The 222,890-nt window shown below is 54.6% G+C and overlaps 3 protein-coding genes and 1 long non-coding RNA gene across 11 annotated transcripts; 2 read left to right on the forward strand and 2 right to left on the reverse strand.

Moving 5' to 3' along the window:
* The first annotated feature begins 27,123 nt into the window (after nt 1–27,123).
* NPTX1 (neuronal pentraxin 1) lies at nt 27,124–33,253 on the forward strand. Its single transcript, XM_012452749.3, has 5 exons — nt 27,124–27,567; nt 27,880–28,087; nt 30,217–30,461; nt 31,646–31,825; nt 32,475–33,253. The coding sequence occupies exons 1-5, from the start codon at nt 27,124–27,126 to the stop codon at nt 32,694–32,696; spliced, it is 1,299 nt and encodes a 432-aa protein (XP_012308172.2). The 3' UTR covers nt 32,697–33,253.
* A 42,357-nt stretch (nt 33,254–75,610) lies between these two features.
* ENDOV (endonuclease V) lies at nt 75,611–90,220 on the reverse strand. Of its 3 annotated transcripts, XM_021666352.2 has the most exons (10): nt 90,137–90,220; nt 89,577–89,748; nt 83,086–83,220; nt 82,805–82,844; nt 81,622–81,734; nt 80,468–80,536; nt 80,021–80,149; nt 77,154–77,218; nt 76,062–76,120; nt 75,611–75,852 (listed from the first exon to the last, which is right to left on the reverse strand). In XM_021666352.2, the coding sequence occupies exons 1-10, from the start codon at nt 90,190–90,192 to the stop codon at nt 75,764–75,766; spliced, it is 927 nt and encodes a 308-aa protein (XP_021522027.2). In that variant the 5' UTR covers nt 90,193–90,220; the 3' UTR covers nt 75,611–75,763. The 3 variants fall into 3 exon arrangements, with proteins under 3 accessions (XP_021522027.2, XP_012308173.2, XP_012308174.2); XM_012452750.3 differs by having other exon boundaries at nt 75,611–76,120; XM_012452751.3 differs by lacking the exon at nt 83,086–83,220 and having other exon boundaries at nt 75,611–76,120; nt 90,137–90,208.
* Nucleotides 90,221–94,794: 4,574 nt separating this feature from the next.
* On the reverse strand, nt 94,795–215,351 carry RNF213 (ring finger protein 213). Of its 6 annotated transcripts, none has more exons than XM_012452752.2 (68): nt 215,048–215,351; nt 205,821–205,984; nt 197,697–197,843; nt 187,688–188,233; nt 187,327–187,428; nt 186,116–186,291; nt 185,078–185,236; nt 183,629–183,834; nt 182,853–183,136; nt 181,177–181,433; nt 178,174–178,371; nt 176,334–176,571; nt 175,782–175,837; nt 174,026–174,179; nt 170,313–170,468; nt 168,667–168,756; nt 166,970–167,092; nt 164,378–164,558; nt 161,209–161,382; nt 160,721–160,870; nt 157,316–157,938; nt 155,759–155,924; nt 153,353–153,570; nt 152,117–152,257; nt 151,846–152,010; nt 147,292–148,447; nt 145,673–145,866; nt 144,988–145,146; nt 140,453–144,064; nt 138,423–138,559; nt 137,946–138,041; nt 136,497–136,615; nt 135,305–135,415; nt 134,702–134,847; nt 134,228–134,375; nt 133,815–133,953; nt 128,433–128,624; nt 126,750–126,898; nt 125,070–125,224; nt 123,404–123,616; nt 122,909–123,090; nt 122,205–122,325; nt 120,828–120,928; nt 120,533–120,715; nt 118,864–119,033; nt 118,668–118,767; nt 116,397–116,508; nt 115,651–115,864; nt 115,221–115,411; nt 113,655–113,777; nt 112,392–112,502; nt 111,729–111,971; nt 111,338–111,419; nt 110,513–110,547; nt 108,660–108,754; nt 107,411–107,570; nt 106,636–106,816; nt 105,331–105,422; nt 104,485–104,736; nt 102,879–103,011; nt 102,432–102,515; nt 101,891–102,071; nt 101,415–101,616; nt 99,899–99,976; nt 99,144–99,338; nt 98,605–98,694; nt 98,328–98,506; nt 94,795–95,817 (listed from the first exon to the last, which is right to left on the reverse strand). In XM_012452752.2, the coding sequence occupies exons 1-68, from the start codon at nt 215,142–215,144 to the stop codon at nt 95,664–95,666; spliced, it is 15,741 nt and encodes a 5,246-aa protein (XP_012308175.2). In that variant the 5' UTR covers nt 215,145–215,351; the 3' UTR covers nt 94,795–95,663. The 6 variants fall into 6 exon arrangements, with proteins under 6 accessions (XP_012308175.2, XP_012308177.2, XP_012308178.2 ...); XM_012452754.2 differs by having other exon boundaries at nt 140,453–144,061; nt 215,048–215,181; XM_012452755.2 differs by having other exon boundaries at nt 126,750–126,895; nt 215,048–215,181.
* Nucleotides 106,508–125,102, forward strand: LOC105717498 (uncharacterized). Its single transcript, XR_001107537.2, has 5 exons — nt 106,508–106,978; nt 107,124–107,229; nt 113,353–113,797; nt 114,436–114,854; nt 122,090–125,102. It is a non-coding gene; the product is annotated as an uncharacterized LOC105717498 (long non-coding RNA).
* Nucleotides 215,352–222,890: the final 7,539 nt, after the last annotated feature.

Genomic DNA, 222,890 nt, shown 5'->3' on the forward strand with positions numbered 1-222,890 from the left:
GTGCGATGGCACAATCTCGGCTCACTGCAACCTCCACCTCCAGGGTTTAAGCCATTCTCCTGCCTCAGCCTTCGAGTAGCTGGGATTACAGACCTGCACCACCATGCCTGGCTAAGTTTGTATTTTTAGTAGAGATGGGGTTTCTCCGTGTTGGTCAGACTGGTCTGGAACTCCCAACCTCAGGTAATCCACCTACCTCAGCCTCCCAAAGTGCTGAGATTACAGGTGTGAGCCACCACGCCCCACCCTCATGAACATCATGATTTTCAAGGCTTTTTCAACATTTCTGTTTCTTTGGGACCCATTTCCAGAAATGGAATTATGAGACCAACAGTCTTTTTTCTTCCTCACTTTTTTAAGCAGCTTAAAACTGCAGCCATCTTTTATCTCCTTATTATTCCCATGTCAGGAATGGGGCCCAGTGGAGCTGGGTCCTCTGGTCGCTCTGCAGGCCTCCATCAGGCTGTCAGCAGGGCTGCAGGCTCATCGGAAGGCTTGGCTGGGGAAGACCTGGCTTCCCAGCTCCCTCCCGTGGCTGTCGGCAGGAGGCAGTTTCTCACAGGCTGTCAGCTGCAGGCGCCCCTCGGAGCTGCCTCGGTTCCTCCTAGCTCCACGGGCTTCCCCCACTGCCTTCAGCTCCCTGCCCTATGGGCCTTCATGGGGCTGCTCACCCATCTGTGCCAGTTGGCTCCCCTCAGAGCAGATGAGAGCAGGAGAGAAGCCATGGGTACAACGGGTCTCAGAACGATGCCTGTTCCTCACTGTCAGGGCTGCCCCTGCTCCCGGCACGAGCGTGGGACAGCTCCAGGCTCACCGTCCACACTGGCGAGACCTGAGCAAACGGCAGGCCTGAGCCCTCTGCACTCAGGAAGTGGGCCTGCGCCGGGGGAGCCCCATGTGTGGCCTGCTGTTCAGTGGCCTGTCACCAGGTGTCACTTATGTGGGCTCTTGGTCACCTGGTGCCTGGTCTGCTGCAGCGGTGCCCCTGACGAAGCTTTGTGTCCCACATGTGCTCCTCTGGGCAGCCCTGCCCTCCCTCTGGCGGCATGGGTGCACCCGGCCCCTTGCATGGTGAGAAGACAGAGTGACCTGGATCCCCTGTTCAGAGGCGTGAATCAGGATGTCACCTGAGCTTCCTCTGGGTCCTGTGCCCTCTGAGCAGTTTGCCATAGGCCTGACAGAGTGGAATTCCATTTCTAACAGCGGCCAGAGGATGTGTCACCAGAGAGTGGGTGACGGAAGCGGTGCGATCGTCCACGGTGGGTCGTCCCAGTCCCTGCCCAGCGGCCTCAGTGCACACTGCCTTTAGGCAGCTCCATCACCTACTAGGCCCATTCTCCACCTGCAGGCAGCACGAGCTCTAAGAAGGCTGGAGTCTGGCCTCAGCCCTTTCCTGCTCAGGACCCTCCAGAGAGCCCTCCTGGTCTCCATGAAGCCCAAGCCCTTGCACCCAGCTTCCGGGCCTGCTCACTTCCTGCCAGCTCCACGGGCTGTCCCCGCTGCCCTGCGGTGCCTGAGCACTCCTGATCTGAGAGCTCGCTCACCACTCCCATCCCGGGGTCTCACGGGGGTCTGGCTTTGGTGCCTCACTCCTCCCGCTGGAGTGTGGACTCCTACAGACCGATGCTCCAGGACACGAGGCCGGCCTTTCCCTGCAGGGGCCTCCGCTCCCACCAGCCCAGGGAGAGGGTGCCGCATGTGGTGTGTGTGTGAATGTCTGTGGTGTATGTGTATTGAGTGTGGGGTGTGGGTGTGTAAGTGTGTGAATTGAGTGTGGTGAGTGTGATGTGTGTGGCAGGAATGTGTGTGGTGTGTGTGTGGATTTGAGTCTGGTATGTGATGTGTGCGGTTGAGGGTGGTGTGAGTGGGTACGAGGTGTGCTGTGTGGTGCGTGTGGACCGAGTGTGGGGTGTGCCGTGTGGTGCGTGTGGACCGAGTGTGGGGTGTGCCATGTGGTGCGTGTGGACTGTCTGTTGTTGTATGTTGTGTGTGTTGTGTGAGCGTGTGCATAAGTTTGTCCTGGGCCGTGTAGGACACGGGTGTAGGGAGTGCCTGGGGCTCTGGTCAGCTCCAGGTGCAGCACAGGGTCCTGGGTGTGTGTGTCCCGGCTCGCAGCCAGAGGCTCCAGGACCAGCTTCCCCCTCTGGAAGCTGGTGGCGTGGGTGGCCCCTGGGAGCCAGCAGAACCTGCACCCAGGTCCTGGCCACTGCCGTGAAGATCTGGGCTCTGCCCAGAGCCCGCCCCACGCTGCTTCTCACTTGCCACCCACCTGGGCAGACAGGAGCTTCAGCCTGAACCTGAAGGCCCCAGTCCATGAGGCGCCAGGACTCCAGGGCACAACCCAGGCGGGAGCGGCGAAAAGGAAGGCTGTGAGAAACCCAGAAACAAAAAAGTCTGCGCCAGACAGATATGAAGATGCTGGTGTGAACTTCAAGGAGAAGCCTGGACAGAGTCCAAGACCTTGCATCACGGTGGTGCAGGGGGGCACAGGGACAGCTGCTTCTCCCCACAAAGGCGTGGCCCAGCAGAAAGCCATCCAGAGACACAAGTGGTGTGGACGCTCAGCAGGGACGCATCGGCAAGAGTGCAGGCCAGGGTGACTTGGGCGTGTCTAGTGCGCAGCTGGGGACACGGGGAGGACGCACCCGGATGTGCAGGGCCCTACAAACACCGCAGCACACGCTGTGGAGTGGAACGACCCGCTCCACGCACCAGGCCCGGAGGCGGCTGCCCTGCAGAGCAGGAGAAGAAAACTTCCAACCTCAGCAGACAAACGTAGAGAGGAGCTGAGGAAACCGTGGGAGGGCCCAGGGAGGGTGGCACCTCCATCCCAAGGAGGAGAGTGGACACTGCCCACGGGTGACGCCTCGGGCCAGGTCTCAGATGGAATTCCAAGTTAGCAAGTAAGCAGCGGAGCAACCAGAGGTAGACGCAGAAACTGAACTGGGGCTGGATGTGGCGGTGCCGGTGAGCTGAGTCCTCGTCGGTCACAGCGCGAGGTTGGTGGACCGTTTCTAAAGCCCGTAAATCAAGCAGCAGCACGATAGCCGTATTACTTGGACACGAGGAGGTGACCACCACAATCATTTAAAATGGAAACCGTCAAAAGAGGTTGCCTTGGGGGATGAGAGAGGCGGAGCAGGAGGGAATCCTTTTCTTTATGAACGTCTTTGTACTGTTAGGTTGTTTTTAAATCTGACTTTTAAAAATAAAATCACATGCCTGTATTGGCTCGATAAAAAGAGGAAGAAGAAAGGGAAGGCTGCCGAGTGCAGTGTGGCTCATGCCACAGCACTTTGGGAGGCCGAAGCGGGAGGAATGCTTGAGGCCAGGAGTTCGAGACCACCGTGGGCAACATAGTGAGACCCTGTCTCTACAAACAATATAAAAAATTAGCAAGGCGTGGTTGCATGCGCCTGTGGTCCCAGCTACTCAAGAGGCTGGAGCAAGAGGATGGCTTGAGCATGGGAGGTCAAGGCCGCAGCAAGCCACGATTGTGCCACTGCACTCCAGCCTGGGCAACAGAGCAAGACCCTGTCAAAAAAAAAAAAAAAGAGAGAGACAGAGAGAAAGAAAGCCTGAGCTTTATTTATTCTTTTTGCATTTTCAGCCCTCTTTCAGCTGCTGTGAAACCTACAGTGTGACTCTTAGTTCAGGTCACCCTGGACCTCCATCATCGGCTCCCCCCAGCCCTGGTCTTCCCCAGGAATATCCCATAGTTCCCTAGAAAAGGCAGCCTCTGGCTTGGCCATTTTAAGTGGAGAAGTCTGTAGAGAGAGACCCCAGCGCCCGGCTGGGACTGCTTGGTTTCAGAGGCTTAGTTTTCACCTAATGATCCCTTTTCCAAAATAGTTGTTTTTGTTTATTTACAAGACAGGGTTTCTCTCTGTCACCAGGCTGGAGTGCAGTGACACGATCATGGCTCACCGTAGCTTTGAATTCCCGGGCTCAAGCAGTCCTCCCACCTCAGCCTCCTGAGCAGCTGGGACGACAGGCATGTGCCACCACACCCAGTTAATTTCTAAATTTTTTTGCTGTTAAAAGAAAATCAGAATAAATAAATTTTTTTTTAAAAAAATTCTAAATTTTTTGTAGAGGTGGGGTCTTGCCATGTTGTCTAGGCTGGTCTTGAACTCTTGGGCTCAAATGATCCTCCTGCCTTGGCCTCTCAAAGTGCTGGGATTATAGGTGTGAACCGCTGCTCCTGGCGTTAGAGTAGCTGTTTTAAAATCTAGAGTCTCCTCTGAGCTCTTAATAAGCATAGTAAATACACAGTGAGACCTGCCTTTGCCCAGCCCTGGTCAATGCTAAGAAGGTCACATGCATTGCCTCACCTCATCTGCACAGAAGACGGTTTCTATTAATATTACTATCCTCACTTTATTGATAAGGAAACTGAGGTACAGAGAAAGTAAAAAGCGTGTCCAAGGTCACACATTAGGTAACGTGCTGTTTTGAAGCCAGGCAGTCGGATGCCTGCGCCCACATTCTAAGCCACTTTGCTCGATGGTTTTGGCGTCCCTGGGAAAATGCAGAGGCAGACATCATTGTCATTGTGTGGGAAAACTCAAGTCCAGACAACTTAAGTGACTCTGAAGGCCACAGGCTGTTCTCCCTGCCTCCCATCCTGAGTTTTAGAAGCTGCAGCCCAGTTATTCACGGACCTTTCTTCCCTCACTGCCTCTCCGGACACTGTGTCCCTGGGACGTTCCTTGTTCGAAATCCAGCCTCATCAGCCATGCCGAGGCCCGACAGAAGCCCAAACGTCTGCCCAACCCAGAATGAATCAGACAAGAGAAAGGTTAGACGGCCAGGAGGAGCTAAAAGCCCCTAAAAGTTTAAAGAGCTCCTACCAAATGGGTGGTTGGCTCCCACAGAGGTTAGTTTTAATCAATTATTAAGCAATAGTTTAATATTTTAAGAGTTTTCTCAATCACAGAGAAATAAAAACATTCATGATTTTTTCCCCTTACATCTTCCAGAGCAAAAAATGTAAAGCAAGCGTACCTCCGGTGACACAATCTTTAAGCCTCTGTCTATTGGAAGAATGGAACGTCTTTACTTTTATTTCTAACTTCTCTTGTGTCTGCCAGAGACTGGCCTGAGCGGGCCTGAGCGGGCCCTCCCTCAGCAGATGGCGCCCGACTCCCTGATGCTGGAGCACCCCACTTAGTTTAGGGAGACACCATAATGTCCTAACCTGCTCCTGGCTGCTAACCATGGTGCCACAGTCTGTCCTGGAAGCCTCTGGAGGTCACATGGGAAAGGCTCAGCATCTCCACTCCTTCCCCCACTCCCCCAGCCCCCCCTTTTCAGAGCTAATAATTTAGGAACTGGGAAGCAGCCGACAGAGGGCAGTGGGAGAGGGAAGGGTTAAAACATGTTCCCCTCTACATGATGAACTGTGAAATAAGAGAGGTCCTGGGCTCCCATTTTATGCTGGGATTAATTCCCCCTTTGGATCCACCCACCCCCCCATCCATCCACCATTCATCATCCACCCATCCTATCCATTCACCCATCTACTCATATACCCATGCACCCATCCTTCCACTCATCCACCCACTCATCCATCCATCTATCCACTCATCCCTTCATTCAACCCACCATCAATACATCCACCCATCCCTCCATCCACCCACCTACCTCTACCATCCATCATCCATCCATCCACCCATCCCTCCATGCATCTACCCATTCACCTATCCCTTCATCCACCCATCTACTCATCCATCCATCTACTCAGCCTTCTCTCCATCATCCATCTACCCCTCTACCTATCTATCCATCCGTCTACCTATTCACCATCCCTCCACCCACACATCTACCCATCCACCCATCCCTCCATCCACTTATCCATACATGTACCTATCCATCCACCCACCCCTCCACCCCTCCACCCACCCCTCCATCCACCCCTCTACCCATCCCTCCATTCACTTACCTACCCATCCCTCCATCCACTTATCCACCCATCCCTTCATCCACTTACCCATACATGCACACATCCATCGGCCCACCCCTCCACGCCTCCACCCCTCCACCCATCCATACATCCACCCATTCACCCATCCCTCCATCCACTTATCCATATATGTACCCATCCATCCACCCACCCCTCCACCCACCCACCCATCTATACATCCACCCATTCACCCATCCCTCCATCCACTTATCCATACATGCACCCCTCCATCCACCTACCCCTCCACCCCTCCACCCATCCCTCCATTCATCCACCCATTCACCCATCCCTTTATCCACCCATCTATTCATCCACTCATCCATCCATTCACTCAGCCCTCTCTCCATCATCCATCCACCCCTCCCTCTATCCCTCCATCTACCTATCCACCATTCCTCCATCCATGCATCCATGCATGCAACCATCCCTCCATCCCTCCATCCAGTTATCCACACGTGCACCCATTCATCCATTTATGCACCCCTCCACTCATCCACCCATCCCTCCACCCATTGCTATGAGCCACTCCTGGCCATCCACCCATCTACCCATCCCTCCATTCACTTATCCATACACACCTATTCATCCATCCACCCCTTCATCCCTCCATGTATCCACCCATCCACCCATACCTCCATTCATCCATCTATTGACCCATCTACCTACCCCTCCATCTCTCCATCCCCTATCCATCTACCCAACTACTCATCCCTCCATCCCTCCATCCGCCCACACATCTATCTATTCATCCACCTACCCACTCATCCATCCATCCATTCATCCACCATCCACTCACCCACCCACCTATCCATTTACCCACTGCATTAGTCCATTCAGACACTGCTATAAAGATACTACCCAAGATGGAGTAATTTATAAAGGAAAGAAGTTTAATCGACTCACAGTTCCACATGACTGGGGAGGCCTCAGGAAACTCACAATCATGGTGGAAGGTGAAGAGGAAGCAAGGTTCATCTTCACAGGATAAGACGTGTAAGTGAAGGAGGAACTTGCCAAACACTTGAAACCATCAGATCTCATGAGAACTCACACACTATCACAAGAACAGCCTGGGGGAAACCATCCCCATAATCCAGTCACCTCCCACCAGGTCCTTCCCTTGACACGTGGGGATTATGGGGACTGCAATTCAAGATGAGATTTGGGTGGGGACACAGCCAAACCATGTCACCCACCTGCCCATCCACCTACCCACCCACCCATGTAACAAAACATCTACCGGGGGCCCAGCTGTAAACCAGGGCTCAAGGGTTCACTGTCTGGGGCAGAGACAGACATGCTCCAGGGCCCTACATGCCACAGGGCACTGGGTGCTAAAGCGAACGTCCTCAGGTATGTGGGACACAAGGAAATCAGCAGCCCCTCCTAGGGGCAGGTGCCCTGACAGAGAAGGGTCTCTTCACTCAGCTCAAGAATACCACGTAGCCAGACCAGATGAGGCGTGGGGCAGAGGGAATGAGCCATGGGCCCTCCAGCCCCACCTGGCTTGTCTGTTCCAGCCCCGGCATACTCTGCCCTTCCGGTATCCACTTTCCTCTCCTGTTAAATAAGGACGCTCCAGCCTCTGCCTTGTGCCATGCAGCATGGGGTCACTGGGAAGTGGTCTGCACATTGGGCAGGCTCCAGCATTTCCTAGCTGGCCCTGCCTTCCCCGGAAGCACATGGGGGTGGGAGCAAGGCTACAAGGCCTTCCTGCAAATCGTTTAAATGCATTTGCTGCAACCAGATCACTCCCTGCCTTCCTTGATGGAGACTTTCAAGATCGCTCTGTTTGCAAAGTTTTTGGAAATGGGCCAGCACTTTAAACTCCAACTGCTTCTGCCCAGAATTTTCTCTTCCTGCACACAGCTGCTCCCAGACGCCCCAGCTTCCAATCACGGCAGAGGCCTTGCCTCGCAGCAGCAACGTAAGAACCTGCTTTTGGCTTTTCTGAACGCCAAGCCTCACTAACTAAGGGCACTTTATAATCGATTTGCCGCCATAAAATTCATAGGTGACTAATACACCCAAGAATTCCCAAGCCGCTCCTGGCTATGAGTTCCGACGTTATCCGTGTGTGCGCTGTCGGCATCGGACGTCACCGCAGAGTGGGTGGCTTTGAGGCAAAAGCCGTGGCACAGGAATGCGCTGGCAGAGCCCGGGCAGAGCCTTTGCGACAGCCTTTGGGTTCGATAACGGGGTTTGCTTTAACTCTTCAGCCAAGGGATCTGTATATCCTAAAGACAGTATGTAAAATATTTATTAAGAAGAATATCTATTTTTAACTAGGGATGATTTCAGTTCTATTATTCATGCAGCCTCGGAGGGCAGGCTTCATGCTTGTCTGCTTGCAGGAGACGAGGTGAGTCTGAAATCAGAGACCAGGGCCTGGGGGATTCTGAGAGGAGGGGCAGGAGCCGCAGTGAATGGCACCTGCCTGGTTCCAGCCAAACCTCCACGTTCAGGTCACTCTGTCTCCGAGATGTGGTGAAAGCTTCGGCCTCATTTTGAAACAAAGTCACCTGCACCCCCTGCTAATCCTTTTGCGGCTCCTCTTCTCAGCGTGTAGGAGTCACCCGAACAAGGCCCCGGGCAGCCTGCGGGGCCCAGGATAAGCCGTGCCCTGAAAGACGAGCACCTGCTCTCCGGCAGGCCCCACGCTGACAAGGTCTCAGAAAACAAGCTGGAACCTGTCGGAACCCAGAGAGAACACACTCAGCTACCCGCTGAGCCGAGAGCCACGGCAGGTGCCTGGTGAAGGCACCGGGGTGAAGACCGGCTGAGCGACAGGTTAGGACACCCTGGGCCGCCTCGGAATTTCTGAGTACAAAGCTGCTGAACACCTGGGCACCCCGAGCGGGAGGCTGCCTGCGCGCCGCACGGAGGTGGGGACCACGGGCAGGGGCAGGAGGACCAAGGCTGAGTCCTGGGCCGCTTGGAGCAGCCTGGGACCCGCGGCCAGTCCCTTCGCCTCTCTTAGCCTCTGTGTTCTTGACTGTACGTGGGGACCCCAAAAACATGCAACTCCGGGAGGTCACAAGTCATGGAGGACGGTCTGCCAGGATGTCCGTCCCACCATCTGCAGATGAGGAGGTGGACGGGCAGGGGGACATTCCCAGGTGGCGCCAGGCCTTGCGTTTGGCAGACACTGTTACATTGGACTCCTTCCCACGCCTCTGGATTTTGCACTGGAGATGAGGGCTCAGGCCCCAGAGCCCCCCGTTCCTCCTCACTCACACCTGGTGCAGCCCAGGGAGGCGGGTCCTACCAGGGTCAATGTCCTCACAGGTTGTGACTCTCCTGGGGATGGCAGCGGGTGCCTGCTGCCCACCCATTCAGAATCTCCTCTGCTCTGGGCGTCCTTATTTCAGGAGTGGGCAGATCAGCAGCTCCCCACAGGCGGCCCTTAGGAGCATACTCTGTGCCTAGTACCCACACTCCAGCTCCAACTCCTTCCTGTCAGCCTGACCTTGCCCGGTGGAATCAGAGCGGTTGAGGAGGCGGGAGGGAAGGAGGCCCATGCCTGGAGGTTACAGAACCATCAGGGGCGCACACTCAGGGACCAAGGAGGCAGGGGCTGGGACATGCTGGTCAGTGCTAGAGGCTCCGAGTGAAACCCAATTACAGCCTGCTGGCACGCAGGCAGCATGGCATCCTCAGACCTTGGGGAAGGTTGCAGGGTCAGCATGCAGGCTCTGGGGCTCAGATCTCTGGATGGGCTGGCCACAGCCACCTGGGGCCCCCTGACTCTGTGGAGGAGAGCAGGAGGGGGCAGGAGGAGCCAGCATGCAGGCTCTGGGGCTCAGATCTCTGGATGCACTGGCCACAGCCAGCTGGGGCCCCCTGACTCTGTGGAGGAGAGCAGGAGGGGGCAGGAGGAGCAGAAGAGCTTCTCTTCCCTCTTAGCACCGCCTGGGGGCAGGCAGGGAACTCATGTCCTATTCTGGGGGCCTCCTTGCTGGCTGATCCTGCCCCCCTCCCTCTGCCCTCTTTGCTCTTGCTCCGGGGGAGCAACAGCTCAAGTGATCCCACAATGCAGGAGTCATCGTGCTCTCAGCCTGGGCCTCAATCTCAAACTCAGGGCCAGCCCACACTCCCCCAGACACCCACACCCCAGCGCGGCTTTCAGGCATCCTCAAGAAAACCCTCGATCTCGAACTCAAGACCAGTCCCTGAGCTCTCCCGGACCTCCGGCACCCTAGGATGGCTTCCAGGAAACCCCACCTTTATGGCTCCTCACCAGCTTCCGGCACTGCTTTCTTTCTTTTTTTTTTTTTTTTTTTGAGATGGAGTCTTGCTCTGTTGCCAGGAGCCAGGTTGGAGTGCAATGGCGTGATCTCGGCTCACTGCAACCTCTGCCTCCCGGGTTCAAGCAATTCTCCTGCCTCAGCCTCCCAAGTAGCTGGGACTACAGGCATGCACCACCACGCCCAGCTAATTTTTGTTTTTTTTTTAGTAGAGATGGGGTTTCACCATGTTGGCCAGGATGGTCTCGATCTCTTGACCTCGTGATCTGACCGCCTTGGCCTCCCAAAGTGCTGGGATTACAGGCGTGAGCCACAGCACTCGGCCCCGGCGCTGCTTTCTAATTGGCCTCTCGCTCCTGTCACTTTCATCTGTGCAGCTCCTGGGACCCTCCCGGCCACAGTTCCCGCCTGTGCCCTCGATGCTCCCAGGTTCAGCGGCTCTCCACAATCTCCCGAAAACACACAAGGAAAGTCACATTGCAGGGGCCTCGATCAATATCTTCCCAGTTCTAGTTGTTTATCATGGGAAAATCTTTTTTGCTTTAAGAAGGATAGTGTTATTCAGTATAAAAGTAATCCAAGAAATTGTGCCAGTAGCAGTTTTTAAAGGAAGGAGAGCAGAGGTGCAGGGCTAGGTGGGCAGAGTTGGAGATGTGGCCTGGGGCCCCTGTCACCCTCTGAGCCCCCTTAGATTCAAGCCTGCGGGGTCCAGCTCACCCAGCTTGATGTCAGGCCTCCAGGCACACCTCCCACCCCCTCCACCTGCCAGAAGTGAAACCCTGTGGGGAACTTTGCCACGAGGCCCACGTTCAGTTTCCACCTTTGAGCTAGAATGAGATCAGACTCCCTGCCAGGGGCGGGGAGCAGGCGCCTCATCTGGGTTGGGTAGGAGATGGAGAGGCCTTATGGGCATGTGGGGTGCTGTCTGAGTTTTGAGCTCTATGCACAGAGACCTCTCCCCGACTGCCTGTGAGGTTCGTGTTCTGGGGGTGACAGAGCCAAGGGCAGCACGTCTGACAGCCCCCAGGGCTGGTGCCAGCAGCTCTGAGCCCAGCACCCAGGAGCGGACAATCATTGTCTCTAGTCTACACACTGGACCCGTCCAGGGACACAGCCACACACAGCAACAGGACTTGAACCAGGGTCAGCCTGGCTCCAAACCTGAACCACAACTGCTAGGGAGTGCCCCGCCCAGGGCCCTAGGTTCTAGCCTGCACAACCTGTGTGCCAGCACCACGTCCAGCTGGGGAACGGAGGCAGGCGTGGAGAGGAGCACTCTGAGACATCGCCTCTCACCTGCCCCGCCACAGCCACTGTGCTCGATCCCAAGGGTGGGCTTACCTCGCTCCCTGCATGGCACCCAGGCAGGGGACACATTGCCAGGCATCCCCATCTGTTTGCAGCCCAGAGAGTGAGAGGCACCTGACCCAGCACCGGAGTGCTCCAGAATTTCCCTCCCCCACCGCTCTTGGCAGGTGAGGGCTGCTTGCAGCACGCCCAGGGCGCTCCCGCGTGGAAACGCCACACGAAGCCTGCTAGTGGCCCAGTTCCTGCCTTTATGTCCCTCTGCGGAGAGGCTTGAGGCTTCCCCATCGCTGGGGCCCTGCTTCGAGGACAAGGACGGCCTCCCAAAGTGTGGCCAGGAGGGCAGGCCAGGCTCCCTTGGTGAGGGGAAGAGCGGGGAGCAGAGAGGGACAAGAAGACAAAGCCCGACCCTGTGTCCGCACCACCATGGTGGACAGGAAATCTGTTACTGTGACACGGCGACGCTTTGCATAATTCCTCTCCTATAGCTCCTTGCAATATTTCAGATGTGGCCAGTGGTGTTCAGAGGCTAATGTGTGTCAGGACCCACAGCAGGCAGCCGGAGCAGCCGGGATCCAAACCCAGGTGCGGTGGGGGAACTGATGCCAAGCCATGACGTGGCCCGGCCTTACAGCAGGTGAGTTCCTGTGATGCCGCCCCAGCACACACTCACATGTACACACAACACACACAGGCACACTCACATGACCACATCCGCTTCCTACACACGCTCACACCCCCTACACACACACACATGCACACACACCTACACACAATACAGGGACACTCACACGACCACATCCTCTTCCTACACATTCTCACACACCCTACACACACTCTCACACTCCTACACACACACACTCACACACACACCCCATACACAAACACAGAAGTACACTCACATGACCACATCCTCTTCTTACATATTCTCACACCCCCTACACACACTAACATATACACACAACACACAGGCACACTCACATGACCACATCCTCTTCCTACACACACACTCACCCCTACACACACACACAAGACACACAGGCACACTCACATGACCACATCCTCTTCCTACACACACATCCCCTACACACACACTCACATGTACACACAACACACACAGGCACACTCACATTACCACATCTGCTTCCTATACACACTCACACCCCTACACACACATGTACACACAACACACACAGGCATACTCACATGACCACATCCTCTTCCTACACACACTCACACCCCCTACACACACACACTCTCACATGTACACACAACACACACAGGCACACTCACATGACCACATCCTCTTCCTACACACACACTCTCACACCCCCTACACACACACACATATACACACAACACACACAGGCACACTCACATGACCACATCCTCTTCCTACACACACATCCCCTACACACACACTCACATGTACACACAACACACACAGGCACACTCACATTACCACATCTGCTTCCTATACACACTCACACCCCTACACACACGTACACACAACACACACAGGCACACTCACATGACCACATCCTCTTCCTACACACACACTCTCACACCCCTACACACACACACATATACACACAACACACACTGGCACACTCACACGACCACATCCTCTTCCTACACACACATACTCACACACACACCCCTATACACAAACAGAAGTACACTCATATGACCACATCCTCTTCCTACACACTCACACACACACTCACAAAAAACCAGGTCCTCTTTTTTTTGAGACAGGGTTTGACTGTGTTGCCCAGTGCAGTGGTATGGTTGGAGCTCACTGCAGCTTCGACCTCCTGGGCTCAAGCGATTCTCCTGCCTCAGTCTCCTGAGTAGCTGGGACTATGGGCATGCACCACCAGGCCCAGCTCATTTTTTATTTTTTGTTGTAGAGACAGACTCTTGATATGTTGCTTAGGCTGGTGTTGAACTCCTGGTCTCAAGCAATCCATCCACCTCAGCTCCCAATTACACACTAGGATTACAGGCATGAGCCACGGCACCTGGCCCGCACATCCTCGTTTTACACACACACACACACACGCATGTCCTCTTTCTACGTGCACAGACACACAACCGCACTGTTTCTAGACAACCCACCCCCGACCTCTTTCTCCAGTGACCTACCTTTGCTTCAGACACCAGTGCCCCGGAGGCCTCCGGCTGCCAGCCGGCTCACCTCCCCGAGGTGCTGCTTAATAGCAGCTGAAAGAGCTTCCTCCACCAGCCCAGGCTGCGGTTGCAAAGACTGAAACCTACCTGTGGTTAACTGAAGCAGAAGAGGGGGTTGATGGGAAGGTAGTGGTTGCCTCAAAGACGAAACCGACTCCAGGAGAATCGAGTTAGGGCAGGACGTCCCGGTGCTCAGGGACACGGAGGCAGCCGATGCGCCCCTGAGGACACCGTATCCCGCAGGTGGGCGGGACCCAGGCAGCCATAGGTTTGGCGGCCATAACTCACAGCCCCAAGGTACCCCCTGCTCCAGGTGGCAGGTTCTTCCCACAGTAGGTTCATCGTGGGTCAGCAGGAGGCCTCCTTCCACTTTATCACCGAGGGATCCAGCCACATGCCAGAGGGAAAAGAAAGAGCAACTGGGGGCGGGGAGTTCTTAAAGGCTCCCAGCTTAATGGCTGGGCGCGGTGGCTCACGCCTGTTATCCCAACACTTTGGGAGGCCAAGGTGGGAGGATCACGAGGTCAGGAGTTCGAGCCCAGCCTGACCAACATAGTGAAACCCCGCCTCTACTAAAAATACAAAAATTAGCCTGGTGTGCTGGCACGCACCTGTAATCCCAGCTACTCAGGAGGCTGAGGCAGGAGAATCACTTGAACCTGGGAGGAGGAGGTTGCAGTGAGTCAAGATCGTGCCATTACACTCCAGCCTGGGCAACAGAGTGAGACTCTGTCTAAAAAAAATAAAAGGGGGTTAGGGGCAAGGGGCTGGAGATTGGGTTGATCGGCAATTGTGAATGGTTTCATTAGCCATGCCTGTGTGATGGGGCCTCTATAAAATCCCCTAAACACAGGGTTCAGAGAGCTTCTGGGTGGGTGCACAGGTCGAGGTGCTGGAGAGGGTGTGGGGGCTCGATGCTTGTCCTGTGCAGCTCTTCCTTCTGGCTGTTTCTGAGTTGTAGCCCTTATCATAAGCCAGCAATAGTGAGCAAAGCACTTTCGTGAGTTCTGTGAGTCATTCTAGCAAACTGTTGAACCTGAGGTGGGTGTTATGGGAACCCCTGATTTATAGCCAGTCACCCAGAAGAACACTGGTGTCAACCTGCGACTTGTGATTGGTGTCTGAAGGAGGGGGCAGTCTCGTGGAACTGAGCCTTAAATGTGAGGTCTGCTAATTACGGGCAGTTAGTGTCAGAACTGAAGCAAATTGAAGGCCACGCAGCTGTCTGGGAAGTTGAAGAACTGGTTGATGTAGAAAAAAAAAAACCTCACACATTTGGTGTCAAAGTGTGAGTAAAACTAGCTCACAATGGTATGACACTCAGCTGGGCACGGTGGCTCACATCTGTGATCCCGGCACTTTGGGAGGACAAGATGGGTGGATCATTTGAGGTCAGGAGTTTGAGACCATTCTGACCAACATGGTGAAACTCCATCTCTACTAAAAATACAAATACTGAAAAAACAAAAAAATCAGCCGGGCTTGGTGGCAGGTGCCTGTAATCACCTCAGGTGATCTGCCCACCTTGGCCTCAATCTGTACTGTTCTAAAAGCCTCATGGGGTTTGTCTAGTTTAACCCTTACCACAGTCCAGAGAGGTGAAGTCACCTGTCTGAGGTCACACAGCAGCTGAGCGATGGATCTGGCTCCAGCCCCAGAGAGATGCTGAGGCCGCTCCTCTCACGGCCACACTTCCTGGACCCCCTTCCCACCATCCAGTCCTGCCTAGAGCCTGCTCAGAGCTGGTGCCCAAGGAGAGCCTGAAAGCAGGCTACTAAACCCAGCAGCGGCTGCAGCCTGAGTCTCCCATCTGCTGGGGTGCACCGAGGCCACGTTGCCTCATTACCAAGTGTGCGTTTCCTCAGATGCATAGTGGGACCCACCTGGAAGGAACCGTCCGTGCTTTCTGTTTCCTGGGTGGTGACGCTCAGCCACGTTTCTCTGTCTGGGAGGATCCACCGGTCCCAGCACGCAGCTGTGTGGGTCCATGACTGTCACCTGAGTTCACACAGATTCTTTGAGAGCCGCTGCTGACAAAGGCAACATTCTCTGTGCCCTCCTTCCCCTGGAATGGAGGGAGGCAGCTCGTGTGGTTGAAGGGGTTCCCAAGAGGCTAGGAGAGGCCGGGCGCGGTGGCTCATGACTAATCCCAGACCTTTGGGAGGCTGAGGCGGGCGGATCACTTGAGGTCAGGAGTTCGAAACCAGCCTGGCCAACATGGTGAAACCATGTTTAGTCTCTACTAAAAATAGAAAAGTTAGCCGGGCATGGTGGCCTGCACCTGTAATCCCAGCTACTCAGGAGGCTGAGGCAGAAGAATCGCTTGAACCTGGGAGGCTGAGGTCGCAGTGAGACGAGATCGCACCACTGCACTCCAGCCTGGGTCACAACTGGAACTTTGTCTCAAAAAAAAAAAAAAAAAGAGCTGGGGAGACCTTGGCCCAGGGCTAGCTCGCACCTCCTCTCTGGGCCTCCAGGTGCCCTCTCAGCTCTCCTGGGCCCTGCTCTCACGCTGGCTTGGGGAAACCAACCTAGCCAAGGGAGTTGGGGCAGTCCTCTCTGCAGGCCACAGCCGTGGGTGGCCATCTGCCCCCATGGGCATTGGGACGCTTTGGACCTGTGCCCTGAGGTGAGCGGTACCAAGGTCCACGTCCTGAGGCCTGGTTATGTGCCATGCGGCAGGTGATGTGTGTGCAGGCACCAAGTGAGAGCCCGGGTGCAGCGGGGGAGAGAAGGGGGGCAGGACGCCCGCGCAGCCTCCTCACACTGTGGGCGCACCCACGGCAAGCTGTAAATGCTAACAGCAGCAAATCAATTTCACAAAGCAGTTTGTCCCCTCTCTCCTGCTGGCCCCAGGAGGCTTAGCTTAATCACTCTGGCACGCTGTCAGAAGACAGCCGGAGATGCACAAATCCCTGCCTTCCGCAGGGAAACGACTGGCCTTGCCAGGGTGGGCGGGACCAAAGAGTCCTGGGGCAGAGCCAGGCAGGTGGCATCCTGAAGTCGCCCCGGAGTCTCCTCCTCTTCCTTGCTCCCCTCACCTTCCTCTCTCTCCTTCTCTGACCAGAACCTGAGCTCTCTCGTCCCCTCCCTGCTCACTGGAAGCAGGAGAGAAACCAGTGCCCCACCACCACACACAATGGAAACAGTAAGACCCCCATTCCCAGCGAAATAAATCCCAGGGCCGGGTCTGCAGGCGGCACCGATGATGAAGGCCAGCTTAAATCCTCTCTGGAAGAGAGTGAGGTCCAGACAAAGACGGAAGATAGAACCTCGGCCTTTCCGGAGGGTCTGCTACACCGTCAGCAAGGGCTGCCTGCCCCGCGGCCACATAGCCACACAGCAGCGAGGGTGATGCCGGGGGTGCTGACCTGGCGCTGGGGACATGGAAGGCCCCCACTCACTCTCCTGCACTCAGAGAGGACAAGCAGCTTGCCTGAGGCCCCACAGCCAGGAGGGTGGGAGCCGGGCTGCAGCTCTGGTCTTGACTACTGTGGGCATTGGGTCTGGAGGGCACAGAGGATGGGGTCTCCAGACCACACTTCCTGCACCGTCACCTGGCCCTCCTCCCGTGTCTGGGTTCCCAGGAGCAGCCCTCTGCCCGAGGTGGCTGAGAGAGAAAGGAAAACCATTAAGCCTCAGAAAAGCATTTTCCATCAATGGTCCATCAGCCTCCCTCCGGCACCAGGAGAGGCCACAGACCAAGCCCAGCCAATCGGAGAGGGGCAGCTGCTCCAGTGGGAAGCCCCGCCCCCACCTCCCCAGGGGCGTGGGATTTCCTCTACTCCAGAATGCCCACCCCCAGACCCAAGCCTGTCCCTCCCTTTTCAACCCAGCCCCCGCCATCCTTTTAAAGGGAACACTGCAGATTTAAACCACAAATCAAATTTTTAATGAAAGCACACAGCAGTAATGTCCGATGCGCTGCAGTATTGATGAGATCACGGTGTCTGGCGGGTGCGCGCCCCGGAAAGCTTTTTCGGATGTTACGCAACATGGGACCAAATTAATTATTTGCAACAAAGGGCTCGGTGTCTCTGTAGTGCTGCTGGGGCCCAGTGAGTGGGAATCCAGCGCTTGTCATTACTGCCAGCTCTGAATGGCAGCCACAGGGAGGGGGGCGGTGACTTCACAGACCAAACACGACTGAGATAGAAGGACAGGGAGAGCGAGAGGGTGTGAGGCAGAGACGGAGCGAGGGAGAGGGGATGGAGAGGTCTCACCGGGAGCACTGGGTCCTACAAGCAGATACTGCAGCAAAATGCAGCACATTTTTTCCAAGTCCTGAAATCCAGAGCTCCCGGTTTCTGACCCCTCACCCAGCTTCCCGAGGCCTCCCCTCATTAAAGGGGCTTCGGCAGGGCTGAGTGCCTCCCCTCGGAGGATGACGCCAGTCTCCTCAGCCGCAGCCCGTCCTCAGGTACAGGGGTGCAAGGTGCCCTGAGCTTGGCCATCAGCCGGCGAGCTTTCTGGTGGCTGGGCCTCTGTCCTGCCGAGCTACCCCGGGCTCCAGCCCCTCCGTGGGACTCCACCTGCCGGGTGCCCGTAGCCTGCCCAGGACGCAGTGGGCACGCCCCTGGGCCAGGCAGTTCAGCCCTCCGAGGCCAGTGAAGCTGGGCCTGCAGGAGCCTCCCTGGATGCGACTCCTGGGTGACTGGCCACCCAAAGCAGAGCAAACTGGGGAGTGGGGTGGTGGGAAGAGCTGCAGGAGGGGCGTCCGAAGAGCAGAGGGAGCTCCCGCCTGGCCCCCGCCCTCCCTGCCAATATTCCATGCCCTTGGGACACCCAGCCCGGGTCCCAGCGCTGGGCCCACAGCTCCCCTATGTGTCCCAATAACGCTGTGCCTTTGACTTCAGTTCCCGGCAGGCAGGAAAAGGGGCTCCTTCACAGGTGGAGAAATCAAGACTCTGGAGGGTGAGACCCTGGTCTAGGGTTTGAGGACCAGGGAGGGTGCAAGGGGGCCCGGGCTCCTGCCGGCCTCCATGGGCACCTCCTGTGGGCTGAGCTGCTCTCCTCCCAGCCTCTCTCCCTCCTACGCCAGGAGATGCCAGCCAGGGCTGGGAAAAGGCCACAAAGCACAAGTGACAGGAATGTCTGAGACTGACCTAAGGCGTAAGGACACAGACACCAGGGCCAGCAGGGCTTGGCCAGAGGCTTGTGAAGGGGAGACGGGGTTGCAGGATCCATGAGAAATCACCAGGACCGGCCACAGAGGCCCGGGACCCACCAGGACCAGCCTTGTAGTTCACACGGATAGAGACGCTGAAGCCGCATATGGCACAACTGGGGGTGTACTGCCCAGCCCCACTGCTGTTCTTCCTAGTCACACTACAGGTCACTGGGACAGCCTCCTGAGGAGTCTCCTGCCTGCTACGGCCCAACACTGCATCCAGTCTCCATCAGGAGGCCATGACAGCTCCTGTCCCAAAACCTTCTGTGGCTCCCCCTTGCCCTCTGAAGTCAAAGGCACCGTGTTATTGGGACACACTGGGGAGCTGTGGACCCAGCGCTGGGACCCGTGCTGGGTGTCCCAAGAGCATGGAATATTGGCAGGGAGGGCGGGGGCCAGGCGGGAGCTCCCTCTGCTCTCTCACCATAGGTGTGGTGGAGAGGGATGGATGGACGCGGGGGAGGATCCCTGTTTGCCTCCTCTGCAGAATGAGCAGAATCAAACATAAGAATGCCACCTGCCAAAGCCACCTGCTGGGTGTGTTAGGTCATCCAATGAAGTAACCTACGTGAAGACACCTTGGGAAATGTAACAAAAAAACTTTTGTATTTGCAATGTGCCTAATCATTTTTGTTTGCTTGTTTTTGAGACGGAGTCTCACTGTGACGCCCAGGCTGGAGTGCAATGGCACGATCTCAGCTCACTGCAACCTCTGCCTTCCAGGGTCAAGCAATCTTCCTGCTTCACCCTCCCAAGTAGCCGGGATTACAGGTGCCCACCCCCACACCTGGCTAATTTTTGTATTTTAGTAGAGACAGGGTTTCACCGTGTTGGCCAGGCTGGTCTCAAACTCCTGACCTCAGGTGATCTGCCCGCCTTGGCCTCCCAAAGTGCTGGAATTACAGGTGTGAGCCACTGCGCCGGCCCTGCATTGTGAGCCATCAGCCCCAGAGCCCTGGACACTCCCCGAGGGCTGGCTTCACTCCACCTGCAGCCATGTCCCTAGAGGAGGAGGCACGCTGGCTGCTGCCTCTGTCGGCAGGCGACCACACTCTCCCACTCCTAGGTATGAGTGATGGCGTCAGCGCACGGTCCTTGTAATAACTGTAATCCCTTGCCAGTACACATCATTTTTATTCTGAAACACTTTTATGCCTCAACTCATTTTATATTTCATATGCCCTCTCCTGGCGTCTGGCAGGTGGTAAAATTGATGTGCAAGAACAGAGCTGGCCGGAAGCCCCCGGCCCCCATCACAATAGCCGGATGCTGTAGCTGGAGGGAGTGTCCTAGCTCAGGAACCAAATGAATGCAAACTGGGGGGCTGGGGTGGGGGCCCCAGGGCCATTCCTGACCTGGCTTTGTATTTGCCAACTCCGTGTTGAGGATGCAGAGAAGGCGAGTGCACGAAAGCATTTTGAAGTCCAGAAGGTCCTGGACGGATGCCGGAGAGTGCTGGAATCTGCTGCCCTTGTCACTGCTGAATGCGACGTCAGAAATCTGAAAACAATGGTCCTTGAATACGGGAGTCCCAGGGTGCTCTTCTCAGCTTTCTTCTGGTTTTGAACCCACTGTCTCCCCGTGGGGGCTCCCGACTGACTTGGCTGTGAGTCCACTGCCCCTAAAGACGCTTCCGTCCTCCCTCTGCACCCTCAGGCCCCAGGGCCCTTCTGCTCAGGTCAGCTTAGGACCAGCTTCCTGGTTGTGCAATCTTGAGAGCCTCCTCGGTGCTGGGCTCTGACCTCCTCCCAGATGTCAGAAAGTCACTGGAAACTCCGTGTGTCCCCGTGTGAACTCTGGGCTCCGCCTCCCTCCAAGCCACCCCCTCCCGGGGCTCCCCACCCCTTCTCTGCAGGCAGGATCACCACCACCCCCTCGCACAGGAGCCGGGATCTTCCCAGGTTCCTCCCTCTCCTTCACTTCCCACACCCAAGCCACCACCAAGCTCCTGCCAAGGAATCTCCCAAATGCCCTCAAGCTTCTCAAGCCCAGCCCCCTTCCTCCCTGGCTCCTATGACATCATCCTCCAGGCCTCTTCTGCAAGCCCCGCTCCCGCTCAGCTCTGCCCTCACTGAGGGCTCCCAGACAGCGTCCCCACAGGACTGCGGCTGCTCCCTGAGGTCCTGGCCCACCTTGCCCACAATTCCCCATATCTACCACGGCCCCTGCTTTGCAGTTCACTCTTGGCAGGATGAACTCCGTCCCTCTCCCCACAGCCTGCCCCTCACGGTCTGGCATTGCTCATGCCAGCCCCTCAGCTCACTCCTCAAGATCCCTGTTATCACCTCCACAGGAGACCCTCCCGCTGACGGCTGGACCCCAGCCCATGTGCCTGGTGCTGGCTCAGGACATCTCCCATCCCGTGGCCCTCACTCAAGCATGGGACCTGAGGTGTGCCCATCCCTGTCTAGCCTGCCAGGTCAAGTGGTCTCAGGGGTGGAGAATGGTGTTTGACTGAACCTGGCCCCATCACCTGGCCTGCCCCTCGATGCATGCTCTGGAAATATTTGAACGGAGAGCAACTGTTCTGAATGGTTACACTATGCCAAATGCACAAGAATCTGCCTGGTGCCGAGAAACCCCTTAAAGAGGAAAACATGCCTTCCCCAGCTGGAAAGCGCTCACCTTTCCCCTGCAGCTTCTGGTGGGTGAGTGACAGGGATCAGCCAATCAGCAGTTCAAGAGCACCCATTCCCCATCCTCGATCCCAGCACTGGGCTCAGCCTGAGAGAAGGAAAGGACAGGGCGGGGAAACAGACCACCCAGGACTCTGTCCCCAGCCAGACTGGGCTAGTGGCTGCCTGGCTGGCTCAGAGGAGAAGGCAGTCCTTGCTGTGGGGAAACTCTTGGTGGGAGAAGGGAGTCTGGGGTGGGAGTCCAGCTGTCCCAGGCGAATGGGGCACTGCCCTTGACCTGTCGGCTCCTGGCTGCAGCTGCTGCAGGCTTCGTGGCATTTGCACAGTGGGCACAAGTGCATAGCCCTGGGGTGAGGCAGGGCTGGCTTCTCCTCTGAGGATGGCCGGTGAGAAGCTCCTGAGCCTGGGGTCCGCAGCCACACCTGCCCTGCCCACTCACTGGGCATGGGTGGGCTGGGGCACCATCCCCCAGGGCTCCTCTCTTGCAGCTCCTGTGCTGGGCATAGAGAAAGTGGCCATGGTGCGTGAAGACCGGGCTTGGCCCCGGCTCTGCCTTCGCTGGACATCCGTGTGACCTTGGCTTCCTGGGTTTCCCTAGGTTTCCTCTCCGGTGAGTGAGGACCAGAGCCCAGCTGTGCCTTTGAAAGGCGAATGCATGAATGTGGTGGGAGGACTTGGAAAGGGGACAAATGCTTGTTTGTAAGATACAGTTCAGTTACCAGTGCAGGGGTGTTATGTAGAGGACAGAGGGGAAGGCTCGGGTTGGGCGCCTCCCTCAGCAGAGCAGGGAGCAGGGACCTGTCCCTTATCACACAGAGTTGGTTTGTGGGGCTGTCAGGAGTGACTCTGAGGCACAGGTGGGCTGAGGCTGAGACTCAGAGGTCCTGTGGGGGCTGGCTGCCGTCAGAGCAGCCCCACACCCACCCCTGTGGGTCCAGGGGCACCTCACTTTGGGGAAGGGTCACATGGCCTGTTTCTAGAGGGCTCGGCTGCCAGAGGCCCCTGTGCCTTCTCCCCTGGTGCGCCCAGAAGCCCCTTTCCTCCGCCCAGGACAACCTGTGGATGCTGTCCCCGCACCGTGTGTGAGGCATAGAACCACAGAGAAGAGTGCACAGATGGCACCTGGACAGCCCAGTGAATGGCCACAAAACAAACACCCCCGAGGGATCAGCACCCCGACTGAGAAACAATATGTCAGCACCCTGGGAGCTGCTGAACATTCAGATGCAGATGAAAATGACGTTGAACATCTCAGGGAATGCCCCTACACTCAACACCCCAGCCACTCACCTCACCGCAGACTGGCCCCCTCCTAGTCCAGCTGCAATGCAGTGCATCTCCGAGGGCACAGCTGTCCTCCAGAGGGGCATGTCCTGACCTTTGCCTGAGGTGCTGTGTCCCAGGACTGTGATCAACGAGGGCCCCTGCTTCTCTTCTGCAGGTGGGGGCCAGGGCCTCTCCCACCCCACCACACCCGCCCCTCCCAGCCTCACCCCTCCAGAGGCAGCACGGAACCTCATGCTGGAGGGCTGAGGCAAGTGGGGGCGAGGAAGGGTACCTCCGCCCAGTACCTCCCAGTGCCCACAGGCCCTCCCAGCATTCTCCCAGCACCCACCCATTGCTCACCCTCTTTCCTGCTCAGGGTGGAGGTTCCATATGAGTTCAAGGCATGGCCTGGAAGAGGAGAGACCCAGGAGCTGCTGCAGCATGAGCAAGGCTCCGGCACACCCCTGCAGGACCTCCCACCATCCACTGAGTACAGACTCTTGATGTGCACTGAGGTCCTCCTGACACTGCCCAACGTACCTGTCTAGCCTTCTTTTTTAATTAATTAATTTTTTTTTTTTTTTTGAGACAGGATCTTGCTCTGTCACCCAGGCTGGAGTGCAGTGGCACGATCTTGGCTCACCACAGCATCAGCTTCCCAGACTCAAGCAATACTCCCACCTCAGCCTCCAGAGTAGTTAGGACTGCACGTGCTCACCACCATGCCTGGCTAATTTTTGTATTTTTGTAGAGATGAGGTTTGCCGCGTTGTCCAGGCTGGTCTCGAACTCCTGGGCTCAAGAGATCCACCTGCCTCAGTCTCCCAAAGTGCTGAGATTACAAGCATGAACCACTGTGCCCAGCCATTAAATTTTAAACTAAGTAAATGTATAATGAAATAAATTATATTTTAAATAGGCAATAAATACCCCAGAGTCATCACTTTCTAGGTATTTTGTTACATTGTTGTCTTTTTTTTATTTTTGGAGACAGAGTCACCTTTTTGTCCCTCTGTTATCCAGGCTGGAGTGCAGTGGCGTGATCTCGGCTCACTGCAACCTCTGCCTCCCATGTTCAAGTGATTCTCCTGCCTCTGCCTCCCGAGTAGCTGGGATTACAGGTTTGCACCACCTCACCTGGCTAATTTTTGTATTTTTAGTAGAGACAGGGTTTCACCTTGTTGGCCAGGCTGGTCTTGAACTCCTGACCTCAGGCGATCCACCTGCCTTGGCCTCCCAACGTGCTGGGATTACAGGCGTGAGTCACCGCGCCGGGCCTTGTCTATGCTTTCAGGATTTATTCACATTTATTGCACCAGTATGGTGGGAGTACTATAATATACACCATTGTCCTAGGCCAGGAGCCATGGCTCGCACCTGTAGTCCCAAGATCAAGGTGAGAAGAAATCAACCATCTCTACGCAAAAAAAAGGAAAAGAAAATAGCTGAGTGTGGTGGTGCAGGAAGATCGCTTGAGCCCAAGAGGTAGAGGCTGCACCGAGCTGCGACTGCGCCACTGCACACCAGCCTGGGCAACAGAGCAAGACCCTGTCTCAAAAATAAAATGATAGTGTGCCAGTGTGCATGGCTTCCCTACGAGTGACACCGTGTCATGGGCAGCCTCGAATGTGACCAGCCGGGAGTACTATGGAAGATCCCTCACCCCAGCTGGATCTTCCACCTGGGAGCCAGACACCCCGATGAGTTTGGTCAGGGCGGCCCTTCGTTTTCCTGCTCCCTCCCTCTCGGATACTTGCAGAACACTGGGGAGGCCGAGGGAACCCCAAACACGACCAGGGCTGGACCTCCGCTTGCCCAGGGTCTTGCAAGGGAGAAAAGCGGCATGGTGGCCCTCGCGTGTCTGTGCCGCGCCCGCAGGTGTCCTGCCCAGCGCCTTCTGCACCGCAGTCGCAGGCTGGACCCAAGGGTCCTGGCCCGTCCTGCGCGGTCTCCTCCCCCGGGGCCCCACAGGCTGCCCCAGACACTGGCCCAGGCTCCCCTCCCTCTCTGACGCCGTCCTCTCCGGTCCTCTGCGGAGGAAAACCCGCCCCTCTGTGCCAGGTGCTGGACCGCTGAGGTCTGCAGCCCTGGCGGAAAAGCCAGGCCGGATCCCCGGCCTTGGGCGGCTGGGAAGGCTCCACCGCTGCTGGGACTCGAGGCGCGGAGCCAGGTTCAGGGTCCCTCCCGGTCCAAACAGCCTGCCCTGGGGAGGGCCAGGCTCCTCTCCCGCGCGCGCTCTCGGCACAGCCGGCTACAGGCCTGGTGGGCACAGCCTCCCACTGGCCGCGTGCGGGAGGGCTGCGAGGCCACAGCGCTGGGCCAGGAGGGCACCGGCTCAGCGGCTCCCGACGGAGCTCGAGCAGAAGCCGCCGCGCCCCCGCGCGGGTAATTCCTCCCGAGGCGGGTTCCAGCCCGTGGCGCTCCCGGCGCAGACCATGCGTGGGGACTGGCGAGGCTAACCCCTCTCGCGGCCCGGGGTCCGCAGAGCACGCGAGGGGCCGCGGGCCGCGTGGGTTTGGGCGCGCCGTGGCGGGCGAGCGGGAACCCCCACACCTGCCACGCGGGGCCGAGGAGAGGCGCGTGCGGACCGCGGGGTCCCTCTGGCGCCGGGAAGCGGCGGCCGAAGGACACCCGAGCTCGCAGCCCTGGCTCAGGGAGGCTTAAAGGCTAAGACGCTGAACGCAGGAGCCCGAGGGGCTGTGGGTGGGAAGAGGCTGCGGTTTCTCAAAAAGGTCTCCATCCAGCAGGTCTTGGCTCCCGCCCGCGGGGCGAACGCCCGATCTCGGCACCGGGGGCTGCCTGTGGGTCCCTGCGGGCTGGGTACGCCCCCTACCCCCAGCCCCCGCCCTGCGCGCAGGGAACGGCTGCGGAACGCAGGGACCAGAGAGGCCCGGAGCGGCGGGAGGGGTCGGGGGCCCACGGCTCTAGCCCGGCCCCAGCCCGGCCCCAAAGTCTCGGCGCCTGTTTCCTTCTCTGTAGAGCAAGAGCGTGGACGGAGGGATTTCCGAGGCTTTCACCGCTCTGATGGCTGCGGGGTGGGGCGGGGTGGCGGCGCCAGCCCCAGTTCGAAGCCCCCAGCCCGGCATGGGAACCCGGACGGGAATCCCGGAGCCAAGCCCCGCGGTCAATTAAAAGGCGCTAGTGCGCGGGTACCGGGTGGGGCATCGGAGTGAGCGCCGACGTGCAGAGCTTCTCAGGTGGACGCCCCCAGACACCTCTGGGACCCCTCCCGCTGGCCTTCGGGCCTGAATGGGCGCAGCTGGGCGGACGGGAAACAGCCCCCCACGCACGGGCGGACACCCGGGGACACCGGACGCGCGTCGCGCCTGGCGAGGGGAAGCTGCTGGGGTGCGGGCGGCTGCTCCCCCGGGGCCCCCTTTCGAAGAGCGTTCCCGAGGCCGCTGCGAAAGTCCAGCCCCGGCGACGGCGCCTGCCCGGAATCGGGCCGGCTCCGCTGCCAGAAAGGCTCGAAACGCTGGGGCGGCCTCCGAGAGTGCCCAGCGTCCCTGCCGCACCGGGTGGGGGCTGACAGTCCCGGGGAGGGGGGACGCTACTGGGTCCACAGAGCCCGAGGGCCGGGCGGGGGGGGCAGGCGCCAGGGTCGGCCATGGGAAGTTGGACGGCTTTTTAACAGCGCGCGGACACCTGATAAACGCGGGGCGACTCGGGGACCCCCGCTCTGGACTCCGCGGCGCTGACCACCCGGCACACGGATGTTGAAGATCTGGCTTCTTGGGGACCCAGCCCTGCTCCCAGTGTCCCCGGTCCGATGGTGTTCCGTGCAGCCAGGAGACCCGAACCTCTAATTGTGCCTCCCGGACCCGCCGAGGTTCCCCACCCGCTCGGAGCCCCGTCGGAGGTGTGGGGACACCATGCAGGTGGTCCATCCTCGAGGCCGGGGCCACAGCCCGACCTCCTTCCCCTGGGCTCTTGGAGCCTTCGGGGCAAAAGCGCCGGCCCAGGCCGGAGCGGGGAAGGAGGGGGCCGCGGCGGCGCCCAGAGGGGCGGGGCGGGTTGGGGGGACGCGAGCGGAGGCGGCCCAGGGGGCGCGTTCCTGAGACCCCCGCCGCGCCGCGGGTCCGGGCCGCAGACAATTAAAGCGGGATTCCTCCCCCGCTGACGTCGGCGGCGCGAGGCCCCTCCCGCGGCGGCATAAAAGGCGCGGGCTCCGCAGCGCAGGCGGCAGTGGGGGCCTGAGAGCGCGGCGGTGTGGACCGCGCGGCCGGAGAGCGCGGCGCCCAGAGCGCGGGCCGCTCGCGGAGCCACAGCCCGAGCCAGGTCCCCGCCGGAGCCGAGCCCCAGCCGAGCCGAGCCCGGCCCGGAGCTCCGGGTGCCCGCAGCCATGCCAGCCGGCCGCGCCGCGCGCACCTGTGCGCTGCTCGCCCTCTGCCTCCTGGGCGCCGGGGCCCAGGATTTCGGGCCGACGCGCTTCATCTGCACCTCGGTGCCCGTGGACGCCGACATGTGCGCCGCGTCCGTGGCCGCCGGCGGCGCCGAGGAGCTCCGGAGCAGCGTGCTGCAGCTCCGCGAGACCGTGCTGCAGCAGAAGGAGACCATCCTGAGCCAGAAGGAGACCATCCGCGAGCTGACCGCCAAGCTGGGCCGCTGCGAGAGCCAGAGCACGCTGGACCCCGGAGTCGGCGAGGCCCGGGCGGGCGGCGGCCGCAAGCAACCCGGCTCGGGCAAGAACACCATGGGCGACCTGTCCCGGACACCGGCCGCCGAGACGCTCAGCCAACTCGGGCAAACTTTGCAATCGCTCAAAACCCGCCTGGAGAACCTCGAGGTCCGCGCGCTCCCTCCGGCTCCGGTTCGCCCTCCGGCTCCGGTTCCCCCTCCGACTCGCTCGCCCTCTGCCCTCCCCAACCCCGTTCGTTCCCTACCCGGCCAGGCATCCCCCATCCCCGCCTCGGCTGCGCACGGGTGCCTGCCTGGCCGGTGCCTCCCCGCGCCTGCGAGGCCCCATGGCGGCCACTCGCCCCAGCTCCCTGCCCGGCCACCCCCGCAGTCGCCCCGAGGGGACCGCGCCTCGGGCCTTCCAGCCACGGTCCCGAGCCTCGCCTAACCGTGTGGTTTCCCCTGCCCTTGCCCCCCGCAGCAGTACAGCCGCCTCAATTCCTCCAGCCAGACCAACAGCCTCAAGGATCTGCTGCAGAGCAAGATCGATGAGCTGGAGAGGCAGGTGCTGTCCCGGGTGAACACCCTGGAGGAGGGCAAGGGGGGCCCCCGAAATGAAACCGAGGAGAGGGTCAAGATCGAGACTGCCCTGACCTCCCTGCACCAGCGGATCAGCGAGCTCGAGAAAGGTACTGGGGCCGGGGGAGCCGCGCTGCCTGTCCCCGCCTGCTTGCCCGACCCTGCCTCCGGTCCTAACAGCCCAGCTCCGAGCTGTGGGAGCGCAAGCCACCCTCCCCACCCAGACCCCTGCAGCCCTTTCTCGTCCCCCACACCCCTGCCCAAGTTCTGGGTTTCTAGTCCGGGTTTCTGGCAGGGCTGGGTGCCCTGGGCTGGGGCTGTGTCTGGAAAAGGGGGGCAGATCGGAGGAAGGGATCGCATAGTGCCCCCCTCCCCCATCCAGACACACACACACACTCTTGCTGGATTTTTCAAGTCTGATTTGTTTAATCCTCAGTAACTTTGCACAGTGGCTGCCGCTGGCCCAAACCCTCCCTGCTTAAGGAAGCTGGTCCCCAGCCTCCGAGGACAGCTGGGTGCAGGCTGGGTGCTCTGGGTCCCCAGGCCGCTGGGGCTGTTCAGCGGGTTTCCTGCCAGCTGCCATGCCCCTGGTATCTTCTCACGATCCCCAGCTCCTCCCCACTTCTGCCCTGAACCCCTACCCTGAGGTTTTCTCTTCTGAGCGCCCCAGGCCCTGGCATCTTTCGAATCCCTGAGGCTTCCCAGTCACCCACTCAGGCCAGCCAGGCTCTCACCCGGGGCGCCTGAATGAGCTCCGGAGGCTCTGCCTTGAAGTCGCAGAAATCAAACAAGGTTGTAAAAGCGGGGGGGGGGGTGCCCGGTGCGGAGCAGGGCCACGTGACCCTGCTCAGACCGCAAAATGTGCCGGACAGATTTAAACAGTGCCATCTTAAGGCTTGTTATGTAACTGAAAAACAGATCTGGAGAAGGAAGGACCTCAGGAGAGAGGGAGAGGGAAGGAAGGAGAGACTGGGGAATGAAAAGCACCCTGGAATGAAAAGACCAGGGGCTGGGTCCCTCCCCACCCCCCACCAGGCCTCCGTGGGTCGTGGGTCGGGGGAGCTGCCCTGAGGGGGCCTGCCCTGCTCTGCTCCCTGACAGTTGGTTTAGAGGAGGGGGTGGTTGCTGACTGGGCAGGATGCCTTCTAGAAATAATTTTTGGCCTGGGGAACCGGTTTCTTTCTGGGCTCCCTGGCAGGACCACGGCTGCACACCCAGGGGTTGGCGGGGGGAGGGGAGTGTTCCTGGGCTCTGGGCTTGGTCCTGATGCCCATTGCTGCCCAGGAATGTTTTGCCTGGAGTCAGTCACACCACACCCAGGGTGCCACAGTCTATAGATGGGCTGGGGCTGGGGGTTGGCACTCACTGGAGAAGTGGCTGTCAGAGGGACAGGGGAGAAGATGGGCTTTGTGGAAGGGGAGGCCACCATGCCTGGAGCCTGAGCTGTGACGACGCTTGCTCACTAATACTGTGTGGCAGCATCCTAGAGCAGTCACCTTGGGGCGCCCTGGCTCCAGGAGGGCGTCCTGGCTCCTGGAGGGCGTCCTGGCTCCTGGAGGGCGTCCTGGCTCCTGGAGGGCGTCCTGGCTCCTGGCTGCCCTCCCCTCAGCAGGCTTCAGGCAGAGTCCCGGGAAGGGCCTTGGAAATGGGGAGATGCTCAGCCTCACACACCAAGAGGCACTGGTGGGTCAGATGCACATCTAGCATCGAGGGAAGAGTGTGGGCACCAGGGCCTGGCTGTCGGGTGGGGAGGCAGGAGCGGAGCCCAGGATGAGTGAGGAGGGGAGCCCCACCCCATCCTGGAATCAGGTCGGCCCCAGAGGGGGCTACTCTCAGGGTAGCTAGCCTCATTCCTCCTCTGCAGCCGCCGGTGCTCTGTGGGTTGACTGGGTGTGCACTGGCTTCGCTGTGCCCGTTCCCTACTCACACCCTCCACGAAGCCAGTGCACATGCTGCAGCCCGCCAGGCACTGCGCCCCACCCCCAGCCCCGGGGATGCCCGTGGGAGTGAGAGCCGGCCAGACCCGGAGCACAGAGAGCTTGGGTCAGCTCTTTACGGACTGGCCCTGTGCCTTGGGGCGAAATACTTGACCTGGGAAGCCACCCGCTCGGCCTCTCCAGAGTGGAGACCGGAGCCTGCCTTGGCCACATCACAGAGCTTGGTGGAGACAGAACTCGCTCAGACGCCCATGAGCACTTCGTGCAGGTGCAGCTGTCAGGCCGTGTCCTACCCTCCACAGGGCAGAAAGACAACCGCCCTGGAGACAAGTTCCAGCTCACCTTCCCGCTGCGGACCAACTACATGTACGCCAAGGTGAAGAAGAGCCTGCCCGAGATGTACGCCTTCACCGTCTGCATGTGGCTCAAGTCCAGCGCCGCGCCAGGGGTGGGCACGCCCTTCTCCTACGCTGTACCTGGCCAGGCCAATGAGCTGGTCCTCATCGAGTGGGGCAACAACCCCATGGAGATCCTCATCAATGACAAGGTAGCGTGCCCCCGCTAGGGACGGCAGGGCGAGGTCCCGGGGCTCTGGCTCAGGTTGCTCGCTAGGACAGGGCTCCGGGCCCAAGGAAAGGGTTTGCCAAGTGGATTGAGGGAGGGGGAGGGGGAGACCAGGGGAAGTGGGAGGGGCACCGTCACCTCTACTGGGAGAGCAGGGAGAGCTGGACCTTCCCAGATGCCTCCTGGGGTGGGTGTGGGAGATGGCAGAGAATGTGCTGTGGGGCCTGATCCAGCCCAATGGTGCCATCTGAGTCCTTCTCCACCAGCTGGCTTGGGAACTGGCTTTGCCCCTCCATACTGGGGGCCCAGAGATGCTCTAGGGTGGTAAGGGGGCCTTAGAGATTTTTCCTGAGTCCAAGCCTATCCCACTCAGCCCCCTAACTCGGGAGGAGGACAGGTCTGTGTGACCCCTTGGAAGAGGACGGCACAGGCAGCCTTTCCCTCCAGCGAACCGTCCCCGTCCTCCCCTGTTAGCTGCAGAGCTAGCTGCCAGCCTTCAAACTGCCTCAACTCCAGGCCAGCAGTGGTAGTCAGTGGCTAAAACCTGGGCTGGGAAGTGGATTCCAAGCCCCTGTTCCTGTTGCTCTTTCCCAAAGCAAAAAGGATGTGAGGTTTCTTTCCTCACCGTCATCCTCCCCACCCGGAATGATAGCAGGGGAGTGAAATGCCAGGTCGGAGGCTGGTCTGAGCTTTAAAAGGCGTCGCGCCCCGTGGCATCTCTCGGATCCTCGGCCAAGGCTTGCCGTGTTGTAGAGCGAGAGGGTGTAACAGCCGGAGATGGGACACTGGAAGAGAGAGGAGGCTGTATGGATGTCACACGGGTGCCTGACAGGCAGCAGTGGACTCAGACACCAGGGACAGCCTCCAGCCAAGGCTTTGTTGTGTAGACTAGCGCAGAGGGAGGAGAGTGAGTAGGAGTGAAGAGACTGCACCCACAGGGCCCTTGGGGGTTCCCTGGTTAGAGTGCTACATTTCCTGTGTGATTCTGTGCCCCACTCCCAGGCGGGGCTGGCAGATGCGGAAGTCTGGGGCATAGGTGCCATCCGGATTCAATAATAGTTCCTGACATTTATTTTGCAAGTAGAAATAGAAGAACTGAGGCCGTGAAGGTCCTGGGTTCTGAGCCGTACCCCCGTACCCACCAGCGTCTGTCATTCTCCTTCCCAGGTGGCCAAGCTGCCCTTTGTCATCAACGATGGCAAGTGGCACCACATCTGCGTCACCTGGACCACCCGGGACGGGGTCTGGGAGGCCTACCAGGATGGCACGCAGGGTGGCAGCGGCGAAAACTTGGCGCCCTATCACCCCATCAAGCCCCAGGGCGTGCTGGTGCTGGGCCAGGAGCAGGTACTGTGCTGGATGTAGTGGGGAAGGGAGACAGCTCCGCCGGAAAGGGGAAGGGGAGCGAGGAGGGAGGGAGGGGGCCAGAGAGGTGGTTCCCCTGAGCAGCAGCCCGGGGGCAGGCCCGGCTAAGTCTGTGCTCTGGGCGGACTCCCTGCAGGAGTGAGCTTTGGTTTCGGCGCTCTCCTAGCTGCAGCAACACTTTCTTTGGCATGGGAAGGCCGATTCTGCTTTTAGCGATGAATAATTTAGTTCCCGTGAAGTGGTTTGTTTCCCGTTGGGCACCTGGGAGGGAGAGGAAGGGCTGTAGAATCCGGGGTGTCTATTCCTGTTGGGCAGCTGCAGCTGGCGTGGAGTGGTGTCTGGGCAGGGTTGTCATGGCTAAGGGACCAGCTGCAGAAGGGGCAGAGCCCAGGTGCCCCCAGGAGAAGATCCAGGGCAGAGGTGGTCGGCACCGTCCCTTTTCTTGGGCTCCCTTGGGGGAGGGACGGATGGAGGGCTGGAGAGTCAGGGACAGGGAGACAGAACGGCACCCAGGAGTGGCCCTGAGAGTCCGTGATGGGGAAGGCACAGAGATGCTCAGACCCCTAGCCTAGGGATGGGCCCCAGATCAGCTGGAGACCCCTCCACCCTCACCCTCTGTTTTTCTCTGAAGGACACTCTGGGTGGTGGGTTTGATGCCACCCAGGCATTTGTGGGTGAGCTGGCCCACTTCAACATCTGGGACCGCAAGCTGACCCCAGGAGAGGTATACAACCTGGCCACCTGCAGCACTAAGGCACTGTCCGGCAACGTCATCGCCTGGGCCGAGTCCCACATTGAGATCTACGGCGGAGCCACCAAGTGGACCTTCGAGGCCTGTCGCCAGATCAACTGAGCACCGCAGGCCGGGCCGAGCCTGCCCGCCCGCCTCCCCTGCTTGTGCGGCGATGATCCGTTTCGTGCGTCTCTTCTCTCCCCTTTCCCCAGGAATGAACAGAGGCCGTCGCCCCTGCACACGCACACGCACACAGCCTGGTTTTGTCATGCACACGAAGCAGCCCTGCTCCCATCTGTCCCTGAGGAGGCCCCACTTCTCTGTAGGAGCCCGGACTCTCTCAGGCATGCCCCATTCACAGCTAAAGTGGGCGCCACGGCGTTTTCAGCAAGCCAGAAGTAGGTGAGAGGATCTGTGTGTGCGTGTCTACGTGTGTGTGTCTACGTGTGTGCGTGTGCGTGGCTGGGGGAGGCCTTTTCTCTGAGGACATACTTCATTTCCTTCTTTCTTTTGGCTTTGGAGAAATCTCATGGTGAAAGTCCGTATTTGCCAACCTCGTTAGCCGCGTGCGTGCCTTGGGGTTGGCGCGGCCTCAGTGCACGCATTTGTCTTTATTTGCAAACCTTTTTCAGAGCGACTCATCTTTACATTGATGTAATAAAGGTTTTTTAATGGTTTCTTATAGGCCGGGGGGGGCCTCTCTATGGAAAACTTTTACTTTGTAATAGAAGTGAATTGTCTCCGAAGGGTGAAGGCGGACTGTCCTGGGAGGTACCCTGTGCTCTCCTGTGGAGGAGAAGGGATGGCTGAGGTCACTGGCCCTTACCCCAGGGCCAGCCAGCATCCGTCCCTGCTGTTTGCATCTGAGAGCAGCACCCGGCCTGGGAGGCTGGCCTGTGTGCCCAGCTCAGCCGGCTCTGCTCCAGGACGGCCCTGGCCTCGGCCTTCCCACCCGCCGACGTCCTTCGAGGCTGGGGTCCGCACCTCCCTTCCCGCCTCTGGACCTGTGCTGCTTCAGCCCAGGTGGCGGGGTTGCTGAGCGAGGAGGGTCCTACCCACAGCCCGGGAAGCCAGGCCCCAGTACCCCTCTTCTTTGGCCTCTGGCGGTGCAGACCAGGGGCTTCCAGAGGGGACCTGGAAGAAAACCTGGCTTTCTTAGGTAAGAAAGCCACATTTTGATGAAGACCTGGCCACATGGGGCCACTGAGACTTCAACCCAGCCTGTCGGTGGGAAGGTCCTCTTTGGGGGCTTTTGACAGCCATATCCCTCCCAGCACACCAGGCCCCAGGTGAGCTGGTTCAAACCCCTCCAAGGGGGCTCCGGAGACCTCATACACGGGGCCAGGTCTGGCCAGGGCGGGGGCCTGAAACCCACTCCTCCATCTCATGGGGCTCATGGCCTACAGCAGCCCGAAAGTGTCCCTGGCCGGTGACCCTGAGACCTGACCAATGTCCAGAACCTTTGCCTTTTTTTGTTCCCTGTGAAAAGCAACATGGACATTTCCTTCTAGTCCTTCCAAGGAGGGGAGAGAAGCATGTGTGTGCATTTGTGTGTGTGGTGTGTGTGTGGTGTGTGTGTGTGTGTGGTGTGTGTGTGGTGTGTGTGTGTGTGGTGTGTGTGTGTGTGCTGAGTGAGAAAGAGAGCAGGCTTGGGAGGCCCTGCCCAGGGTAGGGGGAACTCCCTGCTCTGTACCATCTGGTGGTCGCACGCCCTGAGGGCACCCCAGACCCTGTCTTCAGGAGTCTCATTAGCAAAAGGCTGACAAGTCTTTCTAGAAATTCTACTGCACTGCCTGGCTCAGCTGCAGCTGCAGACATTTCTGCAGGAGGAGCAGGTGTTTCTGTCTTCTGTTCCTTCTGGGGCCACCTGTCCCCTTAAACACAGGTCCACGTTGTGTCAAGAACCTAGTGCATCTGTGTGTGTCTGTCAGTGTCTCTGTGTCCGTGTTCTCGTGGGTGTCTGCACGGTACCTGGCTGCCGGTCTGCAGTGCATCACTCCCGCGGAGGGGGTGCAGATCAGGCGCCACGCTGCGTGTTGTTCAACAGTGGCTTCTTCTTAGATCCTCGTGCTTCATCGGCACCCGTCGGGTTGTGGCATCCTTGGGTCTGCAGGGATCTTCTCCGTTTGCATGTTCCTCGGGGTGGCGTGTTCCTTGCTCCCTGGGTCCGACGTGTGTTCCCGCACCTGCATGGACTGCCCGGTTCTGTGTTGTGTGCTGAGTGCCGCCCAGTGTTCTGTGACCACCCGTGTAGCTACTGAAAATGGCTGGGTAAGCAAGCCAAGGGTGTTGGAGGAGGTCAAGAGAGAGCTCAGTTTCCCTCTCCCCCTCCCCTCCCCAAATACACCAAGAAGCATTTTTAACGTGTAGGTTGAGCAAGCCTAAAGGATTCCCGTCGCTGGGAGCCAGCCAGAGAGCTTGGAGTCGCCTCTCTAGACCAGATCTAGCCCCACCCTCACTCCAGCCGTCTTGGAGTCCTTGTGTAGGCAACACCCAGTGCGGGCTGTGTGGGGTGCTCCCCTGCCAGCCCCTCCCACCAGCCCCATCCCTGCCGACGTACTGGACTGCAGACCACCTTCTGCCCCCGTGGGCCAGGTGGGAGCTGTCCGTTCAGGACCACGAGCCATCCTCTGCCCTGACTAGCGAGGGGCAGAGCACACCCCAGTGCTTATGCCTCCACCCTGTGGCCTCCTGGCCCGCTCACCTTCCTCGTCCCTCCTCTGACCCACCCATGGTGCCAGGGCCGAAGCCGACCTTTAGCTCCCTCCCGCCCCTTGCTAGGGTCTGAGCCAAGCCCCTCGACTCCCTCACTGTGTTGACACTTGGCACTTTGCTGGTCCCAAGAAAGGTCAGTGACACAGCCACAAATCTAATCCACGTAGTTCCCATCTACTCCTTAATCTGATTGATGTTCCCTCTTGCACTGAATAATACATGCCTCTCTCAGGTAAGCCATTTTATAAAACAAGAAGATAAAAAGCACTGTCGAGGCAGTGTTTGCTTTTGCCGAGCTGGCATCCGACAGCTCCCTGGGTGTCCGGGGTGGGAGAGCTGTTGACAGAAGCTCTCCGGCCCTCAGGGGCTTAGATCCCACTTGAATCGTAAGCCTTCTTGCTTTTGATAACACGGTGTTATTTCTCTTACTGTAGAAGAAAAAGTTTATTACCAAACAAGAGTATTTTTATGAAAGAAAAGGACAAACCTATAAATTAACTCAACCTATATCTCCCTTGAAAATACTTTCAGGCTCCACCGAAATGTAGAACTGAAAGCATGTATTTTGGAAGAAAGAGATACATTTTGTATGCTTTCTTTTCCTTTTGTAGTTTCCCAGTTTATTTTCTAAGACTGCAAAGATCACTTTGTCACCAGCCCTGGGACCTGAGACCAAGGGGGTGTCTTGTGGGCAGTGAGGGGGTGGGGAGAGGCTGGCATGAGGTTCAGTCATTCCAGTGAGCTCCAGAGAGGGGCCACCTGTTCTCAAAAGCATGTTGGGGACCAGGAGGTAAAACTGGCTGTTGACGGTGACCCTGCGTCTTGGAGCTGACTTACTAAGTGGAATGAGCTGAGGATGTGAGTATCAGTTCCAACCTTGATAGAAGCAGCTTGGGTTACATGTGGTTCACATTAAGAGGACAGAATCCTTTGGAATCTTACGGCAACCAGATGTGGCTTGACGAAGTCGTGGTTTCATCTCTTAAACACAGTGTGTAAATTTATTCAACTAACGATGGGAAATGTACTCCTTCTGTACACAGTGGACTTACGCGCATTTGTTTAAGGGGAACAAGTCATTGAAGAGAAAAAAAAAAAAGCCCAATACTTAGAGTCCCAATTTTGTCTTTTTTGCCAAAAAAAGAAAAACAAACAAAAAAAAGCAAACCCCCTATGGTTGATATTGTTATAATGTATATATTGTATAATATGAAAGAGAATCGACGTATCCTACTTTTTCATTATTTGCTAACCAAAGCTGTACATTTTTCATATGATCTGCAGCCTTTTGGGTATCAAATGGGTCAAAACCATGGGACCTGCCACCTCCCATCAGCAATTCTGGAAATGCACTATTTCTACCGGTATTCTTGCTTTTTTTTTTTTTTTTTCATTTTCTTGCTGAAATGACATGAATTGTTGAGTTTATTTTTACACAGTAAAGAGTGGAGAAAGACTGTGGTCTCCTTAGAGCGTCTCTTCTTTCCCGAGGCTTGCCAGTGCCACCTCCCCCTGCATCCACCTCTCTTCCCCAGCTGCGTGCAGGTGGCCCTCACCTGCGGGGGGTGCATGCCACTCGTGTCCACTGCCCCGTGCCTTCGAACAACCCCATACCGTCTGGTGACCCTGGGATGTTGGGTGGAGGGGTCTCCACGTCACAGGGACAGCTGACACAGAGGCACAGAGAGGCCCGGTGATTCCCCAACTCAGCAAGGCAGCTGGGCCTGGCGTGAAGGGTCACTTTCCATTCCCCATCCCCTCCGGCGTGGACTCGTAGTCCACAGCTGGGCCTGGGTTCCAGGTGGCTCGGGCTTGCTGTGCCCAAGCAGTGCTGGCAGTTCTGCACCACATCTGCTAGCGGGTTCCTGGTCACGTCTGCTTGCCTTCCTGCTTCGAGAGTCCAGGCTCCTTCCCGCACTTGTCTAAGAGCGTCCCCAGACCCACATTACAAAGGGATAGACGGCCACAGGAACGCTGGGCCTCTGGCTGGGCTTGCTTCGCTGTCCCCCTTGTGGACCTGGCTTGACTCTGGATGTGTTTAGAGCTTTCGAGCTGTTCCGTCCAAGGGACAGAGTAACCAGGAGCCAGGTGCCCTGGGGTGAGCAATTCCAGCACACTTACAACCTGCAGTCAGGGGATGTAGAGCCAGAATCACCTGCCCGGTGGTTTGGTTGGTGTCACCTCACACACACACACAGATGTGCACACATGCACACACTCACACACACACACATGCATATGCACTGGGTTGCCGGAAGGGACTGGTCACTCTGGCTTCCTGTTGGCATCACCTGGGGATTCCCTGCCAAGTGCTCTGGTGTTCCCTGGCCAGGCCTCAGGAGCAGGGATTTGGCGGGTGTGAGTGAGCCACCTGTCACCCAGGATGGTGTGGAAGGAGAAGATTTGGCCTCAGCAAAGCAGACAGGGAACCCCCCGTGGCCCTGCAGGTAGAGCCTTGGTTGAGAGAGAGAGGCCCTGCCAGGTGGGAGGCCCCCGGCCCGTGTTCCCAGAGCTGTCCTTGCTGGGTGGTGTTCACCCCAGGGTGCACGCTCATGGCCGGGCCCAGGGTTATGCCCAATTCCAGCAGCGACTCCAGGTGACACACTGCCTCGTACCTCTCACTCAAGCAAGTACAGAGTTAGTGTGTCTGTTATAACGTCACACTTACATTTCTAATCTTTATGTGAGAGCTCATTCAAACACTTAGGTTCTTTAACTATCATTAGATGCAAAAGACTTTCTGCACTTCTCCCGCCAGCTTTTGGCTCATCCATGAATGCCTTCAGGGGGCCGTGGAGCTAAGAACAGCAGCTTGGAAGGAAGCCACGGGCCTTGCAGCTCGGTGGGGTGAGGTGAGAGTCTGGGCAGAGGGACACAGCGCAGATGTCAAAGCCAGAGGGTGTCTTGGAAGTCACTGACTCCAGCAGCCTCTCGGGTGCCTGAAACTGTTCTCAGCTCACATGCTGCTGGTGATGTGGAGCTCGTTACCCCAGAGAGGTAGTCTGTCCTATTTTCAGACAGCTCTGACTACCGGCAAGTTTTCTTTTGTGCTCCCGTCTCTTCTTTTTCTGTCGTTTCGTGCTTGGTTCCTTGCATGGAGCTACGGTTCCTGCCCATCTGTCCCAACACAGGAAGATGGGGCTCCCTGAGTCCTCACCAGCCCTGCCCCCCAAAGGGCGCTGGGCCAGGGGCGGCCTGCCTGCACGGCGGGTTCTTCTAGCTCTGTCCCTACAGAGAGATACTATGTCCAAGACCTGCAGAATGTCTGCGCCTTTGAGGGTCACCTGGCCCAGCTCCCTCACTGTTCAGATGAGGGGGCTGAGGTCCAGAGGGGCTGTGTGGCTCGTTCAGAGTTGCACAGCTTGATCTCCAGGAATCAGAACCCAGGGTTTCTGACTCCCAGCTCAGTGCTCTCACCTGGCCTGGCTGAACAGCAGCGTCCTTAGCTGTGCCATAGAGCTGTGAAGATGGGATGAGGAGCTGTATGCACAGGGCCTGGCACGAGCAGGTACAACTAGGGACAGGCCCCCCAACTCTCTGCCAGACCAGGGTACCCTCTTCCACGTTCCTCTCCTGAAGGCCCGACACTGCCCCTCACTGCCCCAGGCCCCTTCTCATGCGCCAGTCCCTCCTGGGATGCCGAAGACTCCAGGGGAGCTGGGAAATGTTGGCCGCAAGTTGGGCCATGGGACGCCCCAGCTGCAGCCCTGGACTCCAGTACCTCCCATGTCATCCATACCAGAAAGCTCAGGAGGTCCGGGGGGCCCTTCTCAGCTCACAAAGGCCACGTCCCCTGCCCCCACGCACGACCAGAGGGCACCTGTCCTCGGATCTCTCCTTCCCCACCCGATGAGCTGCTCTGGGACTTGTCAAATGCCCCACCCTGACCAGTAGCAGGGGAAGCTGGACCAAGCCCTGGAGGGTCCGGAGATGTGGTTTGAAGTGGCCTCCTGCAAAGGCAAGGCCTCTGGAAGCCCTGCATCTATCCTGGGAAAGGGCATCTGGCTCCAGGTCCCCCAGCTGCCCTCTTCCTGTCTTTGGTGCTCCAGGAAGCTGGGCATGCTTAAGGCCTTGTGCCCAGCTGTGGGCTCCCAAGCAGGAGCATCCCAGTCGAGAAGTCCTGGCCTGTCCTCTCCCTGTGCCCATTCCCTGCGAGGTCGGGAGTGGTGAGCTCAGCCCCAGCAGCACCCTCTCACTGGCACAGGAGCTCCTTCAGCTTGAGGAAGTCACTGCTCACACACCCACGCTCAACCACCCATGCCCACACACCCACAATTATGCACCCACACGCATGCACCCATGCTCACACACAGCTAAGTCCCCATGGCCTCGGCTTGCTGAGCCGTCCACCCTATGGCCTGAACATCCGTCTCTCCCAGATGGTCAAGGCCTGGCCTGAGGTGCTCCCTGGAAACGCTGCAGACTCCCTCTGCACTCACTGGTCACATGTTCCCCTCGTATTGGATTTTTAAATAAATGTTTCTAATAAAACTCCCTTAAAACCCAAAAATTGGCTGGGCATGGAGGCATGTGCTTATAATTCCAACACTTTGGGAGGCCAAGGTGGGAGGATTACTTGAGCCCAGGAGTCCAGTGGGCAACATAGTGAGACTCCCCATCTCTAAAAAAAATTTGTAAAAGCTGGGGTGGTGGCCCATGCCTGTAGTCCCACCTACTGGAGAGGCTGAAGTGAGAGGATATCTTGAGGCCAGGAGGTGAAAGCTGCAGTGAGCCGTGATCGCACCACTGCACTCCAGCCTAGGTGATAGAGCAAGACCCTGTCTCAAAAAAAAAGTGCCCCCACATTGGTTTGTTATGGGTTGAACTGTGTCCCCCAGAAATGCAGCTCCAAGTCCTAACCACAGTGCCTGTGAATTCGACTGTATTTGGAAACAGGGGCTTTGTTGTCTTTATCAGAAAAAGAGAGGCCAGATGTGGTGGCTCACGCCTCTAATCCCAGTACTTCTTTGAGAGGCCAAGGCGGGTAGATCACCTGAGGTCAGGAGTTCGAGACCAGCCTGGCCAACATGGTGAAACCCAGTCTTTACTAAAAACACAAAAATTAACCAGGTGTGGTGGTGCACACCTGTAATCCCAGCTACTTGGGAGGCTGAGGTAGGAGAATTGCTTGAACCCAGGAGGCGGAGATTGCGGTGAGCCGAGATCACCACTGAACTCCAGCAGTAAGAGTGAAACTCCATCTCAAAAAACAAATAAAAAAAGAGAGGAGAGACACAGAGGGAGACAGACGGCCCTGTGATGATGGATTCAGAGGCTGGAGGGTTGGATTCAGAGGCCGGAGGGTTGCACCCACAAGCCGAGGTGTGTTGGAGTGACAGAGTGAGACCCTGTCTCAAAAACAAAACCTGCAAACCCTTTTGTCTCTCAGCTCTTCTAAGAAGGACACTTACATTTCCTTAGACTGGCCTGGTCACCCGGAGAGCAGGCAGCAGCCTCCCAAGCCTCCATCTTCTCCACCCAACCCAGCACAGAGCAATAGGTTAGGGGTGGGTGTGGTGGCTCATGCCTGTAATCCCAGCACTTTCAGAGGCCAAGGCAGACGGATCACTTGAAGTCAGGAGTTCGAGACTAGCCTGGCCAACATGGTGAAATCCCATCTTTACTGAAAATACAAAAATTAGCCAGGCATGGTAGCGGGTACCTGCAATCCCAGCTAGGCTGAGGCAGGAGAATTGCCTGAACCCGGGAGGTGGAGGTTGTAGTGAGCCAAGATTGTACCATTGCACTCTAGTCTGGGTGACAGAGTGAGACTCCATCTTAAAAAAAAATTAGAACAACAAGGTAGGATCAGATGGTCTCTGCAGTCCTTCAGGCTCTCTGGGGCCCAAAGACTGGCATCCAACCCATGGGGACCCGTGGCATCCCTCTGTGGAGGCCGTGGACCCTCCCTGCGCCAGTCCTGTCCTCCCTGCTGGCCCGGGAACGTGGCCCTGCCACACCATTGGCCTGGTAGGCCTGGGATCTGCCTCCACCTGACTTTGCCTCAATGGCAGCCTCTGTTATCCTCCCTCTGACCTCAGGCCAGAGTCCGGCCCCCTGACCATGCTGGGTTTAATGTCTGGACTCCAGTGGGGACCAAGGTCCGGCTGTCTCCCCAGAAGTTTCTCGGCTCCCATGTAAATAGGGTTCAGACAGGCTCTTGGGGGTCTCCACACTGGAGGTCAGGAGCCCTTCAGCATTCTCCTGCCGAGATGAGGGTGTGCTCGAGAGGAAGCGCCACGGTCCCAGCCTTGGGGACATGCAGTCGTTTGCTTCTATCCTGAAAGCACCTGGACCAGGCGTCCAGTGGGTCGACAGCAGAAGAGGCGAGGCCCCCGGAGGCCGGCTGCAGCCCAGAGTCCGTGAGGGCAAGTTGTAGGGGCCGGTATGAGTCTGCGTGCTCGTGTGCCTGGAGGACATTGCCAGAGAAGCCGTCTGTCCCCTGCTGGATTTCTGTGCTTCCCAATTCAGGCCAAGGTGGGGGGCCATCTGCTAAAGTGGGAACAGAAAAAACATTTTCACTGTGCAGAAAATTGGCTTCTAAGGAGAGGCAATGTTCAGCACAGAACCAGCCAAGAGCAGTGCAGGCTGACGAGGCGGGGGCTGCTCGGCCGGGGCAGGGCTGCCCCTTCACGCACCTCCCTCTGCTCCCAGCTCCCCTTAGCTGGGCTCCAGCCTGCAGACCACCCAGCCTCTCCGATGCATCAAGCCCCTTCTTAGGGGCCTTTGCATGGAGGCTGCATATGGGGGCTGCTGCCCCTCTTATTTATTTATTTATTCTTTGAGACAGACTCTTACCCAGGCTGGAGTGATGTGTCATGATCTCGATCCACTGCAACCTCTGCCTCCAGGGTTCAAGTGATTCTCTTGCCTCAGCCTCCCGAGTACAGGTGCGCACCACCACGCCTGGCAAATTTTTGCATTTTTAGTAGAGACGGGGTTTCACCATGTTGGCCAGGCTGGTCTCGAACTCCTGACCTCAGGTTATCTGCCCATCTCGGCCTCCCAAAGTGCTGGGATTATAGGCGTAAGCCACTGTGCCTGGCCTTCCTCCTTCTTTTAAAAATGCTCCTATTCTAATGAGACATAATTCACAAACCATGCAATTCACCCATGTAAAGCGTGCAACTCAATGGCTTTGGGTATAGTACACTACTAATTTGTAAAAATTGTGGGGCCGGGCGCGGTGACTCAAGCCTGTAATCCCAGCACTTTGGGAGGCCGAGGCGGGTGGATCACGAAGTCAAGAGATCGAGACCATCCTGGTCAACATGGTGAAACCCCGTCTCTACTAAAAATACAAAAAATTAGCTGGGCATGGTGGTGCGTGCCTGTAATCCCAGCTACACAGGAGGCTGAGGCAGGAGAATTGCCTGAACCCAGCAGATGGAGGTTGCGGTGAGCCGAGATCGCGCCATTGCACTCCAGCCTGGGTAACAAGAGCGAAACTCCGTCTCAAAAAAAAAAAAAATTGTGGTAAGTGTTAAATAACACCAAACTTACCTTGTTAACCATTTTTAAGTGTACAATTCAGTGGCGTTAAGGACATTCACAATGTTGTGCAACCATCAGGACCATCTATTTCCAAAACCTTTTCATTACTGCAAACAGAAGCTCTGGCCCCATGAAATGATAACTAATCCCCGTTCCACCCCAAAGCCGGGTCCCCGGGAACCTCTACTTCACTTCCTCTCCTTGCGCATTCGCCTGCTCGGGGCGCCTCACAGCAGTGGCATCGGACAGGCTGCCCAGGTGCCCGGCTTCTTTCACTCAGCACCGTGCTGTCAGGTTCAGCCATGCTGTAGTGCGTGCCAGGGCTTCCTTCCTTCCCACAGCTGAAGAAGGCTCCTCTGTGTATACAAATCACACGTTGTTTCTCCATTCCATTGCGGAGGGACAGGTGGGCTGTGTCCAGCTTCTGGCTGTCGTGAATAATGCTGCTGAGAACATGGGTGCCAGTGTCTGCTGGAGACCTTGCTTTGCGTATATACTCAGAAGCGGAATTGCTGGATCATATGAGAATTCTATGTTTAGCTTTCTTGAGGAATAGCCAAACTGTCTTCCACGGCAGCTGCACCATGTTCCATTCCCATCAGCAGCACACAGGTGTCCGATGTCTCCATGTCCTCACCAACACCTGCGATTCTCTGGTTTTTAGACAGCAGCCATCCTAATGGGTGTGAATTGCTGCTTCATTGTGTTTTTCCTTGTTTGTTTTTGAGACAGAGTCTCTCTCTGTCACCTAGGCTGGAGTGCAGTGCACCTGTAATTCATCCTGAGTAGCTGGGATTACAGATGAGCTCCATCATACCCAGCTAATTTTTGTATTTTTAGCAGAGACAGTATTTCGCCATGTTGGCCAGGCTGGTCTCAAACTCCTGATCTCAGGTGATTCGCTTGCTTTGGCTTCCCAGAGTCTTGGGATTACAGGCATGAGCCACCTCGCCCAGCCTCTCATTGTGGTCTTGATGTGCATTTCCCTGATGGTGAGCAATGGCGAGTGATGGTTAGTGAGCAATGGTGAGTGATGGTGAGTGACGGCGAGTGATGGTGAGTGATGGTGAGCGATGGTGAGTGATGATGGTGAGTGATGGTGAGGGATGGTGAGGGATGGTGAGTGATGGTGAGCGGTGATGAGTGATGGTGAGCAATGGTGAGTGATGGTGAATGATGATGGTGAGTGGTGAGTGATGATAGTGAGTGATGGTGAGTGATGATGGTGAGTGATGATGGTGAGTGATGATGGTGAGTGATGATGGTGAGTGATGATGGTGAGTGATGATGGTGAGCGATGGTGAGTGATGGTGAGCGATGGTGAGCGATGGTGAGTGATAGTGAGCGATGGTGAGTGATGAGTGATGGTGAGTGATGGTGAGTGATGGTGAGTGATGGTGAGTGATGTTGAGTGATAGGGAGTGATGATGGGGAGTGATGATGAGTGATGACGGTGAGCATCTTTCATGTGCTCCCTGGCCATTCATAGATCTCCTTGTGAGAAATATCTATTCACATCCTTGGCCTTTTGGATCAGGGTTGTGGTTGGTGAGTTTGCAGAAACCCTTTATATAGTCTGGATGTTAATCCCTTATCTGGGAGATAATTTGCAAGTATTTTCTCCCATCCTATGGGCTGTCTTTTCACTTTACTGATAGTATCCTTAGAGGCACAGGAGGCTTTCACTGGGATGCGGTCTGATCTATATTCCTTTTATTTCCTGTGCTTTTGATGTCGTATCCAAGAAATCATTTGCTTCACTAAATCCTACTCATCCCTGGCCCTCACTCCCAGTATAAACTAGTCCTCTTCACCGTTCTGCCCCGTCACACCTGACCTTCCCTTCCAGGGCGAGCCACACTCTCTGGGTCTGTACAGCCCCCCACTGAGGATACGCACCCCGCAGGCAGAGGCTTGTCTGTTTTGTTCCTCATAGAAATCCCTTCTGGCGTGAACGTTCTTGGCTCTGGGCTTTGCTCTTCAGAATTTTCCTTCTCTAAGAATCACAGAATGTTAGCGCAGATGTAGAGAGAAGAAAAAAACAGAAGTGCTCTTTGCAATAAGAACGAACTGCTTCACATCCAAGGGAAACAGCGTGACTCTCGGGCCAGCCGCTCTGTTTGGGAAAACACCCCAGGGGCTCTTCTGGGGCTGAGAGGTGGTCCCTACTTTCTCCCTTGCCTTCAGGGGCCCAGGCTGGAAGGAGAAGGTGAAGGGCAGAGAGTGCTAAACTGCTTGGACAAAAAGTGAAAGGGACTGTGGTTTTCACAGACATCCTGGGAGAGAAGAGGGGAGAGCCTATGGGACTGGGAGTTAGCAGAAGAAAAGAGGTGACAGGGTCAAGAAGGGCAGAGGGAGACAGCTGAGGTCACAGGGAGGCACCCAGCTGCCAAGAGGTGCCCCGTGTTGCCACCTGTAAAGAGTTCTGTCCCATTACTCCAAACATCAGCACGTGCCTGCTGCCCAGGCGGCCCATGAGAACGATGCTTCACAGGAATGGAGCGAGGTTGTGTCCAGCTCAGATCACCCCCCAAGCGCACCTTGGAAGCTGGAAGTGCACAGGGATCCAGCAGGGAAACGGGGATCCTCCCTGACCCTTGGCTTCCACCGCATGGGGGTGGGAACTGCACTGAGTGGAATATGTCACCCCAAATCCATGCCCTCCCAGAACCTGTGACTAGGGCGTCCTTTGGAAATAGGGTCTTTGCAGCTGTGATCAAGTTAAGATGACATCAGGTTGGATCAGGGTGAGCCCTGAGTCCAGTGAGTGGGGCCCTGATAAGAAGAGGAGAGGAGGCCGAGGCGGGCGGATCATCTGAGGTCAGGAGTTTGAGACTAGCCTGACCAACATGGTGAAACGCCATCTTTACTAAAAATACAAAAATTAGCCGGTCGTGGTGGTGGGCGCCTGTAATCCTAGCTACTTAGGAGGCTGCGGCAGGAGAATCACTTGCACCTGGGAGGGAGAGGTTGCAGAGAGCCGAGATCGCACCATATTGCACTCCAGCCTGGCAACGGAGCAAGTCTCCATCTCAAAAAAAAAAAGAAGAGGCGAGGACACAGCTGCACACCTGGGTAGGAGGCCGCAGAACGACAGAGGCAGAAGCTGCAGCGATGTCTCTGAACCAAGGGCCACCAAGGACTGCCAGCAGCCACCAGAAGCAAAAAGGGAGGCATGAAACGGACTCTCCCTCCGAGCCTCCAGAGGAAACCAGCCCTGCTGACCCCTTGACTGTGGACTTCTGCCTTCCAGAACTGCCAGGGGATGAGTCTTGAGGAGCCTAGCTGCTGATTGTTTTGGCAGCCCCGGACAGTGGAGCGTCCTCCAGCCGGGGGACTGGGGAGTCCAAGGCGGCTGACTGGCCTGGCCGTGGGGTCCCTGTTTTCAGCTGGTGGCTGATCCTGTTGTAAGAAGGGGCCAGACCCACTTTGGGTCTGGCAAAGGCCAGGGTCAGAGCTCTCCAGGGCTCCGGGGTCTCCAGGCTGCTGGCGCCTTGGCACCCGGCCATAGAAAGGGGATGCCTAAAGACTGTCTGGCCCAAGCCATGTATGGATTCTGTGCCCACCGGCAGCCAGCTTTGGTCTCGGAGCAGAGCCAATGGGCCAGAGCAGGATCACCGACACTAAAGGACATCTGAGGAGCTGGGAGGATGACAGCCAAATGGGAGCCATCCTGCCCCAGGACAAAAGGGACTTGCATGTCATCCAGACTCTCCTTGTTGTGGGAATTCGGTGGTAGATGGGCAGAGAGACCAGAAGACCCCAGGGTTCCAGTAGGTGGAAAGGAAGGTGGCACTAAGAGCCACCAAGGCGACAGCACGGGGACAGAGAGCGAGAGCGGCAATGCCGAAGGGCCGGAGTCAGCCATGTGGGTCCCTGAAGCAGAGGCTCCAGGCAGGGGCCCAGTGACCATGAAGGGTCCAAAGGAGGAAACTGCTCAGCCACACAGGAAACCAGCTTGTCAGGAAGGGTGTGGCAGGTGAGCCAGAGGCTGCTGGGGCTCAGGCAACACTCAGGTCTGGAAAGAGGAAAAAGCCACCCGCCCTGGTGTCACTATCATTGGCCTGGAGACAATTTCATGGCCAAGCAATGTCACTGAGCACCAACATCAGGCAAGACCACTGTGTGCCTGAGACGGAGCGACACACACAGGACGGTGTCCAAGCACGGGCAGATCGTGAGCGACGGCCGGACCTCGAGGGTCACCAAATCGCCCGTCCTGGCTAATTTGAATGACCGCTGCTGCTTGATCAATTTCAGCTTCAGCTGATCTTTGTTCTTCCTGCCTTCTAGATAAAAGTTACCAAGATACCCAGGCATGGAGTCAGCCCTGCTGCCCTGAGCCTCTCCCAACTCCTCCTCCCTCCATGCTCTCTCAACACGAGGAGAATGGCGGGTCCTTCCTAACACCCTCGCCCAGCAACCAGTCAACAAACGGGGCTGGATTCCACCGCAGCGTGTTCCTGGAATCTTTGGCTGAATTGTAATGGACACTTCGGTTTTATTCTGAATGATAATGAAGCCACTGGGTGGCTTTGAGCAGAGAAATGGAAGTGATTTGGAGACACTTTCTGGAGGAGTAGCCAGGAGGCTCTGCCTGGGGGCGGAGGTGAAGGAGCTGGGGAAGATCCCCTGCGGGTACTCGGGGTGGGGCGGGAGGAGAACACGCAGATGGCCTCTGTGTGCCAGAACTGCTTTCCAGGAGCTTCTGACAGGAGACCGCAGCCGCAGACAGCTGGACAGGGCTGTTGCCCCACCAGCTCCAGGTAGCCTGGTGAAGCCGAACCCCCAGCCAAGAAGGGCAGAGGTACCCACTGCACCGCCACCCTAACTCCCTCTGAGCAGAGGGGCCACCACACTCAAGACAGGCTTTAGGACAAGAGTTGGAGCGAAAGACAAAATCAACACGTCTCTGCAGGCACCAAGGAGCCGGGACACATGGAGGCTGTGCAACCCATTCCCCAGATGTCTGATGTGGGCAGTAGCATGCAAGGCTGCTTGGAGGGGCGGTGAGGTCATTCCCATGATTCTGGAGAAGGCTCAGGGGACTGTGTACTCATTAGGGAGGGCTGAGGGGCCAGATTTGTGGATCACTGTCAGCTGGGTCAGAGGGGGGGCTCACCATCGCCCCAGTTCATACTGTCTCTGACTTGTGCCTAGGAGGGCAGGCTGGCCTTCTAGGGGGCCAGGACAACAGTAGTCCTGGCCCTGCCTGCTAGGGTAAGACATATGGGACGCATGTGTAGGTGTGTGTCCTCCTTTGATTACTGGTGCCAGGGGGTCCCGAGTTGCCCATAGAGTGCAGAGGCAAAGGCTTGGCATCGGCCCTTGCTGCCCCTCTCCCCAACCAGACTGCGTCTCCTTCTCCCAGGACCCAGCCACACCTGGAGGGTGGAGCCTCTGTGAGGCCTGCTTGCTTGAACTTCCTTTCCCCCTGCCCTGCACCAGCAGGCCCCTCAGGCCTCATGGAGACCCTCTTCCCCCACCCCACCCCCCTCTCCTCTTCACCCCTGACCTAGGAAGTCAGAAGAATTTGGTACCATGGAAAGGAACATGGGGCATGGAGCACTTGAGGACACTCCCAGGACTCCCTCCGCAGGGGAAGGTGGAGCTCTGGGGCCAGAGGCTACAACAGCATCAGCCAGCTCAGTGCATATTTGTCCCTGGGCTGTGGCTGTGAATGTGCTGAAGGGGTGAGGCAGGGATGGGGCGTTAGGGAGGAAAGGGAACTCTGTGAGTCACATTTCAGACGCCTCCATTCCCATTCATACATTAGGGTCTGTGGGGGACTGGGGCACGTCAATACATTGACAAAAAAAGTGTATATGCCATATAAATGCATTAAGAAAAAAAAAGGCCCGAAGAAACTATTCTGAAATGTTAACAGTGGTTCTATGTGGCAGCGGGATCGAGGAGTTTTATACAGTACTTCCACGTGTTTTCCAAATGTCCTACACCAAGCACGTGCTAGTTACATAATTGAAAACTTATTTATTTATTTTTAAGCCAAATTCTCCAGCCAACTGTGCTTTCCCCCAGTTGCAGTAACTTTCCTTTCAGTCAGGTTTCTGGGTGAACCCAAAGCACAAGGCGGCCTCTCAAGCCCACATCATGTCACGTTCATATTTTCATTCTTCCTCCGTTGGGCCGGCTCTGCGGAGGCCGAGCGCTGGGGCTGGGGCGAGAATAGTGTCCCTGTCCTCAGGGCTTTTCCAGCTAGTGATATTCTCCCGCTTCTCAACCCATCCCCTTCCCTGTCCGCAGAGGTCGGGCCCTGGCGGGAGCGGGCTGCCCTCTGCCTCTGACAGGAGTGGCCTGGGGACCCTGGGCTGCCCAATCTCCCTCCTTCTTTCCCCTGCCGCTGACCCCAACTCTGAGCTTGCGGGGCAGGCGGGCCGAAAGGCCCTGTTGAGCGCTGGGTGCTGGGCAGCTGCCCTCTCCAAGGAGCCCCGGGGACCTCCGGCCAGGGCTAGAATCGAGGTGAGGCCGGAGGCCGGAGATCAGAGGAAACGGGTGGCCGGGCGCGGCACGTGTGTCAGGAAGGGGCCAGGCCGTGGGGACAAAAGCTCCGTCGTGGGGGGCGGCCATGGCTCTCCGCCTCCAGGGCGGTGGGTCGGGGCAGGTGTCAGAAGGCTCTGACTGGGCTTTTTGCGGCCCTGCTTCCACCGCCCCCGAACTCCCCAGGAGCTGCAGGTAGCAACTGACACCCGCGACACAGGGACGCGCCGCGCGGGAGCGGAGCGGAAGCTGGGACCCAGCCCCGAACGCACCGGCGCCGCCGCGCGGGCTCCGGGAACGCGGACGCCGGGCGGGGTTGCCACAGCAACGCGGACAGGCGCACGGCGATTGGCGAAGCCGCGGAGAGGCGGGACTCGGGAGGCATCTCGCGAGAGTTCGGCTTCGCGGGCTTCCGGCCGGTGCTGACCGCAGGGGCGGACGGGACGAGGGATCTGGTGTGGCCCAGGTGGCTTCCATCGCAACACGTTTCGGGGCGCTGGGCGCCTGGCGAGCTAGCCGGGCTGGTGCGAGGCTGCAGACGGAGATAGTCCCCGGGGTCGGCGGTGGCCGGGGACGCCGAGCTCAGGGAGGAGGCCGATTCGAGCGCGGCCCCGCAGAACCCTGTCTCCCCTCCGCCTCAGTGGGTCCCGTCGGGCCCTCTTGAAGTGCCCGGCGCCGGCGCCTCGCACCTGCTAACGAAACGAGCTCTTGCTGTTCCCCAGCTCCGTAAACGGCGCCCTTGACCTTCCCCAGTTCTCAGGCAGAGCCTCGGCGGCCTCCCTGACCCCTGACCCGTGACCCCTGACCCCTCCATCCAGCCCGGCAGCACGTCCTGTTGGCTGTGCCTTCGAAATTTCCCCAGACCTGACCTCTTCTCCCACCTCTGCCACCGCCCTGCTCCGAGCCGGCTTTTCCCGCCGAGGTGACTGCAGGAGCCTCTCAGCTGGGTTTCCCTGTTTCCACCTTTTCCTCCTGAGTCTCCTCAACACAGAAGCCAGAGCGATCTCGGGAGAGTCCAGGGGCTTCATGCCCCATATGGTTCCACTTCCCTCAGTGAAAGTCAAGGTCCCCACCGTGCCTGCAGGCCTCCCGAGTCTCTCAGCGGTGGTCTCGGACCTACCTGCTCCTTCATGCCTCGGAGAACACCTTTGCACCTGCTGTTTGGCGGCTTGCAACGCCGCAGGTTTCCCCAGGAAACCCGGTGACTCCCACCTCCTTAGCGAGGTGACCACCTACTGAAAACCGTGTCCCCTTCCTATACAGATGGCCCTGTCATATGGGGTTACATCCCCATAAACCCATCATAAGCTAAAGCGTTGTAAGGCAACTTACGGTGGTTTTATCCGGATGTAACCCCAACCGTAAGCGAAGGAGTCTACTGAATGTGTGTGGCTTTTGCACCATGGCAAAGTCAAAATGTAAATCAGACTGGAAGTCCAGGGCGCCTGCACTCCCGCACTGTTCCTCCACAGGTCTTAGCGCCATGCAACAGGTCGATAATAAACTTATTTGATGTGTGTTTTCTGAAGGCGCCAAGACAGCAGAGTTTCTCTCTTATTCAGATCACCGTGGGTGCTCAGTAAGCACTGTAGACTGAGGAGTGTATGGGGGTCTTTTTTCCTCTCCCCGGAATGGGTGAAGATGAAGTCCTGTAAGGCAGGAGCTGGATCAAAGAAGTGTCCCTGGTCTTGTCTGTGTGCAGACTGTTGTTTGAGGACTCTGCTCCAGTTCTAGCAGCAACCGGTGGCTCCCTTGGTGACTCTCTGGAAGGAAGGGTGCCAGCATGGACTGGTGCCTGCTTGCCAGATGCCCTGAACAGGAAGTCCTGTCAGATGCAGTCACTCTCAGAACCCTCTGGGCTGAAAGATGGCATTGATATATGCTGGCAGCCCTGCCCAGCACTGTGCTAGGTGTTGAATTGGCTAGAGAACACCTGGTATCACCCTCAAGGCCCCTTAGTCTGGCAGGAGGGAACAACGGGGAAGAGGCTGGTGGAAGGCATGGAGGAGGAGGGTGGGGTCAGTTTCCAGGGTGGGGTCTCTGGAAGTCCTCGCAGGGCCCCCCCGGGGGTCATTTCTGCCTGCAGCAGCAGGCGTGAGGCATAAGCCATGGACGGGAAGGGAAGGAGCTGTCACTGATCCCTTCCTCTGTGCTGATGTGGCTCTCGGTGTCGAGCTCACATTCACATGGTTAGCCTTCCTTTACGAAGGAGGAAACAGGCTCAGAAAGCGCCTGACCTAGGTTCCACTGCTAGTAAATGCAGGATTCAGATCCTCAGTTGAGCTCCTTGGGGCTGGGAAGCCTGTGCTCTTCCCAGGGCGCGATGCCACTTCCCAGGCAGGAAGCCAGACAGGCATCCAGGGCTGCTGGGAATTGCACGCAAATGTCCGGAGAATCGGCTTTCCTGTGGGCCCGGCACCGGGAGAGGAGCTCTTTGCCAGGCATGTGGCTTGGGCAGGCCAGGGCAGCCCATCTGCCAGCCAGCCTTGTGGGAAGGAGACCATAGGCCACCCCACAGCCAGATGCTCCTGGGCCGGTCCTGGGCGCCCAAAGGCACCTCCTTCAGGAGAGGAGGTCACCTGGTTCCTCTCCTCCCTCTCATCCAGTTCCAAAGTCAGGCGTTCCAGGGTTGTGTCAGCAAGGGGCCATGCTGGCACCGTCCCTCTGACCTGGAGCATTTTGGCCAGGGATGGACATCTGGTCTGCTTTGACCCCCATGGCCAGGACATCTGTGGCCCCACGGAACTCAGTGGCAAGGAGAGTCAGCACCAGGGAAAGGCCACGCTCTGCAGTGCCTGCCAGGTGGCAGAGGATCCCTGACAGCCCAGCTGGCATCTGCCCTTGCCACTGAGGCTTCCTGAGGGCAGCCCCTGAGGGCCCAGCCTGCCAGGCTTCCCCTTCTGCCAGGCAGTGGCTGCATAGGCTGAGGGAGGGAGGAGCTGGGCATTGGCCGTGACTGATGGTGTCAGGTCAGTGGGATCTGGAGCCCACAAATGGTGGAGGCACAGCCCCCACCCCTTGCCCGTGACGTGCTCTGCCAGCGGGCAGAGGCATCCAGACTGCTCTGTAGAAGTTGGAGCTACAGACTGGCAGAGGGAGAAGGGGAAGAGATGGCGTCATTTTACAGACGGGAAAGCTGAGGCCCTGAGCGGGGTGGATGTGCGCAGATGCTCCATGGGCTTTCTCGTGTTTACTCCTCGGCCCAGGGTCCCATTTTACAGTGAAGGAATTAGGGCTCAAAGGAAACGAAGTGACGTTTCCAAAGTCCCCTGGTTAAGCCAGTTATCTGGCCCTGGCCAGCACAGATCTGAGAGGTGGACTAAGCAGGCCCTCAGGCCAGGGCCGGGCTTGCTCACTCAGTTACAACAGGGAAGAGTCGGCCTGAGGCAGCAGGCTGAGGACAGCGAAGCACAGGGAGGGTGACCCTCCTCCCAGAAGCAAGATATGGTGAGGTCCCAGATGGGCCGGGAGGTGGAATGAGGGCTTGGTTCAAGGGAGCCTGCTGGCTGGCCCCCAAAATCCACCTGGGAACAGCCCCCCAGGTGTGCCCTCAAGCTGCTAAGCCCTAGTCCGGCTTTCCCCGCTCGCTCCTCAGCATTTCAGTGGTCAAGGTGTCCCCTTCCCTGCTCCCTCCTTACCCCTCTCTTGGCACCTGCGACCAGGCCTCTGGGAGGCCAGAACTCTTCCCACAGCCTCCTTCGGGGCTTCCTGCCCAAGGCGGGAGTTGATCTCTCAGGGGTGAGTGGGACTTCCAGCTGTGCCATCAGCAGTTCCTGTCTGTATCAGTTAGCTTTGGCTGTGTAACAAATTGCCCCCAAATCTAGAGGCTTCATAGAGCTACTGTCTCCTATCCCTCACAAATCCCTGGTTTGCCTGACCAGTTCTGGTGTGAGCTTCCCTGCTCAGGGGGTGGCTCTGTGACCCCAGAGCCCTGACTGGAGCTGCTGCCTGAAGCCCTGCACGCTGGTTCTCACACGCTGTTTCCCCGCCCCTTCCAGCCTGTGAAGTCACACATCACCACCTAGCCCCTGAAGACACACTCATGGAACCTCCAGCCAGGCCTCCAGACTAAGCCACCAGGGTGGCTCCTGTCAGCCCTGCTCCTGACCAAAGCTTCCTGCCTATCACATGTGGGGACCACCTGCAGGCAGCTCTGTCCTGAATGCCATTCCAGACACTGAGGGGAGTCCCCACCTTCCCTGGCATCATCACCGTCAGCCTTAACAATAGTTTGACTTGGTTAAGCTCCTCCAAGGGCCAGGGAGGTCAATCTGGGGCAGGAAGGAGCAGCCTGTACCAGGTAACTGTGACAGAGCCGACAGCCGACAGGCAGAAGAGAGGTGCCCATGTCCCCTCCTATTGGGACCAGAGAAGGCATCACAGGGTAGGGGAGGGTCTGATCCCAAGGTAGGAGGAAGCATCCTGGGTCCCGGGGTCCCTTGAGCAAGCTGCACTGTAAGGGAGGGTCCCTCTGGGGCCAGGAGCTACATCAGGAGTGGCGGGAAGACTGCATTTGGGGGCCCTGGAAGCCAGGCTGAGTCGTCTGCCTTTGCGAGAGTTGGGGAAGTGCGGACGGGCTCTGAGCCCAAGCCTGCCAGGAGCACAACAGAGCTTCAGGAAGCAGCTTTCCAGCAAGTGCTGGGAGCTTTCTTGGAAGCAGGCTGAGTATAAATTATAAATAAACAAACCAGAACCCTGCAGCGATGTGGGCCGGTTGGGAAGAGGGGAGAGACAGGAGGCAGGGCCTGGCTAAGGTGCTAAGGCAGCCCCTGCCCCGCCAGCCCTCCCACCTTGCCCTGCACCCCAGCCTTGGGAACTCAGCGACCTCCCTGCTCATCGGCAGGGGCCTCGGGCTTCTGGGGCCCACCTTAGTTAGGCTGCAGAGGGGGGGCCCAGTGCAGACCCCTACTGTGGGACTGGGAGGTCCGCCCGCACCAGAGGGGAGGCCCAAGTCTTTCTCACACCAAAACAGGCCCCGTGGCCACTCATCCGTGTGGGAGGTGTCTCACCAAATGTTTGAAGGGGGAAAAAAATCCCATTTTCTAAGGTTTTTTTTTCCTTTCTATTTTTTGATTATTTTTCTAGATGACTTCATTTCTAAGAAGGGGGTAGTGGAGAGAAGGAGGACAGGGGGAGGGAGGACTTGGGCCCTGAGGAGGCTGCCGGGGACCGGAGCAGCGGGGGAAGGAGAGCAGGAGCCAGGTCCAGGGAAAGCCCAGGCCTCTTCAGCCTGGGGAACAGGGGCTGCTGTGTCCCGAGCCCAGGTGTGTCCCGAGCCCAGGTGTGTCCCGAGCCCAGGTGTGACCTGAGCCTAGGTATGACCCGAGCCCACGTGGGTCCCAATCCCAGGTGTGACCCAAGCTCAGGTGTGACCCCAGCCCCAGTGTGATCCGAGCTCAGGTGTGTCACAATCCAAGGTGTGTCCCAAGCCCAGGTATGAACCTAGCTCAGATGTGTCACAATCCCAGGTGTGACCCGAGCCCAGGTATGACCCGAGCCCAGGTGGGTCACAATCCCGTGTGACCCCAGCCCCAGTGTGACCCAAGCTCAGGTGTGTCCCAATCCCAGGTGTGACCCGAGCCCAGGTGTGCCCCAAGCCCAGGTGTGTCCGAATCCCAGGTGTGAACCAAGCCCAGGTGTGTCCGGATCCCAGGTGTGACCCCAGCCCCAGTGTGACCCAAGCTCAGGTGTGTCCCAATCCCAGGAGTTACCCAAGCCCAGGTGTGACCCGAGCTCAGGTGTGTCCCAAGCCCGTGTGTGACCGGAGCCCAAGTGTATCCTGAGCCCAGGTTCCTGAGTGCCGCTGTGAGTACATCTCCCTCCTGATCCCCCACGGGTCTGCTGGCTGCCTGCACTCCCACAAGGCCTTGAGGTGGGGAGGAAGTCGGCTCTCCTCCAGCAGAGTTTGGGAGGGGAAGGGTCTTCAGGCCTTCACCCCAGATCCCTGGCATGTGACCCTCCACCCCCCACCTGTCCCAAGGACAGAGCTGAGAGCAGTTACCAACCACACACACCACTTGGAACCGGCAGAACTCACTCTGGCCAGCTTAATGGAACCCAGTGCAGGATATTAGGAGGTTCATAGAACCTTCTGGAAAGCCTTCACAGCCACACAGCCAGGAGCAACGGCCCGACCACGCGGCCTCCCCAACCACACAGCCTCCCCCACGGGGCATGGAACCCGCAGAGCACACCTGCTGTTCTGAAGCCAGGCCCCGCCGCCGTCCCTGTTGGTCAAGGGGTTCTGGAGGCATCGGCTTCCTGGCATTGCGCACCTCTGAGGCCGAGGCTGGCAGGTGTGGGTGGGGCTGCAAGGGAGGCAGGCAGGCCTCAGGGCTCTGACTTGTGCCCGAAGAAGGTGGGGCTGTAAGGCAGGAAGCCCCTCAGGCACAGGAATGCTCAGGAGGTGGTGGCCATCCCAGCACCCCCTGAGCCCTGAAAGATTTTTCCAACCCCAATACCCAGCAGCCCTCTGGGCTGCAGGGACGGAGCCAGGCTGGGCTCTCGTCTGAGACAGGAATGGCTGCTGATGGCCTCTGTGCCCTGGGGACTGAGATGAGAACAAACACCTGGTCTGAGGTGAGAGCTGTTCGGGCCAGATGGGAGCTGGGGTCCTGGGAGCCTTGTCCGTCCACCCTCGCTGCCCCGAGCTCTGCAGGGGCTGGAGAGATGGGAGAGGAGGCTGTCTCCCTCTCTCGGGAGGGGCTGCCATGACAAATTAGCGTCTACTTGATGGCTGAAGTCAACTGACATTTATTCGCTAACAGTTTTGGAGACCAGAAGACCAAAATCCTTCTGGGGCCCTGTTGGGGACCCTGTCCCAGGCCGCTGTCCCAGCTCCCATGGGTGCTGGGACCTCAGCGCTCCTTGGCCTGTGGACACGTTTCTCCCACCTCTGCCTTTGCCTGTGGGCGTCTGGGTTTCACATCTCCCTCTGCCTTTCTCTTTCAAGGACACCTGTCATTGGAGTTAGGGTCAACCCTTCGTGCAGGATGATTTTATCTTGAAATCTTTAACTTCATTCCATCTGCAAAGACTAATTCCAAAAAAGGTCACATTCTGAGGTTCTGGGTGGACACCTCTTTTTGGGACCACCATTCAGGGCACTACCACAGGCATGAGAGACTGGCACAGGATGGGCAGAGGGGGAGGGAGGAGGAGAAGACGGACGGACTCGGGTGTTGGATGGGACCTCGGGGGCAGGAGGGGCCAGCTGCTGGGGACTGTCATCCTGGACGTGGGATTGTCTGTCCTCTTATGCCCGGGCCTGCTTGTGACTGCCAGATGGCGTTTTCCACCACCCCTGGCCTCCTCACCGTGGTCTGGCATGTCCCAGTTCCAGATGCCATGAGAGCCCCATCCCCCCAAGAGCTTCCACACCCCCTCTGAGCCTCAAAGCCCTGAGGTCTCCTGAGTCCTGGAGGCAAGGGAGGCTGCCCCATTCCCCCCCACCCAACCCAGCATCTTTCTCAGGTCACTGAAGGGAGAGTGAACCCCACGATCCCCTCATCTCCTGACTCCCCGCCCCCCACAGCTCTTCTTTCTCTCCCCAAAGCCCCCACTGTGGAGTTTAAGCCATTTCTTCCAATGAGGATCTCAGAGACAAAGACCCATCGAGGTGCACGGGGGCATGGGTCAGATGGGCATGAAAATGTCTGCACGCACTTTGCTGTTCCTGCAGTCTCGCCAGGACCTCGGAACTGCCTTTGAGGGAGACCCAAGTCCCGTCGCAGGGAGGAGGAGAGAGGTTTAATGCCTTGCTCGAGAGTTCACACAAACAAAGCTGGGACTTGAACCTGAAATGAGCAACTCCTGCTTTGACTGATAATTTTCTCTGACTCCCCCACAGGAGCTCAGTCCCATGAGGAATACTATTCCTGCTGAAATCCTCCTGGGGACAGGGAACCCACCACCTCCCAAAACATGGGCTAAGGTCAGGCATGATGGTTCATGCCTATAATCCCAACACTTTGGGAGACCAAGGTGGGAGGACCGTTTGAGGCCAGGAGATCGAGACCAGCCTGAGCAACATCTCAAGATGCCGTCTGTACTACACACATACACACACACACACACACACACACACATCCCTGTAGTCCCAGCTACTTGGGAGGTTGGAGCAGAGGATTGCTTGAGCCCAGGAGGTCAAGACCAGCCTGGGCAAAACAGTAAGACCCTGTCCCTACAAAAAAAAATTAGCTGGGTGTGGTGGTGGCACATGCCTGTGATTCCAGGTCCTTGGGAGTCTGAGGCAGGAGGACTGCTTGAGGCCAGGAGGTGGAGGCTGCTACAGGTGAGATCTCACCACTGCACTCCAGCCTGGGCGACAGAGCGAGACCCCATCTCAAAAACAAAAATCTGTGAGTTCTACCAACGGTCCTAAGTGCCGAGACTTTCTTTCATGGACGGAGAGCCCTTCTCTCTCCAGGGAACTCAGCCCACTGGCCTTGGCGACGGGCAGTGCTCCTGGCCTGGAAGTCTTCTCAAGGACAAATTGTCTATTTCTTAGCCTGCCCTTGAAAAGTTAGGGCTCGGGGCCCCTCCCCCCAGGAGGGTGTCTGGCCCAATCTGCAACTCGCCGTGTCCTTGAGTTGTGAGGCAGCTGGGGAGAGTGACTTTGGACAGGTGTCCCCGGCACTGTGCCTGAGTCAGGTGCAACTAAGGGATGGGCTGTGCCTACTTTGAAGGTGACAGAGTCTGTCTGCCTAGGGCCACAGTCCAAGGGCGAGGCCCTTTTGGGGTGCTTTTCATGGCGTCTGGTCATCAGCCACCTTGGCCCCTGCAAGCTGGGGCCACCCATGAGCACTCCTGAGCACAGCCTGAGAGGGGCCTGCCGGCGTCCCAGAAGCCACCCTGCCAAGGCTCAGAGGCGATGTCATACTTTGGAAAAGAAAAAGAAAAAAAAAAAGGCAACCACCAACAAACTGAGAGGCTGAGTCACAGCCAGGCGGAGGCATCTGTCAGATCTGAGAGAGCCATGGTGGGGATGGGGGCCCCCTTAGGCTCAGAGGGGGAGGGGGCACAGAGGGGCCACCTGCCCTGATTCCCTGCACTTTTGGAAGCACCAGCAGCCTCTCCTGGAGGACACGTGTCCTTCCAGTGGGGTGCTCTGGACAGGGAGCCCAAGGGGTCGGGCAGACCTTAGGCTCAAATTCTAGCTCAGCCACTAATCAGCCCCTGGCACGGGCCAGCTGCCCCAGCTTGCCCAGCCTCAGTACCCTCTTCTAGTCTAGTGGGCATAAGGGTGGCTCTTAGCATTCCTGTGCCAATCACAGAAGGGCTGAGTGCTCAGAGCAGCCTCCAGCACGCGACAGGGACTGAGCACAGACAGCCGTGCCCTGTTTACTGCCATCATGAAAGAAAAGCCCTGGCTGGGCACCGCCATCCGGGAGCAGGGATGCTGGGTGGTTTGTGGGGTCCTCCTCTCTGCTCAAGGCCCTCCTGACACCCCAGCAAATCAGCTCCCATGGCTGTTGGTGGCCTTGGGCTGTTTCCTTGCCAATTCTCCCACACTCCCTCCTTCCTCGGGTCCCAGCGCCCCTGAGGGGTCTTGGGTCCAGTGCCATGGCTTTGGCGGCAGCAGGGGCAGGGTGGGATCTTCTACCCTGGCCGGCATCCTGCCCAGCCTGGCAGGTCCCCTCACCTCGGGGCTCCTGCTGTGGCCAGGTAGGACCTGGGGGAAGCTGGCAAGCTCCGAAGTGGCCTCACTTAACACACAGCATGGCCCCAGCCTTTCTGGGAGCCACGGCCTTGGAGCAAGGGCGGAGGTGTAGCCCACGTGCCCGGATCAGTCTGGCAGGGTGTGCTGGCACCCCCGGCAGGAGGCCCCTGCAGATGGCGGGCATCTGTGCGTGGAGGACGCCTTCATTCTGCCAAGGCACGGGGCTCCGGAGCGGGAAGGCACCCTCCAGACCATCCACACACACGGCTGGGGCCCGAGGCCTGCAGAAGGAAGGGACTTGCCCAGGGCCACCTGCTCAGGGGTAACAGGCCTCCCAGCCCTCATCAGGACCTCTAAGGCTCTGCGTCCCCAGAGGCTGGGCCCACCTGAGTCCCTTGCCCAGGAACCAGCTGCACCGGCCTCTCCCCAACCCTGGAGCCCATGTGATCCCGGCCCCCCTCCTTCTGATGGCTCCCCCACCGGCGGGTGCCTGCCTCTCCCACCCCCGCACTCCTGGCGGGGAGGGGTTCCTATGGCACCCCTTCCCCCGCACACACTTAGCTCACTGGCAGCCCATCTGCCCCGAGACGGTGGCAGCAGATGCTTGGATGCACAGCGGTGCCTGCGACGCGGTCGGCCCAGCGCCTGTGGCGGGTGTGCACGCTGCCAGGCAGGGGGGGCCTGGGCCCCGAAACACCCACCCGGCTGGGGCAGAGGCCCCTCGTCCAAGGCCAGGCTATAGACAGATCAGGACACCCAGGCGCCCACCAGTGCTGGGGACAGGGTGTCGGCAGGGCTGCAGTCAGAGCTGCCCTTGCAGCCCCTCTCCACCAGCACCGCCCCCCCCGCCCCGCACCACTCCTGGGAGGGAACTAATGGGTGGCCACTCTCTAGTGGGCTGCACCCTCGCCTCCCTGACCCCCCGGGAAAGGCCCAAAGTGTTCAGGTTCTGCCTCCAGGCCCCAGCCACAAGGAGGCTGATGGATGCCACGGAGACACCCGCAGGGGCTGCCACTGCCCAAAGTGCATGGGAGGGTTCGGAGCTTCCCAGCAGCACAGAGGGTCAGCCCCTCGGCTGGGGGGCAGGGGGCAGGCCCCTTACCCGTAGCCTGTCTGAGTGCCTCAGCCTCTGGGGCCCCAGGTCCACCCTCCCTCCCACGAAGGGGGGCAGGGGGCAGAGCTGGGTGCTAGGAGGTGGTGGCCACAGCCCCTGGATGCACGTGGCCAGTGGGTGGACAGGCCTGGTTTCCATGGCAGCAGCCTCCAGCCCTAGGTGGGGAGGGGAGAGTGCTGAGACCCCTGGAGCCTGGCCTTTGGCTGGGCTCTCCCTGCACCCTACCCTGCCACAGGAGCAGGGCTTTGTCGTGCATGGGTCCCCAGGTGGGCACTGGAGGGCAAGCCCAGCATGGGGCAGGGGACAAGGGGCCATGCACTGGTGGCTGCAGTGCCCACACTAATATGGGGGGGGTGGCGCCACCTCCAATGAAACAGAAGACTTGGGCTGAGCCTGGAGCCCTGGTGACTTGGGCTTGATCTTGGGCAGAACGTCCTGATTCCAGAAAGAATGAGAGCATCTCCAATATCTGCTCTCGGCCTGTTCACGGCCTCTAGCCCAGTGTCCTGGGTGAGAGGCGTGGGGATGGGAGAGGAGGCTCCAGCCTTGAGAAGCACGGCCTGCTGGGCAGAGGGGAGCAGCTCGCCTCCTTAGGACCCCAGTAGCCGAGCCCCCAGGCATCTGAAAGCCACAGACTCCGGAGGAGCGCAGCCTCCCCTCCTCCCGGCGCCCCCGCAGTGTGAGCTGCAGACACACAGGCGCACCCGCACACACGCGCACGCCCCCGGGCCGCCTCTGCTCCCTTCGGGGCTTGTGTTTGCTGTGCTCCGGCAGGGCCGGAATGGGGACACGCTGCACTCTCACAATTGGCAGTTTCTCCTGAGCCCCCCCATGGAGGTGCCATATGTCCATGTCATGAATAGGCTCTGGGCTCCGTGCCACGGCTTGGGGGGCTGGGAAGAGGCAGCTGCCAATCACCTGCCAAGTAGGCAAGGGGAGGGGACTACCAGAGGGGCGGGGTGGGGGCACAGGCTAAGGCCTGGGGACAGGGTGGGGCCAGGGCTTGGTCACTGGCTTTTACCAGGGTGGGATGCATTCCAGGCAACCCTGGGTTCTTTGCCGGAAACAAAGCAAAACCTAAGAAGTCCTGGGGTTTGATCTTGGTAAGTGACCAGAGTCCCCAACCCCTGCCCCTCGGCCTCTGGCCTGTCCATGTGCCAGCTGTCAGCCCAAGCCACCTGCTCCCTGCGCCTCTTCCCCCGAATGTGCACGTGTGAGCCTTCACCAGTGAGGGGGGCCCAAGGCCTCCCTTGCAGGGATGAGGAGGAACAGGTTCAGCCAGCACCAAATGAGAGCCAGGCACCATTAGTTCCCACAACACTCCCGAGAACTGGGGATGATCATCCCCATTTTATAGATAAGAAAATAGAGGCTCCGCCAGGTTTTACTAAACTGTATCAAGGTCTCCCAGCGCAGCGGCGACAGAGCCAGATTCTGCTCAGGTCCTGACAGTGCACGGCCAATGATCCCTTGCCCCAAGCCTGGAGCAGCCCATCCCATGCTGTGCCTGGGCACCCTCTGCCTGGTAGCCACCCACCTTGCCCCTCGTCCTGGGGACCTGGCTGCTCCTCCTCCACCTCCCAGCTCCGTGATGCACTCTGTCCTGGCCCCTGGCCCCAGCTTAGAATGAACTCTTCCCTCCTCCTGCCAGCTCTGTGATGCTCTCTGCCCCTCCCCACTTAGAACAAACTCTCCTCCCAGCTCCGTGATGCTCTCTGTCACCCCTCCCCACTTTTAGAACAAACTCTTCCCTCCTCCTGCCAGCTCCGTGATGCTGTCCCCCATCGTCCTTTAGAATGAACTCTTCTCTCGTCCCTGTCCTGAGGACGCTGTTGCCCATCTTGGTCACTGAGAAGACCACACGATACATGGACACCTGTCTGCGGTCTGCACGTATGTCCCTCTCTAACCCCAGCCCTCAGTCACCTCTCCCACCGTGCCCGGTCTAGGTGTGACATGCCGGTGACTGTGGAATGAATGAAGACGGGGACAGGTGCAGGCAAGAGTGGTGCGCCAGGACCTTGAGGGCTGACTACAGAAGCCGCCGCCAGTGTCATGCCGGCCCTGGGGGGTGGAGAGGCCCGCCCCACTCGGGGCTCCACAGGGCCTTTCTCTCATTCCTGGCCCTGCTGGATGCGGCGATAGTGGGTCGGACGAACTGCCCCGGGGTTAATTGGCTCCCTCTCCCTACCAGCATGACGGATTCTGCTTGACATTTCCCAGGATAGTTAATTGATAACCAAGTAATTTGTCATGGAGACCTCGTTATATGCCAACTGGGTCCCCTAAGCCGTTAGCGTCTGTGCCCCAGAAACAAGATTGGCAAGTTAATAATGGAATCTTAATCACGCTGTTCCCTGCTGGCACTGGAATGGAATTACCTGGAGACAAGATGAGACGCCGTGGCTGTCCACGGGCCTTGGAGATGAAGCTTCGTGAGAGATCCTGAAGTCACTGACCCTTCTGGAGAAGGTCCCCTGACCTCGGTTTTCTCAACCAGGTGTGCCTTCTCCTGGCAATGGTGCTGTTCTCCTGAGAAGTCCCCCTCTCCACAAGGTGCCCTGAGGCTGGTTCAGGCCCTCGCTCTGCACTGGGCACTTGTCCCCCGGCCCCGGGCCACAGTGAGAGGTTCAGGGGAAGGCATGTGACTCAAGCCTGGCCAGCCGATGAGCGTCAGCCTGGGGCTGCCGCTGGGACAGCAGGGCTCGCTTTGAGGAAGTGAGGCTGGGCTGATGAGGGAGCAGCCTCCTGGAGAGGGAGGGAGCCGGGGCCAGGCCATGCAGCGCCGGTGCTGCCTCCCAGAGTGAACTAACGAGGTCCCAGCTTTGCTTAAGTTGGTTTTTGTCACATGCAACCTGGAGAGTTCTGATTATACACAGGGTATCTCCACTCAGACACCCATGTGCTGAGACTCCAGGATGCAAGCTGTCTGCCGGGGCTGTGTGACGGAGCCCCCTGGGGAGGAAGACCACCTGGCACAGAGAGGCAAGGCCTGGGAGAGACAGCCTGGGTTGGGAGGAGGGTTGGGGGCCGGGGGCGGTGATCTTGAGGATGGCCTGGGGTCTGCTTCCCAGGGTGCCTTGGGCAGGAATGGAGGGAAATCTGGGCAGAAGCTGAAGAGGCATGAGGCTGGAAGAGAGGCTCAGCCCCAGCTTCCACTTCAGCACCGAGGACAGCGGCGGCACAGTCCTGTACAGGGAGGCAGGCCCAGAGGAGGAATCTCATCCCCACTGTGACGGGGACTCACATGTCGTGGAATGTAGGAATGCCATTCATGCTGTACCTGTGACAGACATGTGACATAGTGGCATCCATGTGCCTTAGAAACAAAAGCCAACTACTAACACCAGAACTCTTACAGGCAGCTTAAAATTTCAGCCACACGCCCAGTCTTCCTGCTGGGGGCACTGGTTTCCGGGTGGGAAGCGAGGGCGGGCTCGAAGCTCTCTAAATCTCAGGAAGGCACTGGAAGGTGCCCAGCATCCAAGTACGGGAGCGACTGTATAGGGTCGGGGACGCAGGGGAAAGGACGTCCCAGCATGGAGCTGGGGAAGGCCTTGGTGATAGACGGTATGGCAGGTGTACCAGGCGACTAGGACAGATACAGGAGGAAACTCTGTACCCGTGATCTTTTGCTGCATAACAAATTATCCCAGAGCAAAGATTCACCATCCCCCACAGCTGCCAAGGGATGGGGACCCAGACACAGACTGGCCAGGTAGCTCTGGATGAGGCCCTCGTGAGGCTCCTGTCCCGAGGTGACCGGAGCTGAAGGCAGCTGCAGGCTGAGCAGAGCTGGAGGAGCCACTTCCAAAAGGCTCCTGACAAGGCTGAGGGCAGGAGGCTTCCCTCCCTGTCGTCCAGACCCCTCCATGGAGTGGCTTAGGACACGGTGGCTGACTTCCCTCAAAGCGGATGAGGAGAGGCAGAGAGAGGGCAGGTGCCACCAACATGAAAGGCACAACACGCTCCAGGACTCAATACTAAGAGTGATGCACCATCACTTCTGACAGTCTGCTGGCCACACCGACCGATCCTGTTCTGTGTGGTACAAACTCCAGGAGGTGGGGGTCAAAGGGGCCGTCCAGCAGGCTGGCTGCCACAGGCCAAGTGAAGGAAGACATTCATCAATGGCTGGATCTTTTTTTTTTTTTTGAGATGGATTCTCGCTCTGTGGCCTAGGCTGGAGTGCAATGGCGCGATCTCAGCTCACTGCAACCTCCACCTCCTTGGTTCAAACAATTCCGCCTCAGCCTCCTGAGTAGCTGGGATTACGGGCGCCCACCACCACGCCTGGCTAATTTTTGTATTTTTAGTAGAAATGGGGTTTTGCCATGTTGGCCAGGCTGGTCTCAAACTTCTGACCTCAACTAATCCACCCACCTTGACCTCCCAAAGTGCTGGGATTGCGGGCGTGAGCCACCTGCCTGGCCTGGATATTTTTAATTTTTAAAATATCTTTTATTTTAAAAAAGAGTGATAGAGATGGGGGTTCACTATGTTGTCCAGGTTGGTCTCGAACTACTGGGCTCAAGCAATTCTCCCACCTTGGCCTCCCAAAGTGTTGGGATTGCAGGTGTGAACCACTGTGCCCAGACTGGCTGGATGTTTCTAATGAAGCAAAAGGAGATTTATACTTCCATGGCAGGGTTTGGGACTAAATAAGTAATGGGTACAGAGAATGTCAGCCCAGTCCCCTAAATGAGGCAGTTATTAAGTCCAGGAAAAATAAGAGGTTGTACAAGAAAAGAAATGCAATTATAATACATTACTCAGCTGGGAAGGGTGTACGCTCAGAAACAGTAATGCACACATTGAATTCTGATTCAATCAAAAGGAGAAGATGGTGGAAGAGTGGGGGGGGGGCACGTGTGAGAGATCAAGCCTTCAACTGCCATGGCAGGAAGGACACGGATACATTTCTAAATCTGAAAAGAAAAGGAGAACAGAAAAGCAGCAGCAGCAGCATGAGCATGGCTATTCAGAAGGAAAAACCAGTAAGAATCCGCTACCATCACAGAACAGGTCGCCTCTAAGAAGGGTGCGTCAGGAACGGAGGGCTGGTTTTATTCGAAGCCTTGTAGTACTATCTGACCATTCAAACCGTACATTTATGACTTCATTAAAAACATACATGAAGCCAGGTGCGGTGGCTCATGTCTGTAATCCCAGCACTTTGGGAGGCCAAGGTGGTGAATCATTTGACGTTAGGAGTTCGAGACTAGCCTGGCCAACATGGTGAAACCCCGTCTCTACTAAAAATACAAAAAATAGCTGGGCACGGTGGTGCACACCTGTAATCCCAGCTACCCGGGAGGCTGAGGCAGGAGAATGGCTTGAACCTGGAGGCAGAGGTTGCAGTGAGTTGAGATCACACTGCTGCACTCCAACTTCAGTGACAGAGCAAGACTCTGTCTCAAACAACAAAAAATACATGAAATATAAGTAACTAAAAAATAAGGGGTGAATAAACCAGGGGTAAGTAACTAAAAAACAGAGGGGTGTCTGCAGCTTGGGCACTGCCCCTGGAGGACAGGGTGACTCAGTAGCTAAAAAACCAAACCACAAACTCCCAAGCTGCTGCCTGCTCCCAGCTCTGTCAGGCCCAGGCAACCCCAGGGTAGGACCCCAGGGCCTGTCCTGTCTTCCTGGATTCTGCACCTCCTCCCAGCCCCTCTCGGCCCTCCTGTGCTCCCTCCATGCCCTCTCTGGGCTGCTCTGGGTCTATCTGAGGATCCGTCCTGGTCTTCGTCCCTCCTGCCTCAGCCTGCCTCCCACCGTTCCTGCCCCTTTCTGCACTTTACTCCCTTTTGGGCTCTGCCCATGGCAATCGGAGGGGAACGGGTGCCTGTCCCTGGGGGAGGGCCCCACCCTGTCCATAGGGCCTGTGGTGCCCACAATAGCTATCAGTTGGCCCCTCCAGCCGCACCCCCAACTGGCCCCACCAGTGGCCCATGGTGGCAGGAGAAGTTGCTCCTCCTTCCCGAGGAGGTGAATTGGGGATAGCAGGCTGCGCTCCATCATCTCTATGACACCTCGCCTAATTACACCGTGTGCTATTCATTTGGATGTCAGCACTGCCGCGTAGCTTTGCTCTTAATTAATAATTTGGTAAAACTCCATTCGGGGCCTGGCCAGGGCAGTTCAGTGGGGACTGAATGTTGGGGGGCCAGGCTGGTGAGCACCTGCCCTGCCAGCAAGTGTGGGCTCCCCCAAGCATTCCCAGGTAGCACCCCTCCACTCAGTTCCTGTTTGAACGACCAGAGCCTGGGGGGAGACAGGGGTGGGTGAGAAGTGTCTGCAGCTTGGGCACTGCCCCTGGAGGAGGGTGACTCAGGCTCCAGGGCACCCGTCAGACACTCCCTCCTGCCCCAAACACTAAGGCTTATTCTTAAAGCATTGGTCACAATCCATCCCACCAATAAGAGGATCAGAGAGGTGAAGTGGCTTACCCAAGCACACACAGCACACAAGTACAGAGGCCTTGGTCTGGAACCCAGGGCTCTGGTTGCCTGTCACAGCCTCTTCTGCCAGGACAAGAGCCCAAGGCCAAGTCTTTCAGGGACTCTTCTGCAAAGGAAGCAGGGCACAGGCCCCAGTGTGGGTGTGCACCAGCCACCAGGATGTGAGGGGCAAGGCTGGCTCTCCTGGAGGGCGGGGCCCCCACGGGAGGTGCGTGGCTCAGGTGAGATGCTGTCAAGGGGCCATGGCCCAGCTCAGACCCAGATTCGAACAGTCCGACGCCTGTGGCCAGAGCAGGGGTGGGGCTTGGGACAGCTAGGATGGCCAGAGGGGCCTCTTCCTGGGGCCTGACCTTGGCCAGATCCTGAAGGACACTCTAGCCCTGGTGCATCTTCTGATCCTGAGTGCCACAGGAGAGGGGACGCAGGACCGGCGGGGGTCTCAGAGGCTCCACAGGCCTGGCCCATCGGCCTCCTTGGAGTCTCTCCCTCCCAGGCCCCAGGCAGGGCGGGGACCTGGGAAAGGGACATAGTGGCCCACAGGTGAACAGGAAAATCTATTTGGATCCAACTTGAATTATTAAGTGGTTCAAGAATATTCTTAGCTCTGGGCAGGCTGTGGTCTGCAGAGACGGACTTTACCACGGCTCTATTTTTAAAGTTCTGTGGGTAGAGTCAAGATGCCACTGCACTTTGGGCACCCCAGCACGCCCCTTTGCCTGCTGCCAGGGGGTAGGGTGGGGGCAGGCCAGGGGGGCACATGCCAACCCTGCAGACCCCCACCCTGCAGGGGAAGGTGTGTCATACAGGGACGGGAAGCTGGGGTTCCTCCACATGCCATGTGCCCAGGCCACCCCTCCCCAGACCCTGGCCCGTGCACCTGCTCCCCCAATTCTAGCCCCCCTTGACCCACACGCCCTGTTTCCCCGGCTTCAATCCCCTGCATTCTGCTCCCCCAAACCCACCCTCTGCCCCCAGTGCAGCCTTGGGGAAAGCGGCTGGGCCAGTTCAGGGCTGTCACTGCACATCCCCGGGGTGGGGTTGGGGGCTGGCGTCTCAGCAAACTGCTTATGGCTGAAGAAAAAAAAAATCAAGTTTTTCAAGAATTCAAGTTAGTTTTATTCAAAAGTCTTACTGAGGACCCTAGACCCAGGCTCCAGCCCGGGAGCAGCCTTAGAGAGGTCCTGTCTGACTGCCCGGCTCAGCGTTTCAGCCCCTGCTGGATGCGGGTGCCAGAAGGCAGGAGCTGCACCGTCACATCCATCCGGCTGGCTGTGAAGTTACGTTACTGCAGAATCCCACCAAGGGCTGGGCGCAAGAGCACCTCTGGTTGCAGAGTACAGAGGCGTAACTGCTCACCTCAGCCAACATTATCCCACGTGCAGGAAAAGCCGAGGACCAGGGTCCTTCATCTTTTAAGGAATATAGTGACTCAGGCAAGAGGCGTGGGGCCATGTGTGCTTTTCCGTGTTCAAAGCGTCCCTCTGGAGAGCTGGTGTCACAGAGTCAGGGCGCAGAGAGATGAGCACACACTCAGGTTTGCTGCTGACACGCCCGCCTCTCCTCATTTGGTCGATGTGGCCATAGGCGGGGCTGAGGGCCCTGGCACACACCTGCACCCCACGTGGACTACCGGTTTCCCTTTCACTTCAACTCCCACCCCTTTAGGGATTGGAGCCCCACCCCTGCTTAACCCCAAGCTTCCTGAGAGGCCGGGAACCACCACCCATGAGTTGTATACCACCTCTGCTGGCCTCCTCCTCCTGAAACCTGCTCCCCTAGGAACTGCCAGGTCTTTGGGGAGGGGGTGCTGTCTGTCTGCATGGGGAGAGCCTGGGAAAGGCATGCAGGCAGATGTGGTTGGAGTCCCCGACCCTCTGAATCTTGGGCTTAAGTGAGCCCTCAGCAGGGGCCCTGCACTCCCGGTCCCCTCTCACAGCCAGGTCACCGCTCAGCATCTGCAGAGTCAACGAGGACTCTCCCAAAACCATGCACAGCCAGACGGCCCAAGGAAAAAGAGGACGTCAGTGACTAAAAGCAGGAGTGAAGGCCGGGGCGTTCTTAGAGACCTCACACACATCAAGAACATGCCGTGAACAACGGCATACCGACAGATTAGATAACATGGAAAAACTCTGAGAAACACACAAGCTAGCCACTGACTCAGGACAGAAAATCCGAACAATCTGCAACAAACAGAGACTGAATCCGCAGTCGAAACCCTCCCAAAGACCAAGACCGGACAGGCTCACTGGCAAATTCTACCAAAGGTTCTAACAAGAATTAACACCAATCTCCCTCTTCCAGAAAAATGGCAGAGGGAACACTTCCTAACCCAATCCATGAGGCCAACATTATCCTGATATCCAAATCAGAGGAAGACATTATAAGAAAAGGACAGACTGGCCAGGCGCAGTGGCTCACGCCTGTAATCCCAGCACTGTGGGAGGCCAAGGCGGGTGGATCACGAGGTCAGAAGTTCAAGACCAGCCTGGCCAAGATGGTGAAATCCCATCTCTACTAAAAATACAAAAATTAGCTGGGTGTGGTGGCGGGCACCTATAATCCCAGCTACTGAGGAGGCTGAGGCAGGGGATTCCTTGAACCCAGGAGGCGGAGGTTGCCGTGAGCCAAGATCACGCCACTGCACTCCAGCGGGGGTGACAGAGCAAGAGTCCATCTCAAAAAAAAAAAAAAAAAGAAAGAAAGAAAGAAAAAAGAAAACAACAAAGCAATATCCCTTATAAATACAGGTATAAAATCCACACCAAAGTACAAGCAGGTCACATTCAGCAGCAGAGTAAATGGGTCATACACCACGGACCAAGCTGGATTTATTCCAGAAATGGAAAGTGGCTGAATGTATGAAAATCAATCCACATAATACCTCACATTAATACAGAACACAGGTTCATTTCAATAGGGGCCAGAAAAGCATTTGACAAAATCCAGTACCCTTTAACCATAAAAACACTTAACAAATTAGGACTTGAAGGGCACTTCTTCAACTGGATAAACAGCATCCTTGAAAATCGAACAGCTCACATCACATCTAGTGGTGGAAGACTGAAAAGGTTCCCGCGATCAGGAACAACACAAGGATACGTGCTCTCACCACCTGCGTTCAACAAAGTGCTGTAGGTCCAGCCACAGCAATCACGCAAGAAAAAGAAATAAAGGCATTCCGATCGAAAGGAAGAAGTCAAAGTAGGCCGGGCGCGGTGGCTCACGCCTATAATCTCAGCACTCTGGGAGGCTGAGGCGGGAGGAATGCTTGAGCCCAAGAGTTGGAGACCAGCCTGGGTAACATGGTGAGACCCTGTCCCTACAAAAAAATCTTTAAAAATTAGCCAGGCATGATGGCACATGCTTGGAGTCCTAGCTACTCTGGAGGCTGAGCCAGGAGGATCGCTTGAGCCCAGGAGGTTGAGGCTGCAGTGAGCCGCGATCACACCCCTGCACTTCAGCCTGGCAGCAGCGAGACCCTGTCTCAACACCACCACAAAATGGTCTGGGACAACTGGCTATTCACAGGTATAACATGGAACCTGCTCCCTTACACCAAACACAAATTTAAGTCAAAATGGATCAAAGACTTAAGGGTAAGCACTCAAACTACAAATTCCTTAGAAGGAAATGCAGGTGTAAATCTTCATGGCCTTGAATTAGTCAATGGCTTCGTAAATATGACATCAAAAGCATAAGCAACAAAACAGATTAATGGACTTCATCAATTTTAAAAACTTTCATTCATCAAAGGACACTATCAAGAAACTAAAGAACCCACAGGAGAAAGTATTTGTCAACTACAGAAGTGATCAATACCTAGGGTTCAGAACACACAGGGACTTCTGCAACTCAACAAGATGACAACCCAATTTAAAAAAAGGGCAAAGGATACAGACGCTCTGCTCAAGAGAACGTACAAAACAAGTGGTTACTGAGACCTGAGACGGTGCCCACCATCATTAGCCATCAGGAAATGCAAATCAAACCCACAATGAAATAGCACTTTTTTGTTTTTGAGGCAGGGTCTCATTGTCACCCAGGCTGAATGCAGTGGCATGATCACGGCTCACTGAAGCCTCTACCTCCCGGGCTTAAGTGATTCTCCCATCTCAACCTCCTGAGTACGTGGGATTACAGGAGCGCATCACCACACCTGGTTATTTTTTAAATTTTTTGTAGAGATGAGGTCTCACTATTTTGCCCAGGCTGGTCTCAGACTCCTGGGCTCAAGTGATCCTCCTGCCTCAGCCTTCCAAAGTGCTGGGCTTACAGGCATGTCCACCGTGCCCAGTGGAAATACCAGTTTCTATTCCACGGAATGGCTAGAATCCAAAGGGCAGATAATAACAAATGGTGGTGAGGATGTGGAGACCCTGGAACCCTTGGGCATTGCTGGTGGGAATGTAAACTGATGTAGATGCTATGGAATAGTCTGGCGGTTTCTCAGAAAGTTAAACATAGGGCTGCCATATGACCCAGAAATCCTACTCCTAAGTGTGTACCCAAGGCAACTGCAAACATGTTTACACAAAAACTTACATATCAGTTCATCAGTGCCCAATGCAGCATTACTCACAACAGCCCTGAATGGAAACAGCCCGAATATCCACCAAGATCAACCAAATGTTTATCCTGATCCATGTGACGGACGATGACTCAGCCGTAATGAAGAGTAAGGTTCTGACACGTGGCACCATGCAGGTGCATCCTGAAAACACAATGCCAAGAGAAGGAGCCAGTCATAAAGACAGCATAGCGATCCCACGTCTGCACGGTGCCCAAGGCAGGCCAGTCCAGGGACAGAAAGCCTGTGGTGGGTGCCAGGGTCTGGGGGAAGGGGAACAGGGAGTGATTGCTAATGCATGGGGTTTTCCTTTGGGGTAAAAAACTGTTCTGGAACTAGACAGTAATGACGGCTGCACGTGACTGTGAATACACCAAAAGCCAATGATGTATACATTTTAAGGTAGTGGAAATGGTGACTTATCTCAAAACAAATATAAACTACTCACAAAAAAGTCTGCAAGGGGAGGGGGAAATGGGAGGGCCCCGTGACCAGGTCCTGGCCAGGCCCTCAGCCAGGGAGGCCCACTTTACACTCCTGGTCCTTGAGGAACCGGCGGCTTTAAGCGGAGCCTGACCTCCAGCCCCAGAGCCATCTCTGCCCATCTTCAGAGGTGGGTTGTTGGGGTTGAAGCTACTGCTTTTTGGGCAAAGCTACCATGTGCCTGGGAGTTGTGGGCATGTCCTCTGAGCCTCTGGGCCCCCAAGAAGCTCCTCTGTTGCAGTGAAGCCACGGGGCACAGAAGGTGTGGTCCTGTCCGGCTCCAAAGGGAGGTCTGCCTTCAAGAACCTGTGTTCTGATGGCTTGGGGGGTGTGAGGAGCTGCCAGCCCAGGTGGGAGCTTGGTAGATGAGACTTTCCTGACCTTCTGGCTTCATCCTTCTCATCACTGGAGTTGGCACAGCATGGTAGACCGATGGCCTTGTGCGGCCCACTTCTCCAAACCAACAGCTTCCCCTATCAAGGACTCACCCTGTGCCGAGGCTCCCTGCTGAGCCCTTTACACACTTCACCCGGTGGAGTATCTCCCACAGCACAGCTCCCTGCTGAGCCCCTTACACACTTCACCCGGTGGAGTATCTCCCACAGCACAGCTCCCTGCTGAGCCCCTTACACACTTCACCTGGTGGAGTATCTCCCACATCAGAGCTCCCTGCTGAGCCCCTTACACACTTCACCTGGTGGAGTATCTCCCACATCACAGGCAGGTATTGTCCTCTGTGGGACAGGTTCTGACCTTGGCTCAAGGCCAGCCTGTAAGAGACAGCTGGATCTCAGCCAGCCCTGCCCAGCTTCTACGCTGTGCTTCCAATTCCTCCAATTCCCTGCCACCTGTGGTCCTGGAGCTTGGATAGGGAAAGCTCTAGAAGCCCGGAGGGCATTCTGTAGGAAGGCTAGCGAGTCGAGGGGCAGGGGATGCTAAGCCTCCCAAGGGTCCTACTGGTGTGGGGCACATACCTGGCGTCCTGGACACCCAGCTCTGTGTGCATTATCTGGGGTGGTGGGGCCCTTTGACTCAGGAGGTCAGTGAAATGAGGCAGCAGCCACCTGGGGCCACCAGCTGGGTGCCACGTTTTCCTTTCCCGTGAGTACCCTCGAGGAAGCGGAATGGGAGTGAGCAGAAACCTGTGTACTGCTGGGCCACCTGCCTGGATCCCCACAGAGTGCTCCAAGTCCGTCTGCCATGACTGCCTGGGGCAAGGCCCCCCCATCACCAGCACTGGCTCTGTCCACTCCCTGCCTGAGGACCCCCACTTTTCCAAGGACCATGCGACGGTCTCACCTGTGCTTCAGTGGGCCTGGGGGCCAGCATGACAGGTCCCCAGAGTTGTGCCTGAGCCCTGGACTCACAGGCAATGATGCAGGGCCTCGGATTCCCTGCCCCGCGACCCGGGCAGCATGCCCCAGGACCACGGCTGTGCCCTGCTGGTGTTACCCTGGGAGAGTCCTGCCCGGGCCTGCTTGTGCCAGCGACATTCAGAGGTTTTAGGGGGACAGCTCTGGAGGCTCCCACCATGGCCCTGTTCTCCCTCCCATCCAGACAGGACTCCCCGGGGGTGCTGGGAGGCAGATCCTTGCCACAGATGCTGGGTGGGCAGATGCCCTCCCCTCCAACCACTGACGCCTGGTTCCTGGGCCCAGCCTAGTGCTGGACTCCACCACCCCATGCCTCATTTATCAGGAGTGTACTGGGGACCCACTGCTGGGCAACAGGCTTCACGCGTATCCCCACCTTTAACCCCCAAACCTGCTGGAGCAGGTGTTCACGTTCCCAGTGAGGAAACACGCTCCAGGCAGACACACTGCGGCTTTCAGCTTACCAGGTGCTGCCCTGGACTCTCCCAAGAGAACCCTCAGCACCCACCAGACAGGTAGACTTGTCTGGACCCCGTTCGTGGCTGTCCCAGGGCTCACCCGGCCAGGCCTCCCCTGCCTCCAGTGCTGGCACACCTCCTAACTTGACCTAGAAGTAGACAGGGTCCACGCAACCTCAACGCCACCTCACCCACCATCAACTCCACCCCTCTCCCAAGGGCTCTCTGGGAACGCTCTCCCCACACTGACCCGAGTTCCAAGGCCCTTCCTGTCTGCTGCCTCTCCCTTCCCAAGGCAGGTGGAAAGGGAGCCAGGAGCCATCTCCATCCACCATCTGCTGCCCCTTTTGGTGAGGGCAGAAATCCCTCTGCCATGGTGAAGGGAGCCTCGGTCCAAGGGTGGGTCCTCAGTGAAAGCTAGATCCCCGACAGGCCCACGTGCCCAGGGCTGAGTGAGGCTAGTCCCCAACCACCGACGCCCTGCTCATCTGGTTCTGGCCAGAGCTGACAATGGCAGCCAGAACACTCCACCTAGTTCCTACCACCCTCCCCGCCGTGACTCCAGGCACAACCCCAAGGTGCCTGCAGAGCCCCTCAGCATCTGCACCCCCAGCCCCACTTGTCCTGCAATGGGTCTACTTATGGAAATTTCTAGAATAGAGTCTGCTCCATCAACGAAGAGCAGCTACACAGCCTGGGCCTCTTTCCCGGAGTCTCCGCCCCTGCAGCCCAGTCCTCCACAGTGGCTTTAGCAGGTGGGCAGGGGCCGGCACCCCCTGGGCCTGAGCGCTGCTGCCTGTAAACACCTGCCCCTCAATGGCCCCCGGGCCCAGGCTCACACTGCTCCTCAGGAACACGAGAACGGCATGGAGGGGCGCGCAGAGACCTGGCCTCCCTGGATTCTTGTCCCAAGCTGTCAAATCATGATCACCGGCCCCTTCTTGTAGCGGTCAGGTGAATGGCAAGAGGATTCCAGGGACTTCTTCATGCTCTGTGGCAGATTCCAGCATCCTCAGGGAGCCTGGAGTCTAGAGGCCAAACACCATGCCAAGGGCTGGGGGCTGCTTGGGAGGCACCCAGGGGCTGGGGCCAGGCTGCAGGTGGGGTGTCCCCTTTGCCCCCAGTCCTCAGCTGGCACCTCTAGCCCACACCAAGAGGAGCGAAGTGGCCAGAAAGGGCCAGCCCCAGGGCTGCTTTCCCACAGTGAAGACCATTTTGAGGCTGTGTCTCTGGGACAGGGAGGCAGGGACAGAGGATGGTGATCAGCTCTCAGAGCCTGTGAGGATGGTGCCACCCCCGATCCTAGCCCCTCCAGGTGCAGAGCCTGGCACCCAATGCCTCAGGCACCAGTGCCACCCTGTCTGGCCCCTGCCCCCAAAGCCCAGACTGCCCCTGTGTGCTGCCCCCATCCTCAGCCCCCTCCAGGCTGAGACAAGTCTCTCTGCTCCCTCTTCCCAGAGCAGGATGGAGGATGGGCAAGACTGGGGTCAGGGGTCATGGCTGGCAGTGAGCAGGTGCTAGAGCCCAGCTACCCCAGCTAGGAACCCTCTGTGACAAGGCAGAGGACCTCAGCTAGGATCCCTCCACATCAGGGCAGGGGACCCCAGCTAGGACCCCTCCACATCATGGCAGGGGACCCCAGCTAGGACCCCTCTGTGTCAGGGCAGAGGACCCCAGCTAGGACCCCTCTGTGTCAGGGCAGAGGACCCCAGCTAGGACCCCTCTGTGTCAGGGCAGGGGACCTCAGCTAGGACCCCTCCACGTCAGGGCAGGGGACCCCAGCTAGGACCCCTCCACGTCAGGGCAGAGGACCTCAGCTAGGACCCTTCTACATCAGGGCAGGGGACCCCAGCTAGGACCCTTCTACGTCAGGGCAGGGGACCCCAGCTAGGACCCCTCCATGTCAGGGCAGGGGACCTCAGCTAGGACCCCTCTACGTCAGGGCAGGGGACCCCAGCTAGGACCCCTCTGTGTCAGGGCAGAGGTGACTCAGTACGGCTGTCGCTGCTTTGCAAATGAATCCTGATTTTGCAAATAAATCTTATGGTAAAGAGATCAATAAAAATAAACAAACAAGTAAGTAAAATAAAAAACGAACCAAGAAGAAAAGGAAAAGAGAACCAAGTTCTGTGGCCCGCAGGGGCGGGCGGCGCAGGGGCGGGCGGCGCAGAGGCTGCAGGCGTCGTGCAGGCGCAGCTGGGGCCCATGTGGCCCTGGTGCTCCCAATCACTCTGTGGGCTCCAGGAGAGCTGGACCATGCACTCTCGGGATCTGGCACTTGGCCTCATAGAGATCTGTCCTCTGAGGCCCCATGACCACAGCTGACCAGCTGATGATGGGGCAAAGGGGGGCCGTGGTCATCTCTGCCTCAGCTGGAGCTGGGCTGCGCTGCAGCGTCCCCGTGAGGTGGTACAGTCAGCCTGTCTTTGGGGACCGGGCGCACTACCTGCGGCTGAGGCGAGGTTCCTCTAAGTCCCTAGAACACCCCCAGGGGTGGTCACCGTCCCGAGGCCAGAATGGGGTGGCCAGTGGCCTTTGCATCTTCCTGGCACCCAGTTCCACTCTACTGCCAGTCCTTGCCCTACTGCTCCTGAGAGCCTGGCCTTGGGGCTGTCCTGGGGTCCAGGCTGTGGTCCTCTGGGGGCTGGCCCTCACCTGCGGACTCTCCAGAGTCTCCTCTGGGGCAGGCCTTTGGCCTCTGCGCCTTCAGGCTCCTGGTGAGGACATTGAGAAAGGGACAGCATCAGAAGCTAGCACCCGCCCGAAACCCCCTCACTCCTCAGGTGGGGTCTGGGAACTGGACCCTCAGGGCCCGTGACAGCCCAGGGCAGAGGGCTGGGGAGAGCATGCCGCTCACACATAAATCTCGCATTCAAGCTGGCTGGTCCCCAACTCCGGGAGAACTTGGGGGTCCCTGCCACCTGCTCCCCCAGTTCTCAAAGCAGCCTACAAGGCCTGGGAACAGCCCCTGGCTTAGCGGGAAAATGAGCACAAAGGAAGTAGAGCACTTCAGTATCTAACTGCGGAGGGCAGGTTGAATTCCAGGCCTCGTGCCTCCTGGGATCTTCGCCCAGAGAGTAGGGGTGCCCTCTCAGCATGGAGGCTCAGATGCCGGGCCTGGAATCCAAATTGCTGACTGAATTCTGCTTTCCTCCTTATCAGTGCTCAGTGCCCCGGCTTCCTTATCTGTGGAGTGGGGTCACAGGACCCGTCTCACAGCAAGGCTGCCATCAGGATCAAATCGTCTGCAATGGTTTTAAGACAAAGCCTTGTACTGTTGGCTGTGACCATGCCAGGCAGTCTCACTCTATTCTACAAGAACCAGCGGGACAAGAATGCGATGAGGAAGCTGAGGCTTAAAGAGTACAAACAGGGTGGCTGGGTCACACGTGACTGCAAGGCCACGCCCTTCCTGCAGAGCCCTCGTCCTGGTGCCTCACAGGCTAAGAGGAATGAGGAGGGCTGGGGCTGGCCATGTTGGGAGGTAGGGCTTGGACCAGACGGGCCACAGTCCCAGGGTTTCAGGGTGGGGGCAGTGGTGTTTCTGGAGAGTTCCCACGTGAACAGAAGTCCACCCCACTCCACCCTCCTTCTTTGAAGACCTCCCGTGTCCCCTGCCTGGCCTGGCCCTGCACTGCCTGTCCTGAGCCATGACACTGCAACAGGGAGAGGGGGGCCACCAGAAACAGCCTCACGTGGGTGTCTGTGAGATGCCTCCTTCAAGCCCCAGTCTCCTCAGGCACTCACCTCGGTGCGGGGGGTCCAGGGTGTCCCAGGGCCTTGCGGATGTGCTCTCGGGAGCAGATGTCAGCCTGGAGGAGACAGAAGTGCTGCTGGGTCCTGAGCTGGCCTCTGGACCAGTGCCCCACCAGAAGCTGCTGGTGGCAATGCCTCCATCCCCCACAGAAGCCCCCAGGACACACAGGTCACCGCCAGCTTTCCAGGCTCAGGAGCAGCGAGTGCGTGACAAGGATGCCTGAACCGTGAGTCTAAGCCCTGCAGCGGCGGTTCTCACACCCATCTGGGCAGTCTCTGAAGGGCCTAAGGAGCCGCGAGTGGATGGGCTGAGCCAGGGAGCCCTGGGTCTCCTCCCCACAAGGGGCAGTTGGGGCTGCTCACTCTTCACTGGTTTACAGCCTGCACTTTCCTGTAGGCTCTGCGTAAGCCAAGGTTTCCCTGCTAACACTCGCTTCTCTGGGGACTCAGCCCAGCTGATCTGCCCTCTCCCCGACTAGACCAGCGGTAACCCCTGTCCCATCTCCAGAATCACCGGGATGAAAGAGGGCTGTGATGAGGGCAGACCCTAGCAGGGAGGGACACTGCAGTGTCTGAGTGGGAACCCGGGGCGGGGGTGGGGCTGGCCTTAGGAAGCTCCCTTGATCCCAGCTCAGATAGGCTTAGATTAGCTTCAGGGCCACACAACTCATGGAAAGCAACGGCTAATCCCCCAACCTGCTCCTGCTTCCGTTCAGGGGGGAAGAGGGGCAGCAGTGGGCGGGGCCAGCACCTCTCACCTTCCCCTGGAGCAGCCCAGCCTGGATCTGGCACCAGGAGCACTGCAGCACCTGTGACCATGGGGACACCAAGATGGCCGGGGGCAGAGCCAGGGAGAGAACAGACCAACGCTAACCCCCCGTCTGTGCTCTCCCAGGACCTTCCAGAACAGTCAGGAGGGGAAGCTGTTGAGAGGTGAGTGGGCTCAGGAAGGAAATAGACCCAGAGACGGAGCGGGCTCTGCAGGACAGGACCCTCAGCCCACGCCCAGCAGTGAGAGACTACAGGCTTCTGGTGCAGATGGCTGCGTAGCCCGCCTGGCTGCGGCTTTCCTTCCCCTGGAGGGTGGACCCAGGACTTGGCAGGCTCTTCGCTGGCACTAGGCACACGATCCTTGCTCTGTTTCTAGATGCTCAAGGTACTCAAAAACCAGGCGTCCCCTTCCCTGCAAGGATGGGCCACTGTCCTACTCTGGGGCTCACTGAGGCAGAAAGGGAGCTCCAGGAGCTGTGGCGTCTGCAGCAGCATGACCTAGAGTTCTTGGTGCCGAAGGCTTGGGGGAGAGTTTTCCTGGTTCTCTCTTGGAAGACCACACTGCTGAGTTGGAATGGAGAAAGAAAGGCCTCTTTCCTGGGGGCTGAGGAACAGCTCACAGGCTTGAGAGTCCACACACCTATGCCCCAAACAAAGCCCTGCAAGGCTGCAGAGCCCACTCTCAGATGCCACCACTGGGCACAGCTCCCGGGGCCGAGGGCCATTGTGGTGTGTGGGCTGCTGCTGCCCCCTGGAGGCCACACTGCACGCCAGCAGCCAGAAGGCCCCAGCCCCAGGAGGCAGTGCTGGCCTGGGCGTTTTCCACTGGCTGCGGGGCCAGTGGTGCCAGGAGATGGGGAAGCAGGAGACACCAGGGAGGCTCCGGGGCTGGGCTGCTGGAAGAAGCGCAGCTTGTGCAGACCCGCGTCCCCAGCTCCACCCGACAGCCTTCACAGCATGCAGAGCGGCCACCTGAAAAGGCAAATCTGCGGGTGCCCCACTGCCAACTCACAACCATCCAAGTCCCCGTGGGTGCGTCTGAAACCCCAGCGCATCCCAAGATGCTCCCAGGCTCCCACCACTTTGAACTTCACTGCCCTGGCTCCAGCCACACTTTCCTGCTGAACTTAACTTTTTTTGAGATAAGGTCTTGCTCTGTCACCCAGGCTGGAGTGCAGTGGTGCGATCAGGGCTCACTGCCGCCTCCACCTCCTGGGCTCAGGTGATCTTCCCACCTCAGCCTAGCTGAGACCACAGGCGCACACCACCACACTCGGCTAATTTGTTTTTAAAATTTTTTGGAGAGACGGGGTCTCACTATGTTACCCAGGCTGCCCTCAAACTCCTGGGCTCAAGTGATCCTCCCACCTCCGCCCCCAGTGTTGGGATTACCAGCGTGAGCCACCTAGCTCTTGAGCGCATCAAACTCCCCGGGGCTGCCCCTCCCCTTCCTCCAGAGGCTCTCTTCCCAAGGTTGACTATTCTGGAACCCCCACTCTGTGGACTTCTCTGGGACAGGCACCCGCCTGTGTCTTGTGACCCCTGGTCCTATCAAGGCTGGCTGTGGCCTCTCGTTCCAGCCTGCAGGCTGAGTCCTTTCCCAGCTGAGCTGACTGCTTCAGCAGAGTTCTCATCCTCCCTGCGGGACCCAACACCAGTTTTGGTGCTGGGTTCTGGTGTGGGCATCCCCAGGTCCCAGCATCTCTGGGACCTGCACAGCTTCCTGAGCACTGTCCCTGCAGCTTTCCGGCAGGAGCCTCCTGGCTTGAGTTCAGCTGCTCCCTCTGGGACCTGAGGGGCTGGTTGGGACACCTCACCACCTAGGCTGACATCACTGATTCTTCAAGCTGGCCTGTATCTGGGTGCAGGCGACTCAGAGAGGCTGGGAGGCTGAGTGTGTGGGGCGCAGGGCCTGGAGATGAACTCCCGGGAGTTCTGCACCCTCCAGTACACTGTCCTGACTGCGGGGCCCAGTGCATGCCAACCAGAGTCTCCAGCCTCACGTCACTGCACTCTGACCCCAGCTGGGGTGCTGGGGAGCCCTGAACAGGAGGTGCTGCCTACCCACACCCCCTGGGCCCACCCACCTGGCGCACGGGCTCTGGGATCCGGAACTTGCAGCAGCAGCAGGTCAGGCGCACGGCTGCCTCCAGGCTCATCTTGTGGCCCACGGAGACGTACAGGGGCCTGGTGCTGCGGTCGTGGCTCTTCAGGGCCTGTGACAAGGAAGGCAAGGGCACCCCTGTGGGCTGGGCCACTGGGACCCGGGTCAGGACAGCCTCAGCGGCTGGAGCTCGGACAAAATGTCCCAGGGGCAGGAGGGAAGCTGAAGGGGCCAGAGCCTGCCCACCCTCAGGGAGCCTTCCTATTGCTTGTCCCTGGGACAGGGTGGGCTCCACATACCCCAGGGCTCAGTCAGAGGCAGGAGGATGGACGGATGGGCGGGTGGGGGCTGATGTGTGAGCGCAGGTGTGTCTGCATGCAAAAGATCCCCTACCCTGGGCTTTGCGGGGCTTAGGGCCCTGGCCACTCACCATTCCCAGGACAGTCCCAGAGCCTCCCAGCAGAGGGAACGAGTCTCCTCCAGCCTGCAGGAGTCGGATCTGGAAAATAGGGGGAAAAAAACCTTCTCTTCTTGGTGAAGGGGTGAAGGAAAGTCTCTTGATTTTGAAAACGCAAACAGTCACTGGGCCAGGAAAAGGAAGGGGACTGATCCTGGACGTGAGCCACAACCCAGGCAAAGCCATGTGCCCGAGGCGACACGGATCCCGCAGGCGGTGATGTGGTCTCACCCCTGCTCTGAGGGTGCTGCCCACAAGACCCTGCCCAACCCTGATGACGGGGCTTACAGCAAGGGCAGTGATCTGCCCAGAGCCACTGTGCCAGGCTGGCAGCTACACAGGTGCTGCCACTGTGCAGTGAGCAGCGCTGACCCCACTTCCTTCCTGCGGCTGTCTCCTGCTGTGGACACATCTGACTCAAGCCAACAGGCTGGGATTTCTGGAGGCGTCGCTGGCTCAGAGGGAGTCTGAGGTCCCATGGACTCAACATATTGTTATTAAGCAACTGCTCCGTGCAGGTACCTGAGGGTTGGGAGGAACGAGACGTGGCCTCTGCTCTCAGAATCTGCCATCCAGTGGGATGTCACTGGCTCCCTCCACGGAACTCACTCCCAGTGCCAACGTGGGGTCCCAGAGGAGGAAGATGCAGGAGAAGGTGGGGTAGGAGGGGTGTGGGCAGCAGCTCCGGGCAGGCCTTGGTGGAAGTGGGGCCTGGAGGCTGGGGTACCTGAGTACCCAGGTGAGGAGACAGGGGCTGGGGCCAGGTGGGATGGGGAAAGCACCAAGTGTGCCTGGGACAGCCTGGAAGCCCGTCCAGTCCCCAGTAACTGGAGGACTTAGCCCTACTTGGTGTGCCACAGTGGTTCAGAGGCATGGGGGACCAGGAGGCAGGAGAGGAGCTCAGAGCACCCATGGCTGAGACACGCAAGGCAGCGCCCAGAGGAAAGCGGGTCTTCCTTATTCCAGGCCATGAGCCAGGGATGAGGAGAGCAGCATCAGCAGGCAAGGGCTGGTCCGGAAGCGCCCTTGTGCCCAGGGCCACCGCAGCACTCCCGAGCTGCCGGGCACAGCCTGCAGCAGCCCCTCCTTCTCCCTGTGCAGCCCAGGCTGCAGCAGGCCCTCCTCACCTTCTCCTTGTGCAGGGCGTCATTCTCCAGCCCGTCCACCTGCAGAAGTTTCTTGGCCACCCCAATGCAAGGCAGGTCTGTAAGGACCCCAAGGTGGCAGGCCACCCCAAAGCCTGCCAGGGAGAAAGGAGGGTGGGGTTGGGGAGGTGGGGCTGGGGCCTGGTGCAGTGATTCAGGACAAGCCAGAATCTCACAAAAGCTTCCCTAAGTGAGCAGAGGTCTGTGGACGGGCAGACAGCCAGGGACACCAGACCTCAGCCCCCAGCTGATCTGGGCTAAGGCTCCCCGTGCCCGATTTCCTGGGTGTGAGGCTGGGGAGGAAGCGTCCTTCCCCCGACACGGTCAGCGCCAGGGTCGGCACCTTGCCAGCGTGCTGGGACACTGCAGCCTGGCTCTGCAGTCATCTGCACCTCCCAGCCTCCTCTTCCCTCAATGGTGTCCTGCTAGTGCCGCCACGGGCATCAGGATCGGCGCATATCCCCCCATGTGCGAGGGCAGCAGCCAGGACCCAATCACACCTGCTGGCCAGGATGTCCAGCACCACCCTCCCGGGTCCCTCTCTGGGTGTTGCTGGCTTTGCCACCCACAGGTCTGTATGCGAGGGCAAAAGAGCCCATCTCCCTCCGCTGTGCTCCCTGGGCCAAGGGTCCCCGGCATAGGCGGGGGCCTGGGTGCACCTGTCTAGCTGTGGACAAGGGCTGACAGGCAGATGCAGGGTGGGTGGCCGGCAGGGAAGGCCGCTCTGAGAAGCCCCTCGCCTTCTTGTGCAGGACAGCCTGCAGCAGGCCCCCTCCCCGCCACTTGTCCCCGTGCAGCACAGCCTGCAGCAGCCCCGCTCCTCCCTACACAGCACGGCCTGCAGCAGGGGGCCCAGGCCCTGGGAAGTCCTGCGGTGATCTGCTGAGAACGGGGTAGTGGCACCTGGAGATGAGCCAGCAAAGGGCAGGGCACTGTAGGAAGCGCAGGGTGGGGCAGGCAAGAGGAGGGATGAAGCGAAGGTCGGCAGTCCTTTTCCAGGGGGAAGGCACTGCGAGTCCCCACTGCGCCCAGAAAGGAGCTGCTGGAGGTGGGTGGTGGCAGAGGCCGAGGGCCCAGCGTTTTGTGTGGGAGACGACAGAGGTGCCCTCGCCCCCATCTCTTCCCCACAGAGCCCTCCCTGGACTGCTTTCGAGAGCAGAATTACCTCGGTGGTGGAGCACCCCATTTCCATCCACGAGAAGGACCTATGGAGTCAGGGGGAGAGTCATGGTCAGCTGAGCTGCCCCTTAGCCCTCAGGCAAGGGCCATCCCTGAGGCAGGAAGGGGACACTGTCTCCGGAGTTCAACTTTCTAGAAATCCTCATTCCTCTCTTCCAGGAAGCTCATGAGTCTCTTCCTGCCATGGCCAATGGTGGCAACCTGCAGCCACCTTCCCTTCCCCAAGGAGGAAGGGCCTTTCTCTTGTCCTAGGGATGAGACACCTGCCTGGGGCATGAGGTCCGGCTCCTTCTCTCGCAGCTGCTGCACAAGCTCCAGCAGGAAGGGCACCTCTCGGAAGGCCAGGAAGCCCGACACGTAGGGGGCTGTGAGGCTGACCATGCGGCTCTCCTCATACACCACCTGCCACAAGGCACGCAGCTCAGTGGGCAGCACGGCCCTCAGCCACCCGTCCCACCCCCACTCCCTCCATCCTGCCCCCCTGCTCTTCATCCTTCCCTCTCCCCAACCTCACCCTGATGGCTCCCCTTCCCTGCCTCGCCTATGAGACATTTAGAAGAAGGAACTAGATGTATCCTGCAAATTGGTGGTGGGCAGGTATCCCTGTGACCTGGTCCATAGGAGCAGGCACTTGGGACCTGGTCTGTAAGGTGGAGGCCACTGGAACCTGGTCCACAGGAAGCCCCTCCCACTCACCCCCAGACCTGGTTGATTGGAGGAGCCCCTCCACCCCCAGGACCTGGACCATATGAGGACCCTGCACTCCAGAACTGCAGTGGATTCCCTCCACCCTCAAACCTGGTCTGTAGGAGGAGCCCCCAGGACCTGGTCTGTAGGAAGATGCCCTGGGATATGGCCTGTAGAAGGATTCCCTGGGATCTGGTCTGTAGGAAGATTCCCTGGGACCTGGTCAGTAGGATTCCCTGGGATCTGGTCTGTAGGAAGATTCCCTGGGATCTGGTCTGTAGGAGGAGCCCCCAGGACCTGGTCTGTAGGAGGATTCCCTGGGATATGGTCTGTAGGAGATTCTCTGGGATCTGGTCTGTAGGAGGATTCCCTGGGATATGGTCTGTAGGAGATTCTCTGGGATCTGGTCTGTAGGAGGAGCCCCCAGGACCTGGTCTACAGGAGGATTCTCTGGGACCTGGTCTGTAGGAGGATTCCCTGGGATCTGGACTGTAGGAGGATTCCCCGAGATCTGGTCTGTAGGATAAGCCCCTGGGACCTGGTCAATAGGAGTATTCCCTGGGATCTGGTCTGTAGGAGGATTCTCTGGGATCTGGTCTGTAGGAGCCTCCCAGGACCTGGTCTCCAACAGAAGCAAGGCTAAGATTGCTGGCTGTGTCACCCCTGCCTGCCCCTTGCTCTCCAGGTGTCTCTTCCTTTATGTATTGAAGCTGACACTCCACCCCACCCCTCCATGGGGCTGCTGGAGGCTTTAAGTAAGAAGACACAGTGCGGCCGGACACGGTGGCTCAAGCCTGTAATCCCAGCACTTTGGGAGGCCGAGGCGGGCGGATCACGAGGTCAAGAGATCGAGACCATCCTGGCCAACATGGTGAAACCCTGTCATACTAAAAATACAAAAAATTAGCTGGACGTGGTGGCGCACACCTGTAGTCCCAGCTACTCGGGAGGCTGAGGCAGGAGAATTGCTTGAACCTGGGAGGCGGAGGTTGCAGTGAGCCGAGGTTGTGCCACTGTACTGCTGCCTGGAACCTGGTGACAGAGTGAGACTCTGTCTCAAAAAAAAAAAAAAAAAAAAAAAAGACGCAGTGCAAGAAAGCACCTGTATGCAGTGCAACGTGAACAAAGGCACTACTGAGTTTACATGAGACGGGACCTTGGGGGAAGGCCATGTCTTCCAAGGGGACTTGAGAGCGAGACAGGCCACAGGGGCTTTATGAACAGGTTTCAAACAACTCAGAAACAGGACAGACGTGATTTCAGGGCTAGACAATCAAGAGTGAACAGGGGTTCCCAAGGGACAGGACAGTCTAAAAAGAAAAACCCTAAGGCTGCAAATAATCTCAGAGAGAAAGGGGAGGATGGGTGGCACAGGGCCCTCTGGATGGCAAGTGGGACGCTCAAACGCCCAGTGCAAGCTGGCGGAGGTGTGGAGGGCTGAGGTCTCTAGCCAGAGACGGCAGCACATGCGTGGAGGGAGGTCTGGAGTCAGGGACCCAGATGATCAGGGGCTTTCCGGAATTGCTGCAGACAACCCAGAGAGCTGTAGAAAGCACAGTCGTCTTTCTTAGAGCCTCTCTTGCAAACTTTTTCAAATTAAAAACCACTTGGCCAGGCATGGTGGCTCACGCCTGTAATCCCAGCACTTTGGGAGGCCCAGGTGGGTGGGTCACTTGAGACCAGGAGTTCGAGACCAGCCTGGCCAATGTGACGAAACCCTGTCTCCACCAAAAAATACAAAAATTAGCCGGGCATGGTGGTGCGTGCCTGTAGTCCCCGCTACTCGGGAGGCTGACGCAGGAGAATCGCTTGATCCTGGGAGGCAGAGGCTACAGCGTAGAACACAGCACAGCGGGCCTGAGTCTCCTGATCTTGTGCTTTCCTTAGTCGCACTGGCCTCACGTGGAGACGCGTTTCCCACTGTGCCCACGTCCTCCAGAGCTGTCTACCTCCCTACAGTGTCCTTACTGACTCCCCAGATCTCTTGGTGACAGCTTGCAAATCACAACTTCCACTCCTCCCAGTGACTCTATCAATAATTAAACATACCAAAGAAAACTGAGTACTCTGTATTAGCATAGAGGTTTGGGGCTCATTCTCTCAATATTTTTACCAATGACTCAATAGGGAAACTGATCAAATCTGCCTATGACCCTAAGTGGGGAGGGTCCATTCTGATAACAGATTTTGGATTCACAGTGAACCCAGCAGGGTGGATCCTGACATCCCCACACAGCAATGTGACTTTGCAGAGTGACACATGTGGAATTCAAATGTGGCCTGAGTTCCCACAGAAGGAGGGTGGCTGCTGACGTCTGAATCTCTCCCATAATGTCATAATTCAGGTCACATTATGGGATGATTATGACTTGTAGTCGGTATGATAATGACGTGCGGTTGTGTAGGAAAATGTCACTCTCAGGATAGGCCTGCTGAAGTCTTCAGAGCTGAGCAGTCACAATCGCTGGGACGTATGGTAAACACACACACAGACAAACACAGAGAGAGAGAGAGAGAGAGAACGCCAGGGTAGCAGCAGCTGAACGTAAGTAGAAGGAATACAGGTGGCCAATGTAACCTTTTTCAATTTTTTGGCATTTTCAAGTTAAAAATCTGGGAAGAAAAAAATCACTGAGTAGTGTGTAGGCAGGCCTGGACGGCCAGCAATCGCAACATACACCAGTGACCTGGTGCCCCGTCAAAAGCTCTGCTGTTTCCAGCTGCACTGACTGAATGGCGTGGGTGAGTGTTAGGTCTATGGACTTGGGTAGACCGTATGAGTTCCTGCATTTGATTCTGAGTGCCAGACGTAAAGATGGACCCTGCTAATGGAGGGCATGACCCGAGGGCCGTTGGCCAGCGAAGAAGCTGGATATCATTGCAGCCTCTTGGGACGGAGCAGGGAAGGAGCACGCAGCTATTTCCAGCAACAGGAGGGCTGACGAGCAGAAGGTGGGGAAGATCTGTTCTGTTTTGCTACCTGAAGGCAGAACTGATCAAGGGGAGTCACAGACAAGCAGGGGTCAGCTCCCTGTGGAGAGGCAGACACTAGCCATCACTCAGCGTCCAGCACGAACGGGCTCCGCTGAGAGGCCATCGTTTGTCAGGGACGCTAAGGAGAACGTTCCTCACGGTGGCAAAGGAGGGCCAGTGGTTCTCCAAGCCAGCTTCGCTTCAGAATCACAGGGAAGCTTATTTTGAAAAGCAGATTCCCAGGCCATACTCTGGAAGGGTTTTTCCCCCAGTAAGTGGGGTGGGGCTCTGGAATCTATTTTTCTAACAGCTTTACTGAAAAACAATTTATATACCATACAGTTCACCTGTTTAAACATATAATGCAATGGTTTTGGGATTTACAGAGTCTTGCATTATTACCATAATCTAATTTTAGAACATTTTCCTTAACCCCAAAATAAACCTCATACCCTTCAGCAGTCACTTCCCATCCATCCCACCCCAAGTCCAAGGCAACCCCGGACCTACTTAGTCTTTGAGAATGTGCCTATGGAATCTGTTTTTCAACACACTTCCGGGTGATTCTCCTTCTGCAGGTTCATGCTCAGGCATTCAAGGATCAGTGGACCAGACTATTCCAAGATCCTTTCCTAGTCCAAGCTTTCATAGCCGGGACAACCAATGACAATGAAGTAGCAGGCGCTTTGCTTGGTGCTGGTGTTATAAAAGAAATACGGTATGGCCCTCCCCTAGAGAACTTCCAGCCAAGGGAAAAATGGAATCGTAAACAACTAACTTTAATACAATGCAAGAAGTGCTATAACAGCACATGCATTAAAAAGAGGCCCAGGATGCAGATGAGAGGTTGGTAACTCGCAGCCAGGAAAAGTTGCAGGGGAAAGGGAATGCTGTGTTAATTGCTTTCCATGCGTTTCAAGTGTCGCTCATCACAACTCAGTGAGCTGGATATTAATACCATTATCATTCTCAAGTTAGAAAGACGGAGACAGAGGCCTAGAGGGCAAAGTTGGAAGTGGCAGAGCTGGGTGTGAGCATGAGCAGTCTGGCTCCTCAGACTGTGCTCCCACCCCAGTGCCAGCCTACAAAATGGCCAGGGGACCTCTTAGGGTAGGGATTGCGAATATCCCAATCTTAGCACACAGTAGGCACTCAATACATTTTTGCTCAATTTAGCCTGAAAGGGGCCTCCCAAGTAAAGCACGAAGCTATGGAAGCAGGAAGATGTGTGTCATCTTTAGGAGCTGGCAGAGAACAATGAAAGGGGAACACTGGCGCCAGGAGGCTTCTGTGTCAAACTCTGCTGCCGCCAAGGCTTCCGGAGCTGTCGACTCTTACATAAATCACGAGTCCACCGTCCATTCACGCACACATCTATTAAAAGAAGAGTTTGGCATCTTCTGCATGCTGCCCTTGGTGGGCAAAACAACATGGTTTCTACCATCACGGAGTTTACATTCCAGCAGGGAAGACAGGCAGGCCAATTCCATTCCAGTGACATAAAGAGGAAGCAGAAGGTTGCTATGGTCTAAATGTTTGTGTCCTCCCCAAATTCATGTGTAGAAATTATAACCCACGAGGCGACGGTATTAAGAGGTGAGTGGATCACCATGTGAGAAGGCAGTTAAGAAGCTGGCCGCGTGCAACCTAGAACAGCGCTGACACCAGAACGTGACTGTGCTGGCACCCTGATCCTGAGCTTCCAGCCTCCACAACTGTGAGAAATAAATTCCTGCTGTGGGTAAGCCACCTAGTCTAAGGTATTCTATCACAGCAGCCCACGCGGACTAAGACACAGTGCTGAGGGGCAACGCCTGGTCTTCTGGGATGAGCAGGAGCTTAGCGGAGGAAGTCATGTCTAAACTGAGCCCTTATGAGTAGGAGTTAGCCAGATGGAAACCCGTCCAGGAGAGGAAACATTACTGCAAAGGTCAGGTAGCCAAATACAGCATGGCACACGTTTGAAGGATTCAATGTGGGTTGTAGAGGGTGGGAAGAACTGAGAATGGTGGTGAGAGCTGAGCCTATAGCATCTTATTAAATTAAGCAGGGGACAGTTCATAAAGGGCCTTTAAGCCATGGCAATGACAGTGAACTTTATTTAGCATGAGGTCATGAGAAAAGCACTTAAATGTTTTAAGAGGACTTGTGGGCTGCATGCGGTGGCTCACGCCTGGAATCCCAGCACCTGGGGAAGCCAAGGTGGAAGGATCCCTTGAGCCCAGGAGCTGGAGACTAGCCTGGGCAACATAGTGAGACCCTGTCTCTACAAAAAATAAAAAAGCCGAGTGTGGTGGCTCACATCTGTGGTCCTAGCTACAGGAGGCTAAGGTGGGAGATCACTTGAGTCTGGGAGGTTAAGATCAGATCTTGGCAGTGAACATGCCACTCTTCAGCCTGGGCCAGAGTGAGACCTTGTTTCAAATAAATAAATAAATAAATAAATAAATAAATAAATGAAAAAGAGAGAGAAAGAAAGAAAGAGGAAGAGAGGAAGAGAGGAAGAGAGGGAGGGAGGGAGGGAGAGAGGGAGGGAGGGAGGTAGGGAGGGAAGGAGGGAGGGAGAGAGGGACTTGTTGCTTTTGACGAAAATACTTGCTTTTTAGGAAAATCGGTCTGCTGGCACTGAAGAGCAGCGCTTGAGGCAGGGCACCCATGAAAATGCTGCTCAGAAACCCACAGGAGTGACGGTGGCACAGCCAGGCAAGGAGCAGAGGGCAGACGAGGGGATAGATTCCAGCGACATTTACGAGGTAGAAAGAAAGGGAGCTAAGTGCGCGACTGGACGTGAGAGGAAGGGAGGGGCCCAGGGGGACAGATTTCCAGCTTGGGCAAGTTGGGGTGTGGTGTGCAGGTCACTGAGATGAGAACCCAAGACAACAATCAGACTTTGAGGTAAAGCTCATGAGCGGATTCTTAAGTCACAGAATTCCCTTAGTTTTTTGCCTTTTCCCCCCCTTCCAAGACTCCCTAGACTATGAATGACACCCTACAAAACATGAAGCCGGGTTCTAGGCCTGCACTGCTCCCTGTCCCGGAGGCCCCACGCCCGAGCCCATCGAGGGGCCCGCCTCGAGCTCAGCGTCCTCCCGGGTTACCTCGAGCTCGGGGTAGCTGAGCACCACCAGAGAGGCACAAGCACGGACACTGTCCCCTTTCACGAAGGACACGTCAACGCCCCCGACCCTCCGCAGACCCGAGAAGGCGGGGTCCCGCTGCCACGCCTCAGTGTCCCGGTCTACGACGCGGGCCTTCAGCCGAGCTTGCTCCCTAGGAGGACAGAAGCGTCAAAACCAGCCGGGGCCACACCCCAGACCCTGCTTCCTCCACCTGCGAGGCCAAACGCCTCTGCCGGGTCTTCTCCAGCTTCAAGGGAAGGCAAGGGATACACCTGCGAGACCACAGGCCCCGGAAGATCAGTGGGCGGAGAACACGGCACGCGCGGGCCCAACAAGCGTGCCCGGAAGCGAGAACCGCGCCCACCCCGCGGACTACAACTCCCGAGGCCACTCTGCTCCCGCGCCGGAAGCTGGGCCGCGCTCGGGAGGCTCGGGCGGCGGCGGCTGCGACTCCACAGCCTGAAGACTACGAGCTCGGAGGGTCTGCGGAGAGCCGCGCGGCCTCAGCGCCCTCCTCCTGCGCGTCGCCCCAGCATTACCGTTTCCACAGTGACAGCGTTTCCTCCGACAGCGGTCCAGCTGCCTCCTGGGCCATGGCTCCGTTCCGGGCGCCCCTTCTACACGTCACTTCCGGAGGCGACTCGCGCATGTGCTGTTCTCCCTCGTTGCCGTGGAGACGCTGGCGCTTTCCCGGGTCGCACATCCAGCCGGGGTCTTTAGAAGCTCGTGGCTGCTAGGCGGGAGCCGCTGCGTGATTGGACGCGCACGCACACGGCTTCGAGTTGCCCGGCGTCCCCGCGCGCGGTATCGGCTCGGACCGGGAGGCCGGCTGCCCCGTTTGCAGCAGACAGCTGGGGCCAGGTGAGTGACCACGCGAGGGTCCGGGAGCCCCGTGACGCCTGTCCCACCTCTGCAGTCCCCGCCGCGAGCGCTGCGCTCTGCGCGGCCCAGGGCCGAGCGCCCTGTTGAGAGCCGGCGGGCACGGCCCCTCCGCTCTTGGAGAAGGGCGGTCCGGCTTTGCCGGTCCCACTCCTCCACCCGGTCAGCGTCCGCCTTTGGCGAATCCCGAAAGGACTCGCCAGGCCCAGGACATCCCGGCGGTTGCCTCAGGAGCACTTAGCGAGCGCCTGTCGCTGACGGCCCCCCGACGGCAGCTCAGGGATGCCCTCAGGCTTTTGAGGGCTGGTCTCGTGTGTTTCAGTTCCTCGCAGCCTAGCGGGCTGGACTCGTGGCGGGGAGCGGGGCTGCAGCCTTGTACTGGGTTTCATCTGGGCAGAAGGCCTCCCCTACCAGACCAAGTACGGGCGACCTTGGGGGTGTCGGTTCTCACCTCGTGCTCCTCAGCCAGTGCTGGCTCAGTACTCTCGCTGTGCCAGCTGCTGTGCGAATACTGTGAGGGAGAATATTGTTTATTTGTGGGGAGCCGACTTCAGACCGGTGGTCGGGAAAGGCCTTAATGAGAGGCGATACCGAGGAGACGTGGAGGGTGAGCGAGACGGCATGGTGGGGGAATGGAACAGCTTTCGCGTGGAGGTCCCGGGCTGGGGAGGCGGTTGGTGTATTTGAAGCACTGAAAGGCAGCCAGTGAGGCTGAAGTGTAGCAGTTTACCCGTGGTTTTATATTCTCCTGGGAGGATTCAGAAGGGCGCGTGTTTGTGTATTGTGTATATATAGATATACACATATAACATATGTATATTAGAGTCTGAATATAAATGTCAAGGGTGTTAGCTTTTGAAAGGGAAGGTGAGGGTTAATGATGCAGCGAGAGAGTGCGAGCGCGCGCGGGCGGCTCTACAGCAACGCAGGTGTATTGCAAAAACCTGTGGAGGTGGGCGAGCAGCTTAGTGCCAGAGCCCCCGGCGATGACCTGCAGGGGTACTCATAGGCCCGGGCGGGAGGGGTCTGGGCAGTCTGGCTTGCTGTCCCTGAAGCTGTAGATAACGTGTTCCCAGGATGAGGTGGTTCCGGCGGAATGTGGCGCTCCTTGCACTTTGTCCCCGCAGAATGTAAGAGGCAGGCAGCTTCTCATGGCCCGAACCCCCGTGGGATGTTTGACTTTTACTAAAGTCTGCAACATGGCAGGGGGCTTACAAAATGGTGCAGTTTAGACTAAACAGAGGGGAAGATACAAAAGACGAAATGAGACTCTAGGGTTTGAGGCTCCGGAAAGGTTACAGACAGCTTTGGCAACTGATAAGGCTTTGAAAGCAGGGTCAGTTTTCAACGAATGAGCGTCGCCCACTGCACCCCGTGCACTGTGCTCCACTGCTGACCTACACCGGCTTCTTTCCCATCAGAGCACTGACGGGTATCTCACAGACGAGGAAACTGAAGCCGCTGGCCCATAGCCATAGAGCTGGCAAATGGGAGAGCCAGGCCTCACAGGCGGGTCTGGGCTGTGTCGGCTTTGTTGGGTTCCAGAGTGGCCAGGGCGAAGGAGCCCTTGGATTTGATAATTAGGAGTCACTCCTGGGTCCGTGGGGATGGGGCAAAGCTCGTGGGTTTTGAGGAAGTGGCTGTCCCCTGGGTTGAGGTTCTGTTGTGCTTCAGGGCACAGGTGGTAGTGATCGTGAGGGAATACTGGGGAAGGTAGGACCCTTTAGTAAGTTTAGGTGTGAGGGGAAGCGCAGCAGAGCTGAAGGTGTTTTATGGGCTGTGGAGCACCTGCTGGGCCCAGGGCCCTCCTCCTCTCTAACATCCCCCTGCTTTGGGCCCAGGTTGCTTTTCCATACACCCCACCTCCTCAAAAGGGCTATCCCCAGCATATCCAGCAGAGAGGGTGATTAGGTGTCAGTTTTAACCAAATTTGCCCTCTTGGGGAAAATGCACTTTCCTAGTGGTGGTTTTTCCAGCTGGAAACGATTCGTAATGGCTGAGCTTAATTAATGAACGTGATGGGATTAGAATAGTGTGTGTGCGTAATGCAGTATCAGTGCTAATCACGGCTCTCATTGTTACTCAGCTCGAGGCTCGGGTTTTCTCCGGCCACCTCCCGAGTTCCGCAGCCTCATTACACGCCACACTGAATGTATTAAATCAGATGTTTACCTTCACTCTAGGGCAGCACTCGCTGCACCCAGGGCCCCTCCTCCAGCCTCTAACACTCGCCTGTATGGGCCCAGGTTGTGCTTATGTGCACAGCTAGACTTGGGCAGCTTTACCTACTTGGCCCTTTGAGGTGACGTTTTCTTCCCGATAATTATTTAGCACTGGAAGTTTGTTTCTAAATTGGAATTGCCTGAACATATAGGAATGACTGAAATAGCTCATGGCCATCTCAGTTAACAAATGACAGTCTTATAACCATTAATGAAAAGCAAATAATTTACACACACATAAGATCTTTATTTTATTTTTTTTGAGATAGGTCTGTCTGTGTTACCCAGGCTGGAGTGCAGTGGTGCGATCACAGCTCCCTGCAGCCTCAAGCTCCCAGGCTCAAGCAGTACTCACACCACAGCCGCCCAAGTAGCTGGGATTACAGGTGCACACACTCGACTAATTTTTTCACAGTGAGGTCTTAAAGAAGAGGAGATAATGAGCAGTTACGGGGATTTTCAGTTAAGTCACCACCAAGGTAAGGCTGGAAGCACGAACTCCACAGCACTCAGCTGTCCAGGGAAACGGTGTGAGGACGGATGAAGGGTTGGAGGGGAAGGTCAGGGTTGGTGAGGAGGCATCCACAGCTGAACCGGGAACTGCAGGGGGAGGCGAGGCTGGCACAGGGCAGACATAGCAAGTCTCCTGCGCAGGCCAGCATGCCTTAGCTTCTAGCTGCAGTTCCAGACCACAGGTTTCTCACCCGGAAGAGCCCTTCCTTTTTGGAAGAGAAGATGCAATTTTGCCCCTAAAGTGGCACTTTCAGCACTCAAGTGTAATTGGGCTCCTGGAAGGCTCACTGTTTCTCTCTCACCCCACAAGTGGACTCGCTGATGAGGTTAGTTGGCTCCACCTTGACTCCCTGTCAGCTACAGCCCTGCTGTTTCCAGTGTCATCATTTTAGGCAGAGCACGGGGGCTCCACTCTGAGGCTGGGCTGTCAGCTTTTAAGTCTCAGATCAGCTAGAGGGAGTGGCACGAAACTCCACCGTGGACTCGCAGGCCTGCTGTCGTTCTGTCCAGAGGAAAAGTTTCCCATCTCACATGCGAAAGCACAGCGTGTTTTCTGTCTGAACATACCACCTCACCGACACCTGCGAGGGCCTTTCCACAAACCACAGAAACGATTCCCAAAAGCCTAGTTGGTGTCTGTGTGCCTTAAATAGAAGCTCTGCCTCCAAAGAGAAGGGTTCTTTAGCAGCAAAACTCCAATTTATTAAGACAGGTATACCAAGTAAAATAAAATTCACTTTTGCCTGTGCTAGGCCGTGTATTTCTATACAAACAAGATAGTGCAAGAGAATGACAGCTAAGGCTTGGAGCGCAGCATACAAATGAAATAATTAAAAACCCTGCATAAAAATGGGAAAAACTCCCAGGCCAAAGGGAAAAACAAAGGCCTTCACAGAAGGACTGACACCCGACTCCCAGCTGCTGAGGTGTGGCACATGAGAGTCCGTGGGTGTGAGCTGCCACCTGACGGCCAGCTCGGAGGCAGCAAAGGCGCTCCAGATGCAAGCTGAGGACTCCCACAAGCCCCCGGCCCCACACCCGTCACGGGGCGGTGGGAATGCAGAGCTCTGCGCAAGCAGCTCTGCGTAGTCCAGAAGGAGAAGCAATCATAGGTGACTGTGTGGAACCGGCCACTGCCCGCATTTGGAGTCACTCTGCCCTTCATCAGACACCATGATGGCGACATCACAGCCAGGAGGACGGAGCACAGCTCCTTCTGGGCCTCCTGCCTGTGCTGCCCAAGATGTGCGTGGCTGAGTCCTGGACAAGCATTTTGTATTTTTGTAGCTCTCACTCCTTGGGCCCCATTTCAAGTTGATTAAGTTGTTACCTCATTTAGAATGTACATTAAGGGTACTGCCTCTAACTTGTCAGCAGCTGTGCTGAGCTGCCTAGGAAGAGAAATTAGTCCAGAGAGGTCGTTAAGTGTCAAAGCAGATTTTAGAAATTAAAAAGGCAGCACAAGATCCCGGCTCCGGGCCTGTTTTCTTTTCCCTCCCTTGGAAACGTAGCTGGTTTTGTACACTCTATGTCTTAGTTTCTGTGCCTTGGCTGAGAACCGCAAAAAGGACTAGATACTCATATACTCGAAAGCACATGGAGACTGCATGTTTATTTGGCATGATGCTAGATAAAAACTCCCCACGGAACTGCCAGAACCAGGCCTGGGACCCAGCTTTACAGTCTTCTGGTTTCTCTCATAATTTTAAAATATTAGGATCAGAAGAATCTTTGGCCATTAATCCACTCCCTTCATTTTATGCATGAGGAAACTGAGGCCCTGATGATGTCACTGGCCCAAGTCCGGTGCTTTTCACAATGAGTCTTTTGGCTCTTACCCTCTGAAATCTGGCAGTGACTCATTGTCTCATTGTGAGGGGATGGGTCACATCTTGTTAGTTTGGTCTTAAGGCACTCACAAAATGCCCTGATTTTTCTTGTATTTGTGAGAAGACAAAAAACAGTCTGGCACTTTTTTACATCATCCCGGAAACCCAGAAGTATATGTACAGTACTCAGAATTTAAGGGCATAGAAGAAAGAAGAAAATGAGATTCTCTTCTGTGAGCACAGATTTAGGAAAAAAGGGGGGTGGGCAGTGCCAGAGGCAAGCGGGCTGCAGACACAGATCATTACTGCGTGTGGCTGAGCTACTTGCCTCCTGGGATGTAAACAATGGTTTATTTCCAATTTCATCTCCATTGCCATCTCCTAATGAACAGTACTCATGATGAGGAAGTTTTAGAATATATATATGTGCATGGTTCAGAAACAGCTTGGCTTTCAGAAAGCTGTCAGCTCACGTAGCACACCTTGGTCTTGAATTTCGTGCTGTGCTGACAGCTTTCTTTCTGAATGCAAAGGCACCAGTCAGTGATGAAGTCCATGCTGGGGGCGAGGAGAGAGGAGCCTTCTCTCCCAAGTCTTATCCAAAGACAGCTGAGGAAATGATTCTATCTCATTTGCCGATCCCGTTTCAGGACAGCAGCTATTTTCCACACTGAGACACAACTGGCGAGCAGTATCTCTTCTGGGAAATGAGATTCCATTTCAGGAAGAATTTCACTTTCTTTAGTTTCCATGTAACTTACCAGAGTGTCTCTCAGGCTGAAAAATCAAAGAATAAGTGCATTGAAAACAGTCTCCTCAGCACAGTGGCTCACGTGTGTAATACCAGCACTGTGGGAGGCTGAGGCGGATGGATCACTGGAGCTCAGGAGTTGGAGAACAGCCTGGGAAACATGGTGAAACCCTGTCTCTAGCAAAAATGCAAAAATTAGGTGGGCGTGGTGGTGTATGTCTGTAGTCCCAGCTACTCAGGAGGCTGAGATGGGAGGATGACTGGAGGCCAGGAGGTGGAGGCTGCAGCGAGCCAAGATTGCACGACAGCACTACAGCCTGGGTAACAGAGCGAGACTCAGTCTCAAGAGAATCAGAAATCCTGACCAGTTTAAGGTCAATCAACTGAGTTCCTGACCTGGGACTACCATCCAGCCTGGGTGACAGTGAGATCCTGTCTCAAAAAAACAACACACACACCAGTCTCCCATATAACAGAAGGGACAAATCAGTCCCCTTATGTCACTTTTTCCAGTTGTCAGCAGAACCAAAATGTTAAGACCAGAAATCCTAGGCCAGGCACAGTGGCTCACACTGTAATCCCAGCACTTTGGGAGGCCGAGGCGGGTGAAGCACTTGAGGTCAGGAGTTCAAGACCAGCCTGGCCAACATGGTGAAACCCCATCTCTACCAAAAATACAAAAATTAGCTGGGCGTGGCGGTGGGTGCCTATAATCCCAGCTACTCGGGAGGGTGAGATAGGAGAATTGCTTGAACCCAGGAGGTGGGGGTCGCAATGAGCTGAGATTGCACCACTGCACTCCATCCTGGGTGACTCAGTCTCAGGAGAACCAGAAATCCTGACCAGTTTAAGGTCAGTCAACTGAGTTCCCGAGCTGGTTCTCCCATCCTGGGTTCGAGGCTCTGGTGTCTGGCTGCGGCTTCCCACACGCAGTGCATAGACACTGCAGAAGTCCCCGGAGCAAGCCCCATGACGGCCCCTTCAGGCCGTCTAGCAAGGTGATGTTTATTTACAGGGTTGTATAAAACACAAGGCCTCACCATTCACAAACCCTTATATTCTGATGAGAGGATAGTTTATCATCTTGGTATGTTTTCGTATAGACCCTTATAGGAAAGTTCTGTCAGACTTCATAAAGGCTGAGATAGAGCACAGTGACACAGAGCATAAAACATTAATCCCTGCTCTATGCGAAGAGCCCTTACAAACCATGAAGGAGACAAAGAGCCCAGGAGAAGAATAACAAAGATATCAAGAGGTCATTCAGGCTGGGCACAGTGGCCAAGGTGGGTGGATCACTTGAGGTCAGAAGTTTGAGACCAGCTTGGCCAATATGGAGAAACCCCGTCTCCACTAAAACACAAAAAATTAGCCAGGGGTGGTGGCGGGCACTTGTAATCCTAGCTACTTGGGAGGCTGAGGCATGAGAATTGCTTGAACCCAGAAGGCAGAAGTTGCAGTGAGCTGAGATTGCACCACTGCACTCCAGTCCAGGTGTCAGAGCAAGACACTGTCTCAAAAAAATAAAAGCAATTCAGAGGATATACATAAATCTAAAAAATATGTTCAGCCTCACAGTAAATGGGGAAATATAAGTGAAAATGAGATGCCATTTTGGCCATTAGATTGGCAACTGTAAAAGATGGATGATACCCAGTGCTGGGTATTCTCAGACCCGCTTTTACATCGCTTTTTCTTTTTTTTTGAGACAAAGTCACCTAGGCTGGAGTACAGTGGTGCGATCTCGGCTCGCTGCAGTCTCCGCCTCCTATGTTCAGGCAGTTCTCCTGCCTCAGCCTCCCGAGTAGCTGAAATTACAGGCACCTGCCACTATGCCTGGCTAATTTTTGTATTTTTAGTAGAGACGGGTTTCACCATGTTGGCCAGGCTGGTCTTGAACTCCTGACCTCAGGTGATCCACCCGCCTTGGCCTCCCAAAGTGCTGGGATTACAGGGTGAGCCACCATGCTCAGCCTGGTATAGCTTTTTCTCTCAAATTTAAAATGTACTTCTCTTTGACATAATAAGGCTACTTGTTAAAATTAGAATACATGACTTGAGGCTGGGTGTGATGGCTCACCCCTTTTCATTGTAGCACTTCGAGAGGCTGAGGCAGGTAGATCACTTGAGATCAGGAGTTCAAGACCAGCCTGGCCAACATAGCAAAACTCCATCTCTACAAAAAATACAAAAATTAGCCAGGTGTGGTGGTACGTGCCTGTAGTCTCAGCTACTTGGGAGGCTGAGGCACAAGAATCACTTGAACCCGGGAGGCAGAGGTCGCAGTGAGCTGAGGTTGCAGTAAGTTGAGATTGCTCCACTGTACTCCAGCCTGGGTGACAGCAAGACTCGTCTCAAAAAAAAAAAAACCAATAGAGATTAAAACCAAAAAGTTGGTTCTCGGGTGCCGTGGTAATGGCAAAAAGCAGGGAATGGGATTCTGTGGTAAGAACTATTTTTGTGTCTGTGGAAGATCACAGGAAAGACAGCAGAACATTCTGTGTCTGCCCTGCCCAACGGGTGTGCGAATCCATACCTCCACTCGGGGTTGAAGCTCCCCTCGGTTTGGGGGTTCTTTAGTTTCAAGACCATCATTTCGTGCAGCTCTAGCAGGAAGGCGTCTAGGCCAGTCTGATTCAGGAATGTGCCGAGGAGCTTAGCATCTTCCGGACTCAGATCTGCTTTGTACCTCGAACTGATTTCCCCAAATGGCTCCTAAAACGATGGAAGACCAAATGACACATTAAAGCCTGCAGGGAGAAAGGAGCGCGGTCAGTCCCTCTGTCCAGCGAAGAGGAACAGACCCGACTCACCTTCTGCAGTCGCAGCAGCTGTTCAGACTTATGAGCAGACAGGAACTGCCAGAGGGCAATGGAGTGTTTTAACTGGCATCTGTTTAGGGCCTGCAGGAGGAACAGAATTCCTGAGTGGGGAGCTAAGGTGTCACCTTAGTGCTCTCCTGAGTGGAACCTGAGTGCTCTCCACACGGGCATTCTTCTCTTCACTCCATCTGTACTCATGTGATTTCCCTCGTGAAGGCCCTCTCTGTTCTGTCCGCCAGTTCCCGCCTACAGCACCTCAGAGACCATTCACACCACGCGGTTAGCAGGGGCCTCGTGCTCAGCCACATTTGGGCTCTGTCTAGACTGCTGGCATTTCTAGCACGTGTGTGCCTCTGCTGTCCCCTGTGTGTTTACACTGGACTGACCGCGTGAGCGGTTGTTCCTATCTCCCCGTTCTTTTCAGGCAGCCTAGAGTGGCACTCCCTGAATGTCCTATGACAGCAGGAAGCAGGAAGACTAGGATGAGGGGCTGTGCTGATTTCCTTCGAGAGCGCCTTTGTGTGACCCACCTGTAACACCTGCGCCGTCTGATCGCCCATCCGCAGGACATCTTGAATATACATGTTCAGGTGCATGTTTGGATCCCCGCCCGCTGTGCTCAGGAACCCCAGAGTGACTTCTATGACAGACAGCGCTTCACAGGCATCGCTGTAGGACTGCAGCTGTCCACTGATGGCACTGAGGGTTGAGCTGGGGAGGGAGGTCTGGGAAAGGAAAAGCAGGAGAGGGACCTTTATGGGCTGGCTTCTTGTTTCTCACCACCTGGTAAGAGAGCTGAGCCCCTTCACTGCCCAAGCCACAGGTGGGGTCAACTATAAACGTAACAGTTGACACTTGGGCGCACTATGCAGGCAGTTGTCCAGACTTTCCATAGAAATAGATACAAGGGCAGTGAATCTTCAAACCACCCCGGAGACCATGGGACACACAGAGGTCTGCCACCAAAACCAGCATGCAGCGAGCAGGAACAGATTGCTTCCGTGGCCTTTCTGCCTCAGCATGCATGGCCATGACATCATTCCTAAGCATTGAACCCACAAGATGTCAATCTGCTTTCACTCTACAAGAAATCTTGCTGATTTGCTGTCTTGCTTGCCCTCTGCAAAGAGCACTGGACTCTTAGGGAGCCCCCTGGGGTCCTCAGGGAGGCCATGGAAACTGCGGCTCCCAGCAAACACCCAGGGCTGGAGCGGACCTAACATGGATGAAAACACGCTCAGAAGGCAAAAAGCCCCGTGCCAAGGAGAAGGGTTATGGGGACCACCTGTGGCATTTTGTTCTTGATGTCCATAAAGAGATGTTCGTAGTTCCAGTCGTGTCTGTATACCAGGGTGGGTATTCCCTAAATTGAGAAAGAAAATTTTTAAAAATTAAATCTATCGTGGACATTTCCATCAGATGACAGAATCTTCAGCCAGAATTCTAGTGTAGTGCCACACTGCCCAGTGTATCCCTTGGCAGAGAGCGCCCCTCCCTGTCATTAACCCACTGTTTACAGAAACAGCACAACAGGGAATCCAGCTGAGCCCCAATGGCCAGTTACATGACAAGATATTGTCATGTCATTGTGGCCTGGTTCGCCACAGGACGTGCGAGGGCAACAGGTATCTGTGTATGGCTCATTCATGTATTCAGCCACTGAAGGCAGAGACCAGGCACCGGCAGTCACTGCTGGAGGACAGGGAAGTGAGGCGGAATTATAAACAGCTGTGGGCTCTCAGTTCCGGGCCCACTTGCGGGTGTTGCGGGGATAGATCTATGTAAGTCCAGTAGATTTGACTGCAGCTGGAAGGAATGAGTGCCATCGGGTGAAAGAACAGAGATGGGAAGCGCCTGCTGCGGCTCCCGTGCGTGAGGTCGTGGGAGGCAGGGTAGGGAGGTGGCTCGGGCTGGAGGCAGGGCTGGAAGGCTGGGCTGGGCCAGGCTACAGGGCCTCCCATGCTGGACCACAGAGTGTCGGCTTTATCCTATGTGCAGGAAGGCCAGGCAGGGCCATCAGCACAGTATGAAGAAAGCCAGATGTGGGTTTTAGGCTGTGGACTGAAGAACCTGGAGGTGGGGACCAGTTAGGAACTGCCAGCAGTCCAGGTTACGGACGAATGCTTTTAACTCGAGTGGGCTCTGGCAGTCAGATGAGGACCCAGAAGGCACAGCTAGTGGTGCCTGTGGGAAGGTTCTCCGCGGAGGCTGAAGGAAGAGGGGCTGTGGGGGTGGCAGTGCCATTAACTGTGGTAGAATAATCTAGATGACGAGGCCATCAAGACCTCCACAGTCAGCCAGGTGCGGTGGCTCACGCCTGTAATAGCAGTTTAGGAGGCCAAGGCGGGTGGATCCCTTGAGCCCAAGAATTCAAGACCAGCTGGGCAATGTGGTAAAGCACCATCTCTACCAAAAAATACAAAAATTAGCTAGGTGTCATGGTGCACACCTGTGGTCTCAGCTTGGGAAGCTGAGGCGGGAGGATCACTTGAGCCCAGAGGTGGAGGGAGGGTGCAGTGAGCCAAGATGGCACCACCGCACTGCAGCCTAGGAAACAGAGTGAGACCCTGTTTCAGAAAAAAAGAGCTCAGCGGTCCCTTGGGGGACTGAGGTGCAGATGGCCCTGCAGGAGAGCAGGAACAGATGGGCTCCATGACACACAGAGGTCTGTGTGGGTGTCAGGGAGGGGACGCAGATAACTGCGGGTGAGGCGCTTCTCCCTCTCACAAGAGACACTCCAAGGGCTGCTGTTCCAGCAGACGCACCGACCAGACCAGCAGCAGTGGTGGAGTCAGCCCTACCTTGAGGCTCAGCCGGGGCTTGCCCTGGAGGAAGCGGCTGATGATCTGCCGCTGAATCTTCTCCAGGTCGAACTCCTGCAGGGTCTCCCTGCCCTGCTCCACCTGGTACTGGCAGTTGGAGAGAATCACCGGGGTCAGGTCCCGCTCCACTTCGTAGCTGATGACGTGCAGGTCAGTGACCTCGGAGGCATCCACGGAATAGCTGAGGGGCAGAAGGACAGCGCTCGGTATCCAGGCCAGCCTCCAGGCCGGGCGCACGGGCTGAGGGCTCTAGGTTGCAGGGAGCCGGCTCCTGTGTGATTTCTCACAGCTGGAGCAGATGAATACCATACCCAGGTGTTGGGTGGTCGCTGGCTTGTGAGGGCGGCTGAAGGAGTGTCTGTTAGGGAAGGGGCTGAGGCTGGCTTCTGTCTGCCGCACTGGGCTGGGGACCCCGGGCTGAGCAGGCACCACTTCCGGTTAGCTCATGCACACACCTGCTGTTTTCTTCGGAGAGTTTTTCCACCGCGTAGACGATTTCATTGTGTAGGCGAATCAAGTAGCTGACGAGAGCGGTAGCACAGAGGCCCAGGCCCCGTCGACGTGGCAGAAGGATCTCAAAATCAGCGTCCAGATCCAAGTCTGTGCTGCAGTACTCTGGAGGTAGGTTGATCTCACCTTTAAACGACAGGGTTATTCTTAAGCAGAGAGGAGTTCAACTCCTCACAGAATCTAGGCGTGGAGAGGAGGGTGCAGAAGCCATCAGCTCCACACAGAGCCAGGAGCTGGGTCCCGGTTCTGCGCCATCTCGTATGCTGATGAGTTTCAAATGCTCTCAGCTCTCTCTTGTTCAAGCCGCTTAGGCACTGAAGAGGACTGAGGGTTTATTTTCCTCATCCCAGACACTGCCATCGAAAGAGTCACTAGTTAAGCATTAACACAGTGCTGTGTTCACAGGATGGGCCGAGTTGGGCTAATGGGAAAGCTTTCAGACCAGGCTCTCCTGGAATGCTTAGTGATGGGGGACAGGACACTAACCATTCGTCTCAAGCGGTCTTCTCAGTTTGTTCCATGTTGACAGAAAGATGGTGATTCTGTTCTGCAGTAGCTGCCTTAACCCATCTGTTGAATAGAACACTTTGTAAGAGCCCTGTGACAGCAACCCCCTTGCCGGGGCCACACCGCCCTTGTTACATGCTCTGCCAGGAGCCCATCTTTGCTGCTCTGTGCAGTTGAGCGTGTCTGAGGTGCTGTTTGAAGCGCTGAGCGGAGTTTGCAGAGCTAGAGAGGGAGCTGCTTTTCAGCTGCAGCAAAAGCTTCTGATGTTTTTGGGGTTCAAGTACCCTTCATCTCATGCTAAGGGCTTAGGCTATACGGCGCCCATGAGCCCCTCCTTTCCTCCCCCCCACCCCGCCCCCCTTTGCAGTGATCCTTTCAAACCACCAAATGCAAGATAGTCCTGGTCTCGTCAGAGCAGAGCCACACCTGAACTGTGGCTGTTGATGAAGCCTCTGATAGAGCGGTATTCAGCCTGCGGGACGTTCTGGAACCGCTTCACTAGCCCCCTTTGCAGGGCCAAAATCTCAGGCAGGAACTTCACCAGCCTCAGCTCTGCTTCCTGGAGAAGGGAAGACCACCTGGTAACAATTTTTACTTACCTAAAAACATGTTACTGGGGATATAGACTTTGAGGCTGGCGGGGAGACTTGTATTTATAGCTTAATCTGGTCAGTGTCATTTTCTGTGACATGGCATGGAGCTTGAAAATGGAAAAAGGGCCCTCCTGCTCTTCCTGCAAGTCTGTGGACAGTGCAACGTGTTAGAAATAGAGGACGGAGAAGGTGGAGCCCAGCCTCTGTGGAGCCGGTACGTCAGCCACCTGCACCAAAGGCTGATGAAGGAAGTGTGCCCCCTGGGCCCATGTGACTGGCTGGGTGTGGAGAGAAGAGACCCAGAGCTCAGGCAGCAAGGGCTGGTGTTATTCCTGGGTGTCCTTCCGAAGACCTAGGATCTAAGCATCTTCAATATGATGAAACTGCACCTCAGAGAGAGAGCACAGCATTGAGAAGAAGTCCTTCCTGTCATTGGAGCTGATATTTTCTAACTGACCAATACAAACTTACAATCATCTTCTGCCTTGCCAGACAGCAAATACTAGTTCATGGAGAGAAATGATTAGAAAATCTATCGTAGAAAATGAAAGTGCAAATGGATGAAAGTTAGAAAAGTGTGCCTCCCTGCCTTCCTTTCTGCTTTCCTTCCCTCCTTCCTTTTCTCTCCCTCCCTCCCTGCCTGCCTTCCTTCTCTGTTGCCAGGCTGGAGTGCCGTGGCACAATCTCAGCTCACTGCAGCTTCTGCCTCCTGGGTCCAAGAGATTCGCCTGCCTCAGCCTCCCAAGCAGTTGGGACTACAGGCGTGCACCACCACGCCCAGCTAATTCTTTTGTATTTTTGGTAGAGACGGGGTTTCTCCATGTTGGCCAGGATGGTCTGGATCTCTTGGCCTTGTGATCCACCCGTCTCGGCCTCCCAAAGTGCTGGGATTACAGGCGTGAGCCACCGCGCCCGGCCAAAAAGTGTGTGTTTCTAATTCCAACAGACGTGATCGGTACCCTTGATGGCGCCCCAGCACCCCACCACTGTCAGCACACACCCACTCCCTGGCATCTTCCACCTACACCTCGATGCTTAGGCACAGGGGGGAGTTTGGTTTGACCTGCCCATGCTCCAGCACTGCAGACAGAGGAACAGAGCGGCTGGGAAAGAGCTGCCTCCTTTTCTGTCTGGCTGAGTGACGACGGAGGCCTTCTCCTGGCCTCCAGCTTCCCCACAGGCCACGGCTAATCCCAACCTGGGTGTGTATTTCGTCTGTGACTTGACACTTTAGGCGATCGTACGGTTTGATATGAATGAAGATCTCTGTCCCTGAGTCTTCTGCTACAGACATTCCATTTAAAATCAAAGCACTGAAATAGTCTGTGAAGACGTCTTGTCTTTAGGAATGATTATACTATGTAAAAGCCCAGGGCCTTCAGGTCTACTGGGGAACTCTGCACTGAAAAAGGGAGGCAGGCAGGGTGAGCCAGACGTACCTTCTGCAGGAAGTGCCAGAGGATGGGCACACTTTCTTTGCCATTTTTCTGTTCCACGATGTGCTGGAGGTGCTCAACTGTAATTCTTTTCCTGCAGCTCCAAATCTTAGAGCAATGGACCACACTTTTCCGGGGCAGGTGGGGCAGGAAGGTCACTGGGTCACCATATATTATTTTGGCCACAGGGTTAGAGCTGATACGCTTGTCTTGGCTGATCAGAATATTAATGGTGGGAAGGGTTTTCTCTAGATGCTAGGTGGAGAAAAACAATTCTGGAAGTGAGGTATTGCTACAAACAGATTGGAACACCCAGTCATTCCACCAGTGGGTATCTGCATACTAGGGAGTTTGCCCCCTGCTCTGAGTGTGTCATCAGGCATTTCCTTTGATCTTTTATTCTAATTTCAGTGTTCTTTGTTTATGGATTTATGTCTCCCCAAACAGAATGAGATTCAGAGACCTATATTACTCTTAGTAGCATCGTGACTGCTAGATGAGTAATTCATGTATGATTGCCGGTTCATTTTTAGTGGGCATCTACGCGATAGTTTGCTTCTCTACCTCGTACATTACATTCTGCTGTAAAAAGTAATGGAGAGAAAAATACTGCCTGCACTTGGATTCCCAGTAATTCCTCGGACTGACTCATGAGCAGCTGCAGGAGGGAAGAGCACTTGGGGACAGGAGGAGGATGGGGTGACTGGAGGTGGACAGCATCGGAGTCGGGCTCAGCCACAGGCTCCTGCTGGCACCACTATGAAGGGCAGCAGGCAGGGAGCCCTCAGCAGACGCCGGGAGCCAGCCTTTCTGGGCAGGGGAGCAACACAGCCGCCACTCACTGCTTACCTCCAGTTCAGGTGAAATCACAGCCGCGACATCCTTTTCCCAGTTGTTCCTCATTTCTTTAGTTGACAGTCTTGTGTCAAAATTTAAAAGCCCTACAAAAAACCCCGAAATGTGTAGGTTGCCCAAGGCACAAAGAACACAGCAGTCTGTGTGTAATAAACACTAAAGTGTTTAATGGAAATAACGCTCCCTTTGAGGCAATAGCTTTCTAAATTAATCTAAGTATTTTGAAATAGTTCTGCTGCTACCATCACCTCAATGATCTTTAAGATAACGTCAATCTCTAAAAATTCCCTCTACCTTACATAACTGTAATCTTAGAACTATTTTGAAAAAAGTCTGAAAGAACAGAACCTAAGCTTCAAAGTCCAGGACTGCCACCCAAGCCTGAGGCAGACCACACAGATGCAGAGTGCTGCAGGAATGGACGGTCCGCCTGCTTCCAGGATTCTGTCATTTCTTCAGTGTGATTGTGGATGTGTGCACCTCATTGAAATCCCACCAGAATAAGAGGCTTAAAATCAAATCAGATTGTTCAAAATAGAAAATAAATATGAATGCCGGTTTCGGGCAAAGAATTATCTGAGGTGGGAGCAGATTTTCTTATCACGGGCAGGACTTTTTATTGCTATTATTATTACTTTAAATAACATTGTCCTCACAATAGTAATTGTGGTTTTTGCAGATTAGCAAATCACTTTTAATTCTGCCACTCACAGATAACCATTTTACTAAGTTGTTCTACAGCCCTTTCTGTATGGATTTAAAATTTTTAAAAATTAGCTCAGTGAATACAATATTTTATAGCCTGCTTTTTTTTTAACATAACTGGACATATAAACATTTAATACATCAGCACACAACTGAGATGTGTTTGGGAAAGCAGGAGCTGCGATGGTGACGTGTCTTTGACACACACTACCACCTATGTGGGCGATACGCACTCCCAGCGTGGTAGGGGATGACCTGCGGGGCTGACTTTGGAACTGAAAAGACTCCCCATATATGCACGCTGAACATTTGTGTGCAGGCGTTCCCGAGTACTGCGGGTCTTAGCCAGGCAGGGGTGAATGGAGAAAACAGAGCAGCTCCTAACATCCTCTGGGCAAGCAATGTGCTTTCTGTTCCCAGCTCCGGGCACTGCCTTCCCTAGACACGGTTTTCTCTGTGTGTTCTCTCGTTCTTTCCAGCCACAGCACGGACAGAGTTTGGACTGGCCACGTGTGGGGTGGTCCAAAGACAGCGAGCCGCTTTCACTGCAGTTGTGCCGCGTGATCCCCGCCCAGCCCCTGCCCCTTTCCTCACTCTTGCCAGAGAGCTGGTTCCCCTCTTGGAGAAGCCCGCGCAGGACGAGGTGGACCACACTGGTGGTCTCATCGGCACTGTGTCTCAGTATCTTGGTCAACTGCTCCAAGTCCTTCAGGATGTGCTGTTGCAGAAAGCCTTGTGGATCCCTCACTGGAGGCTTAATGATGTTCATCAGAGCCTGTGGGGGCAACAGAATATAGTGCTCAGTGGGATCTGGGATCTGGTTTGTAGAAGAGATGGAGAGCCTGGTAGAGGCTGTTGGGAGTGGAGCACCAGCACTGAGGTGGAAGGAGGTCTCTAAGATGAAAGCTGTGGAGTGATCCAAGCCCGATTCAAACAGGTGAGAGGAAGGCGAGGAAGCGGAACAGCTGCTGGCTTTTCTGTTATTAGAGTGAGAGGAAGAATCCTCAGAGCCTGTACTTTTTGCCCTCTTGGTTAGTATTAACTTAGAAGAATGCAGTGTCCTCTCTTTCTTCCTTCCCTAGAGCCACAGCGAAGACACAGGTAAAATAACGAAGATGTCAGCCTCTCTACTCAGATGTGGACCAAAGACACAGAGTTGTTGATCGGAAGTGGATTTTATATCCTCTGGTGAGTACTTCCCCATACCCTCCTATGCCACAGGGGCCGGGGACATGAAGATGTGTAACCTTCATATTACTTTACAGACTAATTATCTTCAAAATGCAGCAGCTAGGACTCCCTGGGAAGAGGGGAAAGCAGGTTCCTCCTAGAGTAACTCAACACATTGTTTGGCAGCACCGGGCTATACCTGGGGACTCTGGGCAGCTCCCAGAAGCAGAGCCAAGTGAGTGAGTAGCCGGATAAGTATGAAGACCAGTGGGGGCAGCTCTCGGTCACACGTCACCACCAGGTCTCTCTGCTGTGGGTTGCCTAGCACGTGGCCGGTCTGTGTTCTGTCGACACAGTTGCTGGAAAGAACAATAGAACACAGGGTAGAGGCTGAGGCCGGCCGCTTGGGCGCACTGCACGTTCTCAGCACTTGGACTGAGGCTCATGGCCGAGAAGACAGCTACGTCCAAAGAACTTCTTGTTCCACTAAGCCCAGGCCATGTTCCTAAGAGTCTCTCGTGACAGACTCGCCTTTCTGGCGGACCAGACCCCACCGCATTCTCAGCGTCAAGTGGCTGCGCTGTGCAGTGTTGACGCCGGTCCCGGGGCAGGGTGTTAGGACACAGGCCTGGACCCATCTTTTCCACTAAAGTCTCTGTCGGGAGAGGAGCGGCTGGGCTAAGAACAGCTAGAGTTTGGGACAGGTGGTATCCCATGGGTGTCCACGTTGTTCTCATTTTCCCAAAGGAAAAACTGAGATCCAAGGTCTGGCAGACGGGAGATACAATGTGGAAGATACTCTCAGTGGCAAAAGAGATTGGAGGACACTGTGATAGTTTCTGGACATAACATGAAAATATGTTAAGCTGTGACTGCAGCGGAACAGTCAGAACGTGAGGACTGTGTGCAGGTCCCACTCACTCTGAAAGGAGCATTTAGAACCGCACTCATCTTGGTGTGGGGTCAGATGTTGATCTGGATTCTGAAGTCTGGCATTTGATAAGACTATGTCTCCTTGATTCTTCTCAAAAAAACAAATGGAGAAAGCTAAGATTGTTAACAAGCAAGATGGCATCTGCTGAGGAGACAAAAGCCCAGGTTTGGGCCCTGCAGACACACGCGTCCCTGTGAACTAGATCATCTGTTTCTGTCTCGCGTATTTCTATAGAGGGTGCACCCAAGGCCCAAAAGGAAGACACCTGTGTTAATATTAACGGGTATTAAAGTGTAGCCTGCTTTGCATTTCAGGGCCCAGTGAGCCAACAACAGGTCAGATACCTCCCTGCTGTGTGACTCGTGGGACTTTGGCATTGCTATTCAGTATGACACAGGTCCAGATGTACTGGAGTAATTAGTACTATCTTGAGTATCACTTTATCAGCTGGAAGAAAAACAGCCTCACACCCCAGGGTTTGAGTACTTAGGAGATACAACCCCGACGCACGTACTTGACCCTTTGAAAGCCGTCCCGAGGTCTGTGGTTAATGCCTCCGATCGGTGCGTGACAGTCAACGCATACGCTCTGTTCCATCGGCCTGCCGCACTAGTGTGAAGACAGAGGGCGCTTAGAACCACTTCTGGAGCCAGGACCATCTTATGTACAAATGCTGTCCTGCAAATGACACCCCCTTATCGCTGGAGGACGTGAGCAGCCTCAGATTGTCTGTTCCGGTGTTTCAGGTGGGTAGAGAACCCATGGGCACAGGGTAGGTACTCACTAATGTTGTACATGGGCAAATTTGAACTTTTTTTAATAAGACAATTTAAGCTTTATTCCCAGGGTGACACTTTACAGGCAAGTACATAAAATTCAGCCTTCCTTTCTCATGTTCAGCATTTTTTCTGTTCTTCCATCTATCACACTGGCCTGTAGCCCTTCATGATCTAATACCAAGAACACTAGAATAGCTTCCAGACTGACTTCCTTATGTCCATTTGGACTTCTTCATATGTTTATCTTGCTCTGTCATCCAGGCTGGAGTGTAGCGGCACCATCCTGGCTCACTGCAGCCTTGACCTCCCCAGGCTCAAGCTATCCTCCCACCTTAGCCTTCCAAGTAGCTGGGACCACACACATGCACCACCATGCCCTGCTGATGCTTTGTGTAGAGACAGGGTTTCAACATGTTTCCCAGGCTGGTCTGAAACTCCTGGGCTCAAGCAATCTGCCTGCCTCAGCCTCCCGAAGTGCTGGGATTACAGGTATAAGCTACCACACCTGGCTTGGACTTTTTTATTTTAAAAACTCCAGTCATACGATCTACTTCCAGAGGCTCATTTTACAAAATCAGATATTGTGCTACTGAATACTGAGAATCACAGCTGATGACAGACAAACCAGTCACAGAATTTCAGAGCTGGGAGCATGCCTGGATAGAATCTATTTCACTCTCTTCATTTCATGGACAAGGAAGTGATTGAAGCTCAGAAAAATGAAATGTATTTATCAGGTTTTCTCCTTCCGTGTCTCTTATATACTGTATTAAATGACATGTATCAGGCTGGGCTCAGTGGCTCATAATCCCAACACTTTGGGAGGCCAAGGCAGGAGGATCACTTGAGCCCAGGAGTTCAGTGTTACAGTGAGCTATGATCACACCACTGCACTCCAGCCTGGGCAAGAGAGCCCGACAGACACTGTCTCAACCAAGTAAGTAAGTAACACTAATAACTAATTACTACCGTGTATCAGCTCAACCCACCAGGCTCTTGCTCAGCAAGTATAGCTACTGTATGGAGGGCTCTGAGCTAGATGCTTGAGAATACAGAGAGGAATAATCAAGTTCTCCCCCGACGGCACACAATCTACAAGTCGCTTCTTCCTGTCCTTTGGCATCTGGACGAACCTTCTCTGTGGGCTAATCATGCAGCCTGTGGTCCAGACCATACCTCGCCATTCTATCAAGACTAGGGCCACTGATCCCATGCCGCTGTGGCTAGAAAGAATGGCTAGCAGCAGTTCCCAACCAGTAGCAATTTTCTTTCCTAGAGCGGCTTTGTCAATGTCTGGCTTTAGCTCTGACACTGGGAGGAGGAGTGCTCCTGGCCTCCAGGGACTCGAGGTCAGGCATATTGCCAGACGTCCCACAGGCTGTCCACAGTGCGGAGGCTGAGAACCCCAAGCTAGAAACCCTTAGCGCCATTGACACCGCCGTGCTCAGAGCACCCAGGGCAGTCCACAGTGAGCCTGTGCTCCCTTGGAAAGCCAAGAGCCTCACTCTCCTCACCCACGATCCTGCTGCTCCTCCCACCCTGGCATGTGTGCCACCCCTCACGCCCTATCTTAAATACCAAGACTCACCTCTCCCACGGAGCAAGGATGGCCATTGGGACAAGCTGTGAAGAGAACAGGACACACATTGGCTAATGAGGTTTCACCAAATCACCCACATTGAAAGGGGAAAGCTAACTCTCTACTCTCTGGCCCTGACCAAAATATTAGAATGGGTGTCCAGGGCACCCACCAGATCTGGAGCTGATCCGTGAAGTGCTGTGACACCTGCCTGAAGCTCAACAGGTGTATGTTGTCAGTGAAAAATGAGTTTAATTGTCCAGAGCACAGAGAAATTGGAAGACAGGCCCGTAGCAGGCGCACTTCTGGAGCAAGGTGGATAGAATTCTAGACCCTTCAGTTCTCTTTGACACTGTTTTATGTCGCGAGCATATTTTATAACGACTTTGAAAACTAGTTTTAAAACATTTACTCAGGCAACAGCAAAAGTTACATGTCAGGGGTTATATTAGTCCGTCTCCCAGTGCTATACTTCACATATTTCAGAAGAGCTATCTTTGTGTCAAAAACTTGTTTTGTGAGGGGCCTGTGAATGCGTCTCTGCTGTGCTCCCCATCCCCTCCGCCTCCCAAAATAGCATATTCCAGAGAACAGAAGTGCATCGCAGAGGGTCTTTTCCACATGACTAAGAAATGAAATGGTTTGGATCATCTAACCAGTGTTGTGCCAGCTCCTTCAAGCCACCCATATTCTGCAGACACCATGGGTAGAAGGCAGGTGATTTGGGACCTTGCACAAACCACGCGGACCCCAAGTTGAACCCAATGCTTCATAGCATCCGGACACCCCGTGAAGCTGAGAGGAGTGTGGGATCATCCAGACCCCAACACTTACTGTACCAGTGGACTCCCTCCAGACCTTTCCATGTCCTAGCTTGAGCCAGCAAGTCTTCAGGCATGGTTGGGAGAAAAGCATTCTGAAAAACAAGAAAACAGAGAGCGCGCTAGATAAGTGAGCATGTGGACGGTGTGGCTGCTCAGCAGGAGGCCTAGAGGAAGAAAGAGAGCAGTGCTTCCCTTTGACTTGACTTCTGAAGCTATCTGTGAAGGAAACAGAACAGCTCCCAGTGAAATAACAAAGGCCAAGTCTGCCACTATCTTGTGTGCTCAAGAATCAAGGAGATAAAGATGCTCAAGAGTGCCCACGGCTGCAGCTCGGTCTCCACAGGGACCAGCTGTCGGCGCCGGTGCTGGTGACGGCCAGTGGAATCGAGGCCTGTTCTTACCGCCATGTCGGCTGGAGAGAAGGCCAGATTCTTTAGGGGTTCCAAGACTTTATTCTGTCCGCACAGAAAGACGACTGCAGCATGAATGGCCATTTCTGTCACTGTGCCCTCAAGGCTGCTGTCACTGGGGCCTGCCCTCAACAATGGCAGCGAATTGTCCACGAGAGATGTTGCAAAGTGCCTGACAGCAGTAGATGAAAGGATCTTGCATTCGCCAATGAACTGCCTCACAGCTTCACGTTGCTGACAGGAAGAAAATGTAACACTAAGATACATCAAAGAATATTGTGTGAATTCAAAGGTCTGCTCTCAGGCATACGCTGACACCAGATATACATCAAATATCAAGGTAAATATGGAGAAATCACCATTTGAAGGGCAATTTTTCAGAGAAGAGAATTTGCATAAACAAACACAGCCTCCACATGCGTAAGCATCAATTCTGATATTTTGTGTGTGAAACATTGTCTTAGGTTCTTTAGTTTTCATTATAATTCTGCAAGCTTTGGGTTAAACAGAAAATAGTTGTTCCATATAACAAGGTCGAAAACCTCCATCCTAGATAAAAAAATTATGGCATGATTTGTGTTAACTTGTATTGTGCTCAATAAAGCCCCTCCAAACACTGAGACTTTGAACCCAGCCTTGAAGGCAGTTACTCACCTCTGGTGTGGGGTGGAGGCTCGCGTTGTGCGATCTGTACAGAACAGCCACCTCTCTAAACAGTGCCAACAGGAAGTGGACTGCCTGCAGGGCTCTGGGGGTCCGGCAGGCCTGCAAAATCAAGGGCATCAAGTGAGAATTTAAAGGTTCAGCAGGTCTTTTTTTTTTTTGAGATGGAGTCTTGCTCTGTTGCCCAGGCTGGAGTAGAGTGGCACAATCTTGGCTCACTGCAACCTCCACCACCCGTGTTCAAGTAGTTCCCTTGCCTCCGCCTCCCAAGTGTGTGTGGTGTGTGCACACACACACGTATACACACACACTTTTTTTTTTAAGTAGAGACAGGGTTTCACTATGTTGGCCAGGCTGGTCTTGAACTGATCTGCCTGCCTAAGGCCTCCCAAAGTGCTGGGATTACAGGCGTGAGATACTGCCCGCCCCCACCCCCAGATCTACCTAAGGGCCAAAGGCCCACATAGTTTGCATGTGAAAAGGCAAGTACCTCAGCCCTGAACCCACCAATCAGGGAAGGAGCCTTTTCTAGGCCTGGACACCTGGGGTCAGGCCCCACATGGGCCATCAACTAGCAAGCAACTTTTGGGCTACAAAGTTCCTAAAATACTCCCAGATTAAACTCAATGCATGTTTAGCAGCCAGCTTAATAGCAGAAGCAACGGAATCACCATCTGTTCTTCTGACTCCTTCACTGGTCTTAGAAACTTCCTGAGCAGAAAGGATTTTCTATTTCCTCTTTTCCTGGCACAGCAACTCAAAAAGGAAGCCAGACCAGACCAATTTAAAGGTTAGATTCTAAAAACATCTTTATATTTTTTAACTTCCCACACTACACCAACGTATGTATTTTTATTAAGCACAAGCATGTCTGTGAATCGCAAATGCATATAGATAGGAATTTTGCTATTAATAGTCGTGTCAGCATCTTTCTTCCACTGTTTTCCCACAGGGTCTCAAAGGAAGCAATGGACAGAAACAAATCAACAGGGGCTGCCGACAGCGTCGGCAGATCAGCAGGACAGCAAATCTGTCAACCTGGCCCAACTGTCATAGCTGCCCTGTTCCAGCCACTGGTTCGCACACCCCGGCCAGGTGCGCCCCGGAGGCCATGGGCGCGGGACTCGCAATACAGTGTCACATGATCAGGGCTTCAGTGGTCCACCACCCTGCATCGCTTGACGTCACCCAGGGAACACGCAGGCCCCAAGGGGTGTCATCTGGCATCAGTGAGAAGCCACAGGCCCACCCTACCTTCAGAGCAGTCTCAGTGCCCAGCGGCTTGCACTCGAGGACAGCTTTGGCCACAGCATCTCGGAGAGCCTTGTATTCATTGCCGTACACTAAGTACCAATCCATCTGGCCTGGGTGGTCCTTCTGCAGCCCCGGGAACACAGGTTAGTTGGGGATGAACGATGGGAGGAGTGTTTTGGGAAGAACTGTCTTACTAGGTACAGGAGCAGGTGATCATTCGAGGTTTAAAGGCAGCCGAGCTGGGATTCCCCCACCTGCCCTAAGGCAGGGCAGTCTGGTGCCTTCCTGGCGGGAGCCCTAAGGCAGGGCAGTCTGGTGCCTTCCTGGCGGGAGCTTCCTCCTCCGTAGAGGAAGAGGTGCGAGAGCAGGAAACGCCTGGCGACAGCAGCGCTGCCCGGGGAGCTGCTTGCTTCCGACATTCCAGGCGTCACACTGCACCATGCCCGAGGCTGGGTGACTCCAGTCAGGTCAACTTAACCCCAGCGGGTGGTCACACAGTGCCAGGTTTTTAGTACCATTTTTGATCCCCAGGACAATAAGAATTTGTTAATTTCTGGGCATCTGGAAAGGACCACTGAGAGGCTTCAAAGCCTCTCTTTTGGGAGTGGGAATGAGTGGTCTCACTCTGTCACCCAGGCTGGAGTGCAGTGGTGCGATCTTGGCTCACTGCAACCTCCGCCTCCTGGGTTCAAGTAGTTCTCCTGCCTCGGCCGCCTAAGTAACTGGGATTACAGGCACCCATCACCATGTCCAGCTACATTATTTTTACTTTTATTTTTAGCAGAGACGAAGTTTCACCATGTTGGCCAGGCTGGTCTCGATGAATTCCTGACCTCAAGTGATCCACCCACCTCGGTCTCCCAAAGTGCTGGGATGACAGGTGTGAGCCCCCACGCCCACCTGGCCTTGAAGCCTCTCATCTATTCTTAGTTCTCACTCTTGCATCTCTCTGCCTGTCAGAGGTAACAAGATTGCACCTTGCAAGGTGAACTACGTTTAATTTGCTGAAAGCAAAGGCCACAAAAATGTTCTGCTTTCCCTGAGTCAAATTCAAGGAGAAGTGATGCCTAACTAAGGAAGCTCTGAGGTGAGGCCTCACCTTGGCCCTACAGCAGCTGCTGTAAACTGATCACCAGCTGGGGCAGATCAGTGGAAGGCGGAGAGAAAGGACCAGACCGACAAGCACATGTTTCTGCTCTGGTGAGGCTGAGGGCGGGCGGAATGCAGGAGCATCGGCACCAGCCGGGGGTGTGGTGTGTGGGTGTGGGGTGTGAGGGCGTAGTGTGAGGGCACGACGTGTGGGGTGTGGAGGTGTGGTTGGTATGGGTTGTGGGTTTGGGGGTGTGGGGTGTAGGTTTGTGTGTGAGGGGCTATGGTGTAGGTATGTGTTGTGGAGGTGTGTGGGTGTACAGGTGTGGGTGTGGTATGGCAGGTGTGGTGTGTGGGGTTTGGGTGGGGGTGTCGGTATAGGGGTGTGGGTGTGATGGGGGTATGTGGGCATGGTGTATGGGAGTGTGGGGGGGTGTGGGGGGTCCATGTTCAAGAGCTGCCGGCCCCACTTCTCACCTGCTGGTCGATGACTTCCTTGGGAAACACCCACTGGCACGGATGGCCCGGCTTGGAGAGGCCCTGCACGAACTCCATGCCCCGCTGGCTGCTGAGCTTCCGCACCAGGTACACCCGGTGCCAGTCGTTCTCGCCGCGGGTACAGAAGTGCTTGACTTGCCGCAGGTAGCACTCCTTCTCCTTCGCCATCTCTGAAAGGCCAACGAGAAAGTGGGTGAGCAGCTCGTGACTTGGGGCATTTATGGAAGGACACAAGGCCAACCAGAGGGCACAGGACCTCCCCACGGGAATTCACAGAAGCACGTCCAGAGGGGAGAGGACGTGGAAAGGCCCAGTAGCAGTCTCTTCGTAGAACCAGTTCCCACACTCCCGGAATTTCTAAATAACGGAGTCTTTCAGCCCAAAGTAAAGCAAGGTGGAGAAGACTCGCCTGGGCCTCCCTGGGGCTCCGAGAGGAAATCCGCAGCCCTGTTGAGGCAGAGGCGGATCCGGGCCACCTCCTGCAGGTATTCCACTGAGGCCTCGTGGGCAGGCTCTCGGCCACGTCGCACTGGAGAATATGTCTTAAGGAAAACACCTTCCTCTCTCAGGTGGTTCAGTTCATCGTTTCTGGAGCAAACACTGGTCTTCTCATGTATTGAATCCTGAGGAACAAGGAACAAGAAAGAAAAGGATATTATTCTTTTAAATATGGAAGCCCCAAGCTTCTAAAATTGCCAGTGTGACTGTGGAGAATGAAGGAAGGATAAAAAATACTATTGCAGGTTTCAGTATAAATTTCTTGACTCATGGAAACCTAATACTCCTTTTTATTTTAAGGGCAAGAAGGAGGGGAAAAAGTGAACCTATGAGTAAAAAGTTTTATATAATCTAATTTATGTACTTTATGATAAAGATAATAAAAAGTATTCACAATGTCTGCACCCAATGATAACCACTGTTAACTTTGGTGGTATATTCATTCTTCTAGGCTGTTCTTTGTATGCATCTGCACATAAATGCCAGTGTATACACTGCTGAAGGTAGAAGCAATCTCTTTGAAACCTTTCTTTTTTATATATAATTTATAATTAACAGAGCATTTGCTAATTATACTGACTAAAATTATTCTGTACATTTTAAACCATGTGGTTCGGATAGTTTGCAAAAGAAATTCCGGGAAGAGGGTTCGCTTACCTCCAGGCAGTTGATAAACAGCATGTACAGTTCAGTTTTATCTTCAATGATGAATGCTTTCTTTTTTAACAGGGTCAAGTAGTCCTGAATATAATCTTTTACATCATCGAAGCTGTGGGAAGAGAAATATTATTCCTGGCTCTCTCAGATCTGGAGATGTATCTTACTAAAAAAAGGTCATCTATCCTGTCTGTGTGTCTGTATATAAACATACACATATATGTAGTTGCTAACATTTCAGGGAAAACACTGTAGCATCATACTGGGAATAGAAACTGTTTTAGAGCAGCTGTTCTCAAAATTTTTGGTTTCAGGACCCTTTTATAGTCTTAAAAATTATTGAGAACCCCAAAGAGCTTTTCTTTAATGTGGGTTATATTATCAATATTTATGATAGGAATTATGAGACATTAAAAACAAAAGATTTCATTTAAAATAACAGTAAAGCTATTACATGATAAATAACATTTAAAAAAACTCTTTTCCAAAACATGAATCGGTGAGAAGAAGGGCTTGGTCTCCCATTCCTGTTCTCACGCTGGGGCCTGGCTCCTGCAAGTCTGCTGCCTGCCTGCCCTGCCTCTGCTCCCCATCAGCTGCGCCATGTGAAGAACATGAAGAAAACCTGTCCTCACACACTTGGAGCAGCAAGGAACGTTTCACAGTTTTTGCAGATCATTGTGGATATCATTCCTTAATACTGTGCCAACAGTGACAAATGATCATGTCTAAAGGTTAGTTGCAATGTGGAACCTGAAGCCGTATCAATGCATTTTTTCATAGTCAATTATGTTAAAAGTTCTGCCAGATACTTGATTATTTTTTTGAGATGGAGTCTTGCTTTGTCACCCAGGCTGGAGTGCAGTGGCACGATCTTGGCTCATTGCAGCCTCTGCCTCCCAGGTTCAAGCAATTCTCCTGCCTCAGCCTCCCAACTAGCTGGGATTACAGGCGCCCGCCACCACCATGCCTGGCTAATTTTTATATTTTTAGTAGAGATGGGGTTTCACCTCGTTGGCCAGGCTGGTCTCGGACTTCTGACCTCAGGTGATCCACCCGCCTCAGCTTCCCAAAGTGCTGGGGTTACAGGTGTGAGCCACCGTGCCCGGCCTGCCTGTACTTTAAATGTTTTTCTTTTTTGACCCACACATGATTTTGTGACATCAGGCGTTGGTCATTTGGAAGATATCGGTTCACTGGGCTATGCAGGTCTTGCAAAATTCGACACATTTTGATTCTACATTTTTAGAAACCAGCCACATTCGTTAATATCACCACAGATCGCCTCCAAGTGTCTTTAAGTAAACACCGTCAGCTGTTTGGATGAGGCCAGCTGGCTCTGCGGGTTTCCAGGAGGGGCCTGCCCAGCCCTGGAGAACTCGCATGCATCCGCCAGCCCAGAAACACAGCGGCTGCTAACTCAGGACTTGTCACGAGTGATGTCCTACGAGGTGAGTGTCACCTCTGGTGTGCAGTGGGAGTGTGTTCTGTGTGCTTCCCGTTTCCACAAAACATTAAAAAGTCAAATCCTCAAGAGTCAAGATTTAGTAAAAATGAAACTGGCATGAAAAAATACCACCTAAGCACGGTGGTGAAGACAGTTTGCGACTGCAGCGCTGTTCGTGCAAGGGGCCGCGGCTTGGCCCACCACTGCTTCTGTAACGTCATCCTAAGTGTCACCATGCTAAAAATAAAGGCAAATTCATCTGAGTATTCTAATTTTTAAAATAGTTTTGACCTCAGAGACCTACCTCACACCCAAGGGTCCACACCAACACTCTGAGAACTGCAATATTAGAGCAATACAAGTACCACCAGGGACACTATTCTTGGATGTCAGCAGCCTTTCACAAGGAAATACACAGAGCCCATGTTGGGGGGAGTATCGTTAGGAGACACGGAGGACATTCGGGGTGAGCAGGAGTCTAAGCTACCATCCTAAAAACCACAGGACGAGGCCGCTGTGGAACCAGGCCAGCACCACAGATGCCTGCCTCCCGAGTTCCGTGACCTTCACACCACCACCATCCCCTCATGGCACTGTTTGCTTCTGGCTAGATGTGTGCTTGTGGGTGTACTAAACTCGTGCCTAACGTGAAAACGTCAGAATGCCTAACCCGTACAGATAACCAGGTCATCTGTCACCAGAAAAGCTCCCCCAGATTATGTACCAGCTACTAGTCATGACGAGAAGACTCAGTAACAAAGAGCCGCGATGAAGAGCAAAGGCCGGGGCTTTCTAGAAGCAAGTCTCCATGTTGTTGCTCTTACCTGTATTTGAGAAGCAGCTTCAGTATCACCGAGCGGATGACAGGAGTCTTATCCACCACGTCATTAAATGGAGAGAGGGATTTGGTGTGTTCGCGGTGTCCTTAAACCAGAAACAGAAAGGCAGCTGGTTGTGTGAGGCGTGCAGGAGCAAGATGCAGAAATAAGCTTCCAGGTTAACGGGAAGAAAGCGACCTACTCTGGGGGGCATCTCTTAAGAGCTCCTTTTGGACAAACAGCAGAGAGAGCAGGCTGTGGATCACTTCCTTCTCAGGTGGGGCATTGTCCTTGAAGCACATGGTGGACACCAGGTCTACGAAGAAGCTGTTGCACATCTGCCGGAGGCGGGCATGCTTTTCAATGGCTTCCCTTAGGACACAAGGAGCACGAATCAGAAGACCGGGGGATGGTGTTTGGAGATTTGGACAGCAATTCACTTTTTTTTTTTTTTTTTTTTTTGACAGAGTTTGGCTCTTGTTGCCCAGGCTGGAGTACAGTGGTGCAATCACGGCTCGGTGCAATCATGGCTCACTGCAACGTCCACCTCCCGGGCTCAAGTGATTCCCCTGCCTCAGCCTCCCCAATAGCTGAGATTACAGGCACCTGCCACCATGCCCAGCTAATTTCATACTTTTTTTTTTTTTTTTTTTTTTTGAGACGGAGTTTCGCTCTTGTTACCCAGGCTGGAGTGCAATGGCGTGATCTCTGCTCACCGCAACCTCCGCCTCCTGGGTTCAGGCAATTCTCCTGCCTCAGCCTCCTGAGTAGCTGGGATTACAGGCACGCGCCACCATGCCCAGCTAATTTTTTGTATTTTTAGTAGAGACGGGGTTTCACCATGTTGGCCAGGCTGGTTTCGAACTCCTGACCTCAGGTGATCCACCCGCATCGGCCTCCCAAAGTGCTAAGATTACAGGCGTGAGCCACTGCACCGAGCCCTGCCTTTCACTGTTAAAGATTCAAATCATTCCTCTCATCCATTAGAGCTAGTCTTCAAAACAACAGATGACATTTAGACGCCTCTCTTTCTAGAAACACTTTGATCATTTGCACCAGCCAACAACACCCTTCAGTATCCCGAAGTATGTCAAAGAACCTATCTGCTGGGGTTGCCTGGTGCTCCACTTTTAGGAGGCCTGAGAAGGAAGGGAAGGGGAAGGAAGGAAAACCAACCCCTCACAGAGTAGGGCTGAGGCCCGCTGAGCCCAGAGAGCTAGAGCTGCTTTTAACCACCTCTGAAAAGCTAGACAAGAAGTGGGCTGGTCCTCAGGCCAGAGACTGTGAATGATGTTGATGCATTAAGACCAGTGGTGTTTGCCAGGCACTTTGGGAGGCCGAGGGCAGGTAGATCACCTGAGGTCAGGAGTTCGAGACCAGCCTGGCCAACGTCGTGAAACCCCTTCTCTAATAAAAATACAAGAAAATTAGCTGGGTATTGCTGCCTGTAATCCCAGCTACTTGGGAGGCTGAGACGGGAGAATTGCTCGAACCCAGGAGGCAAAGGTTGTAGTGAGCCGAGATCGTGCCACTGTACTCCAGCCTGAGCAACAGAGTTGAGACTCTTACCTCAAAAAAAAGACCAGTGGCGTCTATGTTCCTTGGGCCTCTGGTGAGGATCTTTGTTGTGATGACTTTCTGGCTTATTTCCTCTGAATTTGCTCTCTCTCAAATCTATGTGTATGTCTTGCGGGGAGAATAATCTTGAGATACCAGATATTTAGGAAAGTATATAAGTGGTGTCTGTTATGATAGTTCTCTGAAATCAAGTTTTCTACCAAACGAAGGTTAATAGAGTTTATATTTCTGAATATTGTGTTTGGCAAACAAGGAAAAAAACAGATGCTTTCGCGAAAGAAAGGGTGTTTTACCTGTGCTCTTGGGAAACAGTTGGAGAGAATTTGTCTGGCAGGGCGGTTAAACAGAAGGGGCATATCATCTGCCCCGACACCAGCCAGGCTTCTAGGCAGCGCAGGCAGTACACGTGGTCGCAGGGCAGACAGACGGGGTCCTGTGCGTCTCCCAGGCAGATGGGGCATGGCTGGACCCCAAACCTAGAATCCAAGAAGGGTGATGAGTTCTGAAGCAGAGAAACTGGCCGGAAGAAGTGAAAACCAGGAAAGATTCAGCATTCCCACCTTCACAGATCCAAACCTAAGGTCTCACCTGCTGAAGGTCTTGCTGGCTGTCTCCTTACATTCACAGAGAGTGCTCATCACGGCCTCAAAAGGCCTGTGGGTCTTGATGTCAGAGTTCTCTCGAAGACGCTGAAGAAAGGCGGTGACAGGAATCATTAACGGTAGGGAGGGCTGAGGGCGGCGGAGGGGACCCGTGTGCACAGTCAGGGCCGTGATGCATGTGTGCGAGGTGGGAGGCCTTCGCAGTCCTTTGTTTAGCAGTTTAAAGGCTCTTTTAGCGATTATTGCTTGTCACATGACTAAATTCTCAAGTTACGGTTTCCCCTCTCCTTTTTCCTTCAAGTTCTCCTCCCCTCCCACTCCTAGGAGATGATAGTTCAGACTTTCAATAATAATGAGCATCTGGAGATCCCCTACCAAGCTTTAAGAAATCTCAGCGTTTTCAGAATATTTGCTTTAAATCATTAAAATTCTTTTAGCCCCCCTAAGCAGCTGGGATAGATCATTTTTTAGAGAAAACATTATACATAGTTAGAATTTCTACACCCCTTTCTGATCAGATTTCCCTGCCTCCCCTCCCCGAAAAGGACCACATTTTTAAATTTCTACTTTTAGGACAGCTGTAAGCATGTATCAACATGGGATTGTTTTGAATGTTTTAAAACTTTTTATCAATGATATCACACTATATACAGGCTTCTGCAGCTCATTTTCTTCATGACACATTAGGTCCAGATAGCTGCTGTTAGGTGCTGTGTTGTACCTGTCTGCTGGGTAATGGGCATTTAGATTTTTTGCAGTTCCTAACAGTCCTGTATCCAGCATTCTTGCATATGTGTGCTTGAGAGCAAATGGGAAGTTTCTCTGTGACATAGATGCATCACTGTAGGGTCGCAGGCTTTGCTGTGCAGGGCACCGTCCCACATTAGCAGCTTTATGAAGGGTATTGAGCGACAGGCATGTGGCTTCCTGTTCCCTTGGTTCTGCTGACAGCACTGTTTTGAAGGCCCCAACCCCAGTGGCATTCTCTGACATCCCTGTCTCAATGACCGTGGCAACGGTAACAGCTCCCACGGACGGCCAGGCTAGTGGTCTGTTCTGGACTCACTCCAACAGGCCAGGCCACCCCTCCCGGGGGTTTCACAAGGATATTCCCTGCATCAGTCCCTTTCTGCACACAGTTCCTGGAATAGTTTCTAAATGATACACCCTGACTTAGCAGAGGGTAGATAATTAAACATGGAAAAGGTAATGGCCTAGTGATAAAATCACTTTCCTTCCCACTTCCAGACAAAACGGTCAAAGCCAAAAAAGCGGCCGGCAGCTGCGGATCAGTGTCAGCGCTGTTCTTCCTTCTGGAAAAGTGGGGAGCCAGGCATGTGCTGAGGCCAGCCCAGGTACTCACCTTGTCTAGTAAGAGGACGTGCTCGGTCACCAGCCTGCATAACTCGGGGACCTGGCTCTCAATTCCCAGGAGCACGTGCTCCACAAAGAGCGCAGTGGAGAAAATCCGACTCCAGTGGACTCTGTCGAAAGAGGGCGCCACGCACTCAGCTCCCACGAAGGAGCCCAGGGTACAACGAGGGTGCCACACACTCAGCTCCCACAAAGGAGCCCAGGGTACAACGAGGGCGCCACTCAGCTCCCAGCAAGGAACCCAGGGTACAATGAGGATGCCACTCAAGCTCCCACGAAGGAGCCCAGGGTACAACGAGGGTGCCACACACTCAGCTCCCACAAAGGAGCCCAGGGTACAACGAGGGTGCCACACACTCAGCTCCCACGAAGGAGCCCAGGGTACAACGAGGGTGCCACACACTCAGCTCCCACAAAGGAGCCCAGGGTACAACGAGGGCGCCACTCAGCTCCCAGCAAGGAGCCCAGGGTACAACGAGGGCGCCACTCAGCTCCCAGCAAGGAACCCAGGGTACAATGAGGATGCCACTCAAGCTCCCACGAAGGAGCCCAGGGTACAATGAGGATGCCACTCAAGCTCCCACGAAGGAGCCCAGGGTACAATGAGGATGCCACTCACTCAGCCTGGCACTGGGCAGGCTCCTGGTGAGTTCGTGCTGGATGAAGCGGTGGGGGAGGGCATCTGGCTCTCACCTGACTTCCCTGATGACAGCCTGGGCCAGGGTCCCGCTGCCTTGCATGTGCCCATCGGAGCAGATGAGTTCCAGCGGCATGGAAAGATTCTTCACTAGCTGTAGCCACGCCTGGGGACTGGGCTTCAGGGTGTCTCTCGTCAGCATCTCTGTGCAGGCCATTGCGGCAAACGCGTCCAGGGTCTGGGGAGATGGACAGCAGGGCATAGCTGAGCAGTGCCCCCACCCACTGCCCCTGGCCCCCGTTTTCCTTGTGCCAGAGGCCCTGGCTGTTAGCCGCATGGATACTTGTGTCCCAGGCTTGCAACCTGATCTTTCACTGTCTAGGGTATGGGAAGTGTCAGCAAGCTGTGTTCTTAACATCTCCGAGTTAAGCTGAGGTATGTGCCTCGTGAAGAACTCTTCCACCTGGAACACAGCCCCAACGCTTTCCCCTCCCAGAGTGGAGTTGGAAGCGCCCCAACGCTGGCTCAAAGCAGGTGGAGGAGGGCCATACCATCTCACGTCCAGCCAGCTCGTGGTTTCGAGAGGCTTTCATCAGGCTGCGGAGAATCTGGGGATAGATGGTCAGGATTCTGGAGAAGTTCTGCAGCCGGCTTCTGAAACGCTGGTAGGCCAGGTGCACCCATGGCAGGGAAACCTCTTCCTCAGGCACTTCTAACGCCACTTTTAGTTCACGGACGCAGGACCACAGAGCCATCTGCAGAAACTGGGATTCAAACAAGCTTTTAGAATCTATTTTTAAATGACAAAAATGGTATGTTTTCCCCGTGGAAAATGAGAACTATTGGGAAACCGTAAAAGCGGAAATTACAACTCCTGTGTGCTGTTACTGTCCCGGCTTGCGCCCGTCCAGTTTTACCTCCTCCTCCCTCACCTCACATTAGGGCCACCGTGTCTTCTTTACGTGGTGGACTTTCCCTATTACTGAGTACACTTGTATACTTGAAAAACATTGTCTGAACAGCTGCTTGATAACGCATCACGTGGCCATACTTTAACTTGCCCATCCTGTATTTCTGGACAACTATTTACTTTTAGAAGCAGAGCTGAAAACAACATCCCTGTGAACGAAGCGTTTGTCCACATCAGGGCAGAGTCAGCACTGCAGATCGAACGAGGCACTCAGCTGCTCTGCCGGGTGGCCCTGCAGGGTGCCTGCTGTTCACACCACCGTCAGCCGTGTGGCCTGGCCCTTTCTTTGCAGCACTGGCAGCTGTCCTTTTTAAAAATCAGCTTTGCAGGCCAGGTGTGGCAGCTCACGCCTGTAATCCCAACACTCTGGGAGGCTGAGGCAGGCGGATCACTTGAGGTCAGGAGTTCGAGACCAGCCTGGCCAACATGGTGAAACCCCGTCTCTACTAAAAATACAAAATGGGCACCTGCAATCCCAGCCACTGGGGAGGCTGAGACAGACAGGAGAACTGCTTGAACCCAGGAGGTGGAGGTTGCGGTGAGCTGAGATGGCGCTACCGCACTCCAGCCTGGGCGACAAAGAGTGAAACTCTTGTCTCAAAAAAAAATCAGCTTTGCAAAATAAATTCGTAAATACGATGTCTAAAAACTGTTGTGTTGATTTGCTATTAATAGTAAAGCTAAGAAATTGTTCATATGTTTTCTGGATGCTGATATGATTATTCTGTTAATTGTTTTATAACGTTTCCTCATTTTTCAAAACTTAGGGTATTATTGATTCCTAAGAATCCTTAATTCACCTCTGGCCACACTGCTGTAAGGACGTTCTCACATTTGTCACTTTCCTTTTTTGTGTACTGAAGTTTAACATTGTTAGGTAGTCAAACGTATTTCTATTGAATTTCACGTATTCTTACCCTGTAGGGTTAGTTACATATTTACCTCTAATTTTTTTCAATAGACACTTAACATTTAAAAAGAAAGTATTTCTGGGAAATTGGAGGTCTTCTCATGTTCACGGAAATCTCCGCGTTTCCGGAGCCCCTGGGCGGTGGGCTGAGGGTGGAGCACGGAGCTCTGAGAGGAGACTGAGTGGCCCTTCCCCCACCAGCACCCTTCGCAGACCACGTTCTGTTCCCAGACCTCACAGCACCAGCTCCAGGTGGCTGAAGAAACGTCCCTGTGTTTCCTCCAGGCCCAGTATGCAAGCTCTACGCCTGACCCTTAGCCAGCAGCTAATCACCCACCTTTAATTCCTCCCACGTTGACACGCGCATGGTCAAGAGGATGAAGTCCTTGGAGTAACACTGAAGAAGTTCCTGCTGCTGTTCTCCACGAAGCTGGGCAAGAAACCTGCCCAGAGGAGTCTGCTGAAAGATTTCCACGAACCTCTTTGGCAGTCCTGCAGAGGAAACCAAGGAGCGGCCTGGAGTGCGTCTAAGTCATGACGCTCCCCTGCATCCAGGAGGCTCCGTTTCCCTGAGGGGGGTTCTGGAGGGAAGAGGAACAGGGGATGCCTTGTTGAATGGGAGCTCATAGACAAAGGGGCACCAGCTGCCTGATTTTGTGGGGAATTGAAGGAACAGTCACTGTCTAGACACTTAGGGTATTTTTTTCTTTTTTCTCTTTTGAGATGGAGTCTCAATCTGTCACCCAGGGTGGAGTGCAGTGGCGTGATCTTGGCTAACTGCAACCTCCGCCTCCAGGATTTGAGTGATTTTCCTGCCTCAGCCTCCCAAGTCACTAGGATTACAGGCATGCATCACCACACCTGGCTAATTTTTGTATTTTTAGTAGAGATGGGCTTTCACCATATTGGTCAGGCTTGTCTCAAACTCCTGACCTCAGGTGTTCTGCCTGCCTCGGCTTCCCAAAGTGCTGGGATTATAGGTGTGAACCACTGTGCCCAGCCCAGGATATTTTTCCAGTGGAATAAAAGGAAAGCGGAAGCAGTGTCAGATTTAGGTCAGAAACAGCCAAGCTGGCCCCAGAGAGAAAACCCTGAGATGAGACTGAGCTATACGTGGCATGGCTGTAAGTCACGGCATGCATCAGGAACCCCCGGGGCTGAGTCAGCCAGGAACGAGTGGGCTGCTTCTCAGGGCCTGGGGTCACAGACTACACAAGCCAGAAAGATCTGGCTTCTAGAGGGCAGGTGCGGCCCCCAATTCGCATGACGTCATAGAAAAGCAGGGTCAGTCAGGGTATTGCCTGAGAAGGGACCATGCTCCTGAGGAGGGAGACTGCTTTGAGTTTGTTCAGAAAAAGGGGCAGAATGGTGACCTAGAAAAGGCGGCCACCATGAGTCTTCCAAATGGTGCGATAGGTAAACATGGAAAAGGTTATTTCATGTGTGAAAGATGACTTTTCCAAAAGTGTTGCATTACCCTTGGTTTTTCTGGACCACGGCAAACCCCCTGGCATCTGGCAGCAGAGGCCAGCACCACGTGTGGGCTGACTCAGGAGACACAGCTGGGAGGTGCCTCCTGATGGGGCAGTTGTGAGTAGGGGACGTTCCGGGCACCCGGGCCTTCTGAGAATGCCTCCCCTGGGTGCATCTCCTGAGTCCAGTGCCCAAGTCTGAGAAACCCCAGAATGGGAACAACCAGCTGATAGAGGTGACAGTCCTCCGGCCAGAACACGCCCCATTTCACAACCTACCTGGCCGTGATGGCACTAAAACCACCTCACAGGCTCCTGCTGCCATGGGACCGGAAGCCTCCTGGTCCCTGCTGGGGCCTCTCCCTGCTTCAGCAGAAACTTTAAAATGATGCAGTTACATAAATTGGACGCTACTGCATGAAGTGTGGAAACTTAAAAACTCCAAAATTCACCTTGCGATGGTAGCCACCCATCTGCTTTCACTGTCGGGCAATCCCTTTGTGACTGAGCTGTGCGGGATCTGACCTGTTCTGAGGTAGCCTCACCTTCCGCATCCGTGAGGTACTGAGCCTGGACCCACAGCTCCTCCAGATAGTCCTTGATTCTCCAGCTGAACGGGACGTCGTTGGAAGCGTTCTCTGAAAGGTTCATGTGGTTCTGCACCACGACGTAGGCCATCTCACCTTGACGTCTGCTATAAGGCGAGTGACAGTAAGAAGGGTTGGGAGGCGCCCCTCAGAACACAAGACAGGATCTGCCACTGACTCCAGTTCCTCCCAGGCCTCAAAACAAGGGGGCCAACAGGCCAGGCAGACAGCGCTGACCTATTTCACAGTCCAGGCCCAGGCGACTCCCTCATGCAATCTTTTGTTTTACAGACAAAACAGAAACAAACCAAGGCTGACAGGTCAAGCGTGCTGCCCAGAATCTCAGGCAGAACTCAGTCCTCTGGTTCCTGAACCTGTCCTTTGATGATGTGTAACACACACAGCTTGTTAGAGTCTGTTTCAGGAACAGCAGCAGCGCCATGTCTTCTCAAGCGTTTCCACTGGCAACTGAAATTCCTTCCTTCCTTCCTCCCTCCCTTTCTTATTTCTCTCTCTTCCTTCTCTCTCCCTCTCCCTCCCTCCCCTTTCTCCCTTTCTGCTCCCTTTCTTTCTCTTTTTCTCTCCTCTTTCTCTCTCCCCCTCTCTCCCTCCCTTTCTCTCTTTCTTCCTTTTTTTTTGAGACAGGATCTCTGTCACCCAGGCTGGAGTGCAGCGAGCGGAGTGATCATAGCTCACCTCAAACTACTGGGCTCAAGCAATCCTCCCACCTCAGCTTCTAGAGCAGCTGGGACTACAGGTGTGCGCCACATCACGCCTGGCTAATTTTTAAATTTTTCTGTACTGGTGGGGTCTCACTGTGTTGCCCACGCTGGTCTTGAACCCCTGGGCTCAAGGAACTTTCCTGCCTCAGCCTCCTAAAGTTCTGGGGTTATAGGCATGAGCCACCAAGCCTGGGCACATTTATTTCTATATTCTTGACTAACTTGCATCCAGAATTGAAACCCCTGAAAGCCAAAGAGGAAGCTGTTGGGAGCTGAGCCTGAGCTCCACAGCGTCAGGCCTGGGGAAGGGGGTAGGGGCTGTGCAGCTCCCCCAGGGAATGAGGGATGGGGGAGGGGCACAGATCGCAAAGCTCTCTTCTAAGCGCGGCTTCTCCCTGCCACGCCACGCTGGGTCTGGCTCAAACCGGTGCTCTGAAAGCGGGGAAATTAGGGTGCAAATAAAGATTTCTTGGAGCTTTGTAAACTTCCTTTTTTCAAGATGGAGTCTCGCTTTGTTACCCAGGCTGGAGAGCAGTGGTGTGATCTCAGCTCACTACAACCTCTGCCTCCCAGGTTCAAGCGATTTTCCTGCCTCTGCCTCCCAAGTCGCTGGGCCTACAGGCGTGTACCACCATGCTCAGCTACTTTTTGTATTTTTAGTAGAGATAGGGTTTCACCATGTTGGCCAGGATGGTCTCGATCTATTGACCTCATGACCCGCCTCGGCCTCCCACAGTGCTGGGATTACAGGCGTGAGCCACGTGCCTGGCCGACCTTGCTACTGTTACTGCAGAAAGTGCCCACGTCAGTGCTGCTCTGGAGGTGAGGGCTGCGTTTCCTCCAGCACTTGGGAGGGCATTTCAGGTGCTGCCATGTTCTGATAGTTTCCCTCCCTGTGAAAAGAAAGTCTTCCATTCACCTCGAGTTATTCATCACAAGAGGAATGTTCAGGAGCTTCGTGTCACTGAAAATAAACATCCAAAGGTCTCTTGCCCAGGGCGGAGTCCCTGTCCTGGTCAGTAGCTCAAGGTTGCCGTCTCTGTCGATGAAGGAGATCATGCTCGCCAGCAGGGGGGTCACAGCACCTTGTACCCGCTTCCAGAGCGTGAGCCTGCACAGGGAAGATGCCACCACGGCTCAGAGGACCACAGCAAGGGCTGCCATCTTGACATTTCAGTCCTTTCTGAGCATTAACAAAACACCTGCTCTACTGACCACCACACTCTAGCTATGGCAATGAAATTTTCATCATTTTTAAGTACTAGAAAAACAGACTCACTAAAATGTCTAAGATTAGAGGCAGAACCGGGATGGAACTTAATTCTATGTGGAATAACTGTAATTAGGCTACTGAAAGGGTGAAGTAGTGTTTGCTGTACTTTTATTATTATTACTGAAACATGTATATTTGAGGCAGGGTTTCACTCTGTCACCCAGGCTGCAGCACAGTGGCACAATCATAGATCACTGTGACCTTGAATACCTGGGCTCAAACAATCCTCCCACCTCAGTCTCCCAACTCAGCCTTACGAGTAGACAGTACCACCACGCCCAGCACCACCACACTTAGCTAATTTTTAAATTTAATTTTATTTTTTGTTGAGATGGGGTCTCACTATGTTGCCCCGGCTGACTGGTCTCAAATCCTGGGATCAAGCAATCCTCCCGCCTCAGCCTCCCAAAGTGTTGGGATTACAGGTGTGAGCCGCTGCACCTATCTGCTTTATTTTTTGCAAGGCTGTATAATTTTTGTACGTAACTACTTTTTCAGAAAAAGTCATCAAGCTTCCATAAATAAATAATGACAATTTGTTTGGAATAAATAAATGTTTTAAAAACCCTTTAATACAGATGAAGAGACCAAAATAAATTTGTCCCAAATCAAACTAAACAAGAAAGCACATGTTTATCTGGAACTAAGTATTTGTTCCTGTTGATGTTTTTGTATGCTGGATCTGGGCATCTGATACACAGACAGACAGACAGGTGGATAGATAGGTGGGCGATGGACAGACGGGTGGACAGACAGGCAGGTGGATGGATAGGTGGGCGATGGACAGATGGGTGGACAGACAGGCAGGTGGATGGATAGGTGGGCGATGGACAGACGGGTGGATAGACAGGCAGGTGGATGGATAGGTGGGCGATGGACAGACGGGTGGATAGACAGGCAGGTGGATGGATAGGTGGGCGATGGACAGATGGGTGGACAGACAGGCAGGTGGATGGATAGGTGGGCGATAGACAGATGGGTGGATAGACAGGCAGGTGGATGGATAGGTGGGCGATGGACAGACGGGTGGACAGACAGGCAGGTGGATGGATAGGTGGGCGATGGACAGATGGGTGGACAGACAGGCAGGTGGATGGATAGGTGGGCGATGGACAGACGGGTGGATAGACAGGCAGGTGGATGGATAGGTGGGCGATGGACAGACGGGTGGACAGACAGGCAGGTGGATGGATAGGTGGGCGATGGACAGACGGGTGGACAGACAGGCAGGTGGATGGATAGGTGGGCGATGGACAGATGGGTGGACAGACAGGCAGGTGGATGGATAGGTGGGCGATGGACAGACGGGTGGATAGACAGGCAGGTGGATGGATAGGTGGGCGATGGACAGACGGGTGGATAGACAGGCAGGTGGATGGATAGGTGGGCGATGGACAGATGGGTGGACAGACAGGCAGGTGGATGGATAGGTGGGCGATGGACAGATGGGTGGACAGACAGGCAGGTGGATGGATAGGTGGGCGATGGACAGACGGGTGGACAGACAGGCAGGTGGATGGATAGGTGGGCGATGGACAGACGGGTGGACAGACAGGCAGGTGGATGGATAGGTGGGCGATGGACAGACGGGTGGACAGACAGGCAGGTGGATGGATAGGTGGGCGATGGACAGACGGGTGGACAGACAGGCAGGTGGATGGATAGGTGGGCGATGGACAGACGGGTGGACAGACAGGCAGGTGGATGGATAGGTGGGCGATGGACAGACGGGTGGATAGACAGGCAGGTGGATGGATAGGTGGGCGATGGACAGACGGGTGGACAGACAGGCAGGTGGATGGATAGGTGGGCGATGGACAGACGGGTGGACAGACAGGCAGGTGGATGGATAGGTGGGCGATGGACAGACGGGTGGATAGACAGGCAGGTGGATGGATAGGTGGGCGATGGACAGACGGGTGGACAGACAGGCAGGTGGATGGATAGGTGGGCGATGGACAGACGGGTGGACAGACAGGCAGGTGGATGGATAGGTGGGCGATGGACAGATGGGTGGACAGACAGGCAGGTGGATGGATAGGTGGGCGATGGACAGACGGGTGGACAGACAGGCAGGTGGATGGATAGGTGGGCGATGGACAGACGGGTGGATAGACAGGCAGGTGGATGGATAGGTGGGCGATGGACAGACGGGTGGACAGACAGGCAGGTGGATGGATAGGTGGGCGATGGACAGACGGGTGGACAGACAGGCAGGTGGATGGATAGGTGGGCGATGGACAGACGGGTGGACAGACAGGCAGGTGGATGGATAGGTGGGCGATGGACAGACGGGTGGACAGACAGGCAGGTGGATGGATAGGTGGGCGATGGACAGACGGGTGGACAGACAGGCAGGTGGATGGATAGGTGGGCGATGGACAGACGGGTGGATAGACAGGCAGGTGGATGGATAGGTGGGCGATGGACAGACGGGTGGACAGACAGGCAGGTGGATGGATAGGTGGGCGATGGACAGACGGGTGGACAGACAGGCAGGTGGATGGATAGGTGGGCGATGGACAGACGGGTGGACAGACAGGCAGGTGGATGGATAGGTGGGCGATGGACAGACGGGTGGATAGACAGGCAGGTGGATGGATAGGTGGGCGATGGACAGACGGGTGGATAGACAGGCAGGTGGATGGATAGGTGGGCGATGGACAGATGGGTGGACAGACAGGCAGGTGGATGGATAGGTGGGCGATGGACAGACGGGTGGATAGACAGGCAGGTGGATGGATAGGTGGGCGATGGACAGACGGGTGGACAGACAGGCAGGTGGATGGATAGGTGGGTGATGGACAGATGGGTAGATAGACAGGCAGGTGGATGGATAGGTGGGCGATGGACAGATGGGTGGATAGGCAGGTGGATGGATGGATGGATGAACAGACAGGCAGACAGATAATTGGTTGAATTAACTAGAAGATATTTTGTTATATATATTTCATTGTATATATTGACATATAACAATAAAAACTATATTTCAAAATTCTTGTGTAAAGGATAAGAATTATGAGGTAGTTAATGTTGGAGGAAAAGCAAAGTCCCCCTTTTGAAAAGAATAAAAAGAAACACTTATTTTTTAAAAACATATAGTACAGCCAGGTGCAATGGCTCACACCTGTAATCCCAGCACTTTGGGAGGCCAAGGAGTGCAGATAACAAGGTCAGGAGTTTGAGACCAACCTGGCCAACATGGTGAAACCCTGTCTCTACAAAAATACAAAAACTTAGCCAGGCGTGGTGGTGGGTGTCTGTAATCCCAGCTACTCAGGAGGCTGTGGCAGGAAAATCGCTTGAATCCAGGAAGCGGAGGTTTGCGGTGAGCGAGATGGTGCCATTGCACTCCAGCCAAGGCAACAGTTCGAGACTCCTTCTCAAAAAATAATAAATAATTTTTAAAATGTATATAATTATATATATATGAATACATAAAATATATACACATATATATACGTGTGTGTGTGTGTGTAAAGAGAGAAAGGGAGAGAGAGAGAGAACCCAGGAACCTGGCAAAAATTTTTAAATGTCTACTGGGAAAACACAGTATACCAATGACCAGAGGGGTCACCTGATTTAAGGAGAAAACAGCAAACTAGGAAAAGCCGAGCGCTGGGAGGGGCGGGAGCTGCTGAGCCTGATTCCACTCCGGCTGTGCAGGCCTCTCGGGTGACCACGGAATGCAGCGGACCCAGGCCTAGTGCTGCGCCAACAGCAGAGTGGGGAAGAGCAGACTGAGGAGGTTCCGTGCCTCAGGGCGCTGGTCCCAGGGAGTGGAGTCAGGGATTAAAAAGCATCAATAGGCTGGCTGAGGCGGCTCATGCCTGCCATCCCAGCACTTCAGGAGGCTGAGGTAAGTGGATCACTTGAGGTCAGGAGTTCGAGACCAGCCTGGCCAACATGGTGAAACCCCATCTTTACTAAAAATACAAAAATTAGCCAGGCATGGTGGCGCGTGCCTGTAATCCCAGCTACTCAGGAGGCTGAGGCAGGAGAATTGCCTGAACCCAGGAGGCGGAGGTTGCGGTGAGCCGAGATCGCACCATTGCACTCCAGCCTGGGTAACAAGAGCGAAACTCTGTCTCAAAAAAAAAAAAGCATCAACAGAGTCCACAAGGAGGAACCGAGGGAAATGAAAATATTTCTGATCTCCTAAAAATCCCTTCAGAAGGCGTGAGAAGGAAAGAAACAAAGGGTAACTTTAAGTAGAAACAGAAAATCTCTGCTCATGAGGAAGCATCCATAAGCCCCATTTGCATTAACTTCGCTTCTTCCTCACGTTCCCTCCTGCAGATCACACCCAAAGCGAATCCATCACCGGCACAGAAGCTTGGACCTGGAAGGGACTCATGGAGGAGTCCCGCAGTCTTTCAGAGATGAGAAAACTGGGCCCAAATCACAGTCACCGGTTTCTTACACTGCCAACCAGGAGGTGTGACAGCCTGTCTTAGAGACCCTCCGTTTGGGGCCCAGAGCACCCGTCCTTCCTCTATGACACACAGCCACATCCAAGGTCATCATGGGTCGGTCCCACGGGTGACAGAAAAAGACCCGTAGCTTTTAATGGTACTGCTGGGTCCTGGTTTTGCCGTGATCATTCTTCAAACAGCAGGACCGGAAAATAACACCTGTCCCCTCCCGCCCTGCACATCATATCAACTTCATAACTGAAAACACCAGCCCTTTCTACAGTTTCCAACCTAAATGTCAGTCAATGCTCTACTCTAAGAACAGATGTTCTATTTCAGTTTTTAGTATGAAAACCTGTAAACACACAGAACAGCAGAGGGAAGAGGCCAGCACCCTGTATGTGGCCACCATCCAGATCTCCTGCGTACTTCTTGGGGGAAAAGTGACAGCTTTGAATGGCTGAGAGGTTTAGAAAGAAACATCTCAGTCCCCATGGCGTGGGTGGAGAGGTCCCTGCAGGCAGGTCCCCATGGCTCAGATGGAGAGATCCCTGTGAGGTCCCCATGCTCCCACCAGACTGGAGCCCCTCCTTGCTTCCTTTAGTCACGGTACCTGAATGTGCCCGCCTCCTGGAGGGCGTCCTGGTTGGAGGCTTCCCTCGCCACCCACTCCTTCAGAAGGTGGAACTGGCTGTCTTCTTGCTTCTTTAAAAGGACATTGAGGCGCATCTTGGATACCTGCAAGAAAGAGGCTGTGCAAAAGCAGAGACGGACTTTCAGCATGGCCGTGGCTAAGCTGTCGGCTCCACGGGGCTTCTGACCCACTCCCCCCGGGAAGGGAAGTCCTTTGGCCAGGCGGATTCTAGAGCAAAATCTGAGAGATACGCTTAGATTCCCACTGTCACTGCTTCTGCTGCGACACGGAAACCTGAGAGGGTGTGCCCAACTCGCAGTGACATGACGCCCACTCCTCAGGAAGAGCCCACGCCGGCTGGGGCAGGGGCGAGAAGGGCGGGGGGCTCCTACCGTTGCCCGCGCTGTCCTCGTTGAAGAGGCCCAGGAGGAGCACCACCCTCCGCATGTTGCGCGTGCAGCTCTCGTTCTGGTCCCTGAGCATGCCCACGGCGCTCTGCACACAGCTCCTCAGCAGCCTGGTGGTGTCCAGGATCTGCCCCTGGCGGTGGAGAGTCAGGCCATCCGTTTCTGCTGCTTACATGGTGGGTAAAAGCCAAACCACCCCCAGGCGATGAGGGTCTCAGTGCAGCACCCAAACAGCACAGGGCGGCAGGTTTCACGGGCAAAGAAGAGACGCCGACCCCGCACCCCCAAAACTGCCGGTGCTGATGCCCTTGACGCCCAGTAACCAGCAACGAGACAGTGGCTGCGTGAGGGAAGTGAGGCGCCATCCTCACCCCTGCACAGCTGCGGCGGCTCCTCCAGCTCCCAGTGCAAAAGCACAAAGATGCAGCACAAGGGGAGGCCCTGGACACCGGGACTTACATCACCGCCTCCGAGCCCAGACGTCTCCTCGTCCGCCTTTTCAGAGCTCTCTGTTTCCATGGCCTCCTCCGCCACCGACCCCGACGTGCTGGCCTCCGTTTCCATCGCCTCCTCACGGCCGTCTTCCGCCCAGTGTCCCGAGCCCACTGCAGTCAAAGCAAATGTGATAGCATTACCACTCAGAAGATGACATGGCACTGGCAGCGGCACCACCTGGGAGTCTGCATGCTCAGGCTCCAAGAGTGCAGGCTGCCCTGGCCCCAGCTCTGGTGGTGGGTCCCCCGGAGAGAGCTCATGGTCATGAAGGTCGGCCCCAGGGCCGCCCCTTCCTTCCAGCCTCGGCTCCGGCGAGTTCTAGGCGCTCACTTCCATGGCTGGCCTGCTCACGGAGCTCTGCCTCGGCCTGTGGAACGCACACCTGCTGGGCCCTGGGGCTCCATGATGAGCCACCTGTCAGTTCTGCAGATGTGTCCCTGAGCTCCTGCTGAGGGACAAAAGCACTGTGGCCCTGCCCCTCCCTAGTGCCATGTCCACGCCACGCCCCACACCTACCACCTGCCCTTCCACCACCAGCGCCCGCGGGGGCTCCGCCTCATGACTCACACTCTCCAGGTGCGAACAGCTGGCTGATGGTGACACTCTGCAGCCTGGTCACATCCGAAACCATGACGGCGGATCTCCGGAGGTCGTCGATGTGCACAGCCTGCCACAGCCCTGTGAAGAGCGAAGCCATCCAGAACCATCTCGTGTCTCTTCCGGCTGCTTCTCAGCCCTACGCAGGGACACTGCACACCCTGGCTTGTCATTACCTCACTGCTAAATGAATGACTGGCACCCTGAAGGCGAAACCCTGGAATGGGCCTGCACAGAAACCACCTGAGCCATTCTACACACATCAACAACTTCAACATAAACAGCCACGGCGAGACCTGCAGTGGCAGGCGTGGGAAGGACGCGTGGACAGGCCTGTGGCTCTGTCACCCATGAGTTGCTGTATTTGCTGTATCACAGTTAGTGAGGGGTTGGGGACACTGTCAAGGTCTGCCTTCCATTATCCAGCAAGTTATTTGAGTAGACTTACTTCCCTATTTCTGGAACACCAATTTTTCCACGTAATACATAGCTGGTGACAATTCCTCAGAACAACAGATCTGAGGCTAGCCCGACCCCCCGCCCTCCCTCCCCACCAAACAGACATATTGTGCGTTCCTGACGGTGTCTGTCAGGAGTCGGGGTCTCTGCTCTGTGTGACCACTTGCTAAGAGGTGAGGAGCTTGCCCGCAATCAGTCCAGGACAGGCTGTACGCTGCAGCCTCCAGGCCCAGGATGCATGTCTTTTTGTGAGATGGAGTTTTGCTCTTGTTGCCCAGGCTGGAGTACAGCAGCACCGTCTCAGCTCACCGCGACCTCTGCCGCCTGGGTTCAAGCAATTCTCCTGCCTCAGCCTCCCAAGTAGCTGGGATGACAGGCATGTGCCACCACGCCCGGCTAATTTTGTATTTGTAGTAGAGACGGGGTTTCTCCGTGTTGGTCAGGCTGGTCTTGAACTCCTGACCTCAGGTGATCCGCCCGCCTCGGACTCCCAAAGTGTTGGGATTACAGGCGTGAGCCACCGAGTCCAGCCAGGATTTGTGTTTTTTACAGTAATCAGTGGTACAAAATCTAATTATAACTGGAAAGAATACTGTTGAGGTTAACCTTAAGATTCTAATTTCAGACTTGTACAACATAGCACCAGATGAGAAACAGCTTAGACATTACTGAATAAATACACCAACTGGTCTTCTGGTCTCACCTCCATGGAAGCCCACATAGGCTGTGTCACTTCCCATCCGCGACAGTTTGGTGATGAAATAGACGAAGATACGGTCCCCACTGTCTTGTATTTTGTTGATTTCATTTATAGCAGAGTACCTATTTAAAGAAGAAAAAAAGAATACCTCGTTTAAAAAACCAAAAAATAAATAAATAAATAAACAAAGCGAAGTGGTGCAGCTGCGGAAGGGCGTTCTCAGAGCTCTTGGCTCAGTCCCTCGGCCACCTGTTCTGATGAGCTTTCCATAAGCTTCAGACCCCTGCGATCGCCATTTCTTCTCTCTTTTTTTTTTTGACATGTTGCCAGGCTGGAGTGCAGTGGCACAGTCTACGCTCACTGCAACCTCTGCCTTCCAGGTTCAAGCAATTCTCCTGCCTCAGCCTCCTGAGTAGCTGAAACGACAGGTGCACGCCACCACGCCTGGCTAATTTTATATTTTTAGTAGAGACGGGGTTTCACCATGTTGGCCAGGACCCTCAAGTCCAGAAATCACTTTTACTTTAGTAATAAAGGAGCACAGTTAATTCTAAGAGTATCAGACTTCCCCCACAGACACTGTAAAAATATCCATTGAAAAGGGATACAAGCATTTAACTACTGTTGCCGTCTTTGAACTCAAATTGTGTAATTCAAAATTAGTAATTACCTGTTAAAACATGTGTACAAACACAGGCTTCAAAGGCATCATTTTATATCTTTTTTTGAGACGGAGGCTCACTCTGTCATCCAGGCTGGAGTACAGTGACGTGACCTCGGCTCACTGCAAGCTCTGTCATCAGGGTTCAAGCGATTCTCCTGCCTCAGCCTCCCGAGCAGCCGGGATTACAGGCGGCTGCCACTGCACCCGGCTAATTTTTGTATTTTTTAGTAGAGACAGGGTTTCAGCATCTTGGTCAGGCTGGTCTTGAACTCCTGACCTCGTGATCTACCCACCTTGGCCTCTCAAAGTGCTGGGAATACAGGCGTGAGCAACCGCGCCCGGCCTAATATTCCATTATGTATACATTATTTACACCTCTTGCATTTCAGTTTTTTTGGGGGAGGACAGGCTCTTGCTCTGGCCCCCAGGCTGGAGTGCAGCGTTGACCTCCCAGGCTCAAGTGATCCTCCCGCCTCAGCCTTCTGACTAGCTGGGACTACAGGTGCAATGCAGATGGCTAATTATTTTATTTTTTTTTTTAGGAGTGAGGTCTTGTTCTGCTGCCCAGGCCCAGTGCACTATTTTTTATGTTATTAGCCTTTTCCTTTTGTCTCTCTTTCTTCAGTTTCCCTAATTCACATTTGGGGAATGAGGCGGGGGAAGAATTGTTCTTATTTTTATTTCTATACTGATTATGACACGATACTGTTTTCAAGGAAGAAATTCTCTAGGACCGCCTACATTTTGAGTTTTTTACATAGTTTCTAAGAAAAATGCTAAAAACATACTTAGCTGAGGCGATGAGCTGGGCGCTGTGGATTCCATCTTCAAAGTCTGTCTGAATAATGAGGATCTTACATTTGGCTGCGTTCGTTAAACAGTTTCTGAAAGAAAAGCGAAGTTATTCAAGGGAGTTCTTGGTCTTAAAAAATGGATAACAAAATTCCTAAAGTGATGGGAAACATAAAAGCTACAAACAGCTACTCAGGTGGGATTTTCTTCTGTAAGAACAGACAGTCCAGGGGAGAAACCCCAATGAATGCCTCCTAACCAGGTCCGAGGACGGTGCTGCCAGAGCAGGGTGTTGGGCCAGGCACCGCACTGCAGATGAGGGGGTGAGAGAGGCGCTGGGAGAAATTTAACAAGGATCAATTTCACAGTCTCAGGATGGCAGTGCTCATGAACCGGCCCTGGCACCATCGCCACGCAGAAGCCACGTGGCCACGGCTGGGGAGGGAGAGGGCGGGGAAGGCAGGGAACCTCACCGGACTTCTTTGAGGAATGAGAGCTCAGTGTCGAACTGCTGCAGCCACAGGAGTGTGGGTTTTGGAGCCCCGCCCATGACCTCCGATTGTAAAATTTCACAGTCGTGACTTGTTAGCAGCCTGGAGAAAGTGGTGATCTACAAAGTTAGAAAATGCAAATTGGCCGGGCGCGGTGGCTCAAGCCTGTAATCCCAGCACTTTGGGAGGCCGAGGCGGGTGGATCACGAGGTCAAGAGATCGAGACCATCGTGGTCAACATGGTGAAACCCCGTCTCTACTAATACAAAAAAAAAAAATTAGCTGGGCATGGTGGCGCGTGCCTGTAGTCCCAGCTACTCGGGAGGCTGAGGCAGGAGAATTGCCTGAACCCAGGAGGCGGAGGTTGCGGTGAGCCGAGATCGTGCCATTGCACTCCAGCCTGGGTAACAAGAGCGAAACTCCGTCTCAAAAAAAAGAAAATGCAAATTACTTTCCAGAATTCAAGGAAAGGTTGCAAGTGTGCTAGGTGTAGACAGATCCTAGAAACCTGTGGATGTCCAGTGCTGTGCAGTAGCCACAGGACGGCACAGAATCCAGACCCAAAGGAGTTTCCCAAAACAAGGCAGCGTGGGACAGGAGGCCCTGCAGGGAGGGCCAAAGGCATCAGAGAGAAGACTCCACCCTGCCCCAAGGGTGCCTTCTCCTCCTCCCTAGAAGCCGGGGTCTCTGCCGCCTTCTCCTCCTCCCTAGAAGCTGGGGTCTCTGCTGCCTTCCTTCTCCTCCCTAGATGCCCGGTCTCTGACTGCTTGGTCCCTTCTTGAGATTCTCATGATCCCTTAGGACTGAGCATGAATACCATTGCTTCTTATAATCTGGCTTCATGCTTTCAGATGGAGTTCATGGTTGGTGCGACCCCTTCCCCCAGGTGTCAGCAATGCTCCTGTCCCACAGGTCACTCCCCCATCGCAGTGCAAGCCAAAACGTTCCTCAAGGCCTGCTGCTCTAGCCCAGGAATCCCCGCCTCCCAGCCCGGCCTCACCACAGAGCTCAGATCCCTACATCCAACTGCACAACACACCAAAGCCTGTCCCCAGCGGACATCACCACTGGCCCCCCAAAACCTGCTGTCCGTTCCTAGGTTATCTGTCACGACGAAGCGACGTCCACTCATCTAAGGAGGAACCCGGGGAGTCGCCGCGGACCTCTCCACTCCCCATGCCCCACCGGGTGCCGGTGCTGGCCCTGCCAAATTGCCTCCTACGTATCTCTCAGTTCCATCTGCTCCTCTCCTTTGCACCGTTCCAGCGGCCTCCCCAACAGCCCGTCTTCCACAACAGCCTTTCATCAGACTCCCTTCACCCAGGCAGGGAGACACGCGTGCCTCCAGTGCCCGCCCCGTACGGCTGAGACGCGGCTCCTCAGGGCTACTGAGGTCCTCCGCCAGTTCTCTCTGGCTGCACCTCATCCCCCCATCTCAGCACTCACAGCCTTGAACCCTAAGCTCTGTCAGCGGCTCTGCACAGATGGTGTCATCTGCCTACAGCCCCTTCCCAGCCATTCTTCCCCATTGGCGTGAGGCGCCTCTCCTAGAGAACGTCTCATCTGACCTCGCATCCTGATCTGCACCGCTCCTCTCTGCCTCTAAGCACAGCATCTATCTGTACTGATGGGATCTGCTCACGTGCCGGCTTCTCCACACTCCCTGTATGCTAACAAAGGACAAGAGGTGCAGATTCATCTGTGCGTCCCCAGTGACCCTGGCCCGGTCCTGGAACGTGGTACTTCATTGCTTGGTGTGAACATGGTGTATAGTGCTGTCACCAGCATGGCGCACTGCACAGACACAGGCACTCAGCCCCTGGTTAACTAGACCTACATAGATACTCGGCTCTCCCCACACCTGCCACAGAGGAGGCAGCCCAGCATCTGGTCTCAGCGTCTCCACGCAGGACCCCTAGCCACTACCTGGGGCAGAATCCTGAATCCTGACACTAGGGATTTAGGACTCTTGGGTGACAGAGGATAGGGTGCAAGTGCAGAAACACAGTCACCTCTGTGAAGACAGTGTGGCACGCCGGGTCTGTGTCCTGCAGGTGCCCCTGAAGGAAATCTGCAAAGGAGTTGTGCTTCTGTTTGTGGAAGTACTCATGTGCCAGCGACTCCGCCGTGAACGAGTCCAGCAAAGAGGCGCTCAGCCGGACGACAGCGTCGGGTGTGGCGCAGTTCAGCAGAATCCACTTGGCCTCCCGAGACACCTGCTGGTAAAGTTCCTCCGTCGAGGCCTGGGGACCCTGCCTCTTTATGACCTGCAGCACCACGGAGGCGCAGGCGTCCGAGTGGAAGCCGATGAAGACGTCAGAGGGGCTGTATTTGTGCCTGTTCAGGAACTGCTCTGCTTTGACACTGACGAACTTCTCCACCCACGCACGGAGCTCCTCCACGATGTTCTTCTGCCATCTCTCCAGCACCGTGTTGATATCCAGATAGTGCTTCTCCAGCCGGTTAATGAGGGGGATGGGGAAGTGTTTGTACACGACCTCTTTCTCTTCGATGACTATCAGGCGGAAGTTGGGGTGAACCCGACATTTGACACGGTGGGTCCCCAGACCGAGGTCCACGTAATTCTGGCCGCCGAGGTGCACGTAGTACTGGTTGAGCGCGTCGTAGAGGCTCTCGTAGAGGTTCTGCAGGTTGAGAAGCACCACCATCTTGCCCGTTTCCATGCAGATCTTCACGCGGTTGATGTTTCTGCAGATCTGGGTGTACTCCTGGTCCTTGGGGAAACCAGAACCGAAAATAATCTCCGGCCGCTGGTCCTCCCCGAAGACGGTCTGCTGCAGGATCTGCAGCGCCACGTAGTTTTTGGTCAGCACGAGCAAGTAACGGGACTCGCCGTCTTCCAGCTGTCCGCCCGGCCCCTTCTGAGAGGGCCCGAAGATGTTCTGTCTGATCAGCTGCACCGGGTTGACTTCCTCTGAGCTCAAGGCCTCAGGCAGATTGGCCAGAAAGATGTCCAGAGCGTGGATGCCATCCTTGCCACTGAAGTTCCTTAGGACGGCGTGCGCAATCTCTCGCGGGGAAGGCTTTTTATTGGAAGCCCTCGCTGTGGCGAAGACCATTTTGATGAGGCTGTAGTAGTCGCGAAGCCCGAAGAACTCCTTGTCCTGGCTCCGGCACACCGTCTCATAGGCTTTAGCAAAGGACGCGAAGTACCCCTGGACGCGGTCCTGGACGAGGCTGTCCGAGGAGCAGATGCCCTTGGCGCTCTCTATGAGCTCTCTCTCGTTGGGGCTGCCACGCGACACGAAGATACCCCGGTTCATCTTGGCAGGGTCAAGAGCCCAGTTGGAGATGCCCACGAAGCCGACCTTTTTGTGGGGGGCGGGGTCGTCCTCAATGCACCCGTCTTCCAGCAGCGGGTGCAGAGCCTTCAGGGGCATCTTGGGTGAGTCCTCCGCCAGCCCCACCTCGTCCAGCACCACCACGGAGACGTACTGCTGCAGGTCCTTCCCCTGCTGGAAGCGGGCGCACTGGCGGAAGGTGCCGACGATGCCCTGCGGGGTGGAGTGCGGGCTGCACTGGAACGACACCAGGTGGACCTGCTTCAGGCTGCGGAACAGATCCGAGTGGGCGGCCGGTCCCTGCATGGCGTCGGCCACGATGGTCTTGGCGAGGGACTTGGAGCTGCCGGGTTTCCCCACCAGGAAGAGCGGGATCTTCAGCTCGATGCAGACGACCATCATGAAGACGTTCTCCTTCAAGGCCAGGTTCTTGGCGATGGTCTTCCTCAGAGGCACGCCGTCCAGAAAAAGATCCTGCACCCGCGTGATTTCGTCCAGAAGCAGCCGGCTGTCGTTATATGGTTTCGGAAAGAAACTGGCGATGGCTTTCCGATACGAGTCTTTCTTTTCCAAAGAGGCGTGGTAACACACCCCGATGGCCAGCATCAAGGACCAGAGGACAGGGTCTCTCCGCTCAATGTGATTTTTGCTGGCGCTGGACCTGGAGAGAAAGGAGTTGAGCTGTGCTAAGAGCATGGCGCTGTGCGCGTGGAACCACCTGAAAACCTTCACGCAGCGCTCCACGTCCCGGAGGCTGACAAAGCTGCACTCGTCTTCTCTTCTCCTCATGAAACCCTGAGAGGCGCAGAGGACGTCTATGATCACGCGAGTCTCGTTTTGATCCAGGCTGATGGAGTTGACCAGTCTCTGGACAATCTGCTGGATGTAGAGCTTTTCCGCAGTGTCACTCAGCTGTCCAAAGTCCCACACCAGAGGAACCAGGCTCGGGGGCAGAGCGTGCACCCGGTACACCAGCTGCCTCAGCGGAATGGAGCCCAGCCTGTCGGCCGTCTCCTCCGCACTAACCCTGTAGCCCAGACCAGCGGACTCCAAACGGCAGATCATCTCCTCAGAGTGCTTCCGGTACGGGTTGCAGGCGGCTATGACATGCAGGCCGGAGTCCTCGGCCAGGGGCTGGCCGTCCAATGTACGGTCACACAAGACTTCTTTGATACAGCTTATAGCTTCCGTTGTGTTGGCTTCGTCGAAAAACAAGATGGTGTCCAACTGATGTTGGACCTTATTGAAGAAGGCCACTTTTTCGGCCTCCCAGACTCTGAAGTAGATCACGTCTGCGGTCGTCCCTCCGTGCACCTTGACCAGCTTGATGGTGTCAGCCTCGGCACCGCCACGCCGCAGGTCACTAAGGAATTTAATCAGCCTGGTTTTCCCACAGCCGGTCTCTCCCATGATGATAACAGGGATCCCGCACCGGAAGCGCATCTCGATGGCAAGGATCTTCAGCATGTTGTCTGTCGTGAGCTCATATGTGTCGTCAGGGTCGATGGCCCGGCGGATCCCTAGGGCCAGGCAGAGCCTCTCAAGTTTCTCTTTTCTGGGCAGTCCATCAAAGTCGACATTGAAGGGTACCCTCTGCAGCAGCAGCCCCCTGTACAGGTCCACGGTCATGACGTCTCTCTTGATGACCTCCCTCGTCAAGTGATTGATGGCGTCGACACCGCCGTGGCTGTTGGGCTCGAGATGGAAGCCTATGAACGTCATGGAGGTGTGGTCGTCATTGAAGAAAATGTACGGGTGAGGCTCCGACTCCCACCTCTTCCGGAGAGAGAAGGGAGCTAGGTCCTCTTCCCTGACCCCATCCATGGTGACCATGTGCTTCCCCGGGCTTTGGTCAGAGGTGTGCAGTGTTGGTGTGGCAAAATCTCTTGCCATAAAGATCATGAAGGTCACCACAAAGTTCTTGAAGCCCCTCAGTGTGTCTCCAGTGAAACTCGCATTGCAGAAGACAGAGGCCTCACAATCTCTGAGCTGATAATTTAGGAACCGGGCAAAGTTCCGAAGCTCTGACCAGGATGGGTTGATGACCCCGCAGTAAATCAGGAAATGCTGCAGGCATTCCCCCGGCGTGCCTTCGACAGAGCCTTCTCGGTACTGAAACGCGTCTAGGTTTTGTTTTTGATGGAACCGTTTTAAATACTGGTAAGGTCTTTGGAAAGTCTCGCTGCAGAACTCCCACTCATCCATTCCAGGCTCGGTGTCACTCCTCTGGGGACTCAGCTCCATGTCAATCACCTCTTTGGGAGGCCTGCAGGTGACTTTTGGGAAGATGTCAAGAAAACTGAACTGGGGGGCACGTGTCTGCTGGAAAGGAGACACAAATGACATGGTCACAACAAAACTTTCTAAGAAAAGCTTTTGTGTCTCAACCCTCCAGGGTGTCTATATTGGACGGACCTTTATGAAAAATGCATTTAATTGGCCAGAAGCAGTGGCTCACACCTGTAATCCCAGCACTTTGGGAGGAAGGTGGGTGGATCACAAGGTCAAGAGATCAAGACCATCCTGGCTAACACAGTGAAACCCCCATCTCTACTAAAACTACAAAAACAAAATTAGCCAGGCGTGGTGGCCTGTGCCTGAAGTCCCAGCTACTCGGGAGGCTGAGGCAGGAGAATCTCTTGAACCCGGGAGGTGGAGGTTTCAGTGAGCTGGGATGACACCACTGCACTCCGGCCTGGCGACAGAGCAAGACTCTGTCTGGGAAAAAAAAAAAAAAAAAGCTTTTGTATCTCAACCCTCCACATTGTCTATATTAGACAGAACTTCATGAAAAATGCACTTAATTGGCGGGGCGTGGTGGCTCATGCCTGTAATCCCAGCCCTTTGGGAGGCTGAGGCAGGTGGATCATGAGGTCAGGAGACTGAGACCAGCCTGGCCAACATAGTAAAACACTGTCTCTACTAAAAATACAAAAATTAGCTGGGTGTGGTGGCAGGTACCTGTAATCCCAGCTACTCAGGAGGTTGAGGCAGGAGAATCGCCTGCACCCGGGAGACGGAGGTTGCAGTGAGCCGAGATCACGCCACTGCACTCCAGCCTGGCCGACAGAGACTGTCTCAAAAAAAAAAAAAAAGGTGGGCTTTTCTTTACTAACACTGCACTCAGCTGCTGCACTAAGGCAGGCAAAGGCGTGGAGTCACCTAAACACATCGCTCCACTTCATTAAGACCCGAAGGATCCCACAACCCTCCCACACCACGTGAAAACGCCCCACGGTACAGACCAGCGTTGAAGGCCTCCTGGACGGCGCTGAAGGCCTCCTCTCCAGGATTTCAATGATGTACAAATGGCAGGGGCTCCGAAGCCACATTTTCCCATTTATATCCATTAGGTATTGTAAAATGAGGAGCTTGAAAAGAAACACCCAAATGCCAGTCTGCACCTAAAGACAGAATGGCACGAGGTATAAACACACCACAGCCGGTGAGCTCTCCCAACTCCAAAAACCCCTCTCATTTTGCTCTTTGTCATGACAATATTGATGACTGGCATCAACGTTTCAGCCAGCAAGAACCCACGACTCCGAGGGCAGTTCCGTAAGATCCTGACGCGGTATTTCCCTGTGCCTTTTCTGTGCTCAGATACACAAACACGCCATTTTACGATGGCCTTTGGTATTCAGTACAGCCACACGCGGCGCAGGTTCGTGGCCCGGGAGCAACAGCGTGTAGCATGAAGCCCCTGTGTGCAGCAGGCGCTACGCCCAGGTTGGGGTAAGCGCACACCAAGACATTCACACAAGGAGGAAACTGCCTGACAACACGCTTCTCACACCGCGTTCCCACTGTTAAGCCTCAGAGGACTGCTCGTGTGGAAAGAAGGAATTCTCTATAAGGTGAGGAGTCGCGGGAACGCGGGGACTATGTCTTTCCTGATGTGGCCATCTGCTGGCACTCGAGGGCCCTTACCGAGGAGGTCACGTCCAAGTGAAAGAGCATGGGGACCTTCTGATACTGCACGTCCAGGAAGGGCAGGAGGGCACCCAGGACTTGGCTCTCATCCACCTGAGGGTCGATCAGTCGAATGGTTTTCAGAGGCACCTTTTCCCTGTGTAACTGCACCTTCATTTTCTCATGCAGCCTCTTCACGTAGAGAGACTTTCCTGTAACATTAAAATATAGAAATTAGGCCTGGGTGCGGTGGCTCACGCTTGTAATCCCAGCACTTTGGGAGGCTGAGGTGGGCGGATCACGAGGTCAGGAGTTTGAAACCAGCCTGGCCAACATGGCAAAATCTCATCCCTACTAAAAATACAAAAAATTAGCCCAGTGTGGTAGTGGGGACCTATAATCCCAGCTACTCAGAAGGCTGAGGCAGGAGAATCATTTGAACCCAGGAGGTGGAGGCTATAGTGAGCTGAGATTGCACCACTGCACTCCAGCCTGGGCGACAGAGCAAGACTCTCTCTCTCTCTCTCTCTCTCTCTCCTTCTCTCTCTCTCTCTCTCTCTCTCTCTCTCTCTCTCTATATATATATATATATATATATATATATATATACGTATATATATATAAAATGAGGTCCTGGGATGGGTGCAGTGGCTCATGCCTGTAATCCCAGCACTTTGGGAGGCCGAGGCGGGTGGATCATGAGGTCAGGAGTTCAAGACCAGCCTGGCCAACATGGTGAATCCTGTCTCTACTAAAAATACAAAAATTAGCCAGGCATGGTGGCGCATGCCTGTAATCCCAGCTACTCAGGAGGTTGAGGCAGGAGAATCATTTGAACCCAGGAGGTGAAGGCTATAGTGAGCTGAGATCATGCCTATAATCCCAGCTACTTGGAAGCTGAAGCAGAAGAATCACTTGAACCCAGGAGGCAGAGACTGCAGTGAGCCAAGATCATGCCACTGCACTCCAGCCTGGGCAACAGAGTGAGACTCCATCTGAAAACCCTCTGGTGAGGCAAGAGCCATGCAGTCCCATGAAGCTAGGCAGTTAGCAGCTCTGACAGTGGAAATGTTCTCTCAAAGGACAGGAGAGGACTGGGCGCGGTGGCTCACGCCTGTAATCCCAGCACTTTGGGAGGCCGAGGCGGCAGATCACCTGAGGTCAGGAGTTCAAGACCAGCCTGACCAACATGGTGAAACCATGTCTCTACTAAAAATACAAAAATTAGCTGGGCATGGTAGCAGACACCTGTAATCCCAGCTACTCGGGATACTGAGGCAGGAGAATCACTTGAACCCAGAACACGGAGGTTGCAGGTGAGCCAAGATTGTGCCACTGCAGTCCAGCCTGGGTGACAGAGCGAGATTCCACCTCAGAAAAAAAGTAAACTTCAGAGATGTTTGCCGAGAGGAGGAAGGGAATGGGGCTCCCAGAGAATGCCCAGTGTGGGCGACCAGGTGACCAGGGTGCCCGGTTCTGGCACAGACGCTGATTGACACCCACAGATGAGTCGCACCCTCCCTGAGCCTCAGTTTCTCCATCCGCAGACAGGCTTCGTCTGCTGGAGGGGGAAGGGCCCGGGGTAGTCCCTGGGAGAGGGTGCCTGCCCACTGCACCCACCCCACCACTCTCCTTACCGACACCTGCTCGCTCTGAGGCCACGATCCCAACACACAGCCGGTCCTTGAACACGGCCGCCGCCGACAGGGTCTGCTCTGGGACACGGTAGTGACGTGCCAGGTAGGCCTGGATGTCCTTGAGGGGTTCCTGGGGGGTGACGAGGACCTTGTGCTGGCTGAAGGCCGAGGGGAGGTAACAGTGCTCCCCGTCAGCATCGCAGACCATCACGAGCTGGTAGTCCTCCCGGTGCCGCTGGGTGCATAGTTTCTGGAAGAACTCCTCCGCCTGGCGCGCCACCTCGTAGCTCAGCTGATCGGCAAACAGCAGGCTGTAGATCTTGTTCCCGCTGGAGCCCGGGGTCAGGCAGCGGCGCAGCAGCAGCGCCACCTCCTCGAAGGTGGTTGCCGGGGTGCAGAGCAGCACCTCGTCGTAGGTGGGCAGGGGCTGGATCCGGGTTTGCATGTAGATGGCCAGGGCGGCTGGCAACACTTCCGAGTGGCCGCAGACGACGAGGTTGGGCTGGCCGACTTGCAGGCCTCTCGGGAGGACGCGCTCCACGGGAGGCCCGCCCATCCCTGCCAGGTGAGCCAGACAGTGGCCAAGGGCCTCCAGGTCGAGGCAGTCGGGCAGGAAGGCAGGAAGGCACCCCATGAACTGCTCCATGATGACCTTCACCTTGTCCACCAGGCGGGACTCAGAGAAGAGCATCAGCGGGAGCTCTTCCGTCACTGTCCTCACGTGGTACCTGGCAGCCTTACTCTCGCACCCCACAGAGGCCCTTAAGACATCCTTCAGCGTGCAGTGGCTTTTGATGAAGGACAGCATCGTGAGGGCGGCGTCGCTGGGGGGCTGCTTTCTGAGCTCGGTGCTCAGGTAAACCAGCTGCTCCGCCGTGTAGAAGTTGAGGTAAAAGTGCTCCATGCGCTTCTGGGCCACGAATCTCTTCCAGATGTCAAGGAAGTGCTCCATCTGCCTGCAGACGGCTTCCAGCACCTTGGTGACATCTCCACCCTCTTCAAGATTCGTCACCAGCTCCAAGCCAAAGTCGATCAGGAGGGACACATCCTGGTTGGGGGAGCAGTAGACGCTGGCGATCCAGGTCCGGAACAGCATATTCCCAGCACAGCGCAGGTCGATGAAGGCCTTGCTGAGCCTCTGCACACCGCAGAAGACCTAGAGACGCAGAGCCACGAGGTCAGCTCACAGAGCCAGGTGAGAACGACTTTGTCCACAGGCCCACTCAAGACCTGCACTCACAAGGCCTCCCTCCTCATCTACACAACCCACCTGAGAGGACGGCGCTCTTATCAGGAAGAGTCATTACAGAGACAAAAGGTATTATTTGTATTAATTCGTTTTTCCTTTTTTTTTTGTAGATGGAGTCTCACTCTGTTACCCAGGCTGGAGGGCAGTGGTGCGATCTCGGCTCACTGCAACCTCCACCTCCCGGGTTCAAGTGATTCTCCTGCCTCAGCCTTCTGAGTAGCTAAGAATACAGGTGCCTGCCACCACACCCAGCTAATTTTTGTATTTTCGTAGAGACCGAGTTTCACCATATCGGCCAGGCTGGTCTCGAACTCCTGACCTCAAGTGATACGCCTGCCTCGGCCTCCCAAAGTGCTGGGATTACAGACGTGAGCCACCGCGCCCAGCAGAGATAAAGGATATCATCTGTAAAGTACAAATCAACTTTACAGAACGAACCCATAATAAAATTGAGAGATTATTACATAAACCGATACACCATTCTCAGGACGATTGCTTCTGCTTTGTCCATCTAAATCTTAGTTATGTGGATTCTTGCTGATTTACAGAGTCAGTGAAACAATTTAAGTGTCTATCTGAGGGCTAGCTGCTGAGTGACCAACTTCCTTCTCAGTGCAGTGAGAAAGATAAAGAAAAAAATAGAGAAAGATAATTTTAAAAAATTAAAACAGCCTAGGCGCTGTGGCTCATGCCTGTAACCCCAGTTCTGTGGGAGGCCGAGGCGGGCGGATCACTTGAGGTCAGGAGTTTGAGACAGGCTGCCAGCTTGCAGCATTCACCCTATGCATCGTAAGGAGGGAATCATAACCCAGGGTCCTGCCTGCCTTAAGGCCTCTCTCTGGGGCTGCGGACTGGAGTTCCGTGCACCCTACAAATGTGCCGACTCTACTTTCCACAGGCCTAAGGGCAAAGCCCTTCTTATCAGTGAAATCCCAAGTCAAACCCTTTACCGTTTTCTTGGGGATGCACAGGCCTAACGGACAAGATGGCACTACCAGGTGAGCACTGCGGCAAAGATACAGCCTCACCTCCTGAAACCCTGCAGCCTCACCTCCTGAAACCCCTCCACTCAGCACTGCTGCAAAGATACAGCCTCACCTCCCGAAACCCCTCCACTCAGCACTGCGGCAAAGATACAGCCTCACCTCCTGAAACCCCTCCACTCAGCACCGATGCAAAGATGCAGCCTCACCTCCTGAAACCCCTCCACTCGGCACTGCTGCAAAGATACAGCCTCACCTCCTGAAACCCTGCAGCCTCACCTCCTGAAACCCCTCCACTCAGCACTGCTGCAAAGATACAGCCTCACCTCCTGAAACCCTTCCACTCGGCACCGATGCAAAGATACAGCCTCACCTCCCGAAACCCCTCCACTCAGCACTGATGCAAAGATGCAGCCTCACCTCCTGAAACCCCTCCACTCGGCACCGATGCAAAGATGCAGCCTCACCTCCCGAAACCCCTCCACTCAGCACTGATGCAAAGATGCAGCCTCACCTCCTGAAACCCCTCCACTCGGCACTGATGCAAAGATGCAGCCTCACCTCCTGAAACCCCTCCACTCGGCACCGATGCAAAGATGCAGCCTCACCTCCTGAAACCCCTCCACTTGGCACTGATGCAAAGATGCAGCCTCACCTCCTGAAACCCCTCCACTTGGCACCGATGCAAAGATGCAGCCTCACCTCCTGAAACCCCTCCACTCGGCACTGATGCAAAGATGCAGCCTCACCTCCTGAAACCCCTCCACTCGGCACTGATGCAAAGATGCAGCCTCACCTCCTGAAACCCTTCCACTCGGCACCGATGCAAAGATACAGCCTCACCTCCCGAAACCCCTCCACTCAGCACTGATGCAAAGATGCAGCCTCACCTCCTGAAACCCCTCCACTCGGCACTGATGCAAAGATGCAGCCTCACCTCCTGAAACCCCTCCACTCGGCACCGATGCAAAGATGCAGCCTCACCTCCTGAAACCCCTCCACTTGGCACTGATGCAAAGATGCAGCCTCACCTCCTGAAACCCCTCCACTCGGCACTGATGCAAAGATGCAGCCTCACCTCCTGAAACCCCTCCACTCGGCACCGATGCAAAGATGCAGCCTCACCTCCTGAAACCCCTCCACTTGGCACTGATGCAAAGATGCAGCCTCACCTCCTGAAACCCCTCCACTTGGCACTGATGCAAAGATGCAGCCTCACCTCCTGAAACCCCTCCACTCGGCACCGATGCAAAGATGCAGCCTCACCTCCTGAAACCCTGCAGCCTCACCTCCTGAGACCCCTCCACTCGGCACTGATGCAAAGATGCAGCCTCACCTCCTGAAACCCCTCCACTCAGCACCGATGCAAAGATGCAGCCTCACCTTCTGAAACCCCTCCACTCGGCACTGCAGCAAAGATGCAGCCTCACCTCCTGAAACCCCGCAGCCTCACCTCCCGAAACCCCTCCACTCAGCACTGCTGCAAAGATACAGCCTCACCTCCTGAAACCCTTCCACTCAGCACTGCAGCAAAGATGCAGCCTCACCTCCTGAGACCCCTCCACTCGGCACCGATGCAAAGATGCAGCCTCACCTCCTGAAACCCCTCCACTCGGCACTGCAGCAAAGATGCAGCCTCACCTCCTGAAACCTTTCCACTCAGCACTGCAGCAAAGATGCAGCCTCACCTCCTGAGACCCCTCCACTCGGCACCGATGCAAAGATGCAGCCTCACCTCCTGAAACCCCTCCACTCGGCACCGATGCAAAGATGCAGCCTCACCTCCTGAGACCCCTCCACTCGGCACCGATGCAAAGATGCAGCCTCACCTCCTGAAACCCTTCCACTCAGCACTGCAGCAAAGATGCAGCCTCACCTCCTGAGACCCCTCCACTCGGCACCGATGCAAAGATGCAGCCTCACCTCCTGAAACCCCTCCACTCGGCACCGATGCAAAGATGCAGCCTCACCTCCTGAAACCCCTCCACTCGGCACTGCAGCAAAGATGCAGCCTCACCTCCTGAAACCCTTCCACTCAGCACTGCTGCAAAGATACAGCCTCACCTCCTGAAACCCCTCCACTCGGCACCGATGCAAAGATGCAGCCTCACCTCCTGAAACCCCTCCACTCGGCACTGCAGCAAAGATGCAGCCTCACCTCCTGAAACCCCTCCACTCGGCACCGATGCAAAGATGCAGCCTCACCTCCTGAAACCCCTCCACTCGGCACTGATGCAAAGATGCAGCCTCACCTCCTGAAACCCCGCAGCCTCACCTCCTGAAACCCCTCCACTCGGCACCGATGCAAAGATGCAGCCTCACCTCCTGAAACCTCTCCACTTCTGCGTTGTTGTGATCCTTCTTGCCAGACATCAGCATCAGCTTGTTCAGAAGCTCCTTCAGCTCCTCTAAAGAGTACTTTCGTGGCTCCTCGCGGCTGCTGGGGCCCCCGGGAAGTACCAGGTGCAGAGCCGTGTCTGGGGAAATCTGTGAAGGGCACAGGTCAGAGGTCACTCTCCTGGGGGCAGGAGCCCTGGACTGGCCGCCACCTACAGACGGCCCACAGCTGCGCCGAGGGTCAGGGACCGCTCACCTTCTGGTCACCTTTGGGTGCCTGGATCACGTAGATGCCTCTTTGGTTGATGGCCGTGGCCAGGGTCAGGGATGAGAGCTCCACAGACCCATGACTCTCCTTTACATTCTTCAGCCACTCCAAGTTCCTGGCAGAGTCATACTGTGGGGGCAAAAGGAGAGAACACGGGCCAGAGTTGGAATGAGCGTCTTCCCCCTCCCTCCTGCAGTCTGCCCCCGCCTCTGCCTCACTGGGCAGCCTTCTCCCCACGCGTCCCCAGGGCTCCGAATGCAGTCGCCCACGCAGCGCCCCGACCGGACCAGGTGCCATCTGGACGTGATCTGTCGCTCATGGCCACTTTGTCCTCGGCTGTTCACCCATGTTTCCTCCGGTGCCTGGGGCTCCGGCTGGCACGCGAGGCACATGGCTTCTATTTGTGGAGGAGTGGAACGGAATGAGCAGCTCCCTGCCTGGCCCTCCACCAGACGCCATCACTCTGCCGGTCCCCAGTGCAGAGGACCCTCTGGGAGTGACGCTGGAAACAATGACTGTGGAGCCCCAAGTCCTCAGCATCCTTCTGTGGCCCCCAAGTACAATCAGAGGCACTCAGGAAAGATCACAACAGAGGCTTTTGTTTGGAAACTCTGCTGAGTTTCTAGCAGAAAAATGAAGACAGCTTTACCTGCCCTTCCATATGTCATTTCCTGGTCCTGTGGAGCAGCCGTCCTGAGGGTGGCCCAGTATCTAGTGAAGCTGCATCAGTCAATTCAGACCCTGCTACGGGTAATTTTCTTAAATTCAAATGTTAATTTTTTTCTTTTCTGTTTTGAGACAGAGTCTTGCTCTGTCGCCAGGCTGGAGTGCAGTGGTGCAATCTTGGCTCACTGAAACCTCTGCCTCCTAGATTCAAGTGATTCTTCTGCCTCGGCCTCCCGAGTAGCTGGGACCACAGGCGTGCACCACCACACCTGGCTAATTTTTTTGTATTTTTAGTAGAGACAGGGTTTGAAACCATGTTGGCCAGGATGGTCTCGATCTCTTGACCTTGTGATCCACGTGCCTCGGCCTCCCAAAGTGCTGGGATTACAGGCGTGAGCCACGGTGCCCGGCCCCTGAAGAAAGCTTTTTAAAGCTCATTGTAGATGGCTGTGTGCAAACCTACCATACAGGTGTGCCACCATTTGCAGGCACTCCCCTGATGTTGCTAAGCAATGCTCTATTCAACATAATCTGCATTAGAGCCAGAATAAGACTCACCAGTTTCCTGGGCAGGTGCTGGTCATTGTCCAGAGCCTTCCACAGCTCTTTCAGATGCTCCATGAATCTACTGAAGCCCACCCTGGGGTCCAGCTTATATAGCAGGGATGCGTAGCCCTGCACGGCATCGTGGAAGCAGGCCACCCGGTCTACATCAATGTCGTTCTCCCCTGCTGAGATGGAGGCCAGGTCCACAAACACCTTCAGCTCGTTGATGCCTGGGGAAGAGAAGAGGGGAGGTCAGCACAGGATGACTTCATGATGGCACAAGACTCGGTCTCGGGCAATAATCCTTCCTGAAGCTGGAATAGATAGTTCATGATTTTTTTTTTTTTTTTTTGAGACCGAGTTTGGCTCTTGTTGCCCAGGCTGGCATGCAGTGGCACAATCTCAGCTCACCACAACCTCCACCTCCTGGTTCAAGTGATTCTCCTGCCTGAGCCTCCCAAGTAGTGGGATTACAGGCATGCAGCACCATACATGGCTAATTTTTGTATTTTTAGTAGAGACGGGGTTTCTCCAAGTTGGTCAGGTTGGTCTTGAACTCCTGACCTGAGGTGATCCGCCTGCCTTGGCCATCCAAAGTGCTGGGATTATAGATATGAGCCACTGTGCCCAGCCAGTTCATGAATTTTTAACGTTCTGTCCACTTTCTGCTTTCAGTAAGAGTCTAAAACATCCAATCTTTTGTAGTGGTTTTTTTTTTTTTTTTTTTTTGAGACGGAGTCTCTCTCTGTCGCCCAGGCTGGAGCACAGTGGCACAATCTTGGCTCACTGCAAACTCCGCCTTCCCGGTTCAAGCAATTCTCCTGCCTCAGCCTCCTGTGTAGCTGGGATTACAGGCACCTGCCACCACACCCGGCTAATTTTTTGTATTTTCAGTAGAGACGGGGTTTCTCCATGAAGGCCAGGCTGGTCTCAAACTCCTGACCTCGTGATCCACCTGCCTCGGCCTCCCAAAGTGCTGGTATCATTATAGGCGTGAGCCACCGCGCCCAGCCTGTAACTTATGTTAATACAACTGAACATCTCGCTGTTCCCGAGCAACTTCAGTGCCCCAGGCCCCGTACCCCGCTTGTGTGTGCCTTGTTTCCTTCAATCCACATAGCATTACCATTTAAACTAAGTGAAACGAGGCTCAGCTGTAAACCGTGTGTTCGCAGTTAGCTATGAAGCACTCAGACCCTGCCCCTCAGATGAATTACCCATCGAAGGATGTGTATCAGCATAGACCGAGGAGTGCACTGTTGAAAACAGCAGTGCTCCCAAGAGAGCCAGCGCCTGCCACCCGTCAGGCAGTGGCCCCAGGCCCCCACACACCTGCCCTGCCGCCTGGGCCGCTTTCTCACCTCTCCCACCCTCCTCCAAAGCAACTCTGCCAATGACATCTTAGCCACAAGGCTAGAGAGGCTGCCGAGAAATGCACAGCCTCGATGGAGGGGTTGTGACAAAAATCTGCGGGGCCAGGCACGGTGGCTCATGCCTGTAATCCCAGCACTTTGGGAGGCCGAGGCAGGTAGATCACCTGAGGTCAGGAGTCGGAGACCAGCCTGGCCAACATGGTGAAACCCCGTCTCTACTAAAAATACAAAAAATTAGCCGGGTGTGGTGGTGGGTGCCTGGAATTCCAGCTACTCTGGAGGGTGAGGCAGGAGAATCACTTGAACCCAGGAGGCGGAGGTTGCAGTGAATCGAGATCACGCCACTGCACTCCAGCCTGGGCAACAAGAGGGAAACTCTGTCTAAAAAAAAAAAAAAAAATCTCTGTGGGCAAGAGCTCTCCTTGTCCTCCAAGAAAAATCTGCTGGAAGAAAAAGGGGGTAAGATTTTAAAGAAAAAGTGCCCTGAGCCATTTACAGCGAGCATCCGAAGTGGCAGGACACAGCAAGGTGAGTGGCTTTTACAACAGCACATGGGAAATACTCTACCTATGTGAACTCTATGAGCAGTGCCCATCTCCCTAAAGAATGCAGGCAGCTGGGCACTGTGGCTCACACCTGTAATCCTGGCACTTTGGGAGGCCGAGGTGGGCAGATCGCCAGAGGTCAGGAGGTCCAGACCAGCCTGACCAACATGGAGAAACCCCATCTCTACTAAAAATACAAAATTAGCGGGGCATGGTGATGTATGCTTGTGATCTCAGCTACTCGGGAGGCTGAGCAGAATTGCTTGAACCCAGGAGACGGAGGTTGTGGAGAGCTGAGATTGCATCATTGCATCCAGCCTGGGGAACAAGAGCGAAATTCCATCTCAAAAAAAAAAAAAAAGAATACAGGCAACATCTTTCTGCCCTTCACATAGCACTCGGCAAAGCAGGGGTGCTTCCTAACGGTTTAGGAAAGCCGCACAGTGCACCATCTGAAAACTGCCTCCGGGCTTCCGGGCAACCCCAAAGACTGATTTTACCTCCAAGAGCCTCCCGGACCCAGCGGATGAACTCCTTCCTCAGGGACAGCTCCTTGAGCGCCTCGCACCGGGCCTCACTGATGTCCTGGAGCAGCTTTTTGGCCTGGATGAGCTCCTGGTTGATCCGGTCCAGCGTTTCACGGCAAAAGTCATCAAAGTTATCAGTCTGCAAGGAAGAGCTCTACTGTGGACTGGAACTCATTCAGCAGAAGCCCAGAGTCTGTAAGCCGCAAGCACCCACCATCCCACCCTGCCTTAATTCCTGGATTTGCTGCTGCTGTGACAACAGGCACGCCAGACTGTTACTCCTGATTGGATGAGCTAATCCCCACTGCTGTTTCTCCCTGATGGAGAGTAACCGTGATTCCTGGGAACCTGACGTTCTGCTCGGCGTTCAAGGCCCAGAGCAGCTGCTTCCTCAAGGACCTGCACTAGGGTTCAGCTATAAGTGGGTGTGATTCCAGATTTTTTTTTTTTTTTTGAGACAGATCTCACTCTGTCTCCCAGGCTGGAGTGCAGTGGCATGATCTTGGCTTACTGCAACCTCCGCCTCCCTGGTTCAAGCGATTCTCCTGCCTCAGCCTCCTGAGTAGCTGAGATTATAGGCATGTGCCACCACACCTGGCTAATTTTTGTAATTTCAGTAGAGACGGGTTTCACCATGTTGGTCAGGCTGGTCTCCAACTCCTGACCTCCTCGGCCTCCTAGGCATGAGCCACTGCACCTGGCCATGATTCCAGATTTTATGCTAATTTCTAATCATTATCCTGGTCTATAATATACTACAGGCATATATACCTTACAAATGCTCACCTAAAAACATAGGAATCGGCCAGGCGCAGTGGCTCACGCCTGTAATCCCAGCACTTTGGGAGGCCGAGGCAGGCAGATCACCTGAGGTCAGGAGTTCAAGACCAGCCTGGCCAACACGGTGAAACCCCATCTCCACTAAAAATACAAAAATTAGTCATGCGTGGTGGCATGTGCCTGCAGTCCCAGCTACTCAGGAGGCTGAGGCAGGAGAATCGCTTGAACCCAGGAGGCAGAGGTTGCAGTGAGCAGAGGTCGTGCCACTGCTCTCCAGCCTGGGTGACAGAGTGAGACTCCGTCTCCTCAAAAAACAAACAAACAAAAAACATAGGAAGCAGAAGACTCACTTCTTAACTCTAGAAGCAACTTATTTACCGGTTCGGGCTAGAACTAGGAGATGGGACTAAATGGCCCCAATGCGATTTCCTTTTTGGCTCCTGTAACCTAAAGAGAGCCTATGGCCCTTTCCAAACACCTGTTTAGGGAAAGAGGACTGCTGCCCTTTCCTGAGTTCTTGATCTTCACACTGACCCAAAACTTCCTCTGGCTAAGGAACAGTCGGACTATTTACAAACAAAGGCAAAAACAAAGCCCTCAGGATATTCAGGCCTCAAGTACCAAACACACAGGAGCCCTTGGCAGAAGCTCTACGTCACCCCCAGCTTGTCAAAGCCACAACACCCATGGCTCCGGATGTCTGGGCGAGACACCCCTCCAAACCCCCACAGTCCCCAGCAAGCAACTTACAAAGTTTACTAAAGTGTTGAGAACACTGAAGTCACCGGTCAGTCCCAAACTCTCTTTGACCTGCAGGATGACCTTGGCTGCGTGGACAGCATGGTGCAGGTGATGGTACTCCTTGATCTGTTCCACTCGCTCCCTGATCCAATCCCTTGGGCCCTGTTGGTCCACAGTCCACATGATCTCAAGTTCTAAAGCCAGGTCCTTGTATTTATTCTCAAAGTCCTTGAAGATGACGTCGATCTCTGCAAGGGTGACCTCTCCCGACTTTAGATCCTGGTACAGTTTCATGAACTTCCTGTAAGAGGGAAGATACAAATAGTCATGCACCTCCTCAATCAGAAGAGTCTGCCTTTCTGAGTCTTCCGGCTCACTCGGAAACTCTGCAGCTTCCCGCTCCTCCTCGGGCGCGCTCAGAGGCTCTGCGGCTTCCCGCCAGAAGATCTGGAAGATGTGGCTGTCTCTGAGCAAGTCGATCTTTCCAGCCATTTCTCGGAGCTCGGGGCTCAGGTTGTAATGCGTCGTCCTCTGTGAGATCGGGAAGGAGGACACTCTCACCGTCACAACTTCGTCTAATCTTTTACTGCTGAGGTCTTGTGAGTGTCTTATTGCAAGCTCTCCAAAGTCCACTTTAGAAACCAAAAGAAAATGTCAGAAGTCAAAGCTCTGATAATCATTCCATTTTATTTCACTTTCCTAAGGCTTACTCTCCTCACTTCTCTGAGTGAATTCAAGAGCACACAGGTGCTAGGATTTCTTTCTCAGTAAGAGTTTACAGGCCGTCCCCTCCCCGTGTGGCCTTGTTCATCAATATTCATGACTTCTGGGTAAAGATGACACTGAAAAAATCCATCTACTTACTCTCTTTCCCAGACCCCACTCCGATGGCAGAATATAAATTATATTTTAAAAGTCATGAACTAGTCAGGTGCGGCGGCTCAGGCCTGTAAACCCAGCACACTGAGAGGCCGAGGCAGGCGGATCACTTGAGGTCAGGAGTTCGAGACCAGCCGGGCCAACATGACAAAACCCCCATCACCACTAAAAGTACAAAAAGGCGTGGTGGTGGGCGCCTATAATCCCAGCTAGTGGGGAGGCTGAGACACAAGAATCACTTGAACCCAGGAAGCGGAGGTTGCAGTGAGCTGAGACTGTACCACAGCAGTCCAGCCTGGGCAACAGGACAAGACTCAAAAAAAACAAAACAAAAGAAAAAAAGATGCGGTCCAGTACACCGACTGTCACCGCGATGCCTCCTTCACCCCCACAGGCAACAGGTGGCTTATTTTCTAGAAAGGATAATGCAAAGGGGTGTCAGGATTGGAGGCCACAGATACATGGCAGAAAAAGGGCATTTCTAGACACATCCCCTTTCTCAAGAAGCTAACAGAAGACATGAACTAACCAATCTCAGGGGTAAGGAGGAGGGGGCATGAAGCACAGGAGACAGAAGGAGGTGGCGGAGAACCACGCTGAGAACAGGGGCCATGGGAGGACTGCACACGGGACGCCGAGGCCCGCCAGCCCACTTCTCCCTCTTGGCTCCCAGAAACCTGGCAGCCAGGCCCGCACCATCCAGGCAGGAGACAGAAGACCTCAGGAGACAGATCAACTCCCAGGCCGAGCCACGCCACCCCATGGCAGCAGCCCACAGAGGGCCAACCCACTTTTGAGGGCTTTCTCTTAATAAACACAGACACATGAGGATTTCCAGACATAGGAGGAAAAAGGAAATGATGCAAGGAAAAGAAAAACCTCCAAAGCAAAACTGCAAATAATCCAGAGGGTAAGATACTGCAACCAGTATCTTCAAAAGCGTCATCCAGAGAAAAAGAATTCCTTTACGTTAAATATATATATGAAAGCTGACGTGAAAATTTTAGCAGAACGTTTGGAAGATCAAGGTCTGAATAGATCTCTCAAGAGCACAGCAAAAAACAGAGATGGAAAACCAGAGAAAAATAATGATCAAAGTTAGATGACCATCCAGGTCCAGTATCCAATTAATAGGAATTCCAGCAAGAGAAAAAAATTAAACCATTCAAGACAATGTCCCAGAACTCAAGGACTTTGATGTCTAGATTAGAAAGACCTACCTCTTAACCCCCAATAGAGGTGACTGAAAATATTTTATTTTTTTTGAGACAGGGTCCCACTCTGTTGCCCAGGATGGAGTGCAGTGGTGTGACTTTGGCTCACTGCAGCCTCAACCTCCCAGGCTCCAGTGATCCTCCTGCCTGGGCCTCCCGAGTAGTCGGGACTACAGGCATGCACCACTGTGTCTGGCTAATTTTTTTGTATTTTTTATAGAGATGTGGACTTGCTATGTTGCCCAGGCTGCTCTCAAACTCTCTGGCTCAAGCAATCCTCCTGCCTTGGCCTCCCAAAATGCTGGGATTACAGGTGGGAACCAACACGCCCAGCCTCAATGGAAAATAGATCCAGACCAAGACACATTATTATTTCAGAATATGAGTAACAGAAAGATCTCAAGAGCTTCACGAAAGAGAAAACAGGTCACACACACAGGAAGGGTGTGTCATGAGCAGTGCACTGGGCTTCTCCATGGCTCCGCTGTGGCAGCCGACAGCACAGCACGCTGAGACTTCAGAAGGAAAACTACTCCAGTGTGTCATTCTAGACCTGGCCGAGCGACTGACCCAGTAAGAGCACAGACATCTTTAGGCACGCAGGGATTCGAGGGTTCGACGTCTCATACGCCCTTTTCTCAGGAGGCTAGTGAGGGCGTGCTCTGCCAACAGAAGACGCCAGGTCTAACCCAGGCGAGAGGCAAAGGCTCCCTAGGAGGTGGAAGGAGACTCCAGCCTAGGGTAGGCAGGTTCCCTCTCAAAGGTTAAACGGATGATCTTTGAGGAAATTCAGACACTCGCCACAGGTTGGGATTCGATCAGAAATGAATACAATGAAAACAGCATTTGATAGGATGTGTAAGTCTCTGGAAAACAGAGTTTGTGCAAAAAATGTAAAAAGATCATGGTTTCTTTCGTGGCTCACTTGCGATCAGCGTAAGTCCAGATGATTTAACCCTAAACAACGATCCGACCCAACTATGAGAAAACAGGGAGCAACAGGAGGTGAAGGGTGATGGGTGCAGGCCACAGACCAGAAATGCGCAGCGCTGACCCGCGTCTTCCGCAGCGGACGCCAGCGGCTAACGCTGACGCCGAAAACATCAAGGGGACGTTGATGCAGGGCGTTCGGAAATGTGGATACAAATACCAAAAGGGAGAATCTAAAGAGGTGAAGGCAATGCCCCCAACAAATGTAAATTTAAAAAAAATTTAAAGCCTTCTCTCCAAAATAAAGACCTGCTAGTGCCACCCCCTCTTCCCGTGTCCTCCTCTAACCCCTGGGGAGCCCTCAGTGCTGCTCGCTTCTTAGGAACACCACCTTGGATCAGGGCTTTCACACGCCCACACATCTTCAGGAGACTGTCAACAAATCTTTTCTCCTCCCTTAGAAATAACAGTTCCTTTATTCTCCAATCCAATACTTCATCCATAGCACAGTTTTCCTCCGGGGGTGAAAGACTTTTTTCCTCTGGAAAACAAGAACAACGACAAAGTAACCCAGCACAGCAAACAAATGCCATTCTCCACAACACCGCTTTCAACGCGCCCCACCTTCCCTGCCACGGGGAAGGACTGGGGGGTTGTGCGCATAGCCGCTTTTCCGATTCGGCCATTATTTTATCACTTTCCCATGGTGTTCTTGAGAACTACAAACCACCCCTATCATCTTACAAGCAAGAAGAGATACTCATTATCAAGGCTAAGACGATCATCTCCTTTAAAAAAATGTGCACACAAACACAAACGTGTCTTCAAGCTACTTAATTCCTCAGGAGCCTGAAGTGTGAATCTCCACGTGATGCTTACTCAGTTGCCAGATGTCAAGAAACTGATCCTTGTGCTTCATAATCAGCTCCAGTCGTCCAACTAAAATCGTTCCATTCAGGAGCTCGCCAGCAACTTTCATGACCGCACAGTCAGCCGTAGCCATCAACTTCTTGCCTTCATCTGTAATATTTGCTATTATTTTCTCATCAGTTCCTGAGTGGATTAAGAACACAGTTAAAACAGTGGCCTCCCCACCTCCTGCCTCCTTGACATTAACATGGGAATTCCAAATAACCTCCTGTTCTGCCCCCGCTGCATCAAACGCAGACAACGGCTGGTCAGTGTCTCCAGATGCGCCAGGCACTCTATTCCCTTCCGCTTTCCCGCATGAGGGTTAGGCCTCGCCCAGATTCAGCCCTACAACTTCCTTGTCCCCCTTCAGTATATAGAATATATTTCTTTCCTTGTTCATTCATTCGTTTCTTCCTTCCTTCCTTCTTTCCTTCCTCCCTCCCTCCTTCTTTCCTCTTTCTTCCTTTCTTTCCTTATTTTCTTTCTTCCTTCCTTCCATTTTCTTCCTTCCTTCCTTCCTTCTTTCCTTCCTTCCTTCCTTTTGAGACCGGGTTCCCGTCTCTCTCTCTCTTTCTTTCTTTTGGGACAGAGTCTTACTGTGTCACCCAGGCTTGAGTACAGGGTCAGAACCATAGCCCACTGTAACCTCAATCTCTGATTTTCCTGCCTCAGCCTCCTGAGTAGCTAGGCATACAGGTGCATACCACCATGCCTGGCATACTTTTAAAATTTTTTGTAGGGTCTCACTTTGTTGCCCAAGTTGGTCTCAAATTCCTGGGCTCAAGAGATCCTCCCACTTTGGCCTCCCAAAGCATTGGGATTATACACATGAACTACCTCACCTGGCCTGAATATATTTTTTAAATAGAATACACAGAATCTTATCTAAAAATTCCCCACCCTAGGAATACCTACAGCAGAAGAAATTGCACCAGGGACGCAGACACACCTAGCAAAGCCTATCAGGATGGTCTTAAGGTGACATTTTCATAGCAGATGGAAAGAGAGAAACAGCAATGCGGTAACTTTATACTCTGCACATCTTCATCATCTTGCAAAAACTTGGAATTGATTTTATGATAAACTTAGATAGCAGAATTGTTATATAAGCTTCATTTAACCACAGAGGATTTCTCTCCCAGTAATATTAGAGCCATACAGTATTAGAAGAAGATGAAGCCTATCTGTACCATGAGAAACAAACACAGTAGCTTTATGAATCACTGCAAAAACGAGCAAGGTGAATGGGTAAGCAAATTGCAGCACGTCCATACAATAGGGTGTTATTCAGTGGTAAAAGGAAGTTAGCTGTCAACCATGAAAAGACAAGGAGGAAACATAAATGCATATTACTAAGTGAAGGAAGCCAGTCTAAGGCTACACGCGGTCGGATTCCAACTATAGGGCTGGGCATGGTGGCTCACGCCTGTAATCCCAGCACTTTGGGAGGCCAAGGCGGGTGGATCATGAAGTCAGGAGTTCAAGACCAGCCTGGCCAAGATGGTGAAACCCTGTCTCTACTAAAAATACAAAAAATTAGCCGGGCATAGTGGCGCGTACCTGTAATCCCAGCTACTCAGTAGGCTGAAGCAGAGAACTGCTTAAACTGGGAGGCAGAGGTTGCAGTGAGCTGAGATTGTGCCACTACACTCCAGCCTGGGTGACAGAGCAAGACTCCTTCTCAAAAAAAAAAAAAAGATTCCAACTATAGGATGTTCTGGAAAAGACAAAAGGGGAGGAAGTGGGGTGGTGAAGGACAGGGGACTTTGTAGGGTAATGAAACTACTCCATATGATATTGTAATGGTGGACGCAGGCCATGATACATCTGTCCAAACCCACAGAATGGACAGCACCGGGAGTGAACACTGTGTAAACGATGGACTTTCGTTAATAACAATGTATCAGTATTGGCTTGTCAGCTGTAACAGAAGCACCACGCTAATTCTGCATATTAATAACAGGGTACCGCCTGTGTGATGGTGGGGGAGAGACTCATGAGAACTCTCTGTACTTTCTGCTTAATTTTTCTGTGTACATAAAAGTACTCCAGAAAATTCTAACTTAAAAACAGGCTGGGCACGGTGGTCCACGCCTGGAGCCAGAGCCACGCAGGAGGCTAAGGCGGGAGGATCACTTGCGCCCGGGAGGTTGAGGCTTACAGTGAGCAATGATGGCACCACTGCACTGCATGCTAACTGGGGCAACAGAGAAGACCTTGCTTTAAAAATAAATAAACTGCCGGGCGCAGTGGCTCATGCCTGTAGTCCCAGCTACTCGGGAGGCTGAGGCAGGAAAATCGCTTGAACCTGGGAAGTGCAGGTTGCAGTGAGCTGAGATCACGCCACTGCACTCCAGCCTGGGTGAGAGAGCGAGACTCCATCTCAAAAATAAACAAATAAAAATATACAAATAACACAAAAATGATCTTTTCAAGTGAGTGGCTTTTCCTTATGCACTTCCGTATCCATGATGTTATTTTATCCCCACGGCTTCCCCGATGTGTCAGAAGCTCAGCATTTATTTTGGCTGTTCCATGTCCAGTGCCTTCTCACTAAAAGATCTGATCTAAGGTCTCACACGTCAACTGGACTTGAACGTTTTGAGGATGGAATGTCTCTCTCCCTCCTTGATCACAAAACACTCAGGGCGCAGGGGCTGGTGGGAAATCAGAGAGCACAGGACTTCATTTTCTGCGTAGGTCCTCAGTGTTGGCCTGGACATTCGACATTGATCTCCAAATAAGCAAGACACACTTGGGTTTGGATTTTCATTTTTGCTACTTATAATCTTTGAGCTCTTGGATAAGTCACATTCAGCTATTTGTTTCCTCATCTGAAAATTGGGGGCTTAAAGAGGACTTTCAGAAAGGGCTGTGGCAAGGGCACGGGGTCAGTACAGTCACTAGGGTATAGCAAGCATTCAATGAATAGGGCTTTTACCATTGGTTATTATTTACAAAGCAAGACACTCTGAGCCTTCCTGGGTCTCTCTGTCCAAACCGCAGTCTTTATCAAACATCAGCCCATCCCAATTCAGTATCAGCCCATCAGGTCAAACCTTCTGACTCCCCCCTCCCCAGGCAGGGAGACACCACCTTCACCGAGCTCATGTTCCCAGCACTCCCCCAAACATACCGCACAATTTGAAGAGATGCTTGACGTCTGCCCACGTGAGCAGGTGCTTGAAAACTTCATCCAGGTCATCCACGGCTTCCCCATTGCGCCTAGGCCAGGACTTGGTGATCACAGCAGATAAGAGGGTGCCGAATTTCCGCAAATCATGGCAAGAGAGCTCCTGAAGGATACTGGTCTGAGACTACAAGAAAATTTAAGAGGGAAATTTAGGAGTTTTCCATTAGTTTGTTTTAGGTAATAACAAAAGTAAATTACCTACACAACAGCATTTCAGAAAGCTACTGTAACTCGTTGTATAAGGCCACAAAAAGAGCAAAATAGTAAAACATTTCACGTCTTAGAAAATGTTCATTTCCTTGTATACTGTCTCCAGAGATGTGAAGACACACACACACACAGACACACACACACCAACACACACACACACCAATACACAAATATACACAAACACACATACACAAACCCCCAAACACACATACACAACCCACACACACACCAACACACACACACCAACACAGATACCAACACACACACCAACACACATACACAAACACACACAAACAAACATACACAAACACACACACACACACATACACAAACCCCCCACACACACACCCCAACAGAACCAGTCACTCTCCTTCTTCTGGCTAAATGCCAGTTGCTACTTTATTTTTTTTTTTTTTAAACTTTCATATCATGAAAAATACCAAAAATGAATAAACCCTTAATATAACATATATTTTATGTTCCTAAAGTATAATTCTTTTAAGAAGCTGCCTTCAAACAACACATACATTTTAATTCTCTTTTTACCTCTCCACCAAGAAATAATATTTTTCTTCCTTAGGTTCAAAGTTCTGCAAAACGTTTCAGTAATGAGTAAAAACCACAAGGTTAATTTACAATAGATACTTTCAGACATTTATAAGGATAAAAGAAAACCTTATCCAGCCACATAAAAAAGCAACTATACACTATGATGAAGTGTAATTTATCCCAGGGATAAAAGGTTGATTTAACATCAAATATCAGTTCATATAGATAGGAAAATATCGCATGATCATTTCAGTAGATATGGAAAAAGCATTTGACAAAATTCAACACCCTTCTGTGATTAAAGAAAAAAAAAACCGGCCGGGCGCGGTGGCTCAAGCCTGTAATCCCAGCACTTTGGGAGGCCGAGGCGGGTGGATCATGAGGTCAAGAGATCGAGACCATCCTGGTCAACATGGTGAAAACCCGTCTCTACTAATACAAAAAATTAGCTGGGCACGGTGGGACGTGCCTGTAATCCCAGCTACTCAGGAGGCTGAGGCAGGAGAATTGCCTGAACCCAGGAGGCGGAGGTTGCGGTGAGCCGAGATCGCGCCATTGCACTCCAGCCTGGGTAACAACAGCGAAACTCCGTCTCAAAAAAAAAAAAAAAAAAAAACCACCACCATTCAACCAATGAGAAACAGAAAGGAACTTCCACAAACTGACAACGGGCATCTATGAAAACCTCACGGCTGACATCACACCTGGCGGTGAAAGACCGAAAGCTCCTAAGATCAGGAACAAGACAAGGATGCCCTCTTTCACAAACACTTGTACTCAACACTGTACTGAAGGTTCTAGTCAGGGCAATCAGGCAAGAGAAAGAAATCAAAGGCATCCAGATTGGAAGAAGAGAAACTCTGTTCACAGATGATGTGATCTTATGTATAGAAAACTTAATTCCCTCTCACTCTCACACACACACACAATCTGAGCCAACAAATGAGCTCAGCAATGCTGCAGGACACGTGGACCAGCTGCGTGTCTAGACACCAGGAAGGAACAATCTGGAAATGGAATTCAGAAAACAATTCCAATGACAATAGCACCCAAAAAATACTTAGAAATTTAACAAAAGAAGTGCAAAACTTCAACCCTGGAAAACACAAAAACACCGTTAAAAGAAATTGGCCGGGCACGGTGGTCCACACCTGTAATCCCAGCACTCTGGGACGCTGAGGCAGATGGATCACCTGAGGTCAGGAGTTGTAGACCAGCCTGGCCAACATGGTGAAACCCCGTCTCTACTAAAAATACAAAAAATTAGCTGGGCGTGGTGGCAGGTGCCTGTAATCCCAGCTACTCGGGAGGCTGAGGCAGGGCAATCTCTACACAGGAGGCTGAGGACAATCTCTTCCTCTTTGCAGAAAATAGCTAAATAAATGGATAGAATTTTCCATTTCACACCTTTTGCTTCCATAAATGTTTGATAAGCCTTTGTAGTCTTTTCCTGCATACCTGCCAAGCAAGTGTTAACCATCAACCCAGCAGCACAGCGATAACGGCCACCTGAGGAGCGGCCTGCAAGCCCACCTGACTCGTGCCACACGGGGGGATTCCACAGAACACGCGCAGGACGGCACGAGCAGCAGGGACTGTGCGGCACGCCGAGAATGCAGAGAGAACTGGGTTTCGGCGCCACTGCCCTGGGCGAGGGAGGAGGCTGCCCACTTCCCAGCCGCTGAGTCAGCCCTAACAGGTGCTTTATCGCCCTTAGCTGTCCCGGGAGAACACAGCTGAGCCCGACACGCTTTCCCGGGGGGAGAGCCCGTTCACCTGGCAGGCTGAGCTCACGGCTTCAATGACGCACTTCTTGAAGGTCTTGGCCACACTGTCCTCCAGGCCTTCGGTGTCCCAGTGAGTACTGCAGTAGGCAGTGATCTGGGAGAGGGGCGTCTCCTGCAAAAACCGAAGAGGGGGTTTCAGAGCTTTCGGACGCAGCGCTCCAGTACTCTACGGGATGAAAGTGCTTTCGCCATTTTGACTTTCCCGCCATTTTTCCGTTCCCCCCAGTTTTAAGCTTCTCCCTGCCCCGCACCAGTGGACACGCAAGGCTGAAATTTCTAAGAGTCTCTTTTCCCACTCTGCAGAAAAAGCACCTGGCTTGTAAAAACAGGTAAGTTATGAGAAGTAAGTCATTTTCCTTGCTTCTGTTTTTCCTTTAAAGATCCACTTAACAGTTACATATAAAACTCTCATATCACATAAAAACTAATTTTTCTAGAGTCTCGGCATGAGGGGCATGTCTGTGTGTTCTCTGCCTGTGTTTAATGAGGCTCCTGTCACCAACAGGCCGCTCAGGCTTACTGCCTGTGAGCAGGCCTGGCTTCTCCTGTGCCCGGGGCCCCACTGATAGAGGCGAGAGGCAGAGAAATCCCAGTGAGACAGGAGTGAGTCCCTGGCAAAGCCCCACCTTCGGGCGGAAAAACCTGAGAACAGCCCAAAGTGAGAACTTCTGTCCCTGTGTACATCTCTCCCCATTGGTGCTTTTGGAGTAATGTCTTTTTACCAATCAAATGTTGCTTTTTCCAAAAATACCTACAGCCCACCTGCCCCCCATCCCATGCCTATAACGACCCCAGACTTGGTAGTGAGAGAGAAGTAGCTTGACTGGAGAGAGATGACTTGACTTCAGAGGGACAGCTGGACTTCGGAGGAGAGATGGTTTAACTTTAGAAAGACAGCTTGACTTCAGAGAAAAGCCAGCCAGAGCCAGCTGGACCAGAGGCAGATGACCTGCCTGACCCATCCCCTCTCCAGCTCCCCTCTCCACTGAGAGCCATTTCCATTACTGAATAAAATTCTCTGCCTTCACCATCCTTCAAGTGTCCAGGTGATGTCATTATTCTTGGATGCCAGACAAGAGCTCGAGACCTGCCAAGTGTGGGTACCCAAAAAAGGCTGTCACACCAGCCCTTTGCCCTCACTGGCAGAGAGCAGCCAGCCTAGGCAACAAGGCAAGGGGCCCACTGAGCTGGTAACACACCACGTCCGTAGACGGTGGAGCTAAAGCATTGTAACACGCTCTCTGGAGCTTCAGGGGCCGCAGACACCTCCACCTGGGCACTGCTGCAGGGCCCACACGGAGCTTGCTGTGCCAGCTCCCAAAGCAGCTGGCCAGATCCCACACGTGCTCGCTCATGTGCTCCCCCCCACGAGGGGTTGAACACGGTGGGCCAAGTAAACACGGCACCCCCATCTCAAGTTTGATGAAGGGATCAAGAAAAATCTTGCACCCCTATGAAGGTGAGATCCTGGGCCCTTGTTCCTCTCTGTCCTCTCAGTAAGACTCCAAAGCGCTCTTCTGGGGACAGACTACCAGGTCTGGATCAGAAACATAAATACGGAGCTGTGATTCACCCTGTCCCTGCCCACAGAGAGGCACCGCTGAGATCTCTCAGCTGTCGCTGATGGTCTGAGGTTCTCCAGCTTGACTTTATGCCCTGAAAAGAATGTCCCCCAACTTTTGGTACCTTTTTGAGCCTCCCTTCCATGTCTCTCAGCAATGACTCCTTCCAGCCATGCTCCATGGGGAAGTGGATTTCCACCAGCTGCCTCCAGACCTGCAAAATCCACAAACAGGTCACACCCACTCTCACAACTAACACAGCACGCAGGACTAGCGGGCACCAGGGCGCTCCCCCGGGTAGTGGCAGGTCATGGCGGCCCAGCTTGGCTTTCTAGAATCAGAGACCCAGCCAGGGGCCTCCACTGCTTTTGCACAACCGGCTTTTTATTCTAAAAAGATTTCTCTCCAACGTTATATTTGGAAAACTTTTGAACTTTCAGAAAGGTCACACGACGCCACCCACATTCGTTGAACGCCAATCCTGAGCGCTTCCCACGGCTGCTTTCCCTCTTCCTCTCCTTTGTGCTCACTCTTCCGTCTCTCTCCGTAAATGAGCATTTTCTCTCCCAAAACATGGGAAAGTGAAGTTTCAGGCGCCATGGCGCCTCGCCACAACATACCCGGGCAGGGTCTCCTGTGACCTCAGCCCGTCCCCGCACAACCCCAGTGCAGGTTTCCCGCTCGGGACGCGCAACGTGGAGAGGAGGACGCTGCCCACCAGGAGGTGGTCTCCACCCCCGTTCCTCCCGAGCTCCAGCTCCTGTTCTGACTGGATCCTACACACACGCGAGGGGACACATGCTGTACTTACTTAGCCCGTTCTCTTGTGCATTTACTTATCACATGTCTTTTCTAGAAGAGTTCCCTTGCCATTGTTTCCTTTTTCCTTTTAACATGTTGACAATTTTCAGAACTTCAGACCAACTGTTTTGTAGACTGTCTTTTGACCTGATTTGTCTCATAATTTCCCCATGATTTGATTCAGATTAAAATATCTTTGTCAGGGACATTATGAGGTTAAGCCACATGAAAATGAACTGTAAAAAAGTATTTTAGGAGACAGGGTCTCACTCTGACACCTGAGTTGGAGTGCAGTGGTGCAATCACAGCTCACTGCAGTCCTTCCACCCCGGCTTCCCAGAGACTTGGGATTATAGGCATCAGCCACTATGCCCAGACAAAAATGAAAATGAACTTTTTTTAGGTCAGGCATGTTCGAATATCCATCAACTCCACCACCAGCACCATCATCACCTCCACCACTATCATCACCATCACCTCCATCACCACCATCACCTCCAACACCACCTCCATCACCTCCATCACCACCGCCACCTCCACCACCTCTACCATCACCACCGCCACCTCCATCACCTCCACCTCCACCACCACCGCCACCTCCATCACCTCTACCATCACCATCACCACCTCCTCCAGACCATCATCATCACCACCGCCTCCATCACTACCATCGCCATCATCACCTCCACCATCACCTCCATCACCATCACCACCATCACCTCTACCACCACAGGGACTGTGCCCAGCCAAGGACACCAGGCAGTGCAGCAGCACTTTGCACCCAGCATCTGTCTGCCTCAGAGCCACCCTGCCGGATAGACAGGAGCTACTCCATGTTGTAGATGAAGAACCAAGGCTCAGGTGAAGGCCAACAACTGCCCCTGACCAGTAGCCTGTACCCTGTGATTTGAGGTCACGAGGAACCACAATCACTCACCTCCCTACCCAGAAGCCTTCAGCAACGCTTACCTCAATTTCCTCGGAGTACGTGAATTTAACACCTGAATATATGAGCATGTTCTTTGTAAAAACTTGTCGGAGCCACCTTTTCGTAACGGCAAGGGTCCCTTGGAAGACTGTTTGGACTAAATTATTTCCTGTTTCATCTCCCTGTCCTGCAGAATCCTGTTATCACACAAGAGGGACAGTCAGTCATCCTCGGCTGTGGACCGAGGTTCCCGGTGAGATGCCACACCCCCGCCTCTCTTCTCCGCTGGCATGGGCCGCTCAAGGAGTGGCTGCGCTGGCTAGAGGGGCGGCAAGCCTCTGCAGAAGCCCCCTTCCCAAAGCACTTCTGCTCCCGGGGGTTTCCGGGTTCACCCTGAATGTGGGTGATACGGGAGAAAAGAGGGAGGGAGGGAGGGAGGGAACGGCATCTGTGTCCTCCCCTGCAGGCCCAGGCAGCCTCTGTCCTGCCAATGAGCAGCCTCCCAGGCTGTGCCCAGGAGACCGAGGGGGAACAGCACGCCCAGAGGGGGCCCTGCAGACTCCCGGGCCTGCTCCTCAGACACAGCAGCCAGGCTCCTGACCCAGAGGTAAACCCAGGTTCCCTTCCCACTGTGCTACGCCAGACCCACCAGACCCACGGGCAAACCCCTCCTCCCCTGGGCTTAAGGCCTCCGGTATGCCTCCCTTCTCTCTCCCCTGCCTTCCCCTCCTCCCTCTTCGTCCTCCCCCTCCTCCCCCTTTCCTTCTCAGAAGCATTTCCCAGGAAGCATACAGGCCAGTGGACAGGGCCTCCCTCCTCCTGGGGGGAACCCACAGTCCCAGATTCATGTGTGGTCTTTTTCTTTATGGTTTTTTTTTTTTTTTTTTTTTGAGACAGAGTCTCTCTCTGTCTCTCAGGCTGGAGTGCAGTGGCACAATCTCAGCTCACTGCAACCTCCACCTCCCACGTTCAAATGATTCTCCTGAATCAGCCTCCCAAGTAGCTGGGATTACAGGTGCATGCCACCATGCCTGGCTAATTTTTGTATGTTTTAGTAGAGATGGGGTTTTGCCATGTTGGGCAGGCTGGTCTCAAACTCCTGACCCTCAGGTGATCCGTCCGCCTCAGCCTCCCGAGGTGCTGGGATGACAGGCATGAGCTGCTGTGCCCAGCCAGGTGTGTGGCATTTTTCTTAAGCACAGCCTGGCACATGGTGCAAGTGTCAGGAGCCACAGAACCTGGATGCGCTCAGGCGCTCACTGGTAGCTCTGAGTGGCCCGTGCCTTGAGGCAGCCAAGACGTGCTGGGCAAGTGGATGGGGCTGCTGCTGGGCGGGGCAGCCCGAGAGCAGGAGAGAGGAAGAGCCCACCGCAGGCAGGGGCACACAGCTTCACCAGCCCTGGGAAGGGCCAGGACGGGAAGATGCAGACAGGAGCTTTCAAAGCATGTAAGAGGGGCCGGGATGCAGGTGCTGCTGTGAAAGAGAAAGGGAGCGCCTGCAGAGAGGGCTGGGCACGGGGTGGGGACGGGGACGACAGCACATCGCGCAGGGGGAGGGGCGGACAGTCAGGAAACGAAACACGCACTGCTGAAGGTCCCCCAATGGCACAGCTCCTTCTAGAATAATCCAGCAGCACAGGCTGGGCAGCCATGACCAATAGCAACAACCCGAGTGACCGCCTGGAGGCTGCACACCCGCTCCGGAGCCTGACGCAGGCGCCTCATTCGCCAAGTGTCCCATCGACCCTGGAGCCGTCACGGCAGCAGCCACCCAAAAACGCGCATGCATTTTTGCTTTGTTTAATTTTAGTATTGCAAAGTTTCATTATTTTTTTTTATGGTTTGCTTTTATGGCACAGGTGGAGTATTTTGTCCATAATATGGATTAGACTTGATCTGAGATCCCAGCCAACATTTAAGAAAGTTATTTCTGTAGAAAATATATCCTAAGTAACTGACAAATTCCTTAATTTGGAAGTTGGCAGCCGCCTGGGATGGTTTAAATAGCAGCCACTCTGAAGAATGTGATCATCTTACCAATAATATTTATTCTTAAATTGTGTCTGTGGTATTTTAACGCAAGATAACTGAAAGGAAGAAAGAAGACACACTTAATTGTTTTCTATCACTAACGTCACAGTTCTGATTTGCAGTAATGTCCAAAAACAAATGATTGGCCCAGTGCAGTGGCTCACGCCTGTAATCCCAACACATTGGGAGGCCGAGGCAGGTGGATCACGAGTTCAGGAGTTCAAGACCAGCCTGGCCAAGATACTGAAACCCTGTCTCTATGAAAAATACAAAAATTAGCTGGGTGTAGTGGCTAATGCCTGTAATCCCAGCTACTTGGGAGGCTGAGGCAGGGAATTGCTTGAACCCGGAGGCGGAGGTTGCAGTGAGCTAAGATTGTACCACTGTACTCCAGCCTGGGAGTCAGAGTGAGACTCCACTTCAAAAAAAAAAACAAGCCAGGGGTGATGGCTCACAATCCCAGCACTTTGGGAGGCTGAGGTGGGTGGATCACTTGAGGTCAGTTTGAGACCAGCCTGGCCTACATGGTGAAACCCTGTCTCTACTAAAAATACAAAAATTAGCCAGGCGAGGTGGCAGGTGCCTGTAATCCCAGCTACTCGGGAGGCTGAGGCTGAGAACTGTTCGAACCCAGAAGGCAGGGGTTGCACTGAGCCAAGGTTGCACACTGCACTCCAGCCTGGGCCACAGAGTGAAACTCCATCTCCAAAAAAAAAAAAGGTCAGGTCGAGAGCAGTGGCTCATGCCTGCCATTCCAGTACTTTGGGAGGCCAAGGAGGGCGGATCACCTGAGGTCACAAGTTCAAGACCAGCCTGGCCAATATGGTGAAACCCCGTCTCTGCTAAAAATACAAAAATTAGTTGGGCATGGTGGCACACACCTGTGCAGAAGAATCACTTGAACCCGCCAGGCGGAGGTTGCAGTGAGATGAGATCACGCCACTGCACTGCAGACTGAGTGACAAGAGTGAAACTCCGTCTCAAGAAAAAAAAAGAACGAAAACAAATGATCAGTCTAAATATTAAATCTTACATCACTTTCAAACTGAAGCTCATGAACTCAAGTAGGTGAAAGCTGCACAGAGACAAAAAGGAAGGAACTACTGATCCCTGCGACCAGGCAGACGGAGCTCAGAGGCACGGCCCTGAGTGGGGAAAGCTGGACAGAGAAAGGTCAAGCTTGGAGACAGGTCACACTGATTTACGGGAGAAGTCACAACAGCGGCTCCCTTCGGGAGGGAGAAGCAGGGGCATCCTGCAACGGGACCTGGGATGTGGCCTGCAGCGGGGAACAGATGGCCGGTGCAGTGGCCTTTGTTACCATATTCAAGTGACAATGTAAAGGAGAACAATCAGGTGGGAAAGCCCATGTTTGGACATGGTCCCCAAGTTCTCTGCAAACAACAGAATCAAGAAAAAAGAAAAGTCATCTTCTGCCTGACCTCCAGGCCCTGCGCCAGCTCTCTGGTTTCCCCACGGCCAGCTGGCGGCCACACGTTAACTCCCCGCCTCGCTCCCACGAGGAGGCAGGAGCTCCAGCGCACCCCCCATGCCCGGAACGGAACCCAGCATCAAGGAGGTACCCAAGAAATGTCTGATGACGGAATCCCCGACTCCATCTCATCCCAGCATCCAGAATCAGTCTGTTTCCTTTCCAAATTGAGGCTGCTTGAAATCCCACTCCTATCCTGGGTGTGATACTTTGTGTGTTGACTCCACTTACCAGCAGAGGTAGAATTATAATCATCCTGCAGACGATCTCGGCAGATAAGGCCACCAGCTTGTAAAAGTTCGGCGTCTTTATAATGCTGCAGACGGCTTCATGGAGTTTCAGGCACACAGGCAGGCAGGAGGGTAACAAGGCCTCCTCGGAAATCCTGCCCCACAAAGAGTTCAGAGAAATCCCAGCAAGGATTTAGGAGAAGCCAGAAAATGTTAACTACTATCGATGACCAGCCCCTTCCTTTACGATAACCATCAAGAGGGGGTTTGTTTCACCTTAGCTAAGTTAACATTTGGAAAATCTCAATCACTCCTGACCTTGTGGCTAAGATAACAAGGAAGCGAGGTCCTCGTGTTGTAGCTCTGCGGTCCGAACTGTTCTAGCCAAAGCAAGCCCAAACCCTCCTCTGCGCTCCGGGATGTGAAACAGCAAGGGGTGTTTATTACTAGACATTAAAACACGACATAAATTTGAAGAAAACATTCAGAAAGAAACAGAAAGGCGTGAGGAAGAGAAAGAAATAGCAGAAGAGCGTGCAGCCGGTGCGGAATTGGCTCCAGGTCTGCTGAGACGGGGTTTTGTGTTTTCTGAGGGACACACGGACAGAGCGGGGACATGGGAGGAGAATTAGGAGGGACACTGAAGAAAAGTTGGTAGGATGGGGCTGGGAAGGCAGTGCGATAAAGGACTCCCTGGGCTGAGGCTGTGACACACAGTGGTGGGGGGGGTGGGGAGGCTGTGGGGGGAATCCTGAAGTCACAGGTGCTGGATCAACATCAGCAGAGACGTGAACGAAGACTGGAAATGCCCCAACGGATCAGAGAACACACATCCCATCGCTCGAGGGCACATTTCAGTGGTTCTGCATTCTGTCTGCTGGCCCCTCAGGGTATCAGAGGTCACACAAATTTGCAGGAGCAAATGATTTCAGATAATTATATAAAGCTACCTTTGATTTTTATTTTAAACTAAGTGTTAAAAAAACGCAGAACGCCCACCATGCATATGCAGTATCATGACCATTTACAAGTAATGGGGAAAAGATACAGTAAAAAAGACCGGAGGGAGAGACACCCAGATCTTAGCAGCTGATATCTATTATTTCCGCTTAAAAACAACAACAAAATAAAACCAACCAAACAAAAGACAGCTGGGCACGGTGGCTCACACCCGCAATCTCAGCACTTTGGGAGGCTGAGGTGGGCAGATCATGAGGTCAGGAGTTTGAGACCAGCCTGACCAACATGGAGAAACCCCATCTCTACTAAAAACACAAAATGAGTTGGGCATGGTGGTGCATGCCTGTAATCCCAGCTACTCGGGAGGCTGAGGCAGGAGAATCGCTTGAACCTGAGAGGCAGAGGTTGCAGTGAGCCGAGATCGCACCATTGCACTCCAGCCTGGGCAACAAGATCGAAACTCTGTCTCAAAAACAAAAACAAAAAAATTAGCCGGGTGTGGTGGCAGGCACCTGTAATCCTAGCTACTTAGGAGGCTGAGTCGGGAGGATCGCTTGAACAGGGAGGTGGAGGTTGCAGTGAACTGAGATCCCATCACTGCAGTCCAGCCTGGGTGACAGTGTCTCAAAAAACAAAAACAAACAAACAAAACAGACAACTCCATTAATAACTTGCGAAGAGCAGTGGGCCGCATATTAATTTATGACCTTGCCGTTACAACCGGAACTGCCAGTTATGGGGGTCACAGGAAGCCCCGGGGGCCGACGTGAGGGAGACTGCATCCGCTACCCACTTACTTGTCCTGGTAAGCGTCCAAGAGGTGCAACAGCATTTTTAAAATGCCCAGAACATCCTAAGGCAGTGAAGAAAAGAAAAACAGGACAGAAGGCATAACCATGACGCCACTGGGGTTGCTGAATCAGAGCTGAAGAAAATCCGGCATCAATTTCGTACACGTGTTTTTCTTCCTACAAACAAACTGATGCTCAGATGCTAATCTTACCTCTTTCACAGATAAAACTCAGGATTTATATTCATATCACTTTTTCCACCCAAAATATGTGAAAGGAACAATGGCAACCATGAAGCTCGTCACATGAATGAACCCTTCTCATCCCACCTTGCACAATCACAATGAAGGTTATTATTTCCTTGAACTCTATTTACCAAAACAGAAGAAGCTCAAGGAAATCAACCTTTATCCCTAACAGGTGATGAGCAGTCACGGCTCTCTAGACTGTGGCGCTTCACGGTCTGTTTATTATGAAAAAGAACCCTGATCTCTCCGTGTTTACTATCCAGTCTGCTTTTGCTAAGCCAGGACCCCAGAGGCGACTTCAGACACAAACCTCCCGATTCCGGTAGGAGATTTCCTCAAGTCCCAGCAGCCGGTAGTAAGTCCCGAGAAAGCAGTCCAGGACATGAGCAGGAAAAGACCCCAAGTGCTCAATGAAGTTCTCCATATACTGAGCCAGGTGACTCAGAGGCAGCAGGCTAAACCAGGATCGGAACAGAGGCTCGTCGATGTTCAGCAAATGCCTCTTACTGTCCATAAACTGAAGTAACGAACTCCTGCATGAGAGAAATCTGGACAGGGAAAAGAGTAGCAGTGAGATCAGTGAGGGAAGACAGAGGAAACAGTGCTGGAGCGATAGAAACAGTCCCAATTTCAAAAATGACTTAAATACTACTTGGAACTGGGCACGGTGGCTCACGCCAGTAATCCTAGCACTTGGGGAGGCAGAGGTGGGAGGATCACTTGAGCCGAGGAGCTCGAAACCAGCCTGGGAAACCTAGTGAGGCCCTGTCTCTACTTTAAAAATAAAATAAAGGCTATGTGGAAAACAAAGGTACGTAGTGAATCAAATGAAAAGTACAGAACAGCTTATTGAGAATTAACTTAATGGCCGGGCGCGGTGGCTCACGCCTGTAATCCCAGCACTTTGGGAGGCTGAGGCGGGAGGATCACGAGGTCAAGAGATCGAGACCACCCTGGCCAACATGGTGAAACCGCATCTCTACTAAAAATACAAAAATTAGCTGGGTGTGATGGCGCACACCTGTAGTCCCAGCTACTCGGGAGGTTGAGGCAGGAGAATCGCTTGAACCCGGGAGGCGGAGGTTGCAGTGAGCCGAGATCATGCCACTGCACTCCAGCCTGGGTGACAGAGCGAGACTCCACCTAAAAAAAAAAAGAAGAAAAGACAAGAAAAAGAAAACGTTGTTCACAAAGTACTGTTAAGAGAAACAAGCAGGTTGTAAGCCAGAATAAAAGCATGTCATTTGTAGCTGTGTACATAAAACACCCACGAATCCAAATTTGGAAAAAATCAAAAACATGTGTGCCGCCATATTAACAATGGCCGTCTCTGGGGTTACAGGTCATTTTTGTATTCTTTTATTTTTTACTTTTTTTTTTTTTAGACTGAGTCTCACTCTGTCACCAGGCTGGAGTGTAGTGGCGTGATCTCGGCTCACTGCAACCTCTGCCTCCCGGATTTAAGCGATTCTCCTGCCTCAGCCTGCAGAGTAGCTGGGACTACAGGCGCATGCCACCACGCTGGCTAATTTTTTATATTTTTATTATTTGTAGTAGAGACGATGTTTTACCATGTTAGCCAGGATGGTCTCGATCTCCTGACCTTGTGATCCGCCCGCCTTAGCCTCCCTAAGTGCTGGGATTACAGGCATGAGCCACCGTACCCAGCACATTTTGTATTCTTGATCTTTTTTTTTTTTTTTGAGACAGAGTCTCGCTCTGTCACCCAGGCTGGAGTGCAGTGGCACAATCCCAGCACACTGCAACCTCCACCTCCCAAGTTCAAGGGATTCTCCTGCCCCAGCCTCCTGAGTAGCTAGGATTATAGATGCGTGCCACCACGCCCGGCTAAATTTTTTTTTCTTTAGTAGAGATGGGGTTTCACCATGTTGGCCAGCCTGGTCTCGAACTCCTGACCTCAGGTGATCCAGCCGCCTCGGCCTCCCAAAGCGCTGGAATTATAGGCGTAAACCACTGTGCCCAGCATATTATTGATAGTTTTGATGTCTTAAAATGTTAGAAGAGCATGTGTTAGTTCTGTCGTTAGAATGAGGGATGGATTCACTGCAGAGCCCGCCGGGACTCCGGGCACACAGCACAGCGGTCATTCTTCCCAGATTCACGTGGGTAAGTACAACTCTACCACTTACGGGTCTAGCATTTGTTTCCGCCACTGTGAGAAGTGGATTCCTTCCAGGGCAGCCCAGGCGTCCTCAGGCTGGCTCCAGGCGTCCTTGGGCCGTGGGGCCAGCTCCTTACAGCAGTGTAGGACCGGCAGGGCGCCCATCCAGTGGCACAGCCTTCTGTCCATGCACCTCAGGCACAGTTTCATCAGGTACTCATGCCACCTGGAAGGGAATAAAGATCCCACAGTGAGCTGTCGGCCAGGGGGTTTTCTCCCTGGGGGTCTGACGTCCCAACAGGAAGCAATCACCACACACACAGAGCAGGAGGAGCACCCCAACGCGCCTGAGCAGAGTAACCAACACAGGACACACGGCTTCCCTCAGCCCCAGCCAAGCCCTCGCTGAATCCTCACAACAAACTCCCAGGGCAGGGGAGGAATCTCAGGTGCAGGGGTCCTGGCTAAGTAGTCAATACAGGGTCCTGCCATTCAGGGCTGGGATTTGAATGCAGGCCATCTGGCAGCAGTAAATCTAAATAGAAAGCAACTTGTAAAATATATTTTTATCGCTTAAGAGACAGGGTCTCGCTGTCATCGAGGCAGTGCTGTGGTGTGGTCGCGGATCACTGCAACCTCGAACTCTTGGGCTCAAGAGCGCTCCTGTGGTGGTGCCCCTATAATGCCAGCACGCGAGCTCTGCCTCTCCAGGGCTGGAATTACAGGTGCACCACCACACTCAGCTCAACTGTTTGTTTTTGAGACCGAGTCTCGCTCTGTCACCCAGGCTGGAGTGCAATTGCGCGATCTCGGCTCATTGCAACCTCTGCCTCCAGGGTTCAAGCGATTCTCCTGTCTCAGCCTCCCAAGTAAGTGGGACTACTGGTGCATGCCACCACGCCTGGTTAATTCTTTGTATGTTTACTAGAGATGGGGTTTCACCATGTTGGCCGGAGAAATTTTGTATTTTAATTTTTGTTTCCCAGGCTGATCCCAACCTCCTGGTCTCAAGCAATCCTCCTGCCTCAGCCTCCCAAAGCGCTGGGATTACAGGTGTGAGCCACAATGCCTGGACAAAACAACTTTTTTTTTTTTTTGAGATGGAGTCTTGCTCTGTCATCCAGGCTGGAGTTCAGTGACAAAATCTCGGCTCACTGCAGCCTCTGCCTCCCGAGTAGCTGGGACTATAGGAGTGCACCAACACACCCAGCTAATTTGTGTATTTTTAGTAGACACAGGGTTTCACCATGTTGGCCAGGATGGTCTTAATCTCCTGACCTCGTGATCTGTCCGCCCCGGCCTCCCAAAGGTGTGAGCCACCACTGCACCCAGCCCAAGACAACTTCTTAAATGTAAGGGGTGAGCCTATACAGAGCACCTGTGAATCTCCCACAGTCAAAATATATTCACGAGTCCTTATACTTGAAACCCTGGAACTAACTTCGTACACTGCCTTGCCACCATTCCTCCTCTGTCAAAATGTGCAATGTATAGTCGGGTGTTTTATATTTGTAAAACCAGGCCAGGCACAGTGGCTCATGCCTATAATCCCAGCACCTTGGGAGGCTGAGGCGGGCGGATCACTTCAGCTCAGGAGTCAAGACCACCGTGGCAACATGGTGAAACCCCATCCCTACAATAAATACAAAAACTAGCTGGAAGTGGTGGTGTGCCTCTGTAGTCCTTCCTAGCTACTCAGGAGGCTGCAGTGAAAGAACCACCTGAGCCTGGGACGTTGAGGCTGCAGTGAGCCGTGATCACTCCGCTGCACTCCAGCCTGGGGGGACAGAGTAAGACCCTATCTTAAAACAACAAATAAATAAATGTGTAAAACCAAGAGGCAGATGTCATGATAAGACGTGCTAATCAGGAAAGGCTACCTGGTGTCATTCTTGAGTTCAAATCAATGCACATAGGCTGGGTGTGGTGGCTCACACCTGTAATCCCAGCACTTTGGGAGGCCGAGGTGGGCAGATCACAGGGTCAGGAGTTCGAGACCAGCCTGGCCAACATGGTGAAATCCCATGTCTACTAAAAATACAAAAATTAGCTGGGCATGGTGACGCACACCTATAATCCCAGCTTCTCGGGAGGCTGAGACAGGTGAGTTGCTTAAATCCAAGAGGTGGAGTTTGCAGTGAGCCGAGATCACTCCACTGCACTCCAGCTTGGGTGACAGAGCAAGACTCTGTCTTTAAAAAACAAACAAACAAAAAATCAACCCATGCAGAGCGAATGCTGGGAGACTGTGCCCATCAGAGCTCGCTGGGTTCTGAGCAGGTCTTCCCGCCCAGTCAAAGGTCATCGCCTTCTCAGCACCAAACCTTTCAGGCCCAGGACGGTCACACCGTGTTTCCTGAACTAGACACAGCACAGGCAGAGGCATGGAGAACATCATGCTGCCTCTGCAGGTGTCCTTGAGTGGATGTGTTCAGGCCAGCATCGCACCACGACCTCCTAAATACGCACACACAGAGTCTGTTCATGATATGACGCGAAGCTTTAAAAAGCAGGGTATTCAGACCTGGCGCGGTGGCTCACGCCTGCAATCCCAGCACTTAGGGAGGTCGTGGCAGGCAGATCACTTGAGGTCAGGAGTTCAAGACCAGCCTGGCCAAAACAGCAAAAACCCATCTCTACTAAGAATACAAAAATTAGCTGGGAGTGGTGGCGTGCGCCTGTAGTCCCCGCTACTGAGAGGCCTGAAACAGGAGAATTGCCTGAACCTGAGAGGCGGAAGCTGCAGTGAGCCGAGATCACGCCACTGCACTCCAGCCTGGGCCACAGAGTGAGACGCCGTCTGAACAACAACGAAAAAAGCAGGATATTCAAAGGAGACAGAATATCACAAAATTACAAAAAAGACAGATGCTAGGAAAGCTGCTGAAGTGAGCACAGTGAATGGTAGAATCGGGGGGTTTATTTCTTCCCTGCGTGCTTTCAGCCAATCTAGTCAAGCACTTATTTTTGCAATCAGAGAAAATTATTATAATAGCTATAAAATCATTTTGACAAAAAATAACAACAATACCCCTGAGCTGTCCCAAGGATGTGGCTTAGGTCATTGTGAAGCTCGTCCGGCGAGCTGGCATCTGAGGCCAGGAGGTGACACATGGTGGCCAACTTGTCTTCTGTTAAGAAAAAATCAATTTTTTCCACCATAAAAAGGACAATCAGGCCCATTTTCAATTTGCTCCTCACTGGGCAGTCTTCAGGCAAAGAGTCCCCACTTCCGTCCAGAAATGGTGCCATCTGCTTTTTCAGATATTTCCACAGGTCTTTCTTCACCTGATGGTGGGAGGAAAGGAAGATGCATGAACCGTGGGCTTGAAGTCACCGGCGCTGTCCAGAGCTGCCGCAGCACCACAGCTAAGCCAGCAGACCCCATCCGTGACCCCACCGCACCTGCGGAAGCCGCGGGAGCAGCCGTGGCACAGCCAGCACCCTGGCACGAGGGCTCAGCAGGACTCAGTCGGGAGCAGCCATGGCACAGCCAGCACCCTGGCACGAGGGCTCAGCAGGGCTCAGCCGGGAGCAGCCATGGCACAGCCAGCACCCTGGCACGAGGGCTCAGCGGGGCTCAGCCAGGAGCTGCCATGGTGTAGCCAGCACCCTGGCACGAGGGCTCAGCAGGACTCAGCCGGGAGCAGCCATGGCATAGCCAGCACCCTGGCACGAGGGCTCAGCGGGGCTCAGCCAGGAGCAGCCATGGTGTAGCCAGCACCCTGGCACGAGGGCTCAGCAGGGCTCAGCCGGGAGCAGCCATGGTGTAGCCAGCACCCTGGCACGAGGGCTCAGCAGGGCTCAGCCGGGAGCAGCCATGGTGTAGCCAGCACCCTGGCACGAGGGCTCAGCGGGGCTCAGCCAGGAGCAGTGGTGGCACAGCCATGGCACGAGGGCTCAGCGGGGCTCAGCCAGGAGCAGCCGTGGCGCAGCCGGCACCCTGGCACGAGGGCTCAGCAGGGCTCAGCCAGGAGCAGCCGTGGTATAGCCAGCACCCTGGCACGAGGGCTCAGCAGGGCTCAGCCAGGAGCAGCCATGGCACAGCCAGCACCCTGGCATGAGGGCTCAGCGGGGCTCAGCCAGGAGCAGCCATGGTGTAGCCAGCACCCTGGCACGAGGGCTCAGCGGGGCTCAGCCAGGAGCAGCCATGGCACAGCCAGCACCCTGGCACGAGGGCTCAGCGGGGCTCAGCCAGGAGCAGCCATGGTGTAGCCAGCACCCTGGCACGAGGGCTCAGCGGGGCTCAGCCAGGAGCAGCCGTGGCGCAGCCGGCACCCTGGCACGAGGGCTCAGTGGGGCTCGGCCAGCAGCAGCCGTGGCGCAGCCGGCACCCTGGCACGAGGGCTCAGCGGGGCTCAGCTTCACCTCACAAACAGCTCCAGGCTGGCCTGAAACCCGCCCAGGCTGCACCACGGTGTCTGGGGAGGTTCAGTGAGGGAGGGTCCACGTTCCTCCCACTCCCTCTCCAAGGCCAGGGGAGGACTCAGGACCGGTGCTGGGGCAGGGCTCAGATTACACCCAGGAAAAGGAGGAAAAGGGGGATGGCAGAGAAATCCCGAGAGGCAGTGGTGGGAGAAAAGGTCAGAAAGTTCCACACACTCCCATCTGCATCCCGGCCCACAGAGTCAAGGGGTCATCTGGCCACTAGCAGGTCAGGTGAGGCCCGTGCCCAGAAGGCAGAGCAGCGGGTGACAAGCCTGATACCTCTTTCTCCCCATACTGCAAAGCGGTCCACGACTGTGGGCGTCCTTCATAAATCATAGGCTCTCGCAGGACAAAGTAAAACTGCTGGAACTGTGTGAAGAAGCTGTTCAAATTGATGGTGTCCCAGGCCTGCAGGATGCTGAAGATGCTGTCCAGCATGACCACGGAGGCAATCTGCTTCCCCTTCACCACTTTCTTCCTCACCCCATCTGTGACGTGGCTCACTAATTTCGCAATTGTCCCAGGAGGCGTCATACAAACTATGTCATCGTACTGATGCCAGTCTAAGAGGGGCAGACAGAACAAGAGCGTACCTAAGACCATCAAAACCCTGCAGACTGGCCGGGCGGGGTGGCTCACGCCTGTGATCCCAGCACTTTGGGAGGCCAAGGTGGGCGGATCACCTGAGGTCAGAAGTTCGAGACCACCCTGGCCAACATGGTGAAACCCCATCTCTACGAAAAATATAAAAATAAGCAAGATGTGGTGGCAGGCTCCTGTAGTCCCAGCTACTCAGGAGGCTGTGGCAGGAGAATTGCTTGACCCTGGGAGGCGGAGGTCGCAGTGAGCAGAGATCACACCACTGCACTCCAGCCTGAACGACAGAGCGAGACTCTGTCTCAAACAACAACCCATGGCTGGGGCGGGGCCGAGGCAGAGCAAAGAGGACCTCACTGCCCAGGCAAAGTCTGCGCTCTCCAGAGAGACGCGTCCAGTCCCGCAGGCCTGGCACCTGCAGTCCGGAGGGGTGAGCAGAGCCTGCTGCCATGACTTACCTCCTGAGCCCAACAGAAGGGAAGATTTTATGTACAGACAGCGGTTGACATACTCCCCGTCCTTCTGCGGGGACTTGTAGATGAACTCATACTCAGTAGAGCCCTTGTCATTAAAAATGACGTACTTATAAGGAATATATTTATTCACGTTCTTCTTGGAAATGACGGCACTGCCTTCAACAAGAACGCCATCATGATGTAAGTCTCTGGGAATGAACAGGACACAGTGGGTTACCCAAAATTCCTATGCTGGAAATTTCAGTTCTTCTCAAACACAACATGGAGTGCAAAGCTATAAATTGATGCTGACCAAGAGGAGGCTTCTAGAACAAGAAAAAGAAAAAAAAAACTGGCAAGGCTAGGTTCAGTGGCCCATGCCTGAAATCCCAACACCATGGGAGGCTGAGAAGGGAGGACTGCTTGAGTCCAGGAGATCAAGGCTGCATTGAGCTATGATCCCACCACTGCACTCCAGCCTGGGTGACAGAGCAAGACCCCGTCTCGGAAAAACAAAGCTGGGCACGGTGGCCCAGGAGATTGAGGCTGCAGTGAGTCATGATTGCACCATGCACTCCAGCCTGGGCAATAGAGCAAGATCCCCTCTCTAAAAAGAAAGAAGAAATTTATAATAAATAAAGAAATAATACTTAAAGAAAAAAAAGTCCGTGATGAAATATGACACAGAAATGTATGGGCAGGAAGAGCTGTCTCAAATATTCATCTTTCAGAAGCTGAAGAGTGTCATCAACTTACTTGATAAAAATTATTTAAAGGCCTGGGTGCAGTGGCTCACACCTGTAATCCCAGCACTTAGGGAGGCCAAGTCGGGTGGATCACCTGAGGTCAGGAGTTTGAGACCAACTTGGCCAAATGGTGAAACTCTGTTTCTACTAAAAATACAAAAATTAGCTGGGCGTGGTGGCAGGTGCCTGCAGTCCCAGCTACTCAGGAGGCTGAGGCAGGAGAATCGCTTGAACCGGGGAGGTGGAGGTTGCAGTGAGCCGAGATCGCACCACTGCACTCCAGCCTGGGCAACAGAGCGAGACTCCGTCTCAAAAAAGAAAAAGACTTGGCCGGGCGCGGTGGCTCACGCCTGTAATCCCAGCACTTTGGGAGGCCGAGGCGGGTGGATCACGAGGTCAACAGATCGAGACCATCCTGGTCAACATGGTGAAATCCCGTCTCTACTAAAAATACAAAAAATTAGCTGGGCATGGTGGTGCATGCCTGTAATCCCAGCTACTCAGGAGGCTGAGGCAGGAGAATTGCCTGAACCCAGGAGGCGGAGGTTGCGGTGAGCAGAGATCGCGCCATTGCACTCCAGCCTGGGTAACAAGAGTGAAACTCCATCTCAAAAAAAAGAAAAAGACTTTTTAAAAATACGTGTCACAGACTGGGCATCCTACGCCTTCCCTGAGGGATTCCTTCCAAGCCTGCAGACACGCTCACCTGGTGCAGTGCAGCTCACAGACATTCCTGTTCCATTCCGGCTCCCCAAGTTCTTTTCCCCCTCTGATGAAGACTTTATGGTGGTCAGGATTGAATGGGAAATCTTTAGAGATGATGGCGTGAAAGTACACAGTGACTCCTCCGCCTGGGCTCAGCGTGCTGGTGGAAAGCCAAATGGAAACCTGATTCCTGTGAGATCTGTTCACCTGCCATGTGCATCCAAGCACATGCACACATACATAAACACACAGAAACACATGCGTGCATATATACGCACATGCACACGCACACACATGCACGCGCACACATGCATGCGCACACACATACATGCATGCCCACACGCGCACGCACGCATGCACATGCACACACATACATGCATGCACATATGCATGACCACACATGTACACATGCGCGTGCACACATGCACACATGCATACACACGCACACATGCACACATGTACATGCACACACAAATACACATGTATTTGCACACACGCCCGTGCACACACACAAATGCACACACGTGTGCACACACCACATGCAGACATGCACGTGCATACAAATGCACACATGCACATACGTGCACACACAAATGCACACAAATGCACACACACATGATCCTTGTGTTCATAATGTGCATTATCACACCCTAATAAAATGCAAGCATGTCCACATCTCTGACACACTGCTCACTGTGTGATCCTCTCTTCCCTGCCTCCAAAATGGAGGAAGAAGAGGTGGCCAGTCCCTGCCCATCTCTGAAGTGCTGGGAGGCACCAGCAGGCATCTGGGCCAGAATAGCCCCTCTCCTGGGTTCCCAAAGGCCCTCGCTGACTCCGGGACCCCACGGGCTATCAGGAAGCATGGAACTGGCACAGGTGCCCAGTCACACCCACCTCCTAAGCAGTTCCCTTTTCCCCCAGAGTTGAACCTGCCAAAGCAGCTGACTAGAAGGGTAGCCTGGGTATACCCTGGGAGCTGAGCAGGGAGGGGTAAGCCCGGGCTCTCAGGCAGGGTCTCCTGAGGGGGCACCCCTACCTCGGCTTCACTTCCTGGACACCCGCTTTCTGGTTTTTTTGCTCCTCCTTTTTCCCAGCAACTGCACTTCTGTTCTGCCCCTCTGGCTTCTTGGGGTCTTCAGGCTCCCCTCGCTCGTTTTTACCGACGTTCTCCCCAGCAGCAGCCTTCTCGTCCCTGGTCTTGGTCTCAGCTTCCTGGAACAAGGAACCAGACCCTGACCTTCACGGCCAGCATCCAGACCTTCACGGCCAGCATCCACGTGTTCCTCCAGACCCTGACCTTCACGGCCAGCATCCACGTGTTCCTCCAGACCCTGACCTTCACGGCCAGCATCCACGTGTTCCTCCTCTTTTTTTTTTTGAGACAGAGTCTTGCTTTTGTCGCCCAGGCTGGAGTGCAGTGGTGCGATCTCAGCTCACTGAAACCTCCACCTCCCAGACTCAATCGATTCTCCTGCCTCAGCCTCCCACGTAACTGGGATTACAGACACACGCCACCATGCCTGGGCAATTTTTGTATTTTTAGTAGAGATGGGGTTTCACCATGTTGGCCAGGCTGGTCTCAAACTCCTGATCTCAGGCGATCCGCCCGCCTCAGCCTCCCAAAGTGCTGGGATTACAGGCATGAGCACCTGCACCCGGCCCAGCCTCCACATAGACCTCTACAGCAGATGCTTCTCACAGCAGACAGAATGGCCATGACCCTTCCCTGCTCGGGGCCTTCCAGTGCCGCTGGGGCACTGATCGCAGCCCCCAGGGGCCCCGCTCTCCGTTCTCATTGGTGGCTTCTCCTTTCCCAACTCCTCCTGAGGGCACTAGCATCCCTGTTGCTCTGGGAACAGCCCCCCCCCACTACCCCAGGGCATCTGCACATGACCTGCCCATTGTCTGCGACACATCCCAGACACCTCCATGGCTCACCCCTCACCACCTCCTCAGGGAGGCCTTACCCGGCCAGGCAGGCCGTGGGAGTCACGTTCCCTCAGAGGCCACATTCCCTTGGGGCCCACCCCAGTGCCCTTCCACCCTGCCCCCACGCCTTCTCACTGCCAAATTCAGTTTCCTGCCTCTCTCTCTTCTAGAATGTGAGCACCCTGAAAGCCAGGGCTTTGTCTGGATCATGGCTGTATCCCTGGCACTTAAATATCCACTGAATAATTAAATGAAAGAGGGGCAGCTGTGGGCAGGACGAGGGCCTCCTGGAGCCGCAGGCAGGAAGGAGACACAGACCTGGCAGCGTGTTTCGGAAGCAGGAGTGGTTGCTGGTTTCATCATCTGGCTCTTTCCAGCCCCTTCAACCGCACTGGCTGGCTCAGCTGCAGCATCACCTTCCTGAAAGACCCCAAACACCAGAGCCAAGGTGACAAAATGGGCCAGGGCGACTCCAACTCAATGGTTTCAGTTGTCTGCCACAAGCCGAGGGATGGGGTGGGCCGGCACCCCGGTGGAGGGGCAGCCGTCCCACTCCCACCCAGGGAGCGGAGCCCAGAGGACGCCCTCCCTGGCAGGGAAGCGACACCAGCACCTCGCAGCAGAGCCCAGGTGCCAAGGGCTCGGTGCCACCCCCGGCCATCCCTCCTGGATGACTCACCCCAGAGGCTGGGGCTCCTATCTGCTGCCTGGTGGTCTGCGGTTCTGTCCTGGGCTGAGAGCTGCCCACTTTGGACTCAGGCAACAGGAGCTCTTGGGTAGCATCTTCAGTCCCAGAATGGCCTTCACCAGCAGAGGTGGGGGGACTGGCCCCCTCCTGGGACAGGCCTCTGCCCCCAGAGGAGATGGAGGCATCCTGGTCCTCCCCTTCCGTGTGGTCCTGAGGCTGGGGGCTGCTCTGAGCCCTGCCTCCCATGGCCACTCCTGCCTCTCCTGAAGCCTGAGCCTGCAGGGGGCTGTCACCAACCTCGGTGGGCACATAGGGGCCATCACCCTCCAGTGGCATGGTGCCTGTGCCTGGAGGCTGGCTGGGCTGGCCCGTCCGGCCACTCTGCTGGGCTTGGCTGTGGGGCAGGGCTGTGTCCTGAGGCGCCGGGTTTGAAAGCAAAGTCAGATGACAGAGGCTGGCAGGAGACAGGGGCAAGGAAGCCAGCTCTGAGGAAGCGGAGTCGTTTGGATTATTTTTCTTCCTTTTCTTCTTTTTGCTCTAAACAGAAAGAGAGACACTCACTTTACTTCTTAGATTCACTCTACCCCGTGTTTCCCCCCAGCTTTCTCTTCCATTTCTCAGCTACATCAAGCTTGGCTCGACCAAAGTACCTAGCATCTGTTAAATCTGCAAGTTCTTGGGAAGAATGAAATTAACAAGCAAGAGTGGGGGGTGGGCAGGGTCAGGGGCAAGTGGCCTTGAAGCCCTGGCCACACTCAGCACAGTCACGGCCAGGCTAAGACCCTCACACGGGCTCACTGCTTACTGGACATCCACTGAGATGGATTTTTATTTTTTTTATATTCATTTTTTGAGACAAAGTCTTCCTCTGTCGCCCAGGCTGGGGTGCAGTGGTGCGATCACGGCTCACTGCAGACTCGACCTCCTGGGCTCAAGTGATCCTCTCACCTCAGCCTCCTGAGAAGCTGAGACCACAGGTGGGCACCACTGTACCCAGCTAATTTTTTGTTCTTTTTTTGGAGAAACGGGGTTCCACCATGTTGCCCAAGCTGAGTTTGAACTCTTGGGCTCAAGGGATCTGCCCACCTCGTCCTCCCAAAGTCCTGGGATTACAGGCATGAACCACCACACCCAGCTGGTTTTAAAAAAGTGTTTTGTAGAGACAGAGTCTCACTATGTTGCTCAGGCTGGTCTCCAATTCCTAGGTGCAAGCAATCCTCCCACCTCGGCCTCCCAAAGTGCGGGATTACAGGCATGAGCCACCGTGCCCAGCCTGGTTTTGAGCATTAGGAAGCACACAGGCTTTCCACGTTTTATGCACCTCAATGAAAAGATTTCGTACACGAAATTTGAAATGAGAAGGAGACTGGAAACTGAGCAGAAGCTCACCCCACGCCCTCAGCAGGCACAGCCAGGCTCGAAGGCACATCCAGGTTCAAGGGCACGGTCCCCACCTTGGGAACCAGGACCGCAGCTGGTGGGAAGAGGCTGCCAGGACCCTGGGACCCCCGCAGGGATCGGGCCCCTGCCTCCCAGGGGACAGTGCTCAGGGTGCGTGCTGATCGGGTCACCTCAGGAAACTGATTTGCAGATCCCTTGAAACCTGGTGATGTGTGATGAGGCCCCGAACCGCCAGGCAGTAAGTGTGAGCCTGTGCCCCCTCCACGCCCCCCTGTCCCCTGCACCCCCATGCCCAGGAAGACCTGCACACACAGAGGTGCAGCCCTCCCGGGGGCTAACCCAGCCTCTCCTCAGCAACTGGCAGCGAGGGGACGAGGAAGCACCACGGGGTACCATCCCTGCCACTTCACGAGCCCCTCGGCTGATAGACGGCCCCTGTGTGGCCCCAGGAGGAGGCTGCATGACACCTGCCCGGGGCGCGAAGAGGCTGCAGCCGAACAGGAGGCCGGGCTGACACTGCAAGCCCTTCACTATCACCATGGCCATGCTTCCTTCCAGAACCAGAGGCGGAAATTTCGATTTTCTCTACCTTTTTAAATTCAGAGGAAACCCATGCTCAGAGTACACAAAGCACAGGAAGCCCCCTGCCCCCGATCCCCCATCCCTCATCCCCCCATCTCCTGACCCATAACACCTCCCCAGGCCACAGCTCGGCTCCAGCCGCTCTGCCTGGTCCCTGATGCTCGGCCCTAGGCCACCAACCCACGACACGGCTTCGAGCACCTGGTTCCGTCCCTAGGGGCAAGCACCACCCTGAAATGGCACATTGATGCATTTGGGTGCAGCCAGGGCAGACGTACTCCTAGCACAGCCTGACTCTAAAACAGGGCTTCCCTGAGATCTCGCTGCTGCACTCCAGCCCGGGCGACAGAGTGAGACTCCATCTCAAAAAAAATTAAAATTGACCAGGTGAGGTGGCTCACACCTGTAATCCCAACACTTTGGGGGGCCGAGGCAGGTGGATCACTGGAGGTCAGGAGTTCAAGACCAGCTTGAACAACATGGTGAAATCTCCCATCACTACTAAAAATACAAAAAATTAGCTGGGCGTGGTGATGGGCACCTGTAATGTCAGCTACTTGGGAGGCTGAGCCAGGAGAATTACTTGAACCCGGGAGGCAGAGGTTGCAGTGAGCCGAGATCGCACCACTGCACTCCAGCCTGGGCAACAGAGTGAGACTCTGTCTCCAAAAAAAAAATAGGGGGAACCATTGCAGAAGAGTCTGGGGCTGGGGCTGGGGCTGGGGCTGGGGCTGGGACCCAGCCCTGGTGAGCAGCATCATCAGGACAAGTGTCAGCCTCTAAATGACAGGCTGGTCAGCTGCCAGGGGACCTGCTGAGAGAGGAAAGTAAGATGCCATCAAGAAACAGGCAGGTGCTGCACGACCTTTCACTGCAGGCACCCACCGGCCTCAATTTGCTTGGGAGGCCTGGCAGGTGGGGTCTGAACCCTGAAGACAGCCTAGCCTCCAGGGCTGCCATGCAGTGGCGTCTGGGCTGGGTTTGGAGGGCATGCTGAGTTCCCATCCAGCTCACCCCATGCCGTACGGGATGGGCAACCCCAGGTGGGTCACTGGGCCACTGTGGGCCTCGTCTCCCTGTTATCTTTAAAGTGGCGACAGCAGATGTCCCCACATCAGAGGGCCACTGAGGGTGACCAAATGGGACAAAGCACACCGAGGGTGGCAGGACGCTGCCTGGCACGCGCAAGGCGCCCATCGGTGCTGCTGTGGCCACAGTCATTGTCCACACACGGCAGGTGTTTGTGGCCATCTGGTGACAGTGCAGAATGGCCCATCCTGGGGAATGGTCCCCTGGCTCTCCCTGTTCTTGGCCACGTGGTTTGAGTAGAATCAGCTCTGCTCCAGACCCAGAGGCAGCTCTTGAGCGTGGGCTGATGTCAACCACTGACTAATATCATCCTGGCCACAGGGACCCACTAGGGGATTGGCGCATGAGACAATCAGAGCCAATGAGATTTGAGGAAACGCTTCCTCCCTCTGGAAGAATCAATCACCAGAGGCGCTCTGTTGTCCCCTGAATGACGCAGTGGAAGGTGGATCGAAGGGAAGCCACTGTGTGGCACAAGGGAGTGACAGGAGACAGCTGGTGGGAGGCTTGGCATGGAGGAGCCACGTCAGGAAGGCAGTGCAGACAGGGCGGAGACCCCTGCACCAACCCTCGGCTGCAGCCCAGGGGCTCGTCGGACATGTCCCTAATAGACTCCCAAGATTGGATTAGCCAGGTGGAACAGGGCTTTCCATTATTTGCAATTCAAAGATTTTTTTTTTTTGAGATGGAGTTTTGCTCTTGTTGCCCAGGCTGGGAGTTCAATGGTGCAATATCGGCTCATCGCAACCTCTGCCTCCCAGGTTCAAGTGATTCTCCTGCCTCAGCCTCCCGAGTAGCAGGATTACAGGCACCTATCACCATGCCTGGCTAATTTTTTTTATTTTTGTAGAGATGGGTTTCACCATGTTGGTCAGGCTGGTCTCGAACTCCTGACCTTGTGATCTGCCTGCCTCCGCCTCCCAAAGTGCTGGGATTACAGACTTGAGCCACTGCGCCCGGCTGTAATTTTTGTATTTTTAGTATAAATGGGGTTTCACCATGTTGGCCAGGCTGGTCTTGAACTCCTGACCTCAGGTAATCCGCCAGCCTCAGCCTCCCAAAGTGCTGGGATTACAGGCATGAGCCACCACACCTGGTCATAACACAAAGATTTCTAATGGTTAAAGTAATCAGACCTCAAATTATTTCCTAATTATGAAAGTTGAAACTAAGCCACGGTCATGGATGCTCTAACAGCTTCGATGACAAAATCAGGCTCTGGCAGGAACAGACAGAATCCTCAGGCTCTAGACTGCTGAGTCACAGCCTGGAACAAGAGGACCCCACTAAGGCAGGCTCCTGACCAGCCCCACCCCCACTCCCACCTGCATGGAAGAATCAGGCCCCTGCCGCTCCTTTCCTCGATGTAGCAAAGGGTTCAGACCTTAGAACAGCTGCCAGCAGCCCTCCCTGGAGCCTGCCTTGCAGGAGGGGAGTGGCCAGCAGGAAGAAACAGCAGCAGCAGCCCACGGAGGGCAGTGGGCAGAGCCCGGGGAGGCTGGAGGCAGGGGCCGGGGAGGCTGGAGGCAGGGGCCGGGGAGGCTGGAGGCAGAGCCCGGGGAGGCTGGAGGCAGGGGCCGGGGAGGCTGGAGGCAGGGGGCGGGGAGGCTGGAGGCAGGGGGCGGGGAGGCTGGAGGCAGAGCCCGGGGAGGCTGGAGGCAGGGGCCAGGGAGGCTGGAGGCAGAGCCCGGGGAGGCTGGAGGCAGGGGCCGGGGAGGCTGGAGGCAGAGCCCGGGGAGGCTGGAGGCAGGGGCCGGGGAGGCTGGAGGCAGGGGCCGGGGAGGCTGGAGGCAGAGCCCGGGAAGGCTGGAGGCAGGGGCCGGGGAGGCTGGAGGCAGGGGCCGGGGAGGCTGAAGGCAGAGCCCGGGGAGGCTGGAGGCAGGGGCCGGGGAGGCTGGAGGCAGGGGGCGGGGAGGCTGGAGGCAGAGCCCGGGGAGGCTGGAGGCAGGGGCCAGGGAGGCTGGAGGCAGAGCCTGGGGAGGCTGGAGGCAGGGGCCGGGGAGGCTGGAGGCAGAGACCGGGGAGGCTGGAGGCAGGGGCCGGGGAGGCTGGAGGCAGGGGCCAGGGCTGGCCTCACCCCCTCTGCCCACCACGCAGGGCTGTGGAAAGACAGCAGTAAATGCAGGGACAACTGCAGGAGAGACCCTTGGAGTCTTAGAACAGCTGCCAGCAGCCCTCCCTGGGGCCTGCCTTGCAGGAGGGGAGTGGCCAGCAGTGAGAAACAGCAGCAGCAGCACACGGAGGGCGGTGGGCAGAGCCCAGGGAGGGACCATGACCCAGTTCCTGGAAGACCACTGCCTTCAAGCCGCCAGCCCAGACCCTCTTTTCAATAGAAACGAAACCGGCCATCTGATATCGTCGCACCTGCAGGGCTGAGGCCTCGGAGGGGCAGCCCCAGGCGCATCGCCCTCAGCTCTTCCTGTGTGAGCCGCCAACTGGCCCTGGCAGACCACTTGCATCTCGGTGAGTGCTGCCAGGGCCTCCTGGCTCTGCTTTTCCGTTGAACGGTTTCATGGTCTTTGACCCAGAACCTCTAACTACATAACCATAGTGGTATTTATAATTTAAGGGGTGAGGCTTATAACTATTTACATAACTTTATAACCGTCTATATTTTCTACAGCTTTTAGAGTGCTGTTTTACACTCACACATTGAATCAGGCCGGGCGCGGTGGCTCACACCTGTAATTCCAGCACTTTAAGAGGCCGAGGCAGGTGAATCACCTGAGGTCAGGAGTTCGAGACAAGCCTGGCCAACATGGTGAAACCCCATGAAATTCTAGAGCCTGAGGCAGGAGAATCGCTTGAACCCAGGAGGCAGAGCAGTGAGCCGAGACTGCGCCACTGCACTCCAGCCTGGGTGACAGAGCGAGACTCTGCCTCAAAAATAATAACAAAATTAAAAAAATAAATAAAAGGGCCGGGCGCGGTGGCTCACGCCTGTAATCCCAGCACTTTGGGAGGCCGAGGCGGGTGGATCACGAGGTCAAGAGATGGAGACCATCCTGGTCAACATGGTGAAACCCCGTCTCTACTAAACATACAAAAAATTAGCTGGACATGGTGGCGCATGCCTGTAATCCCGAGGCTGAGGCAGGAGAATTGCCTGAATCCAGGAGGCGGAGGTTGCGGTGAGCCGAGATCACGCCATTGCACTCCAGCCTGGGTAACAAGAGCGAAACTCCATCTCAAAAAAAAATAAAAATAAAAATAAAAATAAAATATTGAATAAAGCTGGTATACAGTCAGCTCTCCACACCCACAGATTCGACCAACTACAGACGGAAAGTATTGGGGAAGAAAACAGAAAAAACGAGATAACAATTAGAACACAAGGGAAAACTGTACCACGTGCCCACGGTTCACACAGCATGGATGTCATACTCGGTGCTGCAAGGAATCTAGAGATGAATTAAGTGCAGGGTGTAGGCGGCTGGCACGGTGGCTCACGCCTGTAATCCCAGCACTTTAGGAGGCCGAGGCGAGCAGATCCCTTGAGGTCAGGAGTTTGAGACCAGCCTGGCCAACATGGTGAAACTCCGTCTCTACCAAAAATACAAACATTAGCCGGTCGTGATGTCACCTGTCTGTAATCCCAGCTACTCGGGAGGCTGAGGCAGGAGACTCACTTGAACCCGGGAGGCGGAGGTTGCAGGGAGCCGAGATCACGCTGCTGCACTCCAGCCTGGGTGACAGAGGGCGATTCCATCTCAAAAAAAATAAAAATAAAAATAAAAAATAAAGCGCATGGGGGATGCTCGTGGGTTATGCGCAGATGCCATACTGTTTCATATCTGGGCCTGGACATCCCTGGTGTCCTCCGGAGTCCTGGTGACGAAGGAGACCTAAGCGTCAAAGACCACCTCCCCCTTAACTTCCACACTGCATTTCAATAGCAGAAGTAAAGGCTGGCAGACCGGGCGCCACCTTAAGCGCCTTCCTGTAGATCGCAGGCATGGTATGCAGGAATCTTTCTGGAAGGCATTGATTTTACCTAAACACGATCACAACCCCATCTAAGTCACCTACCCCATGGCTACTCCATGGACCAAGACCCTTTCATATGTAATTTCTGGAGCTGTAAGCCCAAGACCCTCTCACGTGTAATTTCCAGAGGTGTAAGCCTTTATAAGGGCAGGGATTTTCTTTGTTCGGGGGCTCGGCTATTTGGGGCATCCAGACCCACCGCAGCCCCAGGCCAAAGAATTCACCACTTCCTTCCCAGGTCGGTGTGCGAGATGTCTGTTTTGCGGCCCTTCGTGCTTTACTGGAACCAATACCCCGTGCGCACCAAGGGTCCGCTGTGTATTTCAGTGTGAGTACGAGACGGGAATCCACGCGGTTCTACCCCAACGCTGAGCCCAGGGTTCAGACGCCCCATGCTCCACACCCGGTGTACACCCTGACCAACGCGCTCCGGTCAGCACACGCGGCGCCATCGAGCGCGTGCTCACGTCTCGTGCTCGGCGCACACCCCCAGGTCACGCCTCTCTGTTACTCCGTGGGAACCTTTCCATCTATGTACGTTAACGGCTTTACTATAAATCTCCCGTCCATTTTTCTTCCTTCTCACATCCGTTAAGTAGTCTCACCAATGTATAGTTTAAAATCGGTCAACTTCCAAAAATACAAAACCAGGCTAGGTGCGGTGGTTTATGCCTGTAATCCCAGCACTTTAGGAGGCTGGGGCAGGAGAATCGCTTGAGCCCAGGAGTTTGAGACCAGCCTGGGCAACATAGCAAGACCCCATCTCTAGCAAAAATTTAAAGAATTAACTGGGCGTGGTAGTTGTGAGAAGTAAAAAAGTTCCTTTTTAGAGTTTCCTTTCTTGTTAAAGAGTAAGTATACTGATGCCTTTATGAAGCCCGATTCTATGTAGCTGTTAGATAGGCACGTAGAACATTCTATGTCCTTGTACTTTCACCAAGATATCTGTGCTGGACGTGCTCACAGGCATGTCCCAGCTTGCCACTGCTTTTACCTGTTTAGAAAAGTTTTAAGTTATTAGCCAGTCGGGTTTTAGTTTAAATTGTGAGGTCTGACTCCAGCCCACGGAGATCAGACACAGCAGTGAGGACGACCCCAAATGCATAAGGGATAAAGTTGTGTGTTTTCCTTTGTTCACTGTACTCTCGTGGCAGGATGGCTAGTGAGAGTACCCTTCCTGCAGTCCAGTTAGTAAAAATTGCATCGCTGAAAGATCCTTTGTCTCAGTGCCGATTTTTCTTTGCGGCACCGAGCATCTATTTCCAACAGTAGTGCACCCCTGTAATCCCAGCTACTCGGGAGGCTGAGGCAGGAGGATTGCTTGAGCCCAGGAAGTCAAGGCTGAAATGAGCTATGATTTTGCCACTGCACTCCAGCCTGGGACACAGAGCAAGACCCTGTCTCAAAATAAAACAAAAACAAAAACCACCAAACCCATTCAGAGCTATACTGCTGTTATACATGAATTAGTTGGTTAGATTAACACATTACTCTGGGTGAGAGCAGACACCTGCGCAGTACTAAACCTCCCAGTACGAAACCTCCCACGTTCTCTCTGGGGAAAAGCCCACCTCTCCATGGACTTTATCATCTGCAGAGCCCCAGAGCTTCATCCTCGCATGTCCTATGAATCAGATCTTTATTTTACAAGTTGGTTCTCATATTTGTGTCACTATTGTGAATGAGCTCTCCACCCGCACTGTGCCTCAGGTCTGGTAAGTCCAGCTCGTGTAGATGCTGCCTGCATTTCCCAAGCGCTGCAGGAGCAGGCTCACGGCCAAGCCCCCGCCCACAGAGGAAAGAGCACACCTGGCTCCAAGGCTTCTGCCTACACCTGAGACCTAGGGCTGCCCGCGGGTGGCGGAAGCCCAGGAAATCGCTGTTCAACGAACACGTGACCGTCTCATGGGGGTTGCGGGGAGGCAGGCAGCAGCGTGGGGAAGGTGGGGAGCCCCTCGATTTTTAACTCTAAAAAAGTAATCAACTTCACAAGCATCACTCTTTAATGTATGAAACTCCTTTGCTTTTCCTCAAAAGCAAAAGTCCTTTTATTACACGTGTTAGTTTCATTTTCGATACTATTAGTGAATCCTATAATACTCCTAAATGCTATAGAAAAAGTCAGGATTTTGGCCAGGCACAGTGGCTCACGCCACTGTGGGAGGCCAGCACTCTGGGAGGCCGAGGTGGGTGGATTATTTGAGGCCAGGAGTTTGAGGCCAGCCTGGCCAACATGGTGGAACCCTGCCTCTACCAAAAATGCAAAAAAAAAAAAAAAAAAAAAAAATTAGCTGGGGTGGTGGGAGACGCCCGTAGTCCCAGCTACTCGGGAAGAGAGTCGCTTGAACCCAGGAGGCGGAGGTTGCAGTGAGCCGAGATTGCGCCACTACACTCTAGCCTGGGCGACAGCGCGAGACTCCATCTAAAAAAAAAAAGAAAAAGAAAAAAGGATTTCAACTTCCAGAAACCAGAGACTAAACTGACTGAGCAGGGCTTCCACTCCACCCCCGTGTGGGGGCGCCAGCCAAGCCTCATGTTCAGGCAGAGGTCAGGTCCAGCCCCCACCTGCCTGGACCCCCCTGCGCTCTCTGTAGTGAGCCTGTATCGCCGGTGGGGCTTTATCCAAGTGAGCGCAGCCAGGTTAGGCTTCTCCAGGTGTCCAGGGGGATGGCTGCACGGAGTAAGAAGGCAAGTGCAAGGACAGGCCAGAGGGCAAGCACGATCAAGCTGAAATTCACCGCCAGCAAAACGTCCTCAGAGCCACAAGAGCCAAGCCTGAATCGGCGCTGCTCTGTCACAGCCCAAGGGTGACCCGAGAGCGCCCGTCCTGGGCAGCCTTCCTCAGCTGGCCGGGACTCGAGGGCTGGAAGGGCCAGGTGGCTCTGCCGGCATTTACGGGGGGTGGCGGGGAGCGTTCTGTCCAACTATCGACCCGGGCTACCTGCTGACAATCTGCAGAAGGCACGCCGGCGGCCTCACACGGGGCTGCGTCCTGCTTCCTTCTCTTGCTGGGCATGGCATTAGCAGCTTCCCGCTCATCGGACATGAGGTCTACAGTAGCATCTACCAAAATCTCTGATGCAGCTCCCTGTTGAAACATGACCCCTTCAGACAGGGCAGGGATGTGCACCCCACACACAGCTTCAGCAGACTCACACAGACCCCACCTCAGGGGCCACCTCCTCTCCAGAAGGCCCAGGCAGGGACACCCACGGTGGGCACTGACCAGCTCCCCAGCACCCTCTGCCTCCAGGGCCCACGGGCAGGAGGGCGTGGGGAGACCAAGCAGCAGCTCCTGCAGACGGGCAGGGCAAAGCCACATAAGAGAAAGAACTGTGCACGCCAGAGGCGGCACTCTGCCAGGCTCCCAGCGCCCCTGGGCCTCCACCCGACTGCCTGAGCTTGTGCTCAGAGCACAGACGCACTGCAGAGACTGACCCAGAAGGAACAGACAAGTGCTGGCACCACAGGTCCAGCCGGGCCAGGCCTCCTGAGCCCCCAGAGCAGTGGGCATGCTCATCCAGCACCTCCCTTCCACACCAGGCACCACCGGGAGACCTCACAGCCAGACGCAGCAGGAAGCCGAGGAAGGGAAGCTCCTCCAGAGCCTCCATCCCGTCGATGCCTCCAACCCAAACGGCCCTGCTCCAGCGGAGTCTCCTCTTCCCTCATCAGGAACCACAGCCCAGCAGCCAAGCCCAGAGCCTCTCGAGAGGAAGAACCCGCAAAGGGCACCCAGTTAGTCAGCATCCAGCGGCCACCAAAGGAGAGGCCAAGCAGAGGACAGCTATGCCAGGGGCCGGCGCGGGCCCCTCTCTGTGTGCCCTCTCCACCCACCCATGACTGCAGGTGAGGCCCAACCACCTGACTCAGCTGCAGGGCGAGGCTGGCCAGGCAGCTTGCTCACCGTCTCGGTTGCTGGGGCCACCTGCCTTGGCTCCCGGCACCCTCCTCACCGTGGTTAGAATGTGGCATTCTACGCTTAGAGAACCGTCCTCTGGAACGCGGACACCGCTCTCAGCTTGAGAATTCAAAAGGCTCGCCATGGGATTGGGGACACACACAAAAATCCCTGTAAGTTAGTCACCAGAGTCACCCCATCAGCCCCGGTAAGCCAGTCACCAGACACCCCATCAGAATACACTTTGCATTCATTCTGAATTTCTCTCATGTGTGGTTATGTGTATAATTAGGCTTTTTTTTTTTTTTTTTGAGACAGAGTCTTACTCTGTTGCCCAGGCTGGAGTGCAGTGGCGTGATCTAGGCTCCCTGCAACCTCTGCCTCTTGGGTTCAAGCAACTCCCCTGCCTCAGCCTCCTGAGTAGCTGGGATTACAGGTATGTGCCACCACATCAGGCTAATTTTTGTACTTTTAGTAGACATGGAGTTTTCCCACGTTGGCCAGGCTGGTCTCAAACTCCTGAACTCAAGTGATCCACCTGCCTCAGCCTCCCAAAGTTCTGGGATTACAGGCGTCAGCCACCACACCTGGCCCTAGTTCCCATTTTCTTCACCCCAGAAAGAAATCCTGCAGCAACAGCTCCCTATTCCCCACTCCTCCCAGCCAACCCCTGACCTGTGTCCCGTCTCCACGGGTGAGTCTGTGGTGGCTATTTCCTATCAGGGGAATCACACATGTCCTCTCGTATCTGGCGTCTTTCATTTAGCATGTTTCTGAGGCTCACCCATGCTGCAGCACACATGCATATCATAGTCTTTTTCTGTGGCTGAATACGACTCCACCGTACGTGTGTACCAGGCTTTGTTTAACTGTGCATCCACTGACGGACATTTGGGCGGCTTCCATCGTTTGCCTGCTGTGAATAACGCTGCTATATACATTCATGTGCAAGTATTTGTTTGCATTTCTCTTGGGCATCTATCTGTAAGTGGAATCCCTGGCTCATAGGATAAGTTTATGTTTAACTTTTGGACGAGCAGCCACACCGTTTCCCTTGGTGGCTGCAGCATTTGACACGCCCAGCAATGCTACACAGCAGTCCCCATCGTCCACGTCCTCACCAACGCTTGTTATTTTCCTTCCTTCCTTCTCTCTCTTTCTCTCTCTTTGAGACAGGATCTCACAGTCAGTCACCCAGTGAGCCACCGCGCTCGGCCTCTTTTAGTGTTCTCTTGTTTCTGATTTTTTTTCTATTGTTCAAGATTCCCAGGAAAATGTTTTCATTCTTTTCACATCTTCAGTGTCACCTCTACATGTTACAAATTCAAGCAGATTTCCACTAACAAAAAATTTTAAAGCATTAAAAAATAAATAAATAAAAAATAGGCCAGGCGTGGTGGCTCATGCCTGTGATCCCAGCACTTTGGGAGGCCAAGGTGGGAGGATGGCTTGAGGTCAGGAGTTCAAGACTAGCCTGGCCAACATGCTGAAACCCTGTCTCACTAAAAATTCAAAAATTAGCCAGGCAGGGGGCACCTGAAATCCCAGCTACTCGGGAGGCTGAGGCAGGAGAATTGCTTGAATCCAGAAGGCGGAGGCTGCAGTGAGCCAAGATCACGCAACTGCACTCCCAGCCTGGGCAACAGAGGTGAAACTGTGTCTTAAAAATAAATTAAAATAGGCCAGCCGTGGTGCTCCTGCCTGTAATCCCAGCACTTTCCAAGGCCAAGGTGGGCGGATCACGAGGTCAAGAGATCGAGAGCATCCTGGCCAGCATGGTGAAACCCCGTCTCTACTAAAAATACAAAAGTTAGTTGGGTGTGGTGGCGCACACCTGTAGTCCCAGCTACTTGGGAAGTTGAGGCAGGAGAATCACTTGAACCTAGGAGGCGGAAGTTGCAGTGAGCCAAGATCGTGACACTGCACTCCAGCCTGGGTAACAGAGTGAGACTCTGTCTAAAAAAAAAAAAAAGGCCAGGCATGGTGGCTTACGCCTGTAAATCCCAGCACTTTGGGAGGCCAAGGTGGTGTATCACCTGAGGTCACGAGTTCAAGACCAGCCTGACCAACATGGAGAAACCCTGTCTCTACTAAAAATACAAAATCAGCTGGGCATGGTGGCGGGCGCCTGTAATCCCAGCTACTTAGGAGGCTGAGGCAGGAGAATCGCTTGAACCTGGGAGGTGGAGGTCACAGTGAGCAGAGATCATGCCATTGCACTCCAGCCTGGGTAACGAGAGTAAAACTCAAAACAAAAAAGCAAAAGAAAACAAAACAAAAAAATTACTTAATTAAAATAAAAATAAATAAATAATAAAGTCTCTGTTCCTTTAGCTTCTTTCCAGTTACCGGTTTGACAGAGATTTCCTTAAACATCTAACGCCAAAACACGGAGAAGAAAAAAGAAAAAAAAATCCTCTCTCAGTCCTTGTAGACTGGGCCTGAGTTAGGGGCCTCGTCCGACACTCAGCCTTCCCTGCCCACTGCCCCCAGGTCTTCTCAGCTGTTCTCTGAGCCCGCAGCCTGCTTGAGCGTTTGTGTGCTTTCTACAGTCCCCATTATTCATGGGAACTTCCTCAAAATTTTATTCCGCCAAGTAACTCAACCCTTGGCTTTTCTTCTGTCTTTGGACAGGTTTATTGTTTGCCCCAGATGGCAACTTTTCATCACCACGTTTCCACCCTGACGGAGTTCCAAGTTAGGTATAAAAAAGGGGTTACCCAGACGGACACGGTGGCTCACGCTTGTAATCCCAGCACTTTGGGAGGCCGAGGTGGGTGGTCTCAGTAGTTTGAGACCAGCCTGGACAGCATGGTGAAACCCTGTCTCTACTAAAGGTACAAAAATTAGCTGGGCATGGTGGCGTGTACCTGTAGTACCAGTTAGTTGGGAGACTGAGGCAGAAGAATGGCTTGAACCCAGGAGGCGGAGGTTACAGTGAGCCGAGATCAAGCCACTGCACTCCAGCCTAAGCAACAAAGCCAGACTCCATCGCAAAAAAAAAAAAAGCAGGGGGGTTACCCAAACTTCCAGCATCCCATGTGGTCCAGGCTTGGGTGGCCTTGGTTGCTCTGGAAGAGGTAAGTCTCTAAGGGAATGATACAAGCACACACACCCCAACACACACACATACACCCCACTCACACATACACCCCACTCACACATACATCCCACTCACGCACCCCAACACATACACACGCACACCCCAACACAAACACATACACCCCACTCACACACCCCAACACACACATACACCCCACTCACACATACACCCCACTCATGCACCCCAACACATACACACGCACACCCCAACACAAACACATACACCCCACTCACACACCCCAACACACACATACACCCCACTCACACATACACCCCACTCACACATACATCCCACTCATGCACCCCAACACATACACATGCACACCCCAACACAAACACATACACCCCACTCACACCCCAACACACACACATACACCCCACTCACACATACACCCCACTCACACATACACCCCACACATGCATCCCAACACATACACACGCACACCCCAACACAAACACATACACCCCACTCACACACCCCAACACACACATACACCCCACTCACACATATACCCCACTCACACATACACCCCACACATGTACCCCAACACATATGCATGCACACCCCAACACACACACATACACCCCACTCACACACACACATACACCCCACTCACACACCCCAACACACACATACACCCCACTCACACACTCCACTCACACACTCCAACACATACACACGCACACCCCAACACACACACATACACCCCACTCACACACCCCAACACACACACATACACCCCACTCACACACTCCACTCACACACTCCAACACATACACACGCACACCACAACACACACACATACACCCCACTCACACACCCCAACACACACACATACACCCCACTCACACATACACACCACTCACACACCCCAACACATACACACGCACACCCCAACACACACACATACACCCCACTCACACACCCCAACACACACATACACCCCACTCACACATACACCCCACTCACACACCCCAACACACACACATACACCCCACTCACACATACACCCCACTCATGCACCCCAACACATACACATGCACACCCCAACACAAACACATACACCCCACACACACATACACCCCACTCACACATACACCCCACTCACACATACACTCCACACACACCCCAACACATACACATGCACACCCCAACACACACACATACACCCCACTCACACACCCCAACACACACTCACACATACACCCCACTCACACATACACCCCACTCACACATACACTCCACTCACACACCCCAACACATACACACGCACACCCCAACACACACACATACACCCCACTCACACACCCCAACACACACTCACACATACACCCCACTCACATACTCCACTCACACACCCCAATACATACACACGCACACCCCAACACACACACATACACCCCACTCATACATACACACCACTCACACACCCCAACACACAATACACCCCACTCACACACCCCAACACATACACACGCACACCCCAACACACACACATACACCCCACTCACACCCCAACACACACACATACACCCCACTCACACATACACCCCACTCATGCACCCCAACACATACGCACGCACACCCCAACACAAACACATACACCCCACACACACATACACCCCACTCACACATACACCCCACTCACACATACACTCCACACACACCCCAACACATACACATGCACACCCCAACACACACACATACACCCCACTCACACCCCAACACACACACATACACCCCACTCACACATACACCCCACTCATACACCCCACTCACGCACCCCAACACATACACACACACCCCAACACACACATACACCCCAACACACATATACACCCACACACCCTACTCACACACACCAACACACATACACCCCAACACACACACATATCCCACTCACCTCACTCACACACACCTCAACATACACCCCAACACACCATACACCCCACTCACACACCCCAACACACACACATACATCCCACTCACACACCCCAACACACACACACCCTACTCACACACGCTAACACACATACATACACCCCACTCACCCCACTTACACACACCAACATACACACCCCAGTCACACGCCCCAACACACACACATACACCCCACTCATGCACCCCAACACATACACATGCACACCCCAACACACACACATATCCCACTCACCTCACTCACACACACCCCAACATACACCCCCAACACACACATACACCCCACTCACATACCCCAACACACATATACACACCACTCACACACACTAACACACATATATCCCACTCATACCACTCACACACAGCGCAACACGCATCCCACTCACCCTACTCACCCCACCCCCAACACACACATACCCACACACCCCACTGACACCCCCAACACACACACCCCACTGACCCCACTCACACACCCAACACACACATACCCACACAACCCAACACATACACCCCAACACACACCCCCAAAACACACCTAACACCCCCAACACACACACCCCACTCACACACCCCCTACACATATGCACACCCCACTCACACCACTCACACACCCCTCAACACACACACACATGTCCCAGTCACCCCACTCACACATCCCCAACATACACAACCCACTCACACACACCCCACTCACACACACCCCTCATACACACCCCACTCACACACACCCCTCATACACACCCCACTCACACACACCCCTCATACACACCCCACTCACACACCCCACTCACACACACCCCTCATACACACCCCACTTACACACACCCCACTCAGACACACCCCACTCACACACACCCCTCATACACACCCCACTCACACACCCCACTCACACCCCACTCACACACCCCACTCACACACACCCCACTCACACAGCCCACAGAGCACAGCACTGCAGCTGCATCACTTCCCACCACAGCCCAACCATGGAGTGCCACCTGCCAGGAACAACAGACAGAAAACCAGCCCCAGGGCAGACACAGAAAGACAGCTTCCCCTTCTCAGCGTCCAGCAAGAAACCCGCGAGCTGGGCACGGCCCTCTGTGTCTTCCCAGGCTGAGCTAGAGCCCGGGAGCCCTTCTCTTCCAACCATCCTCCTTGAACATGTCCAGGACACTCCCCTCAAGAGCCTCCCCTAGCACTCCACCTGGGACTCTTCCCGAGGAGGCATTCTCTCGGTGTCTAACACACCTAAGGGGCTGCTGGAGGCCGTAGGGAGGCAAAAGATGGCTCAGTCAGACCCTTCTAAGAAGGGCAACCTGCCAGTCTGCACATTTCCAGAGCACCCACCCCGTGCCCAAAGCTTCAAAGCCCCTCTGGGCATGCACCCTCAATGCAGAGGCCTACAGAAGCACAAGACACGCACATGGCGGAAGCTCAGGTCCCTGCCCTGAAACTGCAAGACACCTCAGAGCCTGCACCCTCAATGCAGAGAGACCCACGGAAGCATGCAACACACACGGCAGCAGCTCAGGCCCCACCCCCAGCCACAGCTTCTGGGAGGCACATGCATATTGGATCTGGTAGAAAGAAAAGGAAGGCAGAGGCCGGGCAAAGTGGCTCGTGCCTGTGATCCCAGCACTCTGGGAGGCCGAGGCAGGTGGATCACCTGAGGTCAGGAGTTCAAGACTAGCCTGGCCAACATGGTGAAATCCTGTCTCTACTAAATACAAAAAAATTAGTTGGGTATGGTGGTGCATGCCTATAGGCCCAGCTACTTGGGAGGCTGAGGCAGAAGAATTGCTTGAACCAGGAAGGTGGAGGCTGCCTGAGCTGAGATCGAGCCATTTATACTCCAGCCTGGGCAACAAAAGTGAAACTCTGTCTCATATCTGTCTCAAAAAAAAAAAAAAAAGGAAGGCGGAGGCCCCAGGAGGTGTGGAACCCACAGACTCCTGCCAGAGCCGAATCAGGTGCAGAAGGGCAGCTTTAGTGCAGCCCTGTGGGCAGGTTCAATGGGCTGAGACATGGTGGCATTTTCGGGGCCAGCTGGGCAGCTGTGCAGTGAGATTACCCTGGGCAGAGTGAGCAGGGAGGAGCGGGGGAGCCAGGGGCAGTGCACTCACTCTTTGGACAGTCCAGGAGGCATCAGAACAGGGCTCGTCTGGGTTTTCTTGCCAACCGTCTGAGCCCAGGGACAAGCACGGGCTCCCTTCCTCCTTCAGCTCCTGCCCACACTCCATCTCTCCCTCCGGGTCCGACGCCACTGTGGAGTTATTGTTCTCAGAATCTGCAATGGTGGAGGAAGGAAGGATGAAATCTCAGAGAGAAACACGGGAGTGTTAGGGAGGAAAACCCGGCATCCTCCCTGTGGGTGCGCTGAGAGATTCACCCTGTTCTGCCTCCGAGGTCCTGCATTGGGCCTGCTGACTTGAGCAGGGTAGGGGTTCTGCTCCAGGTGGGTAGGAGGGAGCCAGGGACCCCAGCCTCAGCACAACAAGGGTGAATCAGACAGAAAGAGCGCCCAGTCCGAGCACCCAGCCCCTCCCTCCCCAAGTGCAGATCAGTGGATTCACCTGGCGCTGTACTGGGACATCACCGCACCTCAAGCACCTCTAAAACAGCCTGTTAAGCTTTCCTCCCCTACTGCCAACTTCCTCCTGTCGTCCCCAGGGTGGGCCCTTATCCAGTGGCGGCCCAGGGTTCTCCCACGGCTTCCCTTGTCCTGGCAGTAAGATGCTCACCCACGCAGAGCTGCCACACAGACAGCACCGAGCACCCGCTCTGCCGGCCCCGACCTCACTCCAGCCTCAGCTGCGGTGTGGACGTGCTTTGTCCGTCTCCACCAAAACTCGTGTTGATGTCTGATCCCCAACGTGCCAGTGCTGGGAGGCAGGGCCGGTGCAGGGGGCTGTGGGTCACGAGGGCAAATCCCTCACGAATGGCCCAGTGCTGTTCTCGGTGGTGGGGTCTCACTCTCGAGAGCCTGGATCGCTGCTCCGGGGAATGGATCAGCATCCGCCAGAGTGGCTTGTTATGAAGCCAGGACACCCCTCAGGCTTCATCTTTCGCAGCTATCAGCATCCCCATCAGCCTACTCTGCCACGTTGTGACGTGGCACAAAAGCCCTCACCAGAAGCCAGGCCCAGGCCCTGGAATTTCTCTTTCTGCAGAACAGTGAGCTAAATAAACCTTTTTTCTTTTTCAATTACCCAGGCTCAGGTGTTCTTTTATGGCAACAGAAATGGACTAACACGCCCCTCAAGGAGTCCCTGTTTTCAATCCTGGGTCTTGATGACCCCACCACTCCCTGAAACACACTCCAGATGGTGCCAGGTCAAGTCTGCATTTCTGTACAGAACCTTCTGTAAGGCCCCAGGCCTGCCCCAGCTGCAGCCCTGCTCTGGGCACATCCTCCCCACACCCACTTCTAGCACCCAGTTTCCTCACTGCCCTCCCCTCCTCTGAGACGTGGAGGGCAGGGGCCACACAGCCCTTTTCCCTTTGAGTGCCCAGCATTGGTGCATCCATGAGCTCAAGAATTAATGAAGTTCGTTAGCAGGACTCAAAATTGCTAACAAATACTCTAAACGTCTACATACATACACACACATGAAACATCACAGCCAGAAAGTCAGAGCTGGAGAAGATCTGCAACCGAGAACCCAAGGCCCATCCTCTGGGAGCTGCTATTTCACCTACTCCAGGGATTCTGAACCTGCTCCTCCCACCAGCCTGCCCTCCCACTAGGGGCGGGCCCTGGATCGCTTAATCCAATCAGGACCTGACATTTACCCTGGCACCAGTGACTGACTAAGGGAAGGGCCAATTAGCAAGAAGTACGGAAGTATCCGTACTTCTGGACCCTTACTGGAGTTTCTGCCACTCAATGTATTCTGGAAAGACCATCAGACGGTGCTGGGAAACCACTGTCTGTTCTCCTGCACCCGTAGACAGAGCTGGCAGTGGAGATGGTCAGAGCCATCAGGACCAGAGAAATGGAGCAGAGCTCTAGTACACTTGGACCCCTCAAGCCTGGAGTTGAGCAGAGGTGGCCCAGCACGTTTCTCTTGCGGAGCAAGCCCAGGAGAGCTGGGTTTCAGGCTGTGCCCAGTATAAACAGTCCCAACAACCACAAGTACCAACCAAAACCAAACGAGCTTCCCTAAAGAAAGACGGGCCGTTCAAGGAAATACACATACAAGTGGGCTCTTAACTTCCAAAGAGATGCCTGGCATGCCTGCTGATGAAGGAAATCAGAATGACGCCCCTGCAATGCCATTTCCACCCAACGACTGGCACATATTAGCAAGATCAAGGCTGGGCGCGGTTTCTCACGCCTGTAATCCCAGCACTTTGGGAGGCCAAGGCAGACGGATCATGAGGTCAAGAGATTGAGACCATCCTGGCCAACATGGTGTAACCCCGTTTCTACTAAAAATACAAAAATTAGCTGAGCGTGGTGGCACGCACCTGTAATCCCAGCTACTGGGTAGGCTGAGGCAGGAGAATCACTTGAACCTGGGAGGTGGAGGTTGCAGTGAGCCGAGATTGGGCCACTCCACTCCAGCCTGGCGACAGAGTGAGACTCAGTCTCAAAAAAAAAAAAAAAAAAAAAAAAGATCATTCTCAATGCGAGAGAGAATGTGAGTAGAACTCTAGAAGGCAGGGACCTGGGTGTGGTGGCAGGCACCTGTAATCCCAGCTATCGGGAGAGGCTGAGGCAGAATTGCTTTACCCTAGGAGGTGGAGGTTGCAGTGAGCCAAGATCGTGCCACTCACTCTAGCCTGGGGGACAGAGCTAGACTCCATCTCAAAAAAAAAAAAAAAAAAAAAAAAGGCCAGGCATGGTGGCTCACACCTGTAATCCCAGCACTTTGGGAGGCCAAGTTGGACGGATCATGAGGTCAGGAGTTCAAGACCAGCCTGGCCAACATGGTGAAACATCGTCTTTACTAAAAAATACAAAAATTAGCTGGGTATGGTGGCTCATACCTGTAATCCCAGCTACTTGGGAAGCTGAGGTAGGAGAATTGCTTGAACTGGGACCCGGGAGGCAGAGGTTGCAGTGAGCCGAGATCTCACCACTGCACTCCAGCCTGGGCTACAGAGCAAGACTCCATCTCAAAAAAAAAAAAAGTAGCTAGATTCAGAAATAAGAGACACACTTAACTAGCACTTCCTAAACAATTTACATGTTAACTCATTAAATACTCACAGGCACTTGTATAGAACAGGGTTATCCAGAGAGCAGAAGCAATAGGATATGTAGGTAGGTAGGTCGGCAGGTAGATAGGCAGATAGATGGATGGCAATAGGATATGTAGGTAGGTAGGTCGGCAGGTAGATAGGCAGATAGATGGATGGCAATAGGATATGTAGGTAGGTAGGTCGGTAGGTAGATAGGCAGATAGATGGATGGCAATAGGATATGTAGGTAGGTAGGTCGGCAGGTAGGTAGGTAGGCAGACTGTGAGCGGCACTGTCGGCTTCCCTGGTTTCGAGGCTTTTGGACTCAGACTGAGAAACTACTGGCTTCTTTCTTTCCCAGCTTGCAGATGGCCTACCATGGACTTCACCTTGTGATATGTGAGCCAGTTCTCCATAGTAAACTCCCTTTCATATTGACATATATCCTATTAGTTCAGTCCCTCTGGAGAACCCTAATACAGACTTGTAGATAGATGGATAGATAGGATAGACAGATAAGATGGATGGAAGGATGGATGGACGGATAATTGATAGATAATAGATGGATGGATAGATGGCTGGACAGACAAATGGATGGATGACAGAGGATGTATTAGGAGAATCAGCCTCCCCAAGTGCTGGGATTACAGGTGTGGGCCACCACACCCAGCCCTGAGCAAAAATTTCTCACAAGACATACATGTGGCCAAGAAATAAATGAAAAAAATCACTAATCATTAGGGAAATGCAAATCAAAACCACAATGAGGTCTCATTTCACCCCAGTTAGAATGGCTATCAAAACAAAAAATAATAATAAATACTGGTGAGGGTGTGGAGAAAAGGGAATTCAAACACTTGGTGGGAATGTAAACTAATACAGCCATTACAGAGAACAATACAGAGGTTCCTCAAAGAACTACAAAGAGGGGAGCGGGAGTGGTGGCTCAGGCCTGTAAACTTAGCGCTTCGGGAGGCCAAGGCAGGCAGAGCACGAGGTCAGGAGTTCCAGACCAGCCTGGCCAATATGGTGAAACTCCGTCCCTAAAAAAAAATACAAAAATTAGCTGGGCACAGTGGTGCACACCTGTAGTCCCAGCCACTCGGGAGGCTGAGGCAGGAGAATCGCTTGAACCCAGGAAGCAGAGGTTGCAGTGGGCCGAGATCGCGCCACTGCACTCTAGCCTGGGTGACAGAGTGAGATTCCATCTCAAAAAAAAAACAAAACTACAACTAGAACTACCATATGATCCAGCAACCTCCCTACTGGGCATTTATACAAAGAAAAGAAAATCAGTATATCAAAGGGACGTGTGCACTCCCACATTCACTCTATGGAATCCACCTGACTATTCAACAAGGGATGACGAAGAAAATGTGGTTCATATACATGATGGAATACTATTCGCCCCTAAAAAAGAATGAAAATCGGCCACGTGCAATGGCTCACGCCTATAACCCCAGCACTTTGGGAGGCCAAAGCGGGTGGATCACGAGGTCAACAGATCGAGACCATCCTGGTCAACATGGTGAAACCCCGTCTCTACTAAAAATACAAAAAATTAGCTGGGCATGGTGGCGCGTGCCTGTAATCCCAGCTACTCAGGAGGCTGAGGCAGGAGAATTGCCTGAACCCAGGAGGCGGAGGTTGCGGTGAGCCGAGATCGCACCATTGCACTCCAGCCTGGGTAACAAGAGCGAAACTCCGTCTCAAAAAAAAAAAAAAGGGAAATGGGCCACGTGCAATGGCTCACACCTACAACCCCAGCACTTTGGGAGGCAGAGGCAGGCAGATCACTTGAGGTCAGGAATTCAAGACCAGCCTGGCCAGCATGGAGCAACCCTGTCTCTACTAAAAAATACAAAAATTAGCTGGGCGTAGTGGTGCACGCCTGTAATCCCAGCTACTTGGGAGGCTGAGGCAGGAGAATCGCTTGAACCCAGGAGGCGGAGGTTGCAGTGTGCCGAGAACCTGCCACTGCACTCCAGTCTGGGAGACAGAGCAAGACCCTGTCTCAAAAAAAAAAGAAAAAGAAAAGAAGAAAAGAAGAGAAATCCCATCATTCACAGCAATAGGGGTGGAACTGGAGATCATTATGTTAAGTGATGTAAGCCAGGAACAGAAAGTTCAACCCTGCATGTTCTCCCTCATGCGGAAGCTGAAAAAAAGTTGATCTCATAGAAGCAAAAAGCAGAACAGAGTATACTAGAGGCTGGGAAGGGCAGGGGGACAGTTGTGGGGACAGGGAGACATTTGTTAAAGGATAGGAAACTCCAGCTGGATGGGAGGAATGCATTCTAGTGCTCTACAGCCCCGCAGATGTCTACAGTTAGCGATAATGTATTACATAATTTCACATAGCTAGAAGGAGGATACTGACTGTTCCTAACACAAACAAATGATCACCGTTCCAGACGATGGATATGCTAATTACCCTGATCACTGTACGTTACATGTATCAAAACATCACTACATATCCCATAAATATGTACAATTATTATGTGTTAATTTTTAAAAGAACATAAAAGAGTAACAACATTCAGTGAGCCACGCTGTAAACACGCGCTATCACCCAGGCTTTGCTGTTCCATGTCAAGAGCACAGGCAGAGTAGATTTGACATAATTTTTTTTTTCAGACAGAGTCTCACTCTGTCACCCAGGCTGGAGTGCAGTGACCCGATCTGTGCTCACTGTAACCTCCACCTGCCAGGTTCACGCAATTCCTTGCCTCAGCCTCCCAAGTAGTAGGGATTACAGGCGCCTGCCACCACGACCGGCTAAAGAAGAAAACCTGCTGTTTTTTTAGAACCACCTCCATCAACGACCTCAGGCAGATCTTGTGGAGAACTTACTGCAGCTTCTCCGCCAGCACTCACGGCTTCACCTGCGCTTTATGTTACGGAGATGACTGCTTTCCTAAAACCTCATGAACCAATCTCCGCTAGCTTCAAACTTCTCTGCAGCTTCGCCAACTCTGTCAGCCTGCACAGAATGGAAGAGTTAGGGCCTTGCTGTGGATTAGGCTGTGGCTGGTCTGATCTCTGCAGACCTCTCAAGCTCTCCATGTCAGTCTAAGCCTGTTTCACTCTATCATCTGTGTTCGCTGGTGCAGCACTTTTTTTTTTTTGAGATGGAGTCTTGCTCTGTTGCCAGGCTGAAGTGCAGCGGCGTGATCTCGGCTCACTGCAACCTCCAAATTAACTGAGGGTGGTGCAGCATGCCTGCAATCCCAGCTACTTGGGAGGCTGAGGCAGGAACGTTGCTTGACCCGGGAGGTGGAGGTTGCAGTGAGCTTAGATGGCGCAGCGAGCCTGGGTGACAGGGCAAGAGTCTGTCTCAAAACAATGAAATAAAATTGAAAAAAATAAAGTGAGAGGCATGAGACTCTTTTCACCTGAGCACTTAGAGGCCGCTGTAAGGCTTTGCTTTTCTTTCCTTTTTTTGAGACAGGGTCTCACTCTATCACCCAGGCTGGAGTGTAGTGGGACAATCATGGCTTACTGCAGCCTCAACTTCACAGGCTCAAGTGATCCTCCTGCTCCGACTAATGCTTGTTTTTTTCCTTATTTTTATTTTGTCGAGATAGGGCTTCACCATGTTGCCTAGGCTAGTCTTGAACTCCTGGGCTCAAGTGATCTACCCACCTTGGCCTCCCAAAGTGCTGGGATTACAGGCATGAGCCACACGCCTCGCAAGGTCGCCACCTTTTGATCCATGTTTCAGCCAACCAAAGCGTCAGAGCCCTTCCTACCGCCGCCAGCTGCAGCACCAATGGCCCACACTCATAAACTCAACCTGACCCGGCGTTCTGTCATCTGGGAACCCAATGTCTCCGGCCTGGCCAGCGTCTTCCCGTGTCCCTATCCCAACTTGAATGATCCCATCCTCTGCCACCCCATGTCCTCACTTTTTTTCCTTTTTACATAGAGCTGGAGTCTTTCAACATTGCCCAGCCTGGTCTCAAACTCCTGGGCTCAAACGATGCTCCTACCTCAGCCTCCAAAAATGCTGGGGTTATAGGTGCGAACCACGGCATCTGACCCAGGTGCCCCCACTTTCAAAGCAGACACCCAGCATGCTGAGAGCTCAGCCTTCGTTGTAACTCAGCCAATCACGTGAGAGCTGGTGCTCCCTTGTCTACAATTTCAACCCTGTGGCTACAGGAGAGAAGAGTCCGACCCAGGGCACACCAAGAAACTCTCAGATCATTTATGCAGAGCTGCAGCCCAGACACCGAATCCCTGAGCTCATTCTTTTCTCCACGTTCTCAGTGATGCTGGGAGCAACAAAACAGCATCATTCTATTTTTTGGTTTTCGATACGTGTTCAAAAGCAGCACACACAGAGATGCCAAATTCCTGGCCTCTTGTAAGTGGTGAATTAGGAGTCTCAAGTGCATTTGCTTTGCATGCCTCTATAAACAGTTCATGCTGTGAAATACCAGTGCTCTCTGCACTATTATTAATAGAAGTAGAGCCCTTAGGCTGGGCGTGGCGACATGCCTATAATCTCAGCACTTTGGGAGGCCAAGGCAGGTGGATCACCTGAGGTCAGGAGTTTGAGATCAGCCTGGCCAACACGGTGAAACCCCGCCTCTGCTAAAACTACAATGAGCCGGGCGTGGTGATGCGCACGTCTGTAATCCCAGCTACTTGGAGGCTGAGGCAGAAGAATCGCTTCAACCCAGGAGGCAGACGTTGCGGTGAGCCACGACTGTGCCATTGCACTCCAGCCTGGGCAACAAAAGCCAAAAACTTGGCTGGGCGCAGTGGCTCATGCCTATAATCCCAGAACTTTGGGAGGCCAAGGCAGGCGGATCACGAGGTCAGGAGTTCGAGACCAGCCTGACCAATCATGGTGAAACTCTGTCTCTACCAAAAATACAAAAATTAGCCAGGCGTGGTGTCACGCGCCTGTAATCCCAGCTACTTGGGAGACTGAGGCATGAGAATGCCTTGAATCTGGGAGGTGGAGGTTGTGGTGAGCCGAGATCGTGCCATTGCGCTCCAGCTTGGGCAAAAAGAGCAAAACTCCATCTCAAAAAAAAAAAAAAGAGCCCAAATTCCCTCTCAAAAAAAAAAAAAAAAAAAGAACATGGAAGGACTGGGGCTCACACCCCGACCCCTAAACTTGAAGGGCAACATTGGAGAGACCCCACAGCAAGCAGCTGGGCAAAGACCGAAAGAGGGGAGGGAGGGAGCCGGGCCACCCTCTGGGGAAGGGTGGTGCAAAGGCCCTGTGGTCGAAGTACACCTAATGTGTCAAGGAAGAGCCAGGAGGCAGTGGGTTCTGGGACAGGAGAAGGAGCAGGAGGAATGGGGTGGGCAGCCGTCTATGTAGAACCCTGTGGCCACCGTAAAGGCTCCTGCTTGTCCTGAGTTACAGCGTGTTGGGGGGGCCTGGGAAGGGGGTCTGTGGTTTGATCGTCTGCTGTGCTGAGCATAAGCGGGAGGACTGTGTGGAGGTGGGGAGACCAGCCGGGGCGTCTGCATTGCATGGAGGAAGGAGAGGGCCCAAGTGTGGTGAGTCGGGCAAAAGCAGCTGGCAGAACGAGGTGCCCTCGTCAGCGGAGGTGGGGCTGGGCTTTGGACACAGAAAGGCTGAAGGTCTTGGGGGCTGCTAGTTACAGGGTTGGTGTTTAAAACCCCTGAGGAGGGGAACCAGTCTGAGGCCCCAGAAGCCAACAAAATGGAGGATGGACCCAAGACGGGCCTGCCCAACACTGCCCCACTCCTGTCTCTCCACCGGCCTCCTGAGCCAGGGAGATGCCTGGGCAGGTCCCGGGGCCCCCTCATGGCCCTCACGGCCCCTCACAAACTAATCCCTGGCAGAGCTCTCATCCCTGCAAAGCCTTGAACTCTGCTCCTCTGCAGCAGCCTCTGAAACCCACTATGAAGCCCTCAGCTCAGCCCAAAACACTTATCGTTCCCAAGGGGAGGAAGAACCCTTGAGTTCTCTCTAGGAAATGAAACTGAAACTTTATAGAAGCGGAGGAAACCTCTAGCAGAGGTCCAGACAAAACTTCGCGAGCGCTCCGTTGCCACAGAGGACCTCAGCCCCACCTGGGCTGCCTGCTGGCCAGGATTTCCATTTCCTAGAAGGGAGATGAGATGCCTCCGGGGGTCCCCACGGGCCCAGCCCCCACCAGCACCCAGGCCTCACCTGCCACAGGGGCTGCAGGAGGCAGCCTCTCTCCGCACTGGCTGCAGAACCTGGGGGCTTTCTCCGTGGAGACATGCTGGCACGAAGGACACTCCATGCGTCCTGCTGGGACTCTCAAGATCAGCGCCCGTGCCCTGCAGATCCAGAAGGAACAGCAGGAGTTGCCGGCAGCCTGCTATATAACACGCCTCCTGTCACATGACCACGGCTTCGGTTTCATTTTCTGGGAAAGTGAAATCACGGCAGCCCAGCGGGTCCCCTGATTAATCGAAACCCAGCAGGAGCACATCCCAAGCCCTGCTCCTCCCCCCTCTCTGCTGCCCCGTAGTGGCTTCCAAGCTTTCGCAGTCTCTGCCCTGGTCCCTCACTCAGTCAGCCTAGAACCGTCTCTGCTGCTGACAGCGAGGTTTGGGCCGGGTGGGGATGGGGGATGCTCCCGGCAGGCATGGGGCAGCCACACGCTGTCCAGCGGGGTCCCACGGCCTGCCCTGAGCAAGGCGCTCAGCCTCCTGGTGCCTCACCCTCCTCATCCTCTAAAGGAGACTAGAGCACCTGCCCCCAGGTGATGTGGGGTGAGCAGGCGGCCAAGAGCTACTGGGCTGGCAGTCAGATTCCCAGTAATGGGGGGGCTGCTGTCCACGAAGCGCCCCACTCTGCACTGACCACATGCCCTCAGGACAGCCTCTGTGGCGGTGGCATCAAACCAAGGTGATGGTCACAGCCAGTCCAGACCAAGGCCAAGACTCAGGCCAGCACCCCCGGCCTCCAGGGTCACTTCTGGCATCCAGGGTGAGAGTGGAGATGGCGTTTGGGTTCTTGGCCACCTCACTGGAGGAGCTGACTCTCTCCTTCCCCTAAGAAGCCACAGGCACACTGGCCCACCCACTGCCTTCTTCTTCTGGCTTCGAACTGAAAAACTCCACTGGGGCAGTGGCCGGAGTGGTAGCTGAGTGGTGCCTTCAGCAGCCTGGAGGACATTCAGGCCCCTCCCTGCTCTGGCCCTGTCCTCTCCTCCCACTGGGTCTCGGTGTCACTGGGTAAGCTCATGCAGGCAGGGCCTGAATGAGGGATGGAAGTGCTGAGTGGCGGTTCCCTGGCTTCACCTGTGTGGGAGCCTAATGGAGGCCACTCCAAAACAGACTGTGGGCAAATTTTGCGACGGCAATTTAGAGAAACCGCAGACTCAGGAGCAGTTCTGAGAAGCTGTCACCCAGGTTGTAGGGCAGTGGCACGATCTCAGCTCACTGCAACCTCCACCTCCCGGGTTCCACTGATTCTCCGGCCTCAGTCTCCCAAGTAGGTGGAATTACAGGCGTGCACCAGCACACCCGGCTAATTTTTTGCGTTTTCAGTAGAGACGGGGTTTCACCATATAGGCCAGGCTGGTCACGATCTCCACACCTCAGGTGATCCGCCGCCTGGGCCTCCCAAAGTGCTGGGATTACAGGTCTGAGCCACCGCTCCCGGCCCCCTAAAGCATCTTACTGTTCCATCTGCTGCCCTAGGGGATGAAAGACTCAAGAGAGCACCCTAGGCACCCAGCACTGATGCATTCAATTCACTTCCTGCCTTTTCTCTGCCATTTTCCCGCCACGCACAGACACTGCCGCTCAAATCAAAGCCCATCCCCCAACCATAACCGAAGTAAACAAGGTGGGGGCAGGGACGGGTCGCCACCAGCTTCGCGCAGCTCCTTCCCTCGCGGCCTTGGCTGCCCCAGGGCCCGCCGGCTTGCCGGCGACATCCGGGAGGGGCGCCCACGCTGGCCCTGAGCCCCGCACTCGGGCGACTTTCAACGTGTTGGGAGGACGCTGCGCGGTGCGGTTTCGGGGCGGCGATGCCTCCCGCGTAAAAGTTAGGGGTCTCTTTTTGCGACTTCACTTTTCAGTTGTTGCCATTCGTGCAGGCTCAGGATTCCCGGGCGGAGCTGCAGGCCCGGGTCGGGCCGTCCCGGTCCGCTCCCCGCCCACGCCCCGGCTACTTCCCGGGGACAGCACCGCCGGGCGCAAAGGCTCCTCCGAGCCCCGGGCTGGGCGGGTCGGGGGCGTCCTGCGCCCCGGGGATGGCGCCGGGGTCCCAGGGATGCCCGCTGCCCCCGCCCCGGTCCCCATCCCGGTCCGGCCCGCAGCCGGGGAGCAGGGTCGGAGGGCGCCGCGGGGCGGGGCTGGACCCTGCGCCCAGGCGGCAAAACCGAAACTTGGAGCCGGCAGGAAGAGGAGGCCGGGAAGGGCATCTGGACGCAGGCGCCGCTCCCCGAGGACCCGGCCCGCCCGTCCACGGGCCCCCCTGCTCCCCGCCCGCCCACGGGCCCCCCTGCTCCCCGCCCGCCCACGGGCCCCCCTGCTCCCCGCGCGCTCGCACCTGCCGCCCCCCGAGCTCGCCGCCGCCACCGGCCGCCGCGCGCAGTCGCCCCTCGGGTCACCGGGCCCTGGGCCCGCCCCCGCCGCCGCTGGACCCGCGCAGGCGTGGCCGGAATTCCCCGGCGGCGGCGCCTCCCAGTGACTCGGCGCCCCCAGCCCGGGGAGGCATCTCGAGCGCTGCGCGCCGGATGCGGGCACGGGCCGGGCCGGGCCGGGCCGGGCGCGGGCGCGGGAGCGGGAGGGGCCCCGGTTCCCGCCGGGCAGAGCGAGCAGCCGAGTCGGGCGGGACAGGTGCGCCCCTTCCCCCGGCGTCCAGCACCTCCGACAGGGTCCGGGAGCGGCCCAGGGGACGCCAGGCGGGTGCCCTGGAGGTCGCCAGCGCGCCGCGTGGGGCCTTTGCGGATTAAGGGACCACCTCAGCCGATGGCGCCGGAGACCCCTCAGCCCCGCGCGGGGCGCTCAGTCACTGATGATGGAGAGGCCACCTCGGCCCGCGCCATCCCCCATGCCTCAGTTTCCCTATCTGTGAGGCTCAAGGTGCCAGGGACCTCCGTTTTAAGATCACCCACGTTCTTTTCCTTCCTTCCCCTCTCACCCCTCATCCCGTCCCTCTCTGCTCACTGCACCCCTCTGCCCAACCTTTGCCGTATGGCAGTCCAGAGGGGAGCCTCATCCTGAAACCATTTCCGGCGGGAATCCCGGCGGAATCCTCCTGCTTAGGGGGAGGCGGTCGCCAACAATTAGTCCGACATCCTGGCCAGCCACCCCTCTTGAGGGACGGTGGGAACAAGACAAGGACCCTGCCCCCTCCCCACTCCCTCTGGCTCTAAAACCTGATAGCAGCCTGGGCAACAGAGGGAGACCCCATCTCTACAAAAAATCATTTTGAAAAATTACCCAGTGGCCCACCTGTAGAGGCTGAGGCAGGAGGACCGCTGGAGCCCAGGGAGCTCCAGGCTGCAGTGAACGGTGATCGAATCACTGCACTCCAGCCTGGATGACAAAGCAAGATCTTATCTCAAAAATGTGTCTGATCTTAGACAAAAGCCTGAGGGTAAATTTTTAATTTTAAGATGACGTTTTATATTTTTATTTCTATTTTGGAGACAGAATCTCACTCTATACCCCCGGCTGGAGTGCAGCGGTGCGATCTTGGCTCGCTGCAACCTCCACCTCCCGCTTCAAGAGATTCTCTTGCCTCAGCCTCCGTAGTCGGAGATTACAGGCGGCCGCCACCACACCCGGCTAATTTTTGTGTTTTTAGTAGAGACTGGGTTTCACCATGTTGGCCAAGCTGGTCTCAAACTCTTGACCTCTGGTAATCCACCCCCCTCAGCCTCCCAGAGTGCTGGGATTACAGATGTGAGCCACTGCATCCAGCCAAGGTGACAGTTTAGAATGCTGGTTGGGCATCCTCTCGCTTTGCTGGGTCTCCAATTAAAAGCTGCTTTTCCCTCCCACCAATCCTGATTGCACGACTGCACTCTGGCCTGGGCGACAGAGTGAGGCCTTGTCTCTAAACAGTGAATTTCAGCTATTTCTTTTGATGTTTTATTTGACTAGTGGAAATGTTTAAGTGACTTGCGTGGCTCATATTGGTGGCTTGCATGATTTTTCTATGGGACAGTGCTGTCTCCAGGGTCACAGTCTGCCCCTGGCACAGCCCTACCAGGTGCTGCAGCAGGTACACTAAGCCCTTGGAGCCTCTTGTCCAAGTTAAGTAACGGTGCTGGGCCGGAATGCTGCTCATCAGGCTGCCCTCCTCCACTCTGCTATTTTCACCCCATGGCTTTGGAGGGGGCTAAGCGAGCTCTGAATGAAAAGACCCCCAAACAGGCTTTGTGTGAGCACAAGGCTGTTTATTCACTGGGTGCGGGTGGGCTGAGTCTGAAAAGAGAGTCAGGGGAGGGTGGTGGGATAGGAGTTGGTTTTATAGGTTTGGGGGAGGCAGTGGAAAGCTACAGAAGTTACAGTTCAGGGTGGTTTTTGCAAGCTGAGGGTGGGTGTTGCCAGGGGAGGGGGGTGTCACAAGGTCCAGAGTCACAGTGTTGGGTTATCAGTTAAGGCAGGAATGGCTGAGGCAGGCACAATGGTACAGTGTCGCAAGCTCGGTTAATTGGGCTTTGCAGGAGCTAACCATTCTTCTTACCTCAGACTTTCTGGCTCCTGGCCGCCATCCAGTGGTGTATGTGTGAGTCAGTGGGTCGCCATGGCTTGACTAGGGTATGGCCTATGGTGTAGCCAGTTCAGAGAACCTTGCAGAGGGCACCCAAAGAATCATCTCCATCCCAGGCAGCAGAAAGGGGGAGGGAGCTCGGGAGGAGAGGTGGTTATTGGCACACAGCTTCCCACATATCATATGCTACGTGTGTTTGCCAGGCTGCCGAAACATAGGACCCCAGACTGGAGGGGTTAAACATGTTGATGAAATGAGTCAGACTCTAAAATATTTGAAGAGATCTATTCTGAGCCAAATATGAGTGACCATGACCGTCAGGTCTCCATATGCGAGCCTGGAGCCTGAAAGTCTGAAGTCCTGCTTGCCTCGGCGACGTCCCCCACCCCCTGCCTGCATGCACCACTGTCCCTGATCGCCCAGCGGACCTTCCCCAGACAAGCCGCTCACCCAACCCTGCCTGCCACCTTAACTGTTGTTATGAAAATATGTAAATACCTCTCACCCAACCCTGCCATTGTAACTGAACTTGTGGTCATGTATACTCCTTGCCCCCAACCCCACCACTGTAACTGAACTTACTCTGCAACACCCCCGCCCCCCCAAAACTACCCAAACCTATAAAACCAACTCCTATCCCACCGCCCTTTGCTAACGCCCTTTTCGGCCTTAGCCCACCTGCACCCAGGGAAATAAACAGCCACGTTGCTCACACAAAGCCTGTTTGGAAGGTCCCTTCATTCAAAGCGCGCGTTTTTCAACAATGACCTGTAACACAGACCTCAGGAGGTCCTGAGAACAGGTGCCCACGGTGGCTGGGGTGCAGCTTGGTTTATACATTAAAATGTATGAATGGAGAATCTCTCGAGCCCGGGACGCGGAGGTTGCAGTGAGCCAAGGTCGAACCACTACACCCCAGCTTGGGCCACAGAGCGAGCCTCCATCTCAAAAAAAAACAAAAAACAACAAACAGACAAAACACATTAAAAATGTGCTCTGAACGGTGGCTCATGCCTGTGGTCCCAGCTGCTTGGGAGGCTGAGGCAGGAGGATCACTTGAGCCAAGGAGCCGATTGCAGTGGTCGAGCCACTGCAATCCAGCCTGGACAAGAGTGAGAACCTGCCTCTAAACAAAAAACAAGAAGTCACCATTTACATAGGGTTAGGCCCAGCCAATCCAGTATGGCCTCATTTTAACTCAATTACATCTGCAACAGCTCTATTCTCTTTTCTTTTTTTTTTTTTTTTTTGAGACGGGTCTCACTCTATTGCCCAGGCTGGAGTGCAGTGACACAATCATGGCTTACTGCAGCCTCAACCCCCCAGGCTCAAGCAATCCTCCTGCCTCAGCCTCCAGAGTAGCTGGGACTACAAGCCTCCCAAAGTGCAGGACTCTTTCCTAAACTTGTACACATGATTGAATTGCTGAGTCCGTGTGTTCACTCAAATAGCATTTTAAGATGGGTATCATTCTGCAGCTTGCTTTTTTCCACCCCAAAATGAGTGTTACAAGTTAAAGCTTCAGCTGGGCATAGTGGCTCATGCCTGTAATCTCAGCACTTTGGAAGGCCGAGGCAGGCAGACCATGAGGTCAAGAGATGAAGAAACATCCTGGCCAACGTGGTGAAACCCCGTCTCTACTAAAATACAAAAAATTAGCTGGCTGTGGTGGTGCACACCTGTAGTCCCAGCTACTCAGGAGGCTGAGGCAGAAGAAACACTTGAACCCGGGAGGCGGAGGTTGCAATGAGCCGAGATCGCACCACTGCACTCCAGCCTGGTGACAGAGTGAGACTCTGTCTCAAAAAAATAAATAAAAATTAAAAACTTTCACCTTTCTCTTTTTTTGAGATGGAGTCTTACTCTGTCACAGAGGCAAGCCAATTTTTGTATTTTTACTAGAGACAGGGTTTTGTCATGTTGGCCAGGCTGGTCTCAAACTCCTGACCTTAAGTGATCACCAGCCTCAGCCTCCCAAATTGCTGGGATTACAGACGTGAGCTGCCACACCCAGCTTTCACCTCATTTCTTTTAACTGCTGCACAATATTCCATGGTATTATTCGAGTGCCCTACAGTCAAAACGTTATCAAATTGAGACACTCACGTTTCTTCCCACTTCTTAAAAGTACTAACCAGGCTGTGATAAACATCCTTGTGCCTGCTTCCCGGAAGACTGACTCCAGCATGTTTGAGAAGATTCTGAGAAGCATAACTGCTGAGTCACAGGTTGTGTGCAGATTTATGAAACTGACAGTGCCTGGTGCCCGCCACAGTGAATCTGTTTCCCTTCACCATCCCCGTGAAGGAACCATGTCTAGGTTGAAGCGCGGATGCACTTGGCATGTGGGTGCAAACCACACATGGACTGCTGCCGTTACAAGCCTGGCAGGGGGCCCAGTGAGCAGGGCTTTGGGACAGGTTCACTTTATGTAGAAAGAGAAGCTGCCTGAGGTCAGAAAGGACATGGACTGGAGTAGGGGATCACTGGTGGGTGAGAGCGGGCCAGGCATGGTGGCTCACACCTTAACTGCAACACTCTGGAAGGCTGAACACACAGGAACGCTTGAGCTCTGGAGTTTGAGATCAGCCTGGGAAACAAAGTGAGACCCTGTCTCTACAAAACACTGAACAAATTAGCCTGGTGTGGTGGCATGTGTCTGTGGTCCCAGCCACAGGAGAGGCTGAAGCAAGAGGATTGCTTGAGCCCAGGAGTTCAAGACCAGTCTGGGGAGCACAATGAGAAGACAGGGAGGGAGGGAGGAAGAAAGGCAGAAAGGGAAGAAAGAAAAGGAAAAGGGGGAAAGAAGGAAGAAAGAAGAGCAAGGGAGAAAGGGAGGGAAGGAAAGAAAGAGGAAGGAAGGGAAGGGAATGAAGGAAGGAAAATGGGAGGCAAGGGGCCTGGAGGAGTCATGTGGATGCAGGACGCTCCGGTGTCCTCTGGGAAGCCTGGCAGCCAGCAGCCCTGGCTCCAGGCCCTCCCTTGCTGCGCCGATGCTGGCCGGGAGAACACAGCTCAGCGGGGCAGTGCACATTCTTCTCAAAGAACGTGCAGGGAGAACACACCTCCAAGGCTGCCACAGGCTCCAGGGATTTACCGTCAGATGTAATCAAAGCATTCATAAAAATAGAAACACACGGGCCTGGTCTGCTCAGGCTGCCGTGATAAATTATCCCAGACTGCAGGGCTTAAGCCACAGGAATTCATATTCTCCCAGTTCTGGAGGCTAGGGTCCTCGTGAGGCCCTGCTTCCTGGCGGGCGCGTGGCCTTGTCCTGGCAGTGTCCTCTCGTGGTGTTCCCCGGGGT

The sequence above is a fragment of the Aotus nancymaae genome, unplaced genomic scaffold (assembly GCF_030222135.1).
Source record: "Aotus nancymaae isolate 86718 unplaced genomic scaffold, 86718_ANA_hifiasm-v0.15.2.pri h1tg000089l, whole genome shotgun sequence".
NCBI classification, from domain to species: Eukaryota; Metazoa; Chordata; class Mammalia; order Primates; family Aotidae; genus Aotus; species Aotus nancymaae.

What these genes read in the sequence shown, in the direction of transcription:
- ENDOV (XM_021666352.2), bottom strand. Translation starts at nt 90,192, where the DNA reads ATGGCCCAGGAGGCAGCTGGACCGCTGTCGGAGGAAACGCTGTCACTG. An exon ending in AGCCGGACCTCATGCCCCAG is followed by an intron (nt 82,845 to 83,085) that starts GCAGGTGTCTCA and finishes CTGACTCCATAG; the next exon opens with GTCCTTCTCGTGGATGGAAA. An exon ending in CCTGGACCCCCCGCACCGAG is followed by an intron (nt 76,121 to 77,153) that starts GTGAGTGCCTGA and finishes TGTCCTCACCAG; the next exon opens with GAGCCTGAAGGCGCAGAGGC.
- RNF213 (XM_012452752.2), bottom strand. Translation starts at nt 215,144, where the DNA reads ATGGAGTGTCCTTCGTGCCAGCATGTCTCCACGGAGAAAGCCCCCAGG. An exon ending in CGTACTCCGAGGAAATTGAG is followed by an intron (nt 168,757 to 170,312) that starts GTAAGCGTTGCT and finishes TGGATTTTGCAG; the next exon opens with GTCTGGAGGCAGCTGGTGGA. An exon ending in GCTGTCATCAGGGAAGTCAG is followed by an intron (nt 122,326 to 122,908) that starts GTGAGAGCCAGA and finishes CTCTTTCGACAG; the next exon opens with AGTCCACTGGAGTCGGATTT.
- NPTX1 (XM_012452749.3), top strand. Translation starts at nt 27,124, where the DNA reads ATGCCAGCCGGCCGCGCCGCGCGCACCTGTGCGCTGCTCGCCCTCTGC. An exon ending in AGATCCTCATCAATGACAAG is followed by an intron (nt 30,462 to 31,645) that starts GTAGCGTGCCCC and finishes TCTCCTTCCCAG; the next exon opens with GTGGCCAAGCTGCCCTTTGT. An exon ending in TGGTGCTGGGCCAGGAGCAG is followed by an intron (nt 31,826 to 32,474) that starts GTACTGTGCTGG and finishes TTTTCTCTGAAG; the next exon opens with GACACTCTGGGTGGTGGGTT.